We start from the raw sequence: 250,405 nt of genomic DNA on the forward strand, positions 1-250,405 counted from the left end.
TTTTGGATGTTTATTGGGGAGAGGGCTGGTTGTGGACCCTGAGCCACCACGGCCCGTAACAGATATTTGCTAGCAGCTTTGTTTATTTGCTTCTTAAATACAATTTTTATTTTGTAATAATTTTAGATCTACATAAAAGTTGCAAGTGTGGTATAGAGAGCTCCTCTATCCCCTTCACCCGGTTTCCCCTAGTTTACATCTGACATGTGACCGTGGCACATTTGTCAGCACCAAGAAGGTCACATTAGTTTAATACTATTAATTAAACTACAGACTTTAATCCGATTTCACCAGGTTTTCCATTAATGTCCTTTTACTGTTCTAGAACCCAATCCAGAATCCCATCTGCTAGCAGCTCTGTTTTAATAGCCAGAAGTGGGAAACAACTCAAATATCCATCAACAGAGAATGGATAAATAAACCATGGTGCATTTGTGTGGTGAAATACTACACAGCAGTGAAAAGGAACAAGTTACTGATGCAGGTAATGATATGAATAAATCTCACGGACACCATGTGAAGTGACAGGACCCTGATGCCATCAGGCACTATGTGACCTCCGTTCATGGGAAATTCTAATAGATGGTGACAGAGGTCAGAATAGTCATTACCATTTGAGGCAGGCAGACCCGAGGGTGACCCCCCCATAATTCCTACCCACTGGTGTTTACACCCTGTATAATCCCCTCCCCTTGACTGTGGGTGGGCCCAGTGATTTGCTTTTAGCCAACAGAATAGGACAAAGGGGAAAGAGTTTGGCAGATGTAGTTAAGGTCCCAAATCAGTTTGATTTTGAGTTCATCCAAAGGGTGGGCCGGACTTAATCAAGTGAAAGCCTTAAAAAGAGACTCTTTCCAGCTGGCTTGAAGAAGCAAGCTCCTGGAGTGTGAACTGCCCCTGAGAAGGCCGAGTGGCAAAATCAGTCCCCGGCTGACAGCTAGCAAGAAAACAGGGACCTCAGTCCTACGACTGAAAGGAAGTGAATTGTGCCAACAACCCGGAGCTCATGGAAGACAGCCCCGAGCTCCAGAAAGGGACGCAGCCCCGCTGACGCCTTGACTGCAGCCTCAGGAGACCCTGAGCAGAGGACCCCCTAGGCTGTGTCCAGACCCCAGATTCACGGAAACTGGGAGATCGGAATGGGTGTTCTCCAAGCTGCCATGTTTGTGGCCATTTGTTAGGCAGCGGTGGGTGACTGATGCACCACTGGAGGGGGAGTGACTGGCAGAGGGGTAAGGGGGTTCCTGGGGTGCTGGAAATGTTCTATATCTGGATTGGGGAGTGGTTATGCGGGTGCATTAAGTAATAGAAATTCCTCAAGCTGTATACTTAAGATTCATGCTGCTTACCGTCTGTAACTTATACCTAGATTTTAAAAAACTCCAGTGGAGAGCACGATGGACCCCCAGCCCTGGTTTTCCATCCCAGCCTCCCTCCCTCCCCACCCTCTACCTTCTCTTATCCATCCAGGCACTGGGCCCACCTAGGCCTCCTTCCAAGGGTCAGACATCCCCTCTCTCCTTCCCCATTATTCGCCATCACTTGTATAAAATCTCACCAACTTGGGCAGCATTTAGAGCAAAGGCAGCAGCTTTTGAAAGGCACTTTTCAAGTGACTGTCCTTCCAAAATATGAATCGGAGCGTGCTACTCCCTGTCCAGAATCCTCCAGTGACCCAAGATCCTGCGGGACTAGGGTCCTGCCCCACCCACCACCTGTCTGGGGCCACCCCTGTCCCAGCCCCCGGCTTCCCTCTGCTTCTTTCGGGTGGGATTCTTTTCTTTTTCTTTAAAAGAGTTGCCATGTGCTGTTGGGGCCAGCCCAGTGGCATAGTGGTTGGGTTTGTGCACTCTGCTTTGGCAGCCCAGGGTTTCGCCGGTTCGGATACTGGGCGCAGACATGGCACTGCTCATCAGGCCACGCTGAGGAGGTGTCCCATGTGCCACAACTAGAAGGAGCCACGACTAAAATATACAAGTATGTACTGGGGGGATTTGGGGAGAAGAAGAAGAAGAAAAAGATTGGCAACAGATGTTAGCTCAGGTGCCAATCTTAAAAAAAAAATAGAGGAAGATTGCCACAAGTGTTAGCTCAGGGACAATCTTCCTCACCAAAAAAAAAAAAGAGTTAAAAAAATAAATTAGTAAAAAAGTTGCCATGTGCTGTTCCGAAGTTACTTCAAATACTTTTTGGAGCAGGCAGAGTGCCCTCCCGCCCTCGCTCCCCTGCCTCCCCCCCTTCTTTGTCCATCTCTAGGCTCTTCCCTTCGGGTACAGATCTTAAAGTGTGCATGCGTGCACACACAGCCTTCTCCTCATTTAACTCCGGGGGTCTTGGGTTCCAGCACTTCTCACACCTTAACTCGCATGTGAATTGGCTGGGGACCTCGTTAAAACGCAGAATCTGATGGGTGGGTCTGGGGAAACGGGCTCCTGTTCACCTTTCTAGCAAGTTCCCAGGTGGGCCTGCTGGTCCGTGGCCCCCCCTCCGAGCAGGGAGAAGGCAGAACCTTGCGCTCTTCCTGCTTGTGCAGGCTGGACGGCGGGGGGAGGGCGCGTCACGTGAGGACCCAGGAAGATTCAGACTCAGGGCCCCTGGCTCTCGGTAACCCTGCTCCTCAAATAAAGGCCGCTGTGCTTTCTGGGGAGCGAGGGGTCTGAGCGCGGGGGACTCGTGCCTCCGGCCTCTGCCTTCCGTGGGATGTTGCAGCTGAGCCAGAAGACCGTCCTGAAGGCCTGGTCTCTGCCACGCATGGGGTCAAAGGCGGGGGCTCCGGCCTGGCATGGGCTGGGTCCCCTGTCATCCGGCTCGAAGGCTCTAGGAGAGAGAGGCTTGGCCTTTTGAGGTGCCAGTGGTGCCCCAAATACCACAACTGCCGCCTTTGCCCACAGAAGGCGGAAGAGCTGAGGGAAACGGAGACTTCCTTGAACTTGCTCTGTGACCTTGAGGAGTTCCCCCCGAGCCTCAGTTTCCCCATCTGAAACCTAGGCAGCTGGATTCAGTGATCCCGGCTCTTGCAGGCCTGTGTCTGAGACATTTCGGTGGACGGAGGACAAGCCCAGAGGTGTCCCGAGCCTACGTGTGCACACGGCTCAGCGGCTGTCATGGTGGGGTTCTGGGGAGGGGTCCTTTCTCACTGTCCTCACTCACTCACGTGGGGCTGTTTCTCACAGTACCATCGATCCAACTAAACCAGGGAGCTGAGGCCCTCTCCTCCTGAGGTCAGGGGTTGGGCAGCCAGCTGGTAAACCCCCAGGGGCGCTGTTTTAAAGCTCTGCCCTGAGTTTTGGCTCCTCGGGGCCTGGCTCGAGAGCAGCCAGGCAGGGGGGAGTCTGCTGAAGTTTGATACGGCTCTGGGGGCTGGCAGGGCAAAGGGCTCCAGCCAAGGGAGGGACAAACAGATCGATGGGAAACTGCCATGACCTCGTGACCCCAGAGAGGGCTTCAAACCATGTTCTTAACATGCCCTAGTAAATCTGGGGGTCGACCAGCCTCCCCTGGGGACAGTGGGGACAGGGGCAAGGGGGAGGTGAGGAAGGGGATGTTGGGGGAGTGAGAGGCTGTGATCAAGTGGCCAGATACCCAGCATCCCCGGGTTTGTCTGCTCTTCTTTGTCATCATATCATGAAGGCACAGTACTTTACAGTTTACACCCTGTCTTTGCTCAGCAGACTCTGAATGGCCCCACCTGACAGTGGGGAGCACTGGGCTCAGACCTGGCCCAGGTGGCCCTGCTTTCTGGTGGCAGAGCTTTTGAGGAACTGCAAATGGGTCAGCCTGGCTGGGGAAACGAAATCCAAGGGGACCTGAACAGGTGGAGGCAAAGCCCCAGAGGCGGCCGGGGACCAGCCTCATGCCTTCAGGAGGGTTTCAGCTCAGGGTGGGGAGGGGATGACATGATGCAATTTGTGTTCCAGAAAGCTCTCCACGTTGTCATTGTGGAGGACAGCTTGCATGGGGCCGGAGGAGAGGCCACTGTGGTGGAGTGTGATGAGATGACAAAGCTTGAGCTTCCCTCCCAGCGCCACTCCCAGCCCCCACCACCTTCCCAGGCATCCACCTCCCAGCTCCTGGAGTCTGACAGACCTGGGTTCGAGTCCCATGTCTGCCCCTGACTTGCTGTGTGGAGGTGGGTAAGTGACTTTGCCTCTCTGAGCCTCAGTTTCCCCGTCCTTCCCTCTGTGAGTGTTAAGGTTTAGCTACACCTGGGGTGGAGCAGTGAGGACGGTGCTATTATCGTCATTTCCCTCCTCTTGGAAGCCTCAGCTCTGGGCGTTGGGGCTTTGCCAGCTGCACCCCTACTCCTGCCAGGTCCCCGGTGCCCAACGCGGACGGGCCAAGGGCACAGAAGCCATGTAGAGCAGGGGGCATCGGCCCCTCTGCCTTCTTGGAGGCACTGACTGTCCCACTGGACCTTGCACAGCCCCCTAGGGTGACGTGCACCCAGAGGCCTCCGGCCCAGGTTCCAGCCCGAGCTTTGCCATGATAGCCCTGCATCCAGGGGTTGCCCCTCTTCTCTCCGGGCCTCAGTCTCCCCGTTTGTACAATGATTGGTGTTTCCCAAAAGCAACAGGCAGCCCTGGTGGCCCACAGACAAATTAGGACTTTGCATGCAGTTCACATTGGACCCCGTGGTGATGAATGTGTTGTCCTTTCAAATCTCTTCCATCCCTTCCTGTCACTTCAGGGACACTCAGATTGTTCTCAATTCGTCTTCAATGCTTGTTTAATACTCGCCAAACTCACTCTTTGTCTCTTATGTTTGAGCATTAAATTTTTTTAAAAAATTCTGGTAAAATACACATAACACCATCCTAACCATTTTTTTAAAGATTTTATTTTTTCCTTTTTCTCCCCAAAGCCCCCTAGTACATAGTTGTATATTCTCCGTTGTGGGTCCTTCTAGTTGTGGCATGTGGGACGCTGCCTCAGCGTGGTTTGATGAGCAGTGCCATGTCCGCGCCCAGGATTCGAACCAACGAAACACTGGGCCGCCTGCAGCGGAGCGTGCGAACTTAACCACTCGGCCACGGGGCCAGCCCCCCAGCCTAACCATTTTTAAGTGTACGTTTAGTAGTATTACTCACTTTTTAACAGACAGAGAGCAGAGTCCCTCAAAGGAAAAATAGCAAGTAGATAAAAATGGTAAGTTGGTCTCCTGCGGGCTGCAGGGGGATGACTGGGTGTCCCTCCCAATCCTTCCATCGGGGCGCCCACGACCGGGGAGGGAGCTGACGTGGGGCTTCTACACGCGCCCCGCTGCTGGCAGGTAGGCAGACCTGGCCCAGTGGGGGCATGGCCTTCAGGTCCTTGGATGTTCCCGGGTTCAAATCCTGGCTCTGCCTCTCACCAGCTGGGTGGCTTCAGGCAGGTAGTTTAACCTCTCTGGGCCTTTGCAAACAGGGCTGCCAGCCCCTGCCACAGAGGGTCTTGTGGACTTTAGAGATCCTCCCCAAGGAGGCACTCCACGCACATCTTGGTTGTCACTCTCGTGCTAACCAGGGCTAAGTAGGGGTGACAGAGACCCGGCTGGGGGACACCACGCCACATACCCAGGGAGAGGCTGCCTGGAGAACATCGGCCTTTCTGAATTTTCTTCTTTCTGGTCCTCATTCTCTCCAGTCTGCCCAGTGGTGGCTTAGGGCATAGATCTTCTTGAAGCTCCTTTTCCTTTGGAGAGCTGCCCTCCCTGATCGTTTGTTGCCCCTCTCCCATGCTTCCCAGGGCCAGAGAAAAGGAGTGGGGAGCAGACCCAGGAGATACAATTACAGGCGACCTGGCTTTACCTGCTTCCTTCCTCCCACAGGGCAGGGGCTGCACAAAGGGCCGTGTCACTCAGCACTGCAATTAAGTGACCAGATTGCAGGGGTGGGGGGCAGGGGTGCCTGTGTAGTCCTCTTGTCTTCCTCTGGGACGGGGCTTTGACCGGCTGCTCCCCCAGGGCACCCTTTTGTCCCCGGCCTCTCTCTGCATCTCTGCGGCCCCAGGAGTCGGGGCTGTGGCTGCTGCCTGGCCCGTGTGCCAGCCCCGGCTGCCGGCTTCCCAGCAATCTGGTCCTGGACACAGATAAAGCCGCCTTTCAGAGCTGCTCACAGACTGCTGCAGGGGCCTGGGGAGGAGTGCTGGGGTCCTCGGAGCTGCCAGACAAAGCCCCCTTGTTGGGAGGGCTCGGTGGGAGCAGGGACCCCTCTCCCTGGTGAGACCCTTGCCCTCAGGGGCTCTGCAGGGTGCATGGGGCCAGCTGCTCCCAGGAGCAAGGCCATTGGCCTCAATGAGCCCTGGGCACAGGAGGGCAGAGAGAGTGGGGCTGAGGGGCCTGGACCCCTGAGAACAGGACCCCTGGGTTTGGGGGTACCCCAGCTGCTTCTTGGTCAGCCTCTTCTCAACCACGAGACACCTGTCGCTTCCTGATGCTTTTAGAATAAACCCAAGGCCACGAGGCCCTAGGAGACATGGTGGCACTCACCTCCCCAGGCCCCCACCCTCTCTCTCTCTCCCCCTTGAGCCCACTCAACCCTTTTGGCTCCTGGAACCTTAGGTCTTAATCATGCTGTTCCCTCTGCCTGGAACGCCCTTTCATGTACTTTTCACGTGGTGGCCCCCGGCTCGCCCTCCTAGGAGAGTCCTCCTTTGCCCCCCGTCCCCCCCAGCCACATATCCCGTTGACGCCTCACAGCGGCCGCTCTGGTACATTCGGAGCCTGTGTGTTTCCTTCGCCTCGTGTCTTCAGCGCCTGGCACAGTGCTGAGTGCCCAGGACACGTGCCATAAATACCTGTCGAATGAAGGAGGTGTCCCTGCTCCCGAGGGGGAGTCACAGAGCCAGCGCAAGGAGTGCCTGAAGCCCACGTGTTTTTGTCCAAAGCTTTTCTAGGGCCTCATAATCTCTCACCCACAGCTGCAGAGTGTCTCCCTTGGGCCACTCCCACCCCGAGAAAGGGGGAGGGGCCCTGTACCCCACCTCTTGCATCACTACCCCCCTCCATCCTCTGAGCGGTGCCAAAGGGCTGGCGGCTGCCTCAGTGGGAGCCACAGCCCAGCACATCTGTCTTCATGATCGGGGCCTGGCAGGGGCAGGGCGAGGCCCGGGGGAAGACCGGTGAAGACAAAGAGGGGGTGGGAGCAGGGCCTGTGCCTGCGTAACGCGGACATAAATAAATGATCGTGCCAGGGATAAACAGCCGGTGAGGGGGGCAGGGGGCAGAGTCCACACAGCAGTTTCTCAAACCTCAGGCTGGGGTGGGGTCAGCCCGGGTCCCAGATGGAAAGGCCTCCTGTTTCACAGCCGCTTCATTACCGTCTTAACTGAGTGGCCAGCTAGGTCCCTGTGAGCCCGTGGGGGGTGGCTAATGTCATGATTAGTCACCATTGGTGCCTGCCCTCACCCCAGTGTCAGGGAGTGGGGGAGGGGCTGTCAGAATGGTGACAACTAGTCATAACAGCACAATAGTTGTCTTCGTGGCACCGTTCTCGGGTACCCGCCCTGTTTTAAGCTCTACGCACACAATTTGCTCCTGAGGACGGCCCCAGAACAGAAGCTCTATCGTTGGGCCCATTTTACAGGTGGGAAAAACTGAGACTCAGAGATGAAGGGATGGGCTTCAAATCCACGTCCGCCTGAGTTCTAACTGCCTTGCCGCCGCTGTGCTGATCAGTGTTGCTGGGGCTCTGCAGGGAGCCCTCGCAGGCCCTGGCAGCTCTGGCCGTCTCCCCCAGGGAGGCCGGCGAATGTGGCCAGTGTGGGCTGAGCCTGCACGCTCCTGGTGAAACGTGCAGGTGCTCAGCCCCGCCCAGATCCTCCACAGACGGGACGGGTGACAGGAATCATCGTGGAGCCCATTTATCAGGCCTCCGAGCTGGTGGATGCAATCGGCCTCCATCCCTCCGGCCCAGTAGTTTTCCAGTTTCTGCGGACATCTGTTACCCGGGTAGCTTCTTAAACAGCTAAACTTCCAGGCCCAGACTCAGAGAAGCCTGACTCAGGACCCGCCTATTTATCAAGAAACATCCCACTCCTGGGGCAAACACAGCTCGGCCATCTCCAGGTCACACAGGAAACCAGCCCGAGGCCTTTCGGACTGGCCTGCCTGGGCTGGTCCCGAACCCTGACAGGTGGGCTGCACCCACGTCTGAAATTCGATGGCTTGTCCTCACCGAGCCCTCCAGGCTGTCACCAGCAGGGACCCCTGGAGCTTCATGAGGAGAATGCTGGAGGGGCTTTCGCAGCCTCACAAGCTGTACAAGAAAGGGAACCTGGAGGCTGTTAAATCTAAGCCCTTTCTTTGACGTTTGGGGAAACTAAGGGACCTGCCTAAGGTCACATAGCAAGTCAGTAGTAGAGTCAGTCCCGGGACTACACTGCGGGGGCCACAGGTGTGTGGGATCCCACCTCTAGAGGGTCAGTCCTCACAGCCAAGTTCTCGGAGGCACACACGAAGCCATTAAAATAAAAGGCTTTGTGTTCATGCGTCAATGTGTCCCAGGGCCTGGCGTATAGCAGCTGCTCAGTTAATATTTTCTAAATGTGCATGCAGCGTCACCCACAGCAGTGAGCAAGACAGACACAGCCCTTGCTGTCATGGGGCTGGCAGCCCGTCAGGCCTCCCTGGCCTGTGAGCCAGGGTGAGGAGGATCAGCAGGGACCCCCCTTCTCCAGGGGAGGAGGCCGATTCTCCTCCTCCTCGCCCCACTGTGCCAAGACCTCAGTTTTACTGATCCAAGTTCAGGCAGGTGATGAAACGAGTGAAGCTGGCTGAGTGTGAGACATTAGGGAGTGGTAGGGACTGTGGCCAACATCAGTGGCATTTAAATTCCAGGTATTTTTTTTTCAAGAAGCATTGAGCCAGCCAATAGAAAACCTGACATACCTAAGGGCTGAGTATGGCCCATGGCCACGGGTTTGCCATAGCCAGCATCCTGTGTACTACTGGACAAGGAGTCTGGAGACCAGAATTTAGTTCTACCCTCTTCTAAGTGTGTGGCCTTGAGCAAATCACTGGTTTCAGTCTCCCCATCTGTGCTTGGAAGGACGGGATTGGGGTCACCTCGGAGGCTTTGTGCCGGGAAGCTGCCGGGAAACCAGAACGGACACCAGCATGCAATGAGGCTGCTGTGGCTTTAAAAGAGCCTGGGCAGCCGGGAGCCGTGGCCACCTGCGGAGCCCTCCACAGCTGGGAAGATTAGTCTCTTCCACTAGACAACACCCATTACCATGTTCCAATAGCCATCACTTCCGCTAGGAGAGCGGCAGATGAGATATCGATTGCGCTGACCCCAGGCGAGCCCTTTCCCCAGCCTGAGAGGCGTGCAGATCAGCTCCACGCCCGCCCGCAGCCTCCTCCCGCAGCCCCGGCACCTCGGGGTCCAGGCTAAGCGGACAGCCGCCCCACCAGGTGGACCAGTTTGGGCTGGCGAGGCCTGGGCTCTGCACCTTCATTGCATATACTTGATGCTTTCCAGAAGGGCAGCCGGGGAGAGGGGCGTCTGATGTGAGCAAAATGGGAAAGTGGGAAAGGAGGGTCTGCGTAGAGCCTGGAGAGACGACGACGTCTGACCGGGGGTTGGGGAGTGGGAGAAGTGGGAGGCGAGGCTGCAGTGGGAGAAGGACAGCCTGATGTTTTAGCATTTGGGTGGGCAGTGCAAGCTTTGGTGCAGGAAGTGACAAGGTCTTAACTCCACCTTTACCCCCGAAACTTTGGCCCCCGCCCCAGGCAGCCGGGCCTGCTGGCAGCTCCTAAGGTCTGCTCCTTCTCCCTCCATGCAGGCCCCAGAGCACTTGAAAAGGAGAGGGGACACCCAGACCTGGGCCCTGTGGGCGGCTCTGGCTCAGCAGAGGCTGTGTCTGCTCCCCACGCCCACCCCACCACCCCACCTCCACCGTGGCGTGGGGCTGGACACATTGCCCATATGCGAGCCGGAACATCTTGGCAGAAGTCAGCCGAGCGCGAGGGAGCAGAGGCAGGCGCAGCCTCCTTCACTCACGCCCTCACTCACTCATTCAGGGAATCCTGCAGAACAGGGTCAGGCAGGGCCCAGAGCTCTCCTCAGACCGGCAAGTGGCCCTCGGTGGTCCCTGCTGTCAGTGCCGTGGTGGGGGCAGCCCAGGTGGCTTTGAGCTTCCTCCGCTTTCTTGTTGCCCATCATGCCCCCACATAGTTTTGAAAAGAAGGGAGTCATTCTCCTTTTCTTAACCCTATAATTTCAAACAGTCCCACCACGGCGCCAGGGAAACTTCTGGGGCACTAGAATGTTCTGTATCTTCATCTGAGTGGTGGTTATGCAGGTGGACGCAGGGAAAAATTCATCGAGCCACCACCTGAGATTTATGCACTTTACTGTGTGTGTGTGTGTATGCACACGTATGTGTGTCCACATGTGAGTATGTATGTTGTGTGTTCTATTTTGTGCCGCAACAAAAACCAACCCCGTCTCCTGCCTTCAAATAGGAATGTTCTGCTTCTTCCAGGAGGCAGGAGGGGCCTGGACGGCGGGGCCGTGCTGGCTGCCTGGCCGGCTGGTCTCCTCCTCGTTTCCCCAGCCCCAGAAGGTGAATGGTGCCTGGGGTCCTTGCTTGGCTTGTCCTGCTGACGCCCAGGCTCCCTGCACCTGACTTCTGGAGACGCCCCACACATAAGAAACCTTCCATCAGCCAGCCAGGAGCAGGGGGAAGGGGGGGGCGGATTTAGAAACAGCAATAAAATGATAACCAAGACGAGATGGGAGAATTCATTTGACACAATTTCATTGAGAACCTCTTGTCTGCTAAGCCCTGTGCTGAGTGCCAGGTGATAACGGCAGCGGACACAGTGGACACGGTCACTGCTCTCGGGTGCCTGCAGTCTACAAGATGGATGGAACCCATCCCAGGAATGTCTAGGGCTGGGCATTTAGGGGAAGCTGGAGGAAGTGGTCCTCAACCAGAAAGGCCGAGCAAGTGGCCCTTGTCACGGCCCTGGGTTCATCAGCTCAGCGGCAGCAGCTATCGATAAAGAAAATGCACCCAACTGCTAAATTGTGACCTTATAACAAAAAGCTGAATTGTCACACAGGCCAAATTCACATCTAGGGAGTGCCTGTTGCCTTTAGGCATGTTGCACGGGCTGACAAACTGTGGTCGGAAGCCAGAAGCCCTGAGACTCATGGTCACTGTATTATAAAATGCTTCTGTGGGTGGGCACTATGATTATCCTGGTTTTATAGCTGATGACACAAAAATACTTCCCAGGTCACAGCTACCAAGTGTCAGAGGCAAGATTCGAACCCAGGTCTGCACAGCCTCACCTGCAAAATGAGATTCTCCTGCCCCTCTCTTCCCTCACCATGGTGGTTGTGAGGCTCCCACGGTGAGAAGGAGAAGGAAGTTTCCTTCCGAACTGTCCACCCAGGGCACATGTGCAGGGCAGTTTTTCTTTGCCTTGACCGGCTTCCGGGATGTTGCGCTGTCTCTCTCATGGAGCAATGACTGAGACCAGGCTCTGTTGCTGACGGCCCATCATGTGCCTCAGTATCCCTGGGAGGAAGGGCCCCTTATGATCCCATCCTGCAGGTGGAGAAACTGAGGCTCAGGGGGGTGAAGTCCTTGCCCCAGTTCTCACAGTGACGGTGGAAGTAGCCAGGATTTGGTGCAGGTGGCCCAAGTCTGGTCCCCGAGCTGGGGCTTCCCCTGCACCCACCTGCTCGCCACAGCCACCTTGTGAGACTCCTGCTCCGCTCTGGCCAGAGGCGTCCCTCGCCCTTCCCAGAGGCTCGCTCCAGCCCAGCGCTTCCCTAGCCCACACTCTTCTCAATCCTTTCTTCAACACTGGCCATCCCTCCCCCAACCCCAATACATTAAAAGAATTTATTTATTTTTAACATTTTAATCAAGATATAATTTATATCTCATACAAGATTCACCCTTTTTTTTTTTTTTTTTTTTTACTGAGGTCACATTGGCTTATAGCATATACAAATTTCAGGTATACATCATTATATTTTGACTTCTGCATAGATTGCATCGTGTTCACCATCAAAAGCCTAGTTTCCATCCGTCAGCATACAAATATTCCCCTTTACCCATTTTGCCTTCCCCCATGCCCCAAGATTCACCCATTTTAAGTATACAATTCAAGTTTGTTATGAAAGCGATCAACAATGTGGGAAATTAATTATGCTGCTATGTTAAATGAAAAAAATGAAAGAAATGTGCAGGTACACAACGTAAACAAATTGCATTACACGCATGACTACGTGTATGCATATGCAAAAATGACTAGCAGGAAACATATAAAAATGTTAACCAGAACATTTTGGTTAGAATGTTGGCTTCAGAAGTGAATTTTTTCCTAATTGTCTTCCAAAGTTTCTGTAATTTTCAATATCACTCTGCTAGGACACTCTGGCTGCGTGCGCCCTGGTAAACAATGGTGTGAGATACCAACACCCCCGTCTACGCCCCAATATCTATTTGCATTTCCTGATTGACTTGAGAGCTAAGAACATGCCTAGAGGAAGATCTCCCATGTTGGGAGTGTCCTGATTCAGACGTACCCAGACTTCTGTGGTGGTCTGGGGGCAACTTCATGGAAGCAGTATTTCCAGGGCGTGGGGGGACCTAGGGTCTCCTAAGGACAGAATCTACACTGAGAGAAGGTGGAGTCAGTCCCAGTGAGCTAACTCCTGCAATAGGATCTGATAGCTGGAGGACAAGGTGGTCCTAGCGGCAGCTGGGGGCCGTTGGTTGAAATCATTGCCAACTCAGGGGCCGGCCCGGTGGCACAGTGGTTAAGTGTGCACATTCTGCTTTGGTGTCCCGGGGTTTGCCGGTTCCGATCCTGGAGGCAGACATGGCACCGCCTGGCAAAAGCCATGCTGTGGTAGGCATCCCATGTATAAAGTAGAGGAAGATGGGCATGGATGTGAGCTCAGGGGCAGTCTTCCTCAGCAAAAAGAGGAGGATTGGCAGCAGTTAGCTCAGGGCTAATCTTCCTAAAAACAAAAAAAGAAAGCAATCATTGCCAACTCAGACCATTTGGCCACACCTGCATGCCCAGGTGGAGAGGGGCTGTGTATGTCAACAGCTAAGATTCCTGATATGTTGGTGTCCAAGCAGCCCTACTACAGATCCCCTAAGGCAATGGTTTTCTACCCATTTCTCAGTGGAGCCAGAGTCAGCGGTCTTGAGAGCAGAGGCGGTGGCATGTCAATGTTGTGGGCAGTGGCTGGAGTGGAGTGACAGGAGGGACAAGGAGGTGAGTGAGGGCAGGTCCTGGGCTTTGGCATGAGGATTGGATCAGAACAGCTCCTGAGTGCCTAGGCAGCACTCCTTGGGTTTCCAGAGCAGGAGCAGGCCCTGAATCGGGAAGAAGGCAGTGTATCTTTCTGAAGATCCTCAGCCCTGGCTCCTGAGCTGGGGAAGGCTGGATAGATATTCATTCATTCAACACAGATTTACTGAGCACATATTATGGACCAGGCATGGTTTCAGCATCTGGGACACAGCTGTGAACAAGACAGATCTGGTCTATGGCCACAGGGAGCTCCCTGTCTAGTAGAAGAAACACTCAACAATGCCCAGCATTCAATAAAAATTTATTAGACACACAAAGCAAATCAATGCATACTATGTCAGGTGGTGAGATGTGCCATGAAGGAGAGAAAGGCATGGCAAAGACTATAATAAGTGCCAGGTTTGGGATCTACAACAAGAGAGGCTTGTGGCTATCTAGGGGAACAGGCAGAGCTTGGCATGTTCCAGCAAGTAAGAGCGGACTGGAGCAGAGTGAGAGGGAGACTGAAGGGAGGTGGTAGGGAGCTGGATCATAAAGGAATTTGTAGGCCGTAGTAAGTATATCAATTATCTGTTGCTGCATAACAAATAAGCCAAACTTAATGCAATAAAACAAAACTTTATTTATTCATTCTCATGAGCCTATAGGTTGTCAGTCTGATGATTCTTCTGCTGGTCTCGCGTGTGATCATTCAGGCAGCTGCTGTCGTCTCATGGTTTGGCTGGAGCTGGAGGTTCCCACGTGGTCTCACTTCTGTCGGGTGGTTGGTGCTGGCTGTAGTAAGGACTTTGGATTCTATGCTGGGTGAGATAAGAGCCATGAAGGGGGTGGGAGGGTATTGGTTCAGCAAGGATGAGAAACTACATGACTTATGTTAAGATATTAAGAGTGATCTCGGGGCCAGCCCATGGCACAGCGGTTAAGTTCGCATGTTCCGCTTCAGTGGCCTGGGGTTCTCTGGTTCGGATCCCGGGTGCAGACCTACGTACCATTTGTCAAGCCATGCTGTGGTAGGCGTCCCACATATAAAGTCGAGGAAGACGGGCACATATGTTAGCTCAGGGCCAGTCTTCCTCAGCAAAGAGAGGAGAATTGGAGGCAGATGTTAGCTCAGGGCTCATCTTCCTCAAAAAAAAAAAAAAAAAAAAAAAAAGAGTGATCTCAGGCCAGTGTGGCCTAGTGTTTGGATTATGCTATTGTTTTATTGAAAAAAAAAATCAACTTCCACTTCTGTCCATGAAGGACTAAGACGGTCTAGAATTATACTCCTACTGTAAGTAACAGAAAATTGAACAAAACACAGGGAACAACTATTTTTGGACACTCAACAACAGGCAAATGGACTGTGTAAAAAGGGGTGCCCTATTCTGCCTGGCTTTCTGCCTGGAGGTAACTCCCAAACTGAATGAGAGAATGGAGAGGGGAAACAGAGTCCGGAGATCTTGCTGAGCTGAGAAGACAGATGGGGCTTGGGGAGGCCAAGGCAGCTGAAATTTGTGAGACTGATGACCCGAGAGGAGAGAGCTACTAAGAGAAAGAACTCCAGCCATCTGCATGGGCGTCCAGTTGAGTCTTTGGCAGATGCCAATCTCCTCAAGCACAGAGTGAAATACCGTGAGTCTCCACAGGAACAACTTTCAAGGAAAGAAAATTCCTGGTACTCTCATATAGGACCGGGAGTTGTTCAAGTTTTCTCCAGCTAGAGCAGAGAGACCTTACTGAATACGAGACATTAAATAGAAACCCTAGACAGGCCACACCTTAGAAGTGGAGCTAAATTACCCCTAGAATAAAGCACTGGGCTTGCCCTAAAAGAGCTTAAAAATAAATCCTGAAAGGATCAAACTAATCCACAAGTAACTGAATTATCTCCCAAAAGAAGGCCAATACTCTTCAGGAGAAGACCAGAAAATCCAGCATTCAATGAAGCGAGACTACAATGCTCGACCTCAAATTTAAAAAAATCATGACTTATATAAAGAAGCAGAAAATGTGACCCATAATTAGGTGAAAAAAAATCAGTCAATAGGAGCAGACGAAGCTGGGACAGAGATGATGGAATTAACAGAAAAGAACATGAAAGCAGCATCATGAACATGCTCCATATGCTCAATGATATAAAGGAAAACATAAGCATGATGATGAGACAAATAGGAGATAGGAAAACAACCCATGTGGGGATGAAAAAAATCTCTGAAATGAAGAATATAGTTGGTGAGATTAACAACAGATTAGATAGTGCAGAAGAAAAGATCAGTGAACTTGAAGACACAGCAACAGATACTGTACAAAATGAAGCTCCAGGAGAAAACAGACTACAGAAGAAGGAACTGAGCCTCAGTGGCCTTTGGAACAATCAAGAGGTCTATGGTACATATAATTAGAGTGCCAGAAAGGAGAGGGGAGAGACAGATTTGAGGGGAAAAATTGCCAAAAATGTTCTAAATTTGATAAAAATCCACAGGTTCAAGCTCAATGAACCCCAAGTAGAATAAACATAAGAAAACCATAGCAAGGCACATTGTAGTCAGATTGCTGACCAAAAAGAGAGAACAAAAAATGATAAGTATTTAGTTACATTGATAAGAAAAAGTGAGGACACAAACTACCAAGGTAAGAAATGAAAGAGGGACATCACCATCAATCCTACAGATACTATTAAGATACTAAGGAAATATTATGAAAAGCTTTATACCAATAAAATTGACTGCCTAAATGAAACGGGTAAATTCCTCAAAAGACACAAATTACCTAAAATTGACCCAAGAGGAAATGGGCAACATGCATAACTACGTACATTAAAGAAACTGAATTTATACTCTAAAAGCAACCCACCAAGAAAATTCCAGGCCCAGATGGCTTCACTGGTGAATTCTATCAAACATTTATGAAAGAAACATTACCAATTCTACACAAGGATAAATATAAAATGTATTCTTTTTTTGTTTTTGATCTTTTCAAAATGATGCTTGACTATCTAAAGTAAAAATAATAGCAATGTATGATGGGGTTTTGAAGTATACAACAACAAAAGCACAAAGTGAAACGTCCTAAGGTTGCACTGCTGTAAGGTGCTTGTATTATGCATGAGGCGGTGTGATATTAATTGAAGGCAGACTGTGGTAAGCTAAAGATATATATTATAACCCTAGAGGAACCACTAAAAAGGCAAAAAGAAGTGCAGCCACGTGTCGCATAGTGGCGTTTTGGTCAATGATGGACTGCATGTACAAAGGTGGTCGACAAGATCAGTGCCACACAGCCCAGGTGTGTAGCAGGCTATACCATCGAGGTTTGTGTAAGTACATTCTGTGATGTGTGTACAACAGCAAAATTGCCTAATGATGCATTTTCCAGAACCTGTCCCCATCGTTAAGTGACACAAGACCGTATAGCTAATAAACCAACTACTAAAAACACTCAAATCCAACAAAAAGCAGGACAATAATTTAGAATGTGGAAAAAAACCCTATAAACTCAGGAAAAGTCAAGTAAGTTAGAGGGTATCAATATAGTGTTATGTAGTTGTTGAACGTGTTTGAGTTTCTAACGATGTAGGAAACTATTTATGATATGTTAAAAATTTTAAAGCAGGGTACAACACTGCTTTCAAAATTAACCTAAATAACTCTGCAGGGGCCGGCCCGGTAACGCAGAGGTTAAGTTCACACATTCCGCTTTGGCAGCCCCGGGTTCACAGGTCAGGATCCCGGGTGTGGACATGGCACCGCTTGTCAAGCCATGCTGTGGTAGGCGTCCCACATATAAAGTAGAGGAAGATGGGCATGGATGTTAGCTCAGGGCCAGTCTTCCTCAGCAAAAAGAGGAGGATTGGCAGCAGATGTTAGCTCAGGGCTAATCTTCCTCAAAATAAATAAATAACTAACTCCGCAAAAATATTTCTAAGAGTAGAAAAATACGAGTGAGAAGAATTACACTAAGTATAACCAGTGTTTGCAGTGGGGTGATGAGACGGTGAGTGATAGCTATTTCTATAGGATTTCTCCTCCCTCTCTGCTTTTCCAGGCACAGGGGTCCCCCCCAATCCCAAGTTTAACTGTCCTCATTTCTGGCCATTCACCCAGGCCTGGTTCCTGGGAGTGAGCTTCTGATTGGCAGAGCTCCAGTCAGGTGTCCAGCCATGGTCCAATCAGATATGACCAAAGGGGCGGAGTCATCATGCCCACGTGGCTGCTTTGGGTCCTGGTTGTGGAAGTGCAATAAAGGGATCCTTGTAGGCCCGGTGGACATCCCCCAAAGTGCCCCTGTATTCTGTGTCCCCCCTTCTCTCCTCTGTGCTCAGGCGTCTCTTCTTAGCCAGGGTTCTTCCTCTTCCATAATTAAGGCTACTTAAGGCCACAGCCGTGGTGGGAAAGCCTCATGTAGCCAGTCATTCCCAGGAGTCCCTCGTGGGCCACGGCAGGACAGCTCCCAAACATGTCACCTAAATCCTCCTTGGTTTCCCTGGCACGTGCCACAGGGCCACAGTTGGTGACAAAACGCCAGGCTGCTGGGCTGGCGCCTGACCAGGTGGGCATTTCTGGATTCGTTTTTTTGCTGGAGGAGAGAGGGGTCGATTCTTCTAGATGAACAGGTTCTCCTGCAAAAGGTGGCCTTGGGAGCATTTAAATCAGAAAACACAAAGGTCGGGCTAAGAAAAGCACGACTGACTACACACACACACACTCTCACTCTCTCTCTCTCTCTCTCTCCTGCACTCTTACCCCATCTCCGCAGAAATAAAGAAACAAAAGACTAATGTATCTTTTTTTTAATTGTCATTTCCCTGCTCCCCACTGCAGCTGCCCCCCACCCTTCCCTTCGCTGACCACTTTTACAGGCTACAGGGGACCAGGGAACAAAGGTGGGGCCTGGCACCCCCACTCCACTGCCAGCCCCGGAGAACAAGTCACAACTACCAATTATCACAACAATTAGCGCCCGTGCTCGGGAGATGGGCAGAGTGAGGAAAGCGGCCCAGCTCCTCATTGTCAGCCGGTCTATTTGGTGGTGACCTTGCTCTGGAGACGATGATACTCCTTCAGCCTGTAAACCAGATTCAAAACAAAGAAAAATGTAAATTAACAATAACAACGTGCACTCCCTTCAATTAATTCAGGCAGAGCTGGGGCGGAAGGGGCAGCTGTTTGTTAAGATGCGTGTGAAGTTGTCTTTTTTCTCTCCTCTGTTCCCTCTCCTGCCCTGGGCCTTCCTGCCCTCCAATCGGGATAATGTAATTAATTTATTTTAGGGGGAAAACATCGCTTGTCATTGTTGAAGACAAAGCGTTTAACGGGCAATGGGAGAAGTGAAGAGGCCTTGATGAAAACCCGGTGTGTTCACATTCAGAGCCATTTAAAAGAGTTTATAGAGTCATAAAATTCAAACAGAGGACCAAGGAGGCCGGGAGGTGGAGGCGAGCGCCCAGGGTGGTCGGGCTGGATTCGATGTCTCTCCCAGTCTTGGCTCCAAGGACAGGAGGCTGGCTCTGGGAGAAAACGGTGGCTCTGTGCCCAGGGCATGTGTCAGGGAGAGGAAAGAGGCGCCTTCTTCCTGACCCCAAGCCCCGTGTGAAGGAAGCTGGTGATTAAGAACCCGGAGCTGGACAAACAGGCCCTCTGAACTCAGCTCCACGTCTTCCTAGCTGTGTGACCGCGGGCAAGTCACTGAACCACTCTGGGCCTGTTTCTGGAGTTGCAAATTTGTGTAAGATTTAAATGAGACAACCCAGGAGAGTGCCTGGAAGTGGTTAGTCTATGGCAGCTGCTGGTAAGAAATGCCCATTTGCCCTCGTGCAGGCCAGCCCCAGGGCCACGCCCCAGCTGAGCACTCGCTGGCAGGCACTGCCCTCTTCCTGCATGGGGGTGTCTGGGCTGCCTGCTTGATTTCCACCGACTCATAGCAAACTTTCACTGCACCTGTGAGGCAGGCCCGGTTAACAGCCCCACTTGTGACGCCCAGATATCCAGAGGGGGTCTGAGGGCACCCTGCAGAGTCAGCATTTGATCCCAGGTCTGAGTGGCTTCAGATGATGTGTGCCACCCCACTGTGCCATGGAGATCCACAGGGCTAAGATGGTTTCCAGCTGGCCCTGCAGCTCAGGTACGGTGACATGAAGGTGGGAGCTGGCCAGGGGACCTCCTGAGGCCCCTTCGACCTCTCGGCCCTTTCTCTTTCTAACCTGCCCAGAGGGGGGCTCCTGGTGGAGTCCCTGTAGCTGGAGAGGGTCGGAGTGACTGTCAGAGGCAAAAGGCAAGACCCAGGAACCTGGAACCCAAGTGCCTGGACCCTTTTGACTGTCACCAGTGTGCCTTCTGGCCCCGCTGAGAATGGGAGCAGGCTGGGTCCAAAGCAGGCACTGAGGATGTTGTGGGTGGAGGGATGGCAACATGCGGCTTGTCTAGGGCAGGGTGGTCAAAGTTCATCACAGCCTGCCCCCTGACACCTGCGGGGTCTGAGGACCCGTCAGGGGGTAGAGCTTCTCACCTGAGGGAGTTGATATTGATGAAACCAGTGGCATCGAGTGGCTCATAATCGCCCTGAACGTTCATGCTGCAAGGAGAGAGGGGGAGCCTGTCAGCACACCCCCGGCCTCCAAGTGCCTCTGGGGCCAGGAACAGCTCAGCCTCACAGACACCTGGGTGTTTCCCTGGCACTGGTCCAACCTTCCCTGCACCCCGCCTTTTCATCCCATTCCCGTCCAATTCGGGAGCCCTCCTCTGGGCCAGGCCCCATGCCAGGGGCTGGAGAGCAGGGCCTCATCCCCAGTCCACAAACAGGCAGGTTGAGTCCTGGCTCAGCCAGTGCAGGCCCCGAGAGGTCCTCCCACAGACCAGAGCCCTGCGCCTGTCAACCGAGGACACACGCTGGAGCCAGCTCTGCCCTGGGGCTGGGGGGTGCTCTGAGAGGAGTATCCATACAGCTGATGATGTCCAGTGGCCCGAAGGCCCGGGAGGCCAGAGGGTGCACACTGGAACAGCCTTGGGTGTCACAACAGTGTCCCTCAGGCTTTCCGTGTAGGGAGACCCCAGCATTCATGGCAAGATTGGCCCACCAAGTCACCCTTCACCTCGTTTGTCCAATCAACGAGACCCTGTCGAACCCATCCTCAAAACCAGCACCCGCTCCACCCCGCTCGTCGTGAAAACCGCCCAGTCAATCGCTGCTGCCCTCAGCTGAAAAGACTTTTCTCCCTTCTACGGTTTCCACATTCCAGATTCGACAGCCTTCATCTTGTGGGCCATTCTCACTTAGCCGTCCTTCGAAACCCTTCCGAACGGCCGTCATTCTGGTCGGGCGGCCCAGTGTGCATCCCAGCTCCACCCCCCCTGCCCCGCCCTGCCCCCTGCAGAGCTCAGGGCAAATATTCCCGTTCTTGGAGCTTCAGGCTCTCAATGCTATTCCTGGCTCCCCAAGAAATGATGCAGCTGGCCCCTGACACACGGTAAGCACTCACTTTACCTCATTCATTCATTCACTCATCCATTTCCTCAGGTGTTTATTAAGCGCCTACTACCTGTCAGGTGCTGTGCCAGGTGCAGAGAAAAGGAGAGCAAGAGAAGAACCGGGCCCACAGCGGGCAGACAGAAGCCGTCGGTCACCCGTCTGCCTTCGTTAATTACGACTGTGATAAACTCTCTGAGGACAAGCGCAGGGCACTGTGGTCTCAGATCTGACTCACGTAGCGGCCTCCGGGGAGAAGGGGGTCCCTCCTCTGTTTCTCAAGGGCCCCTGGTCTGATCCTGTCTTGAATCAGCCCCTTGTCTTCACGTCTGCAGAACTCCAGCCTCGGGACAAAGCAGTCTCAAGGTTCTCAATGACAAGAAGGTGGCCTGTCCCCTCAGGAGCCTTCTCCGGTGAGGTGAGATTGGGGACGAGGAGGGCAGAGGGGATCTGCCTTTTCCCAGACCCTGAGGCTGTGCCTCTGACGGGCTCTCTGTGGACTTGGACTCTTTACAGCAACAAATGGGGTCCCTGCGCCCGGCTGCCCCGCGACTACTTCAGGACGTGGCTCCCTTGCCCTCCCCCCACGCCCTGGCCCTGACCTTCATGGGGCACAGCGGACCCCCACGCTCCCACCCCACCCTTCTCTCCACCTCCACTGGCCCCTCCGCTGCACAGGTGGCTGAACCCGCAGGAGCTGACCAGCGAGTTCCCTGGAAGGGGAGAAGACGCCAGTCTTCAGAGGGGCTGCCAATCGCACCGCTCACCGGGCAGAGGAAGGGCTGGATGAAACTAAAAGCATCAGCCTCCTCAAGTCACTTTTACAGACCTCGCTTGGGATGATAAACGATGCTTGACACAACTCCCCCACCACCCCCCCCAGCCCCCTGCGAACCGTCGAACAGGCTTGGACTCCGGCCTCCCTCCCACGGTCTGAATCGCCTGTCCCCTTTGGAAGGGCCCCCATGCTCAGCCCAGGTAGGAAGCAGGGCTTGGAGCCCCCTCCCGCGCCCCCACGTGCATCTCTCCTCTCGCCTCCATCTCTCAGGCATCACAACAAACTCTCCTTCTCCCCTCCCCCACGCGGGCCCCCCAGATGGCCCAAGCAGCCCCTGCAAAGGAGGCCCACGGCCAGGCACAAACTTGTCCCATGAGGCTGGAGAAGCGCTCCCAGAGGTGTTCCTCAGGAACTGAAAAACCTCTTTTTAAAACTGTGGTTTGGGGTGTGTGTGTGGGTGTGTGGTGGAAAAAGAGTTTACAACGATTTTTTTTTTTACCTCCCCCGACGGTCTACAGAAAACCTCTGAGCTTTTATTCTTGTTCATTCGAGTGGCTCTGACCTGCTCTATAATTACGTTACTTTCTACCTACTGTGCCGCGGCATTTCCAGCTCTGCCGCCTCTCGCGGCTTCCTCGCTGGTCCCTGTGACGCTGTCACTCAAGGGCTTTCAAGTCAGCGATGTAGAAATCAGAAAGAAAAGAGAAATGGTCGGAGACACAGTGAGAATAAATGCTCCCGCTTTTCTCTCTTTTTTTCCCCCCTTCCCTTTTTACTTTATTCATTTAATCTCCCTGAGTGAGACTCTAAGGCTTAATGAAGGGTTGGACAGATTATTAGAGGCTGTTGATTTGGAGGGGGAGGGAAGAAAGAGCCAGAGAGAGAAAGAGAGAAGATAATTTGACATTTACCCCGACTGATCTAAACTGATTCGGTTATATTTATGGCTTATAAAGTGTTTAGAAAGATGGAAGGGGGGAGAAACTCAACACGGTGAAGAGAAGGGAGAGAGTAAAATAATATTGACTGCCAAACAGAACTCGTGCTTTCATTCCCAACTGGCCCCCGCGAGGGGAGAGCCAGCCTGAGCCGGGCCTGGGACTGGAGTCGGGCGGGGGGCTGTCTGTCTCACAGGGGTCTGTCCCCACCACTCGTTTGGCCAGGTGACCTCCAAAGAGAGGCCTTGCTCCTCGGTCAAGGCCACTCTTATTCACGACGCAGACACAGGTGCAGCTAATAGGCCATGGCTCCCTGTGATCTGCCGCTCTCCCGGTGTTCCCAGTGCCCTCGGCCTGGCCTGTGAGCGAGGAAGCTCCTCACAGTTCCCTCCTCGGCTCCCTTCTCATCTCAGGCTCGTCCTTCCTAGGAAGCCTCCTCTTGGCTTCAGAGAACGTGGAGATGTCTACCACTGGCCAGCGTCTTCAACCCACGTTTCTCCCCAACTCCACACCCGTGTGTCCGGCAGCCTATTGCAAAGAAAACTCACCCTCGGGACGTCCACATCCAAATGAGTGATCTTTCCTCAAGAACATTGCCTCAACTCAAGCGACTGCCACCAAGGCACCCAGCTGCTCATGCCAAAGAAACCCAGGGCGATTCTGGACCCTTCTGTCTCCTTCTGCAGCCAAGCCCTTTCGATTCCACCTCCTAAATATGTGCCAACTCCATCTGCTTCTCTCTATTCCCAGAACCATCAACCTGGGCCAAGCCGCCTGCATGTCCCACGGGGTGCCCCTCTATCACTCTTGCCAGCCCCCACCTCGCTCAGATCCATTCCCCAGAACAGTCAGACGGACCCTCGAAAACCACAGGTCTGATCACGACCTTCCCTGTAAGATCTGGCTCCAGGCCCCTCGCCCCTGGTGTTCTCGTAGCGCCTGGGATGTTCTGGGCTCTTCCAAGGCCACGCCATCCCCGAAAACTCCCCCCGCCCCCTCTCCACCTCTCAGCGCCTTTCTTTGGGCGCCCAGCTCCAGGACGACTCCCTCAGGGAAGCTTCTCCACACCCCAGTTTCTGTGCCCAGCCGGAGTTTCCTGCGCCTCCCCACAGCTCAATGTCACCTGTCCTCCTTCTGCATCAGGGTGGCCATTTGGTCGGTGCCTTTCTCCCCACGTAGCCTGTAAGTTCCACGAGGGCAGAGGTGGCGCCCACACTCTTCAGGTCCCCCCTCACCCTGCACGTGCTCAGGTCACCGTTCTTGAGAAAGCAAAGCCAGCCAGAAGGGACTCTGGACAGGAGGGTCAGTGCCTGGCCGGGGCCGCTGTGGGGCACCTACCTGACCAGCTCCTCGTTGTAGAGGGACAGCGGAGACTCCCGGCCGAGGATGTACACCTGGCCCTTGAAGACGGACACCTGCACTTTCCCTTCCACGCGCTCCTGTGACTTGGCGATGCAGTGGCGGACGAATTCACACTCGGGGCTGTGCCAGAAACCTGAGGGGAGGGCCAGCCAGGGCACTAGGGAGGCGCACGGCGCAGGAAGGCCACCCGGTGCCTCGCGCTGTCATGGGAGACCGTGAGCCCAGGAGGGCAGGCCAGTACTGCCTCTTCCCTGGTGAGTTTGGGCCCAACGCGCACTTGTAAACAACCACATCAAGGGACAAGCCCGCGCGCCTGACCTGTAGCCTCGCGGGTCTCCTGTGGGTAGAGGGGTCCCCATCCCCGCAATGCAGTCACCTCCCAACCGTCAGGAGGAGGGGAGCCAACCCACTGCTTCGTGCGACACTCAGGGAGCGCCATGAACTGGGTGCTGGGGACACAGTGGTGAAGGGACCCCTGTCCTCGCCCACAGGGAGCTCAGTTTTACAAGGGCAGCAGGCAGTGGTCGGCAGGAGACCTCAGGCAAGAGTCAGGTCGTGTCAGTGGGGGCTGAGCGATAGGGGTGCCGAGCACGGGCAGCTGGGTGGTGGTCTGGGGTCAGGGAGACCATGTATGTAAGGCCTTCACACCTCTGTGCCTCTGTTTCCCCATCTGTTGAGTGGGGATGACACAGTAGCCCCCTGCCAGGACTTGTGGGCTTACTGTTCAGGGCCTGCTGTGGACACTGGTGTCCTGGCCAAGAGCCGGGAGGAGCCCCACCCTCCAGGATGGGCTGGCCCCTCGGACGTCACTCACCTGTCTCCTACACACCACTAGTATTTTCATCCGCAAATATTCTATTTTTACATAGTAGGCACAGGCGTGGTGTAAAACCTTTGAGCTGGACAGCTTAGTTCTGAGTTCACCTAAACGGCCTACGGGACAGACTCTCAGCCTCCCTTTCCTGGGGGAGGAAGTGAGGCTCAGGGCCCTGGAGAAACTTCTCCAAAATGGCATGGGCTGTCGGGGGGCCCAGAGCTGACTTCAGCTGGCCCAAGTTGTAAGGACTCTGCTTCCTAGGATAATCGTGGAGCTTTCCTCTCTGTGGCTGGGCAGGAGGTGCCTGAGAAATGTGCTTCCTCCTCCTTCCACCCTGCGCCCCCTGACCCCTAAGGCCAGGGAGGGCTGTGTGCTCAGGCCCACTCTGCCCACTGTACCCCATGGACAGTCATCTCCTCTAGTCTCTTCTGCAGGAGGCAAGGAGCGAGGGGACGGCAAGCAGGCCAGGGCCGGGGCGGGGGAGGGACAGCGCTAGGGGTAGGGTTTCTCTGAAACGGAGCTGGGAAGGTGAGCCCACCTGGGCAGCTGTGGGGCCAGATGGTGCGCGATCTCCCGCCCTGATAAAGGGCAGGGTCAGCCCGGGGTCTGCGGCTATTGTCGGAGGCCGGGCCTCCAGGGACACCTGCTCTCCGTGGGAAAGGGGAGCTGGCCTTCTCAGGGATGGGCCTGGGGGCTTGCAGAGCTGGGGGAGGGCGGGGCAGGGCGAGAAGAGGTTGGGTCCTAACTCTCCAGTGTCCGGCCATTTGAGTTCACATCCCCGCCCCACCTTGTCAGACAACATATCCTCTTTGTGCCTCAGTTTCCTCGTTTGCACAATGACATAATATTACTAACTGCTCTCCAGGAGGTGGTGTGGATTCAATGAGAGGATGCAGGCAGGGCGCTGAGCATTTTGCACTCGCGATGTGAACCTGAGGACCTCTGCCAGGCCTCGCTACATCCAGGGAGACAGACACCCAGAGAGGGAAAGAGCCTGTCCAAAGGCACACAGCAAAATTCTGAACAGCCCAGGTCTGACTGAGCACTCCTGACTCTAGGCCAGACCCCTGTGGGAGGGGACACTGATGGCCCCCCACCCACTGCCATGCCCCAGTGTCCTGGGCTTGGCCATTTTTGTAAGTCAGGATAATTAGACCATTTAGTTCTCAGGCTGGAAGACAGGCAGGAGGTGGAGTCAGCAATTAGGGGCACAGAGACCCCAGAGGAGCACCTGGCCTGGGCTTACCTCAGGATCTCCCACCTCCACCCCTCGGGGGTTCTCCATTCAGATTTCTTTTCCCAGCAGACCCAGCCTGGGGTAGGGGACAGTGAGCCTGGTGTGCTGCATGGGGGAGACCCTGCATGTCCCAGGGGTGTGGATACACTGTGGGTGGGGCCTGGGGCCGGGCCAAGCTCTGTACCAATCAAGACGACAACCTTGTGCATGATTCCCATTTCACTGCTGAAGAGACTGAGATGAGGGGAGAGGAGGTGAGCTATGCCCCCTAAATGAGATGCTCCGCTGGGCCCCTGCATGGTCCCGAAGCTGGGGTCCCGCCAGCATGACCCAGTGGGGTGGGGCCAGGGTCTCTCAGGATAGAGGCTGCTCCTGGCGGGAGGGGGTCTGTACAAACCACATCTAGGCAGACCAGGAAATCGAGGGAGGGGGCGAGAAGAGAGGGAGATGGACCATGGCATCTAGAACTGGGGCTGAGGCAGGAGAGCTCTGTGCCTCAGTTTCCCCATCTGTGCCTCAAGACCACAGGGGCTCTAAGGAAGCCAAGTGCCACAGCAGAGTGGCGGGCTCTACCGCTGGGGAGCTAGACAGAACTGGGAAGAGACCCGGCCTGGTGCCCTTTATTTTACAGGAGGGGAAAGTGAGGCTCAGGGAGGAGACAGACCTGCCTCAGTCTCCTGCGCTCCTTCACGCTGGGCACCGTTCTAGATACTTCACACATGCTCATGCATTTAGTCCTCTCTATGAGACAGGCAGAATTATCATCCCCACTCTTCAGATGGGGAAACTGAGGCACAGGAACAAGCAACTTGTTCACGTTAACCCCTGGTCTGTGACATCTATGTAACCCTAATGTGAGAAATCACATCGAACAGCCCCTCCGAGCTGTGGGGGACAGGCTGCCGCCTGAGGTCACCCTGACATCTGTGGGGGCCTAGACGTCAGGGGCCCCGGGTAAAGGTAAGATTAATAATAACCACCTGGGCTAAGCCACTGGTGCCCTCCCCTCTTCCCCGTCCCCTCCACTCTGAGGGTTTGCTCCCTTTGAAACCTCCTAGTCACTGTAAGTCATTTGGGAATTTAGACAGCTCGGTGGGTGACAGAACAAGAAGGCAACCCATGCAGTCTGGAGCAGAGGCACTGAGCCCGTGGCCAGGGCCAAGCTGTGCCCCACACCCAGCTCCTCTGTGCATGCTGTCACGCCCCTTGATCACCCCTTGCTAATGGCCCAGCCCACCTTCCCGCCCCCCAGGGATCTACCAGAGTGGCTGGGAACTTGGCCTCTGAAGCTGGCCTGTCCCGGGCTCAAAGCCACTGCTCATCAACCACGGAACTGCGGACAAGGGTCTTCACCTGCCGGGCCTCAGTTTCTCCCCTCTGTGCGGCAACGATAGGGAGTGCCCATCAGGGCCCTGCAGCAAGAGGGGTGGCAGGCATTCTACCCTGGGGAGGGAGGCCGGCCGCCGGCCCCCGGCTCAGCCTCCACGAAGGACCACCCCCTCGCCGGAGCAGGAGCAGCCCCGGCAGGTGCCCCCCCTCTCCACCGCAGCCTGCCATGGCTTAATGACTCTCCCACTTTGTAACCAAAATCCACCTTTCAGCGTTGAAACCCCACCGAGCAAGAGCCCGCGGGAGACAATGGTATTTAAACACCTGTCTGTACCTGGGAAGGGGGGCTTGGCTTCCAAGCTGCCGGGAACAATAGCAGGGAGAAATAACACCAGCCAACAACCACTGACTGCCCCCCAAATCCCAAGATGAGGGAGATTAGGAGGTTTCAAAGGGAACGAGCCCTCAGAGAGGACAAGGGAAAGGCGAGGGCAGTGAAGGCTCCTCCCACGTGGCTATTATTAATATGAACTTTACCCGGGTCCACCTGACATCCAGACCCCCACAGATGTCAAGGTCGGCCTCAGGCAGCAGCCTGCCCCCCCGGCAGCTCAGAGAGGCTGTGTGATGTGATTTCTCACTGGGGAGATGTGAATATTATGGAGCGGGGTCAGCAGCTTCCTGGAAAGGGCCAGAGAGTAAATATCTTAAGCTCTGCGGGTCATGCGGTGGCAACACTCAACTCTGCCATTGGCTCTGGAAAGTGGCCACATCTGTAAACGAATGAGCGTGCCCATGCCCAAAAAGCTATTTATGGACACTGACATTTGACCTTCCTATAGTTTTCACGTATCATGAAATAGGATTATTTTTAAATGTTTTTCCCCCAAACATTTGTAAATGTAAAAACTATTCTTAGCTGGGGCTGGCCCCGTGGCCGAGTGGTTAAGTTTGTGCGCTCCGCTGCAGGCGGCCCAGTGTTTCGTTGGTTCGAATCCTGGGCGCGGACATGGCACTGCTCATCAAACCACGCTGAGGCAGCGTCCCACATGCCACAACTAGAAGGACCCACAGCTAGAATATACAACTATGTACTGGGGGCTTTCGGGAGAAAAAGGAAAAAATAAAAAAATCTTAAAAAAAAAAAACAAAAACAAAACTATTCTTAGCTCACGGGCTGAACAAGAGCAGATGACGGGCTGGATTTGGAGCCAGGATGCCTGGACTGCAGCTTTGCGACAACAGGTAAGGCACAGACACAGTCTCCTCACCTACAGAACGGGGACCTGATCAGACCGCATGCTAATGTCACCCACGGGTCATTCTACGCCTGAGCTGGGCATGGGACCGTCCTGGCGATTTCCCAGTTACGACCTGGCTCATTCAACTCTCAGGGCAGAGTTCTCGGTCAAGGTAGGCTTTCCTCCCCGCTTGAGCAGTTCATGTCGCAGCTCCAGGTTCTGCCCAGAGACGGCCCGGCCTGGTGTCAAACCCAGCCAGGCCACTTGTAGTTGCGTAACTTTGTACAAGCTCCTTCTGCTCCGAGCCTCAGTTTCCTCATCTGTAAAAGGAGCTGGCTGTGGCTCTCCTGGGAATATCAGGAGGACTTCTGGGGGTGGCTATATCCCCACACGGTGCCCAGCACCCAGCATGTGCAGGATAAAGGTTGGCTGCCTCACGGGTGACAGCTGATGCTTCCATGGCCTTGCTGGAGTCATGCAGATGACAGGTGGCAGAGGCATCCGGACACCTTGGGGAGACTGGCGCATCTCCCTCGACACCTTGTGAACAAGCCAGGTCCCGGCATCCCTTCCTTGCTGCCTCCTCGCTCCCCTCGCTGGACCCCCTTCAACCTGCATCTTTTGGGCTCTCCCTCGAGGATGGCAGTGGGCAGGGCGGGCCCGAGGAGGGCGCCGGGCGGTTAGGGAGGACAGAGGGGCGGTGGCAGATTCTACGCACCCGTGTATACCAGCTCCGCGAATTTCAAGCCCAGGCCTTGTTTGATTTTGCGCACTTCCCGATCCATGGTGAAGGCCTCGATGTCTAAATGAGCGTGGTAAAGGATCGTCCCCGCTGGGGTCTCGTAGATACCTAGCCATTTTTCCAGGCAGGGGGAAAAGGAGAAAAAAGAGAGAGATGCATGAAACCCAAACTGTCAGCAAATGACAAAAAAAAAAAAAAATAATAATGACTCGTCTGACAGGAGACAAGCCGGTCGGACCCATTCACTCCCAGCTTGCAGCAAAACGCATCTGTCATTATGTTCATGCTGGGGCCACGACAGTCCACTCTGGGGCTTGTGGAGAAAATGTCTAGATGCCCCCCTTTGAAGAGGCCCTGAGACGCTGGAAAATGACAGGGTTTCGGAGCCGCTCCCCCCTCCTCCCCAACGTATGCCCACCGGCCCGCGCCTGAAAACCTGTAATTAAACCAACTATGGTGGAGCCCAGGGCCCCAAATATCCCTTCCTGCCTTCCACTGGGGAGCCGGGGGGCGGGGACATGTGTACACACACACGCCGTCTTTGGCCAGCAGCTCCCCTGCAGCCACATCTCTGCAGATAAACCCTGATGGGTGCGGTGGTGGAGGGCTTGCAATCGCCCGGGCTAACTCCACTCTACAGATGGGGAAACTGAGCCCAGGAGGAGAAAGGACACACCCGAGGTGGAGCTGGAAGCTGAATCTAGGCCCCCGAGTCCCTGACCGGCGTCATCGCTCACTCCCCTGTGGGTCAGCTGGTGACGGGGTGAAGGTGGTGGGAAGACGGTCTTGCTCAAGCCCCCTCCTCGGACCTCAGGCCCAGTCCCTCCCTTTGCCAGACAACCTGCTTGGATCAGATGGTCTCTGAAGTGACTCAGAGGCACCTGGCCCCACGCTGAGTGTGGTCCCGGGAGGAAGGTCCGACCAGCAGCACCACGCTAGATCTGAGGACCCCGAGGCACCAAGCAGCAGGACTGCCCATGCGCACACGGCCAGACTCCCTCCTGCCCCAGCAGCGCAGCCTCTCGAACAAAGTGCAGGGGTGCTCACAGAGCTGACCATGTGCACACCTGCCCCGCACCTGCTGTCCCGACGGAGGAGAGGCCATAACGGCCCCATCCCCACAGTGCCACCCCGAGAGGTGCCTTTCTTCCCACCACATAACCTTACAGAGGCAGAGGGGCCAGGTGCCAGTTATCCTGAAGGCTCCTGCCATCATCTTCCCACACTGGCCGCTGTATGGAACAGAGAGGATCTGCACACACACGGTCACGGCAGCACCATGCACCATAGCCAAAAGCTGGCAGCAACCAAGACGCCCGTCAGCAGACGATGGATAAACAGAATGTGCTGTATACACACGGTGGAACATCATTCGCCCTTAAAAAGGAAGGGGATTCTGACACCTGCTACAACATGCATGAACCTGGAGAATGTCATGCTAAGTGAAATAAGCCAGACATAAAAGGACAATTACTGCGTAATTCCACTGATATGAGGTCCCAGGAATAGTCAAATTCTTTTTTTTTTTTTGAGGAAGATTAGCTCTGAGCTAACTGCTGCCAATCCTCCTCTTTTTGCTGAGGAAGACTGGCCCTGAGCTAACATCCGTGCCCATCTTCCTCTGCTTTATATGTGGGATGCCTGCCACAGCCTGGCCTTCTGAGCAGTGCCATGGCCGCACCCGGGATCTGAACCTGTGAACCCCGGGCCGCCAAAGCGGAACGTGCACACTTAACTGCTGTGCCACCGGGCCAGCCCCTGAGTAGCCAAATTCTCAGAGACAGAAAGTGGCACGGGGTTACCAGGGGCGGGAGGAGGATGTGGGAGTCCGTATTTAATGGGTGCAGAGCTTCAGTCTGGGAAGATGAAAAAGCTCTGTGGACGGACGGTGGCGAGGTTCACAATAATGTGAACACACTCAATGCCACAAGACTGTGCATTTAAAAATGGTCAAAGTGCTAAATGCTGTGTCATATATATTTTACTGCAATTTTAAAAAATGCTTTCAAAAAACTCCAGAAACTGGAAAGGAGATTGTTTTCGAATCTGGAGTCCAAAGGGGACATGGGCAAGGCTGAGTCTGATATGACCAGCCGGAAATTTCCTCTTCTGAGAGCTTGTCTAGTCTTTGATCTTTATGTCTGGGAGTCACAGAAATGTCAGAGCTCGAAGGAAAGGCCCTTTAGGATGACCGGGTGCCATGTTCTCGTGTCCTCCTAACTTTTAGCTGCAAACCCATTATTCAAACACAGTCTCAAGCAGAAGCCCAGCACATAGACAGGCAGGCCAGGCCCTGTTGGCGGAGCAGAGGCCCCTCGGCAAACCCTGGGCTCCACCAAGAAGTCCTTAATGCTGAGCTGGTCCAACATCTGACAGATGGGAAGACTGAGACCAGGAGGGCAGTGACTCGCCCAGGGTGAGCTGAGCCAGCCTCTGGATCTCCCGTCTCTGTTCCAGGATGCCTCTCAGGGCCTCTGGCAAAGTGACCCAGTGCTCACCAGAGCATGGAGGGGAACACGCCAGTCTGAGGTGCTGTGGCCGAGGAGGAAAGCCTGGGTTCCCACTGGGGCTCCGAGGGGTTCCCAAGCAGAAAAGAGCCTCTCTGGGGGCGGGTCTCCATTGGCAAACCCCTGATATCCTGGTCTCGGGGGACGTGTGTCAAGCTCCATCCAGAGACCAGGTGCTGATATGATTACAACGTGCCACCGAAGAGCGTTTCCCGTGTCACTTGTGTGGCCACAGCTCTCGGGCAAACTCTGCTGTCCTGATCCGGCTGTGACCTTTTGTCGGGGGAATGGCCTCCCTCGCAGGAAAACACCAAAGTCCCAAATTTATGCAGCAGGCCCAAGCCCTCACCTCCCTGGGGACTTCCTCAGGCCCTCAGTGGTCTCATCGCTACTCTTGTAAATACAGCTCGACGGGCTCTGTCATCCGTTTCTGCAGAGTGGCTCGGAGCCACAGACCAGAGTCGGGCAGAAAGACTGACAGAGGTGGAGACAGATGGACGGCGGAGGAGAGCCACTGCTGACAGCACGAGAACGAGGCACATCGAAAACCCACGAAGAGCAGATAGGAGAACTCAGCCCGGGAGCCGGGTCACTCAGGGAGGGGCACGTGGTGCCACAAACAAGTGTCTCCCAATGGCCCCAGACCATGCAGAAAGCCGCGATGGTTCAGCAGTCTGATTACAAAGACAGACCTGTGCTGACGCCTGAAAATATCTGCGCCAGAATGGCAGAAATAACCAGAAAGTTAAAGGGGCAAGTTTCCAATTATCCTAGAAACTTTATCACCAAGAATAAAGTAATTCCCTAAGAGCCACCTAAAGCAGGATACCGACAAAGGCATATTGGTCTTCTCATCCTGGCTCATACTAGGAACTCAATTTTTTTTTTTTTTGGTGAGGAAGATTGGCCCGGAGCTAACATCTATTGCCAATCTCCCTCTTTTTGCTTGAGGAAGATTGTTGCTGAGCTAACATCTGTGCCAGTCTTCCTCTATTTTATGTGGGATGCCTGCCACAGTGTGGCTTGATGAGCAGTGTGTAGGTCTGTGCCTGAACCCATAACCCCCCAGGCCACCGAAGTGGAGCATGTGAACCCACCCATTATGCCAACAGGCCAGTCCATGGAACTCACTATTTTTTGGATTGGAAACGGGCCTTTTAATCATTAGTTTTGCTGCATTTTGGAAAAATCCAGAAACTTTCAAAGCCCGTCCTTCTGTTGGCACGATAGTCACAACAGCGCCACCCCGGGCAGGCCAATAACAGGAGCCTTCCTCATTTTTAACTCCCACGGAACCTGGCGGCCTCCTTGCTTTCCTGTCCTCAGCAGGGCCAGCTGCGGGCACGGTCCAAGCTCTATTTGCAGGGCTGGGCCTGGGGACCAGAAGTTTTACGCAACTTACACTTTTACAGAGAGTGCCCAGCTCAGCTTTGCTGTGTGACCTTGGCCAGCCTCAGCCCACTCTCTGAGCCCCAGGCACTTGTCAGGAAAACAGAGAAGGTTACAAGTGTCTGTTGCTCTTCCTTCTAACTTCCACTGAGCCCTGCCTGAAGGTGAGTCCCCAGACACACCGGCCCCCTGGCGTGGCATGCATAGTGAGGGTTTTGTCTCCAGACAAACTATAGCCAAAGCCCTAGTACCACCTCCCAAAAGTCCAGAGAGGGGGCGACACTGGTGGTGTGTAGGGCGCGGGGAGGACATCTCTATTTTCCAGCAAGGAGGAGGATGACTTGCCCAAAGCCCCCAGCTGCTGGCCCGTCACAGCCGTTTCCCCGGAAAAGAGCCAAGAGTGCCAGTGGGCCGAGCTGCCCCTCCTGAGCCCTGAGACCCGGCCGCGCGGCCGTCGGCCCTCCACGCCAGCCGTGGGAAGAGTCATGGCATGAAGCAGGGCACAGCCGCGCAGCACACCAGCACAATGAATGACCCTGTTCCTTCTCTTAGGAGGTGTTAAAGTTAATTGTGACTCATCAGAGAGCTTGTTTTCAGGTTGCTGCTGTCGTGTGTGTGTGTGTGTGTGTGTGTGTCTCTGTGTGTGTCTGTATCCTAAAGATCCTCCTTCTCCTCTCCACGGGGGTAGGGGGGTACAGATGATTTCTGTGTATTTCTTCTGGAAAAAAAATGACTTTTAAAAAAACCAGTGACAGAAACCTGATGCTAAAAGACCATGGATTTCGGGCTTTTGACAGTCGGCATACAAACCACTGCGCAAAAAGAAGGAGGAAATGACAGCTGAGTCTCCGTGTTGCCGTGGAGGAGACAACAGACATCTTCGGAATGACACGCACAGCGGCTCCAAGTGTCTATTTTCATCTCCCCGTGTTTACAGGAAAAAGACAGAGGTGTCAGCAGTTCTCTGCGGAGCAGCTTCCATCACACCGTAATTACTGCCGAGGAGGAGGGGCCAGAGCGAGGAGCTATGGGTTGGGGGTGGGAAGAGTGGACCAAGGGGGAAGAGGTGGGGACCCAAACAGCTGCTGCTGCTTCCGTTCTCATCTGTTCCTGAGGCTCCCGGGTCAGCCCGGATTGAGCGATTTGGCATAACTGGGTGTGCTCTACCAACTTAGCCGGGGGGTGGGGGGTGGAAGTGGGGGTCAGGGGCACCTGGACCAGAGGCTCCAGTCCTTTGGGAAGGAAGTATCCAGATGGAGGGTAGGGGAAAGGCCGGGGGAAGGGAGGTCGGCTAGAGCCCAAAGGCTCCCCTTTTAGGTACCAGGGCCAAAGACAGAGGCAGTTGCCATGGTGACAGGGAGGCAAGTCTTGGTGGGTCTCTAACCATCCTCTATGTTCCTGGTGCCCTGCAGGCCCCACCCTGGGAATCAGGGTAGGTCTCTTGGAGAGCTCATGCCTTTGCTTCACAGATCTCCCTCCACTTTCCATCTGGAACATTCCATCTGAGCAGACCCCCCCCCCCCCCCCCGGGGAGGCCTGGACAGGTGGGCGGGTTCAGTCAGGAAGTGGGTGGGCAGCCCTTGTTCCTTCTTAGCCAGAAAGCGGAGGAGTAGGAGGAAGCCAATGTGAAGGGGAGAGTGGGAGAGAGATGGAAGGGTGGAGGGAAGAGGAAGGAGAGAAAGCAGGCCACGGTGGAGGAGGAGGAGGAGGAGGCTGGCAGGGGTGAGAGCCGGAGAGGCAGGGAGAGGCAGGGCTGGAGGAGAGAAGGTGAGCAGAAGGACGTGCACTGGCTCCTTCCCGGCTCCCCTCCTGCCTGCCTGCCCCCCTTCCTCCTCCCCACTGATTTCATTTACTTCACTTAATTAGCCCCCCTCCAGAGTTAAAAAGATAATGTGGTAATGACGATGCGAACAGCCACAATACGAGAAAGCTACTCCATCTGCAGCTTCCCAGCCCCCTGCCCCCTGACCCCATGGCCCCTGGTGCTGCTGACCGGGCCACCCCAGACCCAGGGCCTAACACTGCCCGACTCCCCACCCATCTACCCCTGCCCCCCCCAAAAAAAAACAAGCCCTTAACGAATTTCAATTACGAGCTTTGTAAAATCAATACAAATGACATTTTCCCCTTGTACAGCGAGACAGAGACAATAGCGTCGTCCTGCTCTGCCCTCAATATAATTGACAATTAGCAGCTTCTCCCACTACTGCAGACTTAATAAAAACCTCGTCGTGGGGGAATCCACGAGGCCCTCATTTATCGCCCCCGCTTTCTTTCTCACAACAAATTACTGGGAGTAGAGAAATGAAAACAAGATATCACCCTAAAACCTCCAAGCAACTTTCTGTTCTCACCCCCAAACCCAAGAAAATAGGCAAGTTAGAACTTCCAGAGGGAGACGGCGAGATCACTAGTCTGTCCCACCTTTGACAGCTGGAGGTGCAGAGAGGGAAAGCAACTTGCCTAAGTTCTTGGAGTCAGAATCCTGATTGTCTCCCCGAAAGACTGTACAACTCTCAGACTAAACACTATGCCTTTGGGGGACAGCCCCCCACAGGCACACATAGAACCCGGGCAGAGAGAAGGCTGCATTCTAGGAAGCTTTTCCTGGGGGAGGGGGAGCTGACCGCTAGCCTCAAGGCCCTGCTCTCCAGCGGTGAGGACACCTCCAGTTCTGGGGAAAAGGGAGAGTCTAGCATCCAGGCACAGCGCCTACTATGGGTCAAGAGCTCGCTGTATTTGACCCGCACAACCCATTTCACAGATGAAGAAGTTGAGGCAGGAGAGGCTAAGTTGCTTCCCCAAGGGGGACAGAGCCAAAGGGGACTCAAATATGGCACCAAGGCCTGGAGCCTCTACCCCAGCTCCTAAATGTGCCTCCTCCAGGTCTCCAGGGGCTCGGCCCCCATCAGACCCAACCTACCACCCAACCAGCCACCTGGGGTGCCCCCCTTCTCTCCCAGGCCCTGGAAGGCCCCAGCTCCACCCTCTCTATTCTGCATTCTGCTAGTTGACGCCTCTTCTCCTGCCCCCTCCTCCAGGATGTCTTTCCAGAATAGCCCAGTCCAAGCCTGTATCAGTACCTCCTTCAGTTTAACCTTGCCGTCCCCACCCAGCACGATGCCATTTCACAGGGTGACCTCAGGCCAGGCCTTATCTTCCCAATCAGGGAATGCAATTCATTGTCAGCACAAGTGACAATCCTGATCGATTGGTAGTGACTGCTCTATAGCACCGAGACACATCCATAATCAATTAGTGATGCCTACCACAGGCATGGGAAGGGCACGGCAGTAGGGGCCGTAGTGGACACCTCTGAGCCACGTCAACAGCTCCCAGAGGGCAGAGGCTGCCTTTGCCCTTTCCATGTCCTCCTGGGGCCCCCCATTCACGGAGCACCTCTGCTGCGCCAGTGCCCAGTGCTACAAACAGGCTACAACCTGGACTCCCCTCTCCAGGGTTCAAGCTCTCAGCCCTCCACTCCATGCCTCCCTGGGTCTGCGTGTCGGTCCTGGTCCTGCCACTGATGAGCCTGTGACTTTGAGCCTTGGTGTCCCCATCTGCAAAATGAGGGCGCTAGTCTCTGGCTCCCCAAGGTCCCTCCTGCGTCTGCCAGGGACGACTTACATTGTGCTGGCCTCCAAGGGCAGACAGACAAAGAGGCATTTAAGCAGATGTTAACACAGGTGAGAGACAAAGGTGAGCACGACAGAGGGAGCAGCTGATGGGTAAGAGCCTTCTCGAGAGGGTTTCAATTAGGTTGTTTCTCTCAGATAATAGCTGTGTCGCGGGGAAAATAACCACACGAAAGAGGCGAAGCGGCCTCTCTCCCTCTTCCTCCCCATGCGGCCGGAGATAAATCCGAACAGGTCAGAGCCGGAGTGATCCGATCCCACGCTATGCCTACACTACACTTGGGGAAACTGAGGCCCAGAGATCACAAGCCCAGGCTCGTTGGGCAAGGCAGGGCAACCCTGGGATGAGAACCCGGCATCCCGCCTCCCAGACCAGCACCCCCTGTGACAGCCGAGATCTGCTCTCTGGATTTTTGAGTCTCAGTAAAGACGTCCTGAGGACACAGGGCCTGACCTCGGTCTGGTTCTATGTGTTCATGTTATGTTTTTAAATTGACCCCAAGCAAAGTGACTTGAACATCAGCCCAAAACAGGGGCCCCAACGCCACCACCAGTACTCAAAAATTCAGGTGCCCAACTCAGGAGCTCTAACTGCTGAAAGCCTGCCCCCTCCCTCTGAGAGCTCCGAAGAACATTCCTTTGTCACAGACAGACCAGCACTGCTTTATCCTGGAGGTGCAGGCACATGAGATCCCCTCGGATGGGGAAACTGAGTCCCGAAGGGGACGGTGTGGTCGAGGTGACTCAGGGAGTGACTGACAATGGGAATCCTGGGCTCTGGTTACAAAGAGAAGACAGAGGCACCTGCCTGGGGACCCACCTCTCCTCCCTTCCAGCCCAGCCAGAGGCAGAGATGGCCGGGCAGCCAAGAGGCCAGCCACGGTGGCAGCCACTCCCCACCAGGACAGAGCCCTGCCCATCCCTGGAGAAAGTCCCTCCGGGCCACCCTGATCCCGGGACAGGCCCTCGGCCCCGGTGGCTCCCAGTGCCCACCCCTGGCAGGATTCCTGCCCTGCCTGGCCGGCCGGCCCCCTCAGTACAGACCTAATGACCACGAAATCGGCCCTGCATGGTCTGCCCCAAACCTGGCCAACCCGTCGGGGGCCCAGAGAGGACCTCCCGGCCTGGCCCCAGCCTCCGCTCTCCTCTGAGCCTCTCCTGGACCCCAGGATCCTGTCTGCTCGTGGGACGTTCTTCTCATAAGACCCTCGGAAGTCAGTGGCCAAAGGCCCCACTTCGCAGGGGGAAACCGAGTCTGGTGGGGAGAAGGGTCTTGCACAAAGTCACCCAGTAGCATGGAGCAGCATCACCCGAACGGGACAGGGATCTCAGGGGTCCCTGGGGTCTCTGGGAGTCGAGGAACACCCCCAAGGGTGGTGAGCAGACTCACCTCGGGACTTCATCCCAATGAAACGGTTCTCCACGATGTCGATGCGGCCCACGCCATGCCTGCCCCTGTGGGGAGAACGGGGCGTTGGGAGCCAGCTGCTGCCACAAGGCTTCGAGCCGAATGTCACCTGCCAGCAGCTGCAGCTCGGGCATAGCTGGCCTGTGCCCACCCACAGCCACATGCAGGGCATTGGGCACCGTCTCAGGATCCAAGCCTCAGACATCTGAGCCAGGCCACCTGGGCCAACTGCCCATTGTACAGCTGGGGAAACTGAGGCCCAGAGAGGGGAGGGATTGCTGGGTCACAGAGTGAGTTCAATTTGCAACTTGTTACCTCTGTCCTGGGGCCTCATGTGGCACCAGCCCTAACCACTGCTCATCCTTCCTTCTACCCTGGTCTTGGGTCCAGCTGAGGGGTTGGATTGGAAGCGCTAGCTGGACCACCCTCGGGGCCGCAGACCCCCTTGGGGTTATCTTCCAAGGCTGAGGGCCACAAGGACTCTCCCACCAAATGAGGAGACCCCCTGCCTGTGGGGCTGTGCCCACCAGCCACAATGGCTTGGGCCAGTGCTTGCCCGACACGGCGGTTTCCCAGGAGGCCGGGCAGGGCTGTGGGCACTCACGCAACTTCGTTCAGGTACATGAAGAGCTCCAAGGATGTGCGGTGGGTGGTGCCATCCTTGACGTTGGTCACCTTCACAGGGACCCCTAGGGCGGGAGGAGAGGGCAGTGGGCCTGCGGGCCGGAGCTCAGCGGAGGAGCCTGTGCCTGCCACCCCGCCCTCTCCCTCCACCCGCCACGCCTTAAATGGATGTGACAGATATGGACTCCAAATGACTCCTTGAAAAGCCCTGTGCAGGTTGAGGCCTGCCGGGGGGAGAGGAGGGCGAGAACGCCCCCCAGAATGAAAGGCAAAATGCAATAAAAACGCTCTCCCCCACCCTTCCCATTCTCTTTGCCCCTTTTGCATTTAGGGGCTGTGAAATTGGAACCAGGCCCTGAACTAATTGAATTTCACGCTCCACCATTGTCTTACGCCGGGAGCACCTTCTGTCCCACCAGTTACCCGGGGGCCGCCTGGCCGAGGTGCGGCTGAGCTCACACACATGCACACACTCACACACACACACATTCACAGCCCCCTGCCACGTCTGTCAGGCGGACCCCTGCGCCCCCGACCCTGCACCCCAGACCCGCACGCAGCCATCTGATTGATGGGGGTGAAACGGTGCCCGCTCCAGCAGGCGAGGTGGCCCAGGCGTCCGTGAATGCCGAGAAGCTGGGTCCGGAGTGGCGGGAGGGCAGGAGGGAGGTGGCCACTGCTTGTGGACGGAAGGGCCGAGTCGAGGGGGGTGGTAGCGGGCGGTGGGGGGGGGCAGTGGGTGGGTTCGGGGTTGACTTTGAATAGCAAGGGGCACTTTCTCGAGCGGTGTGAAATGAGCAATAAATGTATTAGGGGGCTAACAAGAGAGCTGTAACAGTGACAAAGAAAAGCTGTTCAAAGTTGGCGGCTAATCCCCCACCCATCTGCCCAGCTCATTACCATGTCGCCAGCGATCGGGTGCCAATCAGTGCTCAATAGCGGCTTTCGAGTCTTTATTAGCCAGGCGCCGCTTGGAGGGGCTTCACTCAAGGCGCTGTCAGCCCCGCCATTCTTAACCCCCATTTCCAGGGGTTTTATAACTTGGTTGTAAATTGCTATTAAATGTAAGTCTGCCCAATAATGAACCTTAAGCCCCTCTCGCCACCCCCCGCCTCTCCCCTCTGCCTTTCTCTCCCTCCCCGGTCCTATTATCGCCTTTGCTGTGGACGGGGCCTGCCCCAGAGAGGAGCCGACATTGTTGGTGCTGCCGCCAGAGAAAGCCTCTTAGCCTTTAAAATAGTTAATAATTAGATTAAAACTTCAAATAAATTAACTAGAGGGTGAATGGGAGTGGCCGGGGGAGGGTTCCTCCTGTCTATTTTCTTTTTTTCCAGACAGTGTCCAGATCATTAAAATGGATCACGTTTCTTCTCCTCGGCTGCCCTGTTGCTGGAGGAAAGGCTGCCAGAGCCTTGTGTCCGGGACCCTCTGCTGCCTCCTGATTGCCTCCCACCCTCACCAGGGCTCCTGGGGGACCTACTGGATGGGTCCCACCATCTTCTCAGAGATTATGCCCAAAGAGGCCCCCCGATGAAATGGGCCTGGGTCAACAGAATGGGCACTTGGAGCCCCAGCTGGCTGTTGAGGCCTCGGACCACAGGCCCTCTGGTTTCCCAGTGGTGTGAAATTCAAGGGTTTGAACAGATGGGGGCGCGCAGTGAAGATGCCTGTGGCCAGGCTCTTGGGAAAGGCCAGGAGAAGGTAGCTTCTTAAAGCACTAACAACCTCTGTTTCTCACAACCTCATTCCATGGACCATCCTAGGCGGCCATGAGCATCATTTCTGTGGTTCATTTTATAGGTGCGTGAGCCTCAGGCCCAGAGGGATGAAGATGGTTGTCAAGGTCACACTGGCATGAGTGAGCAGGGATCTGAAGCCCTGCCTCCCCGTCCCTGGGCCTCAGTCTCCAAGGTGCCTTGGGAAAAGCCAAGCTTCCGAGACCCCTCTCTCTGCTCCCTTCTTCAGCCCAGGCAGCCACCTTCTGGACAGATAGCCCAGCCTCCTTGCCTGGGCTTAGGATGCCCTCACGGCCCCCTCTCACTTCCTCCAGCTCCTGCCAGTAGCACCTCCTCCAGGAAGCTCCCCCTGATTTCTGCAGCCTCCTGGAAAGGTCCTCTTCTTGGACACCCCGAGCCCTCACTCTGAGCCTGGTCCCTCTCTTCCCATTACCAGGCATGCCTTGTCTTCCTCTCTATCTTCCAGGATAAGAGATGGCCCTGGTGCCAGGCTGGAGGCTGGGCACAAAGGCCAGGCCGGCAAATGCTTCTTGTTGACAGCAGTGAATATGAGGCGATCAGGACACCCACCCACTGCCAAGGGAGCAAGAGCGGCAGCAGCTTTGAACTTGGGGTGGAGGGGTGGGTAAAACATCCAACAGCTAATGTGGGACTCGCTGAGGCTTTAGCTGTGGGGCAGGGGGCCCCCAAGGCCAGCTTTCTAAGACCTGCCATTTACCGAGTCCCTCCTCGGGGCCGGGATGCAGCGCGAGATGCTTCCCATACAGACCTTGCTCGATACCATGAAAACGCCAGGCAACAGGTGCCCTTTATCCCCAGTTTACAGATGAGGAAACCGAGGCCCAGAAAGTGGAATGACTTTCCCAAAGCTGCTTCTTAGGGACTGGAATCCTCTCACTCCGGACCTGGTGCCCATGAGCCCGTGTGACGGGCAGCTGAGGGCGCTTTCCTCTCAAGCCTGGGGGCTTCCATGGGTCACGCCATCTGGGGACGGGGGACCGCTGGGGACCCTGGAAGCCCCAGACTGAACTCTGGCTTCCAGGAAGGTGAGAGGGATGCAGAGGGCTGGTGCGCTGGCTCCCAGGCGAGGGGAAAGGAGCCGAGGCCCCAGAGTCCACGCCCTGGAGCCTCAGAGGTGGGCGCCTACCTTGCTTGAACTCGATCTCAAGGACGTCAGGGCTGTCGGGGGCTTTGGCCGGGTCCTGGGTCTTTGTGTAGAGGCCTGGAGGTGCTTGGTTCTGACAAAAGACAGAAAGGGGGTGGAGGATGGGGTGTCCGGAGCCAAGCCGTGCCACACCAGTCCCTGGTCACCCTGTGCCCCACCTCCCGCCGCACCCCTCTCCAGAACCATGGGTCACCGCGCGCACCACCGGCCGGCACAGCCTCGCTTGCCAGGGGCCCGGGAAACAAAGGGCTCCAGAAATCAGACAATTTTTCCCCTCAACTTGATCTCATCTTTTTCTTCGACGCCCCCACAGCTGGAGGTAGAATAGCGGGAGAGGAGCAAGTCAGGCAGGAAAAGGGCAACTTTGGGGGAGCGAGGCTGCGGCGGTGGCGGGCTGGCCGGGAGCGGGCGCGCACGCTCTCGCAGGCGCGGGGAATCGGGTTTATTCTGCGCTGACCGCAAAGCTAATGACTACGCGTGACCCCAGCAGGTGCTCCGGCGAGCAGAGCCGTCCCCGGGGGCCCCGAGGTTAATACTCACAGGGAGAAAAGAGAGGAGCTGAGCAAAAACCCATTTGAAAACACATCAACCTTTATGTATATTTTTCCCTGGGCGTGTTGGGAAATGGGCCTCTCGTCTTGACGCAGCGGCGGAGGGGCTGTGGGCTGCCTGGGACTCTCAGGGCTCCCTCCCGCCTCCCGAGGCCCAGTCCCCCTCGCCCCACAGGCTGTGGCTTGGATTCTTGCCACGGTGGGGACGGGGCCTCAGGGGCCTGACTGCTCAAGTCCGTCCTGTGGGCATCCGGGGCCCAGCTGGTGTGGTCCACCTGCTGACATCCTGGGACGTGCAGTCCCTCAAATCTTTGCTTTCAAAGCCCTGCAAACATTCACACATCACTTTCCATCTGCAACTGCTTCTTCTTTGCAGCAGCTCTGTTTGGCAAGAAGGTCAAGTGCCGTTAGCCCATCTACAGATGAGGAAATAGAGGCTGGGGCCGAGGCCTGTTCTGTGCAGCAGGGACCGCCCCCACACGCCCCCGGCCTCAGCAAATGTGTGTTGGATTTTAGAGGGCAGTAAAGACCCCCAGAGCCAGGAGTCAAGCCCTCATGCTGCGAGACCTTGGGCAAGTTGCTCCACCTCCCTGAGCCTCGGTTTCCTCATCTGTGAAATGGGGGAAATGATACCCGCCCTTGACTATCTTACAATTTAAGTGTATGGCCAGTTTTATGTTTTTACTGGATGTGAAAATCACCCAAGAAAATGCCCGGAAGGCCAGGTGCAAGATGCCCCCTGCCCTGCAGGCGGGAAGGACAGCTAGGAATCTCCTGGTGACACCTCCCTCTGAGAAGAGCTCCTCCAGCAGAGGTGGGGCCGCCAGAAGAGCCTCGCTCCCTCTCCCGCAGTTACTTTGCCCGTTGGCTCCGTGTTAGGGGGACCAATCATCCTGGTTCCCATAACCCGAGATACCCCTTAGTCCTGGGCAAACCCGGCCATCGATCCTTCTAGCAACACTGCTCAGCAACCCCCCCGCCCCGCCCCCGCCCCCAAAGTGCTGCGTGACTTGGGCCAGCTGCATCCCTTCATCTGCTTCCATTTGTGGGGCGGGATCAAGGACCCAGAACCACCCTCAACACCCAAGGAAAAGGGGGGTCCTTAAGGGCCCCCAGCTGCTGCCTCCATGGACCAGATGGAAAACCAGGGCCAAAGAAGCAGCTTGTCCAAACCATGCTGCTGTCCCCACCACTGTGGGAGCCAGCCCCAGACTCTGGACTCACTGTCCAGTGCTCTTTCCATCACCCCCGCTGTTTCCCAGCCACTTTAGTAACCTGAGGGCTGAGAAACAGCACGAGGAATGAGGAAACAGCATGAGGAATGAGAGACGGGCAGCATCACCAGCCACAGGGGCGGGCATCAGGGCTGGTTTCAGAGAAACGCCCGCTCCCCAGGCCCCGTGGGGCCCTGCCAATCACCGCCTTCCCCGGGCACAGACCCGAGGACGTCCTCAGCCAACAGGGAGAGGGAACTGGGGCTTGCGACTCTAGGTGACCGACACATCTCTGAAGCCCCTTCCCCACCTGCCCGGGGCTCCTCCCTGGTCCCCCAGCCCCGGCTGGACGCAAACCAGGGGGCCCGAGGTGGGGGCCCAGCTCCACCTCCCTCCCAAGTCCACCTGCGCTGCGCCCGATCTGGTTTCGATCTGGTGCTCGTCACCTCCCGTCACACTCAACGGAGCCCCAGAAGGTCTGCACAGGGAAGGAGAGAGGAGGCGGGAAGACCCCGCAGGACAGCGGCCCCGCAACTCCACCGTGGAAGTCGGAGGCAGCTGTCGGCGGCTTGCGACACCCTGACAGCGCCGATTAAATAAAATAACTAAATAGAAATCAAGTGACATTTGCTTTGCATTCCAAGGTGGCACCCGCCCGCCTTTTTACTCTCCCTTCTTTAAAAGCCCAGTTCAAATGACAAATAGTTTGTTGCTGAGTATCAATACCATCTATTTATCCACCCCAGCGGGAGGGCTCACTTCCAATGTCATCTTGGGGGGGGTTTGGGGGGGAAGAGAGTGAAGAAAAAAAAAAGAGAGAGAGAGAGAGGGAGTGGGGGGGGGGGTGGGGGATGAGGGCGAAAGAAAGCATGAACCAGGGCCGGGAAGGAGAAATTGGAAGCAAATGGCCCATGAACTAAACCATGATGTAGAGGCATGATCGATGCTGCGAATGGTTTATTCATCCATCAGCCATGGCGGGCCGGCGGCTGAATGAACTCTTTCACTGTGGGCCGTATGAAGTTAAAGCAAGTAAATTTCTATCTTTCTTCGCATTAGCTGCCTCATTGCCCTTCAATCAGCCCTCACGGAGGCAGAAAATGGCTCCGCCATCTGCCTGCAAACCCTCCCCGCGGCAGGTCTCCGGCTTTTTTTGGAGAGGGGGAGGGGGCACCACGGCCGTAAGCTGTGTCTCCCCAGCTCCTCCCCAGGGGGCCGGGGCTGCCTGGAGCGCAGCGTTTCTCCGCGGTGGAGGGGAGCACCCCCCCCCGGCCACTGGCTGTTGCTTCCTCTGTTCCCGCGATCTAAGGGTGGTGATGGGAGGACCACCCATCTCCACCCACACAGATCCAGAGATGCAAGGGAGGGTCCCGGAGTTTAGCCTGGGGGAGCCCACAGGGCAGGCTGGCAAAGCTGGACTTTGGGTTCTTTGGCCCGGCCCCACACTTCTCCGTAGGGGTGATGTTTCCCCTCGACTCACAGCAAGCCCAGCTTTTCCTGCCTGATGAGAGGGATCCTGAGAGGACCGTGGCCTCTGGCTCCCAAAAGGATCTTAGCCAGCCTGAGAAGGGAGGGCGGGACCCCCGGCTCCATGACTGAGGCCTCGCCCTGTGCCAGGGACAGGCCAAGCGCTTTTGATGCTCCAGGAGGGAAGTGCTGGGGTTTCCCACTCCATGAGGAATTGGAGGCTCAGAGAGGTTGGGCAACTTGCCCAAGGTTGCACAGCAATAGAAGCAGAGTTGGGATCATACTTAGGTTTCCGATCTCTGGGACCCAAGCATTAACCTTCCTACCTTGATGGCGGCAGAATCCTCAAAAAGATGCTCTTTAGTACATACTTATCCATCTACTGCTCTCATTAGACAGGAGCCCTGAGAGACAGGGACACCGTCCCATGGTCACACAGGACCTGCGCCCCAGCACTGTGAGGGGTGATTTCCCTTCTGGCCTCGGCTCTGCTCCCCAGTCCTGAGGTGAGCACCACAGGCTGCTTGAGAAGGGGTGGGGAGTGGCTTCCCAGCATGCCCGGGGCCCAGCAGGCCAGGGTGACATGCTGCCTTGAAGCCACTCTGCTCTCACGCCCCCCTTGGTGCTGACTGACTGGCTAATTAGGGGTGGCTGGCCTGAGTGTCGTGGGGTCAGCAGAGCATGAACTGGAAAAACCTGTGGCCAGCAGGCAGCAGCCCCGTGGGGCCATCAGTCCCCAGGCGGCACGGGTGTGGGCTCTCTTGAGTGACACGGTTGGGCCCAGCAGGGTGAGCGGGGAGGAGGAGCAGGCGTGGGCAGTGGGGGAACCAGAGAGGCTGGAGGGCCAGCTCCTGAGATGGGGTGACTCACTGAGCAGCTGGTGCCCTGGGGCTCTCACAGCCAAGAGCCAACGAACACAAGCCAGGAGAACGCTAACCCGGGCCTGGCCCCAGGATTATATTATGGCCAAGATGACCAGGAGCCTTGGTCCCTGTCGGGGAGCCATCCTGGGACGCCCGCCGGGCAGGGCTCCAGCTCTCCCCACCCTCCCCAAGCCACCCAGGCATCCTCCCCTTCAGCTGGCCCTCTTGGATCTCCAGGCCCAGCTGCCCGAGTGCACCCCAGCACCCTTCTACCCCAGCGGCAGCCAGGCAGCCCACCCCACCCCCAAACCAGCCGCCCCGCCTGCGTGGGTATGGGGCTGAGCCAGGGAACGGAGACACATTCCCTCAGGGACAAAGAGATTTCTCTCTTCCCAGGATAGATTTCACCCTGCCTCCCCCATCTCCCGCGGTGGGCAGGGGCAGATACAAAGGGAAACCCCCCAGGGAGAGAAATCCTAAACTTCAAATGGGGCAAGGCCCAGCCCAGCCAGCCTGGGAGGCTGGCGACAGGGATCAGGGCGGCCGCGGAGCACAAATCAGACAAATGGGTCCTGAGGCTCGAATCTGTGCCACCTCCCCCTCCCCTGGCGGCAGCGCGGCCTGAGAGCTGGTGGGCACAGGCTGGGCCCTCCCGCAAGCGCCTCATCTGCCTAATTGCTCCTTTATTGTCTCCCGACCGCTCGCTCTCTGCTGCCCTGAAATATTTCCTTCCCCCATTCATCCCGGTGGCAATTAGAAAACGAGCTGCAGGGAAGGGGGGGTGGATCTTAAAAGGCAGTGTGGAGGGGCTGGCGGAGGGGGGGGCCGGAGCAGAGGGTCGGGGAACACAGGCAGGGCCGGCCCCAGCCCCATGCCCAGCCCCCCATGAAATTTCAAATTAGGCTACAAACACATCAGAGGGCATCGGCACGGAGCGGCTATCCCCGAAGAGAGTGGCTCGCAGGAAAGGGGGGGGTTACCTTGGGGTTCTCCAGGATTCCAGCCTCGTAGCTGCAGAGGGAGAGGGAAGACGGGGTCAGTCGGGGAGGGCAGAGGGACACAGCTACGCCACGCACATCCTCACCCCCAACACAAGTCCGGTCTGTCCTTTACTCTCGGCAAAAGCAACTGCTGCCAACCCTGCCTGGAGCATTCTGGGCCCAACCCAGTTGGCTGCAGGAGCTGCAGGTTGCATGGAAAAGCCTGGATGCTCCCTTCGGTCTTCTGGGGCACAGTCTCGGAGCTCTCCATCTGGGGGGCCTTTGCACATGCTGTTCCCTCTGCTTTAAATGCTCTTTCTGCACCCTGCCTATCCCTCTTCATCCTTGCGGTTTTAACCACAAATGCCACTTCCTCTGGGATGTCTTCCCTGATAGCCCAGTCCAGGCCAGGTGTCCATTGTCTCCACCCCTCCCACCCCTGCCCTGGCACTCAGCACAGCTGCAATGAGCTGGGGAAGAAGTGGTCTGTCCTCCCTGAGCCCCCCCCCCCACCCCCACCCCAGGCTCTGTGAGGGCAGGGACCACGCGCATCAGGTTAAAATGACAGCCCAGCCTGGCACAGGCAGGTGCTCACTGACGGACAGAGCGGTGGACAGGTGGGCCGTGTCTTACCTGATGTGCATGAGGTTCTCATCCATGCTCCAGGGGTTCTTGGGGGTGACCGGGATGGGGATTCCATGTTGCTGCAGGCAAGAGGCGACACAGGGCAGGCGTGAGGCAGCTTGAAGGAGAGGCGAGGGTCAGGACCAGCTGCCTTGGTTTTCTTTCAAGGTCGCAGACATCCCCAAACTCTGGCCCCCGTGCAGTCAAGCCCCTGGACCACCCCTGGTCTCCTCCCTCTTGCCCAGGCTGACCGGGGAGGGAGCGAGGGCCGCAGCGCTGGACGTGCCCCTGCGGAAACTACAAGATCACGCGTCTGAGATGTCACAGACCAGATGCTGACCCTGGAGGTTCCTTCCAGAAGATCCTCAGTCTACCCTTCAAGGGCCACTGAAGCACTTAGAGTGCAGGCAGTGTTCCGAGGGTCTCCCAGCACCACCGGCTGGTCCCAGCTGTGACCCTATGAACCGGGGGCTGGAGTGGATGGAACTTCCACCGCGGATCTCAACCAAGGTGTCTGCGCCCACATGGGTGCTTCATGTCGACCCAAGGAAAGGAGAGACGCCCATGAGTGCTTCTAGCTCACGGTACTTTCTGGAAGCCACCCGTCTCCTCCTGCCTAGCACCATCAGCACACACATCCCTCTGCAACCCTGAAAGGGAACAACCCGGGAAGACGGCCTGTCCTCCCCACTGGTTCTGATTACGTTTTGCTTCCAAATGATCCATCCATCGTTCAAGGAGAAAACCCCTCCCCACAGAGACCCTGGGCCTGAAAGCTTCCTGGGGACTCTGAAGGCCTAGCTCACTCAGCCTTTCGGACTGGAGAGGAGGCTGGCTCCCTTCGTGGCCCCGTGCTGCCCTGGCTGACACCTGGTTGGAGTCCAGCACATGCGCTGTGTTTTGCCTTCCCATCCTCTGCTTACCGGGCACAGAAGGCAGCCGAGTGGCCCAGCCCAGTCCCTTTAAGCCAGCGAGATCAGATGCTCTGCCTCCCAGGCCCCCTTTTGGTCCGAGCCTCCCCTGGCATCTTCCCCATCTCTCCTGATGGGGCTCTTCTCTCGTTCCCACGACTGCAAGCTTCTAGAGGCCTCCTCCAGGGAGCTGCCGTGTTTCCTTCATCACCACTTTATTTATTTCAAAGTAAATTAGGCTAAAACTCTCTGGGTTTTTTCCAACCTTTACCAGAAGACTCGTTTTGAAAGTAACAGCTCACATCTACTCTAGAATTTGTGGAGTCTTCAATTTAAACCACACAGGCAAACGCGAGCACCTCCTTTAGAGGCTGCTCCACGTTGGGGGGGCCACTTGTCCCCCTAAAGTTGCCCAAAGTCAAATCCACACGCTCGCCCTGTGCTCTCTCCAGGTAGAGCGGGCCAGGTGTGGGGACCAGGGCCCCGTGTGAGACGGGCTGGAATCCCCAGGCTGGGGGCAGCGAGAACCGGCGGACAGGTTCCCTGGAGCCTTGTTCTGGGGACTGGGGTGGAAACACTCTCGCCTCTGTCTTTCCCACTGGGCCTCCGTCCAAGCAAGGAGAGGAGAAGGGGAGGGAAGGAAGGAAGAGGAACAGGACGGCAGCCCCTGCTCGGCAGGGAGATGCACACAAACGCCAAAAATAGTGACAGTCCCTGACCAGAGAGATGTGTCGTCCCCCCACCACCACCCCCCGCCCCCAGGGGAAACTCAAGCACCTTCAATGTGCAGACAGGACACTGCCCTGCTTTCCAGCTCCTGACCTTGTAGGCTGGCTTTAAAAAAAAATTAATTCTGGTGGCAAGATAAGGATGGGGTGGTCCTCAATGTTTTTCCCTTGGGTGATGGACTCCGGGGGAGATGGAAAGTGAAGTGAATTCGTGTTTTCACGCGCCTCCTACGGCACCTTTCGGCCGTGGTGACTTCCAGGTCTTGAAAGCAGAATTCTCAAGCCCCACTGATTTTTGTCTCAGCTGAATCCGATCGTGCCTGCCTCTGAATTTTGGACAAAGCCTCGTGGCTGCTCAGTTATTCTAGTCATTTCCTGGGTGCAGAAAACCTGCCTCCCTCCTAGAAAGGGCCGATGTCCCGGCACGCAGCGCCGACACCAGCCTCCGAGAGACGGCGGGCTGCGGAGGGGCCCAGGCCAGGCCCATCCTTCCTGGGCAAACCTTCCTGTTCAAAAGGTTATTGGAGATGGAAGCTGAGTGAATCAACTTCTCCCCAAATCTGGGAAGCAGGGACAACTACACTCCTGAAGCTCCTGGGCGCCGGGAAAGCCAGGAGCAGCTTGTCGCCGGTTCACGGAAACGCAGGGCGGCGGCCAGGTCAGCCGGGCCTCGCGGGAACCACGACCGACCCCAGGCGCGAGAATGCAGACGGGGCGGGGGCTCCGGTTCCTTATTCTTAAAGACGAAACGTGCTTCATCTTCCGTATCAAGGAGACGAAGTGGGAAAAAGCCTCGCCAAGCCAGTTCCCTTAATAGCTCCGCTATTTGAGAATTTGTTTGGCAACATATGGGCTTGCTCTTGTAAACTCCCGTCTTAATAATAAAACAACAGATGGTGGAGGAGATCTTTCCTCAAGCGCTCCAGGTCTTAATGGGATGCTGGCGGCAGGGGCAGGGCTGGGTCCCCGCGGCGTCCCCCCGCCACGCGGCACCTCGGCGGCAGCGGCAAGAGCTCGCAGCCAGCCCTGGTGACTGCTATTTAAAAACCTGAGCAATTTTCTGGTGTGTGCACCGCGTTGCTTTTCCCCATCTGATTGATTGAAGCTGTTTGTCAAGGGCTGCCATCGAGTCGCTAAAAAGAAAGGTACCCTGGGGCGCAGCTAAGGATCTTGATGCAAAACTTCTAATATGTTTTCTTGCAACTTGTACTTCAAAAGGGCTGGCGCCACAAAGGCCTTTGTCTGCCCCTGCCCCTCGGAGCGCCTACCTGTTCCCGGGAAAGCACTGGGGACGATTAGCTGCCAGGTAGTTGAGGGGCAGAGAATGGCCTTGCTCACACCCCCGGCCATCCCGAGTGACACACAGCAGAGGTGGCAGGAGAACAGGAGGCACGGGGGGCCCGGTGCCCTCTGGCTTGACGGACTGGGGACTCCCCTTGGAGAGGCCCAGCTCAGGCAGGGACCACACCTCTGTGGGGCTGGCTCAGGGGACAGGTGCCACGGAGGGCAGCCGGGGCAGAGAGTCAGTTCCCCAGGCTTGCGGCTCAGTCCTGGCCTCGCCACACTGGCTAAGGTAGTGCCCAGGGAGGGATGTGCTGGGAGGGCAGGAGGCAAGGGCCGGATGGCGGTGGAGACGGCCCTACCTTTGCATACTCCATCAGATCGTTGCGGCCCTGGAACCGGTTGTAGAACTCGGGCATCCTCCAGGGAGCGATGACCTGCACAGGGGCACAGAGTCAGAACCGCGAGGGCCCAGCTGCTGGCTTCGCTTGGCCCTTAAACTGCAGAGCTGGCCTCTCTGTTAAGGGGCTTGGGGCTCTGATACGCGCCTGGGAGGCCTCCTGTTGTGTCCCCAGAGGAGATGCAGTCCACGGGGGGTGGGCAGGGGACCCCATTAGGGAGGGGAAGAGTGGGGTCTGCCACACTGGGGGTGGCTGTGGACAGGCCCAAGCTCCATGGCAGAACGGCCTTGTGCCCCAGGCAGGTCCCTGCCTCTCTGGGCCTCAGTCTCCCCAATTGAGACCTGAGGGTTTGACCTAGACAGCCCTCAAGGTCCTTGCTAGCACCCTGGCTGGAGGGCCAGGACACCCCTGGGGAGTAAGGGAGGGTGGCGGGGCTGCAGTCGCCCGGTCTGGCCCTGCTCCAGGATAGGGAGGCCCGGAGAGGATATACACGCCCCCCCAACTTCTCCTGCTCCCCTTCCTTCCACACCTGAGAGCTGCTCTGGGTGGCGAAGGGAGAGGAGTCAGGGGGAGCTGGAGTCTGACTTGGGGGACCGAGCTCATTCCACCAGGGGCCCACCAGCCTGGGAGTGCCAGGAACATGTGCCCAAGAAGAGCCACCAAGAGGGTGGGAGTGTCCTCCAGATGGAAAAGCCAGTCTGATTTCTGGGCTGTGGAGCCCAGAATGGGGGTCAGGCGGGGAGAAGGGGTTCCCTAGCCCCAAGTGAGCAGCCCCCGACCAGAGCACCAGGACCACCCTCTGGCCTCATTCCAGCTCCCAGACACCAGCTTGGGCTCTGCCCCCACCCCATGCCAGCCCCTGGGCGTCGCCTCCGCAGACAAAGACCCAGACGCCGGACACTCTGGCCCCCTAAGCTGCTGTGGGAGCACAGGTTGGGGGAGGGTCCCCATGCCCACCGGCCTGCAGCAAGTCAAGAGGCAGCCACTGCCTGAGGGCTTCTCAGCCCCCGGTGTTTGGGGTCAAAATAGATCATTAGAGCTCATTACAGCTCACCTCCAGGCCACTCGGACCCTGCAAACAGCTGTTGGCTGGTTAAAGGGACAGACAAAGATATTCCACTTAAAAGAAAAAAAATGGAACCCCTTAGAGCCCCCTGGGGACTTGGGACGGGGCACATCTTCTGTGGTTTCACCCAAAGTGGCCTCAAAGGAGCTCAGACCGACACCTGTGCTGTCCAATGGCAGCCAGGAGCCACAGCTGACACGTGGCTGGTCCTAACTGGATGTGCTTGTGTAAAGCAGAAACTGGACCTCGAAGACTCGGTACAAAAACAAAAGTGAAACATCTTAATAACTTTTTTACATCAATGACATGTTGAATGACACCCTTTGGGATGCCTAGATTCCGTAAACTGTATTATTAAACTGATGTCACCTGTTGCTTTTTATCTTTTTTACGTGGCCACTAGAAAAATGTTAATTGCCCATGGGGCTCACGTTAGTGGCGCGCATTATGTTTCCACTGCTCGGCCTGTGCACTGTCTGCCTGGAGCCCGGCCGGAGGCCCGCGCTGAGCACGCACTCCGTAAATACTGAATGAACGAATGAGTGAAGGGCTGGACGAATGGATGGACCGACACAGGCCCAGGTCCAAGGGCAGGCTGGAGGGGGCAGGGCCACTAGATGCAGGCTGAACGGAACTGATGAGGGCCTCATGCCTGAGGGGCGTGCTACGGGCAGAGGAGGTGGATTCCCCTAAGATCCTGTGACTCCCCTCCCAGGAAAGGATCCAAGACGCCAGGGGGTCTGGGCTCAGGCAGCCGGCGAGGAGCCAGGGCCTTAGCTGGGTCGCCATGACCAGGGCTGGGAAGGCTATAAGCAGCCCAGACAGCAGCTGACCATGTCCCAGAACTGTTCCCACCCGCACCCAGGACGCCAGGCCTGGGGACGCCAAGGACACGGGCTGAAGAGCAGCCACGTCTTTCTATCACCTCCCCGGCCTACCCAGGTGCCTGGGTAGCACCCCTGGGAAGGACAAACGGTCAGGGAGAGAGGGCGGTGCCCCTGCAGCCGGCGTGGGCGACGGCAGCTCTCTATGGAAAGGGCCACCACCCACCAGAGAAGATGCAGGAGCACGAGGTCCCTGCCCGCAGAACCCTGTGGCCCGCCCCCCAGGAACTGCGGCCCCCAGTGCCCACCCCGAGGGGAGAAGCAACATCTTACCTTAATCTGGGGGGCCAGCGAGTAGCAGGTGAGCTCAAATCGGATCTGGTCGTTCCCCTGAAACATGGAATCGGGGTGGTCAGGAGCCATGAATGGGGTGGGGGTGGGGCAGGGGCAGTGCCCTGTGGCCTTTGACAGGAAGCCTGAGGGCTGCTGAGCCAGGCCCCTGGATGGTTCTCTTCTCACTCACCTCCAACCTCACGACTTCCTCAGGTGGGTGCTATTATCAGCCAGTTTTAAAGATGAGAACTGGGCTTTCTTGGAGAGGAAACACCAGCTCCTGCCCTGAAAGTGTGGTCAGAACTCGAACCCGGGACTCGGAGGACGGAGCCGAGCTGGGTGGGTGCGCAGGCGTGCAGGACAGGACGCCCGTGAGTCCAGCGTGTGGCAGGGTGCAGGGTGCACATGCCTGGGAACATTTGGGGTGTGCACACACCTCATCACATACATGCACACTTCGGGAGGTCACACGTGTGCAGGGTGGGGCCTGGCCCTGCTGAGACTCCTTCTCCAGGAAGCCCCCGAGCTACGCACACCACAGCCTCTTCCTGAAGGCCCCAGTGCCTGGCCTCCTCACCCCGACCCAGAGATCAAGTTCATGTGCTTTGACCTCCTAGGTCCATAACACTGGGACTGCTGTCTCCTCCCCGAGCCTCAGTTTCCCCATCTTTATAGTGACTGGTTGGGAGAGGGGGTGGATACGTGACCACTCGGGTCCCTTTGCTCCTCGGCTCCTCTCTGCACAGACAGGTAAACTGAGGCCCAGACAGGGAAAGGGACTCATTCGTTCAAGGGCACAGAGCTGGCCTGGTACGCCCCCCTGCCCGCATCGTCCTTGTGCAGGCGGCAGGCGGCCCTGATGCTGAGCCTGTGTCCTCTGCTGTAAGATGGACACTCGCCTGGCGCCCCAGGGAGCCGCCGATGGGAAGGAGGGAGGAGGCCACCCCCGCTCGGGCCTCAGCCAGCCCAGCCTGGGCCGGGAGACAATGGCGGCGACGTCCTGCCTGCCTCCCATCAGCTGGGCGGCGGAGGGAGCCGGGAGCGCTGTGGAAATAACAGAGGGACCTTCCGCCTACTGTGAAAACTGCACGGCGCGGCCCGGCAGCGGCGGGAGTAACATGTCATTTTCCAGAGTCTTGTCAGGCGACGCAGAAAGACAGGTTTCAGCCCCTCTCGGCAGAGCCAGGAGCTGAGGGGCTGAAGCTGTTCTCCAACGTCTCCCGGGGCCACGAGCTGTGCCAGACCGGCCCCCCCCCCCCCACCCTCCCTTCAGTCCCTTTAATGAGCACCTACTGTGCGCTGGCTGTCACCTGGGAGAGCTACCTGGAGCCCGTGGGTTTTTAACACTATTTTACAGATGAGGAAAGCGAGGCTCAGAGAGGTGAAGTCACTTGCCCAGGGTCACACAGCCAGAAGGCAACACTCCCATCATAATGGCTCACATTCAGGTGACTCATCTGAGCTCCCTACACAGCGAGCTGCAGGCTTACAGCAACCCCCTGAGGCTATTATTGTCCCCATCTTACGGATGGGGAAACTGAGGCGCGGGGTGGTAACAATTGCCTGAGGACCCATGGCCAGCACAGTTCCGGGAACAGTGGCAGTTAAAATACAAAGCAGACTCATTTTACATTTGTAAAGCATGTGGTGTTGCATGCCCTGGCAATTTTGGCCCCACGGCTTCATGTTTCCCCAGGACAATGGCGGCTTGTGTGTCCTCGGACAGGAGCACCAAGCTGGTGTCTACCCACCCGGACCCGCATGGGGACACCCATCTGCTCTCCAGCCAGAGACCCTCACAGAAGCCAAACACGCAGGCTCCCTTGCTTCCAGCTCTGTCTCAGACAAGGGCCGCGGCCCACGCAGCCATTCCCTTCTCAACCCCGGGGCAGCGCCTGGCAGCTCCCCGGCCGGGGCGGAGGGCCATGGCTGTCACACACACGTCCACGTGCTGATACACACGCAGGTGCGGGCGAGCGTGGGCGCAGCGTCCGCCGGGATTGCTCCCATCTGCTTCTCGGCTCGCCATACAGATGGCGCCATTTACAAAACTCCTGCCCCCTGCACCCCTGCCCGAGTCTTGGGCTCATGTTTCCAGGCCCCTCTTCCGAAGCTGCGGGGGAGGGAGGAGGCCCTGGAAGGGACACCCAGCTTCCGCACAGCCCTCTGGTGGGGACGTGGAGGGGTGGAGCCCAGCTCTTCTCTGCAGAGGAGATGCCCTCGCTGGGCCCTGGGAGAGCAGTTCCCTCTCGCCTCCAGGCTTTTGCACGGGCTGCCCTTCCCTCTTCGTGTCACTGCTAACTCTGGCTCTCCCAGATGTCTCAGCATCACTGTCCCCAAGTGCCTCTCCAAGCCCTTCCTGTACCCGCATCTGAGCCAGTGCTGGGTGAACACTCAGTGCATGGAGCGAGTGAATGGATGCATGAAGGCGACACCTATGAGGCTGGAACAAGGACCCCCGAGACCATGCTTCTCTCCATCACCCTCCTCAGGAGCCAGAAGCTGAGAAAGCCCAGCGGCTGAGTTATCCAAGTGGCCAGGACCTCAGGACCGGCGTGTGGGACCTCCTCCGCGTCTGTAGGACCCCCTGCAGTCTGCGTGCACCCCAGCTTCCTCTTCATTGCGGACTCCTTGCAGAAAGTTCTGCCAAGGGTGCTCCTGGGATCTGCCCCTGGGGTTGCCAGCATCCCGGGCCCACCCCACATGAACCTAGTTCTGCCTCCTGGGACCACACGGCCTCACTCGATCCGGACGCCCACCTCCTGATGTGCAGTCACTGATGCCCGCCCCGAGCCAACCAGACCACGAACCCCTGCAGGCGGCCAGTCGCTCCTTCCCGCCACCTCTCTGCCTTAAACTTTGCATTTCTCTGGACACCACCCTGGGCCTTCCTCGTACTCCCCTGTGCCCCCCACCACGTTCTAGGAAATTATCTCCGGAGGCTCTTGGAGGCTTCAGCTTCTGTAAATAAGCGGAAACTGAGGCATAGGCGTACACCTTGCCCATCAACCCCCAGAAGAGGGCCGAGGGTAGCACTGGGACCCTTGCACCCATCCCCATCCCTGACCCCTGGGGCCTTCCCACCGCTCGTCTTCAAGGCCCCAGAGATGTTTCAAGTCTGACTGTCCCTCTTCTGGACGCTGAACGTGAACTGCAGGGACATCACCAAGTGCCAGGGGCCACAGCATGGCCGCAGAGGGTGTTCTTCTCAGAACCAAAGCCTTGCAGGACCAGAGTGAGGAACAGAGGACCCTGGGCAGACGTGGCCTCCAGCGGCTACTCCCCAGGGTCAGCCCCACAGGCCTCAAATCCAAGCCTCTGGTGCCCTCTGGTGGCCAAATGGAGCAACGCACACAGCTGCCGGCAGCTATGGCCTCTCTCCCTGGACAGTCCAAGCCAGAGCCAGACCCCCCCGTACACCCGCCCATTCACTCCATCGGCCCTGAATGCCACCTCTCCTCAGCCCTGATGGTACTGTTGGAGGGAGCTTCTCCAGATAGGAGCCCTTCCAGAATCCTGATCTCCTGGCCTCGGCTTGACTACCTCCTGGAACAGGGAGCTCACTGCCCAGCTCATTTCACCATGGACAATGAGATGGCTGGGAAGCTCCTTTATTCTGCGGTCACATGTTCTCACTGACCTGCCCCTGCCTGCAGGGGCCCCCAGGGAGGTCCGATAACCGTCCGCTTAGGGCACTGCCCTTCCATTGACTGTTCTCTACGTGCCAGGCCCGTGCTGAGCACTTTCCTGGAATTATCCGGCTCATTGCTCCTGACCGCCCCATGAGCTGGTTCTATCGCATCCCCATTCAACAGAGGGGAGATGGAGACTCCCGGGGGTGAAGTCATCCAGCGGGAAGGGGGGGAGCAGGGATGTATGGCCCCAAGCCCCGAGTCCCAAACCTTTGGGTTCTCCTGCAGCCTCGCCCACCACCCTCGAGTGGAAGGCACCCTGCACATGCCCGTCCCACAGCCCAGGGCGCCCATGCCTCATCTGATGTCTCACCATCCTATTCAAAACGTGCCCACGACTGGGGCATTCGTGAACACTGGGGCTTGTGTGAGCAAGACACACTCCCAGTGCCCTCCTTCCACAGAAGCCCACCATTCAGTCCAGAACAACCCGAGTATCCCACTGGGGGAGTCGCTGGCCAACCCCCATCCAGCCTGGGGCAGTCCGTGCCTCCTGGTCTATTGCCCTCAGGACGAAGCCAAACCCCATAGCACAGCCACGGCCCAGCCTTGACCAAATGCTTCTCTTATGGCTACAGCTCCTGCTCCAGGCTCCAAGACAGGCCTCTAGTCTCTAGGCCTTTGCATAGGCTGTTCCCTCTGCCTGGCACACTCTGCCTGTGTCTCGTTATTCATTCACCGTACTCATCCTTCAGGGATGTGCTCTGTAAGAGAGCCTTCCCTCAGCCCCTTGCCTGCTGGCCCCACGGCTCCCCTGGTGTGGCCCCATCCGGCCGCTTTATCACGTGTCCATTCTCCTCTCTCTTGCTAGGACGCAGGCTCCCCGAGGGCAGGAGAAGGGGCCCACGAAGTTCGACACTGCTGCCACACCCAGCACGCCCCCCATCTTTTACAGACACCCAGTGCCCAAGCGAACGAACGAACGTGCAAACTTTCAAAGGCAGGAGCCACGGCCATTCTGGTGGAGTGGCTGTTTGCAAGGCCACCCTCAAATCACATCTCCTCCATCATAATCTCAGCTGAGTGTCCCTATGTCACAGTGAACCAGGACCTGTTCCCCCAACCACTGCCTCAACCAGCCCAGGGCAGGGGGCCGGGGTCAGGTTAGCACATGTGTGCTGGCAAGGTAGTGAGCTCCCCGTCCCTGGGGAGGTTCAGAGTCTGCTGACTGTGCGGTTGTCAAGCAGCCGACTCCTGGATCAGGCTATTGGTGTGGTGGCCACTGCCTTTGAGAGCTCACGACTCAGATTCTTTATAATAACATCGCTTGACAGTTGTCAACATTGTTAGGATCTTGTTTCTTGGGCACTGCCACCTCAGGACAGCGTGCTGAGGGCTGTCCTGCCTCACAGCCCACAGGGTCCTCCATCAGCGTGCAATGGCACACACAAGGGCCGGAAGCAGGGGTGGGTCATAGGCTGACCTGTGTCCCCCAAAAAGACAAATTGAAGCCCTGGCTCCCGGGGTCTCAGAATGCGATCTTATCGCAATAGGGTCTTTACAGAGGCCACCAAGTTAAGACGAGGCCATCGGGGGGTCCTCATCCAATGTGAATGGGGTCCCTCTAAAAAGGAGAAATCTGGACTGAGAAGCAGACACACATAGAGGGAAGCCGGCGTGAAGATGCACAGGGAGAGAACAGCCACGAGAAGGAGGAGGATCGAGCGACGCAGCGACGAGCCACAGGCCTGAGCTGCCCGAGCCGGGGGCGGAGGGGGGGGGGGGGGCTGGGCGCTCCTCCCCAGAGCCTTCGGAGGGGGCCCGGCCCTGCTGACCCCTTGATTCTGCACTTCCGGCTCCAGAACCGTGAGACAACACGTTCCTGGCGTTTCAGCTGCCCCATCTGTGGCACTTTGTTATAACAGCCCTAAGATGGGTGTTACCCCCATTTCACAAATGAAGAAACTGAGGCTCAGGAAGCAGAAGGGCCTCACCCAAGGGCACACGGGTGAGTAGGACCGGGCAGAGCTGGGATTCAAAACCCGCTCCGCTAACTCGGGGTTTCCGACCCTTCCCAGTGCATCACATGGTGACATGCGCTCTGTGACCTTGGCCAGTGGCAATGTCCCCAAGCCTCAGGATCAAGTTTGCCAAATGGGGTGACGTGGCTCCCACGGCACGTGGAACACGCCCAGTGGACTCTCAGCACACGGGGCTCGGGGCGTGGCTGTCCTCCTGACACTCACCACTTCTACTGCTGGACAGGTGGCCGCACGCCTGACTGCTCTAGGGAAAAACCTACAAGCGCTCGAGGGCCGTCCATCGTCCAGGAGCCTGTGCCCCCTCCTCCCTCTGCCCAGCCGGCCCCAGCGCCGTCCGTCCTCCACCTTACCTTTCCCGTGGCGCCGTGGGACACATACTTGGCTCCTTCCCGCTGGGCGATTTCCACCTGTTTGCGGGCGATGCAGGGCCTGGCAAGAGACGTGCCCAGGAGGTAGCGGTCCTCATAGAGGGCACTGGACTGGATGGCGGGCCAGATGAACTCCTCCACAAACTCCCTGCTGACGTCCTCGATGAACACCTGTGGGGACAGGAGCCCATGAGAGGGAGCCTTGGCAAGCCCAGTCGGAAGACAGAGCCCCAGGGGTCCCAAATGGCCTGCATCTAAGACAGACACTGCAAACGAATCCTGACAAGCTGTACCTCCATTTCTCTTTCTGCATCTGTAGCAGATATCACTAATCCATCCAGCACACAGAACCCTTTCTCTCCTGCACTCATGGCAGACATTGCTAATCAATCTTGATACAGCATCCAGCTGAAACTAGATGTGGTCCTTAAATCCCTCCCAACACAGCATTGTGGGCCTGAGATGCAACTTAGTTGCCATCTGGGCCTGGCCCAGTGGCTTAGTGGTTGAGTGTGTATGCTCTGTTTCAGCAGCCCAGGGTTTGCCAGTTCGGATCCCGGGTGCGGACATGGCACTGCTTGGCAGTCCATGCTGTGGTAGGCGTCCCACATATAAAGTGGAGGAAGATGGGCATGGATGTGAGCATAGGGCCAGTCTTCCTCAGCAAAAAGAGGAGGATTGGCAGCAGATGTTAGCTCAGGGCTAATCTTCCTCAAAAAAAAAAAAGAAAAAAAAAGCTTAGTTGCCACTTAAGATCCAGAGCAGGAGACGGATGAGATCCACAAAAGCCAGGGGTGATTCTGTCCTCTGGGAGCAGTTGGCAATATCTGGAGGTATTTTTGGTTGTCACAGCTGGCAGGTTGGGTGAGGGGGTTCTGGCATCTAACAGGTAGAGGCCAGGGATGGCGCTAAACATCCTATGATGCACGGGGCAGCCAGCCCACGCGTCTATAGGGCTGAGCTTGAGAAACCGTGATGGTTGGGTGAGGAATGGTTTCCAAAATGTAGACCTCCAGGGGTCCCCAAGACCCTTTCAGGGGAACTCTGAGTGAAAACATTTTTTTGTGAGGATATTTAGCCATTATTTGCCTTTTTCACTACATTGACATTCACACTGAATATGGAAAAGCAATGATGGGTGAAAGGGCTGGCACCTTGGCAATAACGGGGCAGAGGCATCGAAGGACTCACAGCCACTGTGCTCTCCGTGCCTCGCTTTCACGACGCCAGTTTCTCTAAAGAAGAGTCTTAACGAAGCAGTAAAAATGATTACTGCTGTTAAATCTCAACACTTGAGTACAAAACATTAAGTAAACACAAAGCAATTCTGCCGTATTCCAAATGAGTTCCGTGCTGAACTAGCTGCTTTTTTCATAGAACATCGTTTATACTTGAAAGAAGGGCTGACAGACAAAATGCGGTCCTTCAGAATGGGATTTTGGCTGACAGTTTCACAAAAATGAATGAAGTGACCCTGTCACTTCAAGGAAATCTGAGTACTTGTTGCTAATGATAAAACTCAAGTTTTCCAGCAAAAATTAGAATTATGGAGAAGTTGTATGTGACACTGAGCTCGACAGCTTCTTAATACTTCTGATGTGAGCAGTGCTGATGTTGACAAACGGGATGTTTTGATATTTTATAATGAAACGTATCAACATTTGGAAGGTCTGTATAACTCAATGAAACAATGTTTTTCAAGTGACCAATGTGTGATGCTGCACAATGGTGCGTGGGAAAAGGATCCACTCAAAGCACAAGATGGATGGGTGGATTTTAACGCATGAAAATCTCATTGCTACAGTTTCAGATTCCCCATCACACGGATTTTTCAAGAAACTGTCATTTGTTGAGCTTTGATGCAGTAAAGAATGTCTCCAACCATCTGAAAAGGCTATTAAAATATTCCTCTCTCTTCCAGCGGTACATCTGTGAGGCCAAGTTTTCTTCCCAATTTCAATCAAAACAACACATTACGGACTAAATGCAGAAATGGCCAAGAGAATCTGTCTATCTTCTGTAAAACCAGACGTTAAAGAGATTTACAAAAACGTAAACCAATGCCACTCTTTTGAAAAATATTTGCTTTGCAAAATAGTTATTTTTCGTAAGTAAAAATGTTACTTACATTAACATGTAATGTCTTTAATATCTTTTTAAATGAATTAATATTTTAAAAATTTCAGCTTCTATTTCTTTTTTTTTCCTTCTTCTTCTCCCCAAAGCCCCCCAGTACACAGCTGTATATTCTAGTTGTGAGCGCCTCTGGTTGTGCTACGTGGGACGCCGCTTTAGCATGCCTGATGAGCCACGCTAGGTCCGTGCCCAGGATCCGAACCAGTGAAACTCTGGGCCGCTGAAGTGGAGCGCGTGAACTTAACCACTTGGCCACGGGGCCGGCCCCCTCAGCTTTTATTTCTAATGTGATAGGATCGATAGACGTAGTCCACAAAAGCTCTCTGGGGCCCTTAATACTTTGCAGGCGGCCCAGTGTTTCGTTGGTTTGAATCCTGGGTGCGGACATGGCACTGCTCATCAAACCACGCTGAGGCAGCGTCCCACATGCCACAACTAGAAGGACCCACAACGAAGAATATACAACTATGTACTGGGGGGCTTTGGGGAGAAAAAGGAAAAAAATAAATTCTTACAAAAAAAAAAATGAAGCAAAGAATGAAAGAAAATGAAAATGAAAAGAAAAGCAATGAGAACTACATCCAAATGTTATATGCAAGGAAATCAGCATAAAAAATTCCAAATAACTAAGAGCGTGGCAGAGGCCTTTGTGCAAAGGTCCGAGAACTGCTTCTCTGGAGGGACGAACTGAGGCCAGAGCCTTACATGGAAGCCCATGCGTTGCCCGAGACTGCATCCCTGTCTTCAACACTCGATTGTTCGTACCCCACTTTCTGGGCCCCCCATTCAGACCACCCCTCTCAGAGGCTCAAGAGGACACGCCTCTGAGGAGGAGCATCCAGTTTTAGGCCCATGGCCAGTGATGTGACTCGGGGCCACAGGCGTTCACGCCCTCACGCATTCATTTTAATATGCTAATTGAGCCTTACCACGTGGGAATCCTGCAGAAGTGCCCGTTAGAAGCAGCTGGTTCTGAGGTTCTGACTGGGCAGGTGGGCTGGTGGCCTTTCACACCATCCCTGCCATGTCCGCCCCTTGCCTACTCCCCTAAGTGAAGAAGCCCAGTGCCAGGGACTTCCCCATGTGAGCAGCTCACACTTTTCACCGGGAGCCCATGGGGGCAGGGACCACATGGGCCCCACACCCAGCACAGGGCCTGCCTGCCACATGATTAGATGCTCAATCAATGCACGGAACTCAGCTGGAGTTTTCTGATTCTGCGGAATGGACGGAGAGCCAGCCCTGAGGGCCTAGTGGTTAAAGTTCTGCACCTCTGCTTTGGTGGCCCTGGTTGGGTTCCCCGGTGCAGAACCACACCACTTGTCTGTCAGTAGCCATGCTGTGATGGTGGGTCACATAGAAGAACCAGAAGGACTTGCCACTGGAGCATACAACCATGTGCTGGGGCTTTGGAGAAGGAAAAAAAAGGAAAGGAAGATTGGCAACAGATGTTAGCTTGCAGCAAAACTTTTCCAGCAAAAAAAAAAAAAAAGACAAAAGACAAAAAAAAAGAATGAATGGGTGGGTGGACAGAAAAATAAAAGAGGGATGGATAGGAAAATGGATGATGGATGGTGGATAACGGTTGGGAAGAGTGGATAATGGCTGGGATGGATGGATAGATGGATGAGTGTGCGGATGGATGCAGCATGGGGAAGAGACAGAGGGATGGGGGAGTGGGAGGGGTGGAGGTGGGAGGTGGGATGGCACGGTGGAAGAGTGTCTGGGGAGGCAGGAAGATGATGGCATCCACGCGCCTGAAAGCTGAAGGCACTGATCTCATATCCTGGAAGCAAGAGGACGAGGGACGGGACGCACGGGACAAGGAACGCTGGGACAGGAACACCCCCCTGCCCCCCACCTCAAAACCCCACTTCCAGCCCCAAATCTTGCATCCTACTTTGTACCTTTTTGGCCCCGAGCTTCAGCGCCTTCTTCCTGGCTTCCTCGAAGTCTTCCTTCTGGCCGATGTTGGCCTGAGGAGCAGAAGCAGAGGCCCAGTCGGCCCAGGGGGCAGAAAAGAGGGCACGAGAAGAAATGTCAGCACCCCCCCCTCCCCCCCGCACCGGGGTGAGCCCTGGGCAAGCGCCCTCCGCACACAACAGCCCACAAACAGAGGGGGTTTCTGTTTGAGGGGCCAAGGTCACAGTGGAAAGGAGACAGGGCACAAACCAGGGCGTGGAGCAGCTGGAATGCTTCCAGGAGCTAAAACTTGGAGCGGCCTGGGCGACCGGGAAGCTGCTTCTAGGGGTTGAAGGGCTGGCTGAGCCCGGCCCTTTGCACTCGGGTGGCTGGGATGCAACATCTGCTGTCATTGCCTTGAAGGTCGAAGGCGTCCTTGAACCCATCTATCTCTTCTCGCCAACTCCCCCAAAGCCAGCACGAAGGTTGGCTCGTCAGGAACGTCCCAACCGCCAGCTCACTCCCCCAGCCAAGCACAGGGACTTGGTCCCAGGACACCCATTTCTAGACACTGATATGTTTTCTGCTGGCCGCTCTCTGGCCTGCTGTCCAGAACTTGGCCTTGCATTCTGACCCTCAGACTCTGGAATCTTCCCAGAGCTTAGCTGCAGGTGCTTTTCTGAGGCCACTCAGATTTAACTCTGCCCGGCGGTGGCCTGGGATCTGGACCGCACGATGAACACACCTGCCGTCTCTGCATCTACTCAAAGCCACGGCTCTCCCCGACTGGGTGACTGCGGACCAGGCACCTGCCCTCCCCGGGCCTCACTCCCCCACTGACTCACAGGGGATGGGTGCTGTTCAGGGTGGCAGATTGACCTCAATAGCAAACAAACCACTCTTGGCAACAGCTGAACATCTGTCTGTCCGGAGTGCCATCCTCACTTCCTCTGAAAACAGAATCTTCTTTTTTGAGAACTCCTTCCACACGGATGGAGGGAAAGGAGCAAATCGTGTCTCCTGCTCACAGTAGGGGCGGGTCCATGACCCAAACCAGGCCAACCAGAGCCCTCCAAGACACAGCCATGGTGACCACTGCATGGTGGGCAGTGACTCAGGCCAATGAGAGCACCCTGGGCCCTCCTGTCAGGGTCTCTGGGGAGGCTAAGAAGTGATGAAGATAGATCTGGATAAGCACTGGATCCAGCCTTGCCTGAAGCCGTCCCACCCCTGGACTTCTCAGTTGCATCAGCCAAGAACGGAATGTTTTTTGGCTCTTTTTCTTAAGCTGGTATGAGTTGGCTTTCTAGAATTTGCAACCAGGAGTCCTGAAGAGCACAGCCACATGGAGGAACGTTCACAGGCTACGTCCAGGGTCACCAGAAGTGGGGCTACTTTGATCAGGGATGTCTGCTAGGGACACTGAATGGGGGAGTGACATCATACCTAACCTTTGCCCTATGGCCTGTGACCTATTTGCCACCCTAGAACTAGGTGATGGCCAAGGGTTCTTCCAGCTCAGCCGCTGCAGGATTCTACAATCTTTGCTGAATTACTGGGGGCTGACAAAGGACTTCTGGAAAGGGGAGACTGTCTGCCTTCCCGGGGCCTCAGCAGGCCCATGCCAACGGCCCCTCCAGGCTGGCTGGTCCAGCAGCACTGCCAAGTTTCCTTCTGGTGTCCCTGTTCCAGTTACTCGCATGAGAGCCAGCCTCTTCCATGCTCTGGGGGGCATCTCAGAATTGGAGGGCATCAAGGAAGTTCATTTTACAAATGAAGAAAGCAAGACAGGACAATAGGAAGCATTTTCCCAGTTTAGACAGGCTTAGAGAGGGCAAGCCTGGCTCGGACGAGCCACAAAGAGCAGTCGGGCAGGCTGGATGGGCAGCAGGACAAACAGGAAGAAAGAGAGACAGACACGCCAGGCGCCTCCTCACCAGGTAGGCAATGACATCATAGCCTTGTTCCTTCAGCCACACGAGGATGCAGGAGGTGTCCAGGCCGCCACTGTAGGCCAGAACCACGGAGCCTTTGCCCGACATGTCGTCTGGAGGGAGTCAAAGAAAGAGACTGACCCGGGGCCAGCCCCTGCCAACAGCTCCCTCCTGGCTGGCCTCCAGCCCCTGCCTTGGCCTTGGGCAGCCTTAACCTCTGGACAAGCTGCCACTGGGGGGCTGGGAACAGGGTGTTCCCCATCATCAGGACGAGGCGAGGAGCTGCTCCTCCCTGCAGCCCTTCGCCCCCCCTCAGGCGCTCTGACCCTGCACACTGCGTGCACGCTCACCCCCATGCCACGCTGGGGCCTGGGAACGCTGACAGCAGAGCTTGGGGCTGGCAGGGGGAGGCACATCTTGGAGCCCCACAGGCTAGAGAGGGTGCCCGAGGCTGAGCTGTTTGAACCGAGGCCAGGATGTGAAGGATGCACGGCAGTCTGGAGAGCCTCTGGCAGCCCACCCATCCCCAATCAGAACTGCTCTTTGCTAAGCTCGGACAGCGCCAAGCACAGCCCCAGGGACCTTGCATGGGTCACCCTGCACCCCAACTATGACCTCCACAAAGAAGGTGTTGCGATGCCCGCTGGGGAGGCAGAGACTGGGGCTCAGAGAGGTCAGCAGCTGGCTCGGGGTCACAGAGCACGTGTCTGTGTCTGGCTCCAGAACCTGGGCTCTTCCCAGCATGCAATGCTGCCCCCTACCTGCAGGTGGCTAGGACGCTCCGGGCAGAGCCCCCACTCCCGGTACCTCTCCCACCTGGGGCCTCAGGGAACCTTCACACTGGGATTTTAGGCTTTTTCCAAATGCAAGTACCTCTGATTTAGGGAACACAGGGGACCTGAGCACCTCAGTGAAGTCAGCTCTGAGCATGCCCAGTTAGGAGGAGCTCAGAAACCAGCTCCTCCAGGGTGCAGATGGAGAAACTGAGGCCCAGAGGGGAGACAGATAGGTGGAGGCATAATACCTCTCTGTAACCAGGGGTACAGGTACAGCTCTCTGCAGCACAGACAGACGGACCATTTGCCCTCTACCCCACTCCTCAGCTTCACTGAAGCTTCCAGAAGGCGCCAGCACCTCTGTCTTTGCAGGCGCTGTTCCTCCTGTCCAGACGGCTCCTGTGTACCAAACCCTGAGGCTGCATTAGGGCTTGCCCTGCACCCCCCAGCACCCTCCGCGTGGCCCTGAGAGTAGATGCTATTGTTACGCCCACTTTGCTGACAAGGAAACTGAGGGTCAGAGAGGGGAGGTCACTCGCTTGAGGTCATGGGGTCAGCAGGCAGCAGGGCCAGGTTTGGACCCAGGCCACCTGGTTCCGGCCTCTGTGGGCGTGGCCCCAGCACCCCACCTTTACAGGGGGCATGCTGTGTCCGGTGGGAGAGTTTATAGGGGAGTCTGACCAAGGTCAGGGTCCTTATTGGATACTGCTGGGAAAGGCCATGGGCACCCCTCCAGGGACCCACGGGACCCAGAAAGGGTACCCCACTATCACCACGGCAATGATGCAGCCTCCTGGATACTAAAACTTCCCATGTGCCTGGAGGTTCAGAGAGGTGAAGCAGCGCTGTCCCGTCACCCAGCCCTGCACAGCAGAGCCCGACCGTGTCACTGGAACACACACCCTGTGTCGTCCCTGACATCCCCCAGGCCTGCCCACCGGCCAGCCCCGAGGCTCACATGCCATACAGCCTTTTGGACTCAGAGGGGGAAACACTTCATGGAACAGTGAGGTTGGGGGCCGTTCTGAAGGATGCTCACAACTCTCCCCTCCGCGGGGCCTCCAACTGCCTGCCAGGCCCTGTCCCTGACTGGCTGGGCTGCTGATGACTCACCAGACCTTGACTCTGGGGTAGCAGATAGTGCCCATGGCAACTGCAGCCAGGCAACAGGCCATCAAGGATGGAGGGAAGGAGGTGGGAGGGAGGCAGAAGTACCTGGGATTGGAGGTGTCGGTCCCCGGCTTCCAGAACCTGTCTTCACGGCTCGACGAACCACTCTGCAAAAGGTACAAGCTGCTCAGCTGCCTGGCCTGGCAGCCGGGTGACGCCAGCAGCCTTAAACCTGGCCTTTCCAGCTGCCAGAACCCGCTTTGGGAAACCTCACTGAGCAGATTTGGGGAGGCTCAGTAGCCCCAGAGCCAGCCTCCTGGCCCAGGAAGCATTCGGAGTGTGTGCCTGCATGCGTGTGTGCGTGCACGATGGTGCTGGTGGTGCGCTGGAGTGGGGCGTGTATCCCATTGCATATTTCTTAAACAGCTCTATTGAGGCATAATTGACGTGTAATAAACCGCTTATACTTAGTTCAGTGAGCCCAGTTCAGTGAGCCCTGGCAGGCGTCTACACGGTGAGGCCATCCCCACCACCACCATAATGAGAATATCCATCACATGCTGAGCCCTCCCATTTGTGTTCTCCCCATTTTAGAGACAGGGAAACTGAGGCTCGGGCCTCGCTGGGCTGGTAAGTGGCAGAGCCAGGATTCCAACCCAGGTCAGCTGGGCTCCGCAAGCCACTGCTCGCAGGTATACGGGGCAGGGGAAGGAAGTGCGGGAGCAAGGTGAGCTCTGGGAGGCCTGAGGGGGCTCAGACACCTTGGGGTGGGCTCAGGAAGGGAGAGATGGGGGACCGAGAGTCATCCGGCTGCTAGAGTCACTCCCGCTCTGCCAGCTCCCAAAGGCACCTGGAGCCAAGAGGGTGGGCACCGGAGTGGGGGAGGGGCAGCTGCACGGAGACAGACCACCTGCGCGGGCCCTGCTCTGCCTCAGTGACCACCCCGCCATGCCTCGTACATGGCCCAGCATAGCATGCATCACGCTGTGTTCTAAATGCTCCCCTTTCCCCAATGTGAGCTCCATGGGGACAAGGACCATGTCGCATTGTCTGGCAGGTGGCAGGCACCCAGAACAATGCTGCTGATTCTACTGTCTGGAGGTCAGTTCCTCGCCTATGAAAAGAGAGGATGAAAGTCCCCTCAGGGGCTGGAATTCCATGAACGCTCTCATCCAGAAACCAGCCTCCTGGCAGCCAGGCTGCATGCATTTGGGTCTGAGGGGTGTGAAAGAATGCACGCACCCGGGAGTACCTGAGAGTGAACGTGAAAGTGTGCGCATGCCTATGTATGTGCCTGCATGTGTGCGGGTGTGTGGTGTGTCTGGGCCTGTGTGTGCAGAGATTAGCAGGGCAAGTGGGCTGGGAAAGTGATGCAATGCGGCAGTGGTGTGGCTCCTGCCCTCCCAGCACCTGGTGAAGCTCCCTCCTCCCTCAGCCAGCAAGGCCCCTGGGCTGTGTGCGGAGGCCCAGCCTGTCCTGCCCTGCCCTGCCCTGCCCTGCCCCCTGAAACTAAAACAAAGCTGAGGCCTCGAACTGGGGGAGCGAGACATGGGGAGAGGAGAAGGGACAGCAGCCGCAGTCCAGGGAGCGAGGACTCCCCGGGCAAAGCACAGCGGCTGGGTCCTGCAGCCCTGAGTGCTGAAGCTGCTCACCCGCAAGATGGGGGCAGGGAGAGCAGCCCAGGCCGCAGGGGGCGACTGAGAGGGCTCAGCGAGATGCTGGGCGAGCCGGGCAGCGGGCCTGTGCCTGCCAACCTCTCCTCACCCCGGCCACGGCTGATCTCAGGCAAGCCCCTCGCTCTCCCCACCCGCACAACAACCTGGAGGCCCTTCCGGTTCTGACACCCCAGGACCATGGGCTGCCTGCCCAGGGGACGAGTCTAGCAGATCCTGGCTGGATCAGCCTCCCCAGTCCCAGCCTTGCCCCCACCCCACCCTCCAGGAAGGACCTGGGGCGGGTTTCCCCAGCTCCCAGTGCCAGCCCAGCCATCCTTCACCAGAAGAGGGACACCTGGGGAGGGACGGGGCCTCATGCCAATACGCCTGCCAGCCTGGCCTTTGTTGGCAAGGCAGGGGACTTTTCCGTGGCCCCAGCCAGAGCCATCCTGCCAGCTTCCTGTCAATGTGCCAGGCCGGCCTGGGCACTCACTCAACACTAAGAAAATTCATGTGGCTCTGAAAGGTCAAAGCCGGGACGATGACAAGAGCAGACACTATGTTCGTAATAGTGGGGACTGCTATGACCACCTATTTACAGATGATGAACCTGAGGCTCAGAAAAGTTAAGTGGCTTGCCTGGGTCACAAGCTAGGGGACGGCAGTGCCAGGACTGAAACCCAGGCTGACTGCAGACACCTGCTCTTTACTGCTCGGTGCCCTACACTCTGGCCTCCAGGAGGCCGCAGATCGGCTCCCCTCACTCCCCAGGTCTTCCTGGAGACAAAATCCCCAACAAGCTATCACCGATCAGTATTCTGCTTCTCTGTGTGTCAGCCCTACAGCCAGCGGAGGTCCCTCTGGAACCCTCCCTGACATTCCAACTCCGCTGAGCTGGGTTCACAGTTTTGAAAAACCCTAGCTTCACCCCGGCCGTAGAATTCACCCCATTTGGGGGCTTCCTCATTCTAGGATGACAGCGCCCCATCACCTTGCCACCCCCATTGCGTCTGATAGAGCCAGGCTGCAATTCCACACTTTGACCAGGAGGTGCCACTGTAATATTTACTTGCCTGACTCATTTCATCTGTAATTTTTCCCTGAGACACAGACAGGGGAGGGATTCCCTTCCCAAAAGACAGATGAGGAAGCTGAGGCTAGGAGGCTCCCCTTGGCTACAGGCTGTGGATTCCTGGGGCCTGAGAATCAAGTCAGGAACACTGGCTCTCTTGGGGACACCAGCACTCCAGCAAACTCCCTCCACCCACGGCTGGGGGTCATTTGCAAGTCTGCCTTGGCTTAGAAAGCTTGAGTCTCCAGTGTCAATGAAAATGCCCTGAGGTAGGTGGTAGGGAGGCTACACAGACCTCACCAGGCCCTGGTGACAGACACGCAGACTCTCTCCTAAGAGCATCTGGTTATGGAGGAAAGAGTGCATTCGTTCATTTGTTTATTCTACTACTAATACTGAAATGCCTATGGGTGCCTGGCCAATCCCAAGCCTAGGGTGGGAGCCTGCCCCATAGGAGGGAGGCAAGGCCTGGAAGATTGACTTTGCCCAGTATCACAGCAGAAATCAGAGCCGCAGACCCCGAATTCCAGCGAGGTTATCTCTGTCCATGTAGGTGCCCACAGGCAAGGCACTCAGGCCAGGGGCTGTGTGCTCAGAGCTGGAAGGCTCTGGCTGTCCTGACCTGCCTCGGGGGACCCACGGGGTGAAGATGAGATGGGGCATGGCAGAATGCTTGCACAGCAGGTGAGTCTGGGTCTGGCCCCCCACCACGAGCCAGGCTCCTGGGGCCCTGAGCCAGCAGAGCCAGTGACCCCACAAGCCCAGAGCAGGGGGGCAGCTGATGGGGCCCATGTGAGGCTCAGGGAGCTGGGACTGTGCTGAGTGGGGGGGGCCTCCCTCCCCCACCCACTCCGTGCCTGGCCTGTGGCCTGGGTGCTCAGTGGGCAGGATTCACCACTCATTAACTAGCACCGGAGCAGAGCCAGAATTACCTCTCGGCATAGGGCACAGGTGGCCCCCAACCCACCCCCAGGCCCCCCTGCCCTGGGTCTGAGGGGAATGCAAGGGGGAGGAGGTTTGGAATGGAGACTCCTCCAGTTTCTGTCCAGCGCCAAAGTGCCTGTCTCCCTCCCTCATCAGAACCTAAGGAAGGAGGGCAGGGAGCCTGTCTCCTGTTCTGTGTCCCCAGCCTGGCACGACCAGGCGAGGACCTCCCCAGACACAGTGAGTGAATGGACCCGAGCACCGCTCTCAACCGTCTACAGATCTTCCACAGTCTTCCTGTTTCCTGAGCCCAGAGCTTGTGCCAGCCATGACAGATGGAGAAACCGAGGCTTGGGAAGCTGGGAGGCTGACCCAAGACCTCACCTGGTTGTGCCTGAGTTCGTGGCTGGGGTCTGCTGGCCTGCAGAACCTGCCATCTCCTGTCACCAGCTGGGGGTGGGGAGGGGAAGGGATCAAAGCTCAGGGCCTATTTGATCCCTCCCTGGAGAAAGGACAGGTTTGCTCCTGCCAGCGATGTGGGGCCAGACCCCCACGCTGCGGAGACGCACCCATTTCGCAGAGAGGAACGCGGAGGTGGCCTCAGGAGGTCACCGGGACTTCCTCAGTGGGAGCCCTGGCGCAGATCAGAGTTTCCTCCATTTCACAATGACCCTCCCGCCCTGGAGGGCGCAGCCGTCCAAGGGGCCAAAGGCAACAGCCACCGAAGGGACATTTCCTGCGGAGCCGCCCCTCCCACAGCCCCTCCTACGGCGCGGCGCCAGCGCCCGCCGGAAACCGGACCCGCCGGGCCGCCCGCCCCACCTGCGCAGAGCACGCGGAGCCCCTGCAGGAGGCAGAGCCAGCGACGGACGCCCCTCAGGGCAGGGAGCCCAGCCACACCCAAGGCACTGGGGCGGGCAGCCCGGGTCAGGAGCCCACGCGCCCGAGGAAACTGAGGCTCCGGGCTGTGGGAGGGGACGATACGCCCAAGCGTCCCGGGGGCGAGGGGCAGGGGTGGGGTTGGAACTCTGGTTTCACGCCGAGAACAAGAGGCGGAGACAGACGGGTGGGGTGAGAGGGGCAGAGAACCGGGAACTCCTCACCCTCCCGACTCGCAGGGTCTCCATCTGGGGATTCGCGGCAAAGAGGAAGCTGGGTCAGGGAAGGAAAATCCAGGAAGGTTCTCGGCCCACAAAGGGGGCAATTAACCCAACAGACCCCCGGGCTCGCGCCCCGGCCCCATCCCGCGACCCGAGGAACCCAGGAATCCGGCCACCGGGCGACGGAGCAGCAGGCGCCGGGCGTCGGCGCCCTTCCCTCGGGTCCGGGTCCAGGTCCAAGCGCGGGGCGCGCGGCCACTCGGGATGGGTCCTCTGCCTGTGCCCGCGCTGGCGCCCGAGCCCGCGGGGCCCCTCCGCCTCCTCGGCTCGCTCTCGGTGGGACCCGGGGAGAGGCTGCCCTAGGCTGGGGAGTGGGAAGGGGACCCTGGGCCTCTCCCGGGCCGGGGGCTCCTTACCGCGACCCAGGCGGCGGCGGTAGGCGGCGGAGCAGGGCTAGTTTCGGCCGGCATCGCGGATTATAAGCACAGGGCCGGGGGCAGGGCCGGGAACCCGGGACACGTGGGGGGACGCGCGCGACAGGCCCCGCCCCCGGGCCCAGCCCCCTCGCGGAGCCGCTTAGCGTTCGCAGCCTCCAGCAGGTGGGCGGGGCCAGGCTCGCCCTCGCTTCTTGCCCCTCCCCCTCGCCCTCCTCCTTCTACCCCCCTCCCGCCTCCGTCCTCCGCCTTCGTCCTCCGCCCCCGGTCTCCCTCCTGGTGCTGGCACGCCCTCCCGAGGGCGCACGGGCCGGGGTGCACGCGGCGCCGGTCTGCCCGCCCTGGCCCGGGGGCCGGCGGCTCCTAGGGCGCAGCAGTGGCTGCAACTCGCTGGGCAGGCAGGGTCACCGCAGCCGTCCTGCCAGAGACTTACCGCCTGGCCTTGGGGGAGCGTTCTAGTGCTTTAAGGTTGAAGTGGGGATAAAAGTTGCTTAGGGCGCGGCGAGTTTCCTGCGCATTTGTGTCTCGTGGTGGCCTTTCTCCAGACCTCACGGCCCCTCCCTTCCCTCCCACTAGCCCCCGTGAGCCGGAGCCCCTTGTACGGTGAGAAAACCCAGGCGGAGGTGGCACCTGGGTCAAGGTTGAGGTTTCATCCCTTAGTCCAGAGCTGGTTCCTGGCTGTCTCCCCAGAGCCTGGCACCTGGCCAGACTCCCGAGGGCGCCCATAAATAGTGAATACAAGACTGCCCGACTGCTCACCCATCGCACAACTGGGAAAGTTGAGGTTCACAGAGGTGAAGCTTCTTGCAAAAGGAAACAGGCAGTTGTGACCCTGTCTGGGCTTCAGAAAGTTCTGTGCGTCAGAAGTTTCCCAGCCCGGTTTATGGGCCTCAAATCACCAGTCACTGCAACCACAACCCAGTAAAACAGCAGGTCCCAACGGGTGCAGGGCAACGCCAGAGTGGGGACTGACCCCAGGGAGCCGCTTCCCGAGTCCTCCCAGTCCTGAGCCCCCAGGAAGTGGGAGCGGGAGGCGGCCCTGCTGGGCTTGCCACTCGGCCGTCCCGGAAGGAAGCTGGGGTGGGGGCGGAGGGGTGATGTTAAGGGCCTGTTCCAGGGCCCTTCTTGCAACCAAGAAGCAGCCAGAGAAAGGGGCCCTCAGCGGGAGGGGCAAAGGCTGCTCACTGAGTCCCTCTCAGTCCTTCTGCGGGCAGGGCCCCCATCCCACCCCTCACTCTCCAGTCTAGTGGCTCAAGCACATGGGCCAGTTCAGGAGCTGGGAGTCCTTCAGGAGGGAGAAGCATCAGGCCAATTTACAAGCAAAGCCACAGGTTCAAGTCCCCCAAACCCTGGAAGGGGCTGTAATGGCGAGGGGGCCCCCATGAGCCACGTTGGGCTGGGTGACTGGGGTCACTTGAGATGCCATCCTGCCACGAGGTGGTATGGGCAGCAGGCCCCTTTAGCTCATTCACTGGGCCACCTCTGGGCCTCGTGGAGCCCCTGGCCTGACACACTAGCAGGCGGCGAGAGAGGAACGTCTCAGAGCTGCCCGGGGGAGGGGGAGCATGGCACCTCTCAGTCTCCATCCTCTGACTTTGTGCTCAGGCCTTGGTCCTTGTTTCTTCCTTGAAGATGTCACTGTCCTTTAAGAAAGCTGGGGAGGGCATGGATGGGTGGGGACCACCTCCCTAGAGTTATTACGGAGGAAGTGGAGAGGGAACCTGAGGCGTGATGTTCCCCTAAGCTCCCCAGAGTCAGTGGTGGCCCAGAGAGAAGCCCCCTTCCTGGACCTTAGAAAGAGGGCGGGGTGAGGGGTGAGCCCCGGCCAGCCTGGGATGGATGGGTGAGGCCTCGGGGGTGGCAGAGGAGGTGAGGTCGTATTCCCTAGGACACCTGCGTGGACCTGGGCCATAGCCACAACCCTCATGGTTATCATCAAGCCTTCTGTTATTCTCTGTATGTTCATTTAATCTTCACGACTACCCTGTATGAAGGAACCTGCAGCACAGAGAGAGGGTATATCTTCCCCAAGGCCACACAGCATGTAAATCGCAGAGCAGAACTAGAACCCAGTGTCTGAAGCTCTGGCCCAAACCCTCTGCTCTAGCTCAGGCTCGAGGTGAATTAATGGAGGAGCCAGTGTCCCAGTCCCAGGGCCACAGGCTGCGGGGGTCTTTACTCTCTGCTGTGGAGATGGCTGCAGCCCAGGGAACGGTCCCTCCCTGGTACCATGATCGGCAGTGAGGTCACAGCTCTCCTGAGAGGAAAACAGGGAGCCAGCTGCCAGCAGGGGCCCCACCCACTGAGCACCAGGGTGGATGGTGGCCCAGAGGCGGAGGCCAAGGAGAGAGTGGACCGGCTGGCTCCTGGAGCCACTTCCCACCTGCACCCCTGCATCTGCCGGGTGGGCATCCACACCCCGCCCCAGCCCTCACCCTGCAGAGTGGATGCAGGGGCCAGGGCTGGGCATGGCCAGAGGGCATCCTGACCTGGGCTGAGCCATCATGGCCTTGCCTTTCACCACACCCGGGTCAGGGCTTCTCAAGGAACCCACATACGGCCCCTCAGGTAAGAGAGCTTGGGCGGCACCTCTAAAAGCACAGCAGCACGTAGGCCTGACCAGCTGGGGAAACTGAGGCACCGGAGTCTGAGACGTTCATATCTTCTAAATACATCCAGAGCCTGCCTCTTTTCTCTCCACCTCCACCTCCTCCCCACTGGTCTACCACCTTGTCTTACTCGGCCGTTGTAATAATCTCCTTTGTGGTCTCCCTGCTTCTCCCATTTCACCCACACAAATCCTTTCTCCACCCAACAACCAGAGAATTTTTTTAAAAACTTGAATCAGTACAAGTCACTTCCTTCTTAAAACCCTTGGATGGTTCATTTTTTCCCATGTTGGTTCCCAGCTGTTCCAGCAACATTAAAGATTTTCCTTTCCCCGTTGAATTACATTGGACCCTTGGCTGAAAATTAATTGACCGTATAAGTATGAATCTATTTCTAGACTGTCTCTTCTACTCCATTGACCTATTTGTTTATCCTTCTGCCAATACCACACCATCTTGATTACTGTACTTTTATAGTGAGTCTTGAAGTCAGATAGTGTATATTTTCCAACTTTGTTCTGTTTCAAAACTATTTTGGCTACTCCAGGTCCTTCACATTTCCATGTAAATACTAGAAATACCTTGTCAGCTTGTATAACAAGCCTGCTGGGATTCTGATGGGGTATTGCAATAAGTCCACAGAACAGTTTTTGGAGAATGGACATCTTAACAATAGTGAGTTTTTCAATCCGTGATCATGGTATACCTCTCCATTTATTTATATCTTCTTAAATTTTCTACCACTTAAAAAAACTTAAAACTGTTTATTCAAAAGTATGAAATGCCATCTATATGAGCAATGAGAAAGAAAGTTAAACAGTCAGGTCAAAGTGTGAGAGGCCTCATCTTGAGATGATCTTCATCTGTGGTGAATTCAATTTTTACTTTAAACCAGAAGTGTATCTGTAAGATAGTGTTGGAATACATGCTGTTGAGTGTCACAGAACAGCTCCTCTCTCTGATGCGAAATCTCAGGTCAGAATCTTCTGAGGATATAGGCCAGCGAGACCCGGAGCCAGAAGAGCTGGGGGGTCGTCAGGAGCCTGTGGGCGAGGAGGCGTCCCAAACGGACTAGGTGGGAACGAGTGTGGCTGTCATGGGAAAGGCCTGGAGTCTTGGCATCAGTGTGAACAAGGTCACCTTTGGTGCTAGAAGAGATAGGGCTTTTTAAGAAAAATAAAAGACATATAAGACATAATCAATCCCAATGCATAGATCTTATTTGGATCCTGATCTTTTTAAGTGTACAAAAGAAACACTGTCGTTTTTTTTAGATCGGCACCTGAGCTAACATCTGTTGCCAATCTTTTTTTTTTTCTTCTTCTTCTTCCCCGCAAAGGCCCCCAGTACCTAGTTGAATATTCTAGTTGTAGGTCCTTCTGGTTGTGGCATGTGGGACGCCGCCTCAGCATGGCCTGACGAGCGGTGCCCTGTCCGCGCCCAGGTTCCAAACTGGGGAAACCCTGGGCCGCCGAAGCGGAGCGCGTGAACTTAACCACTCGGCCACGGGGCCGGCCCTAGAAATGCCATCTTTATAAGCAATTGGAGTTTGAACACTGACAGGCTATTTGATGACAGCAAGGAATTACTATTGATTTTTAAAGGTGTGACAATGATATTATAGATATGTTCTTAAAAGGGTTTTCTAAATTTAGAGATATATTCTGAAATATTAATGAATTTAAATGTTTTCTTAAGAAAAACTCTGAAGGGCCTCCATCACTCTTAGGATCAAATACAGAGGCCTGGACTTCTCTGTCCTCCTGTTCCCCTTGCCCACGATGCTGCGGCTGCGCTGGCCAGCTTGTGGTTTCTCCAGGTCTCAAGCTCTTTCTTGCCTCGTGGCCTTTGCACATGCCGTTCCTTGGGGATGCCTCTCCGACCCCTTCCCCTCCTCCCACCAGAGTGTCCCTGTCCTGTGCTCTCTCTCTGGCTGGCACTCAGTAGATGCCTGAAGTCTCTGAGACAACGTGCAGGAGCTGAGGGCTCTGGCCCCTGGTCCCACTCCCCATGGCTGCTGTCGTAGCCCCCACCCCCTGTCTCCTGTACCTCTCGGGAGACACCTGACCTGTCTTCCTGCCTGCGCTCACCGCCCCTCTAACCCGCCCTCCGCACTGCATCCAGGGTGGCTTTTCCAAGGGTCGACTCTGACTGTTGTGGCCACTTGTCTGAACTGCTGAACGGCACGCTCAGTGGACATAATCTCGTCAAACCCCCTAGCAGCCTATAGACATGGACACGGCCCGCACACTAGCCATGGAGTAGGGCCCTCCTGTCCTCTGTCTCTCTCTGCTGCTCCAGGGCTCTGCACCTGCTGGTCCTGGAGGGCCTGGGGTGTAGGGACCCAAATCACCTTGCCCTGCGAACACCAGAAGCCACTTTGCCGCTGCCCAGGCCTGGGCACTGGCCACAGGTATAGACAGTGTCCTCTAGACTGGAGCCCAGGGTGCCAGTCCCTGCCTGGAGGGAACACAGAGTCCAGTTGTTGGGTTCTTGGAAAAGCCACATCACGGAGTTTAATGAGTGACCTGCGGGGCTGTTTTCCACCCCTAAGGGTTCAGAGCAGCCCCGGAGGTCAGGAGGCACCAGGGGGCTGGGCTCTGGCCAACAGTGGCCGGCAGCTGGAAAAGCAGAAGCAGAAAACACCCCCTTGGAGCTGGCTCGGCTGAACTACCCTGGGAGGCACCTCCTCTACTCGGCGACCCTCCCAGTGGATGTGGGGGGAGCGCGGGGGAGCACGAGACTGGGAATCACAGCCTGGATTCCAGGCCACGTCTGCACGGGCTTGCTCAGGACTTGAGCAATCACTCGTTTTCACCAGCCTCCGTTTCATAGCCTCAAATGGGAAATTTAGGAGAAGCTAGGGCAGGAAGGAGGCCAGACTGAACGGACACGCCCTTGGTGGCTCCTCAGATCTGGAAGTGCTGGGCTCCTCCTCGTCATCCTGCTCCTGGCTGTCCCTTCCCTCCCTCACCCTCCTTCCTTGGACAGCAGAGGAAGGGAGCCTGGAGGTCAGAGCCCTGGGCTGTGTAGTCAGACTGGCCTGGGTCGAGTCCTTCTCTTCCCCTCCAGGTTGTGTGAGCTTGGACAGGTGGCCCACCTTCTCTGAGCCCCCAGTCCCTCATCTGTGAAATGAGCATACCGTGTCTTGCCTCAGGAGCTCCTGGGAGACTTAAATAAACTCAGGCCCACCAGGCACCGGACATTCAACAAACTGGACTTATAGTTTTGCAAACACCAAGGGCTGGGGCAAGAGTGGGGAGGGGCAGGCAGGAGAGAGCAGGGTTGAAAGAGAAGTTGGCACTGCTGCTCTGCTGGTCTCACATCTGCAGTCCGGGGCCCAGGGCTGACCCTCTCCTGGGCTGCAAAGTTCATGGCTTCATCAAAAATTAACAGCCCAGCAAAGGGCAGGGCTCAAGCTGTGACCCATGGCTGCCAGCGTTGCCCAAAGAGGGGCGTTCAGCCCAAGGAAGGTCCTCACGTGTGGGCTCTGGGGTATGGGGTGGGGTGGCGGGCTGGGGAGCCCCCTGCCTCTTCTTCCCTCCTGTCCCGAATCTCTCCTCCACGCAGCCTGAAATCCCACCATTAGTAACTTGTGCGGTTTAAACCAGGGGTCTGCAAGCTATGGTCCCTACCTGTCTTTGTAAAGCCTGCAAGCTAAGAATGGTTTTTGCATTTCTAAATGGTTTAAAAAAAAATCAAAAGAAGACTCTTTCATGATGTGTGAAAATTATATGAACTTCAAATACAAGTGTCCATAAATAAAGTTTTATTGGCAGGCCGCCACGCTCACTCATTCGCGTGGGGACGGAGGCTGCTCTCGAGCTGTGCTGCACCGGCCAGGGGAGCAGTTCCAGCAGGGACCGCATGCGTGTTCCCCAAAGCCAAAAATATTCACTCTCTGCGCTTTACAGGAAATGATGCCTGGTCTAAAGGGAACCAGCTCTGAGCGTGGAAGTGTGCTGGGGAGGATTCGGGGCGCTGTGAGGCGGGGGTCAGGAGTCACAGTCCAACCATTAACCAGTCACCTCTCAGGAAGTGACGGGGCCCTGTCCCCTCTCCGAGCCTCCGTGTCTCCATCTGCAGATGACACAGCGATGTCTTCTCTGCTTCCTCAGCATTGCGGGAAGCTCCATTTATATAGTCAGCCTGTCCCTCGCTCCTCGATGGGAAGTAACTCAGAAAGCTTTCCTCGGAGCCCAGCTGAGAGAATGAGGCTGCTAAAGGGGAGGTGACAGGAGGGACAGGAGCAGTGGGAGGGGGAGCAGCCTGGGCTTCTGCTGAGGCCCCTGAGGTCAGAGCTGGCCCCAGCGCCCTGGAGACACCCCAGCACACACCTAGACGTTTTGATCTTGTCCCCCCCCCAGCTCACTCCATCAAAGCCAAAGTCCCTACAGTGGCCCTAAGGCCCCACAGGGTCTGCCCCACAGCTGTCACCTCTCTGATCGCCCCAGCTTCCTCCTCCCCACTCCTTGCCAGACCCCCACCAGCGAGCATCCTCCTACCGAGGGCCCTGGTCTTTGATGTTCCCTCTGCCAGAACACTCTTTCCCCCATGTCTGCACGGCTTTCTCCCTCACCTTCTTCAGGTCTCAGCTCAAAGGCCACCTTCTCAGGAGGCCCACCCTGATTGGCCTGTTAAACCTGCCACCTGCCCCCACCACACCTTCGAAACTCGGGGTTTCTCGTTCTGGCCCCTCACTGACTGATGGGTCCTCAGCTCACTCTCCAGTCCTTTATGTTTGCAAACCCTGTGCCACCAGAATGTGCGGTCACCAGCACCGGGACTTCGTGTTCACTGCCGGGGACATAAGTAAGACTTAAGGAACCCCCAGTGGATGAGTAAATGACTGAATTTAATGAATTCATTAAAAATAATTAAGAATTATTCTTAATTAAGAACACTTTTTGCTACCATGTATTGCAATCCATGTAGCCCATTTCATTCTCATTTAATTCTCCCCACGGCCCTGTGTGGGGCAGAGGGAGACCACTATTGTCATATTCACATTATTGGATGAGGAACATGAGCCCAGAGAGGTGCCTGGGCCAGCCTACTCATAAGGAGCCAGGCTGCTGGACTCCTGCTCCAGTGCTCCTGGACCAGAAGGGTACCGGGAGCCACTCCTCACCAAAGCAAAATAATTGGACAAAGAAGTCAAGTTGGTTAAAAACAAACGTTTTATAGCCTACATACACACACACCGGGTTTAGGGTGACAGTGGCAGGTGTGGGGTGTGTGGCAGCTGCTGCCGTCCCCACAGAGTAGGGTCTGTCCCTCCTCTCGGGTGCCCTGGTGCACCGTGCCCTGGCCCAGGTTTCCCTGGCGCTTGGGGCAAGCCTGGAGGAGCCGCTCACCCATTTCGGCTTGGCCCCAGCCTGGCCTGCCAGCTTTGCCACCTACGGGCGCCCTGAACGCCTGCTGCAGAGCTCCACCCCCACGGGGGTAGGGGAGGCTCCGGTCCTCGCTTTCCTGGGGTCAAGGCTGCACACGCAGGGTGGTGTTTGCTGAAGGTCTCTCTGACGCACAGGGGCGGGAGAGGCTGACGTCGCCTGCCGCAGCAGGTGGCATGGGCAAGGGCCACCTGGGCGGTGGGGGCTGGGCGCGCTCCCCCCCCGCCCCCCATTCCCGGAGGTCGCTGGCCCAATAGCTGCCGCCACTGACCGGGCCCCTCAGTAGGGGTAGGGGGACACGGCGATGAGCAGCACGAAGACGCTCTGGTGGCGTGGCCCGGCGGCGCGCACGGTGAGCCGGTAGAGGCCGGCGCGGGTGAGCGCGCTGCGGGTGTAGACGGCGCCGTGGCCGGGGTGCAGCGGACGCAGCGCGAACGGGCTGCGCGGGTCGGGCTCGAGCACGCTGAGCTCGGTGCGGTTGGCGGGGACGCCGGCCTCGGAGAAGGCGGCGAGGCGGGCCACGTCGTGGTGGGCGCGCACGCCCAGCGGCAGCGGCAGCAGCCGGTACTGCAGCGTGGAGGGGCCGCCCGCGCCGCAGTCCTGCAGCGAGCAGCGCCGGAAGCACGTCCTGCGGGCGGGACAGACGGCCGACGCCGGGCTGCCATCCGAGCCGGCCGGCCGCAGGAACCGGACCTCACCCCCACCGCCGCAGTTCTCCCGGGTCCCCTTCCCCGTGCCCCGCTGGTCGCCCACTTTAGGAATCAGTAAACTGAGGCCCAAAGCCGCCAGACACGCGCCCTTTCCCATGGGAGCAGGACCCGCCCGCGGGCTTTCCCAGCCCACGCCCCAGGGCGGCCCAACGAGCACAGGGCCGCAGTGAAACTTAAAGACTTCCAGGTCTGCGGGCAGCCCCGGAGCTGAGTCACCCTCCCTGGATTTGCAGCAGGAGGGAGGGAGCAAAGACACGTGCTCAGCCATCCCCCAACAGCCTCCGCTTCCCCATGGAGGGTCCAGGGTGAGTCAGCGCCCCAGGATGCTTCCCCTGTCACCGCAGCTGCAGCTCCCTGGGCCCTGGTCCCCACGTCTGCGCATCTTTGAGCGTCTGCAGCCACCGTGAGCGGTGCGGAGGAGATGTGTTCGTGTGTCTGAGTCCTGAGGGTTTCTGTGGGTTTCTGGGTGGCGTTTGTGTGTCTGCTCTTGTGTTCTGGGTTTCCTGTAGGTGTTCATGTGTCCCCCTGTCCCTGTCCTCTCCCAGCCCCTCCTCCAATTCCCTCCTGACTCCAGCCTCTCTGGGCCCCCAGGGCTCCATAGTGGGGCTGCAGCGACACCATGCAGTAAATGAGAGTGTCCAGGCCAGCTTGCACCCTGAGTGGCTGCAGGAAGGTGCTCTTGGTGAGGTCCCACTGCCCAGTGGACACAGAGGCCCGGCCCTGGAGTTTCTGGCAGTGTGGACCCCACTGGCCCTGGGAGGACATCTCTCTGAGACGTGGCCTCCTGCGGGGGCGGGGTGGGGGGGGGAGTCTGGACATACAGGAGGCAGAGTATAAGGGGCCTGGCTCTTGGCAGACAATGCACCCCAAATCACCCCCCGGCCCACTCAGCCCTTACCCTGGGCTGGAGCCCTGCCGGTAGGTGGCAGGACATGGTGTGTCCACACACTGGTAGCTGCCGCGGGTGTTGAAGCACATCTGGCCAGGCCCACACTCGATGCCATCCTCCTCGCACTCATTGATGTCTGGGCAGGGGAGTTTGGCGAAGGGATGGGGGGATGAAGATGGAGCAAAGTGGAAGGGCCGAAGGCAGGAACCAGAGAGGGCACGGTGGTGGGGGGTGGGGGTGGGGGTGGTCAAATGAGAGAGACGCCCTCGGAGGACCAGCAGGGAGGGCAGCCCCTCTCCCCTCGTCCCCGGCCAGCCTGAGCCATGACAGCCCAGGCGGCAGGTCCCTGGCACCTCCCCGTCTCCCCAGGTGGGCACCCTGGAGCTGGCTGGCGAGCCTGGGAGAGATGAAGCCTGCGCTCAGACCCAGAATGCCCTCTGCCCACCAGCTGTGTCTGCCCCGTGGAAGCCCCACCCTTCTCAGAGGCCATCTGCTGACCCCCGTGACAGAGAGTGAGGGATGGAGACAGGCAAGGCAGGCGCGACCCCCGCTTTACCAGGGGGAGGCAGCATGACCGGCCCCAGCCCGGGAGCACGTCAGGAAAAGTACGTGGACTTGGGAGCTGGACGACTAGAGGATGTTATCACTACTGCTAGCAGCAGCAGCTGCCTTGCTGCCAGTGCTGGCTCCGTGCCAGCTCTGTGCCCACGCTCCACATGTCTCCTCCAGCCGTTTAAGGGGGACTGTGGGAGCCCCATTTCAGCAGGAGGCTGAGGCTCAGAGAGGTGAAGTAAGTTGCCCAGAGACTCACAGCAGAGCTGCGATCGACCCCCAGGGCCGCTTTCAGAGATCCCATGCAATCTCTTAGCTCCTGCTTGGAGCGTGGGTCCTGGCCCCGCTGGCGCATCTGGGATGGTCACTTAACCCCTCTGAGCGTGTCTCCCTGGCCCTCCCTCACTTGAGATGGTTGAGAAGGGGCTGGAGAGAGTGGGCTGGGTGAGAGACGCCCCTTCCCACAAAGCCCTGCCCTGGCCCCTGGGGTGTCTGGGAGGGCGGCCCCGCCCGGGCAGCCGCTCACCCTGGCAGTTCTTTCCGCTGGGGAGGAGGCGGTAGCCAGCGGGACAGAGGCAACGGTAGCTGCCCTCGGTGTTGCGGCAGGCGTGCTGGCACAGGCTCCTCACCCGACACTCGTCCAGGTCTGGCCCGGCACGGGGGTGGGGGGTGGGGGCAGAGACGCACCTTGAGTCACAGACGCCCAGGTGGGCACACGCCTGCCCGCTGGGCTCCGGGCGAGCAGGGGAAGGCCCTGACTTCTCCCCGCCCTGCCCCAGCCGCCCTGGACTCGGAGGCAGGAGAGATGGGGAACCACCTCACGTTCACCAAGGCTGGGGTGTCGGGGGGGTGGGGGGGAGACGCCACTCCCAGGACAGCCCCTCCGTCCGCCCAGGCAGGATGCTGAAGCACGTCAGCCCTCGAGGCCACCTCCCCTGGCTTCTCTGGGTCAGGGAGCTGTCCCTAATCGCCTGTACCCGCCAGTCTGTGTTCACATTCTCGTGTCAACCTGGAACATTCTCCTTCACTCCTGAAAACCTCCCTCCCTGACTGCTTCGCTTCTGTGCACCAAAGGGGGTGTTTCTCAGAGTGGGTTCCTGGGAACACTTGCCCAGGAGACCCTCCCTCTGGGCAAAGTGTCCTGCAGCCAAATAGCTTGGAAAACACTCTGTCCCCCTCTTGGAAGCCAGGGCTTAGCACGGCCAGGGCTCTGAGACGCCGTGCAGCGCAGAAGCAGCTGTCTGCCTCACTGCCCACCCCACTTGCCGGGGAGCCCTAGGTTTCTTTGATGATGATGATGATGGTATAAGTTCCAGGTGTACAGCATTATAATTCAGCACACGTACACACTGCAAAGTGCTCACCCCCACAAGGCTGGTTACCAAGCCCCGGGTTTCTGAACACAGGCGTGGTGCCCACACGCTCAGCCTAGGAGCCCGAGATAACGTAGCGGGGGTGTCCCTGGGGGAAGGTTGGAGCTCGGCCTTACCTGTGCAGATGCCGTTCTGCCGGATGAAGCCAGGGGGGCACCAGGCCCGGCCCACGCTGCTCAGGGCTCCGGGGCCCGGCCGGAGGGAGACCCAGGCGTGGTAGGAGCCACCGGGGGTGGGGATACGGGGCCGCAGCCAGGGCACCAAGGCGCCCCGGAGGCTGACGGTGGTGACATTTTGTCCGCTCCGCTCCAGCGGGGTGCAGGTCTTGCCGTCGCGGAGGAGGGTCTGGCCCGGTGGGCACAGGCAGCGGAAGCCACCTTGCAGGTTGTGGCACTGGTGGGTGCAGACCCTGGGCAGCTGCAGGCACTCGTCGATGTCTGGAAAGGAGCAGGGCCAGGCAGGGGTGAGGGTGGCTCAGGGCACACCCGCTCCACCTGGCTCCAGCCATCTCTCTGGGCTTCCCAGAGTCCGCTGCCTCACCCGCTGTGCACACCCCTGCCTCCAGGCCTTCCCTCTCCTGGGCCCACCCCGGCCTCCTCTTCCTCCCCGGCCTCTACTGCTCAAAGAGGCCCGGACCTCCCCCACTCTGAGCCTCACCCCAACCTCCACTGTCTCTCAGCGCCCCTCCCTTCAGCGTCGGAGGGAGGCCCATTCTACCTGCTAAGCCTCTCTGAGACCCACCCACTTCTCTCCAACCTCCTCCACCTCCTGGGGGCCCAGGAACGGTGACCCTGCAGGGCGGGCGGATCCAGCACATGGTGGTGCACAGTCAGTGCTGGCTGCTGTTTTGTTACTCACAGAACTCACCATCACTCTTGTCCTAAACTCCCTGCCCGTGAGCCAGGGGTGCTGACCAGGGCCCCAGTGAGGGGGTGGGTGTCCCCATACCTAGGCAGGGCAGGCCGGGGCCCTGGAGGCGGTACCCCCTGGGGCAGCTGCAGCGGTGCCCGCCTGGGGTGTTCTCACAGATCTGGTTGTAATGACACTCGTCCGACTGCTCCAGACACTCGTCCACATCTGGGGAGGCAGGGGCGGGGACGGGGGTGTGGCTGAGCCCTAAGCCCCGCCCCGAAGGGGCACACCACGCTTCCCCCCATCTGGGCCTCATCCCTGTCTCCTTCTCCAACTTCAGGGCCACCAGGGTGAATGCCAACGTTTGCAACCACCCCACCCAATTATACCAGCTTCGGAGGGTAAGAAGGTTCTGGTCCAAAAGAAAGAAGGGGCTTAAAAGGTGGGCTTAGGAGGCAGGGAGTCCCGGTTTCGGGCCTAGCTCTGCCATCTCTCTCCGTCCTTGAGCAAGTAACTCTCCCTCTCTGAGCCTCAGTTTCCTCATCTGTAAAGAGGGCTAAGGACAGTGGTGAGAAAGTTGGGTCATGCATGTGAAGGGCTTAGGAGGCTGGCACATGGGAAGAGCAACAAAACGGTGAGACAGCAGGAAGGGAGGCAGCAGGGCCCCATAAAGGGGCCCTCGGAAGGCCCTGGGCCCCTGACGTGGAGGGACTGCCTCTCCTGAGTTCAAGTCCCACCACGCTTCCCCCTCCATCGACGGCTTCTCTCAGATGAGACAGGAGGCCCCACAATCGTGAAACCGTAGACTCCTGGAGCAGGAGGGGCCCTAGAGGTCACCCATCCAGGGGTGGCACCTAGGTTTCATCTCAAAGGCCAATTGCAACATAGTAGCTACTGGAGAAGCTGTGTTGAGAAGGATTCAGAGGCAGTCTCTAGGCTGCCAGGATCTTTGAGGGGAAATAGGAGAGTGGCAGCAGATTTGGCAGGGGCACTGGTCCCCCTTCATCGAAAGATGAGAAACCTGAGGCCCAGAAAGGAAAGGAAGGACACTTGTCCAAGGGTACATAGCTGCCAGCAGTCAGGCGAAGCCAGACTCAGACCTCCTGAGCCCAGCTCAGGCTCTCTCCCTGGCCTCCTTGTGCCCCTTCTGTCAAGAGAGTTCTAGTCTCCCTGGTGGCCCAGTGTCCCAGGGACACACAGCATGCCCTCTGCGGAGCCCTGTAACCGCTGGGTTCCCAGGAGTTTGCACAGCCTCACTCTGTGCCCCGTCACCTTCACAACCGGCTCCATCGGCAGCCACCCGGAAGCCGGGCCTGCAGTCAGGCAGGCAGTGGTAGGACCCGAGCAGGTTCACGCAGCGCTGGCCCTCTCGGCAAGGGTGGGCATCCCACGCACACTCGTCAACATCTGGGGGGTGCACGGGGCAGGCAGCTGCATGAACACCTGTCCCCCAGGCCCTCCTTGCCACCCCAACCCAGGCCCAGCCTACCCACACAGGCTTCGTCCCTGGGCCCGGGAGCCTCTGGCATGAAGTTCCCACCCTCCCGCTGGCTCTCTCCCTCATCTCGCGCCCCCTCCTCCAGAAACACAGAGCCCACCCAAGGGACCCGAGGGCGTTGGCCTGCGGCGACTGATACGAGGTTGCAGACTGTGCCATGGGTGCCCGAGAGAGACGTGGCAGCGCCAGGCCCCACTGGGGAGATGGACAGAGGGGTCAGCGTCCGGACAGGGTGGCAGGCCCAGATTGGTCGTCCAGCAGCTTCAGTGAGGGGACAGGTAGAGCAGGCGGGCAGATGGGAGCCAGCTCACTTCCAACCCAGCTGAATGGCAACGACCACCGAGCGTTGGGAAAGCTTCTGAAGCTGTGTCAGGTATGACTGCCATGAGCACGTGCTGGCCACATGCCTGCCTTGGGGGATCCCCATCACCCCCCAGGACTTGAGCTTTCTCATCTTCCTCATAACAGGAAGTCCCAGTGGGAACAGGGCATTGGAAACCCAGGGCTGGCGTCCAGCGCCCTTAGGAACAGGCCATCCCCTGGAGTTCGTGCCCTCTGGCGAGGACCCTGGACCCCCTGCACACACCTGCGCCGGGCCCCAGCCTCTCCACCTGGGGCCCGCTCACCTCTGCAGTTCCTCTCGTCCCTGGCCAGGGCGAAGCCGGCAGGGCAGGAGCAGGAGAAGTGGCCGGGTGCATTGTGGCAGGAGTGGGAGCAGGGACTGGGACTGCCCGAGCACTCGTCCCTGTCTGGGGGCAGAGCTGGTGGTCTGCACTCACAGGCTCTCCAGCCACTTGGCCAGGACAGACCATCCATCCCAGACTGAGAGGCCTCCCTTGTCCATGCTGGGTGGGGGAAGGTGCTCACCCACACAAAACTCTCCCTGGGCGTCCAGCTCGAAGCCCTCCGGGCAGCCGACTTCATTCTCTTCTGCAAGGCAAAGGGGGCAGGCCCTAAGGACACGAGGGCAAGTGTGCCCAAGGCCGCCGGGGACAGAGTCAGCCCTGGCCATAGCCCAGGCTCGTGGCGCCCTCACGCCAGCCTGGCCAGGCAGAGGCCCCCCCCAAGCAGGGTGCTCAGCCCCTCTCCTGAGGAAGCTGGTGCCCAGTGAGTCAGCGAGCCCTTCCCCAGCCTGCGCCTCTCAGAAGTGCTGGCCACGAGGGGCTCCTGATGGGCTGGCCAGACCGTAAGCAGGCAGACACAGGAGAAATCACAAACAAAAGCACAAAGTGCAGGTCCACGTGGGGCAAACGGGATTCCTGTAAATGCAGAGCAGCGGACGAGGCCACCGGCTGTGCACAGAGAGCATGCACAATGGGGAAATGAGGGGCTGGCCCTGTGGCCGAGTGGTTGGGTTCATGCGCTCTGCTTCAGCGGCCCAGGGTTTTGCCGGTTTGGATCCTGGGCGCGGACATGGCACTGCTCATCAGGCCATGCTGAGGCAGCGTCCCACATGCCACAACTAGAAGGACCCACAACTAAAAATATGCAACTATGTGCCGGGGGGCTTTGGGGAGAAAAAGGAAAAAATAAAATCTTCAAAAAAAAAAAAAACACGAATGGGCAAATGATAGCGTCCGATGGGGGTGGCAAGCCCGTGGCGGGGGTGGCGGCAGGCTGTGTTCCAGAGGCGGGAGACCAGACCACCCGAATCATCGCAAGGACAGCACCCTCGGTCAAGCAGTCACTGGGGGCCAGGCGAGGACTGCAGGGATGCACCTCTGCTCCTGCCACCCTGCAAGGCGGGCGAGGTCATGCCTATTTTACAGACGGGAGCACTGAGGCTCGGAGAGGGCCCGGGCCCTGCCCCCAAGGTCCCACAGCTGCGGAGTGGTGCAGCTGGGTTTGAATCAGGGCCTGCCTGACCCCAAGCCATGCTCTTACCACCGTCCCAGGCTCAATGTTAGGACACACTGGGACCTCAAATTATGGTGACGGGTGTATCTGTAGCATCCATTGGCTGAGAACACACGGCACGTTCATGTGGGTCTCCAGGGGTTGCAGCAGTGGCTCCCGGCCCCTGGGCGGGGCCTCTGGTGTAAGCCCCCTTGAGAAGAGGGTTGGGTATGGCTCGAGTCTTGACCGTCAGCCTGGGGGTTGGGCCTTCACCTTGGGGCCTGGGGAAAGGCTCCAAAGCATTTGAATAGGAGTGGCCTGAAGAGTGTGTCCTTGTTGGGGGTGTGGATGGCTGGACGGGAGCAAGGACAGGTTGGAGGTGGGCGGACAAGGAGGCAAGCTGCCTCATGCCGAGTCCCTGGTCCATGGTCAGTGGATGCAGGGGTGGAGTGTCCCCTCGGCTTTCGGCCAGGGGCATGGGGGGCCCTGGCAGATTTGAAGTTGGGGCAGTGGAGGGTGGAGACAAACACTGGGGGCCTCACCAGCTTGCAGGGCCGCAGCGAGCTGGAAGCGCAGGGCCTCGGCCTCGGGGTCGAAGGCAGAACTGACAGCGGAGGCCCGCAGGTTCTGCACGAGCTGGGGCTGGGGGCCTCGGGCCGCGTCGTACTGGATGCTGTGGTTGCAGCGCAGGAATGCAGGGAGGCTGTCGTGCAGGAAGAGCTGCGTGGAGCCCCCGAAGAGCTGGCCGGGCCCCGTCTGCACGTAGTGCTCCAGGAAGTCCTGGAGGAGGAGGCCGGGAGAGCATCTGGGATTTCAACTTCCAAGCAGCCTGGGACCCTCAGCCCCACAACGCAAGGGCCTGGGGGCTGCTGGGGAGGAGAGCTGGTGGGCCACTCAGCTCTTCCTCCAACCAGCTGGACACCCTGGGGCAGGTCACTTCCCTTGGGCGTTCTTGTGGATGGAATGAGGAGAACACCCGTCCCCGAGGGGCAGGGCCTAAAGCATCCTCTTGCTGGGCTGCCAGTCCTCCCCCAAGTCCAGGCCAGGCCACCCCCAAGCCCCTGCGTGGGTGTCAGGAAGGACAGTGGGCCTGGCTGCTAGGGGGTGGCTGGGGGCAGGGCACCCATTCTCTCTCCCACCCTGTCTGCACATCCAGGCCTCGCCCCCCACCTGCACTTGGAGGTCTGCGTCAGCTAGGCTCTCGGGGACCACGCCATTGATCATCACGTCGAGCAGCAGCAGGCCATTGGGATCCAGACCCCGGGCCACCTGGGTCATCGTGAGCAGCTCCCCTGCAATCCATGGCCACCCAGCCTGGAGTCACCCCAGGGACAGGCTCTGGGCTCAGGCCTGAGCCCCCACTGGCCCACCTCGGGGGAGACCCTGCTCACCTGTGGCAAACTCCACGTGTGACTCCTGCCGGAAGCTGCCCCCTGTGAGGGAGTGGCCGTTCAGGGCCTCTCCACTCTCTCCGGCCAGGGCCCAGTAGATGGGGGCGATGGTGACCACAAGCACCCTCATCAGAGGCCCTGGATGGGTTGAGGTGGAGAGTCCAGGTCAGGGCTGGATCCTGAGGGCAGCCACTCTCCTGCTCATGGTCCCTCTGTGGCTCCCTATTACCCCTGGGAGAGCTCAGCCTCTTCCTTCCCTGCCCAGGCCCAACTCTGTGATTACCTGGTTATTGGAGCAGAACCTGGGAAGTGGCAAAGACAAATATCTACTTCGTGGAGTGGTTGTGAAATGAATAAAATAGATTTATACAAAGAAGTGCATGTAACTTGATATTCAACTCAGTGCAAGAAACACGGAGGGCTAGCGGGCCACCACACAGCCTGGGGCTGCACAGACCGTCCCCACATATGTGCTGGACAGGGATGAAAATCTACCAGGGCCCCTTGGTCGCAGACGACTTCCAGAAGAGCCTGGGAGAGGAAGATTGTTCTAAATCACTGACTTTGAAGGAGAGTCAAAAAACTGCCCTGGGCACGCATTCTCAGGCCTTCCCGAGATGCCCAGGTTCACAGGAGCCGGCTGGGCCAGGAGCGTGGGAGCGGAACCGTCTCTACCTCTCTGTGCCTCAGTTTCCCCTAAACAGAGGCTGGCCCACCTGGCTTGGGGCCAGATGTTTCTCCACGACTCCTGTTCCTGCAGCCAGGAGCAGCAGCCACGTCTGGGCAGCATCTCGCTTCACTTGCTCTCTGCTGACAGCCAGCCGGGAGTGACCCCCAGCCAAAGTCCCCTGACCCCACTGTTCACACAGGCCTGCGGTCAAGGGCAGCTGCAGGAGCTGCTTTTAGCTGAGACCCATCGGCACTGCCGTCTCCCTGCTCTGGACCCTCGTGAGGGGACACAGAGTCCCCCGGGAAGGGCGAGACAGCAGGGTCCATTGCCTCAGGGTCTGCAACATGCCTCTAGAACATTCCATTCCCTTAGGACACACTATTTTATGAATCTGCTTGAAAGGGGACATTTCTTGGTTCTCTGGCCTCCTAGCTAATTTTATTTTCCACATTTCCCCCTTTCTGTCCCCTCCTGCCTGCATTCCTTAATCGTGACCGGTGATCACTTTTCTGTCAGCTCTTGTCTTAACAGTGGAAAAAACTTCACACTGCAATGGGTGGTTTCAAAAGTCGCCCTCGGATTCTGGGTTCACATGACCCGACCATCTCACACTCCCTCGGTTTGATTTTAAATGCCCTTGTTTTGTTTTGTTTTGTTTGTTTTGTTTTGTTGGGGGTCAGGTGGGGAGGAAGTGGGCTGCACCCAAATCCACTTGGGCATGGACTCGGCTCTCAGCGTCGACTTCCTGTGGGCATCAGGCCTCGGGACACAGGCTTTGCCTCCTCCTGGGTCCAGCACGGGTTGGAGGGTCCCCATGCCCCCACTTACCCACACTCGCAGGGATGTGGTTGATGCTGCTCCGGATGGTGGTGACCCCAGAACGTGCTTCCTGTTGCACGCTGGTGTTGAGGGTGGCCACGCCAAATTCCTGGCCATTGATCACCCCGATCACGCTGCCCCTGCTCCCCCGGGGCTCCCCTGTGCGGAAGGAAGAGAACAACAGTGACACTGTCCACCTCCGTGCCCTCAGTATAAGCAGGCACTGTTACCCATTTCACAAAGGAGTAAACTGAGGCTCAGAGAGGTGAAGTAACCTGCCCAAGGGCACACAGTTAACAGGTGGCAGACTCAATGCCAGGGGGTCCTGGCTCTGAGAGAGAACGGAGGCTTTTGTGAGGAGCCCTGTGCTGGGACCGTGCCAGCTTCTAGTTCTGGCTCTACCATCAGCTTCCTGGAAACCCGGGCAAGTCAGGCCCCCAAGCCTCACTTGAGTTGGCTTCTCTATAAAATGAGGAGGTGGGACCAGAGGTGAGCCAAAGACCTGCTTGGTTCTAAAACACCAGGAGCCCATGATGGCGGGGGCTGGCACACCAGAGGAGCCAGGGCTGCAAGGCAGGGCACCAAGCCAGGAACTGAGGCCACCACCTGAACACCCCCCATTCCGTCATTGGCGCTGGCCCCAGCTGCCCTGCGGCTGGCCTGGCTGTGCTGGGTCTGGTCTCCAGCAGCCGCCAGGCATGTGCAGGCAGATGCTCTTCAGCTCTAATCCAATGGATGCTGCAAGCACAGGCGGTGCTTCCTCCGGTTAATGGGCCAGCTGTCTCGTTTGGACAGATGGCATTCCAGGGGGCGAGAGACAAACTAGTCTGCCTCTATGCTCACCAGCTCTCGGGGGAAATTAAGAACAAATTGCCCATGATCTGTCAAAAAAATAACACAAAACACTCAACTGCCAGGACCCTAAATGGGTAAATCAGGGGGCTGGTTAATTTTGGATTCCAGGAAGCATGTCATTTCCTGCGGCCCATAGCTGGGCTTTGATGAGATTTGATGCGCATCTGGGATGTCTCTCCTCCGGATCTGCAGCTCTGCGGTTTATGGGAGGAACAGGAGGCGGCCAGGAGCCCACCCTTGGCCTCGCAATAAGGGGATGAGGAAGGAGGTGGGAGCTGCAGAAAGGAGGCAGCAGTGCACCCCGGCAGCTGTAGGACGGGACAGGGAATCGGAGGCCAGAAATGACAAGCCACTGTCACTGACTTTCTCAGACATCGGCCACGCAGCAGCCTCTTGTTTCCCACAAGGCCAGGGTGGGGCTACCCTGGCTGATGGGAAAGGAGAGAGAGAAGACAAGTTCATAGTCAAGGACCCTCAAAACCACTGAATACCCTGAAGGAATTTATCCTATAGAAATATTCAGGCCAGCAACCAAAGATGTGCACCACAGTGTAGTTTTCCGAAGGGAAACTGGGAAAAAACCTGTTGCTTATTTAATAAAACCAACAGTGACTAAGTTTAAAAAACGTTCCTATGGAATGAGATGAAACCATTAAAGATGTGGACGGGGGTGATTGTCGTGGATGTTGTCCCAGAGAGGGTAAGTAAAAACGGCTGCTTGTAAAGATAACCTGTAAATTCGACCTCATTTGCAAAAAGAAAAATGTGTCTTTCTTTACATTCATAGCTCTGTGGTTTGGGCTGTGGGCTTTTCAACAGGAGACGGCAAGAATTGGTACCAAGGTCTGAAATAGATAGAGGGAGTGTCTGCTCAGACCTGGAGCTGCCCCAGAGACGGCATCTGTGAGTGGGTGTCAGAGAAGCACTGAATTTTCAGAGCTGTGTTGCTGTTCCACCTGCAGGAGATCAGGCAACCAGGGGCCAGAAAGGGTCCCCCAGGTGGTTGGCAATGGGTTTCAGGTGGATTTTCAAGAGTGAAGGTGTCAAGTCTCAATTCTAATCAGTCCAGAGGGGCTGCCTGGAGAAGTGTTCGATGGAGAAGGAATCTGATGTTGTGTGCAGTGTTTGATTAGTGATGTCTGCCACGGACAGAGATGGAAACACGAAGCCACAAATGTGGAGCATTTACTAGAGAGGCACAGAAGTAATATTCTGTGACTTTCCACTATGCAGTCTATGAGTCATTTTACTGTGGTCTCTCAGAACGGTCCTCTTCTCAAGAGAGAAGGGGGCTGACTGAGGAGACCTGAGATGGCAGGGGGTTAGTAACACCTGTGGCAGCTCTCGTTACTGCCCACCGACCACAGGCAGGCAAAGCTTGGGACAAGCACTAATCCACAGACTTCACAGCCACCCCCAAGATGGGCACCATGGATGCCCTTGTGTTATTCTGCCTACTTCCCAGGGCTATGGAGTATTCACAGGGAGGACACGTGTCTGTGCCAGGTAGGCTGGAAGAGCAGGGCCCCTGTCCAAGACGGGGGGCAAACACCTAGCATCTCAGAGCCTCAGTTTCCCCAGCTGTAAACGGCAGGGTGGACATGAGGATCGTAAGGCCCACCCAGCTGGTTCATTCTAAAGTTGCGACTCTAGGCAAAAAGAAGAGTTGGGGAGCCAGCAGGGCAGTGGGCATGTCCCCCCGCAAACAACACACGCATCCTCACTGTGCAGGAGATCCCGCCTCTGTCCACCAACGTCTGGGCAGGGACGCCTCCTACCTCTCACGGCCAGGAACGCCCGGGCTGCGGCAGAGCCCAGGAGGTTGTGAGCCACGCATTCATACGCGCCCGCATCCCCAGCCTCCACTCGCTCCAGCCACAGACTCCCGTCCGGCAGAGTCTGGAGCCGCCGGCTGGCCTGCAAGGGCTGGCCCGCACGCAGCCACTCCACTGTGGGCGCTGGCTCTCCCGTGGCCTGGCACCGCAGGGCCACATCATCCCCGGCTCTCACTGTCACATTCTGGGGCTCCACCTGGATCACCGGGGCACCTGTGGGAAGCCCAGGGCAGCTTTTAGGAACATCTTACTATTTTCGTGTATTCAAGTGGTTACGTATTCATTTGGACAGATTAGAAAATAGAGAGGCAGAAAGGAGAATATAGTCACAAATGACCTTCCCATCAATTACCATTCCTGGGATTTCCTTCTAGACAACATTTCCTTATGAGAATGACCACATTACACATAGCTGCTTTCTGGGCTTTTTTTTTTTTTTTTTTTTTTTGCTTCACAATAGATCACAACTACCTTTTCATGCCATTAAATATTCATTTTTACTGGCTACCTTGGTATTCCACCATTCGGATCTGTTACGATTTTCTTAACCACATCCCTATTACAGGACCTTCAGCTCGTTTCCAGTGAAGACGTGACACTTGCCAGAATTGCCTCTACTTGAGGCCAGATGATAATTCCTGTCCACTACTACTACAGATCCTCTAGCACGGCTAAAATGAAAAAGATGGAAACCGCCCAGTGCTGGCGAGGATGTGGGGCGAGCAGAGCTCTCGCACACGCTGGGTGGAAGTGCAAATGGTCCAACCTCTGGGGAAAACTGTCTGCCGGGGAATTTGCTTCCTGCGGCTACTGTAACAATGATCACAAACTATGACCAGGGAACCAGGCGAAAAAAGGGTTACTGAGGATCTGGTCAATAACGAACAAGGTCTGTCAAATGTTTTTCAGACAAGACGAAACTGTGTGTCTTGTTTTGCGGAAATCGCTGTCCCGGTTCTGCAGATGTTGCCATTTTGTAGAGAAACGCACACGTTTCCAGCAAGACCCCTGCAAAATGCTCCAGCTCGAAGCACCCCGAAGTTACATTAAACTGGATAGCATCTTAAATTCTCCTCCTCTGGGAGAGCCCAAGCAGCCACTTTCAGACCATGTGATGCATGTAGTAGCATGTTTACCGGCCACACATGCCCCTGAATGAGTCCCATTGCTACATAGTTGTTACAAAGAAACCTATTGCCCTTGGCTCTGGTGTATAAAGTCGCCACTGGGACCGAGCTCGGGGAGACACTGCTGTGGGAGATATCCCCCCTAAGCAATGAACTGTTTCCTCACCTACTTCTGCCTTGGTTGTGCTTTTCGGCTCCACACTTACCAAGAGATGAACCCATGGAGTTTGGTCACAACACTTGGTGGCTTAAAACAGCAAAAATTTATTCTCTCATGGTCCTGGAGGCCAGAAATCCAAAATAAGCTGTTTCGCGGACCTAAAGTCAAGGTGCTGTGCTCCCCCCAGAGGCTCCAGGGGAGAATCGGTTCCTGCCTCTTTTTTGTTTGTTTGTTTGTTTGTTTTTGAGGAAGATTAGCCCTGAGCTAACTGCTGCCAATCCTCCTCTTTTTGCTGAGGAAGACTGGCCCTGAGCTAACACCCGTGCCCATCTTCCTCTACTTTATATGTGGGACGCCTACCACAGCATGGCTTGCCAAGCGGTGCCATGTCCACACCCGGGATCCAAACTGGTGAACCCCGGGCTGCCAAAGCGGAATGTGTGCACTTAACCACTGTGCCACCGGGCCAGCCCCTGTTCCTGCCTCTTTCAGCCTCTGGTGGCTTCTCGCATTCCTTGGCTTGTGGGCGCATCACTCCACTCTCTGCCTCCATCTTCACATCGCCTCCTCCTCCTCCTTTTTCTTTCTCTCTTTCTGTCTAACCTCCCTCTGCCTCTTATAAGAACCCCTGTGACAGCCTTCAGGGCCCACCAAGACATTCCGGGATAACCTCCTCATCTCGAGACCCTTCACTTAATCACATCTGCAGAGATCTTTTTTCCCAATGAGATAACATTCGCAGGTCCTGGAGACTAGGACATGGGCGTATCTTCGGGAGCCGTGTGTCGGCCGACCACAGCCAGTATCTCCTAAAGCGGAATATCTGTGTAATGTCCATCTGGGCAACTCTGCTCCTGGATCAGAATCTTCGCAGAAACATGTATGCACGTTCACCAAAGGACACACCCAAGAAGGTCACAGCAGCAGCGTTAACATCTGCCCCAAACTAGAGACTGACCAACAGAAGGATCCATAAATAGATGGTGGTGCATCCACATAGCGGGAAACCATATGGCAGCGAGAACGAACACGCTCATTCCACGGGCAGTCTCACAGCCAAGGCTGTGCACGAGAAGCCTGACACAAGAGCACACACGATATGACTCCACTTAAATAAAAGTCAAAAGTAAGCAAGAACAAGACTTCAGCTACGGCTGAGTGAAGAGGCAGCAAGTCGACTCCCCCAAAACGTACGAAACTTAACAAAATGGTCTAAACCAACTATTTCACGGCTCTAGAAATCAACTAAAGGCACACCACAAATTGAGAATCATTTATCCATGAAAAGCTTCTAGAACTTTGGGTGAGAACAGTGGAAGTGTGTGGCCTTCCTGCGTGGCGCTCCTCCCGTCTCCCACCCCCGCCACACCTTGGCCATCAGAGCAGTTTTGTTAGGGCAGAGCTAGCTGTGAAACCGGCAGCTTTTGCTGTCACCAGGGGCCGACCTGACTTGCGGTAGAGGATGAACGTGTCCTCGGAGAAGCCAGGGGTGTTGTTAGGAAAAGGAGCAGAACCGGCAGGAAGCAAGCAGCGAGCTGGATCCTCTGCTGGGCTGAGGTCACGGCCCTGGTTGAAGAGACCAGGGGACCATCTGGAAACTTAACGAGGAGAACCTGGAAACGAGGGAGCCCCGGAGAGGCCAGACCAGCTCTCCTGCATCCCTGGCCGATGTGGAAAACCTGCACCTGTGCAGGGGGAGCCCAGCGGGCCGTCGGGGGGTGGGTCAGAGCCGAGGCCGACTGGAAAACCGCCCCACTCTGAATTCTGCCACTGCCACACTCTGGCGCACCAATGGAGGCCAGCAGCGGCAGCGTCTTTGTCTTCAAAGTTGAGAAGTTTGCTCACGACGTGCCTCGGTGCAGACTTCTTTGAATTCATCCTGTTTGGGTTTTAGCTCAGCTTTTTAAATTTGTAGCTTTACATCTTTTGCGACGTTTTGGAAATTCGGAGCTGTCGTTTCTTTGACTACTTCTCGCCTCTTTCTCCTTCCCTCCTGGGACTCTGATGACGCGGTGTTACATCCTTCGGTGGAGCCCACACATCTCTGGGGCTCTGTGCATTTGTTCTTTTCCAGTTCGTTTTCTCTCTGTTGTCCAGACTAGGAAAATTCCATTGTTCTAGCTTCAAATTCACTAATTCTTCCCTTTGTCCTCTTCATACTGCTCTCACGCCCACCCGCTGAGTTTTTAGTTTTGTTTATTATAAATTTGGTTCTAAAATGTCCATTTGGTTCTGCTTTGTATCTCTCATTTCTCTGCCGAACGCTGCATTTCTGTGTTTCAAGCATGTTCCTCATTGCTCCCTGAGGCATTTTCATGATGGCTACTCTAAAACCCTTGTCAGATTAGTCCACCATCTGCGTCCTTCCAGCATGCGTGTCTGCGAACCATCTCTTCTCACTCAAGTTGAGATTTTCCGTGTTCTTGGCATGACGAGTGAGTCTTAGCTGTGTGCTGCACATTTGGAATATTCAAAGACTCTCGTTCTTACTTAAATCTTCCATTTCAGCAGGCCTCCTCCGACACTGCCAGGCGAGGGTGGAAACCCCGCTCCCCTCACTGGCCACCACCAACGCCCGGAAGAGGCGGCGAGCTCACTACTGCTGGGCAGCGTGCAAGTCCAGGCCTCACACTCGGCCTCTGCTGACATCACCCTGGCTGCGACGGGGAGGGACAGCTGGTGTTGCCCCCCACTTGACACTGTTGGGGGCTCCTCCCTGCTGGGCAGCGGTGCAAGGCCTGTCTCCTCACTGGGCCTTACCTGACACCACCCCACCCCGCCAGCGGGGGAGAGGGCGCCTCCGTACAGCGGGCGGAGGCGGAAATGTGCCTTCTACTTTGTCTTCGTTGATAGGGCTGCAGTTTTCTCATGGTGTTTGGCTGGAGCAGGGTGCTTATGATCTAAAAGTATCTTTTTCTTGCTATGCTGTCCCTCTCCCAGTTCTTTAGCAAGAGACAGAGGGCTTTTTGTGTGTGTGTGTGTGTGGAAGATTAGCCCTGAGCTAACATCTGCCGCCAATCCTCCTCTTTTTGCTGAGGAAGACTGGCCCTGAGCTAACATCTGTGCCCATCTTCCTCTACTTTATATGTGGGATGCCTACCACAGCATGGCTTGCCAAGTGGTGCCATGTCCACACCTGGGATCCGAACCGGTAAACCCCGGGCTGCTGAAGCGGAACATGCAAACTTAACCCCTGTGCCGCTGGGCCGGCCCAGACAGCGGGCTTTTGTTGGGGCTCTTTGTGTGTGTGTGTGAACCCATTGGTATCCCCAGGCTGCTGGCTTCTCAAGCATCATGCCCAGGATATACGAGGCAAAAAGAAAAACCAGGGAGTTCACCACAATATCATTCCACGGGTCCCAAACCCTGAGTGGATCCTCCGTCTTTTCTCTACCTGTCAGAGTCTTTCAATGTTTATCTTCTTTTTAGAGTCCCAGGTTTTGAGCTGTGCTGAGCAGAGGGACAGCGAGAAGTGCATCTATGATCTATGCCATCCTGTCTGGAACCAGAACCTATGCCCTCCCCAATCCATGACAAAGACTCTGAACAAACTAGCCGTAAAAGGGGACTTCCTCAGGCTGATAAAGGGCGTCCACAAAATGCCCACAGCTGGCATCATCCCCACAGTGTAAGACCGAATGCTCTCTGCTAAAACTGAGAACGAGGCGGGATGTCTGCTGTCGCCACTTCTATTCAACGCTGTACCAGAGGGTCCAACCAACACAATGAGGCAAGACAAAGACATTAAAGGCATGCAGGGGGGAAAGAAAGAGGAACTGTCTCTGCTCATAGATTACACGGAGAAAACCCTGGATGTAGAAATCCTAAGGAATCTGCCAAAAAATCACTAGAACTAAAAACTGATTGAGCAAGGCTGCAGGATTCAAGACCAAGGTACACAAATCAATTGTATTTCTATTAGCAATGAAAAATGTGAAAATCAAATGAAGAAAACAATTCTATCTCACAATAGCATCAAAAATAATAAAATACTTAGTAATCAATTTAACAAAAAAAAGTACAAGACCTGTACCCTAAAAACAACAAAACATCACAGAGGGAAATGGGAGAAGATGTAAATAAATGGTATAGAATAATTGGATATCCATACGCAAAGAAAAAAAAAAGAGGAATTTAGAGCTTTACCTCGCACAAAGATTAACTCAAATGGATCATTGGCCTAAATGTAAGAACTAAAAGTGTAAAAATTATAGAAGACAATGTGACCTTAGGTTAGACAAAAATTTTTAAAATATAACACCAAACACAATATCCATAAAATACAAAACTGATAAATTTGGACTTCATTAAAAATTTAACACTTCTGCTGTTCACAGGGACCATCAGAAAAGTGCAAAGACAAGCCACACACTGGGAGAACATATCTGCAAGTCATCTCTCTGATAAAGGACTTGTATCCAGACTATATAAAGGGCTCTTATAACTCGCTAACGAGACAAACAACCCGACTTAAAAATTAGCAAAAGATCTGAAAAGACACTCAGCCAAAGAAGATATAAAAAAGGGTAATAAAGACATGAAAAGATGCTCAATATCATTAGTTATTAGGCAAATGCAAATTAAAACCACAGTGAGATACTACTTTGTACCCACAAGCACGGCTAAAACAAAAAAGACCGACATGACCAAGTGTTGGCAAGGATGTCGGGAAACCAAAACCTCAGCCACTGCTGGAGGGAAAGCAAAATAGCACAGCCAGTTCGGTGGTTTCTAAAAAAGTTAGCTGTGCCCTGACCGTGTCGCCCAGCAATTACATGCCTAGGAATCCACCCAAGAGAAAGGAGAACGCACATCCACACAGAGACCTGTACACACATGTTCACCGCAGCATTATGCACAAGAGTCAGAAACTGGAAACTCTCGAAGTGTCTAGTAACCGGGGAATGGACAGGGTGTGGTCTAGCCACACAGTGGAACACTCTCCAGCAGCAAAAAGGAATGAAGTAGTGGGACATGCTGTCACATGGACGGACCTCAAAAATGTTGGTAAATGGAAGAAGTCAGAACCAAAGACTGGCTGTGAGTCCATTTAGACGAAATTTCCAGGAAAGGTACATCTACAGAGACAGAAGGCAGATCAGCGGTCCCCTGGGGCTGGGCTGGCAGCAGAGATGGACTGCAATCGGGCAGACGGAACTTTCCAGAGTGATGGAAAGGTTCTAAAAGTGGGTTGTGGCCATGGTTGGACAACGCTGTAGATTACACACTAAATCACTCAACTGTGTACTTACAATGGGTGAATGTTTTCACTTTTAAAAAATTGTGTCAAAAAACAAAATAAAATTTACCATGTTAACCATTTCGGGCGGACAGTTTGGCAGCAGTAAGCGCACTCGCAGTGCTGTGCAGCCATCACCACTGCCCATCCCCAGACCTTTTTCATCTCGCAAAACTGAAACTCCGTCCCCATTAAACAATACTCCCCCTCCCCCAGCTCCCCGCATCCTACTGTCCATTTCTACGAGCTTGACCACTCCAGGTAACTCATATCATTGCAATCACGCAGTATTTGCCTTTGGGTGTCTGGCTTATTCCACTTAACGTAACACCTTCAAGCTTCCTCCACGTTTAGCAGGTGTCAGAATTTTCTTCCTTTTTAACGGTGAATAATATTCCACTGTACAAATGGGTGAATTTTATGGCATATAAATTATACCTCAGTAAAGCTTTTATTTTCTTTTTAAGGCAAAACTCTGGACAGCGATTCTGTGGGGCAGGGGTAGTGACTGGAGGGGTATGACGGGAGGGTCTGGGAGCTGATTTTGCTCTGTTTTTGTTCCGCGTGCAGGTAGCTCGGTGGGTCCAAGCTATGCAAATTCACCGAGCTGCACACCTGCAACGTGTCCTTCTCCATGGGTGTGTTAATCTTTAGTGAAGAGCTTCGTCAACAGTCCCCACACACACCACCTCACAGGGTTCCCGCGAGGCTCAGATTGTGCTTTGGAGGCTATGAGCCGCTTGGCAGACGCAAGAGCTGCCACTGACCTCGACGACGGTTTCGAGTTCTGGCCTGGCTCTGGGGTCCCTGAGTATTTGTCAGCCTGAGCCTGATTCCCATCCTACACCAGGAGACATTTCACAGGCTGTCCACTGCGTGTTCTGAACAAATATTTGTCAGAGAATTCCAGGGCCCAGGCCTGCCTCTCCGCCCTCCGTTCTTATCAGATGGCCTGGGCCACACCAGCCACAGCCTCCTACGGCCGCTCTGAGCACCCACCTCACACTGACCCCACCCAGCGCCCGGGAGAGGGGAGGCCGCAACTCACTCTGCAGAACGAGGACCACCACTTTCTCCACTGCGCCCATCTCGTTCTCTGCCAGGCACTGGTACTGTCCTGCGTCATCCATCTGCAGGTGGGCACGGGGGTAGGGGGGGTGGTTAAGGGGAGGAGGACCAGGAGGAGGGAGCAGCTCGGGACAGCTGGACATGGAAAGGGTCACTGGGGCACGAGCCATCTAAGGAAGGAGCTGGGAGCATAAACCGGCCAGGGCTCTCAGATTCCATCACAAGGGCCCCCGCGGGCACTTGTCAATGGACGTCCAAAGAGAATTCAGCCCCTGTCACACCTGGAACTTAGGAACAGAGGTGACGAAGTGGAGCCACATGCTGCAGAAGCAGGATTTAGCTCCACCCCTCCGACCCCCAGTGTTATCGCTCCAGGGCGCATGATAAGGGACTCCTTAACAAGAGGGCTCCGTGGTTGAGCAGCTTGGGGAACAGAGTTAGACAGCTGCAGGCTTTCACAGGGCTTTTCTCGTGCCTGTGTGCACTGCGAGTCTTCCAGAGGGGGCGCTGTTTGCCGCCTAAGATGAGCTCGATAGCACGGAACTATGGATTTCTGCATGACCCCTGGGACTTGGGGCACAGAAGGGAAGGTGAGAGGGGGCCGCCCCAGTGCCCGAGGCTTTGGAAATAGTGTGGAGAAGGAATCAGGAGACCTGGGGTCCTGCCTCGGGCGCTTACTGCTTGTGGGTCTCTCTGAGCCTCAGTGTCTTCATCTGTAACACGGGCCATTCTTACCCTTCTCCCTGGCCCCATGGCATTGTTATCAAGAACATTTATTGGTGTTACCAAGGGGCCAGTCACTCTTAAATACCTGGTAAGGGTCATCTCATTGATTTCTCACTATAAACCTCTGAGGTAGAAACAATTATTAGCCCCAGTAAATGGATGGAGTAACTGAGGCACAGAGAAGTTAAGTCACTGGCTGGAGGTCACAGTTAGTGTGGGGAGAATCTCTGGATAATGGGCAGGCAAGTGCTTTGTAGACTGTAGAGGGCGGTGCCAGACTAAAGAACCCTCCTGAGCAATCAGAAAGCTCACGTGGGTCCCTGGGGGCCCCCTCCCGTGGCCCCAGGCCCCGCCTTGCCTTGGTCCTGTGGATGGTCAGTGAGCCGTTCTGCAGCCGGTGGCGGAGATGGCTGCCCTGCAGTGGAAGGCCATCTTTGATCCAGCGGATGTCGGGTGCCGGGTCTCCAAGGACCACACAGTCCAGCCGGACGCTGCCCCCAACAGGTGCCACCAGATAGGAGAAGGCCTCTCCTTTTAGGACGGGAGCCTCTGCACAAGGTGACATCAGACAAGGGGGCAGAAAGGAAGTTCCCTTCAGGCTCAGGCTCCTGCAAACCCACCCCCAGGGGCCTGCCCGCCAGACCCCAGGGGCCTGCAGAGGCTCCTGCTGGCCCAGCGTGGCTGTGTCTAGGCAACGCATCAGGGATGGCAAGCCGCTTCCGTGCCCAGGGTCAAGTGGAACGGACCTGCAGCGGCTGCCAAGAGCACTGAGCTGAGAAAGACTTGCAGGTGAGGGGGAATCGTGCTGTGACTGACTAGTGATGCCTGTGGCAGGCGCAGGAGGGGCGGCAGTGCTTCGAGCGTTGCATATTGGCTCTCATAGGTGGATTACCTTGGCTGCAGGGGACCTGCTGGGAACTTTGGGAAACAAGGACGCCCTGATCATGAGGACACCTCTGTTGGACACAGCAATCCTAAGACATCCCTGACTCTCATTTCACGCAAATCTTAAACCACTCTCGGATGCTCTGTGCGGTTTCCATCCTTGCTGGTTTCTCGAGGTGGAATCTACCCACAGCTGCAGCCGTGTCCCGGTGCCTCGGGCTGCTCGTTCCCCTCCATCAAGCCCCACCCGTCCTGAAATCGAGCCTCCCAAGTCGTGGCGTCACCGCGGGTTACAGTGCTGCGCCTGGTGGAGCAGGGCTGCGGGGGAACGGGCAGCCACCTGGAGAGCTTCAGCTGTGTTTGCCAGGGTGCCCTGGCCCGTGCCCTCCTCTCACCCTGGCACCTTCCAGCTGAGGCGGATGGTCAGCTCTCTATCCTACCTGCAGCCGGGTCCTCTGGCGAGCGTATGAAATGCGGATGCCCAGGCCCCACCCCAGAGAGCCTGGTCCATGAGTCGGGGGTGGACCTGGGCCTCGGTATTTCATAAAGTCCCGGGGAATTCTAGGGGCTGGCCCCGTGGCCGAGTGGTTAAGTTCGCGTGCTCCGCTGCAGGCGGCCCAGTGTTTCGTTAGTTCGAATCCTGGGAGCGGACATGGCACTGCTCATCAGACCACGCTGAGGCAGCGTCCCACATGCCACAACTAGAAGAACCCACAATGAAGAATACACAACTATGTACCGGGGGGCTTTGGGGAGAAGAAGGAAAAAATAAAATCTTTAAAAAAAAAAAAAAAAAAAAAAGTCCCGGGGAATTCTAACACACAACCACAGTGCAGAATTACTAGTCCTGAGGTCAAGGGCCGGTTTCTTAGAGAAATCAATAGATCGGGCTCCGGGAGGTCTCGAGAAAGGCCACATGGCTCACGCCCTACCCTTCACGTGGACGAAGCTGACCGCCTGCACGCGGCCCACTGTGTTCTCGGCCCAGCACACGTAGGTCCCGCTGTCCTCTCTGGTGGCTGCCTCTCTCTGCAGCGTGCTGTCCCCGTCCTGTTCGGACACCCCCTCTGTGGCAGAGAAAGAGAGGCCCCAGGGGGCTCTGAGCCCAGGGTGCCAGGGACCTTCTGCCCTGAACACTTAACTCAGGCCGGGGTACCCAGCAGGTGCTTAATAAAGACATAGAAACAGGTGTCCCTTCTCCCTGGTGGAAGCCTGACCGAGTCGGACTGGCTCACGGCAGGCATGGCCCATATCAGAGGATGCGGCTGAAGGATGTGCCCTTGCCCATCTGCCTTTGCAGTCCAGACCGTGAGCGCGATGGGGCCCGGGGCCAAGTCACACGCAGCCCTTAGAGCCACACGGCTGCGATTTACACACAGACGGAGTCCACTGCCGGACTCAGTCCCCGTGTCGCGGGTCAGGCACTGCCCTATGCCAGGAATGAGGACACGTGCCACCACTGATGGGCCTTTACTCTCGGCGAGGCCCTACGTCACATCCTCCAGCCTCAGCACCCTGTGGTCTCCACCTTCCGAGGAGGAAGCCGGGCAGGAGAGGCTGAGTCACTCGCCGAGCCCCCTCCCCAGCACATGCTGGGGTAGAGCCTTCTGTGCAGGTGTGCAGAGGAGAGCTTGTGCACACAACTCACGGCACCTGGACTCGGGCAAGCGGGGTCTGAAAATATCACCTTGCAATGGAGGGCATTTAGCAATTCATCAGTTCATCAGACTTTTTTTTTTTTTTTTTTGCTGAGGAAGATTAGCCCTAAGCTAACATCTGTGCCAATCTTCCTCTATTTTGTATGTGGGATGCTGCCACAGCATTGCTTGATGAGTGGTGCATAGGTGAGCACTCGGGATCCGAACCCATGAACCCCAGGGCACCAAAGCAAAGTGTGTGAACTTAACCACTATGATACCAGGCCAGGGCCTCAGCAGGCATTTATTGAACACCAACTGTATATCTTATGGGCCCTGTGCCTCCCTAAACATCACTTGGGGACAGGTGGGAGGACAGAGCCCCTGGGAAAGGGGTTTGCCGATGGGCCCATAACGGGAACAGCTGCTCTGGGCCGGAACACAGGCCTCTGTCCTGGCCCTGAGGTCTCCGCGGTTGAGTCTTTTTCACAGGTGGCTCCTTGCCACGTCTGACATGGGACTGACTGGTCACATACGGCCACACGTGTGTTTGCCGTGCCTGCCCGCACAGGACCAAGTCTGGAGACCCACAACCCGCAGGGCTGACTGACGCCCTCTTCCTCCCCACCAGGTTGGATCTCCCCACCTGCCCGCCCTCCTCCACGTCCCAGGGTCCTGAGTCCCCATCCCACCAGACCTGTGACTGGTCGGCCGTTGACAGTCCAGCCAAGGCGGGGGGTAGGGCTGCCCCGGGCTGCACAGTGAAGCCACAGCCTGTCCCCGAGGCGCAGGCTGCGGTCCCCGGGTAGGGTGGTGAAGACGGGCAGCGCCAGGATGGTGAGGTGGACGCGGCGGTGGGCGCGGCCCACAGGGTTCTCGGCGGTGCAGGTGTAGGTGCCGGCGTCCCGGCTCTGTGCGCAAAGGGAGGGGTCAGCCTGGGAACTTCCCCTACCCCTGGAATGGCCGGAATATCCCCAGGGACCCGCTCCCCGGCAGGTTCCCATGGAGCCTCCAGCCCAGACAGGCAAAGTCACTGGCCCAAGGTCACACAGCTATCAAAGGGCTCGGCTCCAACACTGCACCAGTGCACTTCCCTGCAGCCTTCACACCTCGGCACCTTCGTAATCCGAGGCTGGACCACGGGATCCCAACAGTTACTGCTCACTGAGCGCCTGCTGCCCACCCGGCCCTGTGCTGGGAACATGACCTGCACCAGCCCGTCCACGCTCGCATCGGCCCCGAGGCAGGCCTACTTTTGGTGCCTTCTGGGGGAGGAGAAGTTTCGTGGTGCATTAGAGCAGGGCCAGGGCGCTCACCACTGCACTACCTGGCTCCCTGTGTGGCAGGGTCTGAGGCCCCCAGACGCCCTCCAGGTGTTCCCACTGAGCAGACGCCCATCGTCTGGAGAGCAGCCCACTTTCTAATTACAGAATCTGAGTGCTGATGGGGGAACGGGGTGGGGGACCCCATCCACGCCCTGGCTCAGGTCAACATCTATGACGTGCAGTTTGAAGACACAAAGTCATTGCCAACCCCACCCGCTGCCCCGTCCAGGGCTCCCTCCTGCCCCCAGGAACTAGCCGCAGAGGGCCTGATTCAAATCTCGGTTCTGCCTCTTGGCAACAGCATGTCTTGAAGAAACCGGGTACACTCTGAACCTCGGTTTCCTCATCTGTACTCGGGATGCTAACACCTACTTCTCCAGGTTCCTGGGATTAAAAGCCGCACAGCGCTCAGCACAGAGCACGACAAACGGGGCACCCAGCAGCCGTTTGCTGCTCTTGGTGCTGTTATTCTCCCCTGTGCTCCGGGGCGGGGCCCTCACCTCCGAGTTCTTTACCAGCAGCTCCCCAGACGGCTGGATGGTGAACTTCTCCTCGGCTCCCGACACAGGCTGGCCATCTTTCTCCCAGGTGATGTCGGGCTTGGGGCTGCCGCGGGCCGTGCAGGGCAAGAGGGCGTGGGAGCCTTCGGTGGCAGACAGGTCAGGGAGGCCAGTCTCGATCACGGGTGGGACTGTGGGGAGAGGGGGTCCACTCGGCCCTGGGCTGGGCTGGGGGTGCTGCTGCGTCTGCCCCAGTGCCCTTGGCACCTGGCCAAGCCTCCAGGGCTGTCCTTCACCCCCCTCTGCTGTCCCCACCAGCTGCCTGGTCACAGGCCATTGCCCGTGGTCTGGACAATCTGGCGACTCGAGTTTGGTGAAGTTAGGACAGGGTGACCCCATTGCACACACAGGCACACACAGCGACTGAAGGGACAGAAACGGTTCTTGCTACTAGAAAGCCACAATGAATGAGGGGTGACAGGACTAGTGTCCCACGAGGGGCCAGAGGAGGCGAGGGGATCACAGTGACTGTCTGAAGCCAGACCTCGGGTGCACAATGGGAGAAGACGTTTTTTTCCTGATTCCTTCTAGAACCACAGGCCGTGCTGGGGTAGGGGGAGGACACAGTAGGGGGAGGACACAGGGACGTGCTCGCCCAGGACCAGAGCCGGGAAGGGGAGGGAGCAGCTCTCAGGGGCCTTGACGCCCCCAGCTCACTGGGGCCCACCTCGTCCACCTCCCCGGCCCACCTAGCACCACCAGCCGCGTTTTCCCCACGGCGCTGCCTGCACTGTTCTGAGCGATGCAGAAGTAGTTCCCGGCATCCTCTGGGCCAGCCCGGACAATCCGCAGCTGTCCGCTGGGCAGAATCTGGGCATTCACTCCTGGATTTGGTGGGAGGAAAGAGGGGCTGGTGGCGGGGCAGCAGGACCCACCAGGAGGGCAGGAGGGCGGCGTGGGCTGCTCTGTGTGACCAGGCAGCAGGTGACCCGTTGTGGTCACAGGAGGTGGGGGGGACAGAGTGAGCACGGAAGCTGGACGTGGAGTCCAGCCAGGCTGCCCCTCCGACCTTCCAGCTCAGCCCCCGAGGGCTCAGGTGGACTCTCAGGCTCTGGGTGGTGAAAGGAGGTGACAGGGGGTGGGTGCACGCTCTGGGACCTCCCAGTGGGTAGGCGGAGGACCCCAGGAGCATCTCTTCTCCTGGCTTCACACTGGCTGCAGAGCAGGCTCACCTGCAGGCACACTGAGCCCCTCCTTCTGCCAGGCGATGCTGGGCCGGGGGATGCCCGAGGCCTCGCACGGCAGCAGCACCTCCTCCTCTGCCACGGCCCGCACCACGCTGGGCAGCGGCTTCACCACCGGGGAGGCTGCAAAGGAACAGGGCTGCAGAGGTCCCTGGGGACGCCTTGAACACCCAGGCCCCTCCAGCCAGGCGCTGCCGAGCACTGGAGAGAGAGGTCACTAAAGGGAACAAGGGGTTCTGGAACCCTCTGAATGGAGGACACGGGAAGGTTGACTCTTTTCTCCCAAAGAATTCCATCAGGAATGAGATCAGAGGCAGGTCTGGGCCGCCGGCCCCTGGGGCCTCCTCTCAGTCCCCAGCCCCACCTGCCCCTGCTCTCCGCCTGCCCCCTGGCCCCCAAGGTCACCGCTGTCTGGGCCGGGGCCCTTACCTTGCACAGTGAGGACCACGTGCTTGTGGGCCACGCCCGCGGAGTTGCGGGCCGTGCAGGTGTAGCGGCCGGTGTGGATGGGGAGAGCCTGCCGGATCTCCAGGGCGCCTGTGGGTGGGAACAGGTTGTGGAGAGGGCGAGGGCACCGGACACACATCCCCAGTGATGGAGCTGGCAGAGCTCTCCCAGCTCCCAACCCGGGAGTCTTCTGGTCCCTGCCACTCAATTTGCCCCCTGCCCATTTGTCAGCAGCATGGGGAGCCTGGGTGTTAGGCCTGCTCCCTCCCCAGAGCGTAACTGTGGGCAAGTCCCTTCTACTCTCTGGGCCTCAGTTTCCCCATGTGTACAATGAGGAATCAGACAGGAAGATCTCTAGACCCTTCCGGCTGGGATGTTCCAGGACCTGCCACAGCCCTGTCTGGAATGCCTGGCCCATCCATCGTTCCACAGGCCCTCGCCCTGCTATCCTCGCCATGCTCTGCCCAAGACTCACCTCCTCCAGGAAGCCTCCCTGGATTACTGTCTCCTCTGTTCTCCCTTAGCCTTGGGTGCTCAGTAAACACCATTTTAACCTTCTCAGACCACAGGCTGCACCTCAGCAGTCCAGAGAAGTGGTTTCTAAACTGTGCTCCGTGGACCCTTGGGGGCCTGCCGGGTGGGTGAGGAAGGGAGACCCACGGGACTCTGGACCACCCTGTCGCCCCCACTGCGGCCCCGGATGGAACCAGAACGTCGGCTGTTTTACAGTTGGGCTTCCCTGTAACCACTTGTCAGAATTTTGATTTTGTCAAGATTCAACCACTTGGCAATCCTTTGGATCCAAGAGAATTTGAAAACCACACATCTGGCCAGCGGTGCTCAGATTTCATTAACTAACCGACTAACAAATTTAATTTAAATCCTCATAAAGTTGCCAACTTTTTATTTTGGTGAACAAAGACATTTTAAAAGTCACCATCTGCTATCACCTTAATTTCACAAAAGAAATGAACCTGCAACACCAGAATATTAAGAAAGGCATAATTTCAGAATAAAGGACCATCCTTCTAACAAAACTGGCTTTATGAAGACTCTCACACGGCTGTTATTGTCCTCATTTTGCCATGAAACAGCACTGACTTGCCAACTGGCTTCAGGGAACCACTGATGGACATCAACGTTCTAGTGCATGGATGGGGATACTGAGGCCCAGAGAGGGCAAGGGGGTTCTCGCAGGTCACACAGCGAGGTAATGGCAGAGCCAGGCCAGAGCTTTCGTCATGCTCTACCACATGGCCCCAGGGGGCTGCTTTCACACCCTCTGCCCGATCCCCCTGGTGCACCCTCAGCAGCGGCTCCCGGGGCTCACCCTTACCCGCGGGCGAGACACGATAGCCGCTCCCCCGAACCCCGAGCTGGGTGCCCGCCTTGCTCCAGGACACCACTGGGGCCGGCACGCCCGTGCTGTGGCAGGTGAGGACCACAGGTGCCATCTTGGTCACGGTGAAGTCCGTCTGGTCGTCGGCAATGGTGGGGGGCACTGAAACGCAAGACAAGGCTGGGGGCCCTGCCGAGGTCTGCTGGGGAGCGCACAGCCCCGGGCCGGGTGGGTGAGAACTGGAAACAGAGACTAGGACACCAGGTGACAGACGAGGTGATGAAGGGCCAGGGAGGGAGGGGCAAAGGGCAGAAGCCACATTCGCTCACTCAGGAAGTACTTTTTGCTGGGCGTGGGCGACAGTTATGAACCACCACGCTCCTGTAGGAGCCAGAGGCCTGAGGGAGTGGCTCACGAGAGAAGGGAGCTTAGAGTCGGGGAGGCCAGAGAGGGCCTCCAGGGGATGTGGCATTTAACCTGAGATCTGAAGGAAAAGAAGGGGTCAACTGGGTGAAGGGTGTTCATGGCAGAGAGAACAGCATGTGCAAAGGCCCTGAGGTGAGGAACAAAAGCTGAGCAGCAAGACTGGATCCCAGAGCAAGGCAGGCCATGGGGTGAGCTGAACCTGGGGGCTCAGCGGGGCCAGACTGCACGGGACCTGGTGGGCCCAGGTGACACCTTGCATCCTGTCCGAAGGGCCGTGGAGGGAAGGAGTTCAACCACAGTGAGGACAAGATCAGATTTGGCTTTAGAACATTCTGGATTGGGCAGAGGCCTCTCCTGTAAGCTCCCATGTGCCAGGAACTGTGCTGGAGCCAGGGTCATGTCAGTGCGTGTTGGCAGATCAGAGAGGGCCTCCTGGAGGAGGTGGCCCCTGAAGGCTGAGAGGGAGCCAGCGCAAGTCCCCGCAGGCAGAGAGCGCACCCAGGGGAGGGAGGGAGGTGCTGCCCCGGCCCTAACTCACCGTGAACGGTCACCTGGTAGAGCCTGCGGGCCTCACCAGCCTCGTTGCTCACCACACACTCAAACTGGGCTGTGTCCTGGGGGCCGGGGGCTGCGAGGAGCAGAGCATTGGAGGGCAGGAGCCTGAGATGGACAGACAGACAGACAGACAATTGTCTGCTGAGTCACAAGCCAGCCGTGGTCTCCTGCCCGAGGAATCTGAAGCCAGGGGGGTGTCTGGCCCCCAACCCTGACTTTAGAAGTTTCTTCTAGAAATTTCCACCCCCAAAGGTCTAGCTGTCGAGTTTGTGGGCGACTTTAATCTTCATCCCTGTTTCTCTGTGACCCCATGTGTTTTCTACGATCGCCACTGCGATGACCTCTAGGATGCAGCAGCGACCACATCCAGACCCCTGACCAGGATGGCTGGCATTTTCTGAACACCCACTGTGGTCGTAAAGCTCCAGGAGCCCCTGGCACCCAACACAGCAAATCCTGGGTGAATTGACCCATGACCTGGCTCCTCTAAGGCTCCCAGGGGTCATTTAAGGATGAGCTGCATTTGACAGACGGGGAGAGCGAGGCTCCCATGGGTCCAGCTCAGCCCACAGGAACGTGGGCTCCTGAATGTTTTTAAACAGTGACTGTAACGGTTTTCTGTTTGGCTGTGTGTCCCCCCCACCCGACGCCCTGCCAGGCATCTCGGCGTAAGGGTGCCCCTCTGAGGTCGGGACCCAAGTTCTGGTGCTGGCTTCGGTGAGACTGGAGCACGGCCCTGCCTCGTTTCTGACCCGGCGCGCCCTCCGTGAGACGGGCGTGCCCTTCCCCACCCGAGCGTCTCCTGACGCCATGGGCAGGCACAGCTCAGTACCGGTAGGCGCCCTGCTGCGGGTGGAGGTCCAGCTTCTGTCCGTCCTTCCACCAGACCGCGAGGGGCCTGGGGGAGCCGCTGGCCTCACAGGGCAGCAAGGCGGGGGTGTGGGCGGTCAGCGTGAGGTTGGAGGGGCTGGGGGCGATGGCCGGAGGCTCTGGGAAGAGAGAAGTCGTCAGGAGACGGGGTGCAGGATTGGGGGAGGCCAGGCGCTACCACCTTCAACCCATCCCCGAGGAGGCAGGAGAATCCCCCCACGGGGTCCTCCCACAGACTCCCAAAGCCGGGGTGATGGGCCTCTGCTCACCCCTGAGGCTGGCGTCCCCCCCAACCACCTCCCCTTGAAGGAGGCCTCCAGGGTGCAATTCGCCACCAGCCCCACCCAGGCCCGGGCCCACCGGTGCCACCTCCACCAGGGTGACCGATTGGAGTGGAAAGAGCAGACGAGAGCTCTCAGGTCAGGGGTTCTGAATCCCGTCCTCTCAAATGGTTTACGTCTCGCACATGTTTTATCGCTCACTCAAATAACAGTACAGGACTAAGTGTGCGTAATGTATGCATAAAAATCAATATGCATCTTTTGAGTGTGCATGCTCAGAACTTTTTACAAATGGGCTTCACGGTCAAAACATTTGGAGCCTGTTGCTCTCAGCTCCTGACAGCTGGGATGACTCAGAAACTCAGCAGGCCCCAGCCCGGACAGAGGGTATATGCCGAGGCAAGGAGCACACTTTCCCCTGTCCACCTACCGAAGACCCGGAGCTCACGGCCCTGCCGATCGGAGCCCGCAGAGTTGGATGCCAGGCAGAGGTAGTGGCCGGCATCCTGGGCGAGGACTGGCTGGATCCTCAGGGAACCCTCTGGCAGAACCTGCAACCTGGAATACAGGGAGGGGTTGCCATGGGGACAGCAGACCAGAGAGGCCCTGCGAGGGGCTGCACCCCGGGTGGAATCTCCAGCAAGACCTCCCTCTGCCTCCAGCCTTCCCAGAAAGAGGGTCCTAACTCAGCAGTCCTACATCCATGAGGCCAAGGTCAGAGGGGTCACGGCCAAGGGCAGCGACCACACCCCAACCCAACATCAGAATGGGCAAGAGGGGCTGCTTTGGGCCTCCCGTGCTCCCACCTGGGCCTGGCCTCTCCTCAAGAGCCACCAGGCAGGGGCACCCCTGCTCTTTAGGAGAATGGCCCCTGGATCTGAGCACCGCCCCTTCCCAAGGGCCAGGTCTGTATGGTGTAACCCCGCCCCCGGCCACCACCGATTGGACTGGGGATGAACACGTCACTCAGGCTGGGCCAGTGGAATTCTCTGCCCTGGGAATTTGGAATTGGGATCCACAGCCAGCTCTGCAGGCTGTGTGAACTGAGCAGTGACAACTTGGGGGCTGTGGGACCATCTCTGCCATGTTCACAGAGAAAGAAAATACGGAAAACCGGTCTGAGAGGGAGACATGGAGCCCATGCACCCAGAAACAGAGCTTAGCAACCAAGAGTCAAAACCAGACAGATGGACAGACAGCACCCGGGCTCTCGATGCCCTTAATGAGCGGGCACGCCTGTGCTTGGGTTCTGAGAAGACCCGTGTCCTGATGGTGCAGCCATCTTTCTGCTCCGACTGCCCACATGGGTTTCTGTTTACAGCCCGCAGAGTCACCTGACACCCTCCCAGTGCCCTGCCCTTCCAGCTCCCACCTGGGGCTCCCAGGATCCAGGGGGGCCCCGTCCTTCCGCCAGCTCACAAGGGGCGGGGGCGCACCGTCCACCTGGCAGGGCAGCAGGGCCGTCTGGTTCACGGAGGCGTTCACTGTGGGTGGTCCCGGCCGGATGGTGGGCACCGCTGGAGAAGGGCACAGAGGAGTGGGTGCTGGGAGCCCGTCACTCAAAGGGGGGTGGGCGGGTGGGCGGGCTGGGGCCCACTCACTGTGGATCTCCACGCGGAAGGCCACACTGGTGCTGCCCGCGGCGTTGTGGGCTGTGCAGCTGTAGTTGCCGCTGTCGGCCGTGCTCAGGGCCTGCAGCTGGAGGAACCTGCCGTGCTCTGGGAACTGTGTGTGGGCGTCCGCCTGTACAGCGCCCCCCCCCGAGTGGGGAGACCCTCATCAGCGCTGGGCCGGGCCAGCCCAGCCCCCAGAAACCAGGTGAGGAGGACCAAGCAACCGGTGGGCCAGACAGTGGCCTCTGCCCCATCCCAGGCTGGCCTGCAGCCCCTGACTTGATGCCCAGGACCCTTGGGGGAAACAGGCTCCTGTGGGAGGGAGCGAGCACCCCGCCCCGGGAGCTCTGCCCCTCGGGGATGTTGCAGGGGGCACTCCAGCTCAGATCGGGTCCACAAACCGGCCCCATTTCAGGGGTGAGCACAGAGAACCTCAGTAACAGGCCCCAGCTCACACAGTCACCAAGCACAGCTCAAAGGTACAAGGGGAAGGACACAGGCTTGCCTCAGAAGCCCTGGGTGCAAATCTCAGCCTTGCCTCAGTGTCCCCACCCATAATGTGGGGTGACAATAATAATGGGGTGGAGAACGTCAGGACAGCAGGTGTGCAAAGTGCTGGCACAGAGCAGGCCCTTGGCACCGGGGATCCAATCTGGTCAGGGTCTGGGGCTTGAGAGGGACAGTGGGCAGTGCCCCTGGGTCCCCAGCCTGGCACCGACCTGTAGCAAGACGCCATCTCGGTGCCACTCGATCTCGGGAGCCGGATCCCCCTCCACTGAGCACTCCAGGACTAGCTGCCCTGGGGCCAGGCCAACCACAAAGCGGGGGCCTTGGGGCCCAATAATGTTTGGGGGGGCTGGGCAGGGAAGAGAGGGCATGAGAGATGGACTCGCCCCTGCAGGCCCCATCCTGCCTCCCTCTCCCGCCTTCACCCTGGCATCCCCTACCTTGAACCCTGACCCGGAAGCTCTTCTCGGCTTCGCCAGCAGGGTTCTGGGCCAGGCAAGTGTACAGCCCAGCATCGCCCACCTGGGGATGGAGCAGGGTGAGCAGCTGCCTCCGGCCCCAGCCTGCCCACCTCCTGATCTGGTTTCCTTCCTACACAACTAAGGACCCGGGATGCAGGCTCGGGCCTGCTGCGGCTGCCATCTCGCCTTTCCAACCAACTCATTTCCCGCTCTGGGATGTTTCTTCTTTATCTCCCGCTCACCCTTGCTTTAGGGCTACGGTAAAGCCTGCCTCCTCCAGGAAGTGCCCCATGACTGCACCAGCCCTTCTATGGCTGGGCTGGGGATTCATCTGTTTTCTGCATCAGCTTGGTTCTGGCCTAGCTGGGAGCTGCCAAGGGCATGGCCCAGCTGGGTCATCTCCACAGCCTTACACCCCACACAAAGGAGGTGCTCAGACAAACTTTGCCAAGTGCTGCCAGGTCCCTCCCCTCCCCTCCCCCAGCCTCATCCCCCAGTGGGCGTGGCCGCAGCACCTGCACACCCTCCACCCGGAGCACCCGCCCGGCCCTGCTGCTGTCCTCCGGCCTGCTCAAGGCCTGCCCGTCCTTATGCCAGGTGACATTGGGTGGGGGGGTGCCCCGGGCATTGCAGCGGAGCTCCAAGGGGGCACCAAGGGTCAGTGACAGCTCTGCAGGCTGGCCCGAGTCCTCGATGTACGGGGGATCTGCAAGACACGCGACCCTGGGTCAGCCGTGGGGGCTGCACACAGAGGGCAGGGAGCTGGGATGTGTCCCCAGCCACCCAGCCTCCGGATGCTGACAGCAGATGGGGTGGGCTGGGCTTGGGCTGGAGGGTCCAAAAAAAGTGAAAAACCACGGGCCCATCTCCCTGGGACAATTATTTGTGCTTCAAAACCAACAAGGACTTGGTGTGGAGGGGAACGCACAATTGACACCAGTCTTTCCAATATGGCACAAAACTTGCAAAATCTTGTGCTTGAGATCTAGGGCTCTGCCCCCAGCTTTCAGTGCCTCTTGTCCCTGCTTTGCGAGGTTTGGGGTACAGACCGAGGAGCGCAGCCCCAGGAACGAAGCACCCCGGCCGCCCAGCCCCTGCAGCAAGGTCAGCGAGGTGTCCCACGTGAAGCGGCTGTTCCCCAAGCCCCCCTCCCAGGCGGCTACCCCAGGAGGGGCTCCCCTCTCTCACCGCCTTCTGCATCGCCCCCAGAGCCCCACCCTCCCCGCCAGGCCCAGAGAAGCTGACGCTGGGGCAGGTGACCCACCCATCACTGTCAGCTGGAAATGCCTCCTTGCCTCCCCCGCCTCGCTCACGGCCACGCAGGAGTAGCTCCCGGAGTCACCAGCTTCCGCGCTCTCCAGCAGCAGGCCTGGTCCCTGTTCGAGGCTCTGGGACAACAAAGGCTCCCCATCCTTCATCCACGACACTAGGGGTGGGGGGTTGCCCTGGGCTTCACAGGGGAGGAGCACCGGGGAGCCACGGACCACTGCCACGTCATTCTGGAACTCCACTGGCTCCAGGACAGGGGGCTCTGCGCAGGGCAAAAGTGTGGGCAAGAGTCATTTTATTCCTCGCCAGGCAGCCCTCACCCCTGGACCTTTACACAGGCTGCTTCTATTGTCCTTCTTCTGGACAACTCCTTCTCATCTCCAGTCCTTGGCTTGGACCTCACCTCTTCCAGAAAACCTTCTCTGAGCCCTGGAGGCCAGGTGCCCGCCTCTGTGCTCTCACGGAGCACTCTCCTTCCCCTGGGATCAATTAGTGGCCTGAAATGCCGATGTCTCTTTACAGAGTTGCTTCCCGCACCGACCTCCTGGTGTCAGGGGCCACCTCTGCTCACTGCCGCATCCCTGTGCCTGGCAAGGGCCTGGCACACCACAGTGTCCAACGAGTACTTGTGGGGCCAAAGGACCCGCTTATTCCACCCCCTGCACCGTACCGTGCACCTGCAAGGTGAAGTTCCTGTCGGCCACGCCAGCCGGGCTCACAGCCACACAGGTGAAGATGCCAGAGTCTGCCAACTGCACCTGGGAAATCCTGAACGCCTCGGGAGGGGAGAGGGAGAGAGAGAGGCGGGCTTGGTGGAAACAGCCCCTCCCTTTTGCATCCTGTCTCCCAACAGCTTGCAGCCCGAGGGGCAGCTGGGAGACACAGCACAGGCCCAGCTGTGGCTGCCGGGCCCCCAGAATCAAGCCCCAGCTCCCCGCCCGGCCCGGCTGCCTTCTTCACCGGCTCCCTCTGCAGCCGGACGCCCTGCTTCCCACGTTCCAGGGCCTCCACGTCCCACCCCTAGGGCAGCCTGCTAGCACACCCCCTTCTAGAAAGACAATCCCTGTTTGCCTTCAGGGCTCGCCAGAGTTGCCTCCACTCACTGTCTCCACTGTGTGTCCCCCCACTTTCTCTTGAACCCCCTTTCGCCCCTAACACTCCTCCTGAGCTGCTTAGTGTCCCTGGTGACCCTGAAGTGTGTCTTCACTGGGCTTCCGGGACAGCATGGTCCTCCTGGATGTCCTCCTACTCCTCCTGCCCCCCCCCGGCCACCTGGGGTTCCGTTGCTGGGTCCTTTAGACTGGTCCCCAAACTAGCGGCCGGGACACAGTCCACACTCGTTCCTCGGGGCTGCAGCCACTCCCCGCCTCCAGCGCCTCCTGTTTGCTGATGTCCCTGAAGGTCTGTCTCCTGAAATCCTGCGTGGAGCCGCGACTGCCGGCTGCCCTGGTCCCTGATGTCGATGAGCCCCTCCACTACCGTGGTGAAACTCCTCCCCTCAGTCCGCCCCTCCCACAGGGGTCCCGTCTCAGACAACAGGCCTGCAGCCTTCCAGGTTCCCAGATAAAGCCCCCAGAGTCGTCCTCAGCTCCTCCATGCCTCTCATCCCCCACACACTGCCAGCTCTGACGGCCTCCGCCACACGGCTCTGATCCAGGCCGCGTGGCTCCCCTAACGACCCTCCCCGCTCTGCCCTTGGCACCACAGTCTGTTGTCCACACAACAGGCAGAAGGGTTGTCTAAAAACCTAAGTCACAACCCAAAAGAATTTAGAGACTCAAACAGACAGTACATTCACCCATGATCACAGCAGCACATTCACAAGAGCCAAAAAGTAGATGCAACCCAAGTGCCCATCGACGCATGAACGGATAACAAAACGTGGTCCATCCACAGGATGGAAGATGATACGGCCACAAAAGGAAGGAAATCCTGACAGGTGCTACCACATGGGTGAACCTTGGAGACAATCATGCTAACTGAAATACGCCAGACACAAAAAGACAAATCACTGACATGAGGCCCCCGGAGTCGTCAGATGCATAGAGACAGAAGGGAGACGCTGGGGCTGGGGCTGGGGCCGGGGAACAGGGCGTGAGTGTTTAATGGGGACAGAACTTCAGTGTGGGAAGATGAAAGAGCTCTGGGGACGGATGGTGGTGATGGTCGCACCACAATGTGAATGTGCTTAATGCCAGGGAACTGTACACTTAAAAATGGTTAAAATGCTAAATTTCATATTATACGTATTTTACCACAAGAAACAAGAAAAAAATGTCGCATCATGAGGCTTCTCTGTGAAACCCTCCCAGGGCTCTCCCTATCCCTGTAGGAAAACCCGTCTTCCAAGGACGTACAAGGTCCTTTGTCCCCTGGCCTCCTCCCACCAACACTCCCCGACTCTACTCCTTGAACACACAGGCACATGCACGCCTCATGGCCTTTGAATTTGCTGTTCCAACACTGCCTGGAAGCTCCCTCTCTCACCTCCTTCAAGCTCTACTCGAGTGCCACCTTATCCGAGCACCTCTCGCTGACCATCCTAAAGTGGCACCCTCCACTGCCACCTCCCACCCCCTCACCCTAGTGTATTCTCCGGAGCACACATCCCTTGTGACATTTCACTTTTATATCTGTTTATTTTCCCTCCCTCTCTCCCCGAGGCTGCAGGAGCAGAGGCTTCATCTTGCTCACTGCTCTATCTTGGTGCCTGGAACTGCACCCGGAACAGCAAGGACTGTGTAAGTGTTGCTGAAGGCATGAAGACTTCGCTCAGGCACCTTCTTCCAGGAAGCCTTCCCTGATTTCCTCCACCCTGGGTCAAGCTGAGTCGGGTGCAACCTGAAGCTGTGCCTCCCTCCCTGGGCTGTAAGAGCCTGAGGGCAGAGGCCACTGTCATCTCTGGGGTTCCATTTGGGAGTGGGGTCCTCTCGTTCTCCCCGTCATAAACCTCTGCACGTTTATATTATTATTATTCTAAAAACCATTCAGATGTGTTTTTAAGCCCGAGCTGCATGAAGCATGTACCTGGGGCCTGTGATCTGCAGGTCAGTGGGCCGGGCAGCTGCTCCCTTACCTGAGGGTGCGGCCCGAGCTGTGGAGGTGGGTGCGCTGGGAGAGCGGCAGGGGCAGGCCGTTCTTGAGCCAGCTCATGCGGATGGGCGGGGAGCCCCGCACGGGGCACGCCATGGTAACCAGCTCCCCAGTCCTGCTCACCAGGGTCCCCGCGCCCTCTGCCCCCTGCTCGATGGTGGGAGGCACTGTGGAGGGCACGGAGAGAAAAGAAGAAAAGAGAGGCAGTGAGGGGGTCTGGGGAGGGGACGTGGGCTCCTCCCAGAGAAGCTCCAGGAGGTGGCACTGACACCTAAAATTTTGCTGCAAGCAGCTATCACATCTGGGGCTTCAGAGCCACACCCACCCCAGGTGAGGATGCAGCCCAAGGCCTGGGGGACATAGCCACACCCTGTGGCCCTCTTCTCATTTCCTTTATCCCCCGACTCTCCTGCCGCCCCCTCAGCTGGGGTGGTTGTGCCTCGTCTGAGGCGGGGGGCGGAGGCCCGGAGGTCAGACAGTGGCCTGGCTCACGGTGTGGGTGTGGCTGCGGCCTGAACCAGGTCTCCTGCGTCCCGGCCCCTCTGGATGCCCCAGAGGAGGCCCCGCGACGGTCGGGCAGCTCACCCAGCACGCTCACGGTGTGCAGCCGGGCGTCCTCCCCCGCCGCGTTGCGGGCCACGCAGGTGTAGGCGCCCGAGTCCGAGGCCCTGAGGCCCTTCAGCACCAGGGAGCTGCTGTCCAGGTAGAAGCTGCCAGGGAGGGAGAGCCAGGGCGGCTGCGTGAGGCTCCGCGGGCCCCACTGGGGGCACGGGGAGGGCGCAGGCTGGGCCTTACCGGAGGTGGGGGCCCACGCCCTGGCCAAGTGGGGCGCCGTCCTTCAGCCAGGCCACCTCGGGTGGCGGCTGCCCGTCAGCCTCGCAGTCCAGCCGCACGTCCTGCCCCTCCAGGATGTTGTGCTCCTGCGTGGCACCCGAGCTCTGGATCCGGGGGGCCACTGTGGCAGGGGCTGCGGTGAGGCCCGGGTGGTGGCAGGGCCAGGCGTTGGGGAGGGGGCACACCGGGAGGGACATAGGGCGCAGACGTACCCAGCACGGCCACCATGAAGTCCTTGCGGGCCTCGGCCTGGGCGTTCTTGGCCACGCAGGTGTAGGTGCCAGCCTGGGTGGGCTGCAGGCGACTCAGCTGGAGGCGGCCGCCCCGGGAGACCACACCATGCGCCACGCTGCTCTCTGTGGGATGGAGGGGCGTGCCAGGCCTTCACCTGCACAGACCCACTGCCCCAGGTGCCGCCACTGGGCCCAGACACCAAAGTCACATGACTCCCTGAGCAGGTGCCTGTCCCCCATGCTCACAGGCTGCAAAAACCCTAGGAATCATTGAATAATCCACGTCCTTCTTGTGCTTGTAGGGAAACTGAGGCCCAGACAGCGGCCAGGCCTCCTGCCATCTCCATCACCACCTTCCTCAGCCTGGTCTCTTTGATTGCTCTATTCCTTAAAACCTATTTCCTTCCACTGTGACATTTCTTCCCAAGGGACCCCACTCCCTTCAGGGTCCAAGACTTGGTCCTCTTCCTGCTGACTCTCAGGCCCACCTCACCACCCACCCTCCCTCCAGCTCCCTGTTCCACTGATGGAGGCTTCCAATCGAAGTGAGCCAGCCGCTCACTGTCCCCCAGGCAGGTCACGCCAGGGGCTCCCCCTGGGCCTCTGCTCAGGCTGCATGCCCACCCCCAGCCTGGAACGCCTCCCCCTTCATTCTCTCAGCTGCATCTCTGCCCTGAAGCCATCTCGAATTGCACCAGCCCAGGCTGACCCGTCCTTGCCCAGACCCTCGCCTGCCCAGCCAGCCTTTCAACACATAATGTCTTGAGCACCAGCTACATGTCCAACTGTGACTCGGGAATCAAAGATGAGTGGGACGGTCCCCGTCCTCAGGGAGCTCAGGGACAGTGAAACAGGCACAATCCTGTGTGATCAGCCCCGGGAAGCCCCTGACAGAGCCGGGAGATCAGGCAAGTCTTCCGGAGGAGCCGAGCCTCACTTGAGGCTTGGAGGTGAGTACGAATCAGCCAGGCGAGAGTGGAGGCGGTCTGGGGACTCAGGGCGGGTATGTCAGGGAGGAAGAAGTGTGTGCCGAGAGCTGGAGGCAAGAGGGAATAGGGCCTGAAGCAATTCCCCTCCCAGGTAGATACCAAAAAGAAAGGAAAACATACGCGCACACAAACACCTGAACACAAACGGTCACAGCACATTACTCATCCGAGCCGACAGGTGGAAACAACGCAAGTGCCCATCAACTGACAAAAGGATGAAGGACAAGTAGTACATTCACCCAATATTACGTGTGGATATGGAACACGGGATATGCAGCCATAAAAAAGAATAAGGAAAAAACAATTTGATTTAATTTTAAAAAAGAATGAAAAACTGACACATGCTACAATACAGATGAACTTTGAAGACGTGATGCTAAGTGGAAGAAGCCAGACACAAAAGGCCACATATTGTATGATTCCTTTTATATGAAATGGCCAGAAGAGACAAGTACATGGAGACAGAAAGCAGGCTAGTGGCTGCTGAGGGCTGGGGTGGGGTGGGGTGGCGTGGGGAGGTTTGAGAGGAAATGGGGCATGAAGGGAAATAGGTGTGGGGTTTCCTTTTGGGTGATAAAATTGTTTTAAAATCGATTGTGAGGATGATCTGTGAAGATACTAAAAATAATTGATTCATACTCTTTAAATGGCTGACGTAGAGTATGTGAATTACATCTCAATCAAACTGTTACAGAGAGAGCGGAGGGAGCGGGGCGTGTGCAAGGAGCAAAGAGCAGCTGGGCCTGTCTGAGGCCTGGAGCTGGACAGAGAGGGGGTGCTGGCCCGGACCCGCAGGGCCTCCTGGGCTGTGGGCTGTGGTTCTGAGGACTAGAGCCACAAAAGGATGCAACAGACAAAGGGCCCCCTCAGAGCTGCACTTTGAGATCCCTTCTGCCCTGCGTGGATCCTGCACTGGAGGCACGGAGCGGGCCAGGAGACCAGAGTGGGGACTGCTGCCCTTACTCGGGGGTCAGTGGTGGCTAGAATGGGGAAGGCCGTGGGTTGAGAGCAGTGGGCTGGCCCCTGAGGCATTTAGCAGCCTACACAGTGATGGATTTGCTGACTGACCGTGCAGGAGGAGAGGAAAAGAGTGAGGCCAGGATGAAGGCTGGGCGAGGCTGACCGATGGCCGGGCCAGGGCAGAGCTGAGTTACTGCAGGAGGAGCAGTTTTGGGGGCCAATGCCAAGCCCACGGTCAGGCCAGGGGGGCCCTCCACACCCACCCTGCATTTCCATCGTGTGGGAGCCGACTGTAGGCACAAACTCAAGATGACTTCGAGCCCCCGTGGGAACAGTTCCCCATGTTGAGATTTCAAGGGCCAATAATGTTGAAAGACAAACAGCAGGTGGGACCTACAGGCTGCTGGCAGCCTTTCATTTTGCCCGGTAGGAACAGCGAACAACCATCAACTCCTTCTGTTCTCACTGTTGTTTCATTAAATAAAGGAATATTCGGCACTAAAAAGTTAAGAAGGACGTGATGCACTCACCAACGGGCATCCTGTCCTTCAGCCAAGTGACAGCAGGCGCAGGGACCCCAGTCACGTCACAGGTCAGGACCAGGGGGCTCCCAGCCACCTGGCTCACCATCTCCGTCCTGGGGTTCTCAAATGTTGGGGGCACTGCAGGAGAGAATCCAGGTCCCCAGAATGCTAAGACTGGGCCTCCCACTTCCTTCCTCTCAGGCGGGTCAGGGGTGCCCGAGGGGCCCTTGCCTGTGGTCACGAGTTGACATCTTATGCTTTGCTACTGATGGAGACAATGGCAGCTGCCATGTCCACCAGGCAGCTCTAACGGGCTCCCCCTCACCCCCAGCTTGAGCCACACCCAATTAAATGCCATCTGTGCTCTGTCCTCAGGCTGGCGGGACAGGCCTGACGGGCTCAAGATGGAGGTGACATGGCCCCAGGCCTCCGAGTGCCTGATCTCTGAGGGCTCCCGCCCCAGTGCTCGCGGGCCTGGCCTGGGCCCAGCACTCTACAGACGTGGTCATGGCAGTCTGTCCACTGAGCGCTTCCCGCTCCCGAGGGGCAGGTGCAGCCTTTAGCCTCTTTTGCTGAAGACACACCTGAGGCTCAGGGGGACAAAGACACGCTATGGAGCTCACAGAGCAGGTCACAGGCAGAGTCCTATTTGGATCCCGGTCTTTAATTCCGGATCTTGTGCCCTCAACACTCGGCAGCCCCGCCTCTTTCCAGCTACTGCCCTTCCCACCCCTGGAGGCCCTGTGCCGCTGGGGGTCCCACGGCCGTGCCCGCAGGCTGGTCCCCAGCTTACCCTGGACAGTGAGGACGAACATCCGCATGGCCTCCCCGGCCGCGTTACTGACCTTACAGCTGTACAGACCTTTATCCGACACCTGGGACAGAGAGAGCACGTGGTGATGGTGGGCACAGACTGGGTGGGGGGTACCCAGGGCTGCCCCAAAACTTGTCCCAGAACCTTCCAGAGCAGGGACTCCCCACATACACTGGACCTGCCTGGGAAGCCAAGGGGAGGTGGGGACTTTCCCAAGAGCCCCAAGAAGCAGGAGGACGGAAGCTCCAGACCCCCACCCTCCCTGGGCCTGCCTATCAGCCAAGCCTGAAGGGAAAGACCCCCTGGCTGTGGGGATGGAGCTGGGCCAGGACAGCAGAGCCCGGGGTGGATCTGCAGAGAGGCTGCAAATATTCATCCAACAAATGCTACGTGCGTCTCATCCACACCAGGGAGGGGGGCGGAACACCCCAGGGAGTCATAACCAGAAGGGCTGGGAAGAAGCTTCTAGATCCCAGGGAGAGTGAGGCAGGCTGTGGGGAAGGGACCTGCTCGAGGTCAGTCTGTGTGTCAGGTCTTAGGCAGATCTGGAGGCCTGTGGTCTTCCCATGTCTCTCAAGCTAGAGGCTACTCATCGCCTTGGCTTGGGGTCCCACAGGCACAGGAGGCAGCAGCCCCCACACCTGCCACACAGCTGCCCACAGGCCCCCCCCCAGGCTCACCACAACCAGAAGGTGACACCTTCACAGCTGCTCACAGCTGCCCATGCCACCAGGCTGCTCACCTGGGTGTTCAGGATCTCCAGCCTCTGCCCAGCCAGCAGAGTCTGGGTCCGCTGTGCCAGGACCAGGGGCTGCCCATCCTTGTACCAGGTCACCGTCGGCTCTGGGAACGAGTCTGTCTCACAGCTCAGGATGGCCTTGTCCCCCGCCCGCACCAGGACCGCATCTTGGGAGCCTCTGGGAGCCTGCCTGAAGGTGGGGGGAACTGGGGTGGGAGACGAGCAGAGTGAGGCACTGTGGCCTTCTCTGTGTCCTCCCCAGCTGCAGCCACAGGTAAACAGCTTATGGAGGCCCACAAGGGTCACACAGTGGTCCCCACCCCTGGGGCCGGCACAGACACAAGGAGAAGGAGGAAGGGAATCCAGGCCAGCATGCCAAGGACCTGGGGGGCGACCTGGGAAAAGCCTCCTGCCCTCTCTGGGCCTCAGCCTCCCAGAGGCTCCAATGGCTCTCCTGGGCTCTTTCCTACACAGGGCAGCCCCCAGCTGGGTTAGAGCCCTCTGCGGGGGTCCCCGCAGCCCCTTGTCTCTCCAGCAAACCAATGCAGAAGTCTCCACCCCCGGCCGTGAGCCCACAGGACCTGGTACGGTGTCTGGCGCACAGTAGGTGAACACACACCGATGAATGAACCAGCCCTGGGGCTAGAAAGAACCTTCCAGTGGGTCCTGGCTGGTGACCTCTCAGGCCAGCTTTTCCCCAAGAGGATTCTGAAGACCAGGAGCCCCGACACAGGCTTCACGCCCAGAATCACATCGCCAGCCAGGCTCGGGAAGGGCCGTCCTGGGCCAGTTCCTGTGGTTGTTTCACTGTCTCCTCCTCAACCCAGAGCTCGCCACGAGCCAGGCACCGGGCTAAGTGCTCACGGGCCATCATTTAACCCTTATACCAACCGTCACCTTACAGGTGAGAGACCTGAGGCTCATGGAGGGGGAGCGATTTGCCCAAGGTCACAGAGCAAATGAGCGCACAGCTGAGTTTCAAACCCAAGTGTATCCAACTCTACAGACCAGGATCTTAACCACCGTGCCTCCCGGACATCGTTGCTGCAGGAGCACGTGGGGCGCCCCAGGTTCCCCCGGGGCCGGCTGCCCCTGTGCGGGCTGTGCCGCCCGAGAGGTGTGGGGCTGAGGGCTGACTGAAGGAGTGGGGACGGTGCAGGCAGGGGACAGACAGGACGCACCCAGCACGCTAAGCTGCACCAGCTTCTGGTCTCGGCCAGCAGCATTGAGGGCCTCACACACGTACGTCCCAGAGTCCGAGGGCTGCGCCCGCGACAGCTGCAGCGTGTGGGTGCCTGTGGGGGAGCAGCCCCTCGCACCAGCAACCGAGCCCCAGCCCCCAGGCCCCACCCCACGATCCTAAAGCCCTCCCAGGCTCCCAAGACGGCCCCAGGTTTGGGGAAGCAATTCTGGCTCCCCACATACCCTCAGAGCTGGGCCCCAAGCCTCAGTTTACCCACCAGGCAGAAGGAAGACCTCCCCTCCCAGGGAGAGGGCCCGGCTGTCCTTGTACCACGTGACCTCGGGGCTCGGGTGAGCGTGGACGTCACAGGGGAGGGAGACGCTGCTGTTGAGGATGGCGGTGACCTGCTCCGAGTTCAGCCCTGTGATGCGTGGCGGGACTGTCCCCGTGGCCACCGGGATAAAGAAAGACACTTGAGGATGCACACTGGCGGGGGAGCAGAGAGCCACAGAGCGAAACACAGGGCCTTTACGAGCTCCTGGTGCTTCCGCTCGGCACATCGTCACGCTTCGCAGCAGCACGCACTGCTTATAACTGTCTTACAGACGAGAACACGGGGGCTCAGAGATCAGAGAGGGAGAGTCACTTTTCCGAGGCCACTCAGCTGGTCAGGGGCAGAGCCAAACTATCTTGAGGTTTGAGTCCTAGACTTTGAGTGCTCAACACTGTCATCCCTCTATCCCTGAGGCCACAGCTGCCCCACATCTGGAGGCAGAGCTCACAGCCCCTGAGGTGCATGCATCATAAGAATGCAGCGGTCGAGAGGGCCTACCATGGGGCGGTGAGACCCCGCACCGGGTGACCTCCCTGAGTCTGTCTCCACAGCTGTGAAATCAGACTAACCTCCTAGCTCGGCTGGAAGGGGTCAGCCCAGGGGAAGTGCTCAGCCCCATGCTGGGCACAGGAAGGGCTCAAGAATGGTGCTGGGGGCCTCAGAGGAGCCGTTCTCCGGCAACCTCTGAAATTGCTTTATCATCTGGGGTTGGCCCCTAGTCATCAGGGTCCCCCAGTGCCCTCTGTCCTAGGATACGGCTGGTGCCGGGCTGGAATCCCTGAACTCGGAGCACAGGCCCGGAGCCCGGGACACTGGCGGCACCAAGGCAGTGTTCCTTGGGGAGGGTCAAGGCGCTGCGTCTGCCTGCGCGGGGGGAACCCGTGAGTGGGAGCGGGCCCAGAGCACTGGCTGCTCCTTGGCTGGGGAACCCCAGGATGCGGGTCGCCCGCTCAGCCAGCTCACCCTGCACCCTGAGGGTGAACAGCTTCTCCGCGGAGCCCGCCGGGTTCTCGGCCACACACATGTAGCTGGCGGCGTCGGCCACCTCTGCCGTGGACACCTGCGGGTGCAGGGAGGAGGCGCCTGGAGACGCTGCAGGCCTGCCGGCCCTGGGCCCCCCGGAACCTCTGGGGGGGGCTCCCTCCCATCCACACCAGGCAAGGCCAGCACCCAGAGGAGGCCCTGCAGGAGGCCACCATTGTTGACATGCAGCAGCACGTAGAGGGCTCCCCGGATGCCCGCCCCCCGACCTCATCCGCTAGGACTTCCTGTGACATTGGGGTGGGGGGCAGTGCGGTTGGTGCTGAGAGGTTCCATGTAACAAACCAGCTGGAGACGACAGCCTCCCCTAGCTGTGGCACGCGTGTGTGTCCCTTCAGGTGCTGTGCAGCCCTGTGCCTGCGGGCAAGGCTCCTCACAGAGGAGTGTCCGGCGGCTGAATTAAGCCCCCGGTGGTCTGACGTGGTTTCAGGCAAACAGCCTCATTTGGCACAGAGGAGGGCAGCTCCTTGGTTCCCAGACCGGCAGTCGTGAGTCGCAGCAGCCGCTGCCTTGGCCCGAGCAGGGGGCCGCCCTGACCTGCAAGACCTGCCCGTCCTCCAGGACCTGCAGCCGGGGGCTCGGGGAGAAAGGGAGCCCGTTCTGGAGCCACGAGATGGTGGGCACGGGGTTGCCCAGGGCCGGGCACTGCAGGGTGACGGTGCTGCTGGCGTTGACGGTCACCTCCTCCACCAGCTCCTCCGTGTCACCCAGGATCACAGGTGGGGCTGGGGGTGGGGGAGAGGAGGGTGAGGAGCAGGTGGCCTCCCTGGGAATGGTCCCTGGGGGTGGGGGTGGGTGTGGAGGCAAGAGCAGCACTTGGTGCCAGGCGCTCACGTGGGCTCCTATTGCCCTGTTCACTAAGATGTCCCAGGCCCTGATGCAGCTAAGGAATCTGGGGCACAGAGAGGGCTGTGATTTGCCCAAGGTCACACAGCTCAGAAGCAGCTCATCTGGAATTTGGACCGGGTGCTGTGTGTTTCATAGCCCAAGCTCGTAACCCCTACATCATCAAGCTCCGCGTTGAGGAGGCAGGAGGCCTGCGCTCTCCCCGGACCCCTTCAGGAGGGAGGCCCTGCGGGGCCTGCAGGCCCGAGACCCCCCGCGTGCTTCCCGGCGGGGCCACTCACTCAGCACCATCAGCTCGTAGTGCAGCCAGTCCTCGCCCACCTCGTTGGAGGCCTTGCATGAGTACCTCCCGGCGTCCTCTGCACGTACCAGGGGGATCTGCAGGACCCGGCCCCCTGCGGGGACACGGGGACAGAGGCCTGAGCAAGGGCCAGAAGCCCACTCTGTCCTCTGGAGGGCACCCGGAGCACCTCACTGCCCCGCTTCATCTGTGAAAGGGAGAGAGTCCGCCGGCCCCGCCCAGGTCGCGGTCGGTGGGGGGTGGGGGGGGGTCGGATGCAGTGCTGTCACGGCCTGCTGTGTGCCAGGGCCTGGGCCGGGCATCTTCCCGGCCTCCGCCTCCCTGTGCTGCTCCTACCCCCATCTCACAGACGGACAAACCGAGGCCTCAGCAGTGCTGAGCCCAGCTCTGCAGCGAAGGCAGAGGGAGGGGCAGAGAGCTGGGCGCATGTCATGGCCTGGCTCTCAGGAGGCAGAGAGCGGCTCCCTGGCGGTGGCGGGGGGATGGGGTGTTGGGGGGCGTCACTTGGGACCCTCTGTGATCAGGAGCCAGCCAGGGCTGACCCTGGATCTCTAGGGGGCTGGAGCTGGTCTCTAGGGGGTGCCAGGGTGGGGTCACTGTGTGCTCAGGATTCTGGGTAGGGGGACTGCCAGCCTGGGCTGTGGGGGCCCTGCTCCTCGTCCTCCTCTCCCCACCAAACAGGAAGAGAACCAGGGGCTCACCACTCGCAGAGCCAGAGGACAGAGGCCCGGACTACGGGGGCAGTGGCCGAGGCCGGGGGTCACTTGATGTGTGAGATTAATCTACAGTCAGGGTCAGAATAAAGGTCAGCTTGTGACCACAACCACTACGTGTCCAGGACTAGGGGTCAGTGGCCAGAGTCAGAGGTCAGTGGTGGGGTTGGAGGTGAATGGCTGGACTGGGGCGTCAGTGGCTGCAGCCAGGGTTCAGTGGCTGGCTGGGATTGACCCACGGTCAGGATCCGAGTTAGGGATCAGATGTGACTGAGCTCACTGTGTGCCCAGGATGTGGGTCAGTGTCCAGGTCAGAGGGCAGTGGCCAAGTGAAGGGGTCAGTCTGGGCGTTTCCGACAGGAATAAACAGCCTTCAGTGAGCACTGCCTCTCCCGGATGTCCAAGGGGCCGCTTTCTTTTGCAAGGACCAAAGTCCAAAGCCTGGACTGACCCTGCTCCTTGGAATCCCGGGGGACCCAGCTCCCCTCCCAGGGCCAGCCCAGCATGGCTCACCCGGCAGGACACGGGCTGATCCCAGCCCGGAGACCAGCCACGCCCCTCAGGAGACCACACGGGCTCTGTGCTGGCATTGCTGCCATTCTGCTCTCCCAGGCGCTGGGCCGCAGCCCCGGGCACCCAGGTGTTTCTAAGCCCCAGCCCGGAGCCTTTTAATGAAAAATGGTTCACAAGAACTATTCTAAAATAAAAGGCCTGTTTTAAAAAATTAGGCAACCTTGAATAAATATTTAAAGTGATATCAAGAATAAAAAGGTCACCTGAGCCATGAGCGTGGACCCCACTGTGGTCCTCAGAGCCGAGTAAGGGCCCCTTCAACTCCCGGGGTCTTGAGCTCTTCCCAAAGGAACCGGCTCCCCCTCCTGGAGAGGCACCAGCTTTGGCCGATTACTTCAGGATGTTACCAAGCCCAGAGGTGGGCCTGGCCCAGGTGAGAGTCTCTGTTCTAACAACCAGAGGCAGAAGGGGACCCCGTGCTTGCCTTCAAACAGGTTTACAAAAGGCCGCTAAGGCCCAGAGTGGTCACAATGCTCTGCCTGAAGTCACACAGCAAGCAGCACACAGGATTGCTCAAGGACTCGTAGAAAGGCGGTTGAGACCAGCTGTGACATGGGTATGACCCTGGCCCCTGCCTGCTAATGCCCGACTTCTCCGTGCAGCCCTGGCCTACCTTGCAGAACAGACACCCCGTCCGTGGCCGAGAGGGGCTGGTCCTCCCTGTACCAGGTGAGCTCGGGGGGTGGGACGGCGTTGGTGTCGCAATACAGATAGGCAGGGTTGTTCTCCACGATCTCCCGGTATTCTGTCACCTCGCCCCGGGCCTCTTCCTCCCTGATCTCAAGGGCTGCACTGGCGTCGCCCATCTTCTGGAACATGGGGGGCACTGGGTGGGGGGCACAGCCATTAGCACACACAGCTGAGGGATGGGGACGCACCTCCGCTCAAAGAGACCCCCAGCCCAGCCTCCCCAGGGTGCGGATTCCACCATTTGAGCCAGTTCCTTAGGTCAAGGCAGTTCTTAAATTCACTCACTCCTTCAACACGTGTTTACTGAGCAACGACTATGCCGGGCACCAGGACAGGTTCCTGCCCTCTGCAGCTCGAGTCTAATGGACTCAACAGACATGCTGACACTTTTCAGGGGAGGAAGCCAGACACTAACTTTAGCCAGAGCTTGTCTCCGGGAGCACACAGGCACAAAATCCTCCGCTTTTAGAAGTGGAGGGGGCCTCAAGGCCACCTGATTTGATCACCCACGTTTACAAAGGTAAAACTAGGGCCCCGGGGGGAGGTGACGTCCCCAGGTCACAAGGTCAGTTAATGAAAGAGCCCATGCCAGGGCTGTAGGGGCCAGAGAGTGACGAGAAAGGGCATGGGGCCCGGAACAGAGTCCTCCTGGCAGGCCACTTGGGAAGCTCTGGGACGCCCCCAGCCACATTGACCCCAGGCCAACACCCCACCCGCCCCCGCCAGCCCCACACACCCTGGATGAGCACATGGAAGTCCTGGTCGTCCTCGCCAGCCACGTTGGTGGCCACGCACAGGTATCGCCCCGAATCCGAGGCCTGAGTGGGCTGGATCTGGAGCAGCCGGCCTTCACCCAGCACGCGGAGCCGCTGGTTGGGGGTCACAGGCTGGGGGGAGTGAGTGGGGGAAGGGGGGGACAGAAATGAGGGGGCAGAAAGCACCCAGACCAGGGTACTTCTATTTTAACAAATTAAAAAAATATAAGCTAAAGTGATAGGAACACCCTGACAGCTTTGCAAAATCCATATAAGTTACAAACGGGAGGAGAATTAAATGGGTGAACATAGACTTTAACGTTCATGAGACTCGTTCCCTATAAAGAGTTGGATTTCTAATTAAAATATAAAGGGTGGGGCAGGGCCCAGGCCGGCTCTGGGGCTAGGTGCTTTGACCGCCATTTCTGGAAGGTTCCAAGCAGAACCAGAGGGACCCAGAAGTGAGAGCCTGAGGCCGCTCAGGGGGTCCCGTGCTCACCTGTCCATCCTTGTACCAGCTGATGGCGGGCGGGGGCGCGGCCCGGCACTCACACTCCAGGGTCAAGGTACTGTTGACCTTGGTCTTCACTTCCTTCATGCCGACCTCCCCCGAGGGGTCGTCTTTGGAGATGGAAGGGGGGACTGAAAACCACAAGGGGGTCTGAGGAGCAGGCCTGAGGAAGGGGTGCCAGGACCCTGCAGTCCCCCTGGCCCTAGGGCAGTCCCAGAAGTCGGGGGGCTGGGTCCTGAGAGTGGAAACGGACCGCTCCCGTGGCTGTTCACTTAGGGGAGAGCGTTTGTCTGCGACAATTACAGAACAGGGAACTTCTTGGGGTGACCTCTGGGGACCCTAGGCCTCAAGTTGCGGGAGCGGCAGTGAAAGTGGCAGGAGGAAGCCAGGACTGGAGTGGGTCTGGGTGTCCAGGTGGCCCGAGTCCTGACTCACCATCCCCTCCTCCTAGTGCCTGGTTCTAAAATGGGGAATGACGCCCAGTGACTGTCAGAGAAGACAAGCCTCTGGGGTGTCAAGTGCGGCCCGGTGCCAGGGCCCCAGGGTCCCCGGGCAGCCTCCTGCCCACCCAGGGGGAGCCCTGGAGGGTCTCTGACTCACTGAGGACCTCCACGTGGTAATTCTTCACGGCCTCCCCAAGCTCGTTGGTGGCCACGCAGGTGTACTGGCCCGCGTCCTCCTCCTGGGCATTCAGGATCTGCAGCCCGTGGGTACCTGCTTGGGGGGGCAGCAGCCAGGGTCACCCCCAGGCATGAACCCAGGCTCACCAGTCCCTTCCTCTGACCCAGCCCGATGACACATCACCTGACCCCTGGCTCCTCGCCCCGCAGAGGGCATCACCTGGGAGCAGCTGGATGTTGTTCGAGGCCTCGAACGGGGCCCCATCCTTCATCCAGGTGATGGTCGGGGAGGGGAAGGCCAGCGCCTCGCAGATCAGAGAAATGGGGTTGTTGACGGTCACGGTCACCTCCTCGTCCGCACTGTCCTCGCTCACTCCCAGGATGGTGGGAACCACTGTGGTGGGGCGGGGAGGATGCTGGTGAACAGACACCCCCAACCCTGGGCCCAGGGATCCCGAAAAGTCTGACCCTGGGCTTAGGTTCGAGGCTTTTGTTATTGGCATTACGCAGATGGGAAACCGAGGCTCAGAGGAACCCATGCACTCCTCTGACTTCAGGCCGGGGGACCCAGAGCCAGGCTCTCTGTCACCAAGCAACGCCACGGGGAAGGTGGACAATTTCTGTCTCAATTTCCCCAAGAGCCTCTTACCATCCAGACTATCTATGAAATTACCCAGAGCCTTCTCAGCTCTGTGGTTCCAATTTGTACGGCTCCCCGAGCGGCGTGGTGGGTGGAGGGTTGCTCCCTGCCGAGTAGAATGGCTTTACTTTCACTGGTCCTAAAATTTTCTCCTTCTGCATCTGCAGGGGACTCTCCTCGTACCACTAGCATTTTTAGAAACAGATGTCACTGAGCCAGTCTGTGTCCCTCTCATTTTCTAGGTCCCTGTTTCTCCAGCCTGACAAGACAGCTGGTGCTGCATTGCCCTTGGAAGACGGACAGCCTGGAGTGAGCCTTGTCACCTCTCTAGGTCTCAGAGCTTCATTGGTGACATGGGGACAAGCACAGCTCCCACCTCCTAGGGTTGTTGTGAAGATTTAAGCGATCAGGCCTGTCCAAATGCCTGGCCCATGATAAATGTTCCACCAATAGAGCTGCTACTATTATTTCTCTTGTGGTTGAACTTGGAGAAGTGGAAGAAAAAACAGTGGGGCACTTTGTGCGAAGCTGGTCCCCTTGGTTCTCCGTCCTGCCAGCACCCAGGGTGGCCGGGAGATGCTCAGCACTTACCCAGAACGCTAAGCTGGAAGTGTTTGGTCTTCTCCCCGGCGGCGTTGGCTGCAATGCAGGAGTAGCGGCCGGCATGAGACAGGTTGGCCTGGAGGACCTGCAGGAGTGCTCCATCTGGAGAAACATGGTGGGTGTCTTCACCAGCCAGGGGCCGGCCATCTTTGAACCATGTGACCTTGGGCTGTGGGTGGCCTGGAGGCAGAGGAAAGAGGTAGGTGAGACGATTCAGCAGGATTTGACCAGGTCAGCCCAGAGGTGGCAGGCTGCTCCAGGAAGGGGCAGGGCACATGGATTGTCCATCTCAGTCCAGAGGCCCTTGGACCAGGGTAAGACACAGAAGCAGTTACCAAGCCTGGCCTGGGCCCTTTCCTGTGTGGTTTGATTGCCTTTTCTTTACTGAGGAGGGCGCAGAGATGGCTTGGTACAGACAGGTAAGACAGAAAGACAAGGTATTCCTTCCATCCATCTGTCCATCCACCCACCCATCCATCCAACCATCCATCCATCCATCCATCCACCAACCCATTCATCCATCCATCCATCTATCCATCTGTCCATCTATCCATCTACCCACCCACCCATTCATCCATCCAAACATCTATCCATCTATCCATCCATCCATCCATCCATCCATCCATCCATCCATCCATTCACCTACCCATCCATTCATCCACCCATCCATTCATCCATCCATCCATCCACCTACCCATTCATGAGTCCATCCATCCATCCATTCATCCACCCACCCATCCATCCATCCACCAACCCATTCATCCATCCATCTATCCATCTGTCCATCTATCCATCTACCCACCCACCCATTCATCCATCCAAACATCTATCCATCCATCCATCCATCCATCCATTCACCTATCCATCCATTCATCCATCCATCCATCCACCTACCCATTCATGAGTCCATCCATCCATCCATTCATCCACCCACCCATCCATCCATCCTCCCACCCATTCGTCCATCCATCCATCCCCCCACCCACCCATTCATGAGTCCATCCATCCATCCATTCATCCACCCACCCATTCATCCATCCATCCATCTGTCCATCTATCCATCCATCCACCTACCCATTCATCCATCCAAACATCTATCCATCTATCCGTTCTGTCCATCCATCTACTCATCCATCCACCCACCCACTCACCCACCCATTCATCCATCCATCCATCTATCCATCTACCCCAGCCTACACACGTTAATGGGAGCCTACTCTGCCAGGCACTGGGCAACCACAATGACAAGGCAGCCCCTGGGTCCTCAAGGAGCTCAGGGCCTGCTGCGGTATACAGATGTCACAAGCCCACTATGGTCCAGCGTGGTCAGTGCTGGGCTAGGGAAGCGTGGAGGTAGACCCCTAGCCCCAAGGGATCGGCCAAGGACTCCTCGTGGAGCATCCTGAAGCTGAGATCTGTAGTCAGGCGAGCCGTGGGGAAGAGTGTTTTGGGGCAGAGGCACAGCAAGGGCAAAGATGAGCAGGAACGTGGCGCCAAGTCCGAGATGGAGAGAGACCCTCGGCGGGGAGCAGCGGGCCTGGTGGCAGGCAGGCCAGATCCCCGGGGCCCCCTCCTTTCCGAAGCTGCCTTCTCACCCTGCTCCCAGCCTACTGTGTGTGGGCCTTACCTGTGGCATTGCACGTCAGGTGAGCTGTCTGCCCCTCAGGGACCTTGATGGCCTCCTCCAGGTCCTCATTCTCGATACTGGGAGGAACTGGGAGAAGCAGAGATACTTACTGACTGGGGTTTGCTCATTCAGGCTGAACAATCACAGAGCAGGAAGCCAAGAGTCCATGGCACCCCTCTTCAGTTTCCTGTGCCTTTGTTCCCCCATCCCCTCCTGCCTGCTTCCACGGGCAGTGAGTTTAACAGACATTTGCTGCTGGCTGAGGGCAGTACCCGTGCCTTGGGGAGAAGGTCCCGATCAGAGGAAGGCAGTGGGTGGTGTTGAAAAAATATGCCCCCTTCCACTTTGGGTTAGTTTCTGTTGTTTCTGGAAAGTTCCATGGTAGCCTTAGAGCAGAGGTCGCTGATGAAGCAAAGAAAACAAGGCTCGGCCTCTCCCTCCTTCCTGTGCCAGGCCCCGCTGCAGTGCGTGCCCTTAGTCCTGGGCCCGGCCCCATAAGCTCCCAGGTGGGAGGGGAGGACGCATGGGGCGCCCACGAGAAGGCGGCGGTGGCGTACCCAGGACCTCCACGCTGAAGTTCCTCCGCACCTCCCCAGCCTCGTTGCTTGCCAGGCATGCATAGGGGCCTCTGTCTCGCTCCTGCGCCCGGGTCCTCTTCAGCATCCAGCCACCTGGGGAGGGAGCAGGTGGGCTCCAGGCATGACTGTGCGCAGCCTCTGACCCCAGCTGAGCCCGGGCCGCCCACCAGCAAGAGGAGCGTGCCAGGCGTCATAATTAGATGTGTATGTGTCTGCTTCCCCCAGTGCTCCATTCCTCAGATGGGGAAACTGAGGCCCAGGAGGGTAGACAGACGGATGGAGCCCCCTGGACATTACACATGCACCAGGGTAAGCTTGAGATCTTGTTCTAGTAGGAAAGATCTGGTCCCTGGCTACCCCTGGTCCTGCGGACGGGCTGCAGGTAAAAGGACATCCATGGGCTACGTAGTTCCGGCCTAGGTCAGACACCCATTCTACTCTGATGGACCCCATAAAAGGCTGCCTTCTCCCAAGGACCTCTCAGAGGCGGGCCAGCTCCTCTCAGAGAACCCAAGGGTCTCCTAAGACCAGCCCAGGGAAGGCAGATGCAGAGGACGTGTGTCATCACTGCTGTTCCTGCGCCCAGGGCAGACATCATCAATCGATTGCCACTCTCCTTTCTGCAGGGCCCAGATACAGTCTCTGAATTCATATCATCATGACGCACGTGGCAGGCCCCACCAAGTGCTTAGAAGTGGCGCACAAGGGGAACCTTATTTGCCATCCCAGCTTTGCTGTGTGGAGCAACTGATGGGTCACTGAGGCTGAGCTTCAGTGGGCTTTGAGGTCCCCCTACAAGATTTAGATGGAACACTGCCTCTTGGGCCTCAGTTTCCCCATTTGTATACCAGCAAGAACCATCACAAACCAACTTTGTGAGGAGGATGAATATTCAGAGAAGGTGCTTAGATCAGCCTTTCCAAAAGTTTGTTACTGTTCTGTGGGCTGTTACAAAAGTTCCATGAGAATCTTTGCTGCAGGACTTATCAGAACCTTGACTAAGCAAAGAGTCACTGTGAGTCTCTAGGAAGGGAGCAGAGCAGGAAGCCTTTCGCAAACTCATTTAAGTCCATTTTTCTTTCCTGGAGCCCCTCACCTGACCAGGTCTTTGAGGTGCACTCTTGGGGGGCTACCAACAGCTGAAAGGGTTACCCTGATCAGGCCTGGCAGCTCAAGGTCAGAGGTCGTGGGCAGAGGCAGAGGGTCAGACCCGATAACCAGCTGCTGCCCTGGCTGACACCTTACCTGCCAGAAGGTAGGTATCCTCCCCGGGGCTGAGGGGCTCCTCCCCTCGGAACCAGCGGACCCCCGGGGGCGGGATGCCCGTGGCTTCGCAGAGCAGCGTCAAGGGGCTGTGCAAGGCCACGGTGACATTGGTCAGCGGGTCCATGTCTCCGATGAGCTCTGGGGGCACTAAACAGAGAAGCAGCCGAAATTCAGGACGCAGGCGGGGCCTGTACACCTCCCCCGCCCCCAGGACCCCCCTGCCCCAACCCCCAGGTCGGGAGGAGCAGATGAGATGTGATCAGAGCTGCTCCCCTGGAGGAGTGAGTGGCAGCGTCAGGCAGACCCCTTGGGCCTCAGTTTCCCCAGCCCCTGGGAAGGATGCCGGGAGGACGCAGCAAGAACGGGTGTGAGGAGCTCAGCAGAGGGCCAGCTCCGGGGCAAACGCGGAGCCGCGAGGCTGGAACAGAGCGCAGGCGGACGCGGCCGCCCCAGCTCCGCGCGTGGCAGAGCCAGGCGGCTGTTCTGCACTTTCTGAAGAATCCACTGGAACAGGAAGAACAGGAAGCCGCTCTGTCTCCTTGGAGCTGGGAGGGTGAGGCCAGGGATCCCAGCGACCCCAAGGGCAAGGCGGGAGGGGGTCCTACTCCCCTCTCCCAGCTTCTCTCTTTCCACTCCCTGCCTCCACCCTGAGGCATACAGTAGGAGCTCAATAAGAGACTGGAATCACCAGGCTGTTCTAGCCACTCTGAACGGCTGTGTCACCCCCCAGGCCTCCGCAGAGTCTCTTCCCTCTACCCTGCAGACTCTTCCCCTCACCCTGGCACCTGGTTAACTCCTATTCAGTTTTACATTTCAGCTGAAAGGTCACCTCCTCCAGGAGGCTGCCATGCCTTCCCATGATTGTGCTCAGGGTCTCCCTGGTCTCCCACAGGCCCCTGAATTCCCCCAGGAGTCAAGGATAGAGACCACCTACTTCCCTGGCGCCCGGAACAGATCAGGGAACAGTAAATAAGGGAGGGTGGGGAATCAGGGCTATGCCGAGCCAGTCCTGATGCTGAGAGCAGCATTCGCGGCTGCCCCGGAGGCCTGACTCCTGGGAGAACAAGGGGAGACCCCCAGAGCTGCCCTGCGCCGTCCCCTGCGGCCCCCCTCCCCGCCTCCCAGGCAGGCTGCCAGTCCTCACCCAGCACGGAGAGCGTGAACTGCCTCTCGGCCCTCCCGGCCATGTTCTTGGCCACACAGCTGTAGCGCCCGGCGTGGGTAGCGCGAGCCCGCTCCACGAGCAGCCTCTGGCCACGGTTCTGCAGCCGCAACCCAGGCTCGGGCCTCACCAGCCGCTCGTCCCGCTGCCACGTCACCCTGGGCGGGGGTTTCCCCGTGGCGTTGCATTCCAGGGTGGCCTCGCTGTCTTGGATCACCGAGACCTGTGTGGGGGACTCCCGGGGGCCAGCGATCTGAGGGGGCACTGGGTGGGGAGACAGCACATCAGGAAAAGTGCCGGGCTCCAGGCTCACCCCACTCAGGCCTATGTTCCCCTGCCCCCTGCTGGCTGTGTGACCTTGGCCAGGCGACCTCACCTCTCTGGGCCTCCATTTTCCATCTCTATAATGGGCTCATAACAGGACCCCACGGCCCCTCTCCACCCCCTGGGAACCTGGAGGGGCTGCTGTTTGGAGAACAGCTCACAGCACAGCCCTCAAGATCTGTGAGGGCTTTTCTTCCTCAGAAACCAGAGGCTTCCTGGAGCTGACGCAGCCATGGGACAGTTGGGGAGGGGGGTCATCCCCAAGATGCAGAACAGCGCTTTCTTGGTTTGCTTTTCTAGAATGACGTTTACAAGGCTGAGATGCTAGATTTCATCCCTGCAGGATGAGCAGGACGAGACCCGGCCTCCATTATCTCCGGGAGCTTCCTAGAAATGCCACCTTTCTTTCAGTTTCCATCTGTTTCAAGGTGTGTTGTTTTTCTCCGGGCCACTGGGGGCTGCGCGGGCCCAGGGCGCCCCTCTCACGGTTAGACAAGGAGCTGCAGAAGCTGCTCGGGAGAGGCACTGAAGACACCGCCAGCCATCTGAGAGGGAATGGGGACCTGTCCTCATCGTCACTGTCCCTGTCTTTGCTGGGATTCTGGCAGTGGGTCTGTCCCGCCAGGGAGCTGCACTGCCTACCCTTCCGGCCCCTTCTGCGGGTCAGGCCGTCCCAGCCCGGCTCACCATGCACCTCCAGCCGCTGGTCCTGGCTGCTGTTTCCCGCCACGTTGCTGCACTCACAGGTGTATGTTCCCTCCTGGGCCCGGTGGGCCTGTCCCAGGTACAGCAGCCGCCCCACGGCTGACACCTGCTCAAGGCTGGCCCCCTCCCTGGGCAGGGGCTGACCTGGATGCAGCGAGAAAGAAGGCCCTGGTCCCTGGTCCGTCCACCTGGGACGTTTGTCCTCCCACCCCTCCGGGCCAACTCCTGCTTGCCCTTCAGGTGTCCACTTGGACATCACCTCCGCCAGGAGGCCCTCTCTGAGCGCCACATCCGCTCCTGGCACCCCCTCTGGGCTCCCACTACCCCCAAGCTTGCCCTCATAGCAGATCTGCCTGCAGGTCTCCCCTCAGAATCCCACCCCAGCCTGGGCCCGCCAGGAGGCAGACCCCGCCTCACTTCCCCCCGGGATCCTTAGAGGCTCCCCAGGGCCTGGCACATAGTAGGGCTCAATGGAGGTAGTGAATGAATGACCCCTCCGTCCAGCTACAGTGACCTGGGGAGGGGGACACCCGGCAGCGAGAAGACCCTGACACAGGGCAAGGACTCCGGAAACCTCGAGGCCCCGGGGGAGACACGGACTTCCGTCACCTGCACCTGTTCACGGGGGCGCAGCCCTCGGGGTCGTCCGCCACCACCCATCCCGGCAGGCAGCCCTCGAGGCCACACACCGCCGCCTGCTCCCTCTGACGTCCCCTCTGTCCACACTGTCCCCCGGGATCTCAGCCCGCCTTCCCGCCCCGATTGTTCCTGGTGTGGACCTCTCTCCGAGTCCGGCGCCGCCTCTGCCTGCCCACTCGCATCTGCCTGGGTGGCTAACAGACGCCTCAGAACTAGCACGCCCCAGCGCCTGGCGCTGTCCCCCGACCTGCCCCCGCGGCCGCTCCATCTCGCTGCTGGCAGCGCCACGCTCCCGACAGTCAGACTCAGACCTCGAGTCATCCCCGACTCCTCCTCCTTCTCAGTCCCCTATGCAACCTGTCAGGAAACCGGGCCGGCCCCACCCTCGAAATGCATCCAGACTGCGCCCCCGGCACCACTGCAGGGCTACCCGCTAGTCCAGCCGGCCAGCATCTCTCGCTAGGAGTCCTGCACGAGCCTCCTCAACGGCTGTCCCCTCCCACCCTTGCTCCCGGTGGTCTATTCTCACCACAGCCGCTAGAGTGTAATTCAGATTGTCCATCTTCGGTCCAGAGCCCGGCAGTAGCCCCATCTCCGTCGAGGTAAAAGCCAAGATCTTTCAAACAGCGTCCGATCTAGCCCCTCTCAGTCTAGTGACGGTCGCCTGCCCTCCTTGCTGCCTCTGCTCCAGCCCCGCTGGCCTCTTTGCTGTTCTTCAAACATGCTTGACTCATTCCCACCCCAGGGCCTTTGCACCTGCTTTTACCTCACCTGGAATGCTTTTCCCCACCATATTCTTATGTTTATCCCTCGCCTTCTTTAAGCCTGCTCGGCCAAACGTCCCTGGCCACCCAACTTAAAACCGCAAATCCTACCCCCCAGTGCATCTTTCCCCCTTCCTGGCTTTGTTCTTCTCCAGAGCACCCATTCCCTACAGTACCACGGCCTTCACTACCTTGTCATCTATCATCTGACTGCCCGCCCGCTCCACTGCGGTGGGTGCAGCACCCAGAACAGGGCCTGGCAGAGAGGCTCTCAATAAATATTGGTGAAACGCATGAATTCCAAACTTTTACGGAGGACCTGTTTTGGACCAGGCCCTCTCTTGGAATTCAGTGCTGGCCAGGACCGTGCCTCACAGGGCTCACAGACTCGCAGAGGAGCAGACACTGAAGGGCTGAGGTGGGTGACATGACGAGTTAACACACAGGGGCTGTGTCAAGGAGGCCCCACCCCAGCCTGGTGTGGCAGTCGGGGAGGGCTTCCTGGAAGAAGAGACACCTGAAATGAGGCCTATGGATCAATGCAGCTCTCACTGGCCGGGAAGGGGCCCAGCAGACTCGGGGACCGAACAGAGAGGGGCTGAGTAAGTGTCATTTCTGTAACCAGCAGCCCACCCCGTGGGGCCGGAAGCCCACCCATCTGTCTCCATTGCACGAGGCTCTGGGGCAGGGCCGGGGAGGGCAGGGAGCATCCTCCCAGGGTGGGGCAATGAGGCAGCCATCCTACCGTCCTTCCTCCAGGAGATCTTGGGGAAGGGGACGCCCCGACAATCGCAGGACAGCCTGGCGGGGTGCCCCTCAGTCACGGTCAGGGTGCGGGGCTCCCTCGAGGGGAACACTGGAGGGACTGGGCAAGAGCAGAGAGGGTGTGAGGCCGCGGGTGCTGGGCGCTGGACGGGATGGGGAGGGGACAAGGCGGAGGGCTGTATCCTGGGACCCCGTCACGGCCACCTCCCCAGGGTACGAAGCCATCACGGGCCCGGCGGGGGCAGGGGAGGGACCCAGCCCACAGGGAGACCCTCACCCCAGACGTCCAGGTTGTAGTGCTTCTGCGAGCGGCCCGCCGGGTTCAGCGCCTCGCAGGTGTAGCGGCCCGCGTCCCGCACCTGTGCTCTGTCCACCTGGCCGAGAGCCAAACGGCCCGTCAGCGGGGGTGGCACGGAGCCCAGTGCCCCCGACAGACCGTGTGACCGTCGGCAGGCCGCTTCATCTCACTGCACCCCAGCCTCCCCGCCTGGAACCGGGGGGCAGTGACAGCGCCTCCCACACCAGAAGTTTCCAGAAGCCAGTGCCTGTGGGGGGCCTCACACGGGCCCGGCACATGGAAGGGGCTCCCTCACTGCAGCCCTGCAGCCTCGCCCCGCTTCACACCCAGAGCCCAGCCCTCTCCCGACAGAGCAGCCCAGAAGAGCGCGTGGAGGATGAAGGAGGGTGGGCGTGGTGGCCCCCGGCCTCAGGGGTCACATCCTGACACGGGGTGATGGAGCGAGGCTGTGGCTTTGAGGAATGAAGAGAAAGAGGGGCAGGCAGTCCAGGCAGAGGAAACCAAATGGTGGTGCACAGAGTTGGGAATGATCATATCACAAGGTGTAGAGGAGTGGGAGAGGGAGGAGCAGGCCTGAGTGGAAGGTTCTCCTTAACAGCTAGAGAGGTACATCCCGCCCCCCCAGCTGACCTGTTCTCCGGGACAGTTTGGGAGCTCAGAGGTGTTCTCTCTAAGAGTTCCCCCAGCCACCCCAGAAGAAAGGTGCCAATGTGTTTACAGGTGAGAGACCTGAGGCCAGTGTGCACAGGACATTGCCTAAGGCAGCACAGCCAGGGGAGAGGGAGCTAAAACTTAAATCCAGGCTGACCCCAGAGTGGCTGACCCCAGCCAAGCCCGGCTCTGCTGTGCCAGATGCCCCATGAAGGGTCTTAAATGCCCAAAGGGGAGGAGGCTCCTGAACAAGGAGTGAAAAACAGGTGGGAAGAGAGCGGCTGGCATCGTGGGGGCCCTGAGGGAGGCCCCGAGGGCTCAGTCCTGTCCCCATTGGGCTGGCAGCAGCTCTGACGGGTCAGGAGGACGTGTCCTGGGTGTGGGGACAGGAGGGGCCTGCAGGTCCCCTCGAGCTGAGCTGATGCCCACAGGGGCTCCCGCAGGACCGGCCTGCCCAGGGCTCCGCTCCGCTTGCGGGGGAGGCCGCACACCTCCAGCAGGGCCTTGTCTGCAGAGAGCCGGACTCCGGGCCCGGGTTCGAGGGGGCGGCCGTCCTTCCGCCAGCTCAGCACAGGAGGGGGCACGGCGTGGCTCTGGCACTCCAGGGCCACTGACTCGTTGGCCACGACGGACACGTTCAGCTCCTCTCCGAGGATGCTAGGAGGCGCTGCAGGAGGGGACAGGAGAGGGGCGGTGGGTGGGGCCGGCAGGACTGGGCACGACCCGGGTCAGGCCCGGACACTTCCAGCAGCCAGAGCAAACCCCAGCGCTGGGGAGTCCCCACTGGGATGTGGGCGCACCCCCCGAGCAGCAGCCCTCCTGTCCTGCCCTCAAGGACCTTCAGTGTCCTGCTTCACAAGGAGGCCCCAGATCTGGACGGGACGGTGGACCACAGCAGCGTCCACATCCCGGATGTGACCGTGAGCTTCAGTTGCACGAGACGTTACCATGGAGGGAAATCAGGTCAAGGGGACCCAGGGTCTCTGTATTATTTCCTACAACTGCATGTGAATCTACAATTATCTCAAGATTTTTAAAAAATTAATAATATTTTTGAAAGTTTTTAAAAGCAGGTCCCCGGCCATGTTTTCCCCTGAGACAGAAACAAGCAGGGCGGCGTAGGGGTTGAGGAGGCAGGTCCGGAGTCGGAGCTCCTGGGTCGGAGGCACCGTGAGGCCCTGGAGATGTCACAGCCTCTCTGGGCCTCGAGTTCCTCATCTGTAAAATGGGGGTAATGGAAGTACCCGCCTCGTGGGGCCTCCGTGAGATTAAACCAACGACCCAGGTGGGCGCTGGGCACACAACCCTGCTGACTGCCGTTTGGACTCCAGCAAAGGGAAGGAGCCGGGGTCCACGCCTTCTCGCCCCTCCTGCCCGAGGCTCCACAGTCCCAGAGCCCCGCAGAATCCCACACGGGACATTTAAAAGCCATAGCGACTGGACTGGGCTTCACGGGGGTAGTGACTCGGGTGACAACCTTTGAGGTGGATGCTGTCTCCATCCCCTTTCACAGATGAAGAAATGGGGGCTCAGAGAAGCAAAGCGACCAGCCCCAGGTCACAGAGCGAGGAAGCGGCGGAGGCAGGATCGGAAGCCCAGGTCCACGACACTCGAGCCTGCGTGCTAACCACTGGCACACACTGCCTTTCCTGCACAGCCTGTTGCCCTGTCTGACCAGGACGGTGGGAACGCCCGGTTCCCCGTGTTTGGCCTGGTGCTCCGGCTGCGTCGTGCTCCCTCTGCCTGTCCCCTGAACACGGAGCTCCTGGCCATGCGGCCGCCCGCCTGCCCGCCCGTCCACACTCTGGCCGCCCCCACGTGAAGGTACCATGGTCTCAGGCCGGCGCCGCCCCCCGGATGTGGCCAGGGACGCCCCCAGCCCCACCTTCTCACGCCGCTGGCCCAGGACTCACTGTGGACGTGCAGGACGACGTCCCGGCGGTCCTCGCCCACCGCATTCACGGCCACGCAGGAGTAGCTGCCAGAGTCGGCGGCCCGGGCCCCCGCCAGGGAGAGGACGCGGCCCCCGGGGAAGACCTGCACCCCGGAAGGAAGCCCAGGTGAGGTCACGCTGCTCGAGGGTCAGCGTGCACCCATCACAGCTGGCAGCCTGCTCCGGACCCTGGGCCCACACCTGGGGCCTCGGCCGGCTGGCGGGCAGCCACGCTGGTCCCCAAAAGTGTACTCTAGGGCCGAGCGGTGGCCAGTGGGCCCTTGAATGGGGGCTGGCCCCACGTGGGGCGTAAACAACAGATTTCAGAGTCAGTACGAAAAGAGAATGCAAAAGTAACCTTAATAATTTTCTATACTGATCACGAGATGGAATGATACTTTTTGGATACTGCATTTACTAAAATATATTATTGAAATTTTTTTTAATGCAGCTACTAGAGACTTTTCAGTCGCACATGCGCTCGCACGTGTGGCATGCACTGCGTTTCTGGAGACCACGCGGCATGCGGCAGCTCTCCTTCCTGCCTCTGCACGCCGTCCTGGGCAATGGCCGCCCCCCCTCATCTCGGAGCTCTGGGGCCTGACCTCTGCTCCCTGCACCTACTGAGGCACCAGGGACGCGAGCGGGGCCACCAGCCTGCTGACCTGGAGGCCGGAGGTCCCTGCGGTGGACACGGGGTTTCCATCCTTCAGCCACAGCAGCAGGGGGCTGGGGGCTCCGGTGGCGTTACAGGTCAGCCGGACGGGGGCGTCGAGCAGCACGGGGCCCGGCAGGCTGGGCGGCAGTGTGATGCGCGGAGGCACTGCAGGGCGGGGGCGACATGGGGCACAGGCTGAGGCCCTCTGGAGGTGAAGCAGGAAGGGCCCCTGGCTGGGCACCCCCACAGGGGCATACAGCCACAAACTAAAGTGCAGGATGGCCACTCCCCACATGGGCATGCCATCCACAGTGCTCAAGGCTGCTCATCTCATGCTTTCAACACCACTGTGGGGCTTCTACAGAGAGGAAACTGAGGCTCAGAGAGGGCAAGCCACCTGCCCAAGGTTGACCAGCTAGGAAGTGGCAGAAGCAGCACTTGAACTTGGGCCTTCTGGCCAGCATGAGGTCATTATCATGGGGATGGTGTGGGGAAACAAGGCTGAGGACCCCCGGCAGCTTTTGTTTCCCAACTCAGAGCTATCAGATGAAACACTATCCTCCAGACAGTCCCTCTTGGGCAGAAAATGGTCGAAAGATCAACTGTATCTGGGAGACACGAGGTGTGATGCCCAGGGCCCCAGCCTCCTGCCCAGCACCTACTCCTCTTAGAACAGAAACAGACCTCTCCAGCCTCCACCTGGCCACCAGCACCACCCTGGCCCTCCTCTCATTGTTCTGTAAGCTCCAGGCCCGCAGCCTCCTTTCAATTTCTTGAATTCCCCAGGTCTCTGCAGCCTCAGGGCTTGGTAGGTGGTCTCCATTTAGGCATCCATCTCTCAAAGATGCCCCTCAGACTGCCCAGGCCAGCTCAGGGCCCTGGTCCCAGCGCTCAGTCGAATCTCACCCTTACTAGCTCTTGTCACAGTGAAACAGCACTTTGGGTAGATATCTAACTACTGTATCCTCTGCTGGACTGAAAGCTCCTGAGTCTGTCCTATCCGTGGCTGCAGCCCAGAGTCTGCCCCAGAGCATGTACTCAATATATGTGGTTGGATGGAAGATGGATAGATGGAGGAACAGACGGTTAGGTGGGTGGATGAAAAGATGGATGGTTAGATGGCTGAATAGATGGATGGGCAGAGGACTGGATGGATGGTTGGATCAACGGATGGACAGTTGGGTGTTCCCATGCATGGATGGAAGGATGGATGGATGGATGAAGGATGGATGGATGGAAGGATGGATGGAAGGATGATGGATGAAGGATGGATGGATGGAAGGATGATGGATGGAAGGATGGATGGAAGGATGATGGATGGAAGGATGATGGATGAATGATGGATGGGTGGATGGACAGATGTATGGATGAATGATGGATGGATGAGTGATGGATGGATGGATGAATACACTGATAGACAAACTGATGGAAAACAACTTTTTGGACAAGGACCCCTTCAGTCCCAGGGCAGCTCACCATTGACCCGCAGGCCATGCTGCAGCTCTGCGCTGCCTGCCACATTGGATGCCACGCAGCGGTAGCTCCCAGCATCAGAAAATTTGGCTCGCTCAATTAGGAGGACCCTCCCATCAGCTGACACCGTCACTCCCTTCTGGGCAGAGACAGGCTGGCGGCCCTTGAACCAGGAGATATCTGGGGGAGAGAAAAGAGATACAAGGGCTCCTGCCAGCCCCTCAGGCTGCGCCTGTGTAGTGGGCGTCCTAGAGAGGCTTCCAGGGTGGCCACATGACGTGCCTTTATTTCAGGCAGAGAGAAAGCCAGAGTTCTCCAGGGACGGGGCGGGGGTGGAACAGGCAGTGTCTCTGAGACAGGACTGAAGGCAGAGAGGAAGCCCCAGGGCTGGAGGCTGGGGCAGCCAGGAGCACGGAGAGTCAGAGCCAGCCCGGCCCCTCACCTCCCCCCGCTGACAGGAGACCACTCACGAGGGAAAGCTTTAAAGGAGAGCATGGTGCACCCCAAGACAGCAGCCTCCTAAGCATGGACCAATTGTGTCCTCAGCTTCCTCACATCCTGCCAGGGCCCATCCCAAAACAGGGCTCCCCCAGGGGAGATGCAAATGCCTGTAGGGCTCGCCACCCCAGGCAAAGCAGGGGGACCTGGTTCAGATGGGGGATAAGAGATGGACCCTCCCCCTGCGCCCATCCTGTCTGCTGGACACTCACGCCTAGTCCCAGGCTCCCAGCCCTTTCCTCAACTGCTGGTCTAGAGAAGCCCAGATGGACGGGGACTTGGAGGCCCTGGTCCCCCGCCCCCACCCCAGGGTGGCCCTGTGAAGTTACAAACTGAGCAGAAGCCCCACAGGGTTGCTGCAGACACTGGGCCTGGCCGTGATGGGCATGTGATGGGCAGTGAATTAACAGCTCCGAGAAGGAAGTGAGGAAGAGGCAAGAAACAGAGGGAAGGCACACTGACTTCATCCTATTTTGTCCTGGGCCTCGTAAGATGGGGAACTGGGGCTGGCAGGAGGTGGCTTCCAGCCAAGAGGAGGGGTCTTACCGGGAGGCGGCACGCCCGAAGCCAGACACTCCAAGGTCACTGAGGCATTTTCCAGCACTGCCTTGTTGATGGCACCCGGCTCGATGTTGGGGGGCACTGGGGAGACAAGGAGAGCCCTGGCGTGGTGGTGTGGGCTCTGGGCAGCTCAAATCTCAGCCATCCTCAGTGTCCTTTCCCAGCCTTCCCCAGGGGTCCTGGGCAATGAGAGCCCCAAACGGCTCATGTCCTCTGACCAAGGAACCCCCTCCTGGCCCGAGCCCAGGAACAAAGGCAGTGGGCTGCAACCCTTGTTGCAACCGGATGACAAGGTCGACCCCAGCACCCAGCCCCCCAGAACAGCCGATATCCGGCAGCCATGAAAAGCAACAAGCGCTGGGATGTGCCCACACACGCGAGGACGTACAGGAACCCAAAAATGAATAAAACAAGCAAAGTTAAACACGATTGCAGACAAGTTTATCCTCTAAAACTCCCACAGAAAACGGCCAAAAGGGGCCACAGACCAAACGACTTTCTGCTTCTTCAAGTTAAGTGCAGGACTATGATTCTAAAACCCGGTTCTCCTCCCCGACCCCCCAGGGGCAGCCCCGAGGGCCCTCAGGGGATCACCCACCATCTGGCACCCACGTCCTCACCCAAAACCTTGAGTGACACATCCCTCTTGCTCTCCCCAGCCAGGTTGGTGGCGGCACAGGTGTAGACGCCTTCGTCCCTCAGGTCCACCTTCTCGATCTGGGTGTGGGGGTGGGGGGAGGAGGAGGAGGAAGAGCAGAGGGTGTGCCATGGGCATACAGGATGGGCAGAGAGCCCAGAACTGGCAGGCAGTCAGAGCGATGCTGGGGCAGGGTGAGTGGCCAGGCTGCGGCAGACCCCGGGGGCAGGAGAAGCGAGGCATGGGGACAAGCTGGGGTCTGGGATGAGCTGTGCATTCAGATTCCAGGGAATCCCTCTGATTTGGGGGATATTTCCCCCCTCCCCTCATTTTCTCCCTCTGACAGCTGAAGCTCCAGAGACCTGGACCAGGCTGAGGGCCCCCTCCTTCAGCCCCAGCGCCCCAGGGTCCACTGAGCATGCCCAGGCTGAGTGGGGTCAATGCTTGTCCTACCTCCCAGGCTGCCAGGGCCCCCTCGGGGTCTCCAGGGCACCTCCACCTGCACCCACTTGCCCCGCCAGCCCTGTGACTTCAGCACGTACCTGCAGGTTCCCCCCTGAGGCTGCCAGGGCCACCCCATCCTTCCACCAGCTGAGGCTCGGGGTTGGCACCCCAGTCCCTGCACACTGGAGGGTCACAGGCTGCAGGAAAGGGGCTGTGATGTTCTCATCCCCGACGATAACCACCGATGGGAGCTCTGGGCAGGGGGACAGGCCGGGAGGGCCCGCGTGAGGGCCAGGAGGCGGGCAGCGGGCACCCATCAACCCCCTCAACGCCTGGGGAGTAGAAGCGGCCTTGCAGGGCCGGCCTCAAGCCTCCTGACTCAACCCCCCAGACACCTGGCTTAGAGAAAAGAGCGCCAGGCCAGGGGCTGGCAGAGCAGGTCTTTCCCTTTAAAAATTCTCCCATCCAGAACCTCACACCCCGCTGGCGGGAGTGCAAACTGGTGCAGGCACTGTGGGAAACAGCATGGAGATTCCTCAAAAACCTAAAAATAAAACTTCCATACGACCTAGCCGTCCCACTACTGGGTGTCTACCCAAACAACTCGAAACCAACAATCCAAAGGGACTTGTGCACCCCTATGTTCATTGCAGCATTATTCACAACAGCCAAGATGTGGAAGCAACCCAAGTGCCCAGCAACTGATGATTGGATAAAGAAGATGTGGTATATATACAATGGAATACTACTCAGCCATAAAAAAGACAAAATTGTCCTATTTGCAACAACATGGAAGGACCTTGAGGGTATTATGCTAAGTGAAATAAGCCAGACAGAGACAAACACTGTATGACTTCACTCATATGTGGAAGATAAACAAACACACGGACAAAGAGAACTGTTTAGTGGTTACCAGGGGGGAGGGGGGTGGGGGGTGAGCATAAAGGGTGAAGGGCCACACCTACATGGTAGCTGACAAATAATAACGTACAACTGAAATTTCACAATGTTGTAAACTATCACAACCTCAATAAAAAAAAAGTTATCCCATCCATCCATCCATCCATCCACATGTACATTGAGCATCTATTCTGTACTCAGCACAGAGACACAGCAGAGAAAGGAGGCAACGGCCCTGCCCCCTCAGAGTTCCCAGAGCTGGGCAGCACAGATGGGCAACCAAACCAACAATCCCAATGCAGCAGGTGGCAGACTATGGCCACAAGAGGCTGGGCAGTGCAGAGCAGAGCCACAGTGAAATCAAGGAGGGCTTCCTGGAGGAGCGGGTGTTTTTAGGGCAGACCTGAAAGTTTTAGGGAGGAGCTAGGCGGGCAAACAAGAAGAGGGAGAATGTTCCAGGCAGAGGGAACAGCATTTGCAGGCTTGGAGGTGAGACAGCTGATGTATTTAAAGGGCTGAGCAAAGTTCAGTGCGTCAACATGAAGAGAGAGAGTGGAGAGAGGGCAGGCTGGGAGGGGAGCGAGGGCTGGTGGACTGGACAGGTGACAAGTGTGGCAAGCGGCTGAGACTAGCCCCCCACACCCGCATCTCTTTAAGGAGCTGGGAAGTCCAGCCCAGAAGCACCATCCATGCCCTTCCCAGGTCCGCCAGGCCTGCCAAAGGCACACGTGGCCCTGGCCGTCTGGCTCCACCCACCCCTGGCACCTCGGGCTGCCCATGGCCCCTCACCGTGCACAGCCAGCTCCACCTCGGCCCCCGCAGTGCCTGCCTCATTGGTGGCCTGACAGGCAAAGAGGCCTGCGTGGCCGAGCTCCACGTGGTCGATGTGCAGTGCGGTCCCCTGGGAGGCCACCTGCACCCCGGCCAGCTCCTCGGCTGGGCGGCCGTTCTGCAGCCACCTAAGGTGGGTGGGGAGGGGGACAGGTCAGCCCGAGACCAGGGAAGGCGGGGTGGGCAGGACAAGCCAGGAGGCCTGGTGGCATCTCCCCGCTGCTCGCACGTCCCTGGCTCCGTGGTCTATTTCATACTCCATCCCCACCCACCCCCAAAGTATGAGTACTCCCCCCACCCCCCCACCCCCAGCCCTGGCCGCCACTGCCCCATACGCACTGGATAGCGGGCACTGGGGAGCCTGAGGCCTGGCAGGGAAGTTCCAGGGGCTGTCCCACAAGGGTGGTCACCTGGCCCAAGCCTTCAGCCACGAGGAGCTGTGGGGGCACTGTGGGCAGGACCAACATCGGGTGCTTGGAGCTGAGCAAATCTTGGCCTACAGCCCCCCCCCCAAGTCCCTAGTGTCCCCAGAGCAATGCCCAAGCCTCACCTCACCCTTCAAGTCCCCCCACAAAGGGTCCCTCCTCCAGGAGGCCTTCCAGGACCACCCAAGGCAGGGTGACTGGCCACCCTGGCCTCCCCTCGGGCTTGGCCTGTTTATTCAGTGTCTGTCCCCGACCAGACGGAGGGTTCACGAGTCCCGTCTGCCTGGCGCCCTGCTTTGTCTTCAACACCACACCGGGCCGGCCCAGAGTTAATGCCCGAGAAATGTCTGTCGAATGGAAGACAGCAAAGGCCCTGCCTGGCCCCAGGACTAGTGCCCACCGCCCAGCTTTGGGCCTCGGGAAGTTCTCCATAACTTCCATCCTGCTGACCGGGGGCATCTCCTGGAAGGCAGAGCAGTGCCCTTTGTCCTGGGTGACCTGGCCCAGGGTCCTAGGCAGGAGCAGGGACCTTGATCCCCGGGCTCAACACTGCCCCCTGCTAGCTCTGCGGGACCCTCAGCCCAGGGCCCGGTGTCCTGATCCGTCTCATGCAGTACAGGGGCACCGGTCACTTCTCCACCACTGCCATCCCTCCGGGGGCTGCGGGGACCCGGGGCCCCACAGCCCAGGTGACCGGGGCGGGACAGGCCTGGCTCACCCTGCACCTCCACGACGTACTGCAGCACGGCCTCCCCGGCGGCGCTGCTGGCCACACAGCTGTACAGGCCTCCGGCCGCCTCCCCCGGGCTCTCCAGGCCCAACGTGCTGCCGCCCGCCTCCAGCCACGTCTCGTTGCTCTCCACCACGGGCAGCCCCTTGTGGTACCAGGAGAGGGTGGGGGGTGGGTGGCCCCTGGCCACACACTCCAGCGCCAAGGGCCTCCCGGCCACGGCCTTCACCATGTAAGGCCCTCCGCCAGCGCCCTGGATGGTGGGCGGGACTAGGAAAGAGGCATGGGGCTGCTCAGGGACCAGCAGGCCTGGCTAAGCCCCTTGCAGACCCTACCCTGTGTGAAATGCCTCCTTCCTCACCTCCACTAGCTGAAACCCCCACTCAGATATCACCTCCTCCAGGAAGCCTTCCCAGGCCCATGGTTGGAAGCATCCTCGCCCTCCTCCGGCGTGGGGGGCACCCCCTCCCTGGACACTGTTTGCATCTTCTCTCCATCCCATGCTACCCCTGCGAGCTCATCATGAGCAGAACGACAGCATCTCTGCATGTGTCTTCAGTATCTGCACACAGTAGGTCTCAGTACCTGCTCAACTCAAAGCAATAGGCTCCCCAGGGCCCAAGACCAGGGCCACTCCCTTCCCTGGCCTGAGGAAGTGGACGCCTGGGGCCGGCCCAAGCCTGGACGGCCTGGCCTGTGGGGGCTCCTGACTCAGCCCTCGAAGGCCAAGGGGGTAGCCAAGTGGGGGGCGGGGGGCTTCCCTCTTCTCCTTTGGGAGGGTCCCCAAGTTGCTGAGCCCACAGAGCCATTGCCAGGGCACATGGGGCGACGATGGACTGGGACGTGCTTTGATGTGGGTCACAAGCCCCTTTGAAAATTTTATGAAAGCACACACGTGTGTTTCCCATCAGATCCCTGAATAAGAGTCCCCAAGCTGGCAGCTGGGCTGGTCCTCAGAGGCTGCCCACAGACCCCGCACAGCCCAGCTTCCCTTTGGGGGGGACCCCCCAGGGCTCCAGCATCCAAGCAGTCTGCATCTTTGGGGGCCGTGGCTCCTGAGCTGCCTCCTTGCGAGGGCCAAGATGACCCCCCTGGCCTGCCCTCTGGCCTCCCAACCTCCCCTGCCGAGACCCTCTCTCCCACCTGCACACGCCCTTCCCTCTGAACTCCCTGTGAGTCCTCAGAGACAAGGCCCTCAGGGAGGGTGACACGGAGGGTGATGGTGCAAGGTTTACAGTCAGACCCTCGATGTGGGCCAGGTCTCATCACCCCATAGTGGGTGGCCCTGGGCCAGCCTCTCACCACCCTCATCTGCAAGTGGGGAGACAGGACCCAAGGCCCTGCACCAGCATGCAACTAACTGATGCTGTGAAGGGCCCCGGGGTCCCCTCACAGTGGAGGATTAATGGAGAGCAGTTAACTATCAATAGGGGTCGTGCGGGTCTGGACGAGGTTTAGTGACAGCTCTACACCGAGAGGGGAGACCTGGATTCTCGACTCAGCTCTGCCTGGGCCCCTGGACAGACCCTTCTGCTCCCAGCCTCAGTTTCCCCCATCTGAGGGAAGCTGGCCCAGCTCAGATGACCCTTCTCTCTGGCTAACTCCTTGGTCCCACTGTCCTGTGCCTCCAGCCACTCCCCTCCTTTGGAGACACGTAGAGGCCACCAGGCCCAGAGTCTCGCCACTGCCCCTAGCTGACCACTGCCTGCGGCTGCAACCTCTGGCCACTCACCATAAACCTCCAGCCTGGTGGCCTTCTCCACAACCCCCGCGGGGTTGCTGGCCTTGCAAGTATAGAGGCCAGCGTCCGAGCCCCGGGCCCTCCCCAGCTGCAGCTGCCGGCCGCCCCTGGTGTAGATGGCCTCAGCGCCGTGGGGGAGTGGGGCCCCATCCTTGGACCAGGTGATGTCAGGCGTGGGCACTCCTCGGGCCTCACACAGGAACCGCACTGGGTGGCCCTCCATGACGGCCACTTCGCTTGTCTCGTTGGAGCCCCAGATGGTGGGAGGTGCTGAGAAGGGCAATGGGGGGAGGGAGGTCAAAGTGAGCCCCATCCCCAGAGCGGCATGCACACGCCCATGGCCGCAAGCACTGCACATGTCACATGCTCCTGCTGCAGGGCTGGGAAGGCATGGGGGGCAGGGCGGCGGGTGTCTGGGGACAGATGGGAGAGGCCAGCTCGGGAAACGCTGACATGGGAAGCAAGCCTGGTCATCCCAAGAGGTCACATATCGCATATCACACTGCAGAGGTTGGGCAGGGGGCCTCAGGTTACAGGCTCTGCACCCCACTGTGCCCCTAACTTGTGTATGACCCGGGGTAGGTCACTTCCCCTCTCGGGCCTCAGTCTCCCCATCTGTAAAATGAATGGCTGGACCAGACCAGGGGCTCCCGTGGGGCAGGTCGCATAACCCTAGTGGCACCCAAGATGATGCTAGGGGTCCATGGGCATGGATGAGATAACACTGCATTTCATCACGGGGCAGCTACGCCTTCCCAAACCTCCTTCCACCCTGATTACGACACACGGAAGGCTGCTTGGTGTGACCGTGTACTTCACCTTTCTAGCACTTTCTACCCTGCCCTTTTTACTGCCTGAGAGCAGACAGCTCAGCACGCCCTGCAGGCAGTTCACGCCTGAGGATTTTCACCAGCGCTCTCTTCTCCTGCATTTATGTTCACAGCTCCCCCCATGAAAGCCAAGTGGCCCTGGTTCCCCACTTACAGCTAAGATATTACATATCCTTTTAAATAAATTAGTGTCAGCGTAAAGAAAAGTGACGTGACGTAAAGAATAAGTTAAAAATCAACCATCCCAAGTGCTATCAGAAATAGTAACACCTTTGAAGCTGAAATGCAGACAACGGGATTTGAGGAATGCTGGTCCAGCTTCCCCCTGTCCCTCCCCCACAGCTTTCCTGTCCCTCCCTCACAGCTTTCCTAGACTGGGGGCTTGCTCCTCGAGGGCCCCCATTTCCGCGCTCGTTCTCCCTCCATGCAGTGAGCAGCCGGCGGGAAGCTTGGCGAGCAGCCCACGTTGAGGGCTGGGAAGGGGCTGGGCTCACAGTGGATTCTGAGCTGGAAGTCCTTGGCCTGCTGGCCGGCTGGGCTGAAGGCCAAGCACTGGTACTCTCCCTCGTCCCCGAGGTGACTGTTGGTGATTCTGAGAACCTGGCTGTCCTCCTTGAGCTGGACGTGGGGGTCTCCCAGAAGGACAGGTCTGGAAAGATGGTCAAGAGAATACCACCAGTAAGGCTGGGGTACTGGCAGGGGTGGGCTGCACAGCGGGGAGGCTGCCGCTGGGGAAAAGAGAGGTTGACAAATTCACAGTTGCTGAAAGGTCCTATCAACAGAGGCATAGTACATAAAATATGATCGACCCCTGCAACGGAATATTGCTCAGCCACTAAAAGGAATGCGGTACTGGCACCGGCTGCAGCACGGATGAACCTCGGAAACTGCGTGCTAAGTGAAAGAAGCCAGACACAGAAGGCCACGTGTTGTACAACTGTGTGACATTTATATGAAATATAGTAAATCTATTGAGACAGAAGGCAGATTAGTGGTTCCCAGGGGCTGGGGAAAAGGGGCAAGGAGAGTGACTGCCAATGAGTATGGGGTTTCCTTTGGGGTGACAGAATGTTCTGGAACTAGATAGAGGTTGTGCAACACGGTGGATGTACTCAATGCCACTGACGTGTGCACTTCAGGATGGTTAATTTCACACAATGTAAATTTTAACTAAAAAAAATAAAGAGTTTAAACAAGATAAAGGAAAGCAGTTTGAGTGGTAAGAAAACCCTGCCGGGCGAGGGCAGGCTGTCACCTGCACGATGCCAGGCTGGGCAGGTGGTGCCCACGCTGCCCTCTTCCGGGCCCTGGGTGGCACCTGCAATGCCTGTCAAGCGCCCCCACAGAGTTCGTCCTCCCCAGAGCCCCCAACCACCGGCCCAGACCTGGGCAGCACCCCCACGCCATCGCCGGGGGCCACTCACTGTCCGTCCTTGGTCCATTCCACCTGGGGCGTGGGGACCCCCGAGGGCCGGCATTCCAGCTCCACGTCTGCACCCGCTAGGCCCAGCACCTCCCGGGCGGCCCCAGCTCCGGCTCCGAGCATGGAAGGAGGGACTGGGGGCCAGAAGGGCAGGGGGTGAAAGTTCCTCCAACCCTGCAAGCCCCACCCACCGCAGGGCCTTTGCCTGTGCAGACCCCTTGCTGGGTGCACCCTTCCCTTCGCCCTCCGTTCCTCGTGGGGAGTGCCCCAGACCCTGGCTGGATGGGGCCCCGCTCTGTACTTCCTCAGCAGCCTGCACGACTTTGTAGCACATCGCACAACAGAAATCACTGGGTTCATTATGTGGTGGCCTAATGTCTGTCCTGATGGCTGTGCAAGGACTGGGACTGGATCTGTCATGGGCTCTCTGTGTCACCAGTTCAGCAGACCAGGCTTTCCCTCTCCCCTGGCCGGCCTATGAAAGGGTAGGGGCTGCAGGGCTAGGCACGCTTGGAGCTGGGGGCTCAGGCCTCACTCACTGAGCACGAGGAGATCGAAGTCCCTCTGGGCAGCCCCGGCCTGGTTCTCCGCCCGGCAAGAGTAGAGGCCAGAATCGCCCTCCTGGATCCTGGGAAAGTGGAGGGCCCGGGCCCCGTCCAGGAGGCGGTGGCTGCCCACCTTGGGGATCTGGGCAGAAGAGGCCAGAGGGAGCTAGTGAGCGGGGTCTGGCCACCCCCCTAGTATCAGCAATGAGGAAACTAAGGCCCAGGGAGCTCATTGGTGACAGGAACCTGGGGCTTCTGATTCCCAGAATGTGCTGTGCCTTCTCCACCATGCAGCCCTCCAGGCTTCATGATGAGAACACAGTCCTCCCCCACCCTGAGCCCCAGTGCATCCCCAAAGACACCTGTCACATCTCCTTGCCACACCTGGCACATGCAGGAACCCGTCCAGAAGGCCATATCCTACCCAAATCCCACAGCCCGGCCACTGTAGGGGACACCCACCAGCTGCCCATCCTTGAGCCACACGATCTCAGGGGCTGGAAAGCCATTCGCATCACACTCCAGCGTCAGGGACTGCCCGGCCATGCCTGACACGTTGGTCCTGCGCCTGTCCTCTCGGATGCTGGGGGGTACTTCGGAGCAAGGAGAAGCAGAGGAGCTGCCCCCTCCCCAGAGAGCCACAGCCCCCAGGTCCCATCAGGGCCGCTCCTCCTGGCCTCGACAGGTGCCCCGACTTCCGCCCTTTCCCAGATTCCGGGGTCCCAGGATGCCCGCCCCAGCCCCGGATCTGGCCGCCAGGAGCCGTGCGGACCTGGGAATGGCTGCGGCAGCCTTGCCCTGGGACCCGCACACCCTCGTTACACCCAGGCCCTGTGCCACTCTCTATGACATCCAGCTTTGCAAGATGCCGGAGCCCCCAGATCTACCTGGCTCAGCACCCAGCCTGTTGTGGTGGTCACCTGGGAGGGTCTCCCGAGTTAGAATCTCTGAAGGTGGGGCCTGGGTGTGTCTTTGCAACAAACCTCCCAGGCAAGTCATTACATGACGAGCAGGGGGAGGTGGAAGGAGGCCCATCAAGAGCTTTTAAACCTGCTTCCCCAACTCCTTCCATGATGCGCGTGTTAAGGGGAAGGGCTCCCTCCCTCTGCACGGCACCACGGATGGGGGATGGATGGGGGATGGATGGAGGATGGATGGGGATGGTTGGGGGGATGGGTGGGGGATGAGTGGGGGATGGATGGGGGATGGGTGGAGGATGGATGGGGGATGGATGGGGATGGGTGGGGGGATGGATGGGGGATGGGTGGGGGATGGATGGGGGATGGGTGGAGGATGGATGGGGATGGTTGGGGGGATGGGTGGGGGATGGGTGGGGGGATGGATGGGGGATGGGTGGGGGATGGGTGGGGGGATGGATGGGGGATGGGTGGGGGATGGGTGGGGGGATGGATGGGGTATGGATGGGGGGATGGGTGGGGTATGGATGGGGGGATGGGTGGGGTATGGATGGGGGGATGGATGGGGTATGGATGGGGGGATGGGTGGGGGATGGGTGGGGGGATGGATGGGGGATGGATGGGGGATGGATGAGGGGATGGATGAGGGGATGGATGGGGGTATGGATGGGGGTAGATGGGGGTACGGATGGGGGATGGGTGAGGGGATGGGTGGGGGATGGGTGGGGGATGGGTGGGGGATGGATGGAGGATGGATGGAGGATGGATGGGGATGCTTGGGGGAATGGGTGGGGGATGGGTGGGGTATGGATGGGGGGATGGATGGGGGGATGGATGGGGGTATGGATGGGGGGATGGGTGGGGGATGGGTGGGGGGATGGATGGGGTATGGATGGGGGGATGGATGGGGTATGGATGGGGGGATGGGTTGGGGATGGGTGGGGGATGGATGGGGATGGGTGGGGGGATGGGTGGGGGATGGGTGGGGGATGGATGGGGGATGGATGGAGGATGGGTGGGGGATGGATGGAGGATGGATGGGGATGCTTGGGGGAATGGGTGGGGGATGGGTGGGGGATGGATGGAGGATGGATGGAGGATGGATGGAGGATGGATAGGGGGTGGGAAGTGTGGGAAGCTGCCCTGCTGACGGAAGGATGTGAGCCTGGGGTCAGTTTCAGCAATTTTCACCGGGAAGTGGGCTTTGGGGTTCTCCACTGCCATCGGTGCTCACTTTAAAATGAATTTACCAGCTAGACCATGTTAAAAGCCATTTATGGAGTTCCAGGTTCTTCCCTTTACACAGTCTCCATGGGGGGGTCTCTCGGGAAGAGGGTGCCCATGCAACCTGCCACTCTCCCAACACCCTCAGGCCCTCCCCGCCAGGCACCCAGGACAAGGACCTGCAGCCTCCCCCGGGCGAGCTCTCGGGCCCTGGGGCGCTGGTGCTGCCACACTGGGGCATCCTGGGGTCCCGTCAGGAGGTGTGCACAAGCCGTCCCCCAGCTCTGGGGTCCTGCTCACCATAGACCACCAGCTTGGCTCTCCTGGATGCAGAGCCCGCCTCACTGGTGGCCTGGCACTCATAGTCCCCACTGTCGGTGGGAGAGACGGAGGCCAGGAACAGAGACCCCTCATCCAGCACTGCCAGACCGGGCCGGCCACGCAGGGGCTCCGAGGATGGGCCCTTCCGCCATGTGATCTGCGGCTTGGGTGTCCCTGGAAAGGTGCACGGAGTCATGAGCATGGACACCCTGTCCCCTCCCCCTCCACACCCACATAGCACCTCCTTGAGCAAATGTCACTGACCCTCTGGTGTACGGTTCCAGGCACCTCCTCATGCCCCAGGCCGGGAGGAGCAGCTCCATCAGAGTTGCAGGTGCCCACATACCCGCCACCTCTCCACCCAATGCCATGTGTCCCAGCACTCCCAGTGCCCTGAGGGCCACAGGCACAGGGGCCAAGAGCCCTCTCTCTGGCTCCCTTCTCAAAGAGGCCCCATGGGGCCACCCCGTTTGGCTTTGCCCTCCCGAACCCCTCAAGGCCCTGCGCTTTCTCTTTGCCCACCACCTCCAGCTTCCTCACATACATAAGACGCACCGATCTGGGTGTTTCGTCTATTGCCTGTGTCCCCCCACAGGACCAGGGCCTTTGCTTGGTTCTCTGCTGCACTCTCAGTAGCAAGCCCAGTGCCTGGCACACAGTAGGTGCTACATTAATGAACAAGCCTGCCATGCTCAGCACCTGCACTTTGCCATAGGACCAAAGCATGATGGTGGAAAGCCTGGCTCAGCTCAGCCTGCTCGTCCCTTCTCAGGCACTGGGCCAGGCACGTCCAGCCACACAGCCCGGCCGCACTGTGAGGGCCACCATCCCCCGGATTCCTTCCCGGACACTCCTCACGTTGGACTGTTCAATGTCTGAGTCTGCCACCAGACGGTCGGTGTGCACAGCCTGGCACACAGGGGGTGTGCAATAGAGAGCCAGGCACACAGTAGGTCCTCAGACTGGTGTTGCAGGAATGACCCAGCCTTCCAAGCAGCACATGTGCTCAGGAGGCAGCGGTGCCCAGTGGGCAGGGCTCAGCCCCAGCCCGGCCGCCTTGCTGAGCGCCCTCTGGACAAGGGCAGCCCCAGCCCACAGCTCTGTCCCCTCAGCCCTCGCCGGCCCTCCCACCTCCACCAGCGCCGAGCAGGAAGCACGGTGGGGGACGCTCCCCCAAACTCGCAGGTCAGCACCTTCGGCACCTGTCACTCCACTGCCACCACGAGTCATGGGGACGCACAACCATTGCTAACACCGATGATCATTAACCACCCCCCGCCCCGGCTCCAGCAGTGTGGGGCGCTCCCTCCGTCTCGCTCCTTTATCCTCTCTCAGGGGCCTGCGGAGGCAGGTGGGCCACCTCCTTTGGGAGGGCGTGGGGGCGGGATCAAGATGTGGCACATGCAAGGCACCCTGGCATCCTCGTCGTCGTCGGGAGGGGCCCTGCCCGCTCCGCCTGCACTGACTGCTCCCGCCTGAGATATGACCCTCTGCCTACCAGCTGGGAGGGGACGGCCAGGCCACCTCGCTCCTGCGGGCCACTCATCCCCATGTCTGTCCTCCCGTAGAGCCACACACCACACACGATACACACACACCATACATACACAGATACCACACACACACCATATATACACACACCATACCACACACATCAGACACCACACACATCACACACACCACACCACACACACCCCACACACACTTGTGTCCCTCTCAGCTCCTTGAGCTTCTCCCGAGAGCCCACCCACTCCCGGCCTCCACCACCCAGGGGACGAGGAGTCAGAGCTGCTGGCCTGGAGGGGCGCTCGGCTTTGAAACATCTCACGGGTAAGGGAGCCCCAACCACAGGGCTGCGCGGAGCTCTGTGAGGCAGGCTCCAGGGGACTCCGAGGGTCACTGAGACCACTCGTCTCACCGGCACTCCCATCCCCAGGGGCAGAGAGCCGCAGGGATGTGTCAGAATCACTGGCCTCTCCTGCACCCCCATCGGGAGCAGACCTATGGCGCCACCCGCGCAGGGACCGGGTCTCCCCGCTCCAGCCCGGGTCTCGGGCCTTCTCCTGCCACCCCACTCCCCCACCCCCTGCCCTGGGAGCCCAAGGTCTCAGGGCGGCGCGCCAGCACCCAGCGCCGCCCCCGGGAGCCGCCTGCTCTGTGTCCACCGCATGGGGTCCTGCCCACGCAGCTGGAGGCTGGCCCCGAGGACAGTCCCTGACCTGCCAGGGATGAACCCGGGCGGTGTGAGCACGTGGGGCCCCGAGGGCGGGGGCTGGGGCTGGGGGGTCCCCCTCCCCAGTCCTGGGAGCGTGCAAGGGCTGCTTGCTGTTACCAGAGATCGACACAAGGTGGCGGCCCGGCCTCGAGTCGGGACCTGGGGCCCTGCAGGTGGGCGGCTCTGCAGACTCCTGGGGGCGCGTCCGCGTCCTGCCCGCCGCTCCCTCTGTCCCTCCTGGGGGCTCCCTAGGGCCCCGCGGCACGAGGAGGCGCAGGTGAGACTACAAGCGGCCCTCCAGGCTCCTGCGGGCTCTCGCCCACCCTTCCAGAGAGCGTGCGGGGGGGGCGGGCACGGGGCAGGGGACACGGACGACGGCGCGTCCTCCTGCCAGTCACAGAAGGGCCAAAGCCAACCGAGGCCCCCGGGGCAGGCGGCGGGACGCGCGGGTGCCGCGGAGGTTTACAGAAGGCAAAGGCGCCCATTCCACACGCCTCCCCAAGCCGCTACCATGCACCAGGCACGGTGTCCGGACCTAGGACTCGTGTCGTCCCGCTGAGCCCTCACAGCAGCCCTGCACGGAGGGACTGGTATGACCCCACGGGGCAGATGAGAAAGCGGAGGCTCAGAGAGGAGGTGTAAGCTGCCCCAAGCTGCACAGCCCAGAGGGCCAAAGCAGGCTTTAGCGCTGGGCCATTAACCAGAGGTGTCTATCTCGGCCCCACACTGTGCTCCTGCCCCAAAGGGGGCCCCTGAGAGGGCTGGTTTACCCAGGGCACAGGAATCGGGCCTCCAATGAGAAAGTCTGGCGCTTGGGGAGAGGTGGGGCCACCGAGCCCCAATCCTGGGACCCTCCGGCCCTCCTCAGCCCCAGCTGTTACAATCACCAGGCACAGAGTGGCCTCTGCTTAGTGGGCACTTGAGGCTGGGGCAAACGACACCACACTTTGTGAGTCACCTCCTGGCTGTGTGACCTTGGGTGAGCACTTAACCCCTCTGGGCTAGATTGCCTCTAATGAAAAAAAAGCTAATGCTTATATGCATCCTACAGGGTTATCGGTGGGATGAAAGGCCTGGCATGGCCTTGGCTAGGAGTGAGGACCCCATAACCCTCGTAACCCGTGAGCTCTACCCACAGGGAGTGACCCAGGGTGCCGGAGTGTGGCCGGGCTCCTCCCCAGCCTGTCCCGCCTCACCTCTGGCAGGGCACGGCAGGCTGGCGTTCTCTCCTGCCACTCTCTCCAGCAGGCCACTGGTCTCATCGGTCCCCCAGTACGGCGGCTCTGGTGGGAGGTGACATGGCCATACTCACACCCCTGAGCCCAAAGCTTGGTGCTCCCCCAGGAACCCAGGGCCAGGGTAGAAGGTGTCTCACTCCCGAGCCCCAGGCATAAGGGGGTGAGTCAGGGCCCGTGGTGCTGGCCAGCCTCCCGCAGGGTGGCCCAAGGAGCAGCCACCAGGGCCACGCACCACCCCGCGGGCCCGGGAGGCCAAGCCTGGGCATTGTCCTGGCCTGCGCGTCCCTCCAGCAGCGGCTTTCCCAGTTTGTCCTAAATTCCCCACAGTTAAGATGTGAGCACCGCTGATCCAGAACTCTCTACGCACCAGGCGCTTCGCACACATTGTCTCACTGATCGCTCACGTATTATTGGGCCCATTTTACGGGGCAGAAAACAGAGGGTCAGAGAGTGTAAATGACCGGCCTGCGGTTGTCCAGCTCGAAGATGGAAGAAGCCAGACCTGGGCCCGGGCACCTTCTGTCCCCCCCAGAGGACCGAGCCCCCGCCATGGGGACAGGGCCGGGAGGAAGGGAGGGGTCAGGCATCTCAGAGAGCCAGGATGCTGCTGGGGGACAGGGAGAGGTGAGTTCTGGGGTGCAGGGGTGCAGACTCACCCAGCACCCTGAGCTCCAGCTCCCAGGCATCCAGGCCGGCGCTGCTGGAGGCCTCGCAGCGGTACGTCCCAGTGTCTGAGGTCCGGATGGCTGCAAAGTGGACGGTGCCCTCGGGCCGCCCACCTGGCAGGGCCACCCCGTCCTTGAACCACTTCAGCCGGGGCTCCGGGCTGCCCTCGGCCGCACAGTTCAGGTCCAGCGCTTCTCCCGCGAGCACCTTCAGGACCCGCGGGCCTGGTTGCACCTGCGGGGGCACTGAGAGGACCACAGAGGGGGCGTCAAGGCAGGGGGACCCCTGGGGGGGGGTCACCAAGCCTGGACCCACTGGAGCCTGCCACAGGGCTCCCCATGGCTCCAGCAGAAATCACTGTGGGGCCGTGTAAGGCTGACCGATCCTCATTTTGCCAAGAAAAGACAGTGGAACCCTCATGCGGCCCCCCAAATGCAAGTAGAATCTGGCCTTTCACGTGAACACACGTGCTCCTGTCAAAGAATTGCTCCTCCGGGCTCAGCTTATTTCTCCTCCATACTCTACCCTCCCCACCCCTCCCCCTCCTCGGCCCCCACCCCTACTCCAGACCCAAGTGCACCCCACACCGTTTGAGAACCACCAGCTGGGAAACATCCAGCTCAGTGCTAGATGGGGAAACTGAGGCCCAGGGGGGCAGAGAGACTGACTCAGAGCGGCAGCACCCGCAGGAGGTTTGAATCCCAGCTCTGCCCCTCATGGTCACAGGCCCCTGCCCCGGCCAGAGCCTCAGTTTCCCCTGCTCACAAGGCCAGCCCAGGATGAAGTGAGACGCGGTGTTACGGCAGCCGGCGCAGAGCCAGGCCACCGCGGGACCCAAAGTGCTGTGGCCAGCACCCTCCTCGCTCCCATCTCGCTCTCCTTCCCTGGGCTGTGGGGAGGGCGGTGGGCTCACTTCTTTCGTATTTGGGTTTTCAAGTCACTTTCCCATCCTCCGTCTCATTTGCTCCTTCCCACAGGGTGGGGCATGTCGTCCCCATCTCGCAGACGAGGAAACTGAGGCTCAGGAAGGTTCTGTGACTTGGCCAGAGTCCCTCACCCCCTCAGCTGTGTGGCCCCACCCCTGGGTCTGTGTGACCAGGCGGCCGGGCCGGGGAGAATTCTCGGAGCCCAGGGGCCACCCTGCTGTGGGAGCTGCACGGGAGACGGGGACAAGTGTCCCGGGTCCTCGGCAGGAGCTGGGGAACTCCCACTCTGTTCCCAGCTCCGGAGGAGGAGCCCAGAGATAAGAGCATCTGTGGGGACATGGCCCCTGAGCAGAGATCAGCCCCTCGGCCCAGGGCCGTGAGGGTGTACCCACTCTGCCTGCCTGCCTGCCCTGCCCACCGTCTGGTCTCTCACACACACATTTGCTGCAAATAATAACTGTGCTGAGGCCTGATGTCCTCCATACCCCTCCTGCCAACTAGAGGATGGGCATTATTGTGGCTCCCACTCTACAGATAAGGAGAGCAAGGCTCAGAGAGGCCAAGCAGCTGGCCTAAGGTCACACAGCCAGGCAGTGGTAGAATGAGGATTCAAACACAGCCCTGCCGGCTCTGAGGCTCTGCTCCTCATCCTGGGCCTGCTTCTGCCTCTCATACGCTCATGCAAACCCACAGCAAAGCTTGGACACCCCTCCTTCTCTGAACCTCAGCCTGTCCCCCTGTAAAATGGGGAATTAGTTTAGACCAAGAGTTGGCTTTTTTCTGTAAAGGGCCAGACAGTAAATATTTGAGGCTTTGCAGCCCAGATGGTCTCTGTCGCAACGACTCAACCCTCAGTTACAGCGTGAAAGCAGACACAGACGATGCATAAATGAATGCGTGTGGCTGCGCCCCAACAAAGCGCGTGTCTATGGGCACTGAAATTTGCATTTCATATAATTTTCACATCATAAAATATTATTTGTCTTTTTCGCCCTGATCACTTAAAAATGTGGACACCGTTTTTCACCGATGGGCCGTATGAAAACAGGGTGGATCAGATTTGGCCCAGGGCCGCTGGTCGGCTGAGCCCCGCTCAGATGACTGGCTCCCTGGATGGCGAGCTCCACACTCTCTGCAGGAGGGCTCCCCCAGCTGGCTGCTGTGACTGGGACCTGGACGCCCAGGCGAACGCCCACTCGTGGGCCTCCGGACCGAGGGGAACCAGAGCCACGGCAGGCACTCAGGAGCCTGAGCCCGAGAGGATGGGGTGCGGCAGAGGGCCCAGCACGGCCTGGCCCACAGGACGCGCTCAGAGGGCAGCGACTCCGGTCAGAGCGTGTCCAGTGCCCTGCTGAACGGGCATGGGAGGGCAGGGCTGGAGAGGGCCTCCTGGGGGCTTCAGAGGTTCCCAGCAGGACCAGGGCTCAGACTGGCATCCCTCTGGGCACCGCCAACCCCGGGCACCAGGGCTGGGCCCCGCACGAGGCAGAGGCACCCTCAGACCCCACCCTCCATGGCTCCTCCTTCACGGGGCCCCCTCCGGACCCCCGAGTCCCCACTGCCCTACGCCCTCCCAGAGCCCTGCCCTCCGTTCTCAGGGGGCCTCCGAACAGCCTCTCCAGGCCCCAACCAAGGGACACCGGAGAGGGAGAAGCGGGAGGAAGGCAGGAGTGGAGGTGATGGGAGGAAGCGCTGAACAGAGCCCGACGTGGAGCCAGAGGAGGGGGCACTGGGAGCCCGACGGACAGAGGGAAGGGCAGGGCGAGGGTTCGAGATGGAGGCCGCTGGCGGGGCCCTACCTTGCACCATGAGGATGTAGTGCCGAGAGACAGACCCCGCGGGGTTACTGGCTGTGCATTCATAGAGGCCACTGTCACCGACCTGGGCCTGGGCCAGGCGCAGGGAGCCGGACCGGAGGAGGCCGTGCCTGTGGGAGGAAAGGGCACTGGTGAGACCCCAACTGACCCCACTCTGCTGGAAAGGCCTCAAGATCCAACTTGAACCAGCCACCTCCCCCCGGAAGCCTGCCAGGACTGAGGCCATGTCCACCACCCACCCTTCACTCCTCCCCCAGGCCCCGCCTCCACTCCCCTGAACCCCGGAGCCACGGCCAGGTCCCCCTCCAACTGCTGTGACAGATAAAGAGCGTTGAACTAGGAGTCCACCGACTTGGGTTCGAGTCCAAACCCTGAACACTTCCCACTGGGTAAAGCAAGTCCCTTCACTTCTCGGAGCCTCCATTTCCTCACCTGCGAAATGGGCCTGCTAAGGGGGCCTGCGTCTGGGGCTGGGGAATGGATTCCACGTGTGCTCAGCCCAGGGCCTGGGCCTGGCCGCCGGTAACTCCCCCTTCTCTAGCACACACCCCTGCCGTTCCTCCACCTGCCCAGGGGGCATGAGGCCCCATTGGAGGCCCCTCCCGCAGCTTCCAGGGAGAAGCTGCCAGCCCAGAGGCCCTTGTGGTGTCCTGTCGTCCAGAGCTGTGTTGGGCCCTCAGGAGGGAGCTGTGGAGGTCCCATCACTGCCCTCCCCAATCCAGCCCACCTTGCTGACGTCACCTGGCCCCCATCCCACAGGGAGCTGGGACCCCCCGCCAGGCTCCTGCAGCTGGGCTGGACCCCAGAGGGACCCTGCAGACATGATGTCACCGGCCCATATGTGCTGGCTCTGTGCAGCCCCTGTCCCATAAGACCCCGAGGGCAGCTGCGGCCACCGGCCCCAGGGGGCCCCGAGTGCAAGCGGCCAGCACAGATGCGGGGGCCCCAAAGGCCAGCCCCCTGGCCTGAGCTGGCCAGGTCACAGCTGGCTCTAGAACCCAGTAGGCCTGGGCTCCCATCCTGGTCCCCACTCCCCTTTCTGCTGAGCCTCAGTTTCCTCCCGCACAGCCTGGGGGTGACGGGAGCCAGGTCCCCCAGGCAGCTAGCAGCAAAGCGCCAGGCCTGCCCTCGTCAGACAGGTGCCAGCAGTTCGCTCTGCACAGCCTCGGGCTGCGAGCAGGGCCCGTCTCCCCTCTGTAAAGTGGAGCAGTCATCCCCTGGCCAGCGGCCCCCTCCGCCAGGTTGTCCGCAGCATCCTGCAGGCACTTGGGGCAAGTTCTCTGAGGATGTTGTGAATGATATGCCGGGTGGCAGCCTCTAGAGCCCAGCCATTGGGCAGGACCACCTGGGTCCAATCTGGTACTGCCATGTGCTTGCTGGGTGAGGTTGGGCAAGTCACTTAACCTTTCTGTGCTTCAGTTGTCTCATTTTGGAAAACAGAGACAACAGTGGTGCTTACCTCTCATAGGGTTGTCCAGAGAACTGAATGACCTAAGTCACAGCACAGCGCCCCCAGGTACTCAGGTACACAGAGGCGCTCAACGTCAGCTGTCACCCTGGTGATGGCAGTGCCCCCATGAACAATCTGCAGTGCAGTTTCACAATGTTTAAGACACTTACATTAATGGCATCGTGTATGTGTGTGTAGGTCGCCTTCATTCCTTTTTCACGGTTGTGTAGTATTCCCTTGCATGATCATTTCACGATTAATTAATTTGTTCCCCTTTTAGTGGACATTTAAATATTTTAAATTTTTTCTTTCTTCTACTCGTTCTCTCCTCTCAGCAGCAGAGCTCTCTGCACACGGCTGTATGTGCCCCCCATGCCCAGGAGCCAGAGGCTCAGATGCCATCAGCTTTCACAGTGGAGACCCCATCACTCTCCCCTTGTAGGGCGGGGCTCCTCTTTAGACTCTCTCAGCTGTGTGTGAAACATGCAGAGACCAACTGAGGGGAAGGCAGGAATTGGGGTTCTACCAAGGCTCCAGGTGGCTCCGATGCAGGTGGTCAGGCGACCACCCCTTGGGAACACTGCACAGGGACACTGGGAAGTGCCCCTGCCCTGAGAAGCAGCCGGAGGAGCGGATGGAAGTGGGGCTGTGGCAGCAAGTGGCCCTGGTGTGAAGCACCATTCTGCCTCTTATGAGCTGACCTTGGGCCAAGGACTCCATCTCCCAAGGAGCCTCCGTGTCCTCATCTGGAGTCACAGGAGATGGCGAGGATGAAGTCACACGACGCATGAAGAGCCCGCAGTGCTGGGACGCAGTCGGGGATCAGTGAGGTCCCTGCTGTTAGGAAGGACCCCCTTCCCCCAGCATCTGGGTCCTGGCCTCCAGTCTCCCACCAGCTGGGCAGCCCGGAGCAGACCCCTTCCTCTTCCAAAGCGGACACACAGATGCTTATTTGTCCCTGTGACAGGTACATATTTCCCCTACGTGGCTCCACGCCCAGGTTTGGTTTTTCTCATCCATGGTTTTTTTTAAGTTAAATAATGTTGACATCCACCAAACAAGAGCCAAATCAGTTTGAGGCTGAAACATGTACCCTCAGTCCCCCTCGGGCCAGGGACAGTTCCCTCTAGGGACTTCTCTGCAAACCTCGGCTGGCAAAGCAGACACAGCATGGGTCAGTGGAAAGAGGTCTGGGCGGGGAACCGGAGTTCCGGATCCGAGGTCCAATTCTGCTTTAGGCGTGCTGTGCACCCTCAGGCAGGGCAGCTGACGTCTCCGAACCCCAATTTCTTCATATTTGAAAAGGCAGCTCTGGGCTCCTTTATCTCAGGGGTTGCCTTCTAGTTCTTCTGAGAACTTTAGAAACCATAGAACCCTCGCTTCCTCCCTCACCAGCCCTTAAAAGGATAGGAAGGGGGAGCTTCTGGGAAAAGCAAAATAATAAAAGAAACTTCCAAAAGTGGAAATAATTCTCAACAATAAAAGGAGGCGTCTTGTCTTTCTCGGGACCAGCCCCCGGGTCGTTTCCTAGAGGGGGAATGCCGCTCACAAAGGAAGGACTAGAAAGAAGGGAGAATCCATCTTACAGACAGACAAGCCGAGGCCGGCAGAGGCCTCCCCAGGCGCTCTCGCCACACTGGCCTGTGCCCACCTGTCACCTGTGGGCTCCAAGAAGACACACCCCCATCCGTCTTAGCTGACTTTGTTTCCCCAGAGCCTAACCCAGACCTGCACAGAGCCACCCCGACTCCAGCTAGACTCAGGAAAGGATAAAGCACCAGCCGTGGGCCTGGGGCTGGCTGGACGGGACCCGGAGGCCCGGGGTTCCAGGGCAGCCCTTCTCCCCGCTCCCCGCAATCCCCCGTTTTCCCAGAGGCTCCGTGGCAGGTGTGGGGCTGCGGCCCGGGGAGGGGCAGAGGCACGCTGCTGCTGCGTGCGTGTGGTGTCTCAGCAGCTGCCGCCAGGTCACGGCTGTGGCGTGAGCAGCCAGATGGCTCCGTGTGGCGCCCAGATGAAAACCCGGGGAGGTTCTGGGGAATTTCCTGTTTATGACATCCATCCATCGGCTTAAGCCTTCGCTGTTGGCTGAGAGTCTCACACAGCTACGCAGATGGGGGCCAGGGGAGACCCAAGAGGGGCCCATCTACCTCGGGCAAGGAGCCCAGTTCAGCCAGTTGCTCATTCACTCATTCACCCATTTGACAAAGAGCCATTGGGTTCAAGGCAGGTCGGCTCCCGCTGTGGGGGAGGAAACGCTCCTGTCCTCAGGTTGCTCAGAGTCTGGGTGGTTTGTCTGCACCCGGTCCCTCTGGCTGTGTCCCATGTTGCTCGTCCTGCTGCCCCTGTGTCTGCAGCACTTCTGACCTCACCGCACGAGCGCCGAGCCTTCCCGGAGGACGGTCAGCGGCTGTCGAATGACCAGCACTCTCCACAGGCACCCGGCTGGCCAGGGGGCTGGTGCTCACCCACGGATGCCCACCGCACGCCAGTGTGCACCGGCCCGGCCTGTGTCTGCTGGGGCCAGGGCAGGGTCTGAGCCTGGGGCAGGGGAGGGCCCCCCACCAGCCCCAGTCAGCCTAGAGGGCACCTTCACCCACCGACGGCCCCTCTGACCTGCATCTCCTTGCTGGGCTCACCCACCCCGTAGACCCATGTAAGGAAGCCCCAGAGGGGAAAATTAAGCTGGAGCAATTTAGGAAGAGGGGCCTGATGCTGACCAAAGGGCCAAGCACAATATAGAGGAGAGAGAGAAAGGATGTGCCATCTCCTGAAACCAGCAATGCTAACAGGGATGGCCATCAACTACTGAGCTTTCCGTGTGCCTCCCCGCGGCTGAGCCCCTTCCACGCACATTCTCACTTGAAACTCCCGACAGCCACCCGCAAGGCAGGCAGATTCTACCATCATCACCAGCAGAGGAGGGAGCTGAGACCCAGAGAGATGAAGGCCTGCTGTCCACGGCCACCCAGCTGGTCAGGGCAGAACTGGGACTGGACCTCAGACGCTGCAACTGCGCTCCCCACCCCTGTGGGGCTCTGGACGGTCGGCTCTGAAGTTTCCTTCAGTTGACCACTCCCCAGAAAGAGAGCTGCTGGCCACAGGCTGGCAAGACCCAAGCTCAGAGCCGCCGGGCCAGGACCCAGCATGAGCTGTGAGCATCTGCCAAGGGAAAGACCCCACGAGGCGACCCTGGGCAGTCCGTGCCGTGCCCCCCAGCAGCCGGTGAGGCAGCAGCTTTGCTCCTGGGTTGCCAGAACCCAGCTGCAGCCCCGACCTGTCCACTCCAGGAGACAGGCTGCTCCCGGCCCTGCAGCATCCTCAGGATGCTCCATCCTCTCACTGTCCCCTCCTGGCCAGCCTCCCCCGCCCCTCCCCGTGGAGGCAGCTGGATTTGGCCCTGTGTGGGACCCTGGCCTGCAGCCCCAGGGAAGCCAGAGCCCGAGCCAGGAGCTCTCGCAGCTGTCCCAGCTACACATCAGAACCACAAACAAACATTGTTGCCTAGAAACGCAGCCTCGCCCTAGCATCCCCGGGCTGAATCCCGGGACCGGAGCCACTAGGCACTGTCTGGCCACCATTGCCTGTCCAACACTTTCATTTCTCAGATGGGGAGACTGAGGCCCAGAGAGGGGAACAGACTTGCTCCAGTTCACTCAAGTGAGTTGGGGGCGAGGCTGGAGGGACACCAGGTCTCCTGCCATCTGACCGCACGCACAGCCAGAGCCCGCGTCTGCGCTCTCCCACGCGGCTTCGGCACAGTCCCTGGGCACACGAGACGGCTCAGAAATCCTGCTGACTTCGATTTCGAATCCACAGTTTTCACGGGCTTTTCACAAACACTCCCAGAGGGTTGGAAGACCCCACGGGCCATTCCCACCCTTGGACTCAGCCGTTCGCTTTCGGGACTTTACCCCAAGGAAACGACCCAGAAGATAAAGAGGGGCGTTTGTGCAAAGATGTTCCAACAGCTCCATTTATTACCACCAAACACTGGCGACGGAGCCCTTGCCCCAAACAGACGAGCAGCTTAGCAACAACGAGAGCTGATCGCCCTGCAATGTTATTTTGCCCTTTAAATAAAAAGCAAGTGATACGGGCCAGGATGAACTGAGAAAATGGGTGAACGGGGAAAAGTTATCAAAGATGAGGGCAGAGCAGAAGATGCGCCAAGTTTAACGCTATGAAAGCATTGGCATGAACAAATCGCATGGGACCGTCGACACGAGTGGCGCTTCAGCGTCTAGCAGCTACCCCACTCCCATTCTGTTTTCTTTCTAGAAAGGACTTTCTGACTCAGAGCATCAAGGCTGCTGAGGGTTCAGAATATGCTCTCGGCCCTCCAGAGAGAGCAGTGGCCTGACCTGGGCCCAGAAGCTTGATGTGTGTGTTCCCGTGTCTGTATGTCTGTGTGTGTCCATGTGTGTGCATGTCTGTGTCTCTGTGCATGTCCACGTGTGTGCATGTGTATTCTTGTCCATGCATGTCTGTCTCCGTGTGTGTGTGCACGTTAGGGAACAGCCCAGGCGTTGGAAGGTCAGGACCCCAATTCTCCCCCACCCCATGTGTTTCTGTGTCTTTCTCAGTGCCCAGGGAGTAGGCCACTCCCCCCACCCACCTCCAGGACTGCTGGCAAGAGAAGAGGGCCACCCCTGCCCAAACGGAGATGGGGGAGGCCTCAGAGGCTCAGCCCCATTGTGGTTCTCAACGTAACTGCAGCACGGGGTCCCCGGGGAGCCCTGAAGGAGCATCAGCACTGGAGCTCTGCTGGTGGCCCCGACCACAGCCAGGGCTGACAGCCCCTGGCCAAGGGCAGCACAGGGTCAGGAAGGCCAGGCCCCGGGCAGCCACAGAGCAGGCGCGGGCTTTCCCCGAGCACAGAGAAAGGGGCCGTGCAGACCAGGAGTCAGCTCACCAGTGCAAGGACACAGGCCCAGCCCGAGGGAGGGGGCAGCAGGGACACTTGGGGGGGGGGGCAGCGGATGCCTCCCCTCAGGAGGGAGCAGGCTGGAGCCTAGAGGCAGACGACCACCTACGACTCATCGAAATAAGTTCTCAAGCTTCTAGAACAGCAGCTTGGAAGCTGAGCCTTGGGACTCCCTTGAAGAAGGAAGAGCAGGAGGGGAAGAGGAGGGGCAGAGAGACAGCCAGTCTGCCCCCCCTGCCCCGGCCCCAACACCAGCTCTGCTCCGTGTGCTTTCCATAGATTTTTAATCTCCATCTTCTGGCAGAATGGCTATGGGACTTCGGGGACCTGTGTGTCTGTGAGACACTGAGCTTTGCTCCACGTAGGGAGGTTGTCAGAGTCCCATAGGGAGGCCCAGCGAACCAAGGGGCCCAGAGCTTGCGAAGGAAATTTGAATACAGGCAAAAATCAGCGAAGTTACAACCCCCAGCAAGTGAAAACAACCCAAGTGTCCATGGATGTGTGAACGGATATCAAAACGTGGGCTATCTACACAATGGAATATTATTCAGCCACAAAGAAGGATCACGTCCGGATACCCGCCACAACACGGATGAGCCTCAAAAACACGCTAAGGGAAAGGGGCCAGGCGCAAAAAGCCACATGCTGTATGACTCCATTTATCTGAAACATCCAGAATAGGGAAATCCAGACACAGGAAGCAGAGGCGTGGTTGAGGGGCCGGGGTGAGGGTGGGCAGGGGTGGGAAGTGGCTGCTGATGAGAAGGGGATTTTGGGAGGGTGCTGGAAATGTCCTAAAATTGACTGGAGTGATGGTGGCACAACTCCAAATACATTAAAAAACAGAATTGTACAGCGTGTGAATTGTATCTCAACAAGGCTTTTCTATTAAACAAAGTGCATGAGAATTAAGTGGGATAAGAAATACGATGATGATAATTTTCTGAAAGCTGGAAATGATGTCTTGGTTTGCGAACAGCAGCAGGAAAACAATATCAAAGGGAGCCATTTTCCAGCACTTACGATGTACAAGGCATTGTGTATCCACCACGGTATTGCATGACCAGTATTTAAACAATGTCCACTTTATAGGTAGAGAAACAGGTCCAGAGGAGCCAGCGGCCACCGAGGCCACGTGACTAATGAGGACCCAGCCAGGGTCCGCACTGGAGTCTGATGAACTGCAGGGTCTGAGCTCTTCGCCCAGCCCCACCCCCCAGACATATTTTTCTCCTTCACTTAGATAGACTCCTGGAATCTCGTAAATCTCCAGAGAAAGCTATAAGCCAGCAAGAAGTGGAGAGGGCAAAGGAGAAAGAACAGAACAAAACTCTAGGATTGCAAAAGCAGCCCTCACAAATTTATGGCTCCCGGCTGATCGATTAACGCATCCCAACAAGGAGGGGTGAACAAATGGGCTTGTGTTCCCCATTGCAGTAACAAGCCATAAATAAGCGAGTACCTGGCCAGCTGCCGCCCAGCCGAGGAGTGAGGACCAGGCTTCCTGGGGAGAGCTGGCAGCTCCCCTGGGCCCCGACTCCACCCCCAACATGGAGCTGCAGAGACCCCGACAGGGCACCAGGGTGGGGGTGCAGCCCCAGCCCAGATGCTGGAGCCTGGCGCATTCAGAGTGCAGGCTTCAAGGTTTGGAAGGGCTCCCTGAACAGATGTCCTGAGATGCTGAGACCCACATGTGGGTGTCAAGGGGGTGGGGGTGGGGGGCGCTTGGAGACCTCCTTGGTCTGGAACTTAAAGAACTTGCCAGGGTGGATGTCATCAGCCAGGGCCAAAGTGCCCCCCATCCCCCTCCTCGGGTCAATACCCCCCCAGGAGTGTCGAGGCTCTCTCATCTGGAACCATCCCCCCGAACCTCTGCCTGGGGGTATGGCCTGGCTCTGAAGGATGCCCAAGTGCCTCTTCCCTCTCCGCCCACTCCCAGGATCCCAGACAGATGGTGGGAGAGAAGCTGAGTCAGAAAGCCCGGCCGCCAGACACCTGGTCTGCCGAGCAAGCGAGGACGTAGCAGGTGTCACGGTCAGGCCACGTCTCAACCACGGCGGTGGTGGCGGTGGTCTTCTCCAGCTGGGTGACCACCAACACTCACCCTACCATGCTGAGCCTCAGTCCAGCTCAGACAACAAGGGCTGCTGCACCCATCAGAGCGGATGCTGCACGCAGCGCCAGGGGAGAGCGAGTGAAGCGCTGGGTGCGCGGTATTCCAGAGCGGGGGGGTGTCTCGCCCCAACGTCCAGGCACCCTAGAGGTCCGCTGAGATTCAGGGCCCCAGGGACAAAAGTGCTGTGTGTGGAGTGCACACAGTGCCTCATGCACATGCCCTTAGGGGTGTCGACAGGGCCTCACACACCTGCTGGATCACTGGCCACCTTGAGGCCAGTTTCCCCTCAAACCACAAGCTCTGTCCCTTCCTCTACGCAAGGCCACACAGTCGGGGTTACCTGTCAGTGGTGGGCGGCACAGGGCGGGAGTCCTTGGTCCAGGTGACCAATGGGGGTGGGGAGCCCTGGGCCTCGCAGTCCAGGGTCACATCGTCCCCGGCCTTGGCCGTGATCCTCAGAGGCTCATCTGCATCATGTGACCCGTTGACAAGGATCCTGGGCTGGGCTGTTGGTGGAAACACGCAGGGACCGTGAGCCGGGCCGGAGGGGAGCAGGCGGCTCCCCCAGGAAGCAGAGGTTGTACTGCCGGCCCCAGAGGTGCAGAAGGTGGGTGGGCTCCATTATAACAGGAGAGCCCAGGTTTCAGGTGGGCTCAGATCCTACGGTTTCCCTCAGTCTCCCCCTCCTCCTCACCACCAACCCCTCCCTCTGGAAGCTCCTCTTGCTTTCATGGCCCCGATGTGGTCCCTCTGGCCCCAACATCTATGCTCTGCCGGCGTCTCTTCATCCTGCTGTCCCTTCCCCGGGGACATTCCGGCAGGCTCTGTCCTCCTCTTCTCTCGCTCCCTTCTCCCCCTTGATCATCCCATTTATTCCCATGATATCAACCACCAGATGACGCGCTGTGGCCAGTGGGAGGTTATAACAATCCATGCACATCACTGCTCTCTCGTATGAAGCTGAAGGCTCCTGGTGGTGGAGACCACACCCGCCCCCTCCTTCCTTGTGCCCCCCGACATTTCTAGCCAGATGCTCATACACTGAAGGCACCCGGTACGTGTCTGGGCACCAACAACTAAACAAGCCAGCCAGCTGGGGACATCAAGACCCATTCAGCCCTCACACATTCTCCTGTACGTCATTAGTTCAGACAGGAAATCCCCTCTTTAAAAATTTTCTTTTGCAATATAAAAATATTGGCTCTAAGCGTATATGACAGAAGAAAATTGGCTGTGTGTGTACTCGCGCATCCCAGACAGTTACTGAGCGCCCAGCCCTGTCATGAGGCTGGGAAACAGCAGCAAAGCAGACAGGTCCTGCCCATGTCCTCAAGCGCTCAGGGCCCACAGGGAACACCAGCACCAAATAACTCAATATACAACTAATTATTCAGTCACACTTGTGATGGGTGCTATCAGGGAACATTCCAGAGAGTGTACAGAAGGTGACCTGACGGAGCCCGAGGGATCAGAGAACTGAGATCTGACAGATGGGACAGGTCAGCTGGGCCAAGAGGTGGAGGAAGGGTATTCCAAAGAGAAGGAACTGCAAGTGCAAAGGCCCTGAGGCATAAGGCACCACCAAGAAATTGAAAGGAGACCAGAGGATCTAGGGTACAGAGAGTCAGGGAGAGAAGTGGGTGAGGGGGCTGCCAAGGTGGGTGGGGTCTAGTGTAGGGTCCTGTGTCTTTCCAAGGCTTGTTAATGTGATGTCTTCCCCCATCCGGTTACAAAGGGTTGAGCTGGAACCACTTACCCACACCTCTGGGGACAGTGCTCTCGGGGAGGACAGTTTTGGTCTATGTGCCCTTCTGATGGGAAGAGCTTAGAGGCAGGGGGCAAGGAAGATGCAGGGAAGTCAGACTGTCCCTGTCCCTGTCTCCATGCCCACTGAGCCCCTCTTCCATGATAGGGGTGGCCAGCACTCACTGTTGACAGACAGCCGCATCTCCTGGCTGGAGAAGCCCACGGCATTGGTGGCCGTGCAGACATAGGCCCCTGCATCCCGGGCAGATGGCTGGGCGATGACCAGGGTGCCGTCCTTGCTCACATTGTAGTGGGGATCCCTGGGGGTCAGGGCATTGGTTTCCTACGGCAGAGTCACAGGTGATGTCAGCAGAGCCCACACTCCACGGCGATTTGCATCATTCCCCTCCCCATGATGCACTGGGCCTCTCTCTCCAGTTACCCTCCCCTTAACAGGCTCTGCCTACCTTGGTCCAGGTGATGGTGGGGGTGGGAACTCCTGAGGCCACACAGGGAAGCGAGGCTGGAACCCCTTCATTGGTGACGTGGTGGGTGGCAGTGGGCTGGATTCTAGGCGGCACTTTTAAAAACAAACCAATTTCCTAAATCAAAGTTCATAGCAGCACTATTCACAACAGCCGAAAGGTGGAAACAACCCAAATATCCATCAACAGATGATGGACAGAAGGTGGTGTGTACATGTGGACTATTACTCAGCCTTAAAATGGAATAAAAGTCCGATAAATACTACAACATGGATGAACTTCGAAAACATTATGCTGAGTAAGATAAACCCGACACAGAAGGACAAAGACCGTGTGATTCCACGAGCATGCGATACCTGGAATAGACAAATTCATAGAGACAGAGAGTAGGATGGGGGGGCCAAGGACTGGGGTGCGAGTGTTTAATGGGGAGAGTTTCAGCTTGGGAAGATGAGAAAGTTCTGGAGACGGATGGTGGTGATGGTTGCACGACAGTGTGAATGTACTTAATGCTACAGAACTTCATATTTAAAAATGTATATTTTACAACAATTGAAAAAAAACAATTTTAACAGAAGAATACGAATGACCTAGTACCTACAGCCACCACGGCTATAAATTTATGCCCCAGGCAGAGGGCAGCCTGTGCCTGGAAACCAGCTGCGCCATTTCTTTGCTCTGGGACTTTACACAAAGCACTTAATTTTTTGGAACCCATAGTCCTTGATCCGCAAAAACAACTAAAAAACCCCACAATTCCCTGCCTACTCTCCTGGGATGGACAGATGAGAAATGGCAGAAAATAGTGTTCACAGAACACAGGGAACTTGAAGACAAGTGCCAAATCCATTCTGGGCACCGTCCAGATTTGCAGGCATTAAAACAAGGGTCTCCCAGCAGAGCCGGGGCGGGTGGACCCGGGAGTGGCTGGCGGATGAGCATTTGTTGAATGGAAATGAAGTGAGCCAAGAGAGACCCAGCTGGTCCACGCCACCCCCGCAGAAGCGGCTGCGCCAGCAAGGTGGAAAATTATGAGGTGACAGCCTGGTTTGCTGATCCTGTCCTCTTGCTGAGTTGCTCCCTCTCAGAGCCTCAGCTGCCTTAACTGCAGAACGTGGAGTCTTTCAAATCCCACCCCTTGGAGTAGTCATGAAAATTAAGTGAAACGTGCACAGAACCTCCCAGAAGTCCGGCAAGAGGTACACGGGGGCTCAACTTTTGATCACTGCTATTAATTATGGAAGTATGAGGAGGCGGGGCACCTGGGTCCTGGACCCAGCCTCCTCTGAACTTTGGTTTTCCTCTGCAAAATGGGGAATGATGCATTCTTCCCGCTCATCCCTGGGGGCTTTAAGAAACAAATGAAAAAAATAAAGGATATGAACATACTTGGTAAATGACAAAATATAACCAAACTTAGTTTAAACTTCTTGTCTTACAGTAAAAAGAATGGTGATACGTGGTTAGGTGGGGAAGGAAAACAGGGTCTGTCCAACGCTGTGGTGGGGAGAGAAATTGGGCAAAATGCACTAAAAGCCCTAAAAATGGGCATTCTCCGTGACTCAAAACTCAATTCCACATTGGTGGGTTTATCCTAAGGAAAGAATGAGTCACGGGGACCAACGTGGAGCATGAGGATGCTTATCCCCAGGGTGTGCACGCTAGTGAGAACCCGGACACCAGGGGACAGGTTAGAGACTCCGGTGCATCCAGATGGACCCGCACACTTGCACGGATGCTTCTGAGTATTTATTAACAGAAAACTGTCACAATACATTGTCAAGTGAAACACTCACGGCACAAGACAGTAATATAATGTGGTCCCAGTTTGGTTTTTAAATATGCATGTGTATGTATATACAAAGAATTTATAGAGAGATAGATGGATAGAAATAGATATATATGAAGAATTGATACCTAAAAATTTATATAAAGAATGCATATATTCTATGTAAAAATAATTTATATACAATGTATACAAAGTACATAGTTTATATATTACCTGTAATGTAATATATATTTCTAGGGTGTGTGCATGTGTGTATGTGCAAGTTCACGTGCATAGTGCATGAAAGATACAAACCAAAATGTAAAATTATTCTGGTTTTTCTCAGCTACTGGTATTACGGGAGTGTTTGTTTTTTCACTTGTCCAATTTCTAATTTTCCTACAGTGAATATGTACTGTTTGTGCAATTTTTTTAGACAAAGGTGTTCAAGATCAGTTCCCCCATCCTGGCCCGGCCCCCACCCGGCCCCCACCACCAGTCCCCACCCAGGGACTCACCCTGAACCACCAGCATCACGTCCCTGTGCTGAGAGCCGGCCGTGTTGGTGACCACACAGCTGTACCTCCCTGCGTCCTCCTGCAGCGCCTGGTCAAGGTGGAGGCTGCCGTCCGCTCGGACAGAATGCCGGCTGCCAGGTGGGAGCTGGTGAGGGTGAGGAAGCACCACTCAGACCAGGAGCCCCTCAGAGCCAGCTAAGAGAGAGCCCTCCGGAAACCCCACTGCCTGCGAGGCCGGCAGAAGGCCGGCTGGACTGAGAGGCCAGGGGTTCAGAGAAGGTGGGGCAGCAGGGGGTGACGCTCTCACTGCCCAGCCCCACGCCTTTCTGAGTCTTGTCCACCCCACAGACCCTGCAGGGCTAGGTGGGCCTGACCTCCAGCACACCCTGACCCCACTCTCCCATGGCCACCTGGACCAGGGCAAGATGCCAGATCCAAGCCAGGTCGATGGGAGCCTCTCCTGGGAATACAGGGTTGGCCCAGAGCCTCTACTGAGTAGGGTCTGGAGCTCTGAGGCCTCAGAGAGGAGGGACAATGGTCCTTGGGGAGAGAAGAGCCGAGCTATGCGGAGCAGAGCAGGGATATGGCCACAGCAGATGTGGTCCCAGAGACACAAGCAGAGAACGGCTCCTGGTGGCTTCCCAGGTCTGTCCCGTCAGGACCAGGGTGGCGAGGAACGCTGGGCCAGAAGGGGCCTGGGGCAACCTCCATAAAGATGTCCAGCCAGTCCACCCTTGGTGAGGGGCCCCAAACCCTTCCTCCAGGCCTGAGCCCTCCTGTCTTCCATGCTCCTGTCCCGTGAGCCTGGCTGCACATTCCACTCTCAGGGACCAGGAGATGCTCCTGAGCTGTCTCGGCACGGGGCCCTTCCGGGCTGAGCGAGCTTGAGGGCCTTTCTGCTCCTCGCACTCGGCAGCTAAGCAGGCAGGGCTCCCCCTTATGTCCCCACTGAGCTAGAACAGCATCTGCATCTCCGGCTGCTCCTGTCCTGGCACTGACGAGGCCCAAGGCCACTCCTTCCCCACATGCCCCTGGATTCTACTCAGGAGGGGTCCGCAGCCTGCCACCCCACACTCCCAGGCAGCGTCCTCCTTGGGGTCACGTCCAATTGCACAGGCCCCAGAGCGAGTCAAGGATGTGACCGGCCTCTGCAAAGCCCACATGCTCTGGGAGCAGGACGCTGCCTGCTCTGCACCAGGGTCCGGACAACAGGGCTGGGCCCAGCGCAGTGGGAACAGAAAGACAGCCACACAGTCATCGCCTCTCTGGGTGTCCAGTGTCTGCCCAGTGGGCTGGGGTGAGGACACCTCTTTATAGCCTCAAGGGCACAAGGACCCTGGTGTGTCTGAGGACAGGGCAGAAGAACTGAGGGAAGGAGAGAGGTAAACGAGAGCGTGAACCGGAGGGGGAAACAGAAGGAAATAGAGAAAACCAAGCTGACATGAATGGATAAGGCAGCCGCGGCGCGCCCAGCAGCACGCTAGGAAGTCGGGCAGGTGATAATCTGCACTGGCCACCCCTCTGCCCCGGAACCAGCAGAGCGGGGGCGACGAACGCATCATGGCTGCGCCCCCAGGAAACCCCTGCTCCCCAGCCCTCAGCACGAATGGAGGCAAGGTTCTCCCGCTGAGCTCCAAGCGGAGCGGCAGCCGCACCAGTCTTCGGCAGGACTGTAGAGGGTGACAGATGCTATCAGCGCGTTAGCAGAGAAGGTTCTGGAAAGAGGCAGGAGAGAGAGGGAGGAAGGAGGACATTCCAAAAGAGGAATAGCAAAGTGGAGGCTCAGGTCTGAGCGTAGCAGCCCACTCCATCCCCAAGCAGCACGGCCCGCTGCACCCGGAGGAGCCAGCACTCACGGGTCGGCCAGCCCTGAGCCAGCGCCGCTCCGGGAGGGGCCTCCCGGCCAGGATGACACAGGGCAGGGACACGGGCTGCCTCTCCAGCACCCGGACGGTGGAGGCACTGCTGGCGATCTGTGGGGGGGCTGTGGGGAGAGGAGACTGTGTGGGCTGTGCTAGGTCCCCTGAGGGCAGTCATCCAGGGGATGGAGGTCCCCACTCTCCCCCCCTCCCGAGGGAACCAGTGGAAGCATCAGGATGGGGGACCCTAAAGGGTCAAAGGGCACACTTCCTGGGGTGTATCGCCCAGGAAGTGGGGATCCAGTTGCTCCTCTGGGAGAACCTAGCAGTGGACATCTCTGTCCCAAAGGATGGGTGGACATGGGGGGGCCTCCCTGGGGGTACCCAGCATTCCCACCTCCTGGCGTCTCCAGATCCACCAGCGAGCCACGTCCAGTCACCACGAGCCGGGCCTCCGCCTGGACCTTCCCAAAGACATTTTGAGCTTCGCAGATATATGGGGCCTGGTCTTCAGGGGCCACACCTGAGGGGCAGGACAGAGGCAGGCCTGGCATGTGGTAAACAGTGGTAACATCATCATGATGGCGATGATGGTGACCATAGCTAACACATGTAACACTTAAAACGTGTCAGGAGCTGTGGGAAGCACTTTCCACGAATCCCCCACACGGCGACCCCTAAGGTGGAGTGTTATCAAGCCCAGGTGACAGGCATCGTCATTGTCATCAGTATGTCCAGTGCAGAGTAGTGGAATGACTTGAGCAGAGTCACACCACCCAAAATGTGACCCTGTATCAGCCCGGCCCGTGGTCAGTGCAGGGGCTCGGGGTCCTGCTCCGGCCACCCAGCCTGGGGACTTGGGGTGTCAGAAGCCATCCTTTCCCCCTGCCCGCCCGCCACCAGCCCCATCTCTTACTTTCAAAGGACAGCACTCCTGAATCAGGCTGCCCAGTCCTGCTGCCCTGCCCAGGCCCCAGCGGGCGGCCATCTCTGCGGCGCCAGGTGACTCGAGGGGGCGGGCGGCCCGTGGCCCGGCATGCCAAGAGGGCGCTCCTCCCCAGCTCCACAGTGACATCCCGGGGCAGCTCCATCAACTGGGGAGCATCTGCAGGGAGGTGACCGGTCAGCCACGCCCGGTGGCTGGACCACCCGGCCCCCAGGAGACTTTTCCCAACGCCTGCCTCCACTCCCTTTGCTGGGAGGGTCCCCCTCTTCCAGGCTCGCCCTCGTGAACCTGGGGCTGACTCAGATCCAGGGCTCTGGGGCCAACCTGAGCTTGGCGGGGTCCAGCTCTGGAGAGCTCTCGGGGACGAGGCAAAGGGAGCGGCTTTTGGCAGGACAAAGCTGCTGACACGCCTCTTACCCCTGCAGAGGGTCACAGGAGGCGCACCGTGCCCGGCCGTGCAGGAGGGCAGCAGGCTTGCTCCTGGCGGCGACACCTCCCGGAAGCCCACCTGTGAGGGGCTGCAGTCACGCTCCGGCCTCAGGAACCTCTGAGACCCTCTCCTGCCCCCTCGCCCTCCTCCTGGGCCACCGGGAGCTTCCTCTTGCAGGTGTCCTGGACTCAGGCAACCGTCTCCACAGCCCCTTCTTTGCACGCCACCCCAGACGGCCAACTGCGTGGGGAGGTCATAGGTCATCTTTACTCTCTTCCTTACCTCTCTGTCTGCTAAATTTTTGTAATGAGCCTACAAAGCTCTACAACAAAATTAAAACATGCTTATCAGAAATAACGTGACCTTATACTTTACGGTCCAAATGGCAACACTTGAGAGTGAAAACGGCCATATTAATAATTACACCCGGACAACAGACCCCAACAAGGACTGCCCACTCACCTCAGTTATCGAAAATTCAAACACATGCAAGGGGTATATTTCCCTAATTTTGGCTCCACACGCTCCAAATCCCACACCTTCCCCCAGGAACCCACTATGAATAGCTCGTAGCGTTTCTTCCAAACCTTTTTTCTGAGCATTGTCTGACTTTTGTAATCAGGGGGGAAAATAAGTTATTTCCCCAAACAGAAACTCTCGACCCTTTCTGCCCATCGGCGGGCCAGGAGCAGGGCCAACTCCAGACAGGTCCAGGCCCGCTCCCTGCAGCCTTGGCCACTGTCCTCAGGTCCCTGTCCCCAGACCCAGGACCAGGAAGGTCCCCGGCTTTTTTTTAATGCTTTGCCTCCAGCACCATGGAAAACCCTCCACTCTCTGTTCTTTCCTTCTCTCTCCAGAAACCTCCCCCACCCATGCAGCTCATGACATCAAATTTCCCTCCCAGCCTCAGGGATTAGGGACGTTCCAGGGAGATATAAACACAACTTGGAAAATTACTGTGAGGAGGAAGACAGTTCTGGACCCAACCTCAGACACCACCCGCACGCCTCGCTTCTTTCTCGCTGGGGCCTGGCAGCTGTTGCGGCTCAGAGTCCCAGAAACACTCCGCTCCAGGCCCATCTCAGACGGGGTCACTGCTTCCGCAAGGTCCTGGCCCCGGGGGCACAGCTTTGCTGGCCCCCCATCCTGGGCAGCCCCAGCGCCAGGGACCCCCAAAGCCTGCCTTCCCCAGGCCCACCCAGCCCAACTGCAGGGCCCAGCTCAGACCTCCCTCCTCCAGGCAGGCCTCCCACTCTGTCTCTCTCAGAGCCTCCTGAACCTCCCTCCTCCAGGCAGGCCTCCCACTCTGTCTCTCTCAGAGCCTCCTGAACCTCCCTCCTTAGCCCCGAAGCAGCCAGCTTTGTCTCCTGACTCTGGGATACGGGGAACACCACCCTCCTCCCAGTCCCAAACCTCTCTGGTGAGAAGGACGGCTCCTTTATAACAATAAGCAAATAGGAAGCATGAAGGGTGGCATTGGGAATGCCTGCTTGGTGACAAGCGCGGTGACTGCGCTTTCTGAAACATGATTTCATTAATGGTCACAGTAAACTTGTGAAGTAGATATTATCACAATCTCCATCTATAGATGAAGAGACTGAGGGTCAGAGAGATTAAGGAACCTGCCCACAGGCACAGCTCAGCATCAACAGCAGAGCCGGGATCAGAGCCCAGGCTCTCAACCACTGCAGCCCCACGTGCCCCTAGGTACTCGAGGACAACCTGGCCGTTGTCCTGGCCAGGGCCACACCCAGCTCTTCTATCCTCTCTCAGACTCAGACCCCGCCCAGCAAACTGTGACTCGGCCTTCAGTGCAGCTGCCCCCCCCTCCTCACCTGGAGCCCCCCACTTGCAGTGGGACCCCAGAACCCTGGTATGCCAGAGCTGACGGTCCTCTGGTCGTCTCGCTGGTCAGGGGAGGGGTGGGGCGGCCCTGAGTCCTGCAGCACGTCGGGCAGGGGCCGGGCCCACCCAGTGCTCTCCCCAGGGCCTCCTCCTCGAGGCTCAGCCACCTCTGCTTGCAGGCTGAGCCCCTCCCCCAGGTGACCCTCTGCAGCAGCCAGGGAGGGACTGTGACCGCCATCCACTTCCCTGGGGACGGCCCTGTCTGCCTTGGCCTCAGGCAGGCTTTGGGGACAGGAGCTGCGAATGCCCCGTTGGACATCACAGCAGCCGCCCGCGCTCCCTGGAGAGGCCCGGGTCCCATCAGCTGAGGGCCGCAGCTGCGTGTCTGTCAGGAGGCGGGTCTGGGGGGATCCTAGAACACCGGGAGGAGGGGATGGTCCCACTGAGAACGCAGGATGTGGGGGTAGGACCTGAGGGCTGCCCTGGACCTCCTGCTGGGCCCCCCGCTGCCTCTGCCTCCCCCCGACTTCAGAGGAGCTGAGGGTGACTTCACTGTCCCCAGCAGGTGGGGCCACGCACCTCCCCAAGGATCTTCCAGGAGGAAAGGCCCGGTGGATTCTAATGGCCGCAGTGAAGTGACAGTGACAGTGATGCTGCCTTCCTTCCTCCTGCTCCGCCCTGAGTAGGGACACCAGCCCGAAGGCCTGCCGCCCAGGGAAGATGCCCGCGCTGCCTCTGCCCCACTGGGCCCCCGTGGACAAACTCCTTCACCACTCCGGGTCTCAGTTTCCCCATCTGGACAGAAGTAGCTATTTTTACGCTGGTTCCAAAAGCTCAAAGTCCCAGGGCTCTTGGCCATCCTCTGGGGACCCTGCAGCCCTCAGTCTCCTCTGCCATCCCCCCAGTTCCCGTGGACTGCAGTAGGGCCGGTGGCAATGAGCCAGCCAAGGAAGGAGAGCCCCAGTCGGCCTGGACTCAGTGTGGCAGGGAGTGGGGGGAAGGAGGGGTCTCAGGCCCAAAGACTGTGTAACTGGGCAAGGTGGACCGCAGGAGAGGCGGGCTCAGGCCCCGCCCTGCATGTAGAGGGGACCCAGGGGACTGAGACTGAGCCAGAGGTTTGGGGGCATGACCTCCACAGCCCCCCCCGCCCCCCCCCCCCCCCCGCCCCAAGGACTCCTGTCCCATATAAAGACCCTGTGATGAGGCCTGGAGCCACACCGTACTGGCCACGGCCGCAGGATGACTTTCATGGCCTCTTCCTCCGGAAAAACATATTAAAAATTATATTTTATGACTGCATTGGTGTAAAGATAAACACAATCCAGCCTGGAGTCATTTTTTTTTCTTTTGAGGAAAATCAGCCCTGAGCTAACATCTGCCACCAATCCTCCTTTTTTTGCTGAGGAAGACTGGCCCTGAGCTAACGTCTGTGCCCATCTTCCTCTATTTAGTATGTGGGATGCCTGCTATAGCATGGCTTGACAAGCGATACATAGGTCCATGCCCAGGATCTCACCCAGCGAACCCCAGGCTGCTGAAGCAGAGCGTGCGAACTTAACCACTGTGCCACCGGGCTGGCCTCTAGTCATTTTTCTCCATTCAATAGTGTTCATTTCTTTTTTTGCTTTTAAAAGAAATTAACATCAGAGCATTATCCTGGGCCCCTGAAAGTGTCACAGGCCCCGGGCCCACGCCTACTGTGCCTGATGGAGACGCTGCCCCGACACTGGCCACGCCCATCACAGAACCCAGCTCTGCTTCTCTCTGGCTCCCCAGGCTGGCCAGAGGGTCTCTGCACCCACAAAAGCACCCTCCCCGCCCCGCTCAGCACTCAGTAACCAGGGGCTGAGGTGGGGGGGTGCAGAGCATGGATAGAAATGAGAGGACAGGAAGAGGGATGGGCATGCACATCCACTTAGAAACCTAGCAGGACGAAGATAACTTAGCTCAGGGCAGGTTTTTAACATGATAGAAAGGGCATTGAACTTGGGGAGGGGGTGCCCGCCTCGGAGCTCGGTCACCAGCCATGTGACCCGTCACTGCCCCTCCCTCCACCTCACTGGGCCCTTGGCAGCCTGGCAGAGCTGACAGCAAGGGTGTTGAGCGTTTATTGCATGCAAGCCCTGAGAGAGGCACACGAGCTCATCAGATCTCTCAAGGGCCCTGTGAGCCAGGCTCTAACATTATCCCATTTCACAGGTGAGGAAGGCGAGGCTCAGAGACGTGAATAACTTGGCCAAATAGCAGCAGGACCTGGGCACTGATCCAGGACCCTTGACTCGAATGCCAGGCCCAGAGGTGCGGCAAAAGCACCTTGCAGCTGGGTCCATAAACGCAGACACTTGCTGTTGGCACGGGAGGAGGCTGCCCACCCCCCTCACGCTCCAAACGCCACCAGGAAGCCAGTTCCCAGCTCAACAGCAGGAAGTGGGCACAGTGCCCACCTGTTCCGGCCCTGGAAGGCTCTGCCAGCCTGGCCAGGAAGGCTGCACTACAGCTGCCACCCAGATGGGCAGGAAATTCAATTTCCCACTGCCACTGCCAGGCTGGCTTGCCCCAGACACACAGGTGCTGGGCCATTGCCCACCCTCCCCTGACCTAAAAGCCAGAGGCCACCAGAGGCCCAGTGCCCCAGAAGGCCACCTCTGGGATGCCAGCCACCTCCTCCTGCTGACATGGGGAGATGCTGCAAGGCCAGTGGCTGACAGGTGAAGGACCAGGACCAGGTAGGCACGTCAGCTTGGGCCCCGAAGAAATAAGCCTTTGCTGAAAAGAAATCAGACATGGGGCAAAGGGTGAGCCAGCCCTGGCACATGGCAAATATGGAAGTGTCAGCTTATATTTTTATTACCATCAGGCTCTAAGCCCGCGGCTTTCCACATCCACCCTGCCCTGCCCAAGAGCCCAGCCGCACAGCGCACTGTCTGGAGGGAAAGTCAGAGCCCATCGCTCTCCTCCTCAAAACCCCTCACGCCCCTCAGGACAAAGCCCCAACTCCGGCCGGTCCCCAGGCCAAGACGAACACTGCTCCCCAGCTGGTGTCCTGACTGATGGCTTCTGGGTTCAGCTTACACATGGCCTCCTCCAAGAAGCCTCCCCAGCCCCCAATATTGGGTTGGCCCCTTACCCTGGGCGCCCAGAGCCCCTGAGGACGCCACTTCCAAACGCTCGGCACAGCGAGCATCCTCATTGTTGCTTACTGTCCTCTCTCCTGGACCCCACGCAACGTGAAATCAGACGCCGAGTCCCCAGCACAGGGCCTGGTGCACGAACACCTGTGGACCATGTGCTAGAGGAATGAACGATGGAACAAACGAATGAATGAAAGCTAAGGGTACCCCAAGCCCAGGAGGATCCCAACCCTGAGATGGCACCGTCACCCCCAGGCCAGACTGGGCCTGCTTTGGCCAGGGCCCAGCCTCCTTGGGGAGCCCCTCGGTCCAGCCCAGACAAGCACAGTCTCGATCCTCTGCACTTGCCACAACTCCTAGCACCCATCTCACCCACCACAGCTGCAGCAAACCGTCAGAGCCCAGGCCGCCCCAGCTCAGGGGGCCAAGGAGCTGTGCCCACAGCTTCTGAGTGGTTCCCAGAGCCCGGAATCCAGGCCTGGAACCCGGACATTACAGCAATCACAGCCATGGCCACGCGCCAGCCACAGAAGAATCCAGACTCCCCATGTGTCAAAGGGGATAATTTCCCCTCTGGTTATCAAGCACTCAGAACGGGCCAGAGCCTGTGCTTAAGCATCACACGCCTGACATTACTGAACCCTCACAGCAACCCAGTGAGGGAAAGAGTATGGTCAGCCCATTCACACATGGGGGGCTGAGGGTCACTGACTTGACCAAAGCACAGAGGCAGTAAGTGATGGAGACAAGACTGGAACTCAGGTCTCAGGGACGACAAGGCCCCAGCTTGAACCAAACTGTCTCTGCAGTCGGCAGCCTCTGAGATGGCCCCAATGACCCCTGCCTCCTGCTTTCTCACCCACGAGTGGCCCCTCCCACCCACGTTGTACCCAGCTTAGTCTGTGTGACCAACAGAATATAGCAGAAGGGACAGGATGTCACTTCCAAGACTGCAGCTGGTTATGAAGACCACAGCTGCCATCTGGATTCTCTCTTGCTCTCTCTCTCTCTCTCTCTCTCTGCTCCCTTGCTCTGAGTGAAGCCACGTCACAAGAAGGCTTCTGGAGAAGCCCACTGGCGAGGAACTGAGGCATCCGGCCAACAGCCCCATGAGTGAGCTTGGAATGGGTCCTCCAGCCCCAGTCAGGCCTTCCGATGAGTGAAGAACTGTGAGATAAGAAATGCTCATTGTTTTAAATCACGAAGCCTTGGGGCAACCATTACACAGCAAGAGGCAACGCATACACTGTTTCCCTCTGGCCTCGCTGGTCCCAGTGTGCTCTGGATCCGCATGACGCAAATTCTACACTGGCTCCATGGTAGAGTTTGCTCCTCCCTGCTCAGGGGCCGGGCGGGTCGGGGACAGGTGAGGACAACAGGCACACTCACGTCCAACCACCAGCCGGATTTCTGCAGAGGCATCGCCCAACTCATTGATGGCTCGGCAGGTGTAGACGCCAGCATCCCTCTCCTGGACGGCCGGGATCCGAAGCGTCCCGGAGCTGGAGGTTTTGGCGGCCAGGATCATCTCAAGCCCCCCTGGACCAAAGATGAGAAGGCATTAGGCAGGTGCCCACAGTCGCCACGGGAGGCCAGGGGTCAGGCTGCCTTCCCGAGCCTGGGCTCCTGCAACTCCTCAAGGCTGGGGCCTGGGGGGCAGGTGAGCGGGGGAAGACTCCCCCCCAAAAAAATATACAAAACACAAAATGTTACGTTTCAAGCATTGTGAGTGTGCACTTCAGTGGCGTTAAGTACGTTTGTTGCGCAATCCTCACCACCATCCCTGCACAGAGCTTTTCTATCTCCCCAAACTGAAGCTCCGTCCCCATGAAGCACTCGCCCCCCCAGCCCCTCCCTCGGCCCCTGGTGTCCACCATTCTCCTTTCTGTCTCTACGGATTTGACGACTCCAGAGACCAAGACACAGCATCCGTCCTTTCGTGTCTGGTTTATTTCACTTAGCGTACTGTTCTCAAGGTTCATCCATGTGCTATCAGATTTTCTCTCCTTTTTTTCAAATTAAAGTTTTTTTAATTGTGATTAAAAACACGCAAAATTTACCCTCTTAACCATTTTGGAGTGACAGTTCAGTGGTGTTACTATGTTCACGTTGTTGTACAGTGAATTTCATTCCTTTTTAATAATATCCCATTGAGAGATCCCCTTTTAAAAAGGGCTCCGGGGACGGGCAGGTGGGGCCCTCAGCCAGAATAGGCGGTGACGCGAGCACTGAGCAAGGAGTCTCAAGGCCTCTGCCTCCCACTAGTTGGCGACCTTGGACGCAATGCTCCAACTCTGAGCTGATACTCTGAGCTACACCTGCCCGTCTCAAGGTCAAGGTGAGGCTCTGATAAGGTCGCAGACAGGAGCTGCAAAGGATGGAGGGCGCCCCAGTGGGAGGGGCAATACTGGCGACTCTGGCTGACACCTGAGAAGGAGCCCAGTGTTTTGCCCCTAGAAAGATGGAGGCAGCAGCCCCAGGACCCGCGTCCACTGGCGTGGGCACAAGAACTGCTCGCGTCAACAAACCACAGCTCAGCGTCTGGCACCAGAGCAACACGCTACACCCCTGAACCGAAAGAGCCTCAGAACCACCTGTCACCATGACTCCCGCTTCTCAGATAGTCACATCGTCACCGTCACCAACGCCAAGAACACCGAGCCCAGCCCCGGAGCCAGGCTGGTCTAAACACTTTATATATATGGACTCGTTTAATCCTCACACAACCAACCTAGCTTTGACTTTTCCCCACTTTCCAGATAAGGAAGCAGACTCAGAGAGCCCAAATCACCTGCCCAAGGTCGCCCAGGGGAGCCGGGAGTCAAGTCTGGGTCTACTCTAAGTTCTGCCCACAACTACTGCGCTGGGCTGCATCGGCCGTGTGGACGCGGGCGTGGGTGAGGTGGGTGAGGTGGGGGCTGCTGGAAATGGCCTCTCTTCCCAGACACCCCACTCAGAGCACCCCCTAAAGACTGTTCTGGAAAACTGATCCTTCACGGCCCCGGCGGGACAGTCCGCAGGCCCCACCCGACCCCACGTACCTCGATACCAGATGACCCGGGGCGGGGGCACCCCAGACGCCTCACACGCCAGCAGGGCCTCCTCCCCGACGGCGGCGAGCACCACGGCATTGACGGCCGAGATGGACGGTGCATCTGTGTGTGGGGGGCAGATGGGGAAGTGGGGGCCAGCCCACAACTCCCCAGGGCAAGAATGGGGCCTTCCACAGCTGGGGAGGGAGGGCGGCAGAGACAGAGGTGGAGCTGAGCACCCTGCCTCCTCCCCTGCCCAACCAACGGGGACAGTCACCCCAGAAAGATCCAGCCACGGCCGGTTTTTCTCCTAGAACCAAAGCCCCCGTGTTGTTCCTCATCGAACTTGCCATAAAAGCTGAAATCCTACGTGGGCCTACAATGCCCTGTAGGGACTGCCCGTCCCTCCCCATGCCTCCCCCTCCCCTGCCCCACTCACTCCACGCCAGCCTCCTTGCAGCCCCTTGAGCGCCCCAGACTCATTCTGACCTCAGGGCCTTTGCCCGGCCCGGTCCCTCTGCCTAGAACACTGTCCCCACTCCTATCGCTGGCAAGGGTCACCGTGTCATGGAGGCCTTGGCTGGTCCTGCGCGGAGCAGCCATTTCCCTCTCGTCCCCACCTGCACAACATCCACCTCACCCTGGCTCTGTGCTCCTCAAACTACCTTCACCATCCAAAATACCCTATTTACGTTTCATGTCTGTTTTGTGCCTCCCCGTGAGAATACAAGCTGCACCTGGACAGGGACGAGGCGTCACTGCTGTGCCCCCAGTGCCTGGCACACAGTTGACGTTCAGTAAGTATCTGTGGATGGGAGGGAGGGCGGGATGGAGACCCCTCTCCTGAGACGCCCGTGGCCTGGTACCTGTGTAGTAGAGGGTGACTATCTCCTCGTCTGTGCCAACCTCGTTAGCAGCCTGGCAGCTGTAATCCCCAGCATCCTCCGGGGCGACTCCCTGAATGATCAGGGTTCCCTGGGCATCCACACGGATTCTGGGTCAGGCCATGAAACGTTCAACACAAGGGGCTGGTAAGCTCGGGTCCCACGAGGGTTGCTCCAGTCATCGTCAATAACAAATTAATTAGTAACATCACCAGTGACCGCCATTCTACACTGACCGCTTGCTCTGTGCCGGGCCGTGTGCTCAGCGCTTTACATACATTGGCTTTTTTCATTCACGAGGCCCAGAGAGGTAAGGTGACTTGCCCAAAGTCACACAGCCTGACTGGCAGAGGCAGGATTCAAGCACAGGCGTGTTGGACTCTGAAGCTGTAACTCCTGACCCCTGAGCCCACACTGAGGCATCGTTGTGTTTCCAAAGTCACTCCTGAGTCTCAAAGGATCCCAGGAGGAAGGCAGGGCAAATGATGCTCCCCTAGTTACAGGTAAGGAGACCAAGGCTTGCAGAGGTCCCCCGGGAGCTCCTGTCCACCCGTTCCCAGTTCCAGAGCCCCGAGCCCCGGGCCCCTCACCTGCTGTCCTCTTGCAGGGCGCGACCTTTGTGGCTCCAGGAGACGCGGGGTGCAGGGTACCCAGAGGCCGAGCAGCTGACCCTCACCTCCGTGCCCTGGGAGAAGTGCTGGGACCCGGTGTGGATGCTGACCTGTGGGACCTCTGTGGTTCACAGAGTGGACAGGCGTGGAAGAGCCGGTCAGAGCAGCTGTGTCCCCGGCACCCAGCCCCGGACCCCCTTCCCCTCCCCGAAGCCACAGATGGCAGAGCCGTGGGCAGCAAAGGCCCCGAAGGGCTGGAATCCCAGGAGAGGCTTCCTTGGGAAGTGTGGTTGACCAGGCGGCTGCGCAGACACAGCCCCAGGCCACACGGGGAGCTCACTCCCCAACACCCCCAGTGGGAGCCTCGAGCTCCCTGGGGCTGTGCTCTGGGCTGAGCACCTCGGAGGGGCTTAGGGAGAAGGCAGCAAACCCAGGGCTGGGATGGCTGTCATCTCCAGTGACGGTGAGGGGACCCCAAGACCTGTGCCACACATATCGGCCCCAGACTCAGGTTCTAGCCTGGCCCTCAGAAAGCTCACAGATCAAGGGACCGGTCAGGCTCAAACAGACCTCATAGGCCATCCCATCTAGAAACGGCAAGCACGCCCCTCTGATACCAGGGGCCTAGATACAGCCTCAGAATCCTTCTCAACACACTCCGGCAGCCAATCAAGCGTCGCTGGCACAAGAGCAAACATCTGCTCCAACATGCTCCCTTTTCCATGTGGGGCACAGCACCCAAGGAGGAGGGTCTGTCCAAATCCTGGGTAGACCTGAGGCCACATCCAGACGGGTGCTCTACCCTCTGCCTCCTCCACCCACACTGCCCAGTGCTGTCCAACCCCCGCAGAACACATCTCATCTCTGGGCTCTTAGAAGTTTCCAGTATGCCATCCCTTTCCTACATATTGGGGGACGGGTGGACGATGGAGGTGCTCAACGACATAGGAAAAGGACAGAACACAAAGAAACTGGCTTGGGCTACAGCAGTAGAAATTCAGGTTAGATATGAGGATGGACTTCCCAACAGTGAGAAGCAGCAGACTTAGTCTAAAAGGCTACGAGTCCTCTTTCTCTGAAGATTCAGAAAACACTGAATGAGGTGCCCGCCAGAGGTGACGTCTGGGCAGGGGGTGGATTGATGGGTCTTGGGGTGAATGGCAGGTGGTGTGTGGAATAAGAGGACAGCAGCAGCAGGAAGAGCCTCACCTCGCACCAGGAGCCACACGGATGCCCTCGTGACCCCGTTGGCGTTGCTGGCCATGCACTGGTACCGCCCGCCGTCGCTGGGAATGGTGCCGCTGATCTCCAGGGACAGGTTGGCCAGCTGCGTGACTCTCCCCGTTGAGGCTGACAGGACTCGCCAGTCCCGGATCCATGTCAAGTTGTAGGGGGCCTCGCCCAGGACCTGGCAGGACAGGATGGCGGTCTCCCCCGGGGACACAGTCACGTTCGAGGCAGGGAGCAGCTGTGGCAGGGGCTCTGCAGGGGCAGGAGCACAGGAGGCACTGAGGGGCGGACGCGGGGCAGGGCGCCATCACGCAGGCCCTCGTGGGGTCCAGACACCTGAGCTCTGCGCTGGACCCCTCAGGACGCATCGGCCAGCAGAGCGGTTGACCAGCATCTGCTCTGCAGCCCGGGACGGTGCCGCTCCAGGGCGGGCTCCGTTCCCTCAGTGCCGTCACACCCCCCCAAGGCCGCCTGGCGTGTGCGTGCTTTCCACCCAACAGCCAAATGCAATCACTTACCAAGAGCTACACCACTTTTCACACCCTTCGAGCCAATAATTCCACCCCGGGGAATAAAGCCTCGGAAATAACCCTCAAGAGGGAAGGAATGAGGAGTACAAAGCTCTTCTCTGAATCAACAGCAGGGCTCTTATCACGGCCAACACGTGAAACTAACACCACCGCCCCAAAGGAGGGAAGAGACAAGGAAACCGCGATCCCCATCACTCGGAGAAAGCCATCAGATGTGACAAAATCAGAGGGACGTGGGACTGAGAAGCTGCAGGAAAAAAGCCAGATCCACACAGGCTACATGTGGCAATGACCATGATGTCCAGGCACATATGAGCTCAAGAACGGCATCTGAACGCCACGCCACCAGAACTGACGTTGTCTAACCAAACGGAAATGACATTCCGGGGCAAACGGGGAAACTGGATTGTGGACGAAGGGCCCCAGCATTAAGGCATTCCTGTCCAATTTATTAGGTGGGATCACAGCATTTTTATCATATGGGAAAATCTACTGTTTCAAAAAGAGATCAATAGCGAAATGTCAGGGCTACAATTTAGTTTAAAATAGTTTAGCGAAAAAGCAAATATGGCAAAATATTAGCGACTGTTCAGTCTAAGTGATGGGCGAGGAAGTTTCCTCATACAGCTCTGCTTTTCTGCACTCGCCACTCAGAAAAAGTCCGGTTTTGTCAATTCATGCCACAGAAGCGTATTTGCTAACCCGCTGTATTGTTAGGTGAGGAAGAATCAGGTTGCTACAGTATTATCCCATTTTTGTTAAAACGCACACACAGATGCGGGTCTGAAGGGTCATCTCTAGTGTGGAGGGATAAGAGGTTTCTGGGACCTTCTGCTTATTTCTATTTCCCCAGCCTTCCTCTGAGGAGCGTGTGTGACGCTGGGTGGATCTTCCCACGTGCCCTGGGCTCCTTTCTTCCCTTCAAGATAGCTGAGGCTCATCATTTAAAAAATAAAGCCAATTGCACTTCGAGATGGTCTGTGGCATTTGCAACCTCCCTGAGCTTGAAGGTGCTGCCCTGGTGAGGACCTGCAGGCATTAAGGGACGGGGACTGAGAGACGGACGTGGCTCCTGAGAGGGCCTGGGGGCTGGCCAAACCCCAAAGGCCAGATCGAGAAATCCGGGGTAGGATGAAGCTGGGCGGGGGTCGGGTAATGGCCCAAGCCCGGGTCCTCAACCTTCCTCCAGCCGAGACCCACAGGCCATTCCCGGGTGAGACAGCCAAATGGGGGCCAGCAGGCAGGTGGTGGCACGGGCAGCCACACTCTGGATGATGGACAGTCCCCAGCAGCTGGTAGCTGGTGTGCTCCCCCCATGGAAGGAGACACCCGGGGAGGACATCCCAGAGGGAAAAATCAGGAAAGGGGTGGGGAGGGGTAAGAGGAGGGACAGACCTGTGACGACAAGCTGGGCCTTTGCTCGTCCCACGCCAGCCCTGCTGACCGCTGTGCACTCATACGCGCCTTCCTCAGCCTTGGAGGCCCGTGGGATCTCCCAGCTGCTGTTTCCTGACTCCCTGTGAACAGCGAACAGCTGGAGACACACAATCACACTGACCCAAGTCAGGGTCCCCCAGCATCATCTGGTCCTCATGGGGCTCAGTCCCCTGAATCCCGCCCAGAGGGGAGGCCTCAAATCGTCTTGGAGACTAAGAAGAGGCAGGCAGCCAAGGACATGCAAATTCCACGACATGCTGTGTGTCTTTGAGCAAGTCCCTTTCCCTCTCTGAGCCCTGGACTTCCATCCATGGTGGGGAGAGGTGGTCTCAGAGGGTCCTTCCTGCCCTGACCCCATGGAGCTGGGCCCTGCATGGGTTGAGCTTTCTGGAAGCTGAGGAAGGCCATGGCTCCTTCACGGGGTGATGGCTCGGCAGTGGTGGGGACCTCAGGGACTCCCGTCCCCCATCCCTGGCTGCCCGGGAGGAAAAACTACCAAGACCAAGGTCCCTTTCCTGCCACCCACTCCCCTCAGATTCCTCCAGGGCATCAGGACCCCTGGAACCCTGTGGCTGGGGACAATGGCTGGCCATCTGCCACTCACTGGAAGTGCCTCTCCTCGCCCAGCCTGGTTCCATCCCGCCGCAGCTGCAGCCGGAAGGGGAGGGCGCTGTGCACGGAGCAGGAGACCAGCAGGGGCTGGTGCAGGTAGCCGTGGATCCTGGGGGGCATGCTGACCAGGGGGGCGCCTGCAGGCAAGGACCAGCGCTCAGGATCCCCCACAGCCTGCCCTCATGACACCCAGCGACACAGAGACCCAGGGATGAGCCAGGAGCCAGAGGGCAGGATCCCCTCCTGGCTCCACCACTTGTGGTCACCGAGAGCAGGTCGTGTCACCTCCCTAAGCCTCAGTTTCCATCTCGGTAGAGTGAACTGTTGACCATGGTGCTGACCTCATCGTGTCGTGAGGAGCGGGTGGGAGGTGGGGTGGAGAAAGCTCTTGGCATATGCCAAGGCCTGACAAGCTCCGTCAATGAACACTCGTGTGGTATCTACGGTTTGTGAGAAGACTGGCCAAGATGGACCAGTCTGTGCCACCATTTCCTTAATTCCACGGGACAGAGAAGTTGACCCAGTCCTGAAATCTGATGAACCGCTCCCTGACTGGGCTCTCCCGGGTGTGGGTGGGGCTTGTCTGGCTGGAGGGTCAGTTTTACCCCAAGATGTTGGAGGGAGGCCATTTTTTATTTAAAAATAAGCAGAGTTGGAGCATGGCTGTGAATGCAAAGTTCACACGCATTTTTGAGATAAAATAAGAGAGCTCAATGAAATCTCACAGCTTGGGACGAGCCCCTTGGGGCCCCCATCAGACGCCGCTGCCCCCTCGCCTGACCCCCATCTTGGGGTGACACATTCTCTTTCCTTGGCTGTTGGAACCGCTTCAGTGGAAAAGTCTGGGAACGCCCCCGCAGGGTCCGTGGCCGCCCATCAGGGCCTCGCTGGGCGATCGCGGGCGGGCACTCAACCCTCTTGCAGCCCTCTTCCTCATCCCCACCAGAGATGCTCTGAGGGTGAGGCAGCACGCCAGCCCTCCTCCGAGCCCGGAGCTGGGCGTGGGAGGGTGGTGGGTGACATCATGCTACAGGCTCGCTGCCACATCCCAGGGGAGAGGGGTGTCGGACCATCCAGCCACGTCCTCAGCTGTGTGCAAAGCAGCCACCACTCACCCACACACACTGGAAGCGTCTGCAAAGCCAGCTCGGGCGTCCTCTTCCATGAGCTGAGCTCTTCCATGAGCCCAGCCCTCACCACCCCCACGTCTCTAAACCCAGAGCCACTTACTCTAAGCCCATCTCTCGGCCTCCCAGGACAGGAAGGTAGGGGAGGGAGAAAAACCCAAACCACATCCTCCCTTCCCTCCCCCCCCCCAACTGTAATCTAGAGCTGAGATGGAGACCAAAAGCCAGTGCTAAACTCCAAACTCCTGGATCCATTGAAAGAACAGGGGAGAGAGAAACAGAGGCTGTTATTCCCCCTGCTGAAATTCCTTCCTGAAAATTCTTCCTCAAAGCCACAAAGGCCAGGGGAGGGGGGTCCATGGACCACAGCAGGGAAGCGGAGACCAGGAGGCTGAAAGAAGGCCCTCAAAGTCCTGACCTCCCCGTGGGCACCCTGGTGCCCTCCCTGCATCCCTGTTTGATTGACGTGGGCAGAGGAGTCTGCCCCTCGCCGAGACCCCCAGCAAAGAAGCTGTGGGTGAACTCCACCTCTCTGAGCTCCTCCCGGGCCACAGCCAGGGCAGAGGGGGAGCGGGCAGGAGGAAGGAACAAGGCCCAGCAAGGAGGCTGATGGCCTGTGGACTCAGACACCCCCACCAGGACCAGAGGCAGAGTGGGGAGGCCAAAGACTCCACCCTGCCAACCAACACAACGTGACCAAAGATGGGACCACAAAATGACGTGTGCCTACAATGACACAGAGTAACAGCAGCTGCCCCTGTGGAGGGCCTTAGTCTACAATTTCCACACCCTGGGTGCAGCCTCAGAGCACCTGAGAGCTGTCTCATTATGCGCATTCGCTTATGGAACCCTCAGAGCAACCCTCTGAGGGGGGTGGCCTCAGTCTCTTCATCTATAAAATGGGAACACATCGCAGAACTATTATAAGCATTCAGTGAGCTACTGCACTGCAAGTGCTTGGCCCAGGACTGTCTCATGGGAGGTGCTCAAAATGGTGACTCGATTAGTATTACCATGATTGTAATTATGATAGTCATTACAATTGTGGAAGAGCATATCCATACCCTGCTCACTGCTGTGTCTACAGTGCCTAGCACTATGATTGACATAAAATGAATGTTGGATGGACAGGCAGATGGATATTTGTGTGGATGGATGCATGGTGGGGGGGAGGGTAGATGGATGGATGGATGGATGGATGGATGGATGAGTAGGTGGGTGGATAGATGGATGGATGGATGAGTGGGTGGGTGGATAGATGGATGGATGGATGTTTGGATGAATGAATGGGTGGATGGATGCATGCAGGCATGGATAAATGGATAGATGCATGGGTGGATGGATGGGTGGGTGGATAGATGAATAGGTGGGTGGACAGACGGGTAGAGGGATAAGTGGATGAATAGGTGGGTGGGTGGATGGATGAGTCCATCCATGGATGACTTTGCACTAAATCCTTGAGCTAAGGGCTACATCTGAAGCATCTCGGTATTTAGCATAATGCCTTGCAGAGCTTGCTGCCCACAGAAGTTTAATGAACAAACATTTCCTAATCTAATCGAATCGAATCAGGGAAGGCTTCTAGGAAGAAATGGGTCTCCAAGTGAGCCAGGGAGCTGGGGGTGCTAAGAGCCAACCACTCACCTGGGGACACCCCACTGTAGGAAACTCCAGAGACGCGGAGGAGGGGGTTCCCTTCGTGGTCCTTGCCTTTCACCTTGAGGTAGAAGCGCTCCCGGGGGGCGTGGAAGGGCGGCCCACCCCAAAGCTGATGGGCGGACCCATTGGAGAGGGGCCGCGTGGGCAAAGTCAGGAGGGGCCGTCCTGAGCTGTGGGAGAGCTCCACCGAGTCCACGCGGCCCGGGGCCTGCAGGCCCGTGGAGTTGATCACCAGGGAGATGGGCACCCCTGCAGAGGGAAGGACGAGGAAGAGGGTGCTGGCATCTGCGTTGGGCTCCGCGATCCTCCCCAAGCAGGGGCCCTAGGACCACAGTCAGGGAGCCAGCCTGCCTGGCCCTCCTTTACCCGCTCCCTCACCTTCTCTTCCCTCCGCCATCTACTGCTGGGGGTGGGATGAGGAAAGAGGGGGCCTGCTACTGTCCGTGGTCCTGAAACGCCACTGTCCGTCCAACCCACGGCTTCATCACCTCCACTCTGCAGATTCCGGCTCTCGTGGAGCAGAACTGCGAAGGGGCATCTCCCTGCTCCTCCCCCACTAGCTCTGGTGTCGGTCCCATCAGGCCGGCTCTGGGACTGGCCTAAGTGAGGTACACACCCTAGTCCGGGGACTCTGAGTCCTCCCCATCCTCTCCCCTGCTCGGCTTTCCTTTTCTATCTCATTAGAAACACGCTTTCACACTATCCCAGAAAACACAGAACTGGACTTTCATTTCGTAATTTCCTCAGCTGATTTGGGAACGTCCGTCGGGCCTGTCCCTTTTCAAACAGCTATGATTTTTTTTCTCTCAGAAATCATAAATCAGGGGCCAGAGGGTTTGGTTGGTGTGGTCCATGAAATGCCTTAAAATTTGTGAAGAAACATCAAAAGAATCTGGAAAGGGCATATAAATCTAGAAGTCCAGATTGCCTTGAAAATCAAACGTGTCAGTGCCAGGCCCCATTCCCACGTTGTAACAATCAGCCAGCGGCACGTAGCAGCTGCTCCCTGTGGCCCAGGCATCCGCTGTCCGGTTAGCCGCAGTCTCCCCCACTCCCTGATGTCCCTGGCCCGAGGCCAAGTGCCAGCTGCTATGTATCATCTGCAATTGCCCTGCTGCTGTTTCTCTCTTAAAAAAAATGTCTTGGATCCACATCTTTATCAACAGCAGAAACCCAAGAGGGTCACATGTGACCCTCCTTCACCCTCTCCCACCAGGGACTGGCCCTGGGGATCATTCAGTTTTCAATCCCCACTCTAGCACCCCACGTAGGACTTCTTTTCTCTCCTCCCTCTCCCCCTTCCCGCTATGGGCAAAAACAAACACCAAATGAGGAAGCAGCCCCCTTTCCACTTTGAAGACAGTCCTGCTACTCCTGGCAGGGAAACCAACAAGTGCCGACAAGAATGACAAACCACAGAGAAGATACAGACGCGAAAGAAAGCTCTAAGGGCCCCCAGGCACTGGTTTTGGTCACTCTTCAGAGGTCCAGAGCTGGCCTGACCTGCTCGAGGTCCCTCCCCATCTCTCTTCTGAACCTGTCCCAGGAAAATCCTCTGAATGACCCCATGGCGAGGGACCATATTTTCCAAACTATAAATTGGGACCCCTAATCTGTCTACCAGATGGCATTTTCTGGCATGGAGCTCCGGCAACCTGAGCCAGAAGCCCCTGGCTGCTCTGGAGCCCAGCCTTCTCCAGATGGAGCCATGACGGGCACACAGGCAACCTCAGAGCCCCGTGGGTGCCTTCTAATCAGAAAACTGACCCTGGGCCTCCAACTTCAACCCGCCCCCAGCCTACCAACCCCCGGAGCCCCCGGGCCATCAAAACGTCCATCAGGACATTCACTCCTTTGGAGTAAGACGCTCTCTTTTTCAGGTAAGCCCTCAACTCACTAGCACCTGCAAGTTTACTGGAATAGCCCAACGTTCACTGGAAAACTGAGGAAGTCAGGCTCTAGACAGGTGAGTTTTGACAAAGAGAAAGGGGAAGGTGTGAACTCAGTAGGAGGTAGGACAGCAGAAGCTCCTGGAGGCCTCTGGGGAGGATGTTCAAAACATAAATGGTCACAGTGTCACCTGGGCAGAGGCTGGGGCTCAGCTCACTGTGGTTTGAGAGAACAGCTCAACCCGGCCTGTGCAGGGCCCATTCCATGTCACACATTCACAGCCTGCTCCCCAGCACTCCCACCACCCCCCAAAGGCAAGCCTACCCCTTCAGCACACGGCTCTGCACGGCCCCCAGGGGCACGAGCGCTGTACCTTGCAGAGGCCACTCGATGGTGTGGTTGAGGTCCAGGGAGGGCCGAGTGGAGAAGCCGGCTCGGAAGTCGATGTTGCTGATCCCCGTGATTCTCACAGAATGGCGGCCACTGCTATAGACCTAGCACGGGTTGGGCCCACGTCACCAGGGTGCCCGGCCCCAGCACCCCAGCTCCAGGGCAGGAGACGGCCGGCCTGACCCAGCCCAGTGTCAGCAACTGGAATTCTGCCGTTGCAGGTACCTGGGCATCCTACCTGCTCCTTGGGGCCCAGCACGACGCTCCCCAAATGAAGAAAAAGAAGCCCCATCTGACAGCACGGTCCTGAGCAGGACTCAAAGCTGCCCCCCAACACCCACAGGGCAAGTCTGTCCCCCTGCACGTCTGACCTCTGCCTCACCTTCCCTGTTGGCACCAGAGCTCTTGGCTCAGAGACACTCGGCGTCTGAAGGGCAGCGGTCGACGCTGGCACTACACCTCCGGCACTAACACAGTGCCTGGCCCCCAGGAGGCGCTCCATAAATGTTTGCCAAGCAGCAGGAGCTCACGCCCTTCTGAGGCAGCAGGCTGCCCCATCCCAGGACACTCTGTCAGGAGCCCAGCCTGCCCCCAGCCCCTGGTGTCCAGCACCTTGCAGATTAGCGCAGGCCCACTCCCAGTGCCAGCCCCGTCTCTCTGAGCCAGTCCCCCCAAGGCCACCCTTGCTCCTTTCATGCCCTCCTCACAGGACAGGGTTCTGAGCCACCAGCTGGCTGAGTCACCCACCTCTGGACACTGAAGTTGTTACTTCGAGTCCTTCTGAAATGTTCCCTCACTAACTCCAAACCACGCCACTTCCTCTCAGCGGTGCAAAGCAGAATACCCTTCCTCTGTTCCTGACCCTTTACTTCTACTGATATGCCCACAACACCGCCCACTCTCCAGCCCGCAGCTTCCCAGGGCCCCAGGCTCCCCGGGGCAGGCAGGAGGGAGATGGGGTCCACTCGGTGAAGCAGTCTGCCCTCCCCCCGGAGCCCAGGGCCTCCTACCTTGATGGACCACAGTCCAGGATGCTCAGGCTTAAAGGCCACCACCCGGGCCGAGTCAGGGATGCTGAGGAGCACATTGAGGCCCTCGTCCTTCTGCAGGATCCTCCCTGTGGAAGCCCCAAGGACTGCTCAGCCCCTGACCCTTTCCTGGGGGTGACAGAGGCCCCATCCTGTCCCCAAGAGCCCACAGCCATCCAAACACCAGCCTCAGGCTTTCCAGAGGAACGACAAGAGGGCTTTGGCCCAGGCCTCCGCCTCATTCTGCAGGCCACCCTCACCCCTCACCAGGTGCGGGCTGCACACCTGCCCTCTACACCTGGGTGCCCACGACATCCTTGGAGTGTCGTGGGGCCAGATGGCCTGCTCCAAATCACACCGACGCTGGGTGACCCTGACAAGTCATTCCACCTCCCAGAGCCCCAGCTCCCCATCTGTATGGTGTGCCACTAATTCTTGCCCGAGAGACCCGCCAGGCCACTGAGGGGGTCCACTGAGAGAACACGGGGAGGACTACGTGAGCCTCACATCCCAGGCGTGTGGTCATTTTAATCCTCTTGCTCGGCTGTCACCAGGCCTCCGCCTCCTCACCCACCACAGGCACCCTCTCTGCCCTCCACCTGGCATCACCCCCACCCTCCTTGTTCCCAGAACCTGTGTCCAAACCCCCTGCCACCCAGGCCTCTCTCTTTGTCCCATCCTGGACTCCCAGCTCAGTCTCGGGACCAAAGAGGAGGCCGGCCCTGGGGCGCACGTACCCAGCGGGTCGCGGACCTCGATCTGGGGCCCTGGGCCGCTCAGGGAGATGGTGACCTCCTTCAGGCTGGGGTCAAGGGGGATCTTCCAGGTGTGCTCGCCCTCCTCCTCGTGGTCCGTGGACAGCAGGTGCACCTTGGAGGCCTGGACTGCAGACTCCACCCACTTCAGCACCTGGGAGGCAGGTGGGAGAAGCTGAGGCCAGCAGGAGTACGTGACGGCTGGCTTGTGTCTGGCCCATCTGAGGCAGGTCCCTAACAGGCTGCCAGCTCTATGCAGAATCCGGTCCCCATGTGGGTGTGAGGCAGCACACTCAGGGACCCCACGTTGACAACCTGGATCCAGTCTAAGAGGGTATCTCACGGAGCACAAAATTATCTGTTTCTCCAAATCCTTCCCACAGCCTTGAAGACCCTATGCTCTGTTCCCCTGTCCGACCCGACCCGGGGTCACTGTGCCCCTGACCCTCCCGGGGCTCGCTGGGTGGGACCCCACGCCTCCCGAGGCAGCCCCACCACACACGCTGTCCTCTTTGCGGAAACGCCCTGCCTCCCTTCATCGACCAACTCCTGCTCAGATGCAGGCCTGTCTCCCGTCTGAACCACCTCTTTCCAGGCCAAGTTATTTCAAGAAGCGTCCTGTGCAAACCCTAAAACGGAAACAAAACGAAACCCCAACCTGACTGTACAACAAATTGGTACCAAAACCACAGAGAGAAAAGTCCAAGTGAACTGAGAACCCAGGGCTCAACTACACTTTTTCATGGGGAGGCCCTGAGGACAGGAGGAGCTGCACAGAGTTCTTCCTGCGTAGTCTTAAGCTGGCAGCACCGTGATTGTGAAACTGTTCTGTGGATCTTCCGAATAAAGCAAAGAAGTAAAGATGTTGCTGTTTTCTGAACCAAGATTTTCTCTGACAGCCAAGTATAAGAGAGAGCTGCAAGCATTTTATTTATACATAAATGCACTCCAAGTGAATTTAGAACCCAATAGTTTCTAAATACCATTCCCCATGGGGGTTCCTTGGAGAAATGGCTGACTCCAGGTCTGGGGCAGGCAGTTTACAAGGTCAGGCAAGCCTGGGGCGACTGGAGATGGTGCAAAGCAAGGAAGTTCTCGAAGACTACGGGGAGTTAGCAAGAGAACACAGGGACCAGCTTGAAGGTGCACCCGCTGGTCACATTTGGGACAACTTGAGCCCAAAAAAGAATAATAACTGTTATTAATTGAAACACTTTGAATTGTATAATCCATATACTCATAATAATGCTCAAAAAAAAAGCAGAGGCCGGTCTGGTGGCATGGTGGTTAAGTTCATGTGCTCCACTTTGGTGGCCTGGGGTCCACAGGTTCGGATCACAAGCGTGGACCTACACTACACATCACTCATCAAGCCATGCTGTGGCGGTATCCCACATACAAAATGGAGGAAGACTGGCATAGATGTCAGCTGGGTGACACTCTTCCTCACGCAAAAAGAGGAAGATTGGCAACAGATGTTAGCTCAGGGCCAATCTTCCTCACCAAAAAAAAAAAAAAAAAAACCACCAAAAAAACACCCAATAAAACCTTGCTTGCCACCAATGGAGGGAGCTTTTTAATTAAAGAGAAAGAATCAAGTGTGATCCCTGCCTTTTCGATAGGAACTGTGCTTCAGAGAAACTAAATCATCCTTTTTGAGGAGCAAAATCTCTTTTTCAGGAAAGGATGCCCACTAATAAATGTGGGGAGAATAATGCAATTAGGAAATCATCATTTTGCAACTCCTAATGAAATAATTGTTTCAGGCAAGCGCCCTCAGTGATGCTAAACCATAGATGAGGTGATGGGGAACTGGACGTCCACATGGAGCCCCAGCCTCACCCCACCGGCCGCTTGGGTCATAAAGGGATGGCCATACGGTGCAGAGAGCAGGCTGTCACCACCTTAACCCAGTAAGCAAAGTTATCACCAGGAATAGTGGGACAATCAGACATTATTTGCTTCCTGGTGTGGCGCAGTAGAAGATACGCAGTGTCCACGATGAAGCAGTCCTGCCAAAAACGCTGGCCTCCGTCTACGCCGTCACTTAGCGCCAGCTCCCCGTGGACCACACGTATAAGGGTAAAGGGAACGACACCAGATGGAAACAATCCGATGAATCCAGAACAGGGAACAGCAGATGGTCAATGCCTCTCCAACAAGCTAGTGGCATGAAAAAAGGGGTCGATTGTTCCAGATTGAAAGGGACTTAAGAGACAGAACAACCAAATGATACGCACAGACTTTGATTAAATCCTGATTGGGACAAAAACTGTTTTAAAATACATTTTGAAGACAATTAGGGAAATTTGAATACGGACCAGGCCTTAGATGATACTAGCAAAGTACTATCAATTTTATTAGATGATATTGTAGGTTATGTTGGAGATTGTCTTTTTAAAAAAATTCCATGGTGAATGATTTATGGATAAGGTGTCACTCTTCAGCAAAAAAGTATAAAAAGAGAGAGGTGAAGCAAAAATATTCATTGCTAAATCTAGTTGGTACATATGTTCTTTTTACTTTTCTGTATCTTTGATATTTTTCATAGTGTTTTTTTTTTTGTTTTTTTTTTTTGGTGAGGAAGATTGTTCCTGAGCTAACTCCTGCACCAATCTTCCTCTATTTTGTTTGTGGGACATCACAGCATGGCTTGATGAGTGGTGTGTAGGTCCATGACTGGGATCTGAACCTGTGAACCCTGGGCTGCCAAAGCAGAGCACGCAATCTTAACCACTCCACCCCCTGGCCAGCCCACATAGGAATTTGTTAAAGTGAAAGTCATTTAAAAATAACATGTATGGGGGTCCAGCCCAGTGGCACAGCGGTTAAGTGCGCATGTTCTGCTTCAGTGGCCCAGGGTTTGCCGGTTCAGATCCTGGGTATGGACATGGCACCACTTGGGAAGCCATGATGTGGCAGGTGTCCCACGTATAAAGTAGAGGAAGATGGGCACGGATGTTAGCTCAGGGCCAGGCTTCCTCACCAAAAAGAGGAGGATTGGCGGCAGATGTTAGCTCAGGGCTAATCTTCCTCAAAAAAAAAAAAAAATGTATGCCATGACTTTAATATATACCTGAGCAGCCATAGTGGTATCCTGTTGCTTGCCAACCCTAATCAACTGGAAGTAGCTTCCTGGAATACTATTTGAGAAAAACGTTCTGTGATTGCTTAGCGATGTCTGCCATGGATATGGGATTAGAAAGTAGTAACTTGCGTGCTACCTATTGGCCATCCTAGCTCTAAATCAGAGCCTTTCAGCTCTGCCGACCCACCACATGATCTCCCATGGAAGGGAAAGGAAAAAGAAGGGAACTGGAGAATTGTCCAAGATTTAGAAAATGAATGTTTTGGTCAGATTGAGCTGGAACATATGTGCCTGGATTTTATAGCTAGATTTCAGTTATCACAGGATAAGAAGTCTGTGTTCTGAAAACCCATCTGTTTATATACTTGGAGCTACTTCATCCTTCTGTTTTGCCTCGCTTTCTAAGCAATGGTTCTCTTGAAAAGGGCCCACCTGTCTTCCCCGAGGAATGGGGACAAGATCCCACGTCCACGCGGGGGTGGACTGGAAGGAAGCAGCCAAGGACCCCAGCTGGAGAGGTGGACAGAAGCCGGCGAAGTAAGTGAGGCCACTCCCCCGACGGCCCTGTGACCGCGGTCCTCTTCCCCAGGGCCAGGCCTTGCCAGGGGTCCGGAGGACATCATCCCAGAGCAGAGCTGCCAGGATGTGGTGGCAGCACCGGCTGACAATTACCCAGACAAGTCACACCCGCTACTGTGTTGCAACTGTCATTCCAAGCTCCTTCTAGGATGTTCTGATGGAGGGAAGATGTCTAGTTCAGGCTACCGAACCACGGAGAGGGCTAAGATGGGACAGAATGGCAGTGACCCCAGCAGGAGGCACGTGCCCGCGGGGCCTGCCATGTAAGCGCCTCACCACTTGGGAGCTGGGGGGCTGACCCTCCTGCCCACACAAGGCCAGACCCCCTGAGGGCGAAGGCCTGGGGACAGGCCTTCTGGAGCCTGCTCTGCCCCCCGGGCTTGGAGTGGAATCTGAGGAAGGAGCCTTCTGCACGGAGAGCCTTCATGGAGACACTCAGTGTTTACTGGGTGGGTGGAGGCAATGGCTTCCAGATGTCAGCGGGACCAGGGGGCCTGGGAGCCGGAGATACGCTGAGACTCCTCACTCCGTCGCTGACGGGGAGGGAATGAAAGAATCTGGCGCTGCTGCCCCGGCCAGATGGCTGCCGCTCGGCCCTTCAGGGCAGATAAATCAGCCCCCGGGGGCTCCGCCCAGGACACTTGACAGCCAGGCTGGCTGAGGAAGGGAAGCGGGGAGCCCGGGGCAGTACCAGCCTCAGAGCCCCAGATCCGAAAGCCAAGGCCGGGTTCTGGGGCCCACGGCGGGGAGCTCGGTGGGGAGCGATGGAGAGAGAGCACTGGGCCCTGCCAACTGGGCACCCGGGCGCTCGGCCAGGCTCCGCCTTCCTGAGACCTTTGCCGTAGAGAACCCTGACTCTTCAGGGGGCTTCGCTGGAGCCGGGGGCAGATCCTGGACACGGGCCATCACTAACCCCTCCCAAGGGCTTCTCGGGGCCCTGCCTCAGCCGACGTCTCTCCCACACGGATTCCTTTCGCCCTCGCCACTGTCTCACTACCTGGGGGCTCTCATACCCCAGCTGTGCACATGAGGAAATGGAGGCCCAGAGAGGTTAAGTACTGTGCTCATGGTCACACTGCAGGGAGGTGGCCGGGCTGGGGTCTGAAGCCAGCATGTGGTCTTAACCCTCCTTTACACGTCTCCTCTGGGAAGGGTCCAGGATGAAGTCATCTCCGGGGCCTGTGCCTTCTGATCCGTTAATCGGAACCACCTGGTCAGACCTCCCCTCTTCCCCACCCCCCACTGCCTGAGCAGGCGGTTGACCTTTTGTCTAATTGATGCGCAGAATCTGGGCAAGTCGTCATATTTGTACCTGCTGGTGCTACACAGGGCAAGGGTCCAAGCCCCAGAACGGGACTTCCCGGGATCAGGGTAGCCTGCTGGATGATGGGGTTTGCCCAGCAATTCTGCCCCATTCCATGGGGGCTGGCGACAGTATGTTGAGCTGGTTCTGAGCTGGGGGACACCTGTGGGAAAGCTGTGCGGGGGCAAAGGGGTTCTGGGACCCAGCTAAGCCTGGGTCAAAACTGCGCTCCTCTGGGACCAGCCCCCGGGGCCACGCTGCCTGCCTCCGTTCAACGATGATGGAAGCTCCAAATTAGCCTTGCTGGGGGGAGGGGATCTTTACCTTCCTCAGTTACCCCAGCACCCGGGGGGAGATCCCTGGTACCAGTGAGGCCAACCCCACAACTGAAAAAAGCCAAATGCTCAGAGGCCCAGGGACCCAAGCTTGCCGGATTCTCTCTCTGCCCGGCACGCAAGGCTGCACCGGCACGTGGCAGCTGCACGGTAATGAGGGGAGAGCGCTTCGGCTCCTGCCGAAGTCTGCAAAGGTCAAAGGACACACCACACGTGCATGGTGTGGGGACTTCTGTAACTTCTGGGAGTCCTTCTCCCAGCTGGAGCCCCCTTGGCTCGGGCAAAGGCACCGTCCCCTCTCCTGGGGGGGAAGACCACAGCCCTGGCTGCCCCAGCCACTTTCCCAGGCTTGCTGAATGTGTGGGAACATCTGGAAACGGCCAGGTCCAAGGCACAAAGCTGATGAATGACAGTCGCCTGTGTCCAGGAGCAGAGGGATCCAGGCCCCCACCCAGAGGCAGCCGCGCCTGGCCATCGGAGGGCCCACTGAGTCAGACACACGGCCCAGCAGGCTCCCACGGCAGGAGGCTGGCACTGCGGCCAGGAGCCGGTGGCTTCACCCCAGTTCGCCCGCCCTGGGAGGGAACAGGCGAGTGCAGCCCCACACCTGGGTGAGATGCCCTCTGCCGACCTGCATTGCAGCCGTCATCTGTTTGCCCCCGGCAGGAACTCAGTTCTTGTGCACTTGCCCAAATTGGTCTCCCTACAAACAAGGACGAAGCCATCCCTCCGCCCTGAAATGCCTCCCTCCCTTGCTCCGGCGGCTCAGTGTCAGAGTCGGCTGACATGCCAAAAAATAAATTCTAATGTGTCGCCGAGAAGCATAAACGCCATCTGTCAATGGGGAGTTAAGGCACGCTAATCTAAACACAGCCCTGGAGACCATCTCTGCAGTCCACAGAAACACAACACACGAACCCTCTCCCAGAGGCGACAGCAGGGCTGGCTCGAGGCCGGGCCAGCCGCAAAGATGCCGCCTCCCTCGCCTTCCTCTTCCCAGGGTCTCGGGCGCAAGGGACACCGTGGCTGTCCATTTCCCGGCTATTCACTGAGCACCTGCTACACGCTGGAGGCTGTGCGTGGGATACGGTAGCAAATGGCCCCTGGGGAGCTCACAGCCCGGTGGCATTAAATAATCGCAGTTATAAAGTTACACGTATGTCAAGCAGCACAGGGAGCTGGGAGAGGGTATTAAAGGAGACAATCTCTACAGTAAATCAAGGAAGGTCTCCCTGGGGAGGTGCATTTTGGCTAAGACTGGGAAGATGAGAAGGAGCCAGGGGAGGAGGAGCGGGAAAAACAAACCACATGAGCAAAGGCCCTGGGGTAGGAAAGACATGAGGCATTGAAGAAATCACAAAGAGGCCAGCAGGGCAGCGGTAGTGGGCAAGGGTGAGAACATAGGTGTGGGGATCAGAGAGGTAGAGGTCAGATCAGGGTCTGGACTTTCTCCAGGGTCCACGGAAAGGGACCTGTTGGCCAGATTTGTTTCAGAAGGATCCAGTGGGATGCTGAAGCTGGCTCACACAGGCTCAAGAAAGTCAACTGTGAGCATAACTTCCCAACTCTGCTCGGTGACTCCATGACGCAGCTTGAAACGAGCTAAGAGGGGTATTTACACCATCGAAAGGGGCATTCCTGCTCTTTCCAGGGAGATGGCTGTGAAACATTTCCCAGCTCCTCGCCGGAAGGATCCCTCTGGCTCCCCGGAAGGAATGGACTTGGGGCAGAGGGAACGAGACGGAGCCCTGAGCAGCCTGGAGGAGAGCAGGGCAGGGACCAGCTCCAAGAATAAGACAAGGATGCAGTCGGCTGGTCAGCGCCAGGCTGAGTGAACGCAGACCACAGGCAGCCCTGCAGCCCAGGCCACAGGGCCAGGCAAGTCCCCAGGCAGGACTTTGTGTCCCAGCAACACAGCCCGAATATGATGGTCCCCAGGCTCCGCCCCCACCCCCGGGTTCCCCGACTCTGGGGAGAAGCTCACCCCGCACCCCTACCTCTGCCAAACTTTGCTAGGTCCATCCTGCCAACCTGGACCACCTGTGGGACCCGGGCTAAAGCCCAGGGTGCTTCTTCAAGTCTCCACCTCTTAACCTGCAAAACTGGAAACCCGTAGCACCTACCTTTGGGGTGGGTGGGAGGGTTTGGTGGGATGATGTCACAAGGCCCTGAGCACAGCGCTTCCTGCACCAGCCATGGGGTGAGCACCAGCCCTGCCATCCACGATGGCCATCCAGCCACCGGGCACTCGCCTAGAGATGCAGGACGGTCAGGGGAGGCTCACCTCGGTCACCTGCTGCTTGTCCAGGTGGAACACCTGCCCAGAGCTGGTGGCAGCGATCTCCTCATAGACCAGGTAGCCAGGATGAGTGCGGTCTCCACAGTCCCCAGTCAGCACAAAGACCACCTGGAAGAGGGACATGCAGCCTGGCTCATGGCTTCCCCGCCACCGCCTTCAGGTGTGAGGGGCAGGCCAGGAACCAGGCAGGAGTGGCCCAGGGCCAGCCCTCTCCTCTCTCTGTGCTCTGGTGACAACATCAGTACAACTAGAAGGATAAGAGAAACCTGTCCCATGGCGATCAGGACCCACACAGGTCAGGGGTTCAGCCCAGGGCCAGGAATACAGCAGGTGCTCAATAAATGGGAGTTGTTATTAAATCTACAAGGTAGAGGATGGAGATGGATTGCACTCCAAGTGGCCCCTGCAGGCTGCAGAGTTGGAAGATGCTTGGAGAACCTGAGTTTGTTCTAGACAGGGGAACAGAGAAGCCGCCCCAGCCCTGAGATCCTCACCCAAGGATGTCAGACGGGCAGGCCCTCCTCCCATCCCCATGCACTTCCCCGTACCCCCCACTGTGAAAACAAGAAGCAGACGCCCCGACCCGGCCTCCAGACCCCAAGATGATGGGAGCAGCGCCGTGCGCCGCAGAGACAGGGAGCAGAGGTAACGCCAGGAGGAAGATGGATGGCACAGACCCCGACAGGGTGTGAAAGGAGCAGGGTGGTGTGGTCTTTATCAAGAACAGCTTCGCCAGGGAGGCGTGAGCCGCGGCAGGCGGGGCCCCTGAGCATGAGGACACACTTGGAAAGCACCAGACCAGCCCAGGCCCGAGGGCTGGCCAGCCGGGGCTGCAGGAGGGCCGGACCCCAGGCTGGAAGAGACGACGCACCCAGCCTCTGCTCAGAGCTGGGGGCTCGGGATGCCCGAGCTGGAGACCCCAGCCTCCACAGGACCCCCTCAGCCCCACCAAGGCCGGGGCGCTCACCTGCGACTGTTTCAGCTGCAGGAGGCGCAGCAGAGCCTCCTTCTTGTGGTAGTCCTTGGCGCGGGCGTCCGAGAAGACGTAGATGAAGGAGCGGGGGTTGGCCACCTCCACGGCAGCTTTGATGGCCCCCACACTCATCTCCGGGCAGTCACCGCCTCCCTGGGGGACAGGGGTGGGTCAGCGGCTGCCGCCCACCTCCTCTAGGTGGGACCCACCCAGGGACACCTCTGACCCCAACGGGAGGTGGAGTTCCCTCAAGCCGCCTCTGTCCCGCCCATCTGGGGGTCAGGCCAGGGCCCCAGCCACACCCTGCCCTGAGACGCGATATAGCCTCCAATCGGCTTCAACTTCAGATGAGCAGCTTCATTCATTCACCTGCCCAGGCACAGCGACAGGGGCCCTCCCATGGTCTGCCGCTGGAGGCAGACTCGACGCTAACAAGCACAACAGGATTATTTAATTACCACTGCGATGAGCGCTGCAAGGTGGGGAGGAGGGATGGGACACATGGGGACATCCAACAGATGCCCCAAAGGAAGGCATTCAGGGCTGCCTCCCCAACTCCTCTTTGTAACCTGCCCCCGACTTGATCCTAATACGCACACTCTCCACCCCTGCCCAGCAGACAGGGGCTCTCGGGGGAAGGGAGCCCAGCCTGTCTTGCCCGGGCTTGCACACCCAGCACTGGCGGCAGGATTTGCACGTGGTAACTTTCCAGCAAACGCTTTTTCCCTCGGTTCACTCACTCACCCCACAAGGACTCACGGAGCCCCTGGTAGGTGCTGGGCCCTGTTCTGGGCCCTGGGGGACCCAGCAGTACCTAGACCCAGACGTGGGGCCGCTCCTCCAGGAAGCCAGTGGTCTCAGAGGGCAGGGGAAGGACAGATGCTGAACGCGGGGGGGGGGGGGGAGGGTGGCAAAGGAGCCCAGGTGGCCATGGGGGTCTGAGCCAGTCTTGGGCCTGGTTTTAGGGGTCTGAACTGACTCCTCTGACATCGTCCCCTAACTACCACATACCCCCTCCTTCCACTCCTTCAACCACTCGCTAAATAATAAGCACCTACTGTGTGCCAGGCACAGGGGCTCCTGTGGGTACTCAGTTAACTGAATAAACCAAGGGCCTCCAAGAAGTACAGAATCCCCAGGACCCCCAGGCTGGGGTGCAGGCCACAGGCAGAGCTGGGAGGCAGGGCAAGGAGGTGGCAAGTAGCCGACATCTTGGCCCCTGGGTGGGGCAAAGAGCGTGGCCTCCGGCCTGGACCGGGAAGAAGGATCCGAGGGCCAGCAGCCAGCGGGGCGGCAGCCCACCTGCACGTTGAGATTTCTCAGCTCCTTCTGAAACACCGCTGGGTCCGCCGTGAGGGTCACCGGGTAAATATCTGCAGGGGAGACAGACAGGGGGCAGGTGGGCGGGACTCCTGGACACAAGGCCTCCAGGGGCTGGGGCAGCAGTTACACCATGTGCAACCAGAGGTGAGAGGGGCTGAGGCCTGGGCCTCGGAGACCCCCACGAAATGGGGAGCAGCCTGGGTCAGACCACTCAGCCCCACCCAGGCCCCAGACCAGGACCAGAGCTCCAGGGAGCGCAGAGATGGGGCAGAGGGCAACCCCCATTCCTCCCTCAGAACAGCAGCGCCCCCATCTTTTGTGGGCCCCCAGGAACCTCCCTCTACCGGCCCCTCACCCCCACCATCATGGGGAAAGGAATCCTGGGAAGATAAGGAAACAGAGAAGCAAATGGATCATCTGGTTTAGACCACACAGCAGCTGTCCAACACCAGACTGATCCCCAAGAGCAAGTCTTCCAGAAACTCCATCCACACCTCAGCTCATTTAAAAAGAGCAAAATTAAATTACAAAGGTTTATGACACCAAATGTTGGCGATGTCCACCGCCGGTGGGAATGCAAAATGGGTCAACCACTTTGGAAGACAATGGAGGTTTCTAAAAAGTGAAATGTGCACCCACCATACAATCCAGTCCTTCCACACCGAGGTGTTCACCCAGGAGAAATGAAATCATACGTCCACACTAAGCTTGAGCCCAAATGTTTGTAGCAGTGTATTCATAACAGCCCGGGACAGGCACCAAGGCGAATGTCCGTCAGCTGGTGAGTGAATAAACAAACTGTTGTGTGCTATAATCAAATACTACTCAGCAAGGAGACGGAACGAGCTACCCATCCAGACAACCACATGGATGAATCTCACAGACGCAATGCTGCGCGATAGGAGCCAGACACGAGACAGTGCGTACGATACGGCTCCATTTATAGGAAGTTCTGGAACAGGCAGAATCAGTCTAAGGTGAAAAGAATCAGAACAGAGGTCGTCTGGGGGAGAGGGGAGACTGACTTGGAGGAGATGCAAAGGAAGTGTGGAAGGAGACAGACGTGTTCCATATTGTGATAGGAGCGTGGGTTCCCCGGGCATCCGTTTGTCAGAAGGTAACAGCGAAGACTTGCACATTTCGATGAATGTAAATTTTACCTCCTGAAAACCAAACTACAAAAAAACCATCATCCTGAGTTGGGGGTGGAGGGTGGGAGGAGGTACAGAAGACATAAGAATGGCAGGAATTTTTTACATTTGGTGATGCTGGGTGATGGGGATATGGAGGTTCCTTCTACTGTTCTGCTTACTTTGTATATGTTTGAAATATTCCCTAAAAAAAGGGTTTTTTAATAATAGCAGTAATTGGAAGCCACGGTCAACATAAGACAGGGCTACCGGTGCCTGAAAACAGGGCTAGAATGCCCACGTGCCATGGAGATGTGCACAATGCGGGTTCTGCAAGGTTGTGTGCACATCAGATTTCTTAGGAAAATATTTCTTTCGAGTCCTTGGTGAACTATGGAATGGACTATTTTTAGCTCGGGAATCCTGAACTCCGGTCACCCTAAAAAACTCCCACACTCGGCCACTAGTCAGCAGCCCTCGGTGCTTCTCAGATAGTTCCCGTGCGACTGTCCAGCAAGCATCCCCCGCTGCCAAGGGGGACGGCGGACACCAGCTTCTCTGCGGCACACCTGAGACTCTCCCCCAGGCCCCTGCCCCTGTGTCCTGTATTCATTCACCACGTCCTCCCCCGACTTCCCTCCCTCTGAACGCCGCACTCACTAATTCAGCCAAACCCTCGGCATCTGGCCTCAGACAGATGGGACTGGAATTCTGGCTCCATCCTTCACCAGCCGTGGGGCCTCCGAGAGCTTCCTACCCTGCCCCAGCCTCAGTTTCCCCATCTGTAAAGTGAGTCTACGGCACCACCATCTCTCCTGGCTGAGAAGCATCCCCGTGGGAATTCAGTGAAGCCAGGGAGGAACGCAGAGCAAACTCAGCAAGTGGGAGCCGGGCCTGCTGGCACGAACACACAATGGCCCGTGCTCCGGCGGGCGGTCTCACACGAGGCACACGGGCAGAGACAATCTTGCTCCAATGTGAGGTCCTCAAATTCTAGTTGGACTGAGAAGAACAATAATTTTACTCAACATTGGTTATTTCTTTATTACATGATAATACGTGTTCACTGTTTTAAAAAAAATGACATTGATGATACTGACATTTACTAAGTACCAGGGATGTGCCGAGATGCTTCCCGTGTATCAGCTCACTGAATCCCCCCTGGCACCTGGTAGGTCCAAGTCTTACCCACATTTTACAGAGGACAAAGTGGAACTCCAGAGAGGTTAAGTAACTTGCCCAAAGACACAGCCAGGAAGTGGCGGAACCAGGATATGAACCTAGGTGTGTACAGCTCCAGAATTTGAGCTCTTGACAACTGCTCCCTGGGAACCGTACATAGAAATTCCTGACATGCAGAAAAAGAAGGGAATTCTACCAACCAGAGACGGTCATTTTTATTAGTACATATAACCTTCAAAACTTTTATGCATCCTTGTAAACATATGAATATATCTTACATAAATGCATACTATTTTAAGCAGAAGTATAAATAACATACTATTTTTGACCTGATTCTTTGCACTGAACAACACATTGTGAGCATCTTTCCAGAAGGGAAACACTCAATTCAAACCATTTTTAATGGCTACAAAGTATTTCCTTTGTATAAATGTCTAACAATGGCCTTTCCCATCCATATTGTTTTGTTTCCAATTTTTACTATGAACAATGTTATTAAGAACGTCTTTAGATCCATAGCATTTAAGCACCAGTTCAGTGGTTTCCTTGGGAAACAGCCCCAGAAGCAGAGTTGCTGGGCCAAAGGCCAGGGCATTTGTAAAGACTCTGAATGCAAACTCAGTAAGCTCATCAGTGTCCGCCCCCTCTGCAGCCATTCCGCCTCGAAGGCACCCTACCTGCCAAGGCTACAGAACGCGCCATCGCGCCTGGGTCTGTCACATCCGCACCCCCCCCCGCCCCCAGCTCGAGAATCAACAGCAGCTGCTCGTTGCCTGCAGACCGAGGGAAGCGTCAGTTCTGAATCTGGTGGCCCCGTCCCCCATCGGGGTGGATCAGCGATGTCAGCCCACCCGTAGTTCCCAATGCCGGACCCGTGCTGGACTGACCACCTTCTCCCCCATTTGCAGCAACACGGGAAAACTAAAGTGGGTGAAGTGGGTTATCATAAATAAAATGTACTCCGGTTGGAAGTGCTGCCCTCTATCCACGGTCAATGTGCTTCCTAACTGGGGGGCCGAGGATTGCTCTTTCTTTCCCTGGGGAGGCAATAACAGTTAATGGGGTTGATTCTGCTGATGATTCTACTTGGCAAGATAAAAAGTTGGTCACCTCTGTCCGTTCCCTCTGGTTTTTTCTTCTCTTTTCTTTTAGTTTTTTTTTTTTTAAACAATTTTACTGGATTGAGAAACCCAAAGTGGGCAGCCCCGCCGTGGAAGGTGGGGTGATGCCAGATCCACGGCCTGAAGTCTGGCTTCCCATCGCCAAGGTTGCCCTGGGAGAGAGGAAGCTTCTTCTGGGAAATCGTTCAACCCCGGCGCCCCCACGCCCCTGAGCAATGCTCTCCAGCAGTGACCTCGTCTCCGACCTCCTCTTGTGCCAACCACTCAGCCCGCACATGCTGAGGACCAGGCTAACACGGGACCCGGGACGTTCCTGGAGCCAGGGAGGATCCCCCGGGCTGAGATCCTGGAAAGGACTTTAAGCTGGCCTCTGTATCACTCTCCTATTGCTGCTCTAGCAAATTACTACAAACTTAGCATCTTAAAATAACACGCATTCGCCTCTGGAGGTCGGAAGTCCTAAAATCAAGGCATCGGTGGGGCACGCAGAGGTCTGGTTGGTCAGGCTTGGGCAGGGCTGGCCACACGGACAGGGTGTGTGTCATTCCTCTTGAGACAGAGGGCGAGGCCCCAGAGAGATTGAAGGCAAGACATTTTAAATGTGTGCCTCAAGTTCTGAACAATGAAGGCTCCCTGGACAGTGCACACTTATAGACACACACGCACACACAAAGAGTCTGTGATTTCTTCCTTTTACTAACAGATAATCCCCAAGCCAGCTCCGGGCACTGGGTGCTGCTGACCAGTCCCGTCATTCCGGGGCAGGACCGGCTTCCAAGCTGCCAAGAAGGGGTTAAGGGCAGGGAGGTCTTCCGGCCACCTGTGCTCCTTGCTGCTCAACCGCGCACCCGGCCACCCAGCCACAGCTCCAGGCGGTGAGGCGGAGATGGGTGCCTTCCCGTCATTAGGTGCTGCTGGTCCACGGCCTCATCCGTCATTCCTCAGGCCAGCCGCACCATCATCACTCACCATCCCAAAGCTCCCCCAGAACGGACGCTCTCAGCAGATGGCTGTTTCAGGAACCATCTGCCAGCAGGACAGAGAATAAGGGGCCAGGACAGGGCAGGACGCTTGGCGTGTCCCCATCAAGTTTATCCACTGAGAGGGGTTGCTTGAGCCCCGTCCAGCAGCGCTGGCTCTGGACAAAAAGCCCCAGCCATCTTATCTCTTAACATGCTGACCTTCCTAGAATGACCCTGACGATGATGATGTTGACGATGATGTTGGTGATGATGATGATGATGATGTTGGTATTGATGTCGGTGAGGATGACGATGACTGACGATGGTGGAGGTGGGGGTGATAATGGTAACAGCAGCTTCTATGCATTGAGCACTTATTATTTCACAGGCTTTTGCTCAGTCCTATCAACATCTCCCTGATACAACTGAGGATGCCAAGACTTAGAGAAGTTGCTGCCCTTGGTGAAGGTCACACAGCTAGTAAGTGGTCATTAACATCTGTACCAGTTTCCTGGGGCCACCGTAACAAAATATCACAAACCTGGTGGCTTTAAACAACAGAAATTGACTCCCTCACAGTTCTGGAGGCTAGAAGTCCAAAATCAAGGTGTCGGCAGGGCCACGTCCTCTCTGAAGCCTCAACAGGAGAATTTGCTCCACGCTTTCATCCCCTTTATGTCTGGTGACACTAGCAATGTTTGTGGTTCCTTGCCTTGTACACACATCACCCCTCCAGTTCTGCCTCTGCTGCCGCAGAGCCTTCTCCCTGTGTCTGTGTCTGTGTCTCCTCTCCTCTAAGGACACCAGTCACACTGGATTAGGGGCCCACCCTCCTCCAGCATGACCTCATCTTAACTAATAACATCTTCAATGACCATAATTCCAAATAAGCTCATATTCTGAGGCTCTGGGAAGGACATGCATTTTTTATGAGGACACTGGAATAATGTCCAGATCCACATGTTTGGCTCCAAAGCCTGTGCCCTTTGCCACCAGCTATACTGCCTCCAAAAACAATGGTGATGATGATGACAGTGACAGCCACCACTGCCTAATATTTACTAAGCACCAGGCTCTCTTCTATGCCCTTGACATACATTCATTCAGAAAAACCTTACAGCAACCTATGAAGTCCACTATTTATTGTCCCCATGCTATAGATGAGAAATGGAGGCCCAGGGAGGTAAGTGACCTGCCCAAGGTCTTATCACAAGGGAGCAGCAGAGATGGGATTCAAACCCGGGTCATTCTGACCCAGATCCAAGCTCTCAACCACACAGGAGGCTGGAGACGCACGGAACTTGTTCCCCAGCCCCTCAGTCCTGCCCCTGGAGGGGAGGGAGCTTTGTGACTGAAGGGGGCCACTTGCCAAACAGCTGGGCAGATGTGGCGGGCAGTCCCTCAGCGCCGGGCCGGCTGTCCGAGGGGCTGATTAAACCCGTGACCTTGGCTCCACTCGTGCCGCCCTCGAGCATGTGAGCCCCAGAAGCCTGGCCTGGAACCATGTCTCCATAGGCAGGTTTTTTCCACTGGACAAAAGCAGGGTGTGGAGGCTCTGGAACATGTGAGGATCATGTGCAGGCGGGACCACCCAGCCCCTCGCCCAGCCTCGGGTGTCCCAGAGGAGCGGGTCAAGGCCACAGCCAGGCACGAGGAGTCCAGTCTCAGAGAGACCTCACATCCAGGATCCTTCTTGGGATCTACCCTTCCCCCTCCTTCTTGAAAGTGGGGCTCCTTCCTGGGGCCAATTCTGGATGCACGGGTTCCCCCTCCTCCAGCCGCAGCAACCCCAGGCAGGGTCCCACAATCTGCCACCATCGTGGACAAATTGTGTCTCCTCTCAGGGACTCAGTTCTCTCACTTCTAAGAGGCAGGGGCTGAAAAAAGGAAGTCTAGCCTGCTAGAATTTCTGCAGTGCCTGAGCCCAAGTCTGGGCGAATGTGATTCCAGTGAAGACACCCCCAAAGGACAGACGGGGGCGGGGGGCGGCAGGATCCAAATGGACAAGAGACTCTGTCCAAAGAGCCAAAATGGCCCCAGAACCTTCCTCAGCCTCCTCCTTGGTCTCCAGGAGTCCAGAACCTGAGGCTCCTGAGGCCTCCTCATAAGAAGCCAGTCCCCACGGTCTTCGAGGAGATACCTGGCCCACATTCCTGCCAGCCTCAGAGCCACCGTTTCTGCTGTTCCTCCTGCCTGGAATTCTCCCCAAACCTAGACAGACCCTCCTCACCCACCCAGCTCCTCTCCTTCTCAACCCAAATGTCACTCCTGTCTCCCTAGCTCTCTGTAACGGGGACCACACTGTGGTTAATGAACTTGGCCCTTCGCTGAGGGCCTGGCTGGGCTGAAGGTGCCACAGCCGGTTGACACCCTGCCTGGCCCACGGTAATCCCTGGAGAATTGCATGTTGAGTGAGTGAACGATGGACTGTCAGGGACCCCTGTGGACCACACTCGTGCTGCAAAGCTTGACGGAATGCAACCAGCCCACCCAGCCCCTTCAGAGAGGTCCCTGCCCGCAGACCCACGGCCCCCTTCCCCACTGCTCCTCCTCTCCTTCCCCGCCTGTCTCTCTCTTCGCAGCCCTGCCCTGCACAGACTTGTGCCTGGACAGCTGGCCTCTGAGGAGGGGCCATCCCTGACAGGGGCGCGCCTAGCCAGCTCCCAGCTCCCAGGCAGCTCACACATCCCGGCCTCCAAGGAGAGAAGCGCCGGACCCAGGACAAGGGGCTGGATTCTCCCATCAGAGCGAGGACTAGTCGCGTCCATCTCATGCTGAGAGGCTGTTTAATAGCAATATTCACCCAGGGTGACAGTAAAGTCACACACACACACCTCCCAGAGCACACAGCCGGAGGCCAAGACCCCCAGTTCACAGGCAACTCTGTGACCTGAGCACATCTGCTCTACCCACCTGCACCGTCGCCCCTGACCAACCAAAACCGCCTCTTCCCTGAGGGGAGGTGACGGTGCACCTGGCAACCCAGAGAAGATGTTCAAACCCACCCATAACCAAACACACGCAAATCAACATGGCACGCCATTTCTCATCTATCAAGTTAGCAAGGAAGGGAAGAAGGATGTCCCCATTGCCAGCAAGGCTGTGGGGAGCACGCAGTCCCACACTCTGTTAGCAGGAGGAGAGGCTGGCACAGCATTCCAGGAGGACAGTTTGGCAAAATCTATCAAAATTGAAAATGCTCACATGCAACGTTAACAAAGCAATTCCACTCCCGGGATTCCATCCTACGGATGTATTTGCAAATGCGTGTGTGTGTTTATTGTAAAGAAACTGAAAGCAACCTATTTCCCGCAATATGGAAACAGTTGGATAAATTAAGATAAGATTAAAATAAATTAAGATCCCTCCTGCAGCATCTTATGTAGTCATGAAAAACTGTGAGGTGGATCTACTATTTCCTGACATGGAAAGATATTCATGATACGTTATGTGGGGGGAGAAGCAAGTTGCAAAACAGTATTCAGAGTATAATCCCATTCTTTCTATAATAAAAAAAGTGTATAATGTATATGAGTGAATTACACACACACACTCACGGTCAGTTAAAAGTCATTAAAAGTGTTGGGATCTATTGAGATTAGTATTATTAGAATATTTTATAAGCATGTATTAATTTTGCAATTTTTGGAGGAAACTTAGTAATTTAAGTTATTAACTGAAAGAGGTAAACCCTGATGCTAGAACTTGACAAGGAAAGGATATCACTTATCGATCACACATATTGAAATGAAATGCAAAATTCCCAAACAAAACACTGGCCAATAGAATCCAGCTGTGACCCAGCACAGACCATGCACCGTGACCCAGCAGGGCCTAGGAAGGGAATGTGGAAATGGGTAAAACCGAAGGAACCACACCAACAGGTCAACAGGAGAAAGATGGTAGGAATATCACAACAAAGCTGAAAAGTCGCTTGCACAAATTCAGCACCCATCCCCGTTTGGGGTTTTGTTTTGGGGGTGGTTTTTTCACCCTTAGTAAATTAAGGATGAAAGGTCTTCCTTTGAAGAAACTTCAACCCAAGAGCCAACATCACACAACAGTGCACAGTCGGAGACAAGGCAAGAAAGACGGCAGCCGCACCATTCTTCATCACTCTGTTGAACAGTCTAGCTGATAAATATCACAAACACTTCAGACAAGGGAAATATTGGATTGGAAAGGAGAAGATGGTATTATAACTTGGACAGGCTGTGGTTGTCAACCTAGCAAACTCGAGACATTACCCCCCAAATTAGAAGTACTTAAAAAAAAAACTTTGGTAAAAGAGTTGGATACAAAATAAATATATGAAAATGAACCGCCTTCCAACACACTAGCAATACTCATTTGCAAAAAATGTAACGGAAAAAAATTCCTGGTCGAAATAGTAACAAAAAACAAAATATTCAGAAATGACCTTAAAAAGAAATGGGTGGAACCTGTAGGAAAAAAACCTATAAATCTTTACTAAAAGAAATAGCTATGTAACAAAGGAAGAGGCATGCCTTCTGGAGAGAAAAATTGAATTTTCTAAAAAGGATAATTCTTCCCCAAATCAAGATTTCACACAATTCCAAGCAAAATCACAGTAGGATTTCTTTTTGGAAGTTGAATAAGTTTTCCTATATTTCATCTGAAAGAATAAATGTTCGAAATATTTTGAAAATGAACAGGATGAGTAAGAAGAATATGAATAAGGTGCTGGCCTAAGCAACTTTGGAAAAGAGTGAGTGTGCAAGACCAAAGGCGAGAACTGCACTCTAGTTAGTTTTCCCATCAGGGGGCGGGTTAACAACGTGCACACCACTGTCTGTGTGCACTGGAAGCAGACAACTGAGTGAATGGATGGCGGATGGTTGATGATAGGAGCCAGGTTTGTCACCGTTGGAGTGAGAGGGTTACAGATAACCAAGGAGGTTAGAATGACCCACGTGGTAATAAACTAGAGTGGGAGACATCAGTATGAACTCCTGTCCAGCCTAATATAGAAACAGATGGGTACACAGAGAGAAATTTATAGATATAGGTAAATATACAGGCTATCTATACAACATATGTCACCTTGTTTTGTCAGCTAAGGGTCTAGAAGCAATGACACCCAGTAGCAATAAGCATACCTAACATTCAGACCCTAGTTTCTAATACCATTTTTCAAGGAAAGGAACTAGGGCTCCTTGGAGAAATGGCTAATTCTAGGACTAGAGCAGGAAATACTTGAATCTGGAACATCTTGTAGCGCCAGAAAGTAAGAAAGTGCTTTAACAAAAAATCCACAGCAATGGGAGTATGTCAAAGACAGGAGCCAACTGAAAGAGTTTCCAATGGCCACAGCCGGAAAAATCGGAGAACAAAACAAAGAAAGTATTGGATTATAACCCAAAGCATAAAATAGATATCCATGAGTCCATACTGACATATATGTAAATGATTGAGTAAATAAATAAACGGGGGAGAAGAGACAACTCTCTCGTCCAGAAGAATTCCAAATAATTGGTGTAGCTACTGCACGCCCAAAAAGGTGGAGCCGAACTCCCTCTTCTTGAGTGTGGGCTGCGCATAGTGACTTTCTTCCGAAGAGGACAGCATGGAAAGTGAGACAGAGAAGAGTAATTGCACAGTGGAGACCCCTGATGACCTCGTCCAGGTGACCAAGGTCAACATTGACAGTGATAAATCACACTGATAACACGTACCCTGGACATGACGTGGCCTTGTTCCTCCGCGGTCTCCCTCCCAGACACATTACCAGTCTCAGTGGAGGAAAACGTCAAACAAATCACATCTGAGGGACAAAATATCCGAGCAGTACTCATCAAAACTGTCAAGGTCATCGAGAACAGTCTGAGAAACTGTCACAACCAAGGAGAGCCTCAGGAGACGCAATAATTAAATGGAATGCAGTGTCCTGGATGGGATCCTGGCACAGAAAGAGGACGTTAAAGAAAAATGGAGGAAATCTGAACAAAGTACGGACTTTCGTTAATAATAATATATCAATATTGGTTCACTAATTGTGATAAATGTGCCATTGTAAAACAAGATGTTAACAATAGGGAAAACTGAGTGTTGGGTATACTATCTTCGAAATAATGCTGTAAATCTAAAACTGCTTAAAGTAAAAAGTTTATTAAAATTTTTTAATCATCAATGGATGAATGGACAAAAAGACGAGGTGTGTATACACAATGAAATATTATTCAGCCACGAGAAAGAAGGCAATCCTGTCATTTTTGACACTTGGATGGACCCTGAGGGCATTATGCTGAGTGAAGTAAGTCAGACAGAGAAAGACAAATACCGTACGATCTCACTTAAGTGTGGACTCTAAAAAAGCTGAACTCAGACAAACAGAGGGTAGAACAGTGGCAACCAGGGACCAGGGGGTGTGGGAAATGGGGAGATGTTGGCCAACTGGCACAAACTCCCAGTGAGAAGATGGACAAGTTCTGGGGTCTAACACACAGCATGGTGACTGTAGCTAACAATATTGTATCACATGCTTGAGTGTTGCCAAGAAAGTAGATCTTAAATGTTCTCACCACAAAGAAGACATGGTAATTATGTGACAGGATAGAGATGTTAGCTAACCTACGGTGGTGATCAGTTTGCAATATACAAGTGTATCAAATCAACACGTGGTACATCTTAACCTTACCCAATATTATACATCAATTATATCTCAATAAAGTTGGGGAAAATTTTTTTTTAAAGAAAAAAGAATATGGGGCTGGCCCTGTGGCCAAGTGCTTAAGATCATGTGCTCTCCTTCGGCGGCCTAGGATTTCACTGGTTCAGATCCTGGGCACGGACATGGCACAACTCATCAGGCCATGCTGAAGCAGCGTCCCACATGCCACAGCTAGAAGGACCCATAACTAAAAGTATACAACTATGAACCAGGGGGCTTTGGGGAGAAGAAGAAGAAGGGGGAAAAAAATCTAGGATTGGCCACAGATGTTCGCTCAGATGCCAAAAAAAAAAGAATATGAGGAAGGGTTTGCCCTATTAGTACATATTATAAAACCAAATACTGAATATAATGTGCTCCCGGCACAAGCATTGTCATACAATGGGACAGAACAGAAAGCCTGGGTAAATCCTTAATAGATAAAGTAATTTGGGATAAAGGCCAGATCCACATGAATGAAAAAGAAGGAATTATTTGATAAAATGTGCCTGAACAATTAATTATCCCATTCTAGAAGAATTACGTTAGATTATTTTTTACACCATGCACCAATTTTTTTAAATTCCAGGTTAAAGAATAAAATATGAAGAGAGAAAGAGAAAACAAATGAAAAAACCTAGAACATGTACCTAACCGATTTTGTAACAGAAAAAAAGAATCTTCCTAAGCGTGCAAGTGAAGAAATTACAAAGAGAAAAAGTCAATAGATTTCACGACATAAACATTTAAAACTTCAGAACATCAAAATCACAAACAATACTAAAAGGCAAATGACCAGGGAAAATACTAACCACATGACAAAAATCAGTTAATATCAACGTATAAAGTCCCCATGCTGATTGATAAGAAAACCACTAAAACCCCAATGGGAAAACGAACAACTGACAATTTACAAAAGAAGAAATTCACAGCAAAGAAAATCTAATGAGCACTTGAAAACGTACTGAACCGCACCAGTAATTCAAACAAGAAGATATTTTCCATCTTTTGAATTAGGGAAAAAATGTTTTTATCCTCATTTCCAGTGCTTGGGGTGGCTTCTCTGAAACAGAGAAACATTATGGAAAACAATTTGAAGTGTGGCCCACCCACTCAGTGTGTTAAAAATGGCCTAGGAATTCCGCCTTGAGAAACTTCATTCTACGAAAAAACCGATCAACGATGCAGACAAAGATACACCAGACTGCTTTGTGTGACATTTTAATAGAGAAAACCTGCAAACACCCTAAATTTTCAACCAGAATGAACCCATTAGCAAAATTCTAACTTTTTAGTTTGGGGACAGACCACTTTTTTCATTTAAAAACTGTTAAAAATATTTCTGAAGCACAGGTCCTGGTTTATCTCCAAGCACGGGCAGTCCAGAACCCCCGATATCGGCCCTGAAAAGTTTGGTCCCCTGGGTTTCGAACATGGGATTCCTTGAAGAAAGCGCTCCCAGGGTGCAGGCCTGGGGGGCCTGAGCGGTCAGCCAAAACCCCTGTTTCTCAAGGTCCCCTTCCACCAAAGGGAATTCCATTGGCTGATTCAAAAGACACGGCCAAACCTAAACCACAGCTCCAGCCCTGCTCAGAAACCGTCAGCGGCCGCTCACAGCCCATAGAAGGGAATCTAAGAGCTCCAAATCGCCAGTCCCAAAGCCCCAGCCCAGACGGATCTCCTCTCTCCCTGTTTTCCCATTTCACTCCTCCTCCGCCCCGGCTCCCAAACACACCTGTCCCTACACATCAGCCGCCCAAACCACCCTCCAGCCACTGCGCAGCGAGCTGCATGCGCTCGGGGAGACCTTCCGCAGCGAGCACGTGGCAGGCAAATGGTCAAAACCCGACCAACATTCATTCCTGTTCATCGAGCCCTGCTCCCACGCTGCCTCCTCTCTCATGGTTAGCCCCCTCCCTCGAGGACCTATGGCCGGGACCTGGTATCCGAGCCAGCACCTGACACTTTCTACTCTCCACCTGGCCTGTCCCCAGCAGGCTGCCGGTGCCTCGGTGTGAACCCTGTCCCTTCACACTGGGAGCCTCACAGGGCTGTGCACACAGCAGGGGCTCAATAAACGCTGCGGAACGGGGAAGAGGATTAGGTCCTTTGACAGACGAGGGAGTGAAGGTTGGAGAGTCGCATACCCACTCAGAACCCAGAGATGGAGACGAGAGAAAAGGCGGGGGATGGAATGCAGGCTCCAGGAAGCTGCTGGCAGAGGGGACCGCGAGGACAGCCCTCAGGAGCCCCAGCCCGGGCCCCAAGACACTGGGTCTGGCTCCAACCGGCTGCTGTCCTGCCCTGCAACTGCAGCCAAGCATTTTAGAGATAAATGTGGGTTATGAATCAGAAATGATGTCATCCTGGCAGGTGGCCTTGGGTGAGTCCCATCAGTGTTCTGAGCCTCAGTTTCTCCAACTGTAAGGGAAGGGGGTGAATTCGATGATCTCTAAGCTCCCTCAATGTGATGTCTGTGGAAGCCCGAGGACCATCCAGAAAGGGGGTGAGAGAGTTGGGATGGAGGGTGACCTGTGTCTCAGCTGAAGCCCCAGGACCCTTCTCACACCCACATCTTCACAACTCCCCCAGCCTCGCTGCCCTCCGACCCCCGGGTGGGAGCTGTCCTTCTGATGTTCCCAGAAATCTTTTTCTAGACCCCTGGCTTCCGGGCTTGGAGCTGCAGATCCCTACCCAGCCCAGAACTCCTGGAAACAGAGGGACTTCTAAGCCTCTGACAACAAACAGCCTGAGGATCGCACAGATTCTGTCACACCCATTGTCGCCGATTTTTCAACTCTCTGTATTGATATTGTGATTTATTTAACAAAGGCAAATTCTTCTAAACAACTTACTAGCTCATATAGCCTTGGGTCACTGTGTATGTTCTCAGCACAAGAACACTTCGCAGTACAATTTTGTAAGGAATCTGCCATTTTTATTTTCTCATTTTTGGCTTTATCAAGTTATTCTTCCGGATAGAGAGGTGGGTAGATGGAGAGACACGCAATAAAGGAAACAGAGCTAAATATTAATCATAGGATCCAGGTGGTGGGCAGACAGGTGTTAAACGTACTTTTCCCCCCATGTTGCTGTAAATCTGAAATTTTTCATTAAAAAACGGAGAAAAAGCCGTTCTGCGAGCAGGTTAGGAATCTGCAGCGTATCAGCAGCCGCTGTCTCTGAAACTCCCCCCAGTGGGGTCTCCCAGGGACCCCTTTAAGGACATGCCCCTAACACCGAGCTGAAAGGAAGCGGGCTCCACGGAAGAAGAGCAGCCGCCCGCAGGGAGAATGGGGTGGGGAAGGGGAGACCTGGCCGCGAGGACGAGGCAGGTGGAGGCGACCCGGCACCCGAGGGAGCTGCCGTTTTCCTAGAGAGAACAAGTGAAGGGCGAGACGCCGCAGGGGTGAGCGCACTGCCTTTGGGGGCTTTTCCGGCCTCCGAAGCCCCACGCTGGGAGCGGATTCTAAGAAGTACTAAGAAGTAAAAACTCGAACGTTGCAAAGGTGCATCCCGCCCCAGGCCCTGGCCCCGAACGCCTGCTTTCAACGTCTCCGCAAGTTCTCGCCCCACTTCATTAATGAGCAAAGTGAGGCTCAGGAAGGTGAGGTCACTTGCTGAAGTCGCACAGCCGGGAGGTGGCTGCACGGCTTCTGAACGCAGTGCCCCCGGCTCTCCGCCACTAGGCTGACAGCGCAACCCGGGAGGCGCGGGAGAGGGGAGAGCAGGTTCCCTGGGGGACGGAAGGGGCAGCTGCGAGGCTTGCCCCCCGTGCCCAGGGTCGAACAGCGCGAACGTGCGAGAAGGCGCCCCCGCCCGGCCGCCGCGCAGCCCGCGGGCATCCAGGTGCGCCCAGGGCGCAACCGCGGGCGGGCAGGCGGGTGAGCGCGCGGCGACAGGGCGTCCGGCGGGGGGCGCGGGGGCGCGGGGGGCGCTACCTGGGTCGTGAAAGGGCACCAGCGCGTAGTTGGCGATGGCCTGGCTGCCGCTGCTCAGGCTGCGCTCCAGGATGCGCGAGGCACCGTCGATCACCTGCATCAGGTCGTCCCACATGGAGCCGGTGACGTCGAAGACGAAGGCCAGGGTGGCGCCCCCCTTGGTAGGGGGCAGCGCCGTCCCGGGCTCGCCGGCCACCGCCGCGGCCGCGGAGACCGCCATCAGCAGCCGCACGAGCGGCGCCCCGGGCGTCATCCTGCGCGGCCGGAGGGCTGCGGCTGCTGCGGGGGAGGCGCTGCGAGCGCGACCGTCAGGGGCACCCAGCGGCCGCCCGATGCGCGCAGCGGCCGGTGCGCGCGGGACAGGGGCTCGCGGCGGGGTCCCCCTGCTGGGAGTCCGAGGCGGGTCCTAGAGCCCACCCCGTTCAGGGTCACGGGCCCGCCTCCCCCGCTCCCCCCACCGTGACTCAAACTTTCCCGGCCCCGCTGCTCGCCAGTCCAGACCCGAGGTTAGAGGAGGACGCGGGGCGGACGGCAGAAGGGAGCTGGGGCCGCGGCCAAGGCAGCGAGGGATGGGGACGCACGGGCCGCAGCGGACACCTGCGCCTCCGCCGACGCGCGCCCGGCTGCGGGGCGGGAGCGGGCGGGGTACAGACAGCCCTTGTCCCCCAGCCTGGCCCCAGCGGGCCCTGGCTTTTGTTTCTCCCTCCACCCTGCCTCCTAAGAGCTGCCCCCTACACACACACACACACAAACTGTGCAATGCCTTTTCTTTCTGCAGGGATCTGCGCTTCCCAGTTACTGCAATTATTACTGTTGTTATAATCAAGCCCCATACGTGGAGCACCTACTGTGTGCTAATTGTTTTCACATAGTTATTTCCTCAAAGGCTCGCTGCAACCTGAGAGGGAGCCGCTAACGCTAAACCCATTTTACAGACGAGCAAACTGAGGCTCAGTCATTTGCAAACCGAGGGGAAGTCATTTGGCCGAAGTCACTCAGGTCTTGAGCGGTGGAGGCAGGAATGGAAGCCAGATCTAGAAAGATTCCGAAGCTCCTGGCCTCTGCGGCCTCCCCTAAGTGTTGTGAGACATTGTCACAGGTCATCTGCTGCTGCCAGAGGATGGCAGATGCCCCTGGCCACCTACCTCGCTGGATCCCATGGATTGCCAGGTTCTGGGACACATGGAGGTGCTGCTGGTGCTGCCCGGGGCTCCCCTTAGCTGTTCCCTCCCTGAGTGTCCCCTTCTGCCACCACGGCTCAGCTCAGGCTGTGCTCTCAGGGCTTATTTCTATGTGGGTTTCCCCACTGGCCTATGAGCCCCTTGAGGGCAGAGCTGTGTCTTGGTTCCTCCATCAGCCCACAGTTCCCAGCCTGGTCCCTGGCAGGTGGCGGGGGCTCAGTAAATGCTGCCAGAATAAATAAAGAAGAGACGGCGTTTGTGGGCCTCGTTCTGAGAGCCACATGAGAGAGGACAGCTTGCCCCCTCACCCCTCAGTCCCTCCTCTGAGAAGACCGTGCTCCCAGGACAGGGACAGCAGCCCCGCAGACATGGTGGAGGGGTCTGGGACTGTGATGGGTCTGGGGGCGGCGGGGGGGTGGATTTCTGCAGGCCCTGCCCCTCCAGAGCCCTCAAGCAGGAGGCTGGTCCCCCACACCATACCTCCTCCAGCTCACTTTCACCTCTGAGGTCGCTTGGACACCCTTGCCCTGTAGCCCCCCACCCTCTTGTCTGCCCCTCATCCTAGCACTGACCACATTATCACCAGTGTCATCTCTGTAGGTCTGCCCCTCCCATCCAACTGGGAGCTCTGTGGCAGCAGACACCAGGTGCCTGGCACAGGGTAGGTGCCCAAGGAAGGTCTGCCACCTGAATGGGGCAGTAGGTATCAGAGAGGCCTGGTAGCTGGGCATTGGCCATGGCGAGGAGGTGGCACACGGCCTCAGGGACTCAGTTCTGACCAGGGCAAGGCCCTCTTGTAAGAAGGGCTGGGGTCCGGGGGACATGGTCTCCATGGAGCTGCCTGTCTCATGGGAGATGGTGGGAGCTGAGCACCCAGGCCCAGGGGAGAGAGGAGCTCACAGCCAAGCTCGCGGGAGGTTGTCACCTGCACTTCTGAACACTGGCTCTTTAAATCTCCCTGGACTGAGGCCCTGATTGGCCCCAGTGCCTGGGCAGGGTTGGGCCAGCTGCTGGAGGGAGCAGAGAGGCCCCAGCTGTGGGAAGGCAAAGGCAAACAGGAGCCAGGAACCAGGCAGGGCTCGCAGACAGTGACTTTTCAGGCACAGTGCAGGGGACATTTGGGGACAAACAATTCCTTCCTTCATTCACTCCACAAACAGTGGCTGAGCCTAAGCTGGGTGTCAGGCACTCTGCTAGGCACTGTTGGGGGAGGGGGGAACACAGATGCATAGACAAGCTTCTGCCCTCGGGAGAAGAGACATGTAAACACATAATTCTAAGTCAATGACATAAGTGCTAATAAAGGACTCACTGAGCATCCTGGGAGCTCAGAGGAAGGAGTGGCTGAGCCTCAGGGGTCAGAGGAGGTCACAGACTGAGCCTGAGGAGCCTTCGAGAACAAGAGGGAAGGGCATTGGAGGAGCAGGAACAGTATGTGCAGAGGCAGGAGACACCAGAGAGCTGCTGCTGGCCCCGTGTGACTGAAGGGCAATGGCAGAGGAAAGGACAAAGGCTGGATCTTGAAGGGCCTACAATGTCTTGCGAAGGGTGTCAGATTTCTCCAAAGGCACTGGGGAGCAGTGGAAGAATGTGAGGCAGGGGAGCGACCTGATCCTATGTGCACTTCAGAAAGGTCACCGCGACAGAAGTTCACAGGGTAGATCTTGTGGACGCCAAGAACCCATAAATCTGCCCCCCAGGACATAAGAGCAGAGCTGGCCATGAAGAAAGCAAGATGCTTCTCCTCAGCGGATCCCAAGGGCAAGTGGGATCGTGGATTTGAGTCCTGAAACAGCCTCGTGACCTTGAGCAAGGCCCTCCCCCTCTCTGGCCCTCGGTTTCCCCATTTATAGAATTATTTGAGATGGAGGGGGGCTGACAAGATGACCTCTTGCCGTCCCACACTCTAGACCCACCTCTGGGGTCTCTTGGAGACACAGGAAAGATGCTTTGTTGTGGCAAAGCATCTCCCAACTGCCACGGAAGGGAGCCTTGGGCAGGCACCCATCATCCCGTGCAGGGCGGCCAGGGGTGCGGCCCCCAACATGGCCCTCTCCCCCTGCTTGGGGCTTCCCAAGAATGTAGCCATGCTCATCCAAGGGAGCGGGGCCCAGAGGACCGCGCATGAGCGCAGAAGGCCCAGAGAAAACACAACTGAACCTCATCAATCAATTTCCATCCCACCACCTTGACTTCCAGGCCGCCTGGGAGCTCACATTTTTGAACTCGAGATAATCCACATTCTTCCCTTATTTCCAGAAGGAGCGGTCTCAGTGGAGTTATTTGTTTCCCAACACACCACATGTTTGCTATGGAGAGCCCCGTGGGCCCGGCCCCTCCACTTAAAGGAAGCATGCACTGTTATTGCTCACCCCACCGCTCTCAGCCTTGGCGTGGAAATCCAGTCCTGTCTGCAGTGTCTACACTGGGGATCCAAGACCAGCTGAGGGGCTGGATCAGAACCCAGGGTTGTGGACACTTGGCTGGTCAAAGAAAAGTGGCCCCTCCCTGCCAGTGGTCCTTCCGTACACCCCACTCCCTATACACATGCCAGTCCCGCTCACGTTAGATCCTCTGTGATTCTAAGACCCGCTCTCGCCTCATCCCCCCGCAGCCCTCTTCCTGAGGGCGTCTGCTCCGTCCTCGTCCTCGGAAAGCGTGAAAACGCTAATGGTGGAGCGCATTTCCCTCATCAAGTGCCAGACACCACAGGACGCCTCCTCATTGGCTGCCCTCTAACAACCGCCAAGGTCAATATTTCCTCTTCACGTGACGGATGAGGAAACTGAGGCTCCGAGAGGCGAAATGCCGTGTGCAGGCCAGACTTTGCATCCCCATCTGCCTTTCTCCTGAGCCTGTGATCCACCCTACCACTCCACGCTGCCTCAGAAACGTGCGGGGTGGTCTGTACAGGATTCCCAGCAGGCAGAACTTCCAGAACCACGTGGAGCTCGGTGAGCAGCACCTTAGGCTGGACTCGGACTCAAGTTTCAGACATTTAGCACCTGTAAGTGCTGAAAAGTCACGTCCGACCCCTGTTTAACCAAACTGCCTGGGCAAAATGAGAGGAGAGAGAGAAACGACCGTGTAGGTAGGCAGGTGACTCTGGCCGTTGTTCTGTGGACACACGCCCAGGGCCGGAGAAGTAGAAACAGTCTCAAAGCCTCATTTCTCCCCTCTAGGAAGGAATCAAAGAATTAAGTGAGGGCCCTGGAAGACAGGACCAGCAGGGAGGGGAAGGAACCGGCAGACAACTTGGGAAGATGGAGCTGCCGAGGAGAAGGCAGAGGCTGGAAGCAGAATCTGCAGAACTGAGCGGAGCATACCCAGCAGGCAGGCGCGGGAGTGATTTACCGCTGAACGCAACCGCTCTGTGGACCCAGCCTCCGAATCACATGGACCATAAAGAATAGTTTAAGAGCGTCCCAGGAAATATCTGAGCAGCTCAAGGGACACAGGAACTGTTGCCCATCCCCATGTTTTCAAGAACAATCAATCAAAAGAGCTAAATCAGAGCAAAGAGCTCTAAGACTCACTACCCGCCACTCAGACCTGGCCCATTGTCCCCCGGGTGGAGCTTGTGTGTCGCTGAGCCCCTGAGGCTGTCGTCAGCGGAGAAGGGGCCCACTTCCCTGGCAGGGGTCATTGCTCACTGTGCTGTTTACTAAGCCTTGTTGTCATTTGTGGCCATGATGTCGCCTTTATTGTTGTCATTGGTGGTTGGCAACAATATCCAGAATGAGTTGAGGCTTACTATCCATCCCTTTTATTCTTTTGTCCTCTCTCTCTCTCTCTCATCTCTCATAACTAAAATTCCATTGAACTAGTTTGTCCATTTTGGCAGACTCGGTTGGCTTCTTAACCTCAAGTTCTTCCCCCTTCTTCCTGGAAAGCCTGGCTTTCCCCCTGTCTTTGGTTCAGGTGTCGTCTACTTTTCTTCCATGTGACTTGAGGAAATGTGCCCCTTTCCCCTCTCCAAGGGGAATCCTGATGGACCGGGTCACCCTTGTGTCCCACTCTCCCTGCCCGTGACTGGACTGGGCTGGGGATGGCCTTTGATGCAGTTCTGGCCACTGAGCCGTGAAAGAATGTGTGCTAGCGTGTCTCCAGGAGAGACACAAAAGACAAAGCCGGAGGACACACACCACCTGATTTGAAGTCTTCTCCCAGAGCAACAGGAATTAAGATGGTGTGGTATAGGCCAAAAGAAAGACGGACAGGCCAGTGGAACAGAGAAGAGAGTTAGAATAGATCCACACTTACACAGGCAGTTGCTTCCTGACACCAGTGTCAGTGGGGAAAAGGGAAGTCTTCTTCAGCTAACGGTGTTGGAACAACCACACGTCTGTGAGGAAGAGCAATGAACCTGGATCCCTACCTCACACCATACACAAAAACTAGTTTGGAGTGATTCATAGGCCTAAATGGAAAAGCTAAACTATAAGGTTTCTAGAAAAAGAAGCGCAAGGAAGAATGAGCCCCTCTTCTTCCACTTGTTGCCATGTCTGCATAGGACCTCTGGACCTTTGCAGCCTGAAAGCACAATGAAGCCGGGCTGATGAGAGGAGATGAACGAGAAGGGCCCTTTGGGGCAGCCCTACAGATGGCTTTCTCGTCGTGTGCGAGAGCGCGTTTTCCTTCATAGTTGCAGCACACAAAACACCAAGTACACTGATTTTGATGAGTACTTTAAGGGATTATCGAACAACTTTCTCTAGACCTGGATTTCTTCTTATGTGTTGACTTTGGAATCCCACCCTTGGGCAGGTGCTGAGGTACCCCAAGGAGAGAGCTGGGATGGCCACGGCACAAAGTGACCCATGAGAAAGTGCCCCCAAGGGACAGAGGCCACATTTGACTCAGCCTCATTCATAACCCCGAGACCTAGCACGTACCTGCCGCACAGCAGAGCTAAGTGAGGAAGTGTTGTGTGAAAGGGTGGACAGAACAAGAGCCCAAGGCCTTTCATCCGTTGCTCTATAAATGCACAAGCTTAGTCAGTGCAATGAAAATACCCTGAGGAAGAACCCAGTTCCTTCAGTAATTGCCCTTCATTTACACTCTCCCGTTACTTGAATAATTTCCCCCACGTGTTTGAAAAACACAGAATTGGACAGTCTTTGTGGTGGGGACAGGGTCATTAAAGCCAGCGATTCTAGAAGGCCCCACCTGCCCCCGAATCAGGACCCCTCCTGTCGGGCCTAAGTGCCACCACTAGTGCCACGTCCTCTGTGTTAAATGGCAAAGATGAAGGATTCGCTCCAGAAGCTCCTGTGACACAGCACTTGGCTCCAACAAGACGCCCTCAGCCCTCTCCCACCACCACCTTAGCTGGGACTGCTCAGCAGACAGGCTCTTTCCAGCCAGAGGATTCTGAGAGCCTGTCTCCGAGGTAATGAAGGGGAAGTGTGACCGCCAAGAAAAACCACTGCAGAGCATTTAAAGATGCCAGGTCAGGGAGAGCGCGGCAGTGGGGATAATCATGGGGAAGCCGCTGTGAAAACCGCTTGGCAGTTTCTCAAAAAATTAAACATAGACTTACTCTATGGTCTAGCAATGCCACGCCTAGGGATAGACACAAAGAATTGAAAACAGGTGTCCAAACAAAGACTTGTACACCAGTGTTCATAGCTGCACATTCACAAGAGCCAAAATGGAAACAACCCAAGTGTCTATCACCAACGAATGGATGAAGAAAATGTGGTCGATCCATACGTGGCTGACCATTCAGCAATGAAGAGGGATGGAGTATTGATCTATCCTACAACATGGGTGAACCTTGAGAACACTATGCTAAGTGGAAGGAGCGAGACACAAAAGGCCAGGTATATGATCCATTTATATGGAATCACATAAATGGAATCTGGAAGGATCCAGAACAATGAAACAGGCAAATCCATAGACAGAAAGCAGATCCGTGGCTGCCTAGGGCTGGGGCTAGCGGGGAATGAGGAGTGACTTCTTAGTGGGTACAGGTTTTCCTTTTGGGGTGCTGAAAATGTTCTGGAACTAGATAGTGGTGATCGTTGCACAAGATTGTGAATGTACTAAATTGTACACTTTAAAATAATTTAAATAGTAAATTTTATGTTAGGTGTATTTCACTACACACACACAAAAGGCAGGGCGTGGCTGTCTGGGGAGGGCAGGTGGGAAACCAGAGAAAGGCATTCTCAGTGACCGGGGATGTGGGACAGCCAGCTGGGGCCTCTCTGCCTCTGAGTGGAGCCGAGCCAGCCCTGCAGGGGGGCGATGGATTCTCCCACCGCCCTGGCCACCCCCCGCCCCCTAGTCTCCTTTAACTTCCTGCCAATGAATTTACCCCAGGGAACTCTCCACCGAAGGAGCCGCAGTGTCACTGAGATGCTGTCAATCAAGGAAACAGACAGATCCTGACAATTAAGCTGTGACAGGTGACCTTTGATTAAAGCAGAGAATTGCAAAGGGAATCAGATTAAAGACGTTTAAATTAATGGTGCCTGAAGCTGGTTCCTGAGAAACCCCATTTGGAAAATGTGAAGGAGAGAAATGATGCTCCCCAGCCCAGACATCAAGTCGTGACCTTCTTAGCAGGAAGAGGAGCTGCCTGTCAAGTGCCAAGATTTATGGGGTGGGCTCTGTTACAAAAGGAGACCTGATTACCTCTCATCTGACATTTAGGAGAAACAGTGCTACACACAGGAACAAAAGCCTCAGGAGCAAAGCAGTTACTGACTGTTGCACAAACACACAATATAGACCCCGTGGCGTTCACTGTTGTGAGTTCTGGCCACCCAAAATGCTCAAGGGCCATTACTCGACTTCCTACACCCCCTTGCAGCTGAGGCATGGGTATGTCATGGGTTCCATCCTCCAAATACACTCACGCCTGCCTATGAGTCCACAGCCAGACACGAAGAAGCCGGTGGCCCCTTGGTGGCAGTGTCAGCAAGATCGAGGTCCAGGCGTGAGGGGCAGTGGTGCGATCCACACCCCTAGTCATCAGATTAAGGTTGTGATGGCTTGGGGGGCTTGTTTCCACCTGGTTGGCACCAAGAACAATTCTCTAGCTCACAGATGAGCACCCAACAGTGCTGCTGAAAGCAGCCAAAGTTGGCTTCTGTCGCCACAGCTAAGAAGGCCGCCCCGTTCCTTCTGGTGATGGATTCCAACAGACTTCCCACAACCAGAGTGGTCACGTGACCCAGGCTGAACTCATCCTCTTGTCCCATCCCTCCAGCTACAGTGGTTGGTCTAGAGATGGGCATGTGACCCAAGTGGAGCCAATCCGCATCCTCCCCTGGGATGTTTCTACTGGGAAAGAGTCTCTCCCGCTTCTGGGGTGATGGGACCCAACGGCTAGGAATGGGGGACACCAGCAGCCATGTTCCCAGCCACAGGGAGGAAACCGTCCACAGTAAGAGAGCAGGAAGCCAGCAGAGACCAGAAGCAGAGAGAGGACGAGAGAGAAGCCTGACACCCTTTGAGTCCCTGCTCCCCCCATACTTTCCGTGGTGTGATTACATGAATGAAGTTCCTTTTCTTGCTTAGGCTCACTTGGGTTGGGTTTCTTCCTTTTATAGCAAAAGTCATAAATATTGGAGGTGCAGAAATGTTGCTTTGTTCAGGAGATGGCCTCGTGGGCTTGTCTTTCTCTTGAGATGGCAGCTGACTGACAGTGAACAGGAGCAAGTTCCCTGAGCCTGTATGGGAAATGATCTGGCATCCAGCAAGCACTCAATAACTGCTGGGCACAACAAGCTATTATTATCATTGGTCCTAAGATCTCCTTCCCATTCGTAGCCCAGGGGGTTGAGTGGGAGAGGAGAGATGGGTGGGGGCAAGTTCAGGACCTGGAATGGGTTGTTTCTCTCTTTTTTCCAAACATTTCTGGTTAAGGCCCCACCCCAAGTGATTCCTCCTAGCTCTGTGAACTTGAAAAAGGAAAAAATATATTTTTTGATGTAACCAGGAAATTGTGCTCACTGAGGGAGTTGATGACCTGCTCTTGGAGGCAGCGATCCACTTTCAATAGAGAACTTTCCTAATGAAGGTGTTCCCTGAATTCCAGCTCGTAACCTTCTCGCCAAGTCTTCCCTCCTGGTGTGGGGAGCACAGCTCTGTGCCTCCTCGGCCTGGAAAGAAAGAAAACCTACTCCTCCGAGCTGCTGGAGGGTGTCCCCCAAATTAGTGCCTTGAACATGGCAGCCTGGCCCCAGCCTGACCTCCAGGCCCAGCTCGGCCAGACGTCCCAGCCCAGAGAAGCACAGGGTGACTCACAGGCATTGAACAATGAAGTCGGTCTTTACTGGAGACTCTGGAGCGTTGGGAAAGGGGGCAATTCAGCTGACAACACCCCACTCAGCCTCCCGAAAGCCCCCCTTTAACACACCTGCCCCACAGTCCTCTCCTCCCCATAGCGGCCCCTCTAAGTTTCTCTCCTCCTCTCCCTCACTCCAGCTCTCCCCTCCCTTCCACATCCTTTACTCTCCCCTTCCAATAGCATTGAGTCCTTTTTAAATGCAAATTAATCTAGTCCCTTTAGACTCTGCCCCACTTCTCCAATCATCACCCCTCCTCAGTCCACAAAATTTCAAGGAAAATAACAAAATCTTCATGAGGAGGTCAGGAAGAGGGAAAGGCAGTGAAGATCTAGGTTCCGTCAACCTTCATGAGAAGGGGCTGGCGCGGTGGCGCAGTGGCGCAGTGGTTAAGTTCACGCACTCTGCTTTGGCAGCCAGGGGTTCGAGGGTTCAGATCCCAGGCACGGACCTACACACTGCTCATCAGCCATGCTGTGGCAGCGTCCCACATACAAAACAGAGGGAGATGGGCATGGATGTTAGCTCAGGGCCAATCTTCCCCAAGCAAAAAGAGGAAGATTGGCACAGATGTTAGCTCAGGGCCAATCTTCCTCACACACACATACAAAAGTCCTAAGAAGACCACAATGATAAATAAGTTCTAGGCACATGTGTGTTTGGATGCCTGTAGGTCATGTCTGAAACTCAACCGTTAACCATGAACTCCCCCTTAGGGAGCAAGGAGACTGGTAAGATTTAAACCCACAAATGTCCACCTCTCCTGACGGTGCAGTGAACAACACCAATGCAGCTGCAAGGACTCAGCCTCTTGGTGACCAAGCCATCTCATCCTGCACAAGTGGCATTTTGTCCCATACGTGACCAACTCCTACGTGTGGGGATTCAGTTTCTCTCAGGAATTGATGGAACCGGTAGACAGAAAATCAGCAAGGATACAGAATAAGTGAACACCACTAGCAGCCACCTGTGTCTAACTGATGTGGGACACTCCACCCAACAAGATCAGAACACGCAGTCTTTTCAATTGCCACTGGGACAGTGACTGAGATAGACCATATCCTGGGTCATAACAAACCTTAACAAATTTAAAAGAATTAAAATATACAAAATATGTGCTCTGACCATAGTGGAATTAAACAAAAAATCAATAAGGAAAATGAAAGGACAATGTATCAAAATATTTGGGATGCAGGTAAAGCAGTGCTTAGGGGAAAGTTTATAGCATTAAGTGCTCATATTAGAAAAGAAGAAAGGTGTCGAGTCAGTGATCTGGGCTTCTACTTCAAGAAACTAGAAAAAGCTCAAAATAAATCCAAAGCATAAGGAAGGAAACAAATATTAGGGCTGCAATGAATGAAGTTGAAATCAGAAAATTATAGAGAAAATCAGTAAAACCAAAAGCTAGTTCTTTGAAAAGATCAATAAAATTAATAAACTTCCAGTGAGACCAACAAAGAAAAAAAGAGAAAAATGACCCACATCAGGAATGAAAGAAGGGCTGTCACTACAGGCCACACAGACTTTAAGGGGATAATAAGGCAACAATCAGACCAATTCTATCCACGTGAACCCATTAAGTTAGATGAAATGGACAAATTCCTCAAAACTGCAAAGTACCAAAACTCACCCAAGATAAAATCAATAACCTGATTCATGCTATAACAAATAAAGAAATTGAATTTGCAGTTTCAAAACCTTCCCGAAAAGAAGACTCCTTGCCCAGGTAACTTACTGGTCAATTATACCAAATATCTAAAGGAGGAACAAATTCTACCCGATGAAAGAGAAGGGAACACTTTGCAACTCATTCTATGAGATCAGCGTTACCCTGATCCCATAACCTGATAAAGACATACAATTAAAAAAAAAACCTACAGACCAATATTTCTTATGAACATAGATGCAAAAATCCTCAACAAAATATTAGCAAACCAAATTCAGAAATACATAAAAAGAAGAACACCACGACCAAGTGGCGTTCATCCCATGAATAAAAGACCACGTTGACATTCAGAAGCAGTGAAATCCACCATATGAACGGCCTAAAGGAAAAACCCCACACGATCCTATCAATTGATTCAGAGAAAGAATTGGACAAAACTCAATATCCTTTCATGAAAAAACTCTCAGCAAATAGCAATGGAAGGGAATTTACTCAGCCTGATAAGTGGTATCTACAACGTTACAGCTAACAGTGTACTTAATGGCGAGAGACTGAACTCTTTGCCCCTGAGAGTGGGAACAAGGAAAAGATGTCCACTCCCCCGCTCCGTTTCAACATCATACTGGAGGTCCCAGTAAGCACAATAAGGGAAGAAAAAAAGGAGGCATACAGATTGAAAAGGAAGAAATAAAACCGTCCCTCTTCATATGACATGTTTGTCAGAACAGAAAATTCCAAGGGATTTACCCTAAAAAAATCCCAGAACTAATAAGTGAGTTTACCCAGGTGGCAGGAGCAAGATCAACACACAAAAATCCACTTTATTTCTATACACCAGCATTGAACAATTGGAAATAAAAAGTTTGAAAAACAATACCATTTTACAATAGCTCCCCAAAATGAGAGACTCAGGTATAAATCTAACAAAACATCTGTAAGGTCCATATGCTGAAAACTACAAAGTGCTGATGAAAGCAAGCGAAGAAAACCCAAAGAAATAAAGACACGCTGTGTTCACGGCTCGGAAGACTCAACACAGTAAAAACATCAATTGTCCCCAAATTGATCTGTGGATTTAACGCAATTCCAATACAAATCCCAGCAGGCTTTACGATACAAACACACCCATTCTAAAATTTATGCCGAAAGGCAAAGAAACTAGAATAGCCAAAACAATTTTGGAAAAGATTACAGTGGGAGGAATCAGGCCACTTAATTTTAAGACTTTCTATACGGCAACAGTTCTCGGTCAAAATAGTGGGTCCTGGTGAAGGGAGAGCCACAGGGACAAATGGAACGGAATGAAAGTCCAGATAGAGACGCACATGATTATGGCCAGTTGATTTCTGACAAGGGTACAAAGGCAATTCGATGGGGAAAGGACAATCTTTTCAACTCACGGTCTTGGAACAACTGGATATCTGTATGCAAAAACCAACAACCATAAAAAGAGAACCTTGACCTAAACTTCCCACCTTATACAAAAATCAACTCAAAATGGATCATAGATTTAAATATACAAAACGTAAAACTACAAAGCTTTTAGAAAAAAATATGGGAGATGATGTTCACGACCTGGGGATAGGCAGTGAGTCCTTAGACACGCCACCAAAAGCACAATCTGTAAAAGAAAAAACTGATGAGTTGGACTGCATCAAAATTAAAAATGTTTATTCTGCAAAAGACACGGTTAAGAGAAGGACTCTTAACAGACTGCGAGAAAATATTGGTTTGAGTCACACATCCAACGAAGGACTTGCATCCAGAATGTATAAAGAACTCTGAGAACTCAACAGTCAGAAAACAAACCATCCCAAGAGGACATATGGGAGGTAAATGTTCCGTATGTTCAATATCGTTAGCCACCAAGGAAACGCACATCAATGCCGTTGTGAGATGCCCCACATTCCCAGTAGAACAGCAAGATGGAAAAAAAAAAAAAGGCTGACAATACTAAGTGCTAATCAGGATGTGGAGGAATTCATTGCGGGTGGAAATGCAAAATGGTACAGCCACTCCAGAAAACAGTTCAGCAGTTTCTTCTAGAGTTAAACATACACTTGCCATATGACCCAGCCGACCCACTGCTAGGGATTTACCCTAGAGAAATGAAAACTCATGATCATACAAAAACTTATACACGAATGTTCACAGCAGCTTCATCCAGAATCCCCCCAAACTGGAAACGACCCAGATGTTTTTCAACAGGTGGATGGATAAACAAACCACAGTTCATCCAGCCTACTCTCTAACAAAGAGGAGTGAACTCTGGATGCAAGCGCCAACTTGCACGGATCTTAAAGGCATTCGGCTGAGAGAAAGGAGCCAGCCTCAAAAGGTTACACATTGCATGTTGCTTTGCACCCTTGGGAGCTTCCCAGGTGAAATCCGAAACCGATCACTTACAAGGAGGGCAAGGAGAGACCAAACACAGAAGCAGCCCACTCCAGACTGGTGGGCGGTAGTTTTAATAAGCAAGGGAACTTACTTCCAAGGCTTGTCTTGGACGCCCACAAGACAAGCAGATCTCCCCATCCCCCTGCCAGAATCTTAAAGTTTATATAAAGCCCTCACCATCCAGACTGTCTCAGCAACACCTTACCCTTGCAAGGCTGTGTCCTGAAAATGGCTCCCACTGTGGGAACGCTGGGCCAAGCGTACATTCCAAGGACAGCGGAGGAGGAGAGGAGCCCCCAGTCGCCCAGGTCCAGCATGAGGGTCACCTGGTGGTCACGTCCTCTCAATGACTTCTTGCAACACTGTGTGCTTCCATTTATATGACATTCTCAAAAAGACAAAACTATAGCGAGATAGTGACGAGAACAGACCAGCGCTGGCTGCGGGTTAGGAGTGAGGGGAGGGTGTGACCACAAAGAGCGTAAAGGAATTTTTTGAGGTGATAGAACTGTTCTGGATCCTGATGGTGACAGTGGTTACACAAATTTACTCGTGTTAAAATTCACAGAACTTCACGCCAAAAAATAAAGCCAGTTTTACTGTATTTTAATTCCAAATATAAAATTAAGAATACAGAGGCCTAGAAAGATTAGTGTAGAATAGTAAGAGCTATCAATACATAGTTCTGAAAAGAACCTACTATATATGAGTTCTTAAATAAAAACATTCTTCTCATCATAAAAACAAGACATGATCATTACAGGAAATTAGAAAAACCAATGACATGATGAAAATTTAAAATATTCCTTAAACCAGTTTCCCAGTTGAAAAACCTCAAAACGAGTTTATTCGGCAACAGTCAAAAGAGTTGCAACTCAGGATGGGCATGCTATGGCCAATGGCAGGCAAATACAACAGACAAAGCAGGGGAGCTGTTTTTACAGAGGAAAATGGGAGTAGGGAGGGGCTGTCCTAAAGGGAACTCCATTGGGGCAAAGTAACAGTTCAGGACAGCTTCTCATTGGCTGAGCTGTGGCGTCTCTCATGGGCTGAGCTGCAGCATTTCTCATTGGCTGGGCTGTGGCGTTTCTCATGGGCCAGGCTGCGGCATTTCTCATTGGCTGAGCTGTGGCGTCTCTCATGGGCTGAGCTGCAGCATTTCTCATTGGCTGGGCTGTGGCGTTTCTCATGGGCCGGGCTGCGGCATTTCTCATTGGCTGAGCTGTGGCATTTCTCATTGGCTGGGCTGCGGCATTTCTCATTGGCTGGGCTGTGGTGTTTCTCATTGGCTGGGCTGTTGCCAGGTGGAGAGAGAAGTCTTCCTTCAGTAGTAAAGTAGTTTTACTTCCCGTCCAAGATGCAAGTCTCTCTCTTTCATTTGGTGTAATTGATGACGTGTGATGGGGTATGAGAGCTCCCCCTACAGGCCTTCCCGTCTCCAGTTTAGTTAAGGTTTCTTTTATTAATTCCACACCAGGGATAACCACTGTCATAATCCTGGTGACTACAGCTTCAGACCAGTCTCTGCCTTCTCTTAGTCTGTTTGGGCTGCTATAACAAAAACACCATAAATTGGATGGCTTATAAACAACAAAAATTTGTTTCTCACAGTTCTGGAGGCTGGGAAGCCCAGGATCACGTTGCTGGTAGATTCGGTGTCCGGAAAGGACTTGCTTTCTGGTTCCCACATGGGGTCTTCTTGCTGCGTCCTCACAAAGAGGCGAAGGAGCTCTCTGGTCCTCTTCTATGAGGACACTAATCCCATTCATGAGGACTCCACCCTCATGACCTCATCTAACCTAACCACCTCCCAGAGCCCCACCTCCCAATACCATCACCTTGGCGGTTAGGACTCCAACATGCGAACTGGGGGGGGACACAGACATTCAGTCCACAGCACCTTATTTTTAACAAGAATGACCTCATCCTGTGCCTATAGTTTTGGAATCTGCTTTTTCACTTACAATGTCATTAAGGAGTCCTCTACAACTTGGTCGTTAGTGGCTGCTTTGTAATCCATCGTACCAATGGGTCTACCATAATCTATTTGGCCAATGCTCTCTAATCAGACATTTATGTTGTGTCCCATCTTTAATATTACATACGTGAAAGCAAAATTTTCAAAATGATAAAAAACATAATTCTCATACAAATAAATGGTGCTGCATGGCTGAGTGCATCAGTGAGGGAATTGGCAGAATGACAAAGTCGGTTCAAGGAGAATATGAAAAAGACGGGGCTTGTCTACAGTTGGGGAAAGAAGGAATGCTGACATCGATTGCTGAAGTAGACACAACGCTGGGATTGCTTTGGGGTTATTTTCTACCTGGCAGAAAAGAAAATCTTCACACCTTAGCAGTTGTCTACAAATTAGCCTCTAACTTCACAGAACTATAAAATATCTGATCCTTAATTGATGGCGATTAGAGTCAAAAGAAGATACAACTGCTGAGAGAATGAGCTGAACCCCAGGTGGATTTGTTAGAAAATGCCCTGGCATGACATTTAAAGGATGCCCAGGCCTCTTTTTGCTTTATTTCCACTTAAAAAAAAAATGGAGCCAGGACGACTTTTTTTTTTCTGTTTTTGGTGAGGAAGATTGGCCCTGAGCTAACATCTGTTGCCAATCTTCCTCTTCTTCTTCTCCCCAAAGCCCCAGTACATAGTTGTATATCCTAGTTGTAGGTCACTCTAGTTCTTCTAGGTAGGATGCCGCCACAGCATGGCTTGATGAGCAGTGTGTAGGTCTGCACCCAGGATCCGAACCAGTGAATCATGGGCCAGTGAAGCAGAGCCTGAGAACTTAACCGCTATACCACCGGGCTGGCCCATGATTTCCACTTTTTGAGTTGTTTTCCTAAACAGAAACAAGGCCATGATAATTACTGCTATTACTTTTACTCACACTTGGTGAACACCTTGTAGTTGAATTTCTGGACACATCCCTAATTATTTTCGAGGGAAAATTTTCTCTAAGCAGATTTCTGAGCTGAAGGGTGCACACATTTATGGCTTTTGATGTACATTGTAAATTGCCCTCAAAGAGTCTGTACCACGAGCCACCTGAGGGCCTGGTGGTTAAAGTCCGGCGCGCTCCACTTCGGTGGCCCAGGTTCAGTTCCCGGGCACAGAACCACACCACGCCTCTGTCAGTAGCCACGCTGTGGTGGCGGCGGCTCACAGAGAAGAACCGGAAGACCTTACAACTATACACAACGATGTACTGGGGACTTTGGTGGGGGGGGGGGGGTAAAAAAAAGTCTGTCCCAACATATCCTTCCACCTGCAGCGGGTGGACATCTTTATTCCCCTACATTCTTCCCAATATTGAATGTTATTTTTAAAATCTGTGCCAATATGGTGGATGAAAATGTGTTATATTTATTTTTCATACGTATTTCTTGTTTTGTTAATGAAGTTAAACATGTTCCATGTGCTTACTGGCCATGAAAACAGGGCTTTTTAAAAAACACAATTAAAAAATCTATTAAGAGTCCAAGCGTAATGTTAATATCCATTTACCCAGCCTCTCTGAGCCTCCATTTCCTCATCTGTAAAATGGAGATATAATACCCACCTCCAAGGTTGTTGCAATCCGTCCCCTGGGATCACCTCCCAAACAAACCCTTGCCCTCGAATCCCTGACCCAGGACCATTTCTAGAGGACCTGAAATTAAGACAGGGGACTGAAGCACACATGGGCGGTGACCACCCAGCACAGTCCAGAGAGAGCAAACTTCTGCCCTTAGACCTGGAGGGTTCCTGGGTCCCACAGGCAACATCCTTAGGACGGACTTCAGCCCCTGGCCCTGAGTTTGTCACGTCAAGGGCCCTTCTGAGCACAGTGGGGCTTCCGGTGAAGGTCTGCCCGAGGGGGAGGAATGGCAGTGAGGATCATGTCATTTGCTGAGTGTTTTCTGTGTGTGAAGTTCCTGGTCATCATCCCGTGTGAGTCTCATGCTGATCCAGAGGCGGATCCTGCTGTGACCCCCACTCTGCAGACGAGTAGACAGAGAGTGTGCTGTCCGTGCCGATACGAAGCTTCTGTGCGCGATGGTTTACCCCCACCATGAGTGCACGGTGCGGTGTTTCAACAGAAACCACAGTCTTGTCTGCACCTGCCCGGCCCTCTGGGCGTGGATGGGAGCCACTCGGAGAGTCTGTCTTTAGTCAAGCCTGCTGTAGAGAGGTGCTCGATTCCCTCCCACGGGCCCATATGGGCGTGGTCACCCCCAACTTAAAGATTAGGGAGCACATAAAAAGGAGTCCTGACACAGGCCACAACACGATGAACCTCCAAAACATCATGCGAAGCAAAAGAAGCCAGACACAAAGGGACAAATATTGTAGGATTCCATTTATGTGCAATATCCAGAATAGGCTAATCCACAGAGACAGACAGCAGACTGGCGGTGGCCCAGGGAGGATGGGAGTGACTGCTTAATGGGAACAGAGCTTCTTTTCAGGGTGATGAAAACGTCTGGGAACCAGACAGAGGCGGTGATTGTGCAACATGGTGAAGATGCTAAACGCCACTGAACGGTACACGTTAAAATGGTTAATGGTCAATTTTGTTACCTGAATTTTACCTCAATAAAAAAATGAATCATGAGAGCAACAACTTTGTTGCCTATTGTTTGATCAACTTACCAGAGTTTACATTCTCAGAAAATGACAACTCGCTGTGTCGTCAGTAACCTAAACCACGGGAGAGCAGTGCAAGCTTCATGGGAATAAGATCTTTTTTCCTGTGTTTTTGGTACAGGTCTCTTAAATATTTGAAGCCTATCCCATTGATACAATTGAGTTTGGTCTTTCATTTTTGGCACTAAGGTGTTAAATGTATTCTTTTTTCAATTGTGAGACACACCAACACACACACACAAAGATTAGGGAACAGAAGCAGCTCAGAGTTGCCAGCAGCTGCTTCCGCCGGATTTGAAGCTGGGCTGGTTGACCTGAGGCCAGGGCGTGGGTATGGTGACGTATGATGGATGGCGGGGACGGGGACTCCTGAAGTGGCTGCGTGTCCTCCCGGCGGGTGCTCCCTGGAGAAGCTCCTTCCACTTGCAAGGAAATAAAGACAGATTTCCAATCCTTTCATTTCCCTTTATGGGAAACATCATTTTATCACCCTTCTTGGTCCCTTGGGTCTTTCTAAGCTCTTGCTCTTCCTCCGGCACCGAGCAAACCTCAGCCCACTGTGTGCTGGGTATTGATCCGTGGAATTTCCAAGTACCGATCCTGTAACAGAGACTGCCCACAGCAGCGCTGGAGTGGGTACAAACTCAACACAGGCCCTGGGGGCCCAGCTGCCCCGCTCATCTTACCCTGTGAGTCCTCGTGGTTCCAGAAAGGGGTGGGAGGGAGGCAGCAAGGACAGGTCAAGTCTAAACCCCTCCTTAGATGCACTTAAACTTTGCCTTGAGGGCAAAGACCATGAGCACCTGGCCACGCCCAGCAGGAGGCAGGCGCTTCCCCCGTCATTTGCACAAAGTGTCCTTTGTGCACCTCGAGGATTTTAGGGGTCTGGGGTGCTCCAGAGATGGCTCCACGGCGGGTGTGGAGGGGCCTGGAGGCAGGGAGGAAGCCCTATGACCACAGAGGCGCCCCCTCGGCCGCTGAGGGGTCCTGACTCGAGGAGTTCTCCTCTCCAGAAACTTGGACTTGCACCAGCGTCTCCCGTGCAGTCTCGCCAGCGGCTGAAGCCGTGAAAAATACCAGCTGAAAGCCACATCGCCGAAGCCAAACTGGACCAAAGGAAGAGGCAGCCACTGTGGGGTGGGGAGGATGGATAGCAACAGCAATGCTAACTGCTTCCATTGACGGAAGGCCTTCAGACACACCATTTCATCGATTCTCACCGACAGCTCCATGAGGAATGGGCTCCTATTATCCCCACTTTACAGATGAGGAAACCGAGGCTCGAAAAGGGTCATGCTCAGTATCACCCCAGATCCCACCGCTGGCAGAGGTGCAGCCAGGATTGGAACCCAGGGGACAAAGCTAACTATGCTGTGCTGGTGAGACGGGAACTTTGGGGGAGAAGGGACTTCCGCCCCCCTCCCCCGCATTAGTTAATTTGCAACCAGATGGTATGGCAAGTGGACTGGCTTGGAGATGTCTAGAAACCGGCCAAAAACGCAGGAGGGAGCCGGCTTTCCCAGGCCCCACCCTGCCCCGGAATTCCAGGCCTCCCCAGGCCATGCGGTAGCTGATCAGATCCCTCCTGGAGGGAGAAACCGCTTCTGCCCTGTCCCAAGACTGGCCAGGAGGGTGAGGACTGGGGTCACGGGAGCGGCTGGCTCACTGCCTCCTTTATTTCCCGGATAGTCCAGGGTAGAGAGAGGCCAGAAGCCAGCCAAGGACACCCAGCTGGGGGCCAGTGGTTCCAGGGAGCCAAGGGTCTGACTTATCTTTGCACCAAGAAGGTGACATTTCCTGGAGGAAAGTTCTAGACCATGGGAAGTACCAGTTCTAGGTGACCTGAGAGAGAGGACACTAAGTGATGGATCACAACGGTGGTTATGGCTTTGTGTCCAGCAGGCCTGGCCTCAAATCCCCACTCTCCCATTTATTAGCTGTGTGACTCCAGGCAAGTCACTGAACCTCTCTGGGACTCGGTTTCCTCCTCTGAAGATGGGGATAAGGACCGTAGCTACCTCACTGGGAGCGAGAGGACAGCACACAGGTGCAGAGGTGGCAGAACCATGGGCGAGGAGGGGCTGAGAGCCAGCCTGAGACTAGCAATCATCACAACAGCAGCGGCTGTCCGTGGGCGCTTCCTGAGAGCCGAGCACCGGGCAAGTGCTCCCTGTTCTGTCACGTGACGCTAAGGACCACGCTCTGCAAGGCGAGTCCATGATCAACTCCATTCTACAGCTCCAGGCCTGCCCAGGCCATTCCTGCACCCTGGGGTCTCCTCTCTTGGCAACCCCCTCCCCGATCACCTCTGCCTCCCGCCCCCATCCCCTTGGCTCCGCCCACCTGCCTCTGAGCTGCTGCTCCCTCCAGACTCAGGGCCGGCCACAGCCTGGCCCCAGCTGGGTAGGCCTCTTCCCCCCACAGACCTCACCTTCCGGGGCACCGGGCATCTGGGAGACCAGTGGCCACTGCCCAGATCTGGACTTAACAGAAGCTGCCTCCCCCGACCCCCTGCCTCTGGCCGAAGACAGTTTGATGGGAGCCTGGAAGCCCCTTAGAGACTGGGAGACTGGACAGGCTCTTCTCTGCGCTTCAGCAGCCTCATCTGTAAAATGTGGGGTGTAATCCTGGGACCGGCCTCAAGGGGGCGCGGCCATAAGGATTAAACGAGATGATGCGCGCGAACCTGGCACACAGTCAGCATTCAGCGCAAGCCGTTATCATCACCGGGCTCAACATTGTTAGGATCCCTTTGCTCATGGTTAAAATGGGCAAGATGCAGAGAAGAGCTGTCAGGTCAGCACGTAAAGAGGGCCTCAGGGCAACAAACTCAGACTGTCCAGGCCTGTGCTGGGGTCGACCCCTGGAAGGTGGCCTGTGTCTCTTCCTTCTGTGTGGATTCATATCCCAGAAAAATGTGATGTTTCACTGGCGTGGAGGCACCTGCCATGAGCTCCATTTGCATTCCTCTCTTCCCCGTTTGGCTATCTCCTATAATCCTACCTCTGCACCTTTGCACCTGCTGTTCCCTGCCTGGATGCCCTTCCCTCTCCTCCTTACCCATCTAGATCCTGTCATTCTTTAAGGGCAGCCCGGGTCCCTCCTCATCCAGCAGGCCCCCTGGGGACTGCAAGTGGTGAGAACAGCTCAACCCTGCTGCATACTTGGTCACTCGGTCGCCAGTGCCCACCTGTGGCTGGTGGTCCTGACCTGCTAGGGGTGTGTCCTCTTTCTTGAGCCACCAGCACACTCACCAAAGGCTCTAGCCCAAGCCTGACACTGTGACCGCCCAGCGTACGTGCCAGACTCCCGTTCATCTCTGTGGAAGCTGGTGAAGGACTCCAGGGACGTTTAGGCTGCTGCCTAGAAATCACTTAGAAAACACCCAGCATTGGGTCAGTTGATTTGACGCATGAGCGTCGGTATAGAATCTGAACCTCAGAGTGGGCTGCAGACTTTCCCTGACGATGATGATGATTCCCTTCTAGTGACAGGGAGCTCACTCCCTTCTCCTCCCAGGCCAGCCCATTCCACCTTCACCCCCAGGTCCCAGCTCTGGCCTCTGATGTTGCACAAATCTGCTCCTTCTAAAAGCGAGAAGGCCTTTTGACATGTAACATATTAATTGGGTCTTCAGAATCCTCCAAAATTAAAGTGAGCCCTCTACAATATCACGAAGACTTCCCCTCGCCACTGGGGCAATGAACGGTCCAGTGATTAAAACAAGACCCACCTCAGCCAGATGACATCTCCCTGCCCTTCATCCTGCTCTCTGAACAACGCTGTTTTACGCTTCATCACATTTGTTACTTCTAAGATCTGCTTATGCGATGGCTTTATTTCAGGTCTCTGGGGGAAGGGCACAGTTTCTGAGCTGGGAGTTTGAAGAGACCGTGAGGAGTTCTGGGCCTCCCGTCTCGAGGCCCCTGGCAAGGTCCTTCCTGAGCCCAACGTGCGGCCAGCCCACCCAGTCCCCTCACTGTGGCTTCCCAGGGAAAACTCAGCTGGCCGAATCTTCCGGGGCCTCCTGCTTATGGGGCCTCCTCTCTGCCCCCCGCCCCCACTATGTCCCTAGTCCTTCAGCAAAAGAAAGCCCTCCCCAGGAGGCCTTCCCACTGGGACGCTTGGTCCCGAGCCGGTGGAGGGGGACACGTGGGCAAGGAAGAGGGGATAGGAAGGCGTGGGCGAGAAGCGGCCACGCGGGGAGCGCATCGCACTGTACAGGTTTTTACTGAATCACTTGGGAAACAGTGAGAGTTTCGATACAAACACTTGTAGGTGGCATCCGATCACTGAAAACGACCAGCGGATCACTCAGTACCTCAGGTAGAATATAAATTTGGCTGTTGACACAGAGACCCAGGACGGCTTAATCAAGATGGAGGTGTGCTTCTCCCCCTCCTAAGAGTCCAGAGTAGATGGTCCACGGCTGCTGCGGCGGCTCCACGCGGCAGGGCACGCGGGTTCCAGGAAAGCTCGTTTGGCGTCCTACGTCCTGCCCGAGGGTGGAGAGAGCGGGAAGCTGCTCTCATCGCTCTCATCCCATTGGTCAGAACTGAGTCACGTGGCAACGTGCGGCCGCAGGGGAGGCTGGGAAATGTAGTCCTTTATTCCGCGCTGACCCGTGCGCCGCTAAAGAGGGGTCAGGAGATACGGGAACAAGTGGAACGCTCTCCCGGAGCTATGTGAGCTCACTTCTCCTGAACTCAGGCGGCCTTCAAAGCCCCTTTCCCCGCCACTACCCTGACCCGGCTTCTCCAGACCAGGGAACCTGGAGGATATAAAGTTTCTGTCCCTGGATGTGAGCTGGACACTGTCACGGTGGGACGTGCCCGAGGGACAGGCTGCAGTGGCCCACCCCAGGAAAGTTTCAGGGAAGAGGCGACCACAGTAGGGCAGGGGTCCGCGTGGCATTCCCCACGTCCAGCCCCACCGCCCACTCTTCTCTTTCTCTTCTCTCTATGCCTCGTGATGCCCTGAGGCAGCTCGGGGGAGTAAAATTTAGGGAGATACTTTCTAACATGCAGATGTGAGTTTGGGGTTTGGGAGGGCAGGGGAAGGCTCTTAGTGGCGAGAATGGGTCATCCTGGGGGGTTCACCCATGCTATCGTCCCCAAGGAACGGCAGCCAGTCTGAGCCATTCTGGCAAAGCATGTGGCCCAGATGGTGAGGAAGAGGCCAGATCTGTGCCTCCACTGGGCCTCACCCCACAGGAGGCTGCCCAGGGTAGACCTCAGCCTGACCCAGAGCAAGGGACTATGACCCATCCTGTGCCCACAGCAGCAGGGGCTCTGACCCTTGTCCCTGTAGAGCCTCCCAGGGCTGCCTGGAAAAGACTGGAGTCACCTCCAGAAACAGCTAACACCCACTGCGAGCTCACCATATGCTGGAAACATTGCCCCCGCCACCCTCGCACGGGGCCCTGGAGCCAGACCCAGGTCTTCCCAGAGAGGATCTGTGCCCTCCTTTCCCTTCACCGCTTTGGTGGAATCGAGTGTGAACGTGCATGTAAATTACCTGAGCCTCCACCTCAGGGACGGTCCTTTAGTATTGAAATACCCCAGTCAGGAACCCGCTCTCAAGAAGGCATCACATTAGCAATTTAAATATGCGTGTTATTAAAAATCTACACCACAGAGTTTGTTCATTAACAGAAGGATGTTAGAAGTCACTTTTCATTTGAAGTGTGAGGTGATCCAGATAAATGGTTGGGTAGAAAGATTGCCCGGAGCTCAGGTCTTTGCACCAACAAGGGAGAGAGCTCATCGGCCTGCGGCCTTCAGTGCTGTGGGACATTGTTCTTGGGTCCTGGGTCCCCTCACTCCTTGGACGGAAGGCCGGTACGGTGTATGACAGCTTTTGTACCTGCATGCTAGTAAATATTTGGACATTTGGCAGGATAAGACTTGCTTTTGTTGTTAACATTCCATCGGGTGGCAAGGTTCTTGGGGAGGGGGGTAGAGCCATCACCTGCCTCTAATTGGGCGTCCACATCTTTACTAGAAAATCCTGTCAGTTAGAACACATGTCCCATGTCAAGTGGTGGAACCTGGCTGGGAACCAAGTCTGATTCTGGAACCTGTGCTGCCCCTAACCACTGTCCCACACTGCCTTCCCACGTTGCCTTTGATTCGCTCCTGTGTGGCTGGAGGAGTTCTGGCATGTTCGCTCCAGACCCTGCCAGAGCGAGTAACAATGCTGGGTGCCCGGCGTGGCCATGGAGGGCGCCATCTTTGCATCCCTTTCTTCAGTGGCTGCTTAAGCCCCCCGTGGATGCTGTCCGGCTGCCAGCTTTGTCTCGCAGGTGGTGTTGGTCTGACAGTTCCTTTCACAAAACCAACTGTGAAACACAACCTATTTTTGCGGGTGGTGGCTCATTCTAATGTTGGCTGCTTGACCTCATCAACTTACACAGTCACGTGTCTTTCAAGAGCCTTTGGCCAAGAGCAATAATATATTTCCAAGGGCAGCTGTGCTCTTGATGTGATATCACCGTCACCAGGAGCTCCCACGGGAGCTACTCACAGACCGCCTCCCCTCCTGACGCACCCCTCCACGGAGTGAGCGACCGCTCTCTGGGTCATCAATGCCCGCCGCATCACGGGGGCAAGAGTCACATCCTGGCGAGTGATTAGCCTGAACCCCAGGCCAATGGAGGCAGGAGCACTCCTTAGGAGCCATCTGGAGGTCCTGCAGGGCAAACAGCTCCCCAGGGTTCTCAATGGGTGGTCCCCAGCCCAGCAGCATCAGCCTGGCCTGGGAACTTGTCAATAATGCAAATTCTTATGCTCCACCCAAACCCAGCTAATCAGAAACTCTGGAGTGAGGCCAGCAACTGGATGTCCACACGCCTCCAGGTGACTCGGACATACACTGATCTGAGAACCACTGGGCTAGGCCGATTGTTTTCAGACATTTTTAAACCTTTAGAGAAACCCTTTCGAGACCCCTGTAGATGAAATGGGCAGCAATGGAGATGCCGGGAGTGATACACAGGGTAGGGGGCTCACTCTACGGAACTCTTGGTCTCCCAGAAACACTCCTGGAAATGTTCCGGTTTAATCCTTATGTCTGCGGCTCTCACTCTGCACATTCTTTCTCTTGGGGAAACCGGGCAGACGACACCCAAAGCAAGAGAAAGGGTGTCACGGGAGGAAGAAGAAACCTAAAACGAAACAAAAAAAGAACAGAAACAGACAAAGCAACAGGTCCACACAAGGGAGACAAAAACAAGTCAGGAAGCGTGTTTAATTGGCGTGACATGGACGACATA

At 56.9% G+C, this 250,405-nt stretch overlaps 2 protein-coding genes across 9 annotated transcripts; both read right to left on the reverse strand.

Annotated features, from left to right (window-relative positions):
• Positions 1-18,023: 18,023 nt before the first annotated feature.
• Positions 18,024-72,025, reverse strand: ASS1 (argininosuccinate synthase 1). Its single transcript, XM_014863457.3, has 16 exons — positions 71,929-72,025; positions 66,867-66,928; positions 64,879-64,988; positions 62,947-63,015; positions 58,886-59,074; positions 52,862-52,918; positions 50,600-50,674; positions 47,327-47,397; positions 46,694-46,724; positions 41,601-41,691; positions 38,698-38,782; positions 38,076-38,140; positions 29,131-29,262; positions 23,765-23,921; positions 19,754-19,819; positions 18,024-18,313 (listed from the first exon to the last, which is right to left on the reverse strand). The coding sequence occupies exons 3-16, from the start codon at positions 64,981-64,983 to the stop codon at positions 18,268-18,270; spliced, it is 1,239 nt and encodes a 412-aa protein (XP_014718943.1). The 5' UTR covers positions 64,984-64,988; positions 66,867-66,928; positions 71,929-72,025; the 3' UTR covers positions 18,024-18,267.
• Positions 72,026-79,717: 7,692 nt separating this feature from the next.
• HMCN2 (hemicentin 2) lies at positions 79,718-225,359 on the reverse strand. 8 transcript variants are annotated; one of them, XM_070518518.1, is made up of 98 exons: positions 224,945-225,358; positions 209,918-209,988; positions 208,610-208,768; positions 207,628-207,750; positions 200,021-200,192; positions 199,266-199,372; positions 198,239-198,359; positions 195,961-196,224; positions 193,182-193,326; positions 192,536-192,657; positions 190,590-190,862; positions 189,360-189,501; positions 188,752-188,879; positions 187,895-188,008; positions 186,243-186,392; positions 179,418-179,606; positions 178,899-179,024; positions 178,499-178,626; positions 176,643-176,787; positions 174,339-174,451; positions 174,055-174,214; positions 172,466-172,631; positions 163,618-163,745; positions 160,883-161,137; positions 160,185-160,271; positions 156,753-156,947; positions 154,774-154,904; positions 154,306-154,453; positions 153,768-153,900; positions 152,838-152,992; positions 151,505-151,783; positions 149,761-150,042; positions 148,957-149,065; positions 148,576-148,745; positions 146,985-147,139; positions 146,426-146,522; positions 145,791-145,886; positions 144,750-144,926; positions 143,281-143,438; positions 142,596-142,719; positions 141,174-141,349; positions 140,011-140,107; positions 139,714-139,833; positions 137,548-137,709; positions 136,519-136,800; positions 135,354-135,521; positions 134,088-134,201; positions 133,531-133,617; positions 131,892-132,083; positions 130,881-131,054; positions 130,641-130,754; positions 130,029-130,171; positions 129,511-129,661; positions 128,698-128,910; positions 126,779-126,892; positions 126,189-126,376; positions 125,574-125,670; positions 124,554-124,715; positions 124,275-124,388; positions 123,097-123,299; positions 122,334-122,415; positions 121,547-121,678; positions 119,047-119,190; positions 118,796-118,955; positions 118,586-118,710; positions 117,984-118,167; positions 115,578-115,675; positions 114,903-115,169; positions 114,154-114,344; positions 113,618-113,699; positions 113,390-113,526; positions 112,659-112,800; positions 112,430-112,574; positions 111,488-111,615; positions 110,739-110,895; positions 109,890-110,011; positions 108,923-109,087; positions 107,569-107,676; positions 107,128-107,262; positions 106,645-106,779; positions 105,896-106,086; positions 104,768-104,981; positions 103,366-103,500; positions 101,907-102,097; positions 100,803-100,884; positions 93,172-93,441; positions 90,548-90,697; positions 89,050-89,187; positions 88,829-88,950; positions 88,201-88,438; positions 86,690-86,752; positions 86,449-86,571; positions 85,597-85,731; positions 84,421-84,549; positions 83,589-83,909; positions 82,626-82,745; positions 81,557-81,683; positions 79,718-80,576 (listed from the first exon to the last, which is right to left on the reverse strand). In XM_070518518.1, exons 1-98 carry the CDS (start codon positions 225,195-225,197, stop codon positions 80,228-80,230), a joined length of 15,258 nt encoding a protein of 5,085 aa, XP_070374619.1. In that variant the 5' UTR covers positions 225,198-225,358; the 3' UTR covers positions 79,718-80,227. The 8 variants fall into 8 exon arrangements, with proteins under 8 accessions (XP_070374619.1, XP_070374618.1, XP_070374624.1 ...); XM_070518517.1 differs by having other exon boundaries at positions 130,641-130,757; XM_070518523.1 differs by lacking the exon at positions 179,418-179,606 and having other exon boundaries at positions 130,641-130,757; positions 224,945-225,359.
• Between the last annotated feature and the right edge of the window lie 25,046 nt (positions 225,360-250,405).

The sequence above is a fragment of the Equus asinus genome, chromosome 10 (assembly GCF_041296235.1).
Source record: "Equus asinus isolate D_3611 breed Donkey chromosome 10, EquAss-T2T_v2, whole genome shotgun sequence".
Lineage (NCBI taxonomy): Eukaryota > Metazoa > Chordata > Mammalia > Perissodactyla > Equidae > Equus > Equus asinus.

What these genes read in the sequence shown, in the direction of transcription:
- ASS1 (XM_014863457.3), bottom strand. Translation starts at nt 64,983, where the DNA reads ATGTCGGGCAAAGGCTCCGTGGTTCTGGCCTACAGTGGCGGCCTGGAC. An exon ending in CCCACGGCGCCACGGGAAAG is followed by an intron (nt 52,919 to 58,885) that starts GTAAGGTGGAGG and finishes TCCATGTTTCAG; the next exon opens with GGGAACGACCAGATCCGATT. An exon ending in GAATCCTGGAGAACCCCAAG is followed by an intron (nt 41,692 to 46,693) that starts GTAACCCCCCCC and finishes GTCTTTTGTCAG; the next exon opens with AACCAAGCACCTCCAGGCCT.
- HMCN2 (XM_070518517.1), bottom strand. Translation starts at nt 225,197, where the DNA reads ATGACGCCCGGGGCGCCGCTCGTGCGGCTGCTGATGGCGGTCTCCGCG. An exon ending in CTTCCATGTGCTCATCCAGG is followed by an intron (nt 128,911 to 129,510) that starts GTGTGTGGGGCT and finishes CCCCCCACCCAG; the next exon opens with TGCCCCCCATGTTCCAGAAG. An exon ending in CTACCAGGTGACCGTTCACG is followed by an intron (nt 109,088 to 109,889) that starts GTGAGTTAGGGC and finishes CTTGCGTTTCAG; the next exon opens with TGCCCCCCACCATTGCCGAC.